The following is a 288,358-nucleotide window of genomic DNA, read 5'->3' on the forward strand; positions in this document are numbered from 1 at the left end:
CCTGTGGAGCAGCTCGTTAAAAGCTTAATGAGAGTCAAGTGCTTGAATCAGAACACACAGGCTGTTGAGCTCTGTTTGTTTTCTCAAGAAGCACACGTGCAGCCAGCGCCACCGCTATAAAGCAGCGCGGGAATGTGCCACCGCTATAAAAGCAGCGCGGGAAATTCTGGGATCTGCGACACGCGCTGTGTCCGAAGCTATAAAATGCTGCCTTCGAAAGCATCATTTCAATGCATATAGACATCAAGGCACGTCCGAACACAAATTCTGCTTTACTTCCTGTCTCCAGCGGTACCCTACCTTATTGGCATATGAAAATGAATCTTAATTTAGTCATAGTTAAACATCTAACAATGTAAAATAAAACGTTATACAGTTATATGTAAATATATGTAATAGTATACAATGTTTTAATAAGTTATGGCATTTGTTTGTAATGTTATGTTATATTTATGGTTCATTGGCCGATGCTTATGCTGTGATTACAAGGTCAGTTAAGCAAGAACGCAGCACATCTCAATACTCATAAGGGTGCATTCTGTGTTCTCGCGTCCTCCCGAGTTCGTTCTTCAAAGGAAGTTTGAAGCACACAGTCCGTTCTTTGTGTTCTTGGAATTGAGAAACAGCCTAGATGTTTCCTTCATTGCCTTTGATATCCCACAATCCTGTGCGTTCCATTCCGCGAGGGTTGGGATTAAAAAACAAAGATGGCATCTGAAAGTTACATTGGGTGGTCAGTGTGTAAATGTATGTTTCTGACTAACTTTTTACACTTTTAATGTTATTTATAGTGGGAAATCAATATAAATAATGCAATATTTGTGTAGTTATCATCAAAACTGATTCTAATTTGTCGTAGATCATTAAAACGCCACGCTGCCTAAGAAGCCTGCAGTTTCATAAGGTGCCTTCATGCAAAAACGTTAATAAGGCAGAAAGTCAGCTGCTTTCAGACACAGCCACACTTGCATCATGTGAAACAGGTAAGTGTAAGTTCCCTTACAAAACATTTACTATGGTTTTACTATCTTACAAATTAAAAAAAAAAAAAAAAACTATATTTAAAACATGGAAACCATGTTACACTAACCATAGTTTAGTTTACTTTATACCATATTTAGCCTAAATCTGTGGTTGTACAAATGGTGATCAAAACACCAAAAAAAAACATGGTTTCTACACTTTTACTATAACAAAGCAATGTTTTTGTGAGGGTTATGCCCATTAATGAACTTAAATATAAGTAATTGCACTTTATATTTCTGATTTCAATCGGAGTTTGTATGCAACCTATTAAGTTGTGGGCCATACAGTTTAAGAGCTGTAAATGATTTCAGCAAGGGAATATCTTCAAACAATAACAAAACACTTGAAAATGTAATGGATTTAGGATTTTATTTTCCATATAAAAGCAGAGGCAGTAAAAAAAGGAAAACACAGCAAGACAAAGCAATACAAAGAATTTGAAATGTACAAGTTTTGTGAGGCAAAATCCACAAAATGAAAAGTCACCGTTATTTAATCTGATATCTGGGCAAGTTCGACATTGCAGTGGTTCGTCCAAACTTTCTTGACTAAATGTCAGAGGACAAAAAGGGCCGGCTGTCCTGACAACCGTTACAGCCACACAGATTCGAAATGTGTGGAGCCAGTTTTCAAAATGTGATCGAAACACTGGCAGTTTAAGGGGGGAAATGTGCGACTAAAATGTCTAAAACACTTGTGTCTGTTTGTGGAGTGTTCCAGATGTGAAACTAAAAGGCTGATAGTTACAGCACCCTGACTGGAAGTATGCTGAAGTAACACGCGGCAAGATTAATAAACATGCGAACCACCATCAGAGCATAAAGCAATACAAACGCATCACATCCTGTCCTAGAAATGATGGGCCTACTATAAGCAGCAAAGAGGCAGCGTCCAAAAAGGCAAGTTTATCATTGAAATAACAACATATAACTCTTTTAAAATCACATCAACACACAACATTATGATAATTATGTCTATTCACAATAAATATTTACAGTACATGTACCTTGTTGATCATAATTGCTCGTATTATAAAATTATAGTTGATAAAATAATTAAAAAAAAAGGTACAAAAGTGGAAAATGGTATTTACACTGTCCAGTACTGATATGTCTTGTTAAAACAAAAAATGTTGGAACTGGCAGGTGAGCTGTTTCCAAAGCGACTGCAGAATCTGGCTCCTAGTCATGCTTTTGGATTAAAAGATCAGAAAGAAGCTGCCAGCAACAGCACCAGGTGTGCTGTCACTAGCTGATAATGTTTATAACTCCATAAGTGTGATCTGGAAGTGGTTGATCATGACTTCAGTGATCTCGATGAGGAAGGCAGAGTGGTTGCTGTAATGCTCGATGATGTTGTCATCCATGTTCACAAAGATCCTGTTCATAAGAAAGAAAGAAAGAATAAGTTATAGAAATTCTAAATATTAATATTCTGGCTCATACATTGCTCTGCTAACCAACAGATTGGACATATTAAAATACTAAACTATTTTAATAAATTAAAAATAATAAAACTCAAAACATTTAAAGCATTTTAAATTCTATAAGTAAATTTAGGCATCACAACCTGGACAGTATGAAAAATGTATATTCATGTTGCTAAAATATTGCTAAAGAAACATTTGAAAATTATTATTCAAGAATAACTTTAATTTAGCATAAGATTACAGCAAAGGTAATCTAAATGTAAAAGTAAAACTATGGCAAAATTAAGTATATTCATATTTTAACACCAAAACACTATAAAAACTCCAAAATTGGACAATATCTGTTATAGTAGCATTAAATCATGTATCTGTAGACCCAAACACACACAACTCCAAAAGTTGCTTCTCATCTGCACAAAAAACATACTGCTTTAATTCCAACACCTGCTCATTGACATTTGGCATTAATGCACGAATATTTGTTTTAGTCTTTATGACTATGTTGAGCTGTTGAGTGACACTGACTGACGTACAGATGATCTGTGCCCTAGCAACTATTGAAAGAAACCTTAAGTATTCCTGTACAATCTTCTAAAGCATTCATCATTCCTTCCCCAAGGGCAGACCCTGATTTAGATCCTTAAAAACACAAATCCTTATCTCATGACTTACACAAACAATTATTTGGCACAACAGTCGTCTCTACCGGCCAACATGTATGCGTTGTGCGGGTGTATGACAGACTAACTGTGAGGTCATGCCAGCTCTCCCAGCCCTGAGGGTGGAGGGAGTCTGATTAAAGATTGGGGCGAGAGAATGAGCGAGAATGTGGCCCGACCTGTCCCTATCCCTCAGCCATATCATCAGCTAACGGCCTGAGGAAAGTTGAGCTCCAAGTTACACACCTCTAGGCTAGGATGATTCAGATAAAATAGAGCCCTGGACATGTTTCTTTGACCTATGTAGGTCAAACGCTCCAGTAGGATGTGAAATATGGTCATACAATTGTATGCTTTATGTTAAAGCCTTATACTTTATGATGCACTGAGTTGAGTTATGGATGAGTGAACAGGTATGCACAAATGTCTACATGGTGTCACGGCTGATCACCAACCAAAGAGATAAATGGTGTTTTTCTAGAGCCCAAGCTCATTATGTTGCATGTAGACGCCAGTGCCGCCTTCCTGCACAGCCCTCATCTATACTGTTTCTATCTGAGCTTCATAAACCAAAAATAAATAAATAAAAAAATACAGCACAGTCAGAGGAGTCTACCTATGTTGAAATCATCTTGTCTTCCTTCTTTTGTTTTGCTTTTATTCAGCTTTTTTTTTTTTGAAGGGGAGCAGCAATCATCACATTCCAAACACTATAGATCTCCTGTCAACCCGGTCTGTCGACTTTGCTTCCTGGCAGCTTGTTGAGATAGAGCTCAGATTATAAGAAAAGGGTTTAACAGTCGTTCGTCTTCGTGAAAGAGCATTTCGACATCCCTCTATCTGTATTCGTGACATCGTCATAGCTCCCCAAACGTTTCCGCTCAATGGTGTTTAGCTTAAAAATATCTCACTCACCCTCTTTTGCACTTCTTGAAGATTTTCCCAATGGTGTCTTCTTGCATACCGTACTTTTCTGAAATCTGAGAAGGCAGAAAGGGGACATGAGTCACATTTTAGGCACAGTTCCTCTTCGAGGTGAGATCTTCGGCAAATATGTGTAACGGAAAGAGAGGTGGAAAACTCACCGCTTCTCTCAGGCCCTTAAGCGTCGGCGTGTTCAACATGAGGGCATCGAATACTTCCTCAGTCTCTCGTCTGACATACAGGAGAACTGAGAATAAAGAATTTAGCATTAAAACACTGTGGGACTGTGATTTGTTTCGCAAACTGATATGTTCCCAGGCTTCTGCATTTCTAAATTAATCTCGATTCTTCCATACCTCTCTGTTGCTCATCTCGGCGGGCTTGTTTGCTCGGCGGGGAGGCGCTCTGGTCGCCACCGTCTGCGTAGCAGTTGATACGTTTCAGTGATGTCCTGTCACTTTCCTCTTGGCTAACAGGGGGCACCTGGACAATAACAAACAGATAAAATCAAGGATGTTAAAATGGCGCTTAGTTTTCTGTCACTTGCGTGTTTGCACGCTGATGATTACGATGATAACAACTTTATCACAGTGACATCTCGAACACTAAGAGGTGCGACAGTGCAGAAAAAACGTAGGATGATTGCATGACTTCTTAATCCTTCACTAATATGCTAAAGTCACTAATATGGGCTGTGACTACATGTAAAAAGGCCTGATGTTATGAAACGATGTCGAAATATAACAAGTGAGAATTTCGGTAGTCTGGACTGTGGGAAAAAGGCCTGTCGGGACAGCCTCCATCTCTCCTCTCTTAGGCTGTGTAAACACAGCTGAAAAGCATCTCTTCAACACCCTCAGAAGTGTGTGTGCATGTGTTTGAGCTCCCACGGGTTAAACCCTGTGTCAGTCCCCTCCTCAGGTGAGTTTCGCTTGCTGTCATGTCAACTCAGGAGCGCACCAGTTAGCATGTCTGATCTCGAGATCACTTTCTCTTATTCTTTTCCAAGCCCACTTCTTTCCCACTGCATTTTTTCCCACACTTTTCCTCCCTCGCTCCCATACACTCAGCCCTCAGGGTGTTGGTGAACATGACTCAACAATGCTGCGGTAAGCCGCATATCCTAGGATATAGGGAAGAGCGTGTGTGTGTGTGTATGTGTGTGTGTGTGTAAGACAGACGTACCAGGCCACATCGCTGCATGGTGCTGAAGTGCATCTCTGGGATGAATAAAACAGGTTGTGTGACGTGATCGTCTAGAGTTTTAAAGTAGGTAGAGTCCTTTCCAACAGAGCTGGAAACTAGTCCCTGTTTACAACCTGAAGAGAAGACAAACAGCTTTAATCTAACACTCAAAGCAATTAATGATTGAAAACCATGGTGGAAAGCACAGTTTGACTAGTGGCCCGCAGATCAATTGAGTTTGAAAGCCCTTTTTTACACTTGGTTAAAAATATGTGCTTGAAAGCTAGTTTTGGTTTTGACTTGTGCCAAATTTGGAGGAAATCCTAAGTAGCCATAAAGCATTTCAGTGGTTTGTTGGGTCAGAACATGGACAACAAACATGGAAGATATGAACTGGGTTTTCTTTATGCTTTTTTTTTGGGTGGTAAGGGGTGTTCTCTGAAAGTCTCAGGCTGTAATTATATGACTGAAAGCACTCACTATTGTTGCTGGAGTCATTCTTGGTCCTTCTCTTGCTTCTCTTCCTCTCCTCGTCTCTCATCTTCCTCTCTGCTCCCTGCAAGAATTCAAGGACAATAAAACATTTAAAATCTGAGCAATTACAAATTGCTCTGGCATATTAGAACGGCTTATAAAACACTTAATTAACCAATAATTAACCATGCAAAAGAGTTTTTAAAACTTTTAAAACTATGCTTTAGAACTTATGTCTATTGAAAACCATTCTTGTAAACAACAAGAGTTCATGTCTAGTTTAGATGCCAGCTGTGTAGTAAATATGCATTTGATCCAGCTAGAGAAACCACAGCAATGCAGTAATGCATTTAGTTCATCTACTGCTGCTAAACCAGTCAGACGTGTGTTAAATCTAACCTTCCCATCATGCATTTCCCCCACACGCTATCAAACAGCTAATAACTATGGCCAATGTGGAACACAAAAACAGCCTTAAAGGAGATGAGGAGATAAGGCGGTCTGGTGACATTTATCTGATCAGCTAAACAAAAGGGATCAATAAGAATCAGAAGATAGAGGTGCCAGAAAGTGTAAGGGTGAGAGACACCGAAAGAGAGGCAGACAGACTGAAAGAAAAAAAATGCACAAATACTTCAGTGTCTATTTTCTTTTCTGCATCAGTGAAAACAGTTATCACGTAATTGAGAATGTGCCAGTAAAAGATCAGAGGTCAGACACTTTTCAGATAAATAACTAAAGTATGTCATGGTAACAGTGAGTCAGGGCTGTGTTTTGTTTTAACAGTTTATGACGCAGTCAAAGATGGGCCAAATTAGCGACAAAGATCCACTGCACACCCTGATAATGAAACTTAATGATCCATGTTTCAGGTTTAATTAAGCCTTGAAATGCATATGTGACTCTTTCATGCTGTTATAAAATTCTCTTTTGGGGTTTGATTCTTAAAAACGAAATTAATTAATTTATATATATATACTTTATAATTTATATTTATTTTATGTTTATATATATATATATATATATATATATATATATATATATATATATACTTTTTTAATTTGTGGGGCACTGGCTCACCTTATCGCAGAAGATTTTAATCTGACAAACAGCTCTGTGAATGAGGCTGTTGTTCCCTGAGCTGAAATCATAGGTGTCGATCTGAAGATTCAGAGGAAGACCTTTGACCCCCTTCTGCGACGAGAAGTCAGTGCTCAGAGAGTTGATGCCAATATGCACCTGTAAAACACATGAAAACATACATGAAATCTCAAGAAAGCATTTTGAAAATCAGGAAAGCTGGATTTGTTATTAAACTAGATGACACAGTAATACATTTCATTCAGAAAAAAAAAAAACAGTTACAATCAAAAGGAAGGGTTAGGGATTGGAAATATGGTACAAATGATTGTTCAATAATTCCAATCATTTCAAAAGAAAAGGAGTGTCCATATGAAGAACAACATGGCGCGATCTAACATGTTGGAACTGGAGGTAAAACAACAATAAAAAAACAATCACCAGAATAATATGATGATTAATGAAAAAATGAGTGAACCGGTGCTGATTTCAAAACATTTCTTCCTTGTTCCTCATACAGTAGCTGCTAATTCATTTAGCACAACAAGGTCGAATAACAGTTAACAGTTGGAATATTTTAATTAGAATTCTGATTTATAAAATGCATTGTTCCTACATTGCTTGGCAACTGGATATTGCTAGACTAATTAATTATTTAACCCCTTAACTGTCACCCCGTCCCGAATAAGGGACACCTACGGTTACTTCACTATATTACAATCAAATCTAATCTAATCTTGACAAACTATATATCGTTGGAAAGGTCTAAGACCCCCAAAATATATATTTTACCAATGTTTTTTGTTAAAAAATGATGTTGGAAAAGTTATAGATCAATTTATGACAAGAGTGCACCCTCGAAAATCTACATTATAACAGGAGTTTTGACCTTTGTTTAAAAAAAAAAGACTTCCTCGTTGCCCTTTTCTCTATCACATTTTAGAAATCATCATAAGTTATATGTCGACTGAAAACTTACAATTTCAAAATTCATCCTTTAAAACCCATTTTAAAATCAAACATTGCATTACCATATAAATGGTACATTAGTATCATGTTACAAAATGTTTTCAGTTATGATTATAAATATTTAGGTTTTATCATGCACATTCAAGTCTATCTTCAAAAAAGTGAGTGACAGTTAAGGTTTAACTTGGTGGAAGAATTGTTTATTCCGATTATTAGCAAAAAAATATGCAACTCTTAAATGTGTCTTGTAACATTGCTGTTGTTGATATTTCATTGCGTTACAGTGATTGTATCCTTTCTTTAGGTCTCTGCTCCACCTGCAGTGAGTTTCGTTGTCCCACCCTTCACTACCCTGGGGGCATGCTGAAATGTGCCCTGTTTCTCTTTCTCTCCTTCCCTGCTTCCTTCCCTCCCTCTTTCATTCTTTTTTATTCCCTATGATGACAGGTGCCTGAGGAGGCTGCATACCGTAGATACCACTGCTTTCTGACACTCCTCTAAATGATCCTCCTTTCAACCCATCACTTCAACCCCACAAAAACAAGTGACAGGTGGATCTGTGTGTTTGTGCTTGTACCTTTGCTTCTTCATTGGTGTTCCAGATAAAGGAGAGTGCGTTGAAAGCCACCTCTTCCACGTTACTCACTCCACTGAAAACTTCCTTGTAGTCAGCTGAGTGTCAATAAAAAAGAATGTATTAATATGAATTTTATGATATAAAAACATACATAGATCAAAAACAAATGACATCTGACTTTCAATCTAATGATGGGTGTGGCCATAGTTACCGGTATATAATAAAAACATTCGTTATTTTCATAATCAGTAATATCTTGTTTTCTAGAATTAATTAATTATCATTATTATGATTAAATGCCTGATGTTTATGTTTAGATAGAATGATAGTGAGGAACGCACCGATATCAATGACTCTCTGTTTAACGGTAGGCTGTCGAGCGTGCCAGTGGTTCCAGTACTTCAGCTGCATCTCAGGACTCTTGTCATTCTCAAATACAGCCATGATCACCGTCTGTGAGAGATAAAGGAAGAAAAAAGGAGCATAATCAGAACCGGTTAATTTGAGGTTTTCAGAGAGTAGTGATCGCCTGTAGGTCTTTTTTGTCATTTACAAAGCGATGTTGTATGTCACCACACAAATGCTCTTTCTCTTTGCTCTGTCACTGACCATAGCAGTGTATGTGCTTACAAAAAAACCAATCTGTCACACTTCGAATATACAAGGGCATATGAGTTTGGAAGTTTTAGGAAACTTCCCCCAAAGCTTCTTTGCTTTTGCACGTCATGGCTACTAAATGACAAAATGGTGGATGTCTAAACAACTAGCAACTCTTTCTCTTTGGAACAAATATATGGCAAGAATGAATTTTGTCCTTTATTGCCATTATTTGGGTTTATGAAAGTATAACTTACTTTTACTTTGCTGCATGGCACCCCAGCAGTGCCATCCACTCCTTGCAGTGTGATGGGGTAAAACTGCCCCTTGTTGAGGTACACCATTGGTATTGCTGTTGTCTTGTGCTGAGAAGCTTGTGGTGCACCAAGAACAAACTGGAAGTCATTCCTGTGAAAAACAGTCAAATACATTTTTATGCTATGGCATTACTCTATAGTAGTATCTATTGCTTTTAATAGCTCGCAAACTGTCACCAAATTACATGAGTTATATTTTATTGAGGAAAACAAATGCAAAAAGAGAAAAAAAAGATCTGATTTGTAAAGGCTCAGACTGTTAAGAAGCCAGTCTCACCTGTATCTGTCTGGAGGAGAGTTGGTGTAGGACTCTGAGTATACTGGGCTTGTTTGTCCCACAAATGTGCTGTAGGGTAGAGGCTGTTTTTTGAAGAAAACGAATAGAAGTGTCATAAATTGATGGTAATTATAGAGGACAAAGCACCTGTTTCAGGCATTCATGACATATTTTTTAAGGATCTGTTGGTATGGTTCAGAAACTACAACAAAAAAAAATGACATTAATATATTTTATATTTTAAATATGTTTTAAAATGCTCTGCAAACCTCAGGGGTCGTCTCCAGAAAGGGTTGGTCAGATGGCCATGATTTCTGTGTTGGTTGGAGGAGGGAGTACAAGTTATCCCCGGTGTAGCTGTCAGTGCCCAGTAATGCTTGCTTTGAGTGACCGGAGGACATGCTTTCAGAAAGCAGCTTCATGATGTGAGCGTTCTCCAGCGTGGCCAGCTCAGGGGAGGCGCTATTCACTGTCCTGAGAGATAAATGACAGCACAAAGTGTGACCAATTTTTTATTGTACTCCATCATTAATGTTATTCACGCAGGGTTAACTGTTAGCTAAAGTCAATAGAAGCTTTGTTCAATCTCTACATTGTTTATGGAGCTTTCTTTGCACGAAAACCAAAGCCAAACACAGGGCGGGAGCTGTTTGCCACCTAACGCAGACTTTTTTTTTTCTTTTTACTGTTTGAGTTTCACAGAAGGCTTTGACATCGGGGAGACCAACAAGCTCTATAAGCAGCTATTTTTCACTTGCACAAAAGGGTGCTGTGTAGTGACTCAGCTTTTTTGGGATGGGTTGAAGCAGAGGATTAACAGCTGAACCAGCTCTGACCTCAGATAATCTTTAGCTAAATTACTCAACCTACCAATTTACTGGATAGAGAAAATGTGCCATTTTACATCTGGATAACTTACTGTCATGACATATTTTCATCATACCTTCTCTTTTGTACCATTAACTTACAATATATGCTCCCATATTATATGCTTATTATGAAAGCATTTTAATTCATAAATCATAAAAAAAAAGTGTATGGTCAAACTTACCTGTCCATGTACATGCTGCTTTCACGTGCACATGATGTCATCTTCTGCTCTTTAGGGTTCTTAAAAATAAAATACATTTATAATATTATTTCTGTATGTAATACAATTTAAATATGGATAGGAAATTATTATGTTTATATTTTAAATATATATCTTTGTGTTACCTTGCAGGCTTCATAAAGAAGGCTTAAAGTTGCAAGTTCTTCATCTGAAGACATTCGGGGTTTAGTCTTGCTGAGGTCACCGCTGTCCATGCTAGGCCAAGAGTCCATAATGTAGTTGTCTGGATAGCGTAAGTAGTTGAAACTCTCGTTCTGTTGTACCATGAGAGCCCTAGGTGAAAGGAGGAGATATTAGCACGGAGATATTTCCCTGAAACGTGCAACATGTGATTTTGCATGTATATGGCGAAATGATTAACAGAAATGTGCCTCTGGTGCCACACATGTGTGCCACACATAAAATATTCTGTGACAAAATAATAAATCCAGGGTGCGAGAGCTGATGCTCTTCATCCAGACTTCAAACAATATAATACTCAAGAAAATCCAATCCCACAAAACATAAAAGAAAAGGACTAAATGTCAAGAAAAATCTGAGAAATCTGAGTTTCTCTTCTCATCTTTGCTCCTAAGGCCAGATACTCTTTTGTAACGGATCAACGGTCACAAACAAAAACTAAGTGTCGGAACTTAATTTATCTTAACACAAGCACCGCAAACAAAAGACATGGATTTGAAGAGGATCACTAACTCCTCAAATAGTTGGATTTGTTTTGGGACTTCTCTTAACTACAAGGATTAGCAATGAGGTGGTCTGCTATGGTAAGCTAAAATACAAACAGAGCAGTTTAGGCACCTGTGCGCACAGTAAATGAATGAGCATTCACTGTTTATTTATTCATTTATTTATTTTAACTGTGCAGACTTTTCCAGATATACCCATATTTTCTAATTCTAGGCACCTATATAATGACATAGACCCCAAACTCTGACACATTAGCATAAGACTACGTGTTTCAGTGTTTGTGCACTCAAGCCCCTAGGATAGTTACACCATGCTGTCTGTAAAGAGTAAGAGACAGAGTGTGCGTGTTTTGGTCCTGGTATCAATTTTCAACAGAAATGATCTTCATGTACTCATTCATGTGGGGACCCGTTTACACATGAGCAGAGGGAGAGTGGGAGAAGAGGAGAAAGACATTACTCAAGAGGAACGGACAGCTCACAGCTGTGAAACTGCAAACTATAGCACACCCCACAACAAAATCAGATGAACCATATGTAACAAAATTGATTTTTTAGTCCTACATTAACAGCTTATTTGAAAATATCTGGACAGTGGCTAATACCAAAATATGTATATTTTATCATAATAAAGTTAAAACCTTAATCTAAAATTATATATATTCAATATATATATATATGAATATATATATTCAAGATATCTGGAAAGTGATTATAGCAATTCAATTTTAGTAACGAATTGTATTTGTGTTCAACACAGCCAAGCAAAGAAAGTCCTAACTAGAGCATTATAAATGAATGCAAAATTAATGACACTTACTCAATCTCCTTGGTCATGACTCCTCTGACAGACAGTGATGATAAATCCTTAGTTTGTAATCTTGTCGCTTCTCTCAAATGTGTGGTTCTGTGTTGGTATCCTGATAAATGAAGCGGTTTGATTTGTGTCCACATCGTCTCTCTCTATTTATCCACCTAGCAGGGCTTCTTTGCTCTGATTGGATGGCAGCCTGAGACAGGTGTGTAATAGTACAGGTGTATCCTCACTTAACTCTGTCAGTGCTGGAGAGAAACTCCAGCATGTGTGTGAATGTGTTTTGGGGAGGGGGGTGGTGGGGGGTTAACTCATTAACACCTCATATAAAAGACTGAAAGTCTCCAGCCACAGGTGTGAAATGCATCCTATTTGGGATCAGAAACCAAAGACAATGGTGAAGGAACAAGGTTTTAACATGCCAATGAAAGGTTGTGTCATTCTCTCTAACAGAATAAAAAAACAAGGTTTTGGCTACATGTTTTTTGTTTTTTTTGGTGTCCCCCCACCACAACTTTTATATTATTTTGAAAAACGACAAAACAAGAAGTCATATTTACCTGCATTTAATAACTTTCCTACTGCATATCATACCATGCTTTTCCAACTCATGTTTAAAGGTGTATAATGCATAATTCTTTATCATTTATTAATAACTAATGGAAGTTGCAAATTAAATTAATATTGGTTTCCTCAAAACACTTATTACAAAGTCTAAATAGCTGAAACATATATGTTATCAGAACATTTTACTATAATGTTCCCATTAAGTTATTTAAAAAAAAAAAAAAATTATCTGAACATTGAAAACATTTTAATATGTTTTAAAATAATTCCTGGTTATGCAAATGATAAGGAAACCATTTTTAACCATTACGTGACCTCTACTTTTGTTGCAACACTTAAAAATGTTTGATGAACATTTAACACACAAAAAAAACAATGCATAAATAATATTTTTGTGCTAATGTTTTGAGAACACAATTAAAGACTATTAATAATGGAAGAATGTTTGTTCATAACTTGTCAATAACCAAAACATTCTGAGGATGTTCTCTGCTGGATACATGCATGATTTGCAGATAAAAATTCTGCATATCAAATATGCATCTCTATCAGTAACTGATGCAAACAGATACAGGCTTGCCTTTGCTCCTATAAAATCTCTAAAATATTTATTTTCTATTCTTTTTTTTTTTACTATGTAAATAAAAAAGTTTGAGTATATTATTCTATACTTTTTAAGTTTAATTATCTGTGTAAGATATGCACAGTCCTTGCATATCATGTTTATGCATTAATACACAGCAGACATGCTTGTGTTTATGTGTGTCTATTAATCTTAAAAATAAAAAATTAAAGTTTTAAGACCTCAGGGTATCTGGCATTGTGTCACAAAGGGTGCGTGTTCTGCAGCCTGCCTTCACACACACCCACACAGTTTCACACACGCACACACATCAGACCCCGGAGGCATTTTGGACTTGAACCAAAAAAATGTGCAGAAGAAACAGATTAGAAGAAGTAAGGAAGGAAGTCAGGAATACTGATAACGTTTTAGTGGTTTACAGTAAATGAGTTCCCGGACACAAATTCAATTTTCATATACTTTAATGATATGTGGTTCTAGGGTGTAGTTACATTGCATTTGCAGTTTAAAGTCAACTGCGCAGTGCATATCACACACACCACATTTGTATTAAAATATAGCACATTTTATCTGTCAAAATTGTCTCACTAAAAATGCATACAATCTCATATATATTATCCTTTCTTGAGTGAGTTTTTAAATACTCAAATAAATACTTTGCCATCCTGGTTCCTGCATGCAAAAAAACAAAACAAACAAGTCTCCACGCATCTTATCTTTGTCATTATCATATGACTAAACAGAATTACACTGATCTTATGAGCTGATTTAATATCAGACTTAAGAAAGCAAGTGTGAACAGTCTTGTGCTCTGCTGGAAGTGAGAACGCAGAGAAGGAGCTTTTCTAAAGGGATCATTTCACACCTAGAAACCATGCTTAACACTCAGAAACCAGAGTAAATGCACCATCGCTTTGGTACATGCAGGAGAAAGCAAACATAAAGAAAGAAAAAGATGGGATATGAATATAAGAAAGTTTATATCACACGCTCTTGTCCTTTCATGGTTTCTGTTGTGCTTCTTCCATCCCTGAATCCCTAAGGGTGTGACAAAAATAGCAACCACTCAGGTCTTCTAAATCTTAGAAGTTTTAAATCTATTTTAAAAGGAATTCATTTCTGAACGCACATGAACCATTCCTATTCACTATTTAAAATACTTAATCCGAGTAATCTGATATGCATTTCTCCGGATATTGTGAAAACACAAATTGTCACAAGGCTTATAATTACTACTTATATTACAGATAAAATAAAATATAAAATGAGGCTCATTTTACATGGCAAATTATTTAATAATCATGACTGTCTGTACAAAGAGCTACAGGAACAATGTCACAAATTTACTTAATTAATTTTACTAGAAATATTGCATTGTGAAATATGTCTTATTCATGTAAGTGTTTATTTGTTTTAAATGTTATAGAATTCTATCTTAAATCAGAATTTGAGTTTTTGAGTAAGGATTTTGTATTCTACTGCATGACTGTGTGACTTTTAAGCATCACATCATCAGAGATTAATTTTCCATATGAACTGTTCATCATCAGAGCTGAATATAATAACCAAAATCAGTTTCAAACAGTATGTTTCAGTGTATTTATAGAGTGTGCAGAGCTGATGAGATTTAAAGCTGTGGGAACAAGACACTTTGTGCACCTGTTAATGCAGTGTGTCTGTCATATATTCATCTGCACTAGCACTCTCATCTATTAAATGAGAAGAATGATAAAACAATCTACATAACCACATCTTCTAAACTTGGTACAGTAGCACTACTTTTATTCTTTTACTCCTCAGATGAATCACCTCTGCTTGTACTATTAAAGTAAATGCATGTAATGCAAATGTGAAATCTCACTTAGCTTTGATTTGATTACGCTGAAAATTGGTCTTAAGTTGCTCTTTTGGTGAAAATGTGTTCTATTTAGTCTAAAATGTAAAAAAAGATAGCATTTGAGGTATTTTTGAGAAGAGAAATGATTCAATGATCTGAAAAATTTCGCTCAGTTGTGATTGCACATTCAAACTTGGTATGATCCAATGAAACTGCCAGATGTTACTCAAGATGTGCTTAAAATGTATGACTTAGGGTCAGACCCCCAGATCACTCTAAATCATTCATGAAGCACCAGGACACACATGTACATTGTAATGGTAAATTTACAGGTGGTAGAGGCGGGACCTGTAATATCTATTGGTCAGATCTAATCCCAGTTTCATTCACACACACAAATCTCCAAATCTAAGGTTTCTTAACTGTCACACTAAAATCGTCTTCACATTTCTCCTCAGGCTGCACTGTGACTGTCGTAACTGAAGGACATTGAGTATGAAAACACTCACTCACACTGACATTCCTGCAAGATACAATTGTCTCATATTTCCTTCCAGGAAAAAAAAATTTGCTTCCATTGTCATCATTTGTAAGTCAATTTGGATAAAATAGTCGGCAAAATGACTAAATGTGTGTGAGTTTATATATATATATATATATATATATATATGGTGCAAATTTGAATGCCGCAGGGAAAAAAAAATATTTCAGTAATTCAACTCAAATTGTGAACCTCCTGTATTAAATAAATTATGTGCATGCAGACTGAAGTATATAGTTTAAGTCTTTGGTTCTTTTAATGGTAATGATTAGAGTGAATTGGTGTTTCTTTTGTTAAATGTGAGGCAAAATCTTCACAATTAAAAGAACCAAAGACTTAAACTACTTCAGTATATACTACTATATATATACATATGTAGTGAAACTAGTGTCAATAGTATGAATCTGTTATTACTTTAAGGATGATTTTTATATAAAGAAAGAAACTGGGATTTTTTGCTTTTTCTAAGTAGTTGAGTGAATACATCATTATAACCTAATACATTTTATTGTGTGCTTTTTCTAGTTTTTATAAGTGTTGACATTCCACATTTGTCATAATTTCTCTATGTTGGTCTACTTTGCAGTTAATTTGTACATTTTAAGTTTACAATTAGGGACTTTTCACTTTTTATCTATACACACACATTTTTTTTTCAGCGTTTATCAACTGATAACTTAACTTGAAAAGATGAAAATGCCATCATACATTTCAACAAAAATCACTTTTAAGCCGTGAATAAATCTTTACATTGGGAAATGTAATTGTTTTAACGGAAGAAGCTTCATTTTCTGAAACAATCCAAGTGTCATTTCTTGACATCATCTTTTGAAAAAAAGAAATGATATAAATTAAGAAAGAGTAAATTAGTGAAAGATTAGTGAAAGTGGGTTTAAAGCAGCACACACGCTGTTCTCTTTTCAGATTAGTGTCTATGTAAAGTTTGTGCTAGTGTGGTGTTCGATTTCTATCAGCAGAGCCGCTGAGGAATAATATTTGCTAAGCTCTAGTGATGGTCTTTGGGATTCTCACTGGGAACTGGTAGCAAAATTGACAAATAAGAAGCAATCCCTCATTAGACCGAATGAAAGAGGGAAGCAGAGAGTGTGTGTGATAGGCATCAGCCTCTCTCTCCCTTTCATTCTTTCCCTGGATGGGTTAAGATGTTCCCGTGGGATTGTGAGGTTTCTGTGCTTTCCAGGATTTGTTACCACATTGGGAAAAGCATTAGAAACAAAACATGTCAAGACCCCGCATACAAACGCAAGCGTACATGCTTATTGTAAATAACCTTGGAAACAAGTCCAAACCATCACCCTGCTTACCTTCAACACTCCTATAACACGCACATGTGCCCCCTACAAACACACACACATACTGCATCCTTAAAATTTACCCACACAGAAAAAAAATTATACCCCTCACCACCTCCTACCGCTCACATAAAATGTGCAAGTACTTTTGTTCCAACTTTAGAGAGCACACACACCTCTCACGTGTGCGACACAAAATCTCTCACCCAGTTTCACTCTACAAGTCCTGTCTTGTTAGAGAGAATGCAAGACATACAGGAGAGAGATAGAGAGTGAGAGGAGAGACAAGATTTTGGGATTTCATCACAAGCATTTGAAACTTTATAAATTGCATTTTTACAGCTCAGATAACTATTAAAATCCTTAATGTTGTTAGATGTCCTTGTAAAGAGGAAAATAATGATTAAAAATAATAATGACATAAAATTAAAGTTTCATTTAATAATATATTTAGTTTTTGCTTTAACATCTGATTTTCTTTTTTGGCACTATTATCTACTAAAAATGAAAGATGCCAATCAAAATCAACAACTTATCTCTAAGCCATGTAAATAAATGTCAAATAAGCCCCTTTCACACTGCACGTCGGACCCGGCATATTGCCGAAACATTTCCGGGTCGCCTTCAGTGTGAAAGCAACCACGTCCCGGGATTGATTCCCGCATTGAACCCGGGTTGGGGGTCTAGTAACATTGCGGGGTTCAACCCGGGACGAGCGCTGTGTGAACAAAAGCCAGATCTAATGCCGTGTCGAAGTGATGACTCTTTTACCGGCTGTTTTGAAGGAAGATCAACGTTCTCGCCAAAAAAATGAAGCAGAGATCAGTTAGTTCCACACTTTCCGCGCTGACGCAGAAATCGTCTGCTTGCTTCAGTGAAAGTATAACGTGCCTAATGTTTTGTGTGTGAAAGCACGCACATATCCCGGGTCATCACTGGCAGTGTGAAAGTGCAAAATCTAGCGACCCGGGAACAATTGCCGGAACACTTTACCCGTGTATCTGCCGGAATGGCAGTGCGAAAGGGGCTAAACAAAGCTGGGTCGTAATACAAAACAAAAACTAAAATCATAAAAACTTTTTGTTGTTGTTATAAAAGTAATAGTATAAGAGTAATATGATTTAATATAATAAAAGTAATATGATTTTTTATATTTATAAATAATAAAATAATCATTCATTAATAAAAGAAAAAAAATATTGAGAGAAAATTAGTATAATTGAATATTATAAAATTATTATTTTTTAACATTATATTTATTATATTTTATTTTGCACTTTCGTTTAATTTAACTTGAACTAAAACATCTAAAACAGAAATAAAAATGATTAAAAACTCTATAGTAATATTTAAAACAAACTAAATAAAAACTTAATTAACTAAGTAAGGATAAAAACACACAAAATTACTAGAAGTTTAACTAAAGTTAAAATCCAAACATAATAATGATCTGAATAATCATAAAAAAAAAATTAAAAAAAAACTACAATAGTATTGTAATGATACTAACACTGGTTAAAAAAAAAAAGTTAGCTAACAAATATGCCATCGCTATCAACCCATTTAATTTGAAACATTCCACACTGAATTTTTTTTAATTCTAAAATGGCAAGAAAAACACTGAACAAATACATACAAAGGCTGATATATTTTAGAAACATAGTTTTTGCTTTTAGTTATTTTTACAGTTTCCTGTTAATATATTTTTATACACAGAGGAGTCTAAATATCTGAATGTCTGTATTTCACATTTTATTTATAATCTATAAATAATATATCATTATAATATATAATATTTTGAATTTTATCTTCACTATTTAAGTGAAATTATTATCTGAATATATATATATATATATATATATATATATATATATATATATATATACATAATCAGAATTCCAGAATTTTGTCATATATTGGTATTTCCTCCTTTTGCTTTGATGTCACATGATCAGTGTCACAGACACAGACACTTTTATCTGTAAAATAGATACAGTGAAAAATCCTAAATATTTCTTGTTCCTTTTATGCTTCGTTGCTTCTTTTTTTTTTATTGCCAAACTGTGTATTTATTTTAATTTATAAATTCGATTTTCAATCCTAGATTTTCAATTTGGACCGCCTCACTGTATACCTAAAGCTTAAGATGTTTTTTAACTGTTTCTTTTCATGCATTCTAATTAATGACTTCCTGTGTATATCACTGTATTTAATCCCAAGGAACAATGTGCTAGGAAGAGGATCATAATCTAGTGAAGCTCCGTGGATTAACCGGTGAAGGTGAGTCATGGAGTGAAAGAATGCAGAATGCACCTGCTCAGACACCTGCTGAAGAACAGAAGAGACTCCACTAAGACAAGTGCCATGTCATTATGGCTTTAGTACACTGTAAAACACGCCTGTAAATGAAAGGACAGGGCTAAGGAGAGAAAGGGGCCAACGTGTAAAGCGGAGGAGGTAGGAGTAAAAGGTGCTGGTTTGTGCCCACAGTCACACAACAGGTTCAACCTGAACCGAATGCTAACAAAGGCTGTGATTACAAGGTGCTGAAAAAATGAAGGAAGAGACAAACAAACAGAAAGAAAATGAAACAGGGCCTTTTGTTTCGACGTGATGGCTTTTGAAAAGTCAGGGCTCTTCGTGGAAAGCTCCAATTCCCCTGCGCATGTGCTGTGTGTGTGTCTGTATGTCCATCTCTCCATCTGGATTAACCTCTATTCACCACACACACAAGACGGTTAACACCAAGTCTGCACAAGCAAACCATTACTGCATTAACACTGACCTAGATAGGTGACAATTCACTCGAAAAGTCATCAAACACACACACACAGAGGTTTGCTTACCCATCCAGTTAGGACATCCCATAGATGTCTATTAAAGACCTAAATCCTACTCCTAAAAAAAACTTTTCTAAATTTAGAATAAAAATATATTATGTATTTAATTTATTAGTATATATATATATGTATACAACATATATATAACACATTTTATATACTTTATTTTATTTAAAATATTTTTATGTTGTTGTCATCTAACCCTAACCCTAATGTATGCATATAAATAACCTGCTAGAAATCATCATATGCACGTACAGTAAGCACACTTTTACATGCACATATGACATATAATTGTGTAAATATAAAGGTTAAAACTGTGCATGAAATTCTTATTTAGTCCTTTATGAGATGCTGAAATAATGAAATGATAAATAAATTCAATTACCAAAAAAAAAAAAAAAAAAAAAAAAAACCAGAGGCTCCATAGGCCCATATGACACATAAGAGTGATTATTATGCACATTTTGTTTCAGAAGATATAATAATATTTGATATCTGCATTGGCATGCAGCAACCTTCAACCACCGAAAAAATAAAAACGAATGTGAAGTGCTGCACTGTGCTATCCACAGGGTCTTATACTAACAGTCGTACTGTGCTCAGTTACAGCATTACTTTTGTGTATTCATCAAGTAATTATTCGTATGCATAGGCTTTATAAAACTTTTACATTCTTGCCATGAGAACATTTTAATTAGTGTTTCCAAGGGAAATGTTATGACACACGATGAAGGTATGGTTACGCCCTGTTATCCTCTAATGACTGTCATTCTGATTAACCAAGTCTGCCGCGTTATGCTTCATTTCTCCCTCATGGCTGCGCTCACATTTGGACTGAGGTGTCATTGTCATTGTTGTCTCTTGGATCAATGTTTAAATACCTTTGAGTGGGTACTAAGGCAAGTCTAAACCTGTGGAGGTTTTAGGAAAAGCCTGCCTTACCACAGCCCTCTAACGAACCTTCATTCCATCGCAAAAAAAAATCAGGTATCGCCAGAAACTCACTTCCGGAATAAAATGTGGTGGCCAGAAATAGAGTGACATGAAGCAGCTAGTTTCTTTCTCATCATCGCTACTGCAAACGCTAACGTTCACGCATTCTTGACTAATGAAACAGGACTGAGTTTATTTGCTATTTCAAAAACCCTTTTGTCAGAGAAGTTTTCATTACCTTTGGTCTGTTACTAACGTTTTCGTGCTGGAGGGGATTTTAAAGACAGCCACCCACATATGACAAGACAGAAGAAGTGACGTGAAAAGAGAAGCTGAATTTTAAGTCTGGAGGTGAGAGTCTGTGTAGAACCACTCAACTGTGACTAACTGATCTGAATGGCCCCATAAGGTCTATGACAAATGATGATCTATTTGGAATAATTTATATTTAAACAAATAAATAAAGAAATAGAACTAAAAGCAAATGATATAAAAATAAAAACATTAAATTCAATATTACAATTATATAACGCATACTGATGGCCTGCTAAAAAAGTATTGTTTCATGTGGGTGTTGAAATCAAGGTGTGTCAAACAGAGAGACTGAAAGGAATCGTTCGCACAAAGAAGTTTGCTGATAATTGACTCATCCTCAGGCCATCCAAGATGTAGATGAGTTTTTTTCTCCATCTGAACAAATTTGGAGAATTTAGCATTACATCACCAGTTCACCAATGGATCCTCTGCAGTGAATGGGTGCCGTCAGATTGAGAGCTGATAAAAACATCACAATAATCCACAATTAAGCTATGCAAGTCCAGTCCATCAATTAACATCTTGTGAAGTGAAAAGCTGCTCAGTTTAAAAGCAAAAACAGTCTAGAAAGATTTCTAAACAAATATGTTGGAGAAAACAACACAGGAAGGACATTTTTCACAGGAGGAAGAATTATTATGGATTATGGAAGCAGTGATTTTAAATAAAAAAATATATTACTGATGGACTTGTTTCTTATGCATCTTTCACAAGATGTTAACCTTTTTGGGGGGGGGGGGATGTGTTGTTTTTATCATCTGTTTGGACTCTCGTTCTGATGGCACCCATTCATTTCAGAGGATCCTTTTGGTGAGCAAATTATGCATAATATTTTTTTTATTACTAATAAATGTAGGTTAAAATTAATAATTTCTCAAATTATTAACTTAAATTATTAATATAGATTTCAGTTGTAATTTTTTGTAAAAGCTTTTCACTTGTAAATTTAAGTGAAACTGGAGTCATATCAGCCAGCATAACATGAAGAAAACATTACATTTGAATGGTTGTCTTGCTGAATTTTAAATGACAGAGGCTGTAAAGGAAGCCATTGAAGGATGAGCCTGCAGGTATCACCGGTAGAGTTGTAGAAATGCCTGACTTATTAGAGGGATGAAATGCGACAACTGGTCTGTCAGCTAGTCTGAATAACCCCCTGAGTGTTATTCAGTATCATAAAGGCATAGAAAGGATCACAGGGCCATGAAAGCATACAAAGTATCATAAGACACTGTGCCCTTAAAAATATGTCTAGTTTAGTGAAATTCAAGTTCTGTTTTGTTTATGCTATGTTTACACTGCTTGATGCTTATCTGCTGTAGGCTATCTGTGTTGTGGAAATTCTCACTGATAATAAGTCTCTGAGAAATTCAATAGCAACAATCAGGAAAACCTGTAACAAAATGTGCATAATGTAATATGATATTTTCTGCTGTTAAAGTGGGTGGGAGAAAGGTTAATTTTATATTAACATTAGCTATTGCATGTATTCTAACTTGTTTCAATGCAACAAAGAAAGAACTGACTGATAAATGAGGAAGTATTATGTACCAGACCAGAGGGATACATTCTACTCACACTTTCAAAGACTCTCAAGAGACGTTATGGGGTTATGAGATATGTTTAATCAAATAAGTGTTTCTCAGAATTTGCTAAGGGGAAAATTAAAATAGAAAAAAAAAAAAAAGAAATGGTCCTGGAGATGCTGGATTAGAAATGTGTTAATATTTAAAAATTGGTCTTTTATAATCTGAGCACAGATTGTGACATTGCCAAAGAGACACATACTGTAAGAGAAAAAGGAGAAAAATCAGAGAAGCAGGAGACCTAAGCTTCATTTTATATATATATAGTCTGCCCTATGAAATGCACTAAAGTAACACACTTGTTTTGCTCCAAAGACACTTTCTTTCTTCAAGTGTAACACAAAAAGAAAATTATGAAGAATTGTACTGTTAATTTTTTGTTTGTTTGTTTCCAAAATATTTAAGCTTCTAATAATATAATTTAATTTCAAAAGACTTTGAAGTTATAAAGGCCACTTTAATTAGTGTATTTTGTGCTTTTGCATTCTTTGTGAAGCTTTAAAGTTGCAGTCTCTATTAATATTCATGGAGAGAAAATACACTTCACAGTCTTAAGAATAACTCATTGTGAGTCAGTCATGTTTCCATTTGTAGATAAATTATATGTTTAAATTGAGTTTATGTTCCTTATAATTGTGTCACATAAACCTAATAATCATGATGCAAAAGCAATGCACAGATATTGCTTAATTAAAATCATCATTACAGGTCTTTGCTACTAAGACACTTTGAAACAGGTGCTGCTGTCACATACAAGCTAATTTTGTATTATTTAGAGAGCTTTTGACTGACTCATATGCAAAGTATGTTTTCATTTCTGAGGTGTGATCTGAATGTGCTTCATATAAACTGAAACAAACAACAGAAAAAATTGCAGTGGTTAACAGGAATGCTTTAAAGAATTCTTTTTCAGAGAATATACACTTGCAACATGAAACAAAACCACAATTATTACCAGATTTCGTTAACAACCCAAGTAATCCATACATACCAAAAAAACAACAACAACAAAAAACAAGTTCTGAAATTAAGTTATGTGTAATAAAATGAAGAAAGGGAGGTGCAAAAAGGCATGGAAAACCAAGACACCAGCTGAAATCTATCTGGAATTAGAAACCAATCCTGCCTCTTGTCAGTGGAAATTAATATTAGCTGGTTCAGTCCCAACACCTACAGTACCAGGAAGATGAAGATAAAACAAGGGTAGACATTTCAGCAAGACAATGATCCCAAACACAGCCAATGAAACTATCAATTGGTTTCAGAAAAATAAAATAAGGCTTCTAGAGTGGCCCAGTCAATCACCTGAACTGAATCCAATAGAAAATGAGAACTAAAGATCATAGAAGTTCATAGAGGCCCATGGACCCTTCAAGATTTGAAGACTGTTTGTGTGAAAGAATGGGCCAAAATCATGGAGGAATGCATATGACTAGTTTCTTCATACAGGAGGTTGCACTTTATTTTACAGTACGTGTACTAACATGTACCTATAGTGTACTTACAGTGTATTTATCTAAGAAAGTTCTGGTAACACAAGGTAACTTCATGGGGTAGGTTTAGGTTTAGGGGTAGGTTCAGGGTTAGTACCTATTTATTACATAGTTATTGTAATTACTATAATAAGTACATTGTATGTACATGAGGAACAGGACTGTAAAATAAAGTGCTACCGTCATCTTGAAGCTGCTATTACCAAATATTTTTGTATGAAGTATTAAATATATGTCAGTAGTTTAGATCTTTTTCTTCCACAACTTTTCCTTCCACTCAACTTTCTGTTAACATGCTTGGATACAGCACTCTGTGAACAGCCAGCTAATTTGGCAATGAATGTTTGTGGCTTAACCTCCTTGTGAATGGTGTTGATGATTGTCTTCTGGACAACTGTCAGATCAGCAGTCTTCCCCATCATTGTGTAGCCTAGTGAACACAACTGAGACACCATATTGAAGGCTTAGGAAACATTTGCAGTTTTTTTGAGTTGATTAGCTGACTGGCATGTCACCATATTCTAATTTGTTGAGATAGTGAATTGGTGGGTTTTTGTTAAATGTGAGCCAAAATCATCACAATTAAAAGAACCAAAGACTTAAACTACTTCAGTCTGTATGCATTTAATTTTTTTAATACACAAGTTTCACAACTTGAGTTGAATTACTGAAATAAATTAACTTGACATTCTAATTTATTGAGATGCACCTGTATTTATTATTTGAATATAAATACACACACATATGGCATATTGTCACGATACGCTACTGGAAGGAACGAAGGAGCAATGGATAAATTAAACTGTAATTTATTAAATCCAACACACAGGGTAAATCCACACTTGGAAGGGAAGGAAGACACACAAACACAACTGATCGACAAAGAGGGAAAGCACAGTTTTGAGTGGCTTTTAGAGTCTAGTTTATGATTTAGTCTTGCCATTGAATAATATAATTATTATTGCCTCTTATGACAAATTGCTTGTGATGCTCCTTATTTGTAAATTGCTTTGGATAAAAGTTTCTGGTAAGTGACTAAATATAAATGCAATAAACAAGTAATAATTGGAATGATTAATAAACAAATGAATGAATAAATTAAGGCTAAAATAACGGAAAAGTAATTGCACTAATCAGGCAGTGCATCTCACGATATGTTTAATAAAATAATGAATGAGTCAACAATTATTATGCAGGCTTAAGCCCAAAATCACAGTAGTAACATGTCTACAGGAGGAATAATCGAATAATAGAGTTTCAGGAAGTGAAAAGTGTCAGTGTTGTGGACTTGTGTTTACATGTTTTACCCGTCTTAGATTTCCTGTGTTTGTGAACCTTTACTTGGAGTAAAATCTAAATCAAAAATTTATCTTGGGTCTCCTTGTTCATCCCATTGAATCATGAAAGCATAGCCAACCGTGACAGTAAGCGGTGCCCCTTCTACTCGTGTTTTGATTTTTCCCATTTGTTTCTCCCCACCTTAATTGAGGAACAAGTCAGGTTCATAGAGTATGCGTCCTTCCATAGTGGCCTGGGCTGAGTGGAGAGGCCAAGACCATGGAAGCCGTCAAGCCATGGCCTCCTGCATTCCCTGTTCCACCATGGACTCCTGAACTGCCTGCTCTGCCATGTCATTTTCCATTTTAGGCTTATTTCATGCCGCTTCTTTGAACTTGATATGAACGTGATTTTTGCATATTTAGAGTCTATTTGAAGGGTTATTTACTGTGCCACAGATTTTTTTGACAATGACAGGCATAAACAATTTTCTGGTATATGATACTTGCATAATAACAGAACCAAAAATAATTATGTACATGACAAATTGTACAAAACTCAACTGCAATCTCTTCACTTCAGCTGTTAAAACCTTGAAAACATAAGATAAAACTTGTTCTTTCTCTAAGAAAATTTAAATTGAAAGAGGCCATACTAAAGTTCGAGTCCCGGGCCGGCAGGAATTGTGGGTGGGGGTAGTGCATGTACAGTTCTCTCTCCACCTTCAATACCACGACTTAGGTGCCCTTGAGCAAGGCATCGAACCCCCAACTGCTCCCCGGGCGCCGCAGCATAAATGGCTGCCCACTGCTCCGGGTGTGTGCTCACAGTGTGTGTGTGTGTGTTCACTGCTCTGTGTGTGTGCACTTCGGATGGGTTAAATGCAGAGCACAAATTCTGAGTATGGGTCACCATACTTGGCTGAATGTCACTTCACTTAAAGATTTTACTCTGAAGTTTAACAGGAAGTTACACCATTCCATCAGGAGTGCTGTTCCCCTCCTGAGGATAGGCCTTAAGGGAAATAATGTTTTTTTTTTCCGGGTGTCAGTGCAAAGGAATAATTTACCACAGAGATAGCAGCATTATTAATCATTCATGATTAGTGTTGGAAACATCACGGCAGGGAAGCATGATGCTCTGTAACTGTCTGATGCAACTACAGGCTACTGTGGCATCTCTCCAGTGTTTTGTAAAATTCTTGTGCTTTTTACAAAACTTTTGATATTCAGATCTTGCCTCAAGTCAAATCCTCATTCCTGATATATTCCATGGAACTAGGACAAGAATTCTGACGCCTTTCTGTCAGAAATGTTTTCTGTTTCTGTGTTTTACAGGTTATTTTTATAGCTAATAATAATAATAATAATAATAAACCAAAGTTTTTATATAATTTTTTACTATTATTTTATTATATATTATTTACATTCCGTGGTAACTAGGATTTACACAAGCTCCAGTCGGGATCCAGAACACCTGAGAAGAGATGATGCTGACCATCAGAGGACCTCAGATGATGCTAACCATGAATCAACAAACAGAACTAACAATTATGGCTACATGTGTGACTGCATCATATAACAATTATGAATTATTAATAATATTAATAATGTTCATCATCTGGCTGACTACGTCTTCTAAACTTTTTCTACAAATTCTGTCATACGTGCACAAACTGACAGTCACCACTTATAAGCTATTACTAAATATTGTAAAAACATAATTTTCTGTAAAGTTGCTTTGTACTGATTTGTATTGTAAAAAGCGCTACGCAGTACAAATAAACTTGAATTTAATTGAAATTATTTATTGTATAAATTATTTATTCTATTTATTTTAAATGTTATAGAAATTATTGTTAGATAAAATATTTTCCTGTTTATTTCCAATCCATTTGAGCTGATATCCAGACTTATCGATTAAATGTTTCTGGTCATTTTGCATACTGAACAGGAGTTAAAAACAGTCCTGGTATTTACACTGGATGATCTGAAGGGTCGCTTTCCACAGGCCTTTCACACCCAATGACTTCTGAACATCCATACAGTGATGAAACATTTCTAATAACATCAGTAACTATTATAACATGGGTGTACCTCTTCTCTACGAAAAAAAAAAATGAAATGACTAGTTTCTTTTATCCTTAACTAAATGGTGAAAGGTCACAGATTTGTTTCATGTCAGTCACACCATAACCTATTTATATTTACTCATTGTCACAGAGTTTTAGGTCACTGGCAAGTGAAAAAAAAAAGTTGGAATACGCCTGTTTCGCCTACAGGAATTAGTGGACCCTAAAACAGCAGGAATGGTTTGTGCGTCATTTCAGCCGTGCCAAGATATAATTGATGAATGTCAGTTATTGTTCCTAGTTAGAGTCTCATAGCTCTGGGATGTGATAATGGAAAATTGCAAAATATCAGAGTTGGAACATTGTATTACTCAAGTTGAAGTCACAACTGCTTTAAGGCAGTCTTGGTCTCATAAACATGTTGTTGTGGGTATGTGGGTCATTACTCTTAATTAAGTAAATAATTTTCAACAAAGTACAGATGATAATTACCTCAAGCACAGATTGGCACTATCCTTACCACTGCAGGGAATTTACAAGACCTTTATGGCTTTGAAATACTTAGCTACTGTATAAAATCTGAATTTCAGTTCATCAAATTAGATCTTAGTCTGGATCTCGGGGGTCTTGTATAAGGATGTAACCAAACATTCAAAACTGCTTCCCCAAAAGTTAAACTTTATTAAACGATATATTGATGATCCACGCTTGTCTGTGGTAGTTATGTGATATATTAGTTTGGTCTAGGTGTAGGTCTTGAGAAATCTTAAATCCTGTTCTTTCTAGAGGTAATTACTCTCACATAAAGCTGTATATCCAAAGCTTAGTTTTATGCCATGCGGTGCGGTACAACAGCAGCCAATCATGACCACACTTAGGATTTTTATTTTATTTTTTAACGAAGGTGCACTTGTGCCACCTGCTGTCCAAAACTGATTCCAAGCGTATACCAGACCACTTTTTTTTTTTTTTTTTTTTTTTTACAAATAGTAAGCATGATATTATAAAAAGGTGAAATGTTGTATACTAATGTAAATAACTGGATAATATTTGAATTTTTTAAGTAAACAGCAGAACAATATTTTCAATTCCAAAGTACATATTACAACAAAGCGGTTTTACAGCCACCATACGGTCACCATAAAAATAAAACTCGTCAAAGCAGTATTTTAATTATTATTATTATTGTGGATTCACTTGTTCATCATACACCGCGTTGTTGTTTTTTTTTTTGTTGTTTGTTTTTTTTTTTTTTTTTGTGTTGCTGTTGTGGAATAGAATGCGGTCCTCATCACGTCCATCAAATTCAACGTCACACAGAACCAGTGTACAACGTCACAAGTCACTTGACAGGTGTACCCGGAAAGAAGTACGACTTTTCGAAAATGGCGAGTCGCTGCCAAAACAGAGGAAAGTAGAGCTGACTTTCGTCCAAGTCCCGACTGGACCGAGCTGTGAGACGGGCTCGGTGATGCGTATATAAGGGGAATGTCATCTGATTTAAGGATGAACGGCGTGAGGATGGCACGAGAGGAGGACGGTGTGACGGCAGACTCTTACACCGTGAGTCTATATGACGTGATGTTTGTAGTGAAAAATGAAAAAAATAATAATAATAAAACTGCAAGTATCAACGGAACTTATTTTACGAATTTACAAAAGTTGAACTTGAAATAACTAGTATTTTTTTTCTAAAATATGGCTGTTTTTGAGCAAGGCAACCATTAAGTTCCTTGTTAATCCTATTTGGTTCCTGTTATAACGTTACAGTATATTACATTCCTATTACATACACATGCACCGTAAACATCTGTATAGTTTAACATGAGTTTCCGGATGGTTGCCTGATGATTTATGTCTCCTGTGTTTTGTTTTTTTGCACAGCAAATGCTGTAAACCATTATCCTGCCCATGGGTGTCATTTCAAAGTCTTAATTTTGTGATTTATACACAGGAAAACCTCATTGGAACATTGTTAGCTATCTTTGGAAACCTGTTGGTCAGCATCTCAGTCAGCATTCAGGTAAGTGTGTATTTGCAGCCTACATTTCTAAATTGCATTGTGATTCAGGGTCAGGGTGTGTTCAGGTTACGCCCTGTCAGGTGAAAGTCAGACGCTTTTGTTTACTTCTCAACATCTTGTTTTATAACCTGGCTGTTGTTTGTTACAGTAGCTAAGGGAGTGGGTTTAATAAAAACGTGTAAAAGACAAACACACGTCATCGCGAATGGTGTTTTATCTTGCAGAAACAAAGTCATGTGGCGTTGGCAGGAAATAAAGACCCGAGGCAATACTACTACACTAAGACCTGGTGGTCTGGCCTGATGCTGATGGTTCTGGGGGAGGGCGCCTTGTTTGTGTCTTACGCATTTGCACCGCTCTCTCTTATAGCACCACTTAATGCCGTGTCTGTTATATGTAGGTATTCATAGTCTGACTTACTGTTCACTTCTGTTTTACTGTTTCACATATGACATAATTTAAATATTCATATTAATTTTAAATGTAAAACAGAGTATTATTTTAGTATCATGATACTAGTATAGTTTTATCAATATTTTGAATTACTTTTCATTTTAATTTTAGTTAGAATTGTGTATTTTTGACATTTTTATTTTTTTCTGAAAATATGTCCATGTAGTTTTTATTATTTTTTTATTTTAGTTCTGCTAGATGAAGCTAAATTTAATGAATAATTTCTTTAGCAGCTTGCTGAAATATGTAATTTTCTTTCATTACAAGCAACAACCAATGGTTATTTTGATTTTCACAGCAAGCTCCATCTTGGGTTTCGTGTTTTTGCGGGAAAAGTGGAAGGCTCAGGAATTCTTGAGTGAGTTCTGCTCGTCTTTCTCAGTACATATAAAAGGCATAAAAGAAACAAAATCTGATAAATCATACTGATTGCCTTAAGTCACATAACTCACAAAATAATGCTAGCTTTGATGTGCCAGCTGTATTTTACCAGCTATTTATTCAAAAGATTGACGCCATGAATTGCTAAGCAAGAAATAACTAATTGCTAATATATGGTATTAGTAAAATAATAAATTAAATGCAGAGCAGTATAACATCCTTGTGTTTGTCTTTGTAGAGCGCTACATCTTAACTTTCCTGGGCTGTGCCTTGACGGCAGGCGGTACTTACCTCTTTGTGACATTTGGACCAAACTCTCATGAGAAGCTGAATGCGGAGAACATAGTAAAACATGTTATCGGCTGGCCCTTCCTCTTATACTTGGTAATACACACCCTCATGTTTTAGAAAGCTATTGTGTGCTTCCGAATTTGAAATTGCATATATCAAACCAAAATTTGACGAAGGATATAGTTTGGATTTACAGTGCACAGAAATATTTGTTTTGATGTCTTAAGGCTCTTTATTTGAATGGTTAATTTTGTATTGTTGTTTTTTTTTCAGCTTTTGGGGATCATTACTTTCTGTCTGGTGCTGTATTTCTATAAACGGCGGAATGCTAACTACCTCGTCCTGATTCTGCTGCTGGTGGCACTACTTGGTAGGACAATAACACAGCATTCGTTGTTTGTGGAGCCCGTTGTGTGCATGCAACATTATTTAAAGTACTTGTTTACCAAAGTAGCTCTCCTGACAAGGAAGGAATGCACAGATCAACGTGTCATTGTCTTATTTTGCCCTCATAGATGTACCAGAGACCAAAATAATGGAGTTGACCTTTCCCTTGACCTTTGCCCTTTTAGGTTCAGTGACTGTAATCACAGTGAAGGCAGTTTCAGGAATGATTGTGCTCAGCATCTTGGGTCCTCTACAGCTGTCCTATCCCATTTTCTATGTCATGTTCGTCTGCATGGTGGCAACTATCGTCTTTCAAGCATCGTAAGTTATTTTGTTTGTTGTGGTAATGTTCTGTTGTAGGACAGCGAGCTTGCAGTGTAATGCTGTATGTTTTTATCTGACCTGACTTTCTTTATTAGATTTTTAGCACAGGCATCTCACCTGTATGATTCCTCTCTCATCGCTTGTGTGAATTACATTTTCTGCACAACATTTGCAATTGTGGCAGGTAGGACTCCGAAATGTCTTTCTCTGTCTCAATTAAGACAACAGGGTTGTCTTTGTTTTGTATCAGTGGTCTCATTCTCATTCTTTTTCTTTTAAAACAGGGGCCATATTTTATCAGGAGTTTAACCACGAAGATGTTCTGCACATATGCATGTTTCTTTTGGGGTAGGTTTTTATCCTAGTAGTACATACACTACTGTTAAACGGTTTGGGTGAGATGAGGTAAAAAGAAATTAGTGTTGTTGAAAAATGTTGCTCATGTTCACTGAGGCTGCATTTATTTAATCAAAAATACAGTGAAACCGTAGTATTGTCAAATATTTTAATATTTTAAACATTTTCTTTATTTCTGTGATGTGAAAGCTGAAAGTCTTCAGTGTCACGTGACCTTTCAGAAATCATTCTAATATGCTGATTTGGTGCTCAAGAAACATTTCTTACTGTCATTGATCTTGAACACTTGCTGCTTAATATTTTTGTAGAAATGTATTTTTTCTTCCCTAAAACTTTGAATGGTAGTATGTCATCTAAAATTGCTAAATTTAATAATCTGTGAAAAAAGCTAATTATTTTGTTTTCGAATTAAGCAAAAATAAATGTTTATATTCATTGACAGCCCTAAATTTTACATTCACTTTATCAAGATGGAAAATTCTCACTCTATTATATAATACTATGTGATGCTCTGTAACACATGCATGTGAGGAAGACAACTATTTGGCCATGAAATTCCACACAAGTTTGTTTTCTTAGCGGTAGCAGTGACTAACAGACTAGCGGAGAGGCCCTTGGAATCTAGGATTTGTTACCATGTGTCTATTTAAACATTCCTGCAGGTGTGCTATATGCTTTCTTGGAGTGTTCCTGATCACTAAAAACAAGAGGAAGGCCAAAGCTTTTGAGCCATATGTCACTATGGACATGGCAAAAGGTATGACTTGACATTTCTGTCATCAAGCCAAACAATTAATCATCCTATTAGATTAAACACTTCTTGTCTTTTCTGTCAAAACAGGCATCCCGACCATTCACAACAAAGGCTGGGCTGTGCAGCCCGATTATAGTGGCTCTTTTTCATATGGAGCACTGGAGAACAACGACAGTGTGGCACCTGTGACGCTTCCAGTGGACCAAAAGCTGTCTGTCTCTTCCAGTCCTGTTAGCCCATACCAACCATCAGAATTGAAAAAAGACTGATCTGAAGTGCAATTGAGACTGATTTTACTTGAGAAATGCTACTGTGTGTTGACGCATCACTGATTTGCTTATTCACAGCACTTCTAGAGCACGGTTCCAGAATACTGGATCATTCTAGAACTCTCTAGAACTTCTCTCGTCTGATCCTGTGCCAGGAAGCCAAGCTATAAAAGACTTACTGTATGTCAGAACAGCGGTTCCTAACCTTGGTCCTGGGGGCACCCAAACACTTTTGCTTTGTCTCTTTTTTCTGACACACCAATTTCAGGTCTTGAAGTCTCTGCTAATGAGCTGATGACCTGAATCAGGTGAGTTTGTTTAAGGAGACATGCAAAACGTGCGGTGTTGAGGTGCCTCTGGGACCAGGGGAACCACTGTGTTAAAATGCAAATGAGGTCTTTCATTGGTGGCGTTGATTTTAACCTAAGATATTGGCATGTTATCTTTGTATGATACTCATATCTGTAATCATACCTTAAATGTGCTGACTGACATCACTCTCGGTTTCCTATAAAAAATTGCAAAAAGCTAATAATGATAACCCAAAAGCCTAAAAATACCTCCGAAAATTTGGATTCTGCTACTACATTGTACCAGAGATACTATAGCCAGTCCAGCTTTATCAACCCAAGACCAAAGACAGCTAGTTATATACAAATATATATTTGGCACTGACTCAAATTACGCTATTCTCAAGTTCCTACGCACAGTTCTCTAATTTTCCACACTGAAGTCTTCAGGCCTGAATGTCTGCTGTGCCTGTTATTTATTCTCTCTGCTTGTCTGAAGCATACCATATAGACATTTCTATATAAATCTGCATGTTTGTAGGTATTACATTGGATATCTGAACACTGCTGGTGGTTGAAATGTACTGATGCCTTATGTAAAACTTTAAGAAACACTGGCTGATATTTTATCATAAATGCCATTGCTTAGAATAATGTAAAAATATTTTTTGTTGTTTTGTTGTCTTTTAACACAAATAATCATTGATGTTGTACTTCATTATACCATTGACAGGGACAACATTGTTGAAGGATAATGGCAAACTGGAATAGTTATGTTAAGTGCAATTACTACTGTGTTAAGAAATGTAATTTAATTTTTTTTTTTTTTTACTTCGTATTGTTTATGTTAAAACAACCATTCCACAAGGACAATAATTTTGCCTTTAATCAAATTAAATAATATAAAATAAAAATAAAAACACCAAGCTTCAGTCAATAGGTAGTTTAAAGCTTACCAATGTATTAAAGCCTTGAATCTCAGTCATATTGGTGTGGACTGCTGTTTAATAGAGTATTGAACTGGAAAATTAATTTAGGTATCACAAGAACTGACTTAAATTTGAATATGTTAAACAACCTTTGTGTAATGTAAGAATATTGTTATTTCACTAATTGTTGTCTATGTATCAAGGACCATTTCTGTATTATTAAGGAGCCATATATGTACAGTAGTCCGCTTGTGCAAGTAAAGTTAACAACATGCGGACAAATTAATTATTAGTGGTCCCAACATCCGGTGAAAACATCCTCATGCTAAGGACAGATATTGTAATGCCCATTTCGACAGGGATTTTGATATTAAGGATAGCAGTTGCAACCAATTAAATGTTTCAGTTAGACAGTTTTTTTTTTTATTATAAACGTTCAAAATTAGTCAATGCATATGGTCAAAATGAATGTGTCAAAGATAATCCATAATGCATTCTGATGTGATACACCGAACAGTCACTCGTCATCAATCACGGCTGTCAATCTTCCACGAGCTCGAACCCCATTGGCTGATCATGAGATAAACCTGAATGTCATTGGTCATTCCTCACTGTCACGTCGTTTTGATAGCATAAAGCGAATTTACTGTTTATACGAAAAGACGCATTTCTAGTTGAGATTTACAGTATTACATTATTGTATTAAAGTTTCTGCTCCTCGGATTTCAAAGTGGATGGCCTCTTGCCTCGGCATCGATTTCGAATCAGCTGCAAAGATAACTGGTAAGACATCTCTAAAACTTAACGTTACATTTGACTCTTTTGGACTTGCTTTGACATTTTTCGTCAAATAAAAGTGGCAGAATTAATAGCCTAACATAAATGTTTACTACAATTATGTTACCAATGTCATCTTGATAGTTTAAGCGTGCTAATCGGTTTGTTATGAAGCAGCGATATTTTCTCCCAGAAAATATTAATTATATGTACATTATTCATTTTTTATCGCCAAGAATATACATTCAGCACTCCGCATGTTTGCATTCGCTCCAGGTTAGCGAACACAACACTTTCTATTTTGGAGACACGTTCGTTTATAATAAGATTACTGATGTACACACGTTGTACTCGTGTATCAGCCACTAGATGGCGCAGTAACACTCAGCGAGAGAGTAGCTGAAACTTCAAGCATATGTTCCTTTGAGACTTGAGACTGTTCACAGACAGTGTGCTTTGCAATTTTGTTGGTAAATTTTGCTACTTTTCAGTCTCCCCTTGCTTTTTCTTCCAAACGCACCTAGCAACAAATTTAGCAGTTTAAAACATGTATTTGGCAACTTTTGACAAGTGACTAAAAATATAAATAAATAAAAATTAACATTCTCCATCCAAATTACACAAAAAGATGAAACCACAGATGCCTGTACACTACACACACCACATAAAACTGAGTTAGCTGCTATTTGCAATTGTTCAATTAAAAAAGAATCATAACTGAATAATTGTATAATTTAAAGGGGTCATATGACATTGCTAAAAAAAACATTATTTTGTGTTTTTGGTGTAATGCAATAGATTATTTTCCACATAATGTACATTATTGTTGCTCCTCTATGCCCCGTCTTTCTGAAATGCATACATTTTTACAAAGGTCATCGTTCTGAAAAGCGACGTATAAGCTGATTGGTCAGCTATCCAGTGCGTTGTGATTGGCTGAATGCCTCAAGCATCTGACAGAAATGTTATGTCCCTTGCCATAATGTGATACGACAATAAAAGCAATAAAACCCATTATAAACGAGGCATTAGTTGCATCCAGTGGGGACACGTTACATTGCGTATGGCCCTGCATAAATATAAAACCATGTCTGCGTTCGTGATCTGAAAAACGACAAACAACAAACAAACGCTTCTCTACACTACACAAAACTGGCATTGGAATCATCATTGGCAAATTCTTTAAATATGAAAATATACTTTCAGACTGTGAGTCAGAAGCGCCAGTCTGTCCTAGCAAAGTTGGAATTGTCCCACTTTATAGAAACAGTGAATTTAATCAGATTTGTATATGTTTTTTATTTTATTTTAAAAAAAGAGCACCAGTTTTCGAGCACCAGTTTTGTCTATACTGAAAAGCAAAATAGTTAGATGCCTGGACATTTCAACTGGATTGGATCATTTGTTCTAATGCCGTTTTCTGGTGGGCCAGTGGAATGATGCGTGAGGGTGGGACATTGTGGAGCAACAGCTCAGAGGGTCACAGCAGTGATCCTGAAGAGGATGATGAAGAAGAGATGGCGTTTGGCGAGACTGAGGAAGACTCTGAAGAGATGATGGACTTGAGTGATCTACCTACAGCTCTGTTTGCCTGCAGCGTGCATGAGGCTGTGTTCGAGGAGGACAGGCAGAGGGTAAGAACTAATATTTAAAAAATCTCAGTCTCTGTGTTTGTTACTTTGAAAGTCATTGTTGTTTTGGACCTCACTGACAATATTGTGCAGTCAAAAACAGTCCAATCCAATGGTAGAAAATTCATACAGGTTTGGAACAATGTTAATTTTTGAATGAACTATTCATTTAAGGGTCTGTCTGAGCTCGAGATGAGGCATTGTGGGATGAAAGGCTTTCTCTTCCACACAACGCTCTCAGTTCCTCAGGCTTTGAGTGATTTGCTATGTCTCTTCATCTTTTTCAGCAAACTCTAGTTTCCCAAAACAGGCATGTCCAAAGATAATGGAGGCCTTGTGAGCAGTACATTTTAACCTACATTCTGAAGCCAGCTCTTTAAGGCCCCGAGGACAACATCTGATGTTCACACTGTGTTGCCTCAGCGTTCATGGAATATTTTTGCTGGCTGTTGAAGCTGTAACCTCTTACCTGAGGAGTGGAAGGGACTGAGAAGAGCTTTTACTTCCCTTGTGGTAGAGGAGATAAGCGGAGATGTGATTTTTCTCTGCAGAGAGAGAGAGAGAGAGAAAGAGAGAGCAACAGAGTCACTCAGGTCACTGGCTGAAAATAGATCGTACCTGCTTCCTTCTGAAAACCTCTTGTGCTTCTCTGAAAACATTAAACCTGAATACGTAAATGTTGTGTTAGCATCCAAAGTATTACAAAATGCAAAAAAAATCTTGTTCGTGTAGACATTCAACACTAGAACTAAAACATGTTTCCTTATTTTCAGCTTGGTCTCTTCATTATGTGCATCTTTCATTTTTTTTCCTGAGGTCCACTTATAATATTAGTCAGGGTTTTTATTTTTGTTATAGTCTGTTTAGCCGATTCCTTTAATAACTGCTTCTTTACAAAGCGTTATTTTGTGACAAGAAATGTGCTGTACAAAATGTAAAGTTCAGACTAAAGTGATCAGGAAACTGTTTTCTGGAAGATTCGGTTAACCTCTCTTTCATTGGTTGAACTTTCTTCAGAAATAATGTTTTCCCCCCTACATCTTCTTGCATAATTGCCCAGTCTACATTTTATGTGGAGATAGTTAAATATTTCAGGATTCTGAAACCAGAAATCCAAGAATTAAAGTTTTTTTTATAAATTAGTCTCTTATGCTTACCAAGGCTAAATTTATTTGACCAAAAGTACAACATAAACAGTAATAATGTGAAATATTATTGCAATTTGAAACAGCATAACTGTTTTCTATTCTGTGGGCTGCTGTCCTCATTCCCGGAAGATGGTGGTCCACTTTTAGTCTTTAGCGATTTCAACATTCATCTGGACAAGCCTTATGCTACAGAGTTGCATTCACTCCTTGCTACATTTGATCTCAAACGATTTATCACTGCAGGGATGCACAAATCGGGCAACCAACTTGACTTCATTTACACATGTAATTGCATTGCAGACAACATTTAGGTGTAAACCCTGCATATCTTTGACCGTATATTCATTATATATAAGCTACATTTTGAGCTACACTTGTGTCCCAACACTCCCTATACTAGTAGATGAAACTTACAATCCCTTTCACCCTCCCATCTTGCCTCACCTACCCACCTTTCTTCCCTGGATGTGAATGCAGCAACTGACACTTTATGCTCTACTTTAACCTCTTGTCTAGATGATATTTGTCCTCTCTCCTCCAGGCCAGCATGGTCTGCTCCTTCTAACCCCTGGTTATCAGATGTTCTTTGTGAGCTTCAAACCAAACTCAGGACAGCAGAGAGAAAATGGTGCAAATCAAAAGATCTGTCAGACCTGAGTATTCTTTGCTCGGGTAACCCCACTGCTCAAAAAGCTTTACATTAAACACTTCCCTTATAGACAGCTACAGACCTGTTTCTCTCGAAAACCATCTAATGAGTTGTTTTCAACTGGGTATCATTGATTCTTTCACAAAACAACAAACTGGACACTAACCAGTCAGGTTTCAGAAGTGGCCATTCAACGGAGACTGTGCTCCTGTCAGTCACAAAAGCCATGCGGATTGTGAAAGCTGATTCCAAATCATCAGTTATTATTTTGCTGGATTTATCTTCTGCTTTAGACACTGTCAATCATCAGATCCTCCTGTCTACCCTCTCATCACTGGGCATCACAGGGATCCCACTTGTGGTTTGCATCCTACCTCACTGGTAGGTCTTTCAAGGTGGCCTGGGGAGGGGAGGTACACAAAGCACATCGTCTTATCACTGGGGTTCCTCAGGGATCAGTTCTTGGACCCCTCCTCTTCTCCATATACACTACATCACTGGGTCCCATCATACAGGCACATGGCTCCTCCTACCATTGCTATGCTGATGACACACAGCTCTATCCCTCATTTCAACCAGATTATCCTACGGTAGCTGCACAGATCTCAGGCTGCCTGGCAGACATCTTGGCATCACCTACATCTCAACCTGGCAAAGACGGAGCTTCTTGTCTTGCCTGCCACTCCAACTCTACACCATGATTTCCCCATCCATCTAGGTTCTTCTACAATTACCCCATCAACTTCGGTCAGAAATCTTGGTGTAACCTTTGATGATCAGCTGACCTTCAAAGACCACATTGCAAATTCTGCTTGATCTTGCAGGTTTACATTGCACAACATCAGAAAGATCAGGCCCTTTTTAAAAGAGCATACTGCACAACTTCTTGTCCAGGCAATTGTCACTTCTGGGCTGGAATATTGCAATGCTCCTCTGGCTGGACTCCCATCAAGCACTATCAAACCTCTACAAATGATTCAGAATGCAGTGTGCCGCTGTGTGCCAACTGGTCTTCAACGAGCCCAAAAAAGCCCATATTACACCTCTCTTTATCTCCTTGCACTGGCTACATGGTTGCGGCTCGCATCAAGTTCAAGATTGCATATAGAACAGCCACAGCCCACATGAAAAGATACTATAGTAATTTATAGTAAATACTATAGTGTTTTTGAACCATACTATACCAAATTACTTGAATTAATTTGTTTTTGTAATTCTATAGTTGCCGTGATAACAACTAATCAATATAAACAAATAATTTTACCCAATACTGTACTAAGTCTTCTACAACTATAGGGAATAATACACTACAGTTTACTGTAGCAAAGGCTAAAGTATACTACAGTATTTATTACAGTTTATCAGTTCACTATAGTTAATACTACAGTATGCTGTAACATTCATTAACAAAGTGTTGTAAATACTATAATATATACAGTATAATACACTTTACTATCGTATGGTTAAAAAAACACTACAGTATTTACAATAAATTTACAGTATTTACATAATTTTCATGTGAAAGGCTTAGCACCTGCCTACTTCCAATCACTACTACAAATCTACATCCCCTCCAGAAGTCTGGGATCCACTAGTGAGCGATGCCTCATGGTAACATCACAGAGAGGCTCAAAATCACTTTCCAGAACATTCTCGTTTACCATTCCTGGCTGGTAGAATGATCTACCCACCCCTATCCGGAATGCTGAATCCCTGACAATTTTTAAATGACCGCTGAAAACTCATCTCTTTCGATGCCACTTGACTTCATCCTAAATAAAAAAAAAAAAAAAAAAAAATATATATATATATATATATATATATATATATATATATATATATATATATATATATATATATATATATATATATATACAGTATTGTTCAAAATAATAACAGTACAATGTGACTAACCAGAATAATCAAGGTTTTTAGTATATTTTTTATTGCTACGTGGCAAACAAGTTACCAGTAGGTTCAGTAGATTGTCAGAAAACAAACAAGACCCAGCATTCATGATATGCACGCTCTTAAGGCTGTGCAATTGGGCAATAAGTTGAAAGGGGTGTGTTCAAAAAAATAGCAGTGTCTACCTTTGACTGTACAAACTCAAAACTATTTTGTACAAACATTTTTGTTTTCTGGGATTTAGCAATCCTGTGAATCACTAAACTAACTAATATTTAGTTGTATGACCACAGTTTTTTAAAACTGCTTGACATCTGTGTGGCATGGAGTCAACCAACTTGTGGCACCTCTCAGCTGTTATTCCACTCCATGATTCTTTAACAACATTCCACAATTCATTCACATTTCTTGGTTTTGCTTCAGAAACAGCATTTTTGATATCACCCCACAAGTTCTCAATTGGATTAAGGTCTGGAGATTGGGCTGGCCACTCCATAACATTAATTTTGTTGGTTTGGAACCAAGACTTTGCCCGTTTACTAGTGTGTTTTGGGTCATTTTCTTGTTGAAACAACCATTTCAAGGGCATGTCCTCTTCAGCATAGGGCAACATGACCTCTTCAAGTATTTTAACATATGCAAACTAATCCATGATCCCTGGTATGCGATAAATAGGCCCAACACCATAGTAGGAGAAACATGCCCATATCATGATGCTTGCACCTCCATGCTTCACTGTCTTCACTGTGTACTGTGGCTTGAATTCAGAGTTTGGGGGTCGTCTCACAAACTGCCTGTGGCCCTTGGACCCAAAAAGAACTATTTTACTCTCATCAGTCCACAAAATGTTCCTCCATTTCTCTTTAGGCCAGTTGATGTGTTCTTTGGCAAATTGTAACCTCTTCTGCACATGCCTTTTTTTTAACAGAGGGACTTTGCGGGGGATTCTTGAAAATAGATTAGCTTCACACAGACGTCTTCTAACTGTCACAGTACTTACAGGTAACTCCAGACTGTCTTTGATCATCCTGGAGGTGATCATTGGCTGAGCCTTTGCCATTCTGGTTATTCTTCTATCCATTTTGATGGTTGTCTTCCGTTTTCTTCCACGTCTCTCTGGTTTTGCTCTCCATTTTAAGGCATTGGAGATCATTTTAGCTGAACAGCCTATCATTTTTTGCACCTCTTTATAGGTTTTCCCCTCTCTAATCAACTTTTTAATCAAAGTACGCTGTTCTTCTGAACAATGTCTTGAATGACCCATTTTCCTCAGCTTTCAAATGCATGTTCAACAAGTGTTGGCTTCATCCTTAAATAGGGGCCACCTGATTCACACCTGTTTCTTCACAAAATTGATGACCTCAGTGATTGAATGCCACACTGCTATTTTTTTGAACACACCCCTTTCAACTAATTCAACTAATTGCCCAATTGCACAGCCTTAAGAGGGTGCATATCATGAATGCTGGGTCTCATTTGTTTTCTGAGAATCTACTGAACCTACTGGTAACTTGTTTGCCACGTAGCAATAAAAAAATATACGAAAAACCTTGATTATTCTGGTTAGTCACATTGTACTGCTATTATTTTGAACAATACTGTATATATATATATATTTATCTTTATTTATTCCTTCTCTTTCTAGCATGTTCTTATTTGAACAATTCCTAAAACTTGGTATCATGAGCACTTCCTGTGTCTTTTTGTCTCTTTAAGAATTGCTTTATGTATTCCCAAATAGTAAGTCGCTTTGGATAAAAGTGTCTGCAAAATGATTAAATGTAAATGTATTTAAATATATTTTTAATATGTTATTTATTCCTGTGATGGCACAGTTACATATTTAGCATCAGGTATGTGTCACTTGATTCTTCAGAAGTCATTTTATTATCCCAATTTACTTCTCAAGAAACGTTTAATATTATCAGTTTTTAATAGAACAGTAAATCTTGACTCTCAGTTAAAATTTATTTAATACATATTAATTTCTGTTAAAAAGTCTTACTGACCCAAGACAATAAGTGAACAGTATATTGTCTTTTCTTTCATATTAATTTTTTCAGAATCTTGCCCTGTGAGGAGGTTGCTTCCAGCTCATGTTCACATCCAAACTTCAAAAATGGAACATTCAATTTTTTTTTATTTTTTTACAATATAAAGGTCTTTATATATTTTTTTTTAATTAAATTATACATTTCTAAATCTTTTTGTGACTCCAGACTTTTAAAAGGTAGCATAAAGATAATCTTAAAAATGACCATTAGCATAATTCTGTTTCGATTCCTGTTAAGTTACCACACAAACCTCCCTGCTACATTCTATGAATGTTAGTATAGGTTACAAATGTAGACTCTAAAGAATCTAAAGAGGTGTTTCTAGAATGTTAAGAAGTAGTTAAACCAAACAGGAACCATATACAGTGCTTAACGAGTTTTCCAGGTAGATTAAGCTGTGTTTTTTCACAGCCATACATTTTTTAAATTTGTGTTTTCATAGCACAATTTATTTTTTGCTTTCCAGAATAATTACATTTTTAATGACATCACCACTTTGTAAGTTCAGCGGCCGGTATTATTGCTTCACGCTACTATGCATTCATGACTTGTCAATGAGTACAACTGAGGCTTGGAAAACATTGCAGAGTATTTGCTATCAGTACCATTAAGAGCATGACTTACATCTCTGATATTGTGTGTGTGTGTGTGTGTGTGTGTGTGTGTGTGTGCTTTATGACTGTGAATGCTGGTGCAATGTGTGTGTGTGTTTGAATAGTATATTTGGGTTATTATCCTGAGGGTAAAAAAGATGGATAAACAGTGAGGGCTAGAGGTTACCCATAATGCCTTTCACTCTGTGACCCTGCATACTGCTTTGTCTTGTACTAATGAGTGCAGTTATCCATAGCAGCCATGAATTTAAATTAAACTTATGCATTTAGCATATGATTTCATCCAAAGCGACTTCAAAGAACATTCAGGCTATCAGTTTTTACCTATCATGTGTTCCCGGGGAATCGAACCCCAAACTTTGCGCTTAATAGCACAATTCTCTACCAATTGAGCTACAGGAACACTTTACTATTTAACAATTTACTGCTGTGAGTGACAGTAAAATGGTATTTTGACTTTTTGATCACTTTGTAACATTTATCTTGAGATGGCTATTCAAAACCACACTTTTGTCCTGTCAAAACACCACACAGCTGAAGTGAATGTACGCATACCTGAGGTCTCTCTCAATTTGAAAAACACAAAAATGCTCTTTACTTTCTACTCTTGAGATACAGTGAGTGAGATTTGTGTCTTTGGGTGGAGCTGGGAGCATCTTTGTGGGCAAACAGCTGGCCTTTATTTCTGCTTCAGAAACTAGAGCTCTCACAGAAACCCCAGCCCCCCCCCCCCCAGCTCAGAAAATCTCATTTACTTTGTGTGAGTTGCAGGAGAGAAGCTCTCTTTCCCTCCTTGCCTTTCGCTCTCTCACACACACATGCACACACACAGAAATACACACTTCATAAGTCTTTCATTTTGTTGCGTCTGGCAGCCTGGCGATGTTGTTTCATTAAAACTGTTGACCTGCTTTGGTGGCACGTGCCTCGACCCCTCCTCCCCAGTCTGTTCACTGAACTGTATCAGGGTCAAAGTCCTGCCTGCCTGCCCCAGTGCCGAGACTCTTCAGATAGGAGTCAAAACAGTGGAACTCAGCCATGTATCTTTAGATTAAAGTCTATAAATAGTCCCTTTATAAACTCACCCAAGAGATCAGGCTGTTGGGAATGATGGATTTGATGTGTGATCCGTAAAGATAGTTTACATTCAGCAGACATACAGAATCACACTGGGGTTTGAGATTATCTTATGCTCACCAGGGCTGCATAAAATACAGTAAAAACATATTGTGAAATATTATTGCAATTTAAAAAAACTGATTTCTATTTTAATATATTTTAAAGTTAATTTAATCATGTTATACCAAGGCTACATTTGCAGCAGACACACACGTGTCACATGAATCTTCAGAAATCATTCTGATTTGCTCCTCAGGAAACATTTCTTATCGTTATCAATGTTGAAAACAGTGCTCCTTTATATATATATATATATATATATATATATATATATATATATATATATATATATATATATATATATATATATATATATATATATATATATATATATATATAATATTTATTTATTTATTTATTTATTTATTTATTTATTTTGTGGTTGGCAATGATACAGTTGTTTCAGGATTCTTACTTAACTACAGCTACTAATACAATATTCAAAACAGTGTTTGTTCCACGTTAGAAAAAGCATTTAGCTTTTGTTATGCATGTTGTCTTTATCATTTCCTTTTTAATCATGTTTCACTTAGTGGTGGGCATTTGCACTTCACTTTGATTTTAATATATTATTTATTTTTTATTTTTATTATTATATATTTTTTGTACAATAAATAGTTTTGCTACTGTGTTCCTTGTTGAAAAATCCAGCATATGCTGGTTAGGTATGTTTTGAAGTATGGCTGTTTGTCAGGACCAGCATAAACCGGCACATGACCAGCTTAAACTACTTCAGAACAGGTGCAATGCCTTAAAAACACACCTAACCAGCATATGCTGTTTTTTTGTGTGTGTGTTGGGTCAGCACTTGATGTCCAATGTAAAATCTGGGTCCTGAAGCAAAGCCACTTCCTTAAATGACACATCCACACATTATTATATAATAAGGTCATAAATAGATATACTGCATTGCTCATTTCAGTGCAGTGCTGTAGTACTCATTTCCATAGACCTGCTGCTGACCCGTGGATGAAAAAGAATTGCGAAGAGGATAATGAGAATATTATGCTGTTATTATTCAGGACAGGATGTGGCTCATTTACATAGGTGACATTTTGGTGTTGTGTATAAACAAGTTCCACAGGGAACTCCATAGAAACTGCAATACATCTAACTTGCTAGAAATGCACAATAGCTTACCTCTGCAGTGTATTGGAAATACTATCTGTAACTAATTTTTTTTTTACCTTTATTTTCCACGTTTTGTTTTATTATTTTATTATTTATTTTCAATTATCTTTTTTCACTTGATATCTCAGCTTGTCTGTTATATTAACTAACTGACTTGCGGCTTTCCTTTATCTCTGTCTCTTCTGCATCCTGTATCTGCTGCATCACCTTCTACTCCTATAGTTGCCTGCACTCTCCTGCACCTGAACTCTCTCTCTCTCTCTCTCTCTCTCTCTGTCATGTCTCTCTGAATGTCTCTCTCTCATTCTTCTCTTCGTGATATAAATAGCTTGCCCTAGTTTGTGATAGCTGCAGTGGTGCCAGGGGCTGGTACGGCATGGTACGTACATGAACGAGGTAGACTGGTAGTCTTTACACATGCACATTTGTAAGTCATGATGATGGTGCAGTGTCTCTGCAGTGCTGTGTCCATGTGTGTCTGTGTGTAACGAGACTGACCCTGTTAAGCATTGTCTCTTGCACAGATTGTCATGCAGTATTATCCTTCACTGTACTTTCATCACGTTTTGTTTGAAAAACAAGCATGAGAGAGCTTTATTTTGATTGGTGTGATTGAATAATAACAATGTTTGAAATAGTGCTTTGTGTCTGAATGCAATTTGTGGTGCACAAATTTAAAGGGGACACTGTAAAAAAAAAAAAGTCAGTAAAAAAACTACTGGTAATTTTACTGGTCATTTTATTGGTCATTCATTTCAGTGTGCAATGTCAAAAATGAATTCAGAAAACATACACTGGGCCTTATTTTTACTGGCTTTTTTAAAGTGGATAGTCCATTGGAAACAGCTTATTGGACGAAAAGGTATTTTTAATTAACTGTAGTAATGAAAGAATACCTATAAAATCGGTTTTAAACATAAATAATTATTTTGTTTGTTTTAGATACCTATAAAATATATATATGAATCAAAGTTATTCACAAATAGCTTTTCCACAAGCTGAGGGAATACTAGTATAAGAGGCACACGGTGCGTGCACACACCTTTATTGTGATATAAAATCCTATTTAAAAAAGTACATTGAAATTGCTCTTTTATGACACAACTTAAGTTTGCATTTTCTTAGCATAATTATCCAGCAGGCACACTGTTGTGATTGTTCCCTCTCAAAGGATGTGACTTTTGTTCACAAGCATATGAACAAAACTTACGTCTGTGGTAACTTAAAACTTTAAAAGACTATTATATATATATATATTATCACACTGTAACCTACATAGAGTTTACTGATGTAAAATTTTCAAGACTCCCCAAACTTTTGTTTTGAATTCCGGAAGAGATAATGCTGTAAATAGGTGTATCAGTTCCCCACCTGTAATTCACATTTTTATTTATTTATTTAAGGTCTGTGGTCATTCTGTCAGTATTCTGATGTCATTTTATAAATTAGGAATTTATGACATATGTTTCCCCTCTTTTACTACAAGTTTAGCTGTCACCTGGAACTGTTTCATGTACTGTTAGTTAATCAGAGGAGCAGGACAACAATGACGGCATCGTTTGTTGGCAAAACCGAACCGTTCTGCGGTGTTCTGCGTTCACTTCTCTGAGGAGCGCGTGCACATCAGAAGACAATCAAACGAAGAAGGCGGTGACGTCAATGTGGCGGCTGAGCGCTCTGATTGGTCAGTACGGATGAACCTGAGCAGCCTTCAAGCGCTCACAGAGCAGCATCTCAGTCAGAGACAGCCAGAGAGTTTGAGTCAGTCACCTCACCAACACACAAAAGACTTTCAGTCTCAGAGAGGCGCACAGATACAGAAAGAAGACTAACGAGTAAGAAAATAAGCGTAGGTAATAAAAGACCAAATTTCTTTATCTGTTTAAAAGCTGCAAAAGAGGGCATGCCATCGATAAACATGAAATTGGAGATGTTGACGCTCATCGCCTGCGATGTAGACACGGAGGTGTTTACGTCGGACAAAATGCAGGTACTGCAAGTTTATCTATAAACTAATTAAAATAGGAAAAAAATAGTAAGTGCATGCTGTGTTTATGAACGGTCTGTGTCTGTGCGCGAGGAGCACTTTAACTGCATGCGCGCGGTCTGCGTGACGTTACACGCCGCCAGTCCATTGTTTCTCATAGCTGGAATTTTCTCAATGAATCCGCAGTTCACATTAACATTCTGCTGCATGCGCACCGATGGCGTCAATGCTCTGAACAACCTCGATGCGGAGCAGCTCCAGACGGGCTGCTCCACCCGTTTGTATGGGATGATGCAGCTGGTGTTCACACTTAAGTCGCATTACATTAAGGCATAGTTCAAACCATAAATGACACTTCTATTATCATTTACTCACCTTCATGTTGTTCCCGCCCCTTCTTTTTATTTCTGTAGAGCCAAGTTAGCATAATTAACTTACTGACATTTGCCTTTTAATTTTTTGTGTGTGATCTAGTCCCTTAAAAAACAAACCATTCTTTTATAATCTGCTGAGATCTGCTGTAGATGCAGTTGCTCCTGCATACACATGCTTACCTTTGCCTTTTCCAGGTAAGTCAGGTAGAACTGCACGTATTCACCTATTATAACTGCGATAATCGATGATAAACTTACATTGGCTTGTAATTGGTAATGGCGCTTTATTTTAAATAGCATTGAGTATTTGTTAGGATTCCTCATTTAGAATTAGTCCAGAAGTAGGGCACACACACTTACACACATGCATTCTGGCATGAGCCAGTGCAGTTTTCTGCAGTGTGCAGCGCTGAAAATGCACAGATGCATTTTTATGTCAGGATTCGTAGATTTAATATTTAGAATTATATATTTTTCTGTTACACCTTTAAACATTTGCCTCACTTAAACAAGCTAACAAATATGCACGTTTTTGCATGAACATGCATGTGTCTTTGACAGTTGCTCAAATGAGGTTCACAAGAAAAATTTGATACTGAAATTAAAAGAAAGAAGTGCCATTAAGCATGTGGTGTTAAAGTGTCAATGTAGTTTATGTTGTATCCATGTTTGGTCAGTGTTTCTGTGCCGTAAACTGCAAATAGAGAGGCAGGCATTCAGACAGACAGACAGGTGTTTCTATGCTGCTGCAGACTGCAGGGTCCTGCCCTGACTGAGAAACAACAGGAGTAAAAGAACGACAACTTAAGATTTATGAAGAAAGTCAGAAAGAAAGATTGTCTGAAAATTTCAGTATGTGTGTGTATTGCTTCTAATCTGGGTTTTTGGCTCGTTTTGAGGACACAGGAGATTATAAGATGCAGCACGTGGGCAACAGTCACTGATTACACTGATCTCTGCACAACAGCTTGGTTTTGTTTTTTTACTTTTTCTCTTTTATCCGCCGCTTAAGGGTTTATTCATTTACTCTCTGCTCTGATTTTCTTGCTGCACAGGAGCATTGAAAAATTCACTAGATGTGTGTGTTTATGTAAATAAATCAAGGCAGTGCATTATGAGTCATCTGAAGTTTTGACTGTTTTCATTATTTTCATTAATGGAAAAATTCTAAAGGAATTAGAAATTATTTTCTGATTGGGAACATGTTGCGTTAACATGAGATATTATGATGGATAGGTTCACATAGTCTGATAACCTTTCATCAACATTTGTCAGTCTTATTAGTGGAGCAACTGGGATCTGAGCGTGCTCACTGGAACAGGTGTGGCCTATGCATGTGTGTTCAATGGAAAATGATGTGCTATGGAAAATATGCAGACATCAGCACATTCAATCTGAAGGTTATGGGCAGGACTCTCAACATTCACGCATAAGCACACACATGCACATCCCCTCTAAATGGTTAACACATTGGTGGCATGTTTGTTGAGGCCGTAAACACATTGGTGTGTTTGTGTCTTAGGAAGGAGTGAATTTCCATCAGGCATGAATGTCCATAGCAGCTTTCAGATCTTGCCACCTTTCAGTGCACTTTATTTGTTACTGGCTTTTAAATTGATCTGTTTGTCGTTGAATGGTGATTGCATGATGGTCAGTGATCTAGGTTTCGTCCCAAGTGGAAGTGACACAGGACTACTCTGCTTGCCTTTGAGCAAAACATGATAGGCCTTTCTTACTATTAGATTGCTGTAAATCCTTTTGCAAGAAAGTCCAATAACAGTTAGTGACGGTCAGTCTTTTAGTTGATAAGCCTTTTCAGCTTGTTATAATTGTATGTATGTGTGTGTGTGTCTAGAAAGAAACAGCAAAACAGTTAAAAAAGTTAACATATTTGAAAAACTTTTGTCTACCAAATTGACAACATGCAGTAAAAACATAAACACAAGGTCAATAGGTTTATATCAAGGTCTGTCTACCAGATCATTTGACTTTTTTATAATTTTATAAGGCAAGGTTAATTCAGGATGTGACATGTCATGTTTGACCCTCCAAAAATGTACCAGTATTCATGCAGAATAAATCGCTGATTAATCGACACTGCAGATATCTCTGTCTAGAGTGGATGTCACAACAAATGACACATTAGCTAGCACAGTGAGTGACAGTTAAATGGAAGGTAGCATAGGACGGAGGTATACCTGGATCAGTTTCTACTCAGGTAGGTAACAGGATCTGAGCTTTGGCAGGTGGGGAGGCTGAAGCCTGCAGCCTGAGATACAGCCCTGCAACAGCCATGCTAGGACTGTATGTCTCTCTCTCACTCTTAGATGGATGGATGAAACAGAAAGATGGATGAGGAGGGAGGTTAGATATATCTGTAACCCAAGAGCATAGGCAGAGCTCAGATGTCACTCTGAAAGTTTAAAGGCACACGTAGGTAATGATGACGTTAGACAAAAGGCTGCTGGCCACCCACTTGTGTCTGTTTTCCTGTGGGTCAGGTTACCAGCCGACACAGCCGGCACATTCTAGTCCTAGCACTTCAAACAACCTTCCTGAATCCTCAGTGCTTGCGGATGATAGAGCCAGGAATAAACATCTACTGATGTGACAACCACACCGAATTATGTAACTTTGTGGTCAGAGAATGGGTGGCACATAACTTGTACCAGTGTCGTGTTGCTTGGATCAGGATATCCGGACATTTTAAAAACATTTACAATTTTACAAAAACTATATATATTTCAAGTAAATGCTGTTCTTTTGAATGTAATATTCATCAGTAAACCTGGAAAAACTGTTGTCAACTTCAAAAATAAGAAACCAAATCAGCGTTTTAAAATGATTTTGTCAAAGGATTATGTGACACTTAAGTCTAGAGTAGTGGCTGCTTTAAGTTCAGCTTTGTCATCAAAGGAAGAAATTACATTTAAAATGTATTTTTATATAAAATTAATACAAATTGTATAATATGTAATATAAAATTAATAACATTTATAATATGTAATAATATTTTCACAGTATTTTTTATATATTTATATAAAAAATACTGTGAAAATATTACATTTTATAAATATAATACATTCTTTAGATAAAATTGTTATATTAAAATGCATTTTAGCATCTTTGAAACAGTGAGGGTTGTAAGATGTTCCTGGTCAGCATTTGTGAGAACCTACCAACTGTGGTCCAAAGAGGGATAAACTGCAGATTGGTTACATGTGTATGGATCATTGATAGTACAAGGTCTATGGAGGTCACTTTTAATGATGAAGGTGGCCTGTGAAGGTGCCTCTGTCCACAGCCAAAAGCTCATATAATGGGCACACAAGCAATCGAACTGGAAGAAGAATGTTTAGTCTGATGAATCCCCTTTTCTTTTACATTGTGTATACATGGATGTAATGGCACCAGGTTACACTACGGGAAGATGGCAAGCTGGTGGAGGGATTGTGATGATCTGGGCAAGGTTCTAATGAGAGACCTTGTTTCTGGCCATTCATGTGGACGTCGGTTTGACACAAGCTACCTACCTCACCTACCTCTACTTTCATCGCAGACTAGGTACACCGTTTATTACAATGGTATGGCAGTAGCCTCTTTCAGGATGGTTTAAAGAAACCTGATGAATAGTTCAAGGTATTGTCCTGATCTCAAAATTCTTCAGAAGCTGATTAAGAATCTATGGGATGTGCTGGACCAACTATTCCAATCCATGGCGGCTCAACCTCCCAGTTTAAATGGATAGTTTACCCAAAAAACTTAAATTCTCTTATTAATTATTAACCCTCATGTTGTTCCAAAACTGTAATACCTTGGTTTGTCTTCAGAACACAAAGTAAGATATTTTTGATGAAATCGGAGAAATCTAAACATACAGATAATGGTGGAGCGCGGTTACGTGGAAGAGAAGAATTGTTGAATAAAGTCATTATTTTTTATTTCTTTGCTCACAAATGTATCCTCGTAGCTTTCTAAAATTACGGTTGAACTACTGATGTCACATGGAATATTTTAACGATGTCCTTACTACCTTTCTGTACTTGGGAACATTTCAGTTGCGTTACTGTCTTGTCAGAAAGCTCTCGGATTTCATCTAAATATTTTAATTTATGTTCTGCAGATGAACAAAGGTCTTTCAGGTTTGGAACGAAATGAGGGTGAGTAATTATTGACAGAATTTTCATTTTTGGGTGAACCACTGTATCCCTTTAAGTACATGAAAGAACTACTGTTAATGTCATATACCACAAGACCAAGACATCTTCAAGGGTCTTGTAGAGTCCGTTAATTGTCCATTAATTGGCATGTCAGTTCTGTTTTGGCAGCACAAGGAGGATCACCCCAAATCAGGTCTGTCAATTGAATTTGTTCCCTTCCATTGATTCTAGTATAAAAACCACAACGGACCTGAGCGATGGCACCAATTCCACCAGAGCCAATCAGGATGACAGCTTTTGTTGTTGTTGTTTAACTCTGTGCTGATAACACTGCGGAAAAACAGTGCCCTCTGCATTTACGGTAGTTGTGATGAATTGCTTCTGCCACTTAAAGAGATTTCCTTTCACAGAAGGTCAGGGATCAGCTTCTTTTGTACAAAACCGTTTCGTGCCTGGCGAGTTGGCACCTCGGCTGCTTGGATGAATGACTCGTGTGTGACATTATGATAACATTTAGATTTTGTGTTCTGGGTTGGTCCTCCTGTTTCCAGACTCTGTTTTGGACAAAGACTTAAGGTAGCAAAAGTTCACTCATTATTTACTGACAGGCCGAACAATGAGCAACTGAATAACAGGAAACCAGATGCGATGTAGTTTTTATGGGGACATGTAATAAAATTTGTGCGTCTGTCGAGTCAAACTATGTTTTTTGAGTGAATATGTTGCTGCCTGTATTTAGGAATTTGTAGTTCTAATACAGTGTTTCTTTGAATCAGCTCCAGTCTGTATCACCCAAGGGCTTTTTGATTGGCGGCTAGTCGTCAGGGTTGTGTAACATCAGCAGGGTAATTAAAAACATCACCCACTCGTTTAACGGATTAATCTTCTAAATTATTTATGGTACTATTCTCAGCACAAAATCATGCTAGTGTCCCAGTCCACCATATGCCCCAGATTATTGGGTCATACTTGCTTTTAATGGCTTTCTGTATTAAGTACATGTATGGAGCTTGTCCTAAAGTCACTTTCTGAGGAGACAGAAATGAGGACAAGTATGAGGACAAGAGGATAAGTTTGAGTCATGAGCCATGTAGTGTATGGGGCTGGTGTTCAAACACACATGATATATTCACAATAGTTTATCTGATGATATTTACAAATTGCAAATACAGTATATGGTCTCTTAACTAGTATTTATATTAACATCTTTATAAAAATGTTGCTGTTTATCATTATGTGCTACTATATAAGTGAAAATATAATTATTCTTGTTCATTCAATGTAAAACAGTATGGAAAACATGGATTTATAAAAAAAAAAAGCTGTTTGGCTGAAAATTGAAATGCTGCCTCTGTTTAGAAAAATATACTTGAGTACAATTTTTTTTTATATATTTAGAATGTTTTTGATAATTATAAAAATAGGACTGAACTCATTGGTGCATCGGACAATACACGTCAGCTGCATTACAGTTTTTCACACAGAGGAACAGAAGCCTCTCCAAACTTTTCATCAAATATGTCTACAGGATAGTGTGAACTATGAAGTTTTTGATTTTGCTTTCACTTGGTTGCATTGAAATAAATAAGCTAAATTAATAAATTAATTAGATGGTTATTTTAATAAAGCAATAAAAAATAATAACACATCATGTAATCAGCCTAATGAAGAACTTTTTTAATATGTAACACTTGCTTTTTCTACTCCGTTTAGTAGTGAACATCTGCAAGTTTTTTTTTATACCAGATTGCAGTTTTCCATCAGTTGTAAATATTTCTCTCTGCCCTCCATTAAAGCTGACCACAGTGATCTCATGTGTCACCACCTGCTGATGTTTTCCAGGCAGGTAAAAGGTGTATAATACATGTGATTGGCAGAGGTGTGAAGTGAGCCAACACACACACACACACACACACACACCTGTGGTGTTGCATAACAGAGTTACATAGTCCTTACATCACACCAGTGTCCTGAATAATTATCTGCAGTCCTGCTTTGAAAATGGGCCTGTTTCCTGCCTGTGAAATGTTGGTATCGGATTAAACATAAACATAAACAAGCTTTTGTTTACTGGATGCTGATGTGATCTTTGAAGTTTCCCTGCAGTGTCTGTCCAGCAACACACTGAGAGAGAAAACATCGGCTCTCCTTTTTTGATGCTGGGCCATCATAATAGATACAATCATATATCTATATAATATCATTTCTTAAAGAAATTGCATTAGGGATGCACAACATATCGATACCATAAACCATAAAATAAATGAAATCTTTAAAACAGTATTTATTTAATTAGTAATTATATCTAAATAATTAATACTGTTAAATGTAATCTTTTGTAAAGCTCAAAATTATTATCCATTGTTCTTACTATACATTTAAATTTATCTCTTGGTGATTTTTTTTTTTTTTTTTATTTCTTTTGTCAAAGTAGTATGTAATTTTAATGTCAACCATAGCATGAAAAGAAAAGTCTACTTATAAAAATTCTGTCCAATTACTTATATTATGCACTTTTATCAGTATTTATTTTAATTTGATTTATTTTGTTTATTTCAAATTTATTTATGCATGTATGCATTCATATTTTACAGTTAATTTAATGTAGAAGCAGGTCAGTATGATGTGTGTCTCTACGAATCTGATTTCAGCTTCACTAAACTAAAACTTCTTTGCACAGGTCAGTGTGTTAATCTTTAATTTGTTTCATTTTTCATTAAAGGAATAGGTCATCCAGAAATGAAACAATTTATTCACCCTCATGTCGTTCCAAACCTGTATACTGGAATTTTTTGTGACATGGTGCTGTCAAGCTCTAAAAGGTTAAAAAAAGAACACAATAAAATTAGTCCATACACTGTATATTCTGCCTTTGCCAGTTTAACCAATGAAATATCCATGATAAACAAGTTTCACTTGTTTATGCATTTTATGCAGATTGACGAGCTTAATCAGCTGAGATTTGCTCGTGAACAGCATGGCAATTTTAGCATTATAAAATCCTGGTGATTTTAGCTGGTGTTGATTTTACATGCCACACACACTCTCCCGTACACACACAAAGAGCTGGCGTGTCATGAAGGCGGATGTCCACTCCTTCCACCTGGGTAGTGTGTAAGTCTACACCGCTTGCAGGAAACACATGAATTAGTGATTGGCACATCCCCTCTTGTTACACCGTGTCTGAGTTCAAAACAAACCTTCTGTATGTGTGGAAACAGTAAGACTCAAATGCAAACGCAAACAAGCTGCATATGGACAGCAAAAATTATTATTCTTATAATTTTAAACATTACATTTATTCAAATTATAGTTTTATTCAGAGAGATAAAGCAAAAAGATAAATTATACATCATTGGTTGTTCTACTTTGAATGTTTTGTTTTGTGGTATCAGTTTAAATGTTGAATTTTTTGGCACAGTAGCTGCAGACTTAATTTATATCAAAACATATAAAACAACACCTTTAAATCTTAACAGTTAATGAGCCTAATCACATCAGTATTGTGTGGGGTAAATCTAGAAGTTGTTTTAGTGTCCTTGAATGAACCATTTGCTTTATTTTCTTCCTGTCACTGTTCTCTCTTTACTTGCTCCATCAGCAGAATAAAGGTCACTCTTCATATTTCACCTGCTCCCTTCTGTTCAAAACTATGAAGTGTCCTGTACTTTTCTTCACACGAGACACGAGAGCATGGTGTTAGTAGTTTCATAATAACACAAATGCTAAAAACATCAGCAGAATGGTGAAATTACACACGGCTAAAGTTTACAGTAGACATCAGAAAACTGAAGCAATTATGTATTGTGTTTTGTTTGTGATTCTCCTCAGGAGCGGTTTGAGGCTCTGTTCAGGATCTATGATGATCAGACATCCTTCCAGATGTTCAAGAGTTTCAGGAGAGTTAGGATCAGCTTCAGTACTCCAGAGGCGGCTGCACGCGCACGCATCGAGCTCCATGAATCCGATTTCAATGGCACCAAACTAAAACTGTACTTCGCACAGGTCAGTGCTTAAATTTTTATTATGTTTCATTCTTCATTAAAGGGATAGTCCTTCCAGAAATGACGTGTATACAGGAGCTGTTTGCAACTCCAAAACAGCACAAATGAACGTCAGAAAATTATTCCATGTGACTTGTGAACTGTTCAAAAACTATAAAGATATAGTTCAAAAAACTATTCTGCTCAAAAGTTTGGTGCCGCTAAGATTTTTTAAGTGTTTTTGGAAAGAAGTTTTATTTTAAGGTTGAATTTATTTTAATCAAAAATACAAAAGGAACAGTGATATTGTGAAATAGTTTTACAATTTATATATTAATATATTTTAAATGGTAATTTATTCCTGTGATGGCAAAGCTGAATTTTCAGCGGCCGTTACTGCAGTCTTCAGTGTCACATGATCCTTCAGAAATTACAATATGCTTTTAAATTACTAATATTCTGATTTGATGATCAAGAATCATTTCTTATGATCAGTTTTGAGTGCTGTAAATATTTTTTGTGGAGTAATATTTTTCAAGATTCTTTAAGAATAGAATGTTCAATATAACAACATTTATATATATTAAAAAAAAAACTTTTTTGCAGAATTTCTTTAGAGCTGAGATCTTATGACTCTCAGCGTAACGTTAGATGAGAGAAGAGGAGAGTTTAGTTCTTCGTTTCTCCTCTAAAGAGGTCTTTCAACTGGAGAGAACACACAGTTCTCAGCACAGTAACACACACACACACACATACATTGCTATTAATTATGTGAAATCAGACAGACACGGTTATATTTCTAGAATCATTATGTTGGAAATGTGCTTCACGTGTTTTATTCAGAGCAGAAAGTGTGGACGCAATCCTCACAATGATTCTGTGTATTCGTGTGCTGCTGTGTAGGAGTGCGGATATGATCTAGGACACCTTTTGTCTTTTGAATAGTAAAATAATTGCCTGTTTCCTTCAGAGAGAAGTAACTATGGTGAGAGTATTCCTTCAAATCAATGAGATCTGGGCCTTAACTGTGCTATATTTAGTTAAGAGGATGTCTTTAATTAAAAAGGAGAGGAGAGGAGTTTTTTTCTTGTACTGTTTAGTCTGGTTTTTCGCTTTATCACCCTGACTTTTTTCTCTCTGACCACAGGTGCAGAATTCAGGGGAAGACGTGGACAAGACATTTCTTGCCCCACCTCAACCTGTCAAGCAGTTCCTCATCTCTCCACCTGCGTCCCCACCTGTGGGATGGAGCCAGAATGAAGATGCCACACCTGTGATCAACTACGACCTGCTGTGTGCTGTGGCCAAACTGGGACCAGGTACAAAACACAGACACACACACACAGAGTGAGCATGCAAGCATATGCCACTTACTCCCACACATACAAACAAGCTGTGCTGAGTTTAAGTGTGTGTAACCATCTGAACCAAATGTGTGTCTTCACTGTCTCAAACACTGATTTTCACACCAAAAGTGGATAAAAACACTTGCAAACTTCTGTAGAAAGATTAAGTGACCCAAAAGAATCAACCTTACTTTCGTTTTGATCGGTAGTGTAGGCCAGCACTAGTTGTATTTAATGTTTATCATGATTTCATGAAAGTTATTATACAGTCAGTGTTACTGAGAAGATGAAATATACATGTGGGGTCCCCGAATTGGAAAATGTTGACAACCCCTGATCAAATTCAATGGCATATACATTTTTTAATGTAACTTTAGTATTCATATAATTTTTGGTGCCACATTTCCAGATATGGGCTTTTTTCACCATCTCCTGATATCCCTCTACTGTATTATGAATTAAAATGTCAAGAAGGCTAAAATTATATTACAAGGAGGCTGTATTGTAGAAATCAAATTATGTTATAAACTAATGTTTTAATGTGTGGTTGGTGATCAGATATTGTGTTTTGAAACTGAATTGTAAATTTGTTACTGTAAACAGAAATTGAACTTTAAACAGTTTTAGATGTTCCTCTTCATGTGTGCTGTGTCTGCGCCCCCTGCTGGTACATATCACAACACACACACACACACACACACACACACACACACACACACACACACACATAAACACACATATACACACACACACACACACATACACCTTTGTTTTTGTGAAAAGTGGGGACATCCCATAGGGTAATGGTTTTTATACTGTACAAACTGTATATTCTGTGGCCCTACACCAACTCTACACCTAACCCTAACCCTCACAGGAAACTTTTTGCATTTTTACTTTCTCAAAAAAACTCATTCTGTATGATTTTATAAGCGTTTTGAAAAATGGGGACATGGGTTATGTCCTCATAAGTCACCCTCTCCTTGTAACACCTGTGTCATACCCATGTCATTATACTGAGTCGTGTCCTGATATGTCACAAAAACAAGAGCACTGACTTCCTGCCAGAAAACCTTTTCTCACCTCTTATTGGTTGGCTCGTTACTATAGGAACCCTCATTCTGTTTCTCAGTGTTTGTGTGTTCTCAATGGTGATGCTTCTATTCCTTCATCTTTAATGGCTTTCAAATCTCATAATTGGTTAGTGAGAGGACCTTTATGTGGACATTTATCTATTAAATGTCCACCAGATGCAGAAAAGTTGGCAAAAACAATCTAACACAAAATGTTGTGGGCTCCATTCTTCATATCTGGATTTTTCTCATTTTAATTGTACATGATATTACATAATACTCTTATTCAGTTGGCTTGTTTTATATTTAATTTAATGTTATAAGTTGAGGCTACAATAAATATTTTAACTGCTACTATGAAAATGGAACAATGCTGGAAAAAGCACCTTATTTGTTCAAAGTGTTTGCAAACCAAATGGTATTACACTTTTGTTCGTTTAGCAGTAGGCCTACTTTTAAATGAAAAAAGTGCACAAAACACTACTTTTGAATGTGTTATTAGTTTTGTGCATAACAATGCGATTCATCGCTGACAATAATGCGATTAAAAATGTATTTAATCGTTGCCCAGCACTAATATATATATTTGCCACTAATCAAACAGGCTGCTTTTCTAAGGCTATATTGTTGTTGTTGATGTTGTTGTCATTAATGTTGATGATGATAATAATAAGGATAGATGGATGGATGGATGGATGGATGGATGGATGGATAGCCTAGTCTTAGAAGAACAGTGTGTTGAGCTAGAGGCAAAAATAATTTTGTATAGCATTATTATTACGAAGTGTCTATTTACACTTAGTACAAATAGCCCACCTTGTTGGCAAAGGCTATTTACACTAACTCCACCCACCAATGTCCCAGTATTACACACAACAGTAAACTGTTGTTAGAGCCAGATGGTAAAACGTGTTTTGTACTCATTTTGACTCGATCGACCCAGATTCGAATCCACCTTTTGGTGAACTTTTTTTCTCCCTTTAAAATTTCAGATCACATCAGAAAAGCATTTATTTTCAATGAAAACTAGTATTGGATAGGGTAAGGGTAGGTGTAGGGAGGTCTTTATTGTCCCAATAAGGTGGAATCCATTTAATAATTTGAATTAAAATACAAATTTGCGCTCTAAGTTATCATTGCATACTGTTCTATAATATACTATAGTACTGAGGTGCAGATAATTGGCACTATTTGCAATAAGTAAAATAAATAGCAGAAAATCCTAAATAAAACGCTGCTGTTTGCACTATGACAAATATGCTAATTGTTGTTTACGCCAAATTATTATTATTATTATTAATCACAGACCAATTTGTTAATTTATAGGGACCTATGGTTTTAGGGTTTAATTTACCTCATAATTTACATTAGCTCGACAATTTGTCCAAGCCATGCAAAGAAAGTTTTTCCTCCCTTGTTCTTGGGAAGTTCTTCTTTAACAGTTTTTGTGATTGTTGTCAGTATACCATAGGTCAACATTTGGTTCAATAGACAATGCAAACATGACGGCTGTAGAATGTCCGGGAATGTATTTGTACTAGACTTTTCATGAAAGTTTCATGAAAATGTCCTGCCCACAGAATGGCTTTCTTCAATGACCAAGAAGTTCATAGCTAAATTGAGGACATGGGGACGAAGGCTTGATTTCTGAAATTAACTTTAAGTATGTCCATTAATTCCAAAAGGTGTTGATCTTTCATCTGTCTCTGTAGGTGAGAAGTACGAGCTGCATGCGGGTACAGAGTCCACTCCTAGTGTGGTGGTCCACGTGTGTGAGAGCGATACTGAGGAAGAGGAAGAAGCCCGACCAAAAGCCAAGATTGTCCAGACCAGACGCCCCGACGGTCCCCCGAAAGTCTACAACTAAAACCTTTGGCACACTTCACACGTTTTTCTCTCTCTCTGAGTCTCTTTCTCTCATCCAGGGAAAGGCACGCTTTATTTCAATTACAAAAAAAGCTGAACTAAGAATGGGATGGATGTGGAGGGGTGCTCCGTGCACAGGTGACGTGTGCTGTTCTGAACTGTTCTCCTGGACTGAACACACTGTCTCACTGCTGCCTCACGGGACAGCCAGGGGGCAATGAGCTTGCAACCCCCCCTCTCACAATCATAGCGCTTTCATTCCCTCATTTAGAGTCTTTGTACTGAAGCATTGAAGAGCAGTAATTGTATTTAACAGTCGTAGAAGTAGGTTACATGTAAACTTTGTTACTGTTTGTCACTTTGATTGATCATCAGTGAAAATTGCGCTTTAAAAAAAAGGAAGCAGACCCATTCTGCTTTTCCTGTTTGTCTCTCGACAGCCTTGTCTGCGTCTCATCTCCACATCGGTCAGGTTGGCACACCTGCAGAGGTGCCGCGCGGCTCGCTGGGGTTGTGACCCATGTGCGTATTTATGCCTGTTCATACCATGCTAGAATGAGATGACAAGTTGTTTAATGGAAATGGTAAGAATGAAGGTGTCGATTGAAGAGTTTGTGTCACGTCGGTTATGATGAGAGGGTGTTTACTTAGTTAGATGTGTATTATTCTTACTGTGTATTTGATACCACACATTTTTGCATGCTGACTGGCGTATTTTATACTCTATGTTAAAGCAACTTTAAGCATATCTGATCGCTGTCTGTCAGAGTGATTGGCCTTGGAAAGCGAAGAAATAGGTGTAAAGTTCGATATTTTGTATATTTTTTTTATAGCACATCATTTACTTGCAGGCCAGATAAACAATTTGGGTCTTAGTTTAACACCATCTCTGTTTGCCGTGATTCTGTACCACTTGTATTGTTTATCACTGACGAGATTCTGTGTTTTTCATATATTCATACATTTATTGAATATAAATTTACATGCTCAAGTTTCGAACGGAGACCCAGAGTACTGATAATGATACTGTCATATCATTGTTCATTTTTGAGTTGTGCGTTTTGCAATGACAGATCAAATAATATTAAGGGATAGTCCACTGAAAATGAAAGGTCTCTCATCATTTACTCCAAACCTGTGCGACTTTCTTCTGTGGATGTATCCTAGCTCTTTTGTCTCATCATTTTTTTCAACTTTTCTTCCAGTTTATTAACCTCCACTGTGTTAATTCATACCAAAAAGGAAAACATAGATGGAAATGGATGGATGAAAATGTCATTTTAAGATATTTGTTTAATGTACAGTCAGTGAAGCAGAATGTCACGATTGACCGATCAGATTGAGGATTGCGTAGAGGCTTATTAAGATGGTGGTTAAATTAGCCTCAAAAAATAATAAAAAAAAAAGGAGGGAGAAAGAAAGACAATTCAGTTAAACATTGAGTGATATTCAGTCATATTTTGAAATGCAATGAAAAAGAAATAATGCAAACAATAACTGTGAAATTCAAGTGACTTTATAAATTGCCTTGTTCCCTCGCTTACATGTGAAAAAAAGATTTCAAGTGTTTTGGTTTAAAAGCCAGTTCTTAAGTGACGAAGGTCTCCGTTAGCAAATAACTTACTCAAAACAACTTTTTTTTTGTACTTCTGCATGCTGTGACTTTTCCATAGATGCAGTCTTTCCCGTTCGTATCTAACTCTGAATGCAGCGCTTTTCTCTTGCCTGTTTCATCCTGTTGTGTTTCAGTCAATACAGGGGTGAGAAACATTGTGAACAAAGCTCTTTGAGTTATCGATAACCAGCATGAACAAATGTTTTGGACTCTTTGAGTTTGTGTGTGTTAACCTTTAAGACAAAAGGAAGAAGTGAAGTATATGAACACAAGAAGCAAATTTGTACCGAGTTGTAAGATAAGCCTATCATTGGCAGCATACTGTATTCATATTTTTGACTGTCTTTAAGGCTGTTGTTGCAGTTGCTCTGTATCAGTAAATGATTGTTCTTGTTCTTTCTTTTTTTTTTTTTTTAATAAGGAAGTCTACTGATAGTCAGTTCTATCACTGTTGCTGTTCTGTTTGGATATAGATATTGTCTAGTACTTTAACTGTGGTTCATGAACCCGTGAACACGAAGCAATAATTTACAGTTATATGTCTGTGTCCCGTATGGTATGGAATTTTTATTTATTTTTCTGTTTTGACTCTTTGCTTGCCTTTGTAAATATGATTGTTATTTGTTTCTCATTGGCATATAAATATATAAATAAAGAACTGATTCTTAAAAAAAATATTTACTAAATTGGTTGTGTGTGTCCCTCTTCATCTTTTCATCTGTGTTTCAAGGATCGGTCGTGCATGGGCAAAAACTTCAATTCTGAATTGACATTTTTTTTTAATTATTATTTATTATTTATATTTTTTTTACCTCATTAATGCAAAAACAATATCAAATTCAGATTGTGGAAAGCTTTATAAATATCTCAGTTGTGCTTATTGTCTGTTTTTGCCTTTTTTTTTAAACCAAAGGAAAGTTTAACTGTCACACAATTAGCCTACTTTCCACTATCCAGTTTTTCTTTATCTGATAATAAAAGGAGGTTCATCTCCACCTTACCAGGGGAGAACAGGACACACCTGATTTTTGTTCTCACCTGCGTGTACCTAGTCTCCTGGGATACAAATACTGTTACAAAGATACTAATTATACAGGCTCTCACATGTCCTGTTGGGAATTATTCTTTGAGGGATTGTATAAGGAGCTTGTGAATCACATCTAGTAGCTTTGAACAAGATGTACTAGTGCCTGAATTTGACCTTTTGAAGTTTTTCCCCTTGCACAATGCAAATCAATGTGCATACTGAAAATCTTGCTTATAACAACTTAAAAATAATATACTGAAGACTGGATCACGTATCACTTATATGGTATAATTTTATTGACTTATTCATTTATAAATATTGCATTAAGTGGCACTAAAAAGTATTTGATCACTTAATTGTATTCACACTAGAAATGTATAAATGTCATTATATAATCTAACAAAACATCAAACTGAACAATAAATAAATAAAAGGCACACAATGAGCACATACATTATAGGTGATATAACCAATAAATATGTAAATTATAGGCCTATAGTCTACTATTTTACAATATAATATACAAACTCGATAGTAAATACTTTTCCTAAAGATTTTTTTTTCAAATAAGCATCAGATATCAGCAAATAGGTAACGCTGTATATATCCAATATCAACAAATGTTGATAAATTAAACACATTAATTAATTTTGTTATCTACTTTTATTTTGTTATATTAACTGCAATGGAAATCATGCCATTTTAGGAGACCAAACTCTTGGGGCCACTGTATAATACTTGTTTTTGCAGTCTCTCTTTGAGTGAGAAAAAAAGCTAGCCACAGTGTGATATATGGACAAACGAAAGCAGCTGAAACTATGTAAACAGTGTAATCTTCGGATGTGCCGGATGTGTGCCTGCGCTCGCCATGTGTTTGCTGATGACCAATGGAAACAGCCTCAATTCAGCGCTTATCTTGTGTACGTGTAAAGCAGACAGTCTATGCAAGAGTCTTTGAAGAGCGAATAAGTTAATAGACTGAATTATTCATTACTGTTTTAAGCATGTATGTCTATTGAACATGCTTTAGGGTGAGAATGGTGCTACTGAGTATATTGAAGTAACATGACGTCAAACTAAAGGTTCCCCGCATATTTTTGCTATACAAAGATATCTAGAATTTACAATGCTGTATTAATAATAACGGTAAGATAAGAGTGTGTAACTATATATCGCCAAAAGTCTCTGAAACGAGCCAACAAAAGTCACACACACCAGACGAAGTAACAACACTTAGCCTACGATTTTTTAACAACTTCTACGATTTTAATTGCAAACATTTTTGGCCAGTTCGTCGATAAAGCACAACAAGCAGGCCTACTATTATTAAATAGGATATCACTTTATTACGTAAGTACATATGACAAATATGTCACAAAAAAAATTAAGTGTTTTGTTTAAATTTGTCTTAGACGTGAGGCTAACTGTGGTATCAAATTAGTTTGTATCTTGAGACGACTAACCTCGACAGATTGCGTCTTGAAAACCTGTAGATTTAAATGTTAAACAAGTAAGCAGAAGTTAAAATATCCTTTAAAAACTGACATTTTTGCAAAGAGGCAGAACAACCCCTCTGGATTATTTATTTCGCAAAGTGAGGAACAGCCCATTCAATGGCTTTGTAAAACTCCAATCAATCAATCAAACCAAATGATGAAAAAAAACTCTTTGGTGTTCAGAGTGTGTCATTATGGATCAGTTTTGTTTGAACTAGATTGAGGCCAAGGACAATAGAGTTTCTTCTGTAAGTCTCAACTCTCTTCCAGTTGTTTGTGAAATCTGAGCAGGACATTTAAACTTGTTCTTGTTATATAATGATGCCATCTAAAAAAAATAAAAAAAAAGTGTGCAAACTGCCAAGCACAAGAACCACAACATTTCCCACTGGGACAGTCTATATCAGGGACCATGAACTTACAAAATGTTCAAAAAGTATAGAGAAAGTTTGGTAATACCTGTTATTTAATTTCAAATATATCTAAAACAGAAAGTGGCTGTCTCACAAGAACAAATACATGAATAGACATATAAAATGAAAGAAATAAGGAAAGAAAACACTTTTGCTCTTTACAGGTAACTTGATTCCGGCTGAGGCAAACTGCACTGGCTGGTCGACTGGAAAACCCAGGAGTGAAACTCTATCATGAGATCCCTTAGAGGAAGGAATCCCTCAAAAACAACAAATGTCCCCTTTCTTTTATTGATGGTGTGTGTGTGTGTGTGTGTGTGTGTGTGTGTGTTTGGTGTGTGTGTGTGTGTCAGGGTGGAGGGATGAAACACCCTTTTCGGAAAGAAACTGCTTTTGAAAAGAAAGAGTTGCAGAAAACACCAATGTATGACTCATCTTAATTATGCTGTTATAGTAATATACGTGCACATTATATTTCAATTAAAATGCTAAATAATGACTCTATACAATTTTGTCTAATAACTTCATTTTTTTTTTAAGTTAATTGGTCGAATAAGTTAATTTACAGGATATTCAAACAAGTAAATCACAACAACTCTGATGTTCTGGTATCAGCTCAAATCTATTTGCAGTTGAGTGCGTTAAGGATGTATTTGAAGGGAATCTGATTAAATATTTAAATGTGGCTGATAAGACATCATCTGTAAACCACATCAGCTCTCTCTGTTGCCCTTGATTTGCATGTGTACAGCACGTGTGCTAATCTTGTAATGATTTTCTACTATTCTACATTCTGTTATACATAGGAAGTCAATGAGAAATGCAGTGCATGTGTATGTGTGTGTTTAATTAAAGGTGAGTGCTGACCGAGAGAGGAGTGTGTGAACTGTGTTGTGAATGTGGCACGCCTTGGGGGCCAGGCCAGACCTGAAAAACCAGCTACCGCTTTCAGTCCAGAGAGCTCTGATATGGCACGTCGTGTCTACCATCCCTCGCTTTCGACTTCTTCAGTTCATAATCGCGCCTGAAGTCGGTCGTTTCAACTGTTCAGACTCATCTCAGGCAGGTTTCTATTTTGTTTTTAATTCCCAGCTCTGTTAGCGTCAACGTGTGTGTGTGTGAGGGAAGGAGCGTGTGGACTATGCTCACTTCAGTCAACTGAAGGAGGGGGAGTGGAGGAATTGATACTGTGGAGAGAGAACTCCACAACGGGGAACTGATCATACAGGTAAGCCAAAGCAACCAAACCTTACCCATTATCACTTTGCACCTTGAATTTGGTGTGTGATTTGTCACCTATCATCTTAGGACCCCTAAGGGTCCCTGGCTGCATGCCTCCAGGTGTGTGTAGGAAAGATATTTAGATTGACAGACTGTGTATATTTAAAGCGAGTTGAATAAGTAACTGTTGTTCAACTCACAGTATCTGTTGTACAGCCAAACAGGTGCAAACCACACAGTAAAAAAATTATTTACCTAGTGTAAACAAACTCATCTCAGTAGGTCGGATTGTGTTTTTTGTCAGAAACACTGTAAAAAGTGATCTTGAGGTGAGATTTGTATGCAATCAGACCTTTAAAAATGACTTTCTAAATGAAGTTATCACATGAAACACCTGAGATTTTAGTGTGAGAAACAATAAGCACTATGTGATGTCATGATTTAGAATATTTGATGTCAAGCCTTGATGTTAGTTTCCTTCCACTTCCTTTGTTTCGGACTAATGTCTGATCATATGATGAAGATACTGAACTAATAAGTTCCTGGTAGGAACTATCGCAGAATTGCTTTTCCCTTTTTTGAGAGGACCCGAGAGGATGTTCTGTTTTGTACATCCTCAAAGATTCGGAATAACTTTAACTTTCCTTTTCACTTGCTTTTGATGTAATTTTAGACTGACATTGCACACAAAGCTCTGGCAGGGCAGTCAATGTTTATTGTGTTCTGGCATTCAGGAACAATACAGGAGGTTCCTGTAAACAGTCAGGTTGATTTCTTTTAGATTTAGATGAAATGTTTCGATGGTGTATTTTGAAGTTTTTTTCATATGTGTAATAAGTGTGTAAGGAGTGGGAGACACGTTTAAAAAATCTGTCTTGAGACAGACACACACCTGTAACGGAAAGTGCTGAATGGGCCATTGTTTGAGTCAGGGGAACTGAGGACTGTTCTGGTGTGTATAGAAAGGCTGTAGTCAGAGCTGTGACGTGCACTGGAGGCAAGACATTCGTGAGCGCACCTGTGATCTAATCAGTTTTTTTACTGGTTAAATATTTACCCATGATCTTAAACCAAATCGATCACATTTATGTTGTATTGTGTGTGTGATTGATTGATTGCTTCACCAAATCGACCGACAGTGACACAAATACTTTTATGAATTTGACCTACGGTTTATCTAATTTAGTTAAAAATAGAATGGTGGATGTACATTACATTAGGGACGGGTAGTTAAGTTTTAGTCAGAAGCAATCATGACAGCTTGTTTAAAATGATAGAATGAACAAATATACAATTAAAAAGCCAACTGTTAGAAACGGATGAAGTGGAAACTTAATAGAAGTTTTCCAAAAAGTTATGACCACACCTTCATTTCGCTTGCAACAAGTGATTAAAAATTATTTCAAGGGAAGATAGAGATCGAGAAAGAGTGAACGACCACAATGAGTGCTTTCTAGAGATCTTTCATGAAAAGATATTTAGACTTATATATGCAGAAGCCTAAATACTTTATTATTATTATTATTATTATTATTATTATTATTATTATTAATATGCTATTAATGTTATAATATGGTGTGCAATGAGATTGTAACATCACACTTTTTTAATGAATATAAGTTCAGCAAAATATTTTAGCATTTATTTTATTTTACATTTTATACACCAATACTTAACACAAGCTTTTTTCACACTGTGGCTTTAATTGTATTTCTTTATTTTTAATTAATAATTAATTTTATTATAATGAAAAAAATATTATATTTATATATTTTATTTATTTATTTATTTATTAATTATTATGTTTTTTCAGTCAAGATTTCAACTGTTGAGTTCAATGTAGCTGAAATGTGGCTCTGGCAGGATTCATGGTTTGTCTTGTTCTGTCCCAGGTCTTTTGTTCATCTGTGAGTTTAAAATGGCTGTAAATGAACTCAAGTGGCACAGGCTGACACTTGAAACCTCAGAGTGTATTATGGTCTGTTTTATGGTGGTGTGAAACTGAGCTCCATACTGATGTTCACCATGTAGCTCAGGCAACAGAATTTACAACTATTTGCTGTTCTTCGGTGGTACAGACGCTGTATTTTTCTTTCCATCAGCGCTGATTGCTTCTGTTAGAAATACGTAGAAGAGCCAACCTCGGACATTATGGCCTGTCTGGAACAGAAGAGGCTGTTTTACAAAGTCGTGCTGAAAATAACAAGGATGAGCCTGGCAACTGTATAAATAAATGCAGATTATTATGGTATAAATTTTGTCTCAGAAGTAAAGTTTTCTATCCTTGTTTCAGATCTAGATTATTCTGATTACTTCCGCTTCCTTGAGGTGATAAATAACAGATGGACATCTGTTGATAACATGTCGTGTAATAAATATGTAGAAGGATTATGCTCATGGATTGTAAGGCACAAAAAATTTCTTAAGAATTTCCAGTATTCAAATTCTGACTGAAGCCAAAAAATAATTATAATAATGCTCTCTAAAATGATCGTAACGAATTGTAAAAGTAGAGGAGATGCACACAAACAATTAACTATCTCAAATATCACCTGATATCGATAAATCTCTCATTTTCCATAACCTTAATCAGACCAGGCAAATGAGCTCAAAATCTTTGGTCGTATTTCACTCAAAAATCCATCACAGTTAGACAACCGCTAAACATATTCTTCACAGATTTGCTGATTGAGACTGAGAAGACCTGGTTCGCTGTGAAGCCCACGCTGTCAGAATGTGTAATAGCTGTTATGGAACTGAAGGTTTTGCATGTTTTGTAGTTGCCGGTCTATTTGAATATAATCAGCAGGTGAAGAATAGACTTCACCTGTGCTTAAAAGTCTGTAGGAGGGAGAGAGTCTGCAGGACTTACACGTATGAATGCATTTGGTTGTGATTCGGGGGGAAATGGATGGATTCATGTGTGTGCTGGATGGTTAAGCTTTTTATAGCCAATGCCATTTTGTTTTGAAGCAGCTCTGATTGTATCGTCGAGGATACTCCACAGTCATTTAAATCTAAGAGAAGCTGGATAAATTTGAGGCTGCGGTGAGCTGCTGTAGTGCAGGACATTAGTGAGTTCACCGAGTACAAAACCCTGAAGTGAATCTAATTTCTTCTGGTTTGAACCATGCCTCTAATTCATTTCCAGAAACACGCTGGAAAGACTGTGCTGTGTTTTGACTGTGCTGAAATTATGACTAAAAAAGGGAAGTTGATGGGCGTGAGATTTATTGCTGACAGATATATGGGAGAATTATATACTCTTCTCCGCCTATCTTTAACAGATGGACATAAACACATAATCACTCTGTCAAGTGACTAATGTACATAAATAGGGACCTGTCATGAAATATAAATCTTTAAATTGGTGCCAGATAAACATTTCGAATTAGCAGGACAGCTCAAAAGCCATCAAACAATGCAAATGTTTTGAGATTTCCAATACACAATTGTGTCTCTAATTCTCTAGTAGTTCGGTAAACATAACGAATCTTGGTTTCAATGTGGTTAAATTCCCCAAAAAACGTCTTGATTTTTGTTGAAAGCAAACAGCTTTTTCAAAATCATTAGAGCTAAAGGCACAGCACAAAAGGAAGAAAACATTATGTCGTTCCAAACCTGTGTCCTTCGCTCATCTTCAGAACACAAATGAAGATATTTTTGATGAAATCCGAGAGCTCTCTGACCGTAATTTTATGTGATACTCTCCAGAATTTTAACGATGTTCTTAGTACGTTTCTGAGACTTGGTCATGGTGGCACCCTTGCTGTCTATGCAGAGTCAGAAAACTCTTGGATTTCATCAAAAATATCTTCATTTGTGTTCTGAAGATGAACGAAGGTCAGGTCTTACAGGTTTGGAACGGCATGAGTGTCAGTAATTAATGACAGAATGTTCATTTTTGGGTAAACTATCCCGTTCAAAACTGTAAACCAAAGTGGTATTGTATGTTTCAACTTTTTTCCTTGTTTTTTCAGGACAAATCTAAAGATGCAGAGAGCCGTCACAGCAGCCGTGACCCAGTCCACAACCACACAGAGCACCACAGTCATCACCAAGTCTAGAGAACAAATCCTCACGCAGAGTACGTTACAGATCTGTACTGAGTTTACTGAGACACCACACGTCAAAAACCCATACTAATTAGTCGTTCTGTCTACACTGGATGTCCACTTGATGTCCACTGGATTCTGTTTCTGTCGTACTCCATGCATTTTCACAACTGACATGGAGGACAGACAGATTTGGAAAACTCATTTCAATATGTTCTTTGTAGACAAGTCTCAAGCTCACACTGAAATCTGGAAACATGAGCATTACTTCACCTTACTTCCTGGAACTTGTTCTACAGCATATTCGAAATAATTCACATTCAATTTTGTATGGCGTCTTCTACTATTGTTTTCCACGTTTTGTGATCATATTAACTTCTTTAAATTTGTCTTTTTTGATGCGTTTTACTATGTTAGATTTTCTTCATATAGAATTGTGCTCACAGAATTTTTTTTCTTGCACTTTTGGCTTTACTCATGTTTATGTTTTCACTGAATGATTAACAGGGAATGTGTGGTTTTTCCAACCCATAATATGTCTAATAAATCATTGTCTATATTGTTGTGTTCACAGGCTCAGGAGCCATGATAGCTGTAATCGTCATTGGTATAATCATCATTCTCACATTTTTGCTGATTATCCTCAAGACATACAACAGGTATGGCAACATTTTGATGTGAACCATAATGAACGAGTTACATACCAGGAGGTGAATACCTTGTCTATCTCCTCACAATAGCAGAACAATTTTAGACAGACCTTGTAATGAGGACTAAAAATAGATAAAGACCTATTCATTTCAACCAGGCTCACACTACATTCTCCAAATCTATTAGTGGACAAGAACACTTAAAAATGTTCTCAGGGCTGAAAGGAACATGTTTTGAAGGACTTCATAGCTGTTTCATTACAAGAACTGAGCTGTTGTTTATCATTTAAAGGATGCACCAGTATTAAAACCAATATTAATAATTTTTTACAATGTAAAAAATTATTATTATAATTATTTTTTCAAAATTGTAAATACAGATTATTGGGGCATATATATATGGGGCATATATTTTAGTCATTCTACCTAAAAATTTAATGTGCAATTCAGTGTTTCTTGTCATTTCTTTGTGAAATTTACTAGTAGTGAAAATAGATTTGAGGTTCTACATATTTTTGTCAGTATGTACTATTTTTGTCTGAAGAATAAAATAAAATAAAAAAACACTAAAGCAATATTGTTTTAAAAGCTACAATTTCAATTAGGCATCAAAATCCAAGTACAGTATTAAAAATCTATATTAATTTTCCAGATTTGCTAATTAATTTTAACAGTGTTATTATTGCTTTGCAATGCAATTTTTTTCTTCCATTGAGGAGATGAGCATGAACAACTAAATATCGAATAATTATACCACTTAATTTTGTTTTTTGTTATTTATCAATCCATTTTTACATTTATTTATCTTACAGGAGGACCCATGCGAACAGGATGCTGAATGGAGGCTCCAACAAACCACGAAAGAAGGTGTCCTCAACTACCACCAACACAAACCTGGCCATGAGCAACGTGGTTGCAAACTCAGTCTCTGGAAGCTTTGCGCAGTCTAATGCATCCTCAGAGAACGGGTACCGCATTCCTCGCGTCGACCTGGGAAACGTGGATCTGAGTAATGGGGAGCATTTCAGCACCAACAGCGGCTCAACTATTGTGACGATACATGACATGCCATCAGTAGATAACACATAGCAGACATTATCCGGACACTTGGATGATACTAACATGAACAGAGAACCAGTGGAAGAGGCCCGGTCATATCTGAGCACCCACCATTAACCGAACATTCACTGCCCGTTTGGGATTTTATGGAACTTTGATAAAAGTCCACTTTAGAAAAACCTGTATATGATATAGAAGAACCAGAGGAACGCTTCAGACGAGTGTCCTATCACTTGAATGATTCTAGTTTTATTTTTAGCACTGGATTTGGTGATGAAATGTAGGTTAGAACATATTATACTACCTTGAGCTGAAAACTGTTTTTCTTAAAAAATGGAATTGGTGGGAGCCAGAATTCAGTTAGAGATGATAAGGATGCCCGTTAATTTAACCATGACGTGCACTCTGTAATAGCAAGGTCTGTCATAAAAGATGTTCAAACAATATAATATAATGTATATGTTTTACATTTATGCATTTGACAGATGCTGATTCATTAAAAGTATAGATTTTGTTTACACAGTCCCTGGGACTCAAACCTATGACTTTGACATTGCTAGTGATTTTAGAAGTCTTGTCTAGTCTTAACATGTTATTGTTGTGTTGGGAAAAGACTCTGAGATGTTACATTGTGAGCTGGGCATTTCCTGTGTGAAACAACCACAATGCTCTTTTTAAAGAGTTAGTTGAAAAGATTTCATTCTCACTGAACTTGCTTGTGAGTTTGCAGTTTAATCAGACGCGGTTAGTGGATCTTTCAGAAATATTAGAGTTTGCAGCTGATTACATCACTGAATAATGGATCATTTATCAGTCAGATTTCAAATAAACCAGGAACCACTGTTCTTTTTAAACATAAATATACAGTTTTATTCTAATAAATATTATTCTAAAATATATAGGTCAAGATAAGATTGACTCAGCACAATTCATGAATTGTCCATTGTAATCACATTGACTGGCACATATATAATAAGAATCACTACAATGACCATCAAATGGGAACTAAACTACTTTTGTAATTTGGCAACCAAAGAAAGTCATTTGATTTCCAAACATGGTTTAATTGTAGGTTCCAACGTCTATCATTTGTCAATTGTTAGTCTGAAGCTGTATTTAAAGTAATGCAGAAAACGTCTCCAGACGTAACCTCAAGAAAATTTATTCACAATCTGCAACAAAACTAAAGTATTGCATAAGAGTAAAAGAAAAATACAGCAGCGCTTGATTATATAAACATGTAGAAACATTTTTTTTTTCGGTGAGCAGTTATACTGAGCTCTCTGGCTAATGTTCTAGTGCAACATCTCAACAAAAACACTCAGGCACGAGATCAACTTTTTCTTGAGTAGATCAACTCACATTTTGTATGAGAAAAGACATTTACAGCTATAAAGAAAAGATGCAAGAAAACATACTTTGAGTACTACTCCAAGGCAACCATGTCAAGAAGATCAGTCCTTTCAATGCAACAGTGTCTTTATTACACCTATGATAGTGTCTTGTGTTATTGTTTAATATCAAGTGCAAAAGAGAATTCAAAGTAATGGATACTTGAAGTAAATGATTGTTAAAAGCCTTCCTGAAAAGAGCTGAGAATGGCGTACATCGTATTTCATCATACCGAGTGTGAAATTGTCCATCTTGGATCTAGAGTCCATCTATTGCTGAAAAATATGGTTAAGTGAAAGAATGATTTTTTTTATTATCTGTATTTTTCTGGAAAGGAATTACTTCGAGACCAAAGAGAGTACATATAAGGCATTGACCTGAAACACACTCAGTTTGTTTGAAAGAAAAACATAGACATAACGCTATAAATTAAGTACAAATAGAAGCAGATTTCACCTGAGAAGGAAATGGTGCCACAACAAGTATGGCACACGTCACATACACTCAACATTATGGCCTTTGAAGTTAGCAGAATACTGAGAAATCAAGTTTTGGACACTGGTTCGACTTGTGGTCAGATATTATTAAGTGCTCAGTTAAGTGCAGTAATTCTGTGGGACTTAAGACAGTTGGGCCGTACTGGCTTGGTTTCACGCTGGTAAGTGCTCATAACATCCAAAAATTGTGCCAGTTATTCTCACCTGATCTAAAGTTTCATAGCCAATTGTTTGGTCTTTGAAACCTCTCTGCGTTATGTTTTTAACGTACACTCAAAAAAATTATTTCAGCAACAGCAGAGAATTACAGAATAGAAAAATAAACATGTTCACCTTTCACTGAAGAGCAAATTAAATGAGACATACAATATTTCATGACGCAAGAACTCCACGCTGGATCACGTCTGAACCGTAACGTCTAGTCATCGGGCTGCGAAGTCTTTGGGCGTGACACCTCTTGCCCTGCTCTGATTGGCCAAGATCAGACTCTTCCACGTGGCTTCGGTTCTCACTTCCTGTCCGCAGCCGGGTCCTAATTTGTGGGGAGGAGGCGGGACTTGTATTAAACGTTTTTAAGGAAGAGTTTTGGTCCGCCACGTCATTTCCGTCCGGTCTATCTTTCCCCTTTGGCGTTCTTTCACTCCGTTTAGGGATTCTGAAACTGCCCCAGTTTTTCAGATGCCGCCCATTCGGCACTATTTTTCCCTGATGTTGACATGCGTTCGTCTTCCTCAGTGATCCGTTATATGTGTTCGAAGCAGTGACTACAGAACTAGCAGTGGTTCTGCTGTGAGACAGCAGTAGTCTGTCGTCCATGTTGTCATGCTCAGTCTCGTCCTTCACCGTGTCCTCCATAGACTTCGACTGTCTCAGTTCCCACAGCTTGCTCCTCCTCCTCCTGTCCTCCAGGGGGCGCTCACTTTCCTCATCTCTTCTATGAGGCTCACCTCCCATCAGCCTGCCCTCCGAGCGTTTCGCTGTAGCTGATGCTGCAGTCTTACAAGCTCCAGAGCCTGAATCGATGACCCCAGAACTGGGCACACTGTCCATGACCAGGCTCTCCAGTCGGGGCATCTTTGCAGGCTTGTCTGCTTCAGTATGCTTTGAGACTCTAAAAGGGTTGCTCCCTTTCTCATGATTTTGAACAGCGGTGCCCAGGGCACTGTTCAGGCCGCAGTGACCCTTCAGAGGCTGGGGGGATGTAGGTACAGGAGGTGCCGTCCGAAAGTAAAACATAGCCTCCTCCAAACGTCTAGTAGAAGATATACCTGACCAGAAGAGAAGGCAACAGTTAAAAAAAAAGCTAAAAACAGACTAGACAGATCATTTATTCATCAAGTGCATGCAGATTGTGTGATACTAACCAGCGACGCGTCCCTGTTCGAGCAGCCTGACGTGGTGATGAAAGATCTGCTCCTGCACTCGGCACAAGCTTCGTTTAATTCTCTCCCGACGGCTGACCATGTATGTCAAATTACGCACCTGAACACACATATATGTAGGGGAGACATACTAAATAAAAAAATAAATGTCATTTACTCAACCTCATTCATTAATTTTGAGAACAAAAATCAACATACGCCTAATATTTTCTCATCTTTGGCACGCAAGAACCAATGGGGGTGTGTTCTTGCATGACAAGCAAGCATGACTGAGCTTTCGTTCACCATATTTGATTTGCTCTATGCAGGTACAATGTTAATATATGAACAAAGGCCTAAATAAAGGCTGTTCATTTAAAGTGATCGACTCTTGGTTTCACATAGATAACTTTTACAATGTACCTTACAATTTACAACTAATAATGTGTGATTTGGTTGCATGGAATTTAAAAGAATAATAATATAATTATAAAAATATCGTAATTTGTGTACCGAGGATGAACAGGTTTGAAAGAAACCACAAGAGCATTAATAAATAATAATTTTCAAATCAGCAGTGGCAATACAGCGCATAATAATCTAGAGGCTTAATAACTAATCTGTTTAAATATTGTTTCTGTTTTCCAGTGAGAATAGAGTTCAGGTTAGCAATCTAAAACTGTTTTAGCTGGAATTCACAGATAGTTGTCACCAGATTTCCATCTGGTATCTTATTACCAAAATAATTATTCAGATTCTTTCACTACTGACGTCTTCACTCATAGCCTACTATTTGAAAGAAAAATGTTTGTGTGTATTTTCTATTTGGGGTTGGCCTGGCAACATATTTTATGGTCTAATGGGAAAGATACAGGTGTTGAAATGACTGTGGCATGACAAAGCAACACAGAAATGATGACAAATGTTAATTTAAAACCTTGAAAATAACCAGGGCCCAGGATCCAGATACTGGATTCTGTTTTTTCAAACTTCACGACAAAAACACACACTGAACTAGGAGCAAATCACTAATTGTTCATTTGAAATCATGAAGAAAAGGCCGAGTTGGGATCCTGGCATCTAACAGTTCTGAGCTGTGATTGGCTGCCGCTGTCTTCCCTTATATTGATTCATCTGGTAATGTGAGGTAATATGGCTACAGAAGGGCTTTGCAAAACTTACCCTCTCTAGATCCTGTCTTAAATGCGTGAAGAGACGGAGTCGCCGCAAAAGAACTTCCTGTTCCCGCCGGGCAAGGCTGTCCTCTTCCTCTTTCTTCGGCATGATGAGAGGCTGGTTAAAATTCACCTTTCTTTTCAATTTCCAGTATTGGAACAGGAAGTCCACAGATTCCAGGGGCAACTGCAGGTGCTCTGCGACTTCATCAGCGGCGACGAAGCGATAGAACTCGTCCTCCAGCTGCTGGACTCGAAGTTTGCGCTCGCTGAGTCTGGTCTCTTCTGGGTTTTGTGCGAGTCTGGGCTGTGATGAGGATGACGTGTCCACTCCTCGAATTCTTCCTCTCTTTTCACTGGTCTGGACCTTCACTGGCCTGTCATCATCTCCCTCTTCCTCATTCCAGTCCATGCCTGAGTGTTTGGGACAAAAAGACTTAAACTTGACTTCATCCGCCTCTGTGAGGATTGTGTTCATCTTCAGCCCACACTGAAGACCGCAAGTCACGTGGAACGCCACTCGGCAACTTTTGGCAGAACACTAGTGGGATTTAGAAATACAGGATCTCAGGATTAAACACAGAACACGGGGAAAATGGATTATTAATAAATCAAAAATTTCTACATTTAAGTAGCATGGAAAAATAAAAATGCAGTCATCGAAGCCACTGAAGAATGATGTTACTATTGTTACCTAAAAACTATTATTTCTAATCGATACAAATCTACAAAATATAAATATTATACTGTATAATTGGCAGCTAACTGAAATAAAATAAGTACTAAAATGACTAAAACTAAAAATGCAATAAGAGTAAATCAAAGCTCAACAAGAAAAAAAACACTAATTAACAATATTAAAATATTAAAACTTAAAATAACATTACAGATATAAATAAAAATATAAGTAAATTCTAAATATGAACTATATTAATAATAAAAAAACTGAATAAATAAAAGTTTTTTAAAAATACTCTTCATTTTGTGTGTGTAATTTTTTCATTAAGAGAAAATAAACCAAGCATTTTAAATTACTAATGCCATCAAATAATATTATTTTATTCTCCAGAGCTTAAATTGAGAGGAAATGTTAAGGTTTAATATGCACTTTGGACCCTCTGGAAGATTTTAAATATCTGTATGAATAGTATAATAAAACGATGATAAACATCAGCGCTGTGTACCTGAATACAAGCTCCTGTCTTCTCTTTACACAAGCAGCATATTAGAGCCCATCTGTTGCTGGGTATATGAGACACATTAGTGATAGGCTCCATCTTCTCAGGGTTACCAATGCTTACCTAGAGATAAAGAGCACAAACAAAGATTACACACCGCTCTTAACAAAATTAGTGCGGTCAAGTGATTAATCGCATCCAAAATACAGGTTTTTGTTTATATATATATATATATATATATATATATATATATATATATATATATATATATATAAATACAAAAACATACATGTACAAATTTAAGAAAAATATGTTATGTTTATATATTAAATATATATATATATATATATATATATATATATATATATATATATACTGAATGTGTGTATTTACATATTCATAATAAATATACACAGCACACATACATATATAATGTAAAAAAAAAAACTTGTATTCTGGATCTGATTAATCGTTTGATAGCACAAAACAAAATCACTTTATAAGTCTCAGTTTGTGCACGCATCCTTACTTCTGGTATCCAGAGGGCACAGCTGACGTGGACCCACTTGGTGCCACTTCGAGTGGGTTTCATAGCCCCGCCTTTTTTAGGACACAGGTGGCATTTGGGAAAGATGCCCAGCGCACAGGTTCGACAAAGCCAGCTGCCCTCAGGAACCTTCAGTATACCGTAACACGCCTGTGGGGAGGTACATTGTTATATAATTCACATGTGCTCACACATGCATTCAGACACTCACAAACACACACACACACACCTGATGCACACAGATGTTGCACTTGTCACAGAACACCATTTCATTGCCGTCCTCGCCATCAGGGGACTGACAGACGTCACACACCACGTCCTCATCGTACTCGATGCCAAGCCCCTCCTCCGTTTCCATAGCGTGGCTCATGTTGTCATAACAACGGCGCTCAAACTCCTCCATGACCCGCTCCATCGTCAGCTCATCCAGGGGTTGCATGCCTACAAGCAAATCAGTTTGCATCACATGACATTTGTTTCAACAGTGTGAAAGAGTGCATAATGGGTCAAATCAAAACTCCAGACTCACCCATCTTGCTGAACTCCTCGTTAGCGATCTGCAGCCAAACGACGTCCTCCTCATTCAGATCATAACGACACATGCCATCCGCCAGCGTCTGAATACCCACGTACCCCAGCATCGATGACTCAGATGAGCGAATCAGCTTCTTCGGTTTGATGAACAGAGGAGCGGGGCATTTCTCAGCTACAGTGCTGCAGGAAAAATTCAAACAGGAATAAATCAAGTGCAACCATTAAATAAGAATAGTTTGACAGGTAAAAAAAGCCTCATACCGCACAGTACACTCCGGAATGGTGTCGGGACTAACAGGAACTTGAACCCCTTTCTCCCACTCCTGCCGCCAAGGATCGGCTAGCTCATAATAATCCTCTGGATTCAGCTGGTATGAATCATGCAGCTTCATAGCAGTGATCAGGTCTGTCCTGAACACCTGGAGGAGATGGGAATGTGATATCAGAATATGCATGAAAATACAAACATTCTCATCTCTGTCTGTTGAGGTCGTATGTGAGGCCATATTGAGTGCATGGCAGTTCTGTGTACCTCTGAGGGTCTTTTTCCATTCTGTTTCCTGTGCTTGGAGTGCTGAGACCAGGAAGTGGAGTTACCTCAAAGAGACAGAAAAACATGCATGTAATGGCTTGTGCTGAAGATTCTGAGAAAGAGGGATAACTTGTGTTTTAGCAGCAACATTAGTCATATTAGCTTGAAAAAAAAAAAAAGGCTGGTATTAGATGCGCATAAGGAGAGGGCTTGTTTTGCTCCTATAAATAAAGAGCTGAATATTAAAAGCAGCATAATGGGAATTGTGAGCGCCTTTTCTCCTGTACTGCATTGAGTGAAACGGCATCTAAAATGAAAAGATAAATAAATAAATAAAAAGTTTTAAAATTACTGTGAACTCATACGAGTGACAGATTGTTGTCCCATCTCGGCACACAGCGTCAGATTATATTAAGAAGGAGAGGAGGTTTTTGATGAAAGATGACAAGAGAACATGAATGAAATAAAAATAAAATGATGTGGATGGATAATTTACAATTACATTGCATTTAATAATTATCCATTTTCATTTCATGGTAACTTTAGTAATATGCAACTTCAGTATTACCAGAAGGTTCATTAATATAGATGACTCGAAGCAAGTTGGTACTAGAAAATAAAAGTGTCTGTCTACTTACTTCCATTATCTGAGTCCTCACTGGTGCTCGGGACACGGCTTCGCTTCATCATCAGTTAACCGTGGCCTTCAAGTGAAGCAGAAATCTGCAGAGGTTGATCAAACATTAACAGAACATTCCTGAAAACCGATCCTGCAGAGATGACTACTGAGAGCGCTTATAAGTAGGTTATTTTCCTCTAGATACTAAATATATGTCATGTGTATATACAATTAATTTTCAATTAAATTATACTCAATTAAAATTTGATTTGATTAAATTTGATTAAACCATCCAATCCATCGTGTTGCAAAAAAGCAAACTTTCACATTTCTGAGCAATGCTCACATGCCTGAAAAGTCATAAAACTTATGAATAAACAATCCTTGTATAATGCACTTTACAGTTTTAACTGTTAAGATCTACCAAACTTAATAAGTTTAACGAAAATCATAAGGTAAAGATACATTTAAAGACACAACTTCAAAATCTTACAACTATCTGCTAATTTCAACTGCATTAGAATAAAATAAAACAAACCAATAATTCTGCCTAAAACACAGCATCCATCACCCTATGTAAACAGCAGCTCTTTTTTTATAATACTTTATTAATTAAATGCCACAAGAACATGAAGTATTAAACATTCACATGATCAAATTAACATTAGCTGCCAGAGAAAAAAAGAAAGAGGGATTTTTTTTTCAAGAGACTTATATATTTTAAGGTCATTTATAAAATGTGCAAAATTTGGTTAACATTGAGCCCACTTCTTTTTATGTAAATTGACTTTTCCTAAAAAAAATAAACAAATGTATTATGCGTTTGTTTTTTTACAATTCAAATGTTTGTTTTCTGATAAATAAATAAAAAAACCCAATTTCTATCATACACTCGATTTTTATGTTAATATAGAATTCCAAAATAATCTTGAGTAAATACAATGAAATAAAGATGCAAAATAGTTTCTTTTTCTTGACCACAAAATTCACAGGTATACGAAATATTAAGCTTAAATCTTTCCAAAACATGCTCGGGTTAGCAGGATAAATTCTATGAAATATTTTGCAGGACACTTCCTCAATTTTGTTTCAGACACAAAACATATTTGGAAGTTACCATGCTTTAACCCAAGAGATATGACCAAATAAAGAAGACCAAAACAAATCTTGCTGCAGGTAAGGACACAGAACAAACAGCATTCCTTATAATCTTATTGCTACATTGTTGTTTTAAAACATCAACATTTTCAATGAAAGGATTAACCATGCTGATTTCTTCTGAGATATAGATATTGTTTAAAAGTAACATCACACTCCTTGGAATTGCGTCAAAAACAATAGCAAGTTTTCTTGGATTAACTGCTTATTGGAATTTCCCATGGCAACAAGTACCCACGTGAATTAACAAACTGTCTCGCTAAAAACAGAATAACTTCCTCAAACCAAGTATGATAGAATAAATATTTGTTTTTAAATAATATGTCCTTGTTATTCCATATGAAATAGTTGTGGGCTGAGTAAACAGCAGCTCGCGCAGTGTGTGACGCTACTGACAGACCACGCCCCTTGACGTTACATAGCTGTCCATTTCAATGCCTCTTAGAAATTGAAAACACAAATATTATTATTATTTTCCCCACTGAATCCAAATTAATTTCCTAGTTTTTTTTTTAAATACAAAAACTCTGCTGCACTTTCTTATATTTAAACTACAACTTATAGTACCAAGAAGTATGTCACTACATTCGTCGATCAGAAAACTATTTTTTTTTATCGCACATATAACGTTACATACATTTTGCAGATTTAACTTCTAACGCAAAACCCAAATAAAAGTTTAATATTTTCCAATGTTTTTTCCCAACATCATGGCAGAGTTGAATCCGGACCAACATCGGAAAAATATTCTAACAAACCTCTGAAACATAACCGAAATTCATATAAAACTGCAAAACACGGGCATGCATTTGATGCTGTTTGCTGGTTCAACACTACAACTTTTAGGTTAAATACAGTAAGCTGCACAATCAGGCCAGGACGCGCGCGCCTAACTTGCGAAATGACGCTTGGACACAAGCGCGCGCACGCGCACGGCCAACAGCTACGTGACTGAAAGAAACTACCAAATTACAAACCAAACCACACCATGAGCTTAAATAAATTATTACAGAGGCCAAATGCATGTAAACATATATTTAGAGCAGCGTCTGCTGCTACTCAACTTAATCTTTTGGCGCCATTTTAATGACGTGTTACATTGGCACCGGACCATCTGCATGAAGAGCTCGCGGAAATCCTGGAAAACACTTGTACGTCCCTGTGCCTGTCAAACATGTGTGCTACAACACAGCAAGAACATGTAGTGTACCTACGTTAAAAGGTCTTGCTGCTCCTGCGCTGGCGTTCCTATGTGACGCTTGCTCAGAGTTTGAGTCCAGTCCAGTCCTCTCCTCTCCTCTCCTCCACCCCACACACACAAACACATGCAGGTTACGTATGCGCTGCTATATCCCGCGTCCGCCTGCAGATGGCGCTAGTTCCCACGCAAGACACCATAGGATTAGCGTCAGGACTCCATTTCAGCTGTTTCATAATATCCTCATCTGTTTTAGAGATGATGACAGGGATTTTTTTTTTTTGTAAATCGCAGGTTTAAAACTACTCATTATTGCATATTATGAATCAATAGAAAACCTCTGTTAAATGAAGAAATATTTAATGCATCACTATTAATCAGAACTAGGTTAAAATATGGCCTTGGAACACAAAACCAGTCATAAGAGTAGTAAAAAAAAATTTTTAAATTGAGATTTATACATAATTTGGAAGCTGAATAAATAAGGTTCCCCTTGAGGACTGATAGGATAAGACAATATTTGAAATTGAAATTTGACATTTTGTTCTTAGCAATGCACATTACTAATCAGAAATTAGGTTTTGATATATTTACAGTAGGAAATTTACAAAATATATTTATGGAACATGATCTTTACTTAATATCCTAATGATTTTTGGCATAAAAGTAAAATAATTTTGACCCATACAATGATACAATGTATTGTAGGCTATTGCTACAAATATACCCGTGCTACTTATTACTGGTTTTGTGGTGCAGGGTAACATATTTAATATTTTAAACATCAGTCCAGTTACGAGAGTAACGGAAATCTTCCTGTAAGGTACAGAATACAAAAACTGCAAACCATATGGGATAAATGCACAACAAAATAATTTCCTTTTATTTTTTTTCCTCGGTGGACAATTATAAATGTGAGGCAAAAGGTCATGGTGCAAGATTTTTACTAGCAAAAAATACACAAACAAAACATAAAAAAAAAAATCAAAATGCATTATTTTTCAGTAGATGGTTTGTAAATGAATTGTATATGACACAAAAACCATGTTTATAAAATTAAGTAAAGTAAAATAAAACTGAGGCTAGGAATTGATACTTAGACAGACTATTTTTTAGTTAAAAATTTTAGTTTTTTTTTTTACTGTTAATTATAATAAGCACTAGGGGTCACATTTAACCATGTGTCAACACCACAGTGTATAGATATGCAAGACTGGATAGAGGGCGGAGCTTATTTTGACATCACTGGCCAATCCAAAACAGCTCCTCATCCCACCCCTTCTTAGACTACATCTGGTAGGCCTCAGGAGTCAACATCACAAATAACTAAACCTAATTGGTACTAAAACTGTTTTTTGAAGGAACCATAAGGATCACTCTGTGCTCACTCTGTGTTGGAACAACAGATGCCTGACATGTGCATGAACATGATCACTGACGTGTCTGCAGATAAGGCAGAAGGGGTCTGATTACTGACGACGCTTACAACACACTTGTGCATATTCATTTGAGAGCCAAAATAGCATCGTACGATTTTCCGGTCCGACAGACTTGCACGTCTCTGAATCCTGCGTCGGTGAGCAGCCGTGTATAATGAGAGGGTGGATGTTCCTTCCCTTCTGTCTGGACCAACATATTCAGAGAAAACATCTGAACCATAGTTGGACCCCGGCGGTTCTCGAATAACAGTGCCTCTGCGATCAGAACGCCTCCACCTAGACAGAGATGTTTAATGCTGTGAAAACGATCATTTTAGGGCCACCTAATAATTTCTCACCTGATAAAAATCTAATAATAGTTTCTCACCTGGATGACATGCTGTATGAATCTTCTTCAGTAGTTTGAGATTTTTGTCCTCCTTCCAGTCATGAATGATCCGGGCAAGAATGTATAAATCTGCCGGAGGGATTTCTCCCTCAAAAAAGTCCCCTACAAATACAAACATATACCTAACTGTTTTATAGATGAGAAATGACATACTAGAGTTATTAATTTTTAAAATAATTTTTATCTTATTTCATTTAGTTTTCACATCATCAACACTGCCGCTGAAAAGTCTGGGGTTGGTACGATTTTTTATGTTTTTGAAAAAAAGACTTAATGCTCACCATCAAAAAAATACTACAGTGATATTATTAAAATACTATTAAAATGGAAAAAAACATTTTCCATTTTAGTATATTTATAAAATTCAATTTATTCATTTAATGGCAGTATAAATGTTACATAATTTTAATTTTACAATGTCACTTTTAAACAAATTTATGCATAGTTGCTGATTACAATTTTTATTTTGAAAAAAAAAAAAAAACAACAACAAAAAAAACTTTGCTATGTAGATTTTTTTTGCTTAGTTAATATGCTAACTGGTATCATTTAAAAATGCCTTATAGCATTGAATTTATCAGGACAGTGTTATTGCCATCAAGTGTATAATGTGTTCACGTTTAATTCAGATGGTTTTATGATATAAGAAACTAAAACATTAAAGGTGCAATAGGTGATCATCTAGAAACATTTTCTGTTATACTGGTTGAAATCCCTTCAGATCTCGATAGCAATCATTAAGTTAAGTGATTTACATTTATTTATCTGTATTTATATCATCTGTGAAAGGCGTAGGACCAAGAAATGTATGTCCAATCAAAACGCTTGGTCTGAGCGTTTTAAATAGCTTTCCTGCTATGTATCTGCATACCGTTCGCGCAGTTATTGTAGTACTTTTAAAGTTTTCTTGCTGGTTAATGAAACATGATGTAGCCCAGCGGTTCCCAATTCCAGTGCTTGCGCACCTTATTTGCATGTCATGCTTGGTTAACAAACCCGATTCAGATTCAGCTATGTGAATGAACTTTGTTTCAATCGATATGATCCCTACACCGTAATCATTGCTCCCTACTCCCTGAGCAGGGGTTTACTTCACTTCAGAACATAGACTGGAATTGGGAACCGCTGATGTAGCTTATTGTTGTAATGTTGTCTGTGGTATTCAGGGGCCGGATTCACAAAAACTTTTTAAGCAATAAATTAAGAAATTTCTTAAGATAAATTCCACAAAGTTCTTAAGAATGTTCTTAAATGCAATTCTTGAAAAATTCTTAAGTTCTCAAATATATTCTTAAGAACATCTTATTGTTTTCTTATTAAAAAAAAAAAAAAAAAAAAAACTCAAACTATTGTCTTTTTGCGCTTCCGGTAGATTATAATAATCATAATAAGCATGCACCATAGACTGTATATTTTCGTTGCGACTTTGACTGATGCTCAGCTTCACGTTTTTAATGCAGCCTGTTTTTGAACAGTTACCTTTAAAACAGCATGTCTCACTCAAGCTGCAGCGATATTTTTTTGCCATGTTTTTACGATCTCATCTGAGTAATTGTTTCCATTATGTGAGTCAGCGCTTCTACAGCAAAATGCTTCCTGCACATTCATATGCGCTGAATACTGCAAAAGATTATGGATTTATAAGCTAAAATTAACGGCGTTCAATTAAATCTCCCTATGTGACTCGTTTTAGAGTGGCTAATGAGTTTTGAAGTCAGCAAAAAGCAGCGTCACACACAGGCTAATCATGAGCAGTCATCGCTGTCCCTTCAGAAAACGTGTGCACATCCATAGTTCTTCTATGTATTACATGTAGCTGTTGTTGTAATGCTTAAATTAATTTGAAATAAGCCAATAAATTCATAAAATAATATTTATTGTTTGGGATTTAAGACTTGGGATTTAAGACTGTGAAAAAAGTTATTTAAGATGATTTTTAAGAAGATTCTTTTCAAGAATTTGAATTCTTCTTAGGTTTTGTCTTAAGAACAATCTTAAGAAAAAAAGATAAGAATATTCTTAAGATTAATTTTTGGGAATACAAAATATTCTTAACTTTTTATCTAAAGTTAAAAAATAAGAAGAAAATGGCAGTTAATAAGAAATTTCTTCTTAAGAATGTTTCGTGAATCCAGCCCCTGGTCTGTGAGCATAAATGTGTTCAGGGGGGCGTGGCTTTGGACTGTGATTGCAGGGAGGGTGGGACGTACCCTTTCAGTGCTTTCAGGCTAATGTTAGCAATTTCCGAGATCTCCTATTGCACCTTTAATCTAAAACCATTTCTGAGTGTTCTGAGTTTTTCCCAGTTATTTAAGTTTTTATTTACATTTTAGTTAAGAAAACAGTTTTTTATTAAGTTTCTATTTTTAGTTTTCATTAACTATATTAACACAACAAGCTTAAAATTTACTGTGGTCTGGGCAGTAACTAGATTGTTGTTGTTTTTGACAAGTTCAGAGGGACAGAGAATGGGTCAAATGCAAACGATGTTACAATGCGTCATTCCGCACCCTCTTGAAAACAGATGGTGTCGTCTTGCTGGGTGAAATGCCGCTGAGCAGTCTGGACCACAGCCGGGAGATCCAGAACCGTGACAGTGGAGGAAGGATACTCTTTAGCCAGCTCTCGCGCTAATGCACCAGAGCAGCCTGCAAGTCAAAAGCAGCAAGCATCTCAAAATAACATGACTTGCGAATCTACAACGTCTTGCATAATTCATTTAAAAAAATGTTTCTACAACTGTGAGATTTTTATTTTTAGCTCAAATAACTGTCACAAATAACTAAGAGTCAAAACAACATTTATACTCACCTCCCAGATCTATGACGGTCTTGAAGCTAGAAAGATCAAATGCTGTCACTATGTCATGACCGTCAATGACCCATGTAGAGTTCATCAGACCCATGAACTTCAGCATCTCCTCTTCTGACCTGAAACAAAACATTGATGGATTTGAGTTTCAATGGTGTACGGCCAATTTAACGTGTCTTTGCTAAGTAAAAGTATTAATTCCTTTACTATACAAATCTGGAAAACAATACAAAGATTTTGATAACTGATATCCGTATTATTACTTAAAAACATTATGGGTATAAAATTTAATGAATACAATATAAAAAGGATAAAAACGGATATCTTCACAAAATGCCAGAATTACTAGAGCGTGAGATGCGTTCACACACATACACAATCACAAACATACATACAATAACACTAGTCATTCTTTTACATACACACATAATAGTCGGCTCATATATAGCACACACACACACACACCACCCCTCCAGACATGGGAACAGACTGTCATAAAGACTCAAATTTGTATTGGTTTAAAGTCCATGACCTAGAATTACACTGCACCAGAAGCTAAGCGCTTAAGACTGCATCACTGGAGTCAAAGAAAGGACTTTTAATCTAGTGACGTCTAGGGACAACGACAACATTCACTGCTAATGTTATATAAAACTGATCACACAAACCTGTATATGGCAGAGAAGATCTCTTCAGATGGGAGGCCAAACGTTTTCTCATTCTGGTTCTTTCCTTCCCTGTAAGTTTTCAGATATTTTGATTCTACCATTTTTCTTCCTCAATAAAACACAAATCCTGATGTATCTAAAGATCACTACAATGAAACTTAAACTGGCTCACACACTGCGATGCCTACCTAACAGCATCTACAAGATTGTTCCAGAGTGGGTAGATGGTCTGAGAGTTATAAATGATCAAATCATGTAGAGATTTGGGGCTGGTCTTGGCCAGGTATAGATTAGCAACATCTGTACTGCTGTAAAAAGCTAGGAGAGAAGACAAAGAGTACAAGTTTGGAGACTTGGAGGATTATTTTAATAAAAATCTAGACACAAGAGATGGATGATTTTATGAACAGAAGCAGATATTTACATTTATCACCTTTACATAATAGAGCAATCAAAGTAACTTCGCGCTATTTGAGGAGGAATATAAAATAGTCAAGCAGCTCACCTGTTCCCTGTACAACCTCCACATCCACAATCTCAATGGCAACCAAAACACCCAGTAAACGCTCTATACCGTCTTCACTGGTGCCAAGCTTCTGTGCCACTTCTACTGCGCTCATGGGCTTTTGGGATTGGAGGAGGAGGTCGAACACCCCTAACTCACAAGCTGAAAATATTGCCTGGAGGAGAGCAGGGATTCAGGATATTCAAATAAAAAATGTCAGTGGGAACTTATGTTATTTATGTGTTTGTCATTTCTTTTAAAGGGTAAATTGACAATGCAACTTGTAACTGAATACATATTCTTGCTTTGATACCTAAAGGCATTTTCAAAAAGTAATGTCTAGTATTTCTTCTTGTTAGGATATTTGAATTAGACAAGACAAAATTTGTTTAATGATATAAAGTATGCTATAGCCACTATATTTCTACAGGACAACCCAAAGCTAAAGTAATATTGTGTAATAATACTACAGTTAAAAAATAAATTCTGTTTTCAGATACTGTTAAATGTAATTTATTTCTGTGATGGCAAAGCTGGATATTCAGCATCATTACATCAGTGTCACGTGATCCTTCAGAAATCATTCTAATATGCTAATTTGGTGCTCAATAAAAATTTTTTTATTATCAATGTTGAAAACTGATTAACATACATTTTTTTTTGGATTCTTTGACAATATAAAGCTTAAAAGGTCTAATTATTTTAAATAGAAATGTACAATATTATACATTTCTTTAGTTGCATTTGACCCGTTTAATGAATCCTTTCCTTGCTGAATAAAAGTATCTTTATTTCTTAAAAAAAAAAAAAAAATCAAGACAAATATCTGATATCTGTCACTGAACAGGATTTTTGCAGTGTGATTTTTTATTTTATTTTTGGACTAAAACTACATTCAACATATTTCTCCAGAAGAAACCCTAAGTAAATGGTAGTATAAATTACATCAGCCCATGAACACGATTTAAGGTTAAAATTAATATTAATGTTCAAGTATACTGAAAGGTGTAATATTTGTAAAAAAAAAAAAAAAGATAAAAAAAAAAGAATATTTTAGATTACATGACTTTTTATATAATTCATTAATTTCCAATTTTAATGACTTTTTGCCACCTGTGTTTTAGAGTAGATTGACTGTGCAAAATTATTTGTGTGAATTATATTATATTATATTATATTATCAAATTCAGTTAATGCAGAATCCTTTCTGGGTTTTCTGGGATAACAAAAGTCCTGAGTCATCTCAGAGTTTGACTCAGTGGCTTTTAATAAGTTATAAGCCTGTCCTGCCAGAGGCAAAATCAGCCCTGGTGAACACAGAGGTAAAAAAACAACAACGTGGACATGCCACAAATAATAAATGTTCTCACATAAAACATTTACTCATAAGGCAACAATAAATATCACGTGTGGTAAACACATTATTAAAACGTTCTGCTAAAGATGCCTTAGGTCGATTCCACATCACAAAGGAAGTATCACAGAAGTACTGATTTATATCAGTTGGTTGATTGATATTCATGCACTCATTTTGATAAACACTCTATTATAGAGACATTAAGGAATTCAGTATGAGTCTCTCATAAAACACACACCTTGGAGATCCTGAATCCATTGAAATATTCCAAAAGCTTAAAAGGATAGTCCAGTTCACTCTGGGATAAATGCTCAGCCATGATGAGAAACGTCCCTCCTGTAAAAGTCAGGCTCGCCATCAGCTTCAACTTATGTGAAAACCAAGTGAATGTGAAATATCAAAGTAGCCAGTATAAGTTAGTGTTGAAAGATCCAAATAATATTGATATTACACTTCAACCACTGAGCCTGTGCAGTACCTTTTCAACAACAACAACAACAATACTAATAAAAAAGATACGAAAATAAAAATAGGGTTCATAAAGGCATGTACAGAAAATGCTATAAAACGTATTTTCTGTTCTGCATTCTTTGCTTAAACTCTATTAATGCATTACAAAATATAGACGATTGTGGTACACAAAAGCTGATGTCGTCATCAGCTGCTGGTCCAGACTTACCCAAAATTTAAACATTTTAAGCAATTCTGAATTTTATATTGACATTACCAGACTGTATGCATTCTCCCTCTCAAATGAGGTTCATCTGAATCTTTGGTCCTCACACTTGCACAGAGCCGGTCACACTGAAAGAATGTATTGTGTAACCAACTACTAAGTCATTCATGTGTTGTTTCCACGGAACATGTACAGATACACACGATGATGATGTGTTGACCACAGTGCTGTAAAAATACTACGAGTTGATCGAAGATATTTCATATAAAGCTGCAAGATTATCGATATATGCAGAGTCTAAAACCTGCTTGCACAACTATGCTTAAGCACTGCAGTGTTTAAGAAAACCAAACTTACCCAACAAAAACTGCCGGTTTGATATGAAATTCCGTTCTACACAATTCTACGGTTAATTCGACTCTGCTCCAACAGTCATCTCGTGCGAAATAAAGCACCGTTCGCGAAATGATATATGAAAGAATCACACTGTGGCGGTGTTCTGTAGCGATGTCCGATTCCTGAACCCAGTTCACAGTTTGAACGACTCATTCACGACCGAATCGGTCAGAGCGGCTCCGAATTGGCAATGTGACTGAAGACCAAGACACATATAAGAGCCTATATATGATTTACTGAAACATTTTAGAGCATGTACTTTGACAGGCCGAAAATCGCCGATATAAAATGTCACGAACGACGCTATGACGTGAAAGAATCGATGGAATTTTTAACCGGTCAGAACGAACTGTTGGAAAGAACCGATTCGCGGAATTGATTCAGATTTCCCATCACTGGCAGCCTTCGGCCTCTGTTAGAGAACCATTGGGGTTTTAGTGACATCTGGCGGTTAATACCGAGCGATTTCAATAATTATGCTGTTATAATGAACAAAACAAAAAGCCCTTGAATAAAATCCTCCACGAAGTGATTTTTAGTGGAAAGGTAGCACTAATAATATAGCATTAGCAGTGGCTATTAGAAATCTCAGCTTGACCACAGCAAAGTTCCCTCTTTTTATATACACACGCACAGTGGGTACAGGTATTATTCAGACCCCCTTAAATTTTCACCGTTATATTGCAGCCATTTGCCAAAATCATTTAAATTCATTTTTTCCCCCTTAATGTACACAGTGTGACAGTACACACCATAGTGACAGTAAAACACAAAATTGACATTTTTGCACTAAAAAAGAAAAACTGAAATATCACATGGTCCTAAGTATTCAGACCCTCTGCTCTGTATTTAGTAGAAGCACCCTTTTGATTGAATACAGTCAGGAGTCTTTTTGGGAAAGATGCAAGTTTTCCACACCTGGATTTGGGGATCCTCTGCCATTCCTCCTTGCAGATCCTCTCCAGTTCTGTCAGGTTGGAAGGTAAACGTTGGTGGACAGACATTTTCAGGTTTCTCCAGAGATGCTCAATTGGGTTTAAGTCAGGGCTCTGGCTGGGCCATTCATGAACAGTCACGGAGTTAACAAAAGTTATATCAAAGTACAATAGTAAAGTAAGAAAATCAAGGTATATTCAGCTGGTATCAGGCGTCACAGTATCCCTCGACGCCTGATACCAGCTGAATATACCTTGATTTTGTAACTTTACTATTGTACTTTGATATAACTTTGGTTAACTTTAATAAAACTTGTATTTTATTATTGACAAGTTATGGTCTGCAAGAGTAGTAATTTAAGAGCCGTAAGCAAGAACTGACCACAGAAGTCTACTGAGCAAGTTGTAAGTATTTTTGAAATGCTTATAGTTTTGTCCAGGGTCGACTTTCCTTACCTACCTGAAAATAATAAAGAAACAGGTAAAAGGTGTATAGATAAAGGAGACACCATAAACCAGGGGTGCATTAAAGACTTATTTGTAGATAATTTTGTACTTGCACATTTAATTATGTGAATTTATAAATTTAAATAAATTTCTATTATAAATTTATTTGGAATTATGCAACAAAACTATCTCCATACTCAAACTGTGGTGTGAAGCTGTAAACTCACAACCGCAATGATTTGAAACAATGGTTTTGTTTGACTACTGATTGTGTAAACTGGGCTTGGAGATGCACACACAGTATTGATACATTACCTTATGTAAATTCTTTTCAGCTCTAACATTTTCGAATGACATTTCACACTGCTAAATCATGCTTGAAAATATAGTCTGCAAATCCGTAAAAATTATCTGGACAAACTATTGCCATTACTTTATAACATTTTTGCCTATTTCCTCCCCTATTCCTTCACACAATCTAAAAAATGCTTTAATATGGAAGTGTAAAATATTAAAACTAGTCCAAAACTGGTAGAATTGCATGATCTATGCAATTTAGTGCATTTAGTAAAAAAATCAACCTAGTGGTTTCTTAACACACTTCAGTGTTTACATTCTCAGCTGCCACTTTTATAGTTCTTTGATTTTAAATAATGCACTTTGTGAGAAACAAAGCTTAAGATGACACAACAGAGGGGCAGAGGATAACAGTAGTTATTAACCAAATGCATTTATTTCTGCAACAACATATTCTCGCCCCCCCCCCAAACCAAGCACGCACACATCCTTGCAAACTCCATTTAAATACATGACGTGAGAGCCAGCATTACCTCACTGTTTGCTGCACATGCTTTAATAAAATGATACACATATTTACAGAATCCACAATTTTTGAATTGCGCCACATCCCCCTTCCCCCCGGCAAAGTCAAAGTATTCTTCCAAACTCATAGTTCCCCTCTCCAGAAGAAAAACTAAATACAACACTTAACGGGTGGATTTGAAAATTACCCACAATTAAAAATAAATTCAGCAGAAAAAAAAAAGAGGGGAAAAAGAGATGGAAACAGAGAAAGAGCAATGGATCTTTTGGCCAGTACAACACAGCAGTGCGTGGAGTTTAATAACAGCGCGGATATGGCAGTAACACTGAAATAGCTCATAAAGTCTATGTACAAGGTCACGATAACGGCGGTCAAACCTCTCGTGTCCGATTTGCTCACAAACGTGAGCACGCCTCATTGTACAAACTTTGAGGAAATGGAGGGGAAGATGCCTTAGCTTTCGAAAACCTCCTAATAGTATGTATTTTGGAAAGGGCAGAGCAGAACAAGTTTTATCTCGCGTTTTCTCATACCTGTATCCTTCTACATCTCTTGACTATTCTGTAGTAAATTAAATGGAAATAAGGCACGATAACTACTCCGTTTCATTAACAGGGAAAGGGAGAGTTCTGTTGACCAATAAACAGACAAGTTGATCCAATTAAACTACCATACTGATCTTCCCTTTGCATCCCAACCAGCCGTTCAGATTTACACAGTAAGAGTTCAAATAAAACAACAGTTCTATGGCAAGAATGCTAATGGTTACCCTCCCCCCCACAAACATTTCCCATCCTGAATGTTTTACAATCACATTGTGACAAAGATCGCTACACACTAGTGTTGCACACAATACAAAAAATGCTGAGAGAACCCACCCACCCCAGACCCTCCCAACCTTTGGATTGATTGGCTGATGGCAGACAATCTGGCTTTTGGATTGGTTACAATATCCACTCGACATTTACTCTGATTTAAAACGACAACGTTCTTACAGTCGACTAATAAGCATGAGATTTAAATGCTTGAGAAATGTTTGAGATGTGGATTGTGCTACAATAATTACAACAACAAAAAAACTTAAATGGAAACAAAAAGAATTAAAAAGAGAACCCAGTTGCGATTTTTAACCTGTTGTGTACTGGACTCCAGGCATCTGCCCCGCTCTATGTACATGACTTTTGAGGTCATGAACCGTGAAGACCCAAAATAAATTGAAGTGAATAAAAATGTATGTGTATTCAGTGTTTCCTCCTTTTTATACATCTCTTCACATTGCCAGTCCAAGTCTGAACGCCCAAATGTGCAGGATGCTATAAAAGCCTCAGGTGCGCTCCACTTTCCACTGGACTGTAGGGTAAATGACAGAACTGTATGACTGATGATTTAGGGTGCAGGATTGGTGGTTTACAGTATAGTGTTAGATGGTTTAAATCGAGTGTTTAGGTGGGACAGGAAGCTTGAGGGTCAAGGAGCAGGTATCAAGAACAGACAAGACGAGTACAGGAAACTCTGACAGGCTATTGGTCTGTTTTGGTAAAAGGACAGTCAGAACAGCAGGGGGCTTTCAGACTGATGCGTTTCTCTCTGTGGTGGAGCAGTAGTGGGAACACGGTATTATCGAGGTAAAGGGCAGATTCTGAGGAGTTTAACTATTCTGGATGGTGGCCTTCTCAGTCCTGGGCTTCAGCTGCTGTGGATGTTTCAGCAGATCATTCGTGTTTTTGATGATCCTTCATGTCCTCTTCATCTGTGTACTCAGACGGCTCATCTCCTGGCTTCAACAAACGGCCAACGTAGTCATATTTCTCTGAGAGAGAGGAACAACAATTGGAAAAAGGATTAATAAAACTATTTTAATATAAAACTGAATTTTTTATTTCTTGTTCATGCATATTGTGTAGGGCTGGGAAAATAAACTGATGCCTCGCGAATTGAGAAATGATTCAGCATAAACTCTGAGATTTTCCGAATGCATTGGGATTCTTTTTTAGTTTTGAACAGCAGATAGCACTGCATGCTTTAGAAACAGCCATACTCTGCTTGTTTCAAATCCTTACACACACTTGAACCTAAAATAATAATTCATAAAATTCAAAAAGGTTGACGCGAATAACAAAGGTGTTCACGGTGGGCTGTTTACATTAATCTCGTGTCAGTAAAGGATTCTAAACTGAGGTGAAATTACATGACTCAGCCGAACGCACAAGTGCTCTTTAGCAGTCTTCTTCATGAGCATCTGATTGCGCGGATACAATCTAGATTAAAGGGCCATCTGCTGTTAAAATTTAAGCTCCAAATCAATTCCTAAGGAATCACGATGCATTCTGAAAATCTAAGAATCAATCCACCAATCGATTCTGCATTGATTTATTGTCCAAGCCCTAATATTGTTCTGCATATTTATCTTGTGCACAAACTTTTGGAAGGACTCTTATTTGGACATTGAACTTTGGTAGTTACAACCAGGGATCAGTTAGCATTAACCAGCTAGTTTCTGTTGATTGTAAAACATAATCTTGCTGCACAGACCATCTTTCTCCATCAGTGTTATTGTTAACTCACCCCTGTTTCACACCGCAAGCGTGAGCGGCGCGCGAGCAGCGCATATTTTTTTCGGCGTCCATGTTAATCAATGAGTGCATTCACACCGGGACTAGGAGCAGCGCGTGAGCGTCAAGCAGGAGCGTCGCATGAACAGCAGTGAAGCGGGGGTTTTGGGATCCGGTCTATTTTTGCTGTGTTGCTCATGCTCAATTAAAGTGAAAGCACACTTTTGATGGAAAAATAAATATGATTTTACACAAAACGTGTTCAAAATGCACAGAATAAGCATGTCAAGAGTTTAAACAACAACGACAATGTCTAGTGTTTTAACAATTATGCCAGAAAAGAAAATTAAGTATAACAAATATGTATTTACCCATTTAAACTTTTTAATTATTAATTTTGGGTGAAAGTAGGGTGTATTGTTATAAAAACAAATGTTGAAAGAATTATACCCATTGTTTGAAATGGTTTTACTTTTTGCCTAACACGCTTTGCAGCCGCTGCTGTGATGCTGTACTTATACACTTCCAGTGTGAATACTCGCGAGAGTCTGCTCGCGCACCGCTCACGCTTGCAGTGTGAAACAGGGGTAAGGGTATATACAGAACTTCTTAAGGTAAATTGAATACCTTTTACTACCTTTTTAATACCTTCAAAATATTTTTTTAATATCAGCACGACTTCAAGCTGCAACTGTAGTGGGGTAAATTAATTATCTTTCCAAATGGAATAACATATTGCATCATAATGTAACGAGGTCATTATAACTTAACATCAACACTGGACTCAAAAACTGCCCACAAAGATAAGAATAGAAATAAAGACAGAAGAGGAAGGAGACATCATCTTCACAGATCATTACTCAGTTTGATGTCTAATGTTTGAGCAATCTAAAAAAAGAGGTGGCCGTGAAGTAAGCACAGGTGTTATTAAAATAAATTAAGATGATTCATTTAAGTAAAGCAGAGGGATTAATAAAGATGTCACAGTGGGCCTTTGTCCATAGTTTTGGACAAAGCTTTGCAGAAAACATGGCTTTGCAGGGATTATTGCTTTATTTTTGCTTAGACAACCTTAGCCTATAATTATAGCATTATTAACCTAAAAGTAAATCATGAGCCAAGTGTTGGGCTACATTTGACAGTGATAGATATGACAGGACTGTTTTGTCAAAGTTAGATCATTGGTTCTCCAGCTGTGGCTCATTATTGGTGGTACTCAGGATACGAATAAACATACAATAAAATAATTTAAACAAAATCCCTATAATTTATGTTTGGCTTTATCAGAGCCATGCTAAACCTTCAGATTAAGCATTACAGTAAGTCTATAACACTATGCCAATCACAAGCCATGTCAATATTAGTCACAATGGTGGTACTGGGAAAGCCTAATATTTCCTGAGAGGGTAAAAAGTTTAAGAACCACTGACCTAGATACTGAGTCAATTTTTTATGAGGTGGAGCAGGACCCCGTGGCCTGCCTGCTCGTGGCCTTGACTGGAGCTATTAACCATGAATTTGCATATTTAACAAGTAAGTTAGTCTACTCCAACCTCCTAAATATTATTTAATGAATACAAAAATATATAGGCAATATTAGGGAGGGGAAATGACCTATAAGTACTTCCTGCAATCATCTACAAGTGGTAATTAAATATATATATTTTATTTTTAAATAAGTGTTTGCTTTCCTACATACTAAAACTTTCAGTTTTATACATGGGGGAAAAGCCTATTAAAGATGAACAAATATTACACATTAAAAATAACTTTCAAATTCGGTAATACTTAAACCATTGAAGTGCTGGGAAAAGTTGTGTGAAGCATTTAAAATCACTCGAAAACATTAGAGCAATTCTGTCACAAACTGTCCCTGTAGTTTACTGTTAAATCCATGGTCAATGGTGGTGATGTGTTTATTGAAGTGCTCTTCCTGGTTTCCACATCAGTGGCGTTTGTTCTGATATCAGCTTTAACAGAATTATTTGCTGAATTTGAATGCTTCTCACAAGATTTCACAGATATGTTGACTCTGTGGTGAGTCCGACTGCTTTCTTCACTGTATCTCCCAGCGTTGTGTATAACGGTGTTGCAGCTCCAGTTCGAGCAGATGAACGGACTGCGCAGCCCGAACTAGTAGCGAGGATTTGTTCCGCTTTGTTTATTTATCCAATTTAGCTCTTGTAAATCAGTCCTGATGAGAACGCAAGGACTTTATTTGACTGAATGCGAATTGCAATGACGTCACGGGACGCTTCTAAGCCCAGATTCTGCTGATATTTTGAGGCAATTACGAAAATTTGCGATCTTTTGTAAAAATTGGTCCGAAAACTTGCATTTGGCCATTCTTTAACTCCTGAATGAAAGCGAGCTTGCATACATGTTTGGCAGCAAGCCAGCCGGTTACCCAGTTTGTTTCAGCGCACGTGTGAACAAACACCTCACATGATATCGCTCTTGTCCTAACGTTACTCTCAACATATAAATAAATCCATGCAAATTTTAGAAGAAAGGCCTGCACTGAACACAAGTTTAAAATGTATCTAAAAAAAGATTGGGCTCTAAAATGTAATACCTCGTCAGATGACGTTTATTACTTTTTAATGCCCTTAATTTTGGCTAATTTAATTTACTAACTTTTACGACTATTTACTATTAAAACGCATTTGTTATTTTTTTTATGGGGGGGGGGGGGGGTTCTTATAAGGAGTTCATCTGTGGTAGCAACAATGCAAACAAGCAGAGTGAAACATTGTGTGCTTTATCACCAGAGTAACTTATAAGAGGCATTAATCTGTTACATTACATGCCAGATTTTCCCCACAGGCTGTGACGGGGAAGTCAAGCTGTTTATCTCATTTCCTCATCTCACACAGCAACACAAACAGATCTGAGACTGTTCAACATTGAATCAATCAATCTAGATCAGTCAAGAATAAACCTTATTGTATATGGCTTTAGGACAAGAGTCACTCCCTTAAACATGCCAGTACATTAAGGGCACCACCTCATCTTATTCAAGAATCATTTTTTTTTAAATTCGTAAGTGATATTTGTTTATTAGTGCAGCTACTGAAAAAAAAGCAATAAAAAAATAAGTATTTTCTTGACTGTTTCATGGTACCAACTTCCCAGACTTTTTTTATCTTATCTTATTTAACTGAGACCATCTGACACATTACTACTGAATAATGGTGCAGGAAACACTGATATATGGCCGCTCTCTGATCTAGAGTGAACATGACAATTAAAGATTACCATCACTCAATATCTAGAGAATTTGTCCAGTACCCCATTCCTGCATCAGCTGTGTGGTTACAGTAAATGTACAGATAAGCCCTAACCAGCACAACAGGAACAACATGCAAAGCTTGTGGACCAAGAGGAGTGAAAACTAACTACCTACCAAACATGCACAACTTTCCTATCTGCAATTACCCAAAAGGCCAATAAAACTAGTGGTCGACCGATATTGTTTTTTTGACAGTCGATGCCGATATCTTGGAAAGCAGGGGGGCCGATAGCCGATATAAAGCCTATATATATATATATATATATATATATATATATATATATATATATATATATATATATATATATATATATATATATATATATATATATATATATATATATATATATATATATTATTATATATATATATATTATACATATATTAAAAAATATATTTAAGAAATTATAAGTCACTTGATGATGGATTAAAAAATAAATGTGTAAAATAAATACTTATACTGAAGACAAAGTATTTTTCAAAAATAAATTAATGTTTAATAAGGTTTAAAAAAATTTAAAATATAATTAAAAAAGGAAGTAAACACTATAACCAACAGGGCATATTTTCCAAATAAAGCCAAGGTAACACTCATTTTACATGCAGCACACATTGAAAATGAAACAAATATAACAGTGGGTGAATGCATAAAGCGCAGCATAATTTGAAATCAAGTTTAGAGACAGACTTCTATTTGTATTAGACAGAACTGTAAACCGTGACAGTAAACAAGAGAGAGAGAGTGTGAGCTCTGTGTCAAAATAAAAGTCCGGTGCACAGTCAAAATAAAACCTTGAACACATCGGCCAAGCAGAAATTGTCGGAAGATTTCTTTTGCAATTCACAGTGGAATTGTCCTGCTTACCCATGAACTGCATCTCCCATTCTCGAACGCTTTCCATCTGTACAGCATTCAGGTCTGAAAGATCATCGTACTCGTCTCGTAATGCATCCTTCTCCAGGCAGAATGTTGCCAAACCCCGAGAAGCATCACGTCCAGCAAAGATCCCGTAGGGGCCCTCTGGAACAACAGACATACTGTGAGCATAAAGGTCAGAAAGAAAAAAATTTAGGAACTTCTGCACATTACAGATACAATAACCAGAACTGAAAATGCAATACTGCCAGTGATTCATCAGTTATTGTCTGATCTGCAATTCATGACAAATTAAAATAACTAGTATGCATGAAAGCAAAAACATAATTAAACTTTAAATTAAGTTAAAACTCAACTAAATAGCCTTCCTACATTCAAATCTAAAAAATAAAAAGGTAAAGTATGTAAAGTGTTTAAAATAACAGTACTTATGTATTATTCATAATTATAGATAATTAATAATTACTGCTAACTAGGGCTGGGCGATTTACCCGATTTTATCGATTAATTCAAATTTATTGTTTTGCCACAATTTTTTTTTTAAATTGAGGAACCGCAATTTTGAATAGAAATATTACCAAATGTTAGTACACTAGACACTATGACAATATGCCGGAGATGACAGAAAAGAACAATCCAACCACATGCTGGCACACATGATTAACCGCTCGCATCTGACACACTCCGTGAAGGACCATAAATTTAGTGCTAGGTGTCATTCACAAAGCGCTTTTGTTTTGACAAAGATGTGACGCGGGCAGTGGAATAGGTTAACATGCAATAAGATGGGAGTGAAATGCTTTTAACTTGGCGCAGTAATCTCTTCACTAGAGGGAGCGGGGGCCGGTGAGAGGATTTTTCACGAGTGAAGATATTACTGCGCCAAGACGAAGTGCTTACAAGCACTTGCCATGGTATTCCGCCACACAATATAGTTATCCATTTTACACGCTTAGAAAAGCGCAACGTATTGTTTTGTGTTACCGTCCTAGGTCGAGTTAAACTACGCGAGTAACTGCATTTAAATAGGGAAAACGTGGAGGTGTTTGGTAGCTTTTCTGCTTGGCCCATATTAAATGAATGGGCTAAGCTAAGTGCTTTCAAAGTGTCACCGCGTGCCAAAGCGATTATGGGCACACACTGAGACGAGAGAGGTATGTATCAGCTTGTCTTAGTTAAGGGAAAAAACTGTTTAATATGAAAACACGGTGGAGTATCCCTTTAAGAAATTAATTAGTCTAGGCTATATGCCTTACTAATGCTGCTGTTTAAGTTGTCACATTATTGTTTGTGCCTGTTCTGAATGGCTTTTTGTTTCTTTTTTCATTTAGCCTAATGTTGTGTGAGATATGCATAGTGGCACTTCATATTGTTGATAAACTGCTGTTTCAAACATTCTGGGATGTCGAGATTTACAATCGAGATTTACATTTTTTGCGAAATCGCCCAGCCTTACTGCTAACAATATTTTGTATAAATCAGTACTATTATTTTTACTTCTACTACCAGCAGTAGTAAGAGCCCAAATGAAATGCAAAAAAACTCTGCTATGAATCTACTAAAAGAAAACAGTTTTAGAGTCACTGGGTCAGACAATCCCAGACAAGCAGAAAAAAAAATGAAGTGTTGTCTCAAATACAACCAAACAGCTGAGATGAATGGAGCTGCTCACGCAAACCTGAGGAATGCAGGTAAACAAACAGGTACTCGAAAACAGCTGTGAGAGATTCTGTGAACAACACACCACACAGAGTATGGAAAAGAATATTAAAATATACTATGGCTATGTCTACATTAATCTGGAAACATTTGAATAATGCTCTCCGTCCACACTAGCCTTTTCAAGTGTGTTCCAAAAGTTTCTCACCCACACTGAAACATCAGAAAACGTTAAATTCTTTAAACTTACTGTGCATGTGTAAAAGCTCAAACAATGATACAGATGGAACAGACACAGCTTTTATAAAAATGCCTTAGAGGAAAACGTTACATTGCATCCTGAGACAGTAGAATGACACTGACATATTTTAAGATATGTCAGAGAAGCATTTTTTCAGTTGAGACAGCATGCATTTTAGTCTGGGACTAGCTTTAAGCCTTGTCAGTGAAACCGGAGGAATAAGTTTTCATGCAATTTGTCTTGTAGGATCATTTTAGTCACGAAAATCTCATCATTCACCTGACATGTCCAGGTCACGCTCACTCACCATTCATTGTATGTTTGATCTGAAATGCAACTGCCCTCATTTTTTGCCCCAGGACAGCAATATGCAAGTAAATTTCCTGTCATCTTTGCAGGAATGTAATATGAAGAGTGTACAAAGTAACATCTGTAGCAACAGTGTGAACGTGAATAGCACATAACAGACACAATACCCATATAAACATAGATAGTCTTTTGGTACAAAAGATAAGAAGGAAGATAAGAGGACATCTCTAATACTTACTACATGTAGAGTTTTACTTCATAACCTCTAACAGGAACTAGAATCCATGATTCATAACAAATGAGACTGTCAAAAGCCTTTCAGATCAGGCCTGATGATGACAAGGCTGCTCTGGCATGTGCAGCTTCTTCTGTTCTCTTTCTTGACAGAGACTGAGCTCTAGTCATTGTTTATTCAGAACAGAAGGCAGTAGAAGGGGCAATTATAAAGCCATCTTTTGATACTTCTTTTTTTAGTTCATCATCTGATCTCCATGTGCAAAAACACACACGCACATACTCTTTTTTTTCAGCGGTTGAGCAATAATAGTCTTAGAAGAAACAAGCAGAGCCAGCCAAACATTGACCAAAAAAGAACAAGCTGCCCTATGGACGAGTGATAAGACACCACGTCTGTCTACAAAGTGCAAACCTATGCTATAGTCTCATCAGGTTATAAATGAATGCAGCAACAGGTAAATAAAGCTGATCACATATTCGTTCTGGGTGAAATGGTGCAAGATGCCATACGGGACTACAGGTGTCTAAATGAATGACAGACAGGTCAGAGTCTGGTCTGCTGCTGACATCACGTACTGAACGCACCATGCTCCCCCCATAAACACCACAGATGGTCAGATAACATCTCTCGTATACAAATATAGCTGAGGGAGATGAGATGCCCAATCAGAGGCTGTAGTTTGAACTGTGAATCAAAACTGGGTATATGCAATCCATGGCTGTGATGACCCTGGTACAGTTTTATGTGCACTCTTTGTTTCACTTCTGACCTGGATTTCCAAATATAGACTCCAGACAGACAAAAGACTGTTGTACTGGCTTTGAGATAAAATATATTTCAAGTATGCAGTGTAGCAATCAGCTGTTCTGCACAGCCTGTAAACTGCTCTTAAAGTACAGGGGAAAGAAACCAGGGTTTCCCTGCAGGGGAGGGAGGCAGGAATGAGGCTCGGTGCTTGATTTCTTAACCAGGACCACTGCTAAACTTAGCTGACCTAATATTCATCATAGCACATCAAGCTGTTTGCTTCACATGTTTAAAATAAGCCTATTGATTACTGCATGGTTCAGCTCTACCTGTACAGTGCATATCTGATGGGTGTGCCAGCACATGGCTCTCACACCATATGTCCACGTTGCACATGGCTCTCATTCAAAAACACACTGACATGACAGGTTGAAGCCCGGGAAAGAGTTCACCTACGCAAAACAGAGCGGTAGAGAGGTGACTGCAGTTATGAATGAGATAGAAAGGGCCCGTCAAGAGGCTGGAAAACTCTGATAAGAGACTTAAGACCACCCTGTGCATCATCACAGCAGGGGTTTGTGGGAGAAAGAGTCTTTGTGTGACTTTACCCTGACCAGTGTTTACTAGTATTAGCTTTCCTCTGACCAGAGTATATTCTTCTATGGAAAGCGTTTTTTTTAAACTAACCATTATGAGCAATAATGATTAACATGTACGTACTAGAGGTTTAGCTGCTTAAAATTATGCATAATTTCTTATCATTTCTAAAGCAAGTACATGTAACATGTAAAAAGGACAGCAAAACAAAGTGTGGTCAGTAATCTAACATTAACTGTACCCTTCACTATTTCGTTAGATGTTAGTACTTCATTTATTGATTAATATCTATACAATCAGCCACAAGTACTTTTCAACACATACTAGTCAATGCTGGAATACACCACTAGTATCCAGCTGTGACTTGTAACTTTTCCATTATTACTACGTTAGACCACTAAGACCAGTGTGTATTGCTGGCACTTCCAGTTTTAGCAAAAAACATTTTTAAAATAAAATAAGGTTACTTTATTAGGTAAATATCTCCTTGTTACAGTGTTATTACATAAATAAGTACTGTAAAATATTAATAACCACATACACTTACTATATGGTTCTGGTTTGTGGTACGTTTCTTGTAATTAAGCATAATGTACAGTTACTGTAACGTGTAACAGGCCAAATGTGAAATAAAGTGCTAACGTTAATATTAATAAGTTGTTTATTATCCAGTAGTTAACTTACTAGTAACTTATGTATTCCAGCTTGCTTACTGACTACTTAACGTTAGTTAAGTTACCTTCTCCACTGCTCAAGTAAAAAAAAAAAACTCCGCTAATTGTGGGTGTAAGCCTGAGCCCTGCGCTCTCTTACCACGTCCGTAAAACTTTTTGCCGCTGGTCACGTCGAAGACCTTGGTATTGACTGCCATGAGGATGCGCGGGTTCTGCACGCCGTCGTACTCGCTCAGCTGCTGCAGGGTGAAGTCGCGTCTCCTCATCTTGGGAAGCGGCGAGGCCTCATTGCCCCGGCCCGCGTTCGCGCCCGCCCTCCGCCACCACCGCGCGTAAACCACGTAACACGCGGCCAGCAAGAGCACCAGAACGCCGAGATCGAGCAACATGCCGCTTATGCCGAGACCGGCCCCCGGATCCAACTCCTCCGTCGTGCCCTGCCCGCCGCTAGTGTCCGCCGCTGCACTCCTACCGTCCCCATCGTCCGCCATACTGCAACGATAGCACCTTCCCACCGCGCGCGCCCACCCAGCTGCTACTCAGGAGCGCTTCTGATTGGATGTCTGTTACCGGAACACCGCGTTTGCTCCTGGGATTTGTAGTTTTCAGTCAGAGTGGCGCCTACAAGACCACCGAGCGTATGCGACCAGACAAAGGCTTTAGATAAAGAAAAGGCGCTGATATGATAATCAGTAGCCAACCGCGAAAAAATACTGATGTGTGCAGAAAATCTGCTTTTTTAATTAAACTGCAACTCAAAAAAAAAAAAAAACTTCTACTTTTATATATCACACAGACATTAAACAACGAATGTGTATTAAATACAATACTGAATAATATATAATAAATATTTATGATGTGTTAAATATTTGCACGGTCAATAACTTAAAAACTAATAATAAATTCAACAAAGATAACAGTATCTCTTGTTAGCCAGTTATCTTCACAACTCAGAATTTACAATCTTTACTATTGCTAAAGTGCAAAATATGCATTTAAGTCCCTTGAACCCTAACAGTTTAGGTAGGGTATCTGTTATTGTTGAAAAAGTGTCTACAGTAATTGTAGAATAAATGTATTGTTTACAACAGTCCAGCTTTATTGGTGTGTTTGTAAGAGGGTTCCTCATGGTAAACATGGAAATATTAGGGAATTTTTAAAGGGTCTTAAGGCCTGGAAACTCATGAAAAATATTTAGTCAACACACATGCTTTAGATTGTGCTTGACTCTAAAATATTGACTACACTGTTTTTTGTGAGTGCAAACTATTTATTACTTTAAAAAAAAATCATTATCCAGGAATCCAAGTAACGGGAAAAGTAATGGAAATAGTTTTGTTCAAAATGTGGATCCCTGTGTAAGATCCAGTAAAACAACACACACGCTGACCTGACTTGAACTCAAGAAATACAATGTATATAATTTTGGGGTTTTATAAACAGATTTTAATGTATTTTATTTTGTATTTTTTTTTTACATTTTACAATATATGAGGAAAGAAAAAAATTAAACCGACATGCATACCAACACACAAGCGCACACAAACAAAAATATCACAATAAAATGAATCAATAAAAATGAACTGATTGAAATTAGAGCACTGCTTTGAATATTTTTTTTTTATGTACAGTTTTCATAAGAAAATATGATACAATCGGGACATCAATTCTGTGTCTGATTAATGATCATAAATGAGAAATAAAACACTGATTTAATGTTATCCGCAAAGATCCAAACTGCAAAATGAAAACATAATGCAAATAAAACTATTCTCTGGGCCACCATGTTTGCAGTCATCTACACTCAATTAAAAAAAAAGATTAAAATCAATTAAGCTTTCAAAAGAGTAAAACAATAAATTATCTCAAACTCAACTCCAATAGGATTAAAAATTTAAAAGAAAGAATAATTCCTCTCAAAAAGACAACATTTCTTAGAAACTTCAAGTACACAGTTGTTTACCAAATTAAGTCGAAATGATCAAAAGGTCAAAGATGTGTTCTCCTCTACTCTGCACCTAAACTTGAGATCACCACCTCTGCAATGTGAACGGCACAATATTCGTTTAAAAGCAGGAGCATTCTGTAGTTCCTGATGATGTTGTGAACACTTTTTACAATCCCTCGCCACTGATAATCTACATAGCTCTCCGGTATTCAGCTCAGACACTCAGCTAATCACAAAAGCATAAAGAACTTAGTATTCAATCACTGTCATATTCCCTACACAAGCTAAAAGAGCAAAAAATGCAAGAAGCTATATAGTGTGTTATCTTGTGTCACCCTCAGTTCAAGTTTTTTTTTAAACATTTTTAAAATAAATGAACTAAATACGTGTAGAGTGCATCTCGCACAAAATTAAAAACACTTAAAAACCAAGAGATTAATTATGCTGACAGAGCTCTAAAATATATATATATTTTTGTCGCTTTTGAAATGTAAGGCATTTGCAAATGTAAAACTAATTTTAAAAGAGATAAAACTGCATTCTATGTAGGAATGCATCTACTGTAAACTTTAAAGCTAAAGAAGTTCACCATGCATACTTGATTCTAAAACCACTAACTGCGGGAAAAAAAAGAAAAAGAAAAAAGATCTTACGGAAGTTAACCTGTCCAGAAAAAGCTCCTTGTACAACACAAAGATATTTCTGGTTTACTCTTCAGTTTGTAAACGCAACGGTCTGACAGTTGGTCTTTGCTTGAACGGTTTGACTGGCTCACTTCTGAGGTTACGGTGTTAAACGTAAGCCTGCACCAGCACTGAAATCTTTTCACAGCTCTAGAGTTAGAATCACACTCAAATACTGTATATAGTGTAGCAAGGGCTTCATTTCTTTGGCTGTTGGGCATCTTTGTTTTTGCTCGTCGCCGCTTCTCCTTTACGAGCATCTGATGAGGTATTCTTCTTCACATTCTCTTTGGGTGGGGCTTTTGTAGACGGGTCATTAGCCGTGCTGCTTTTGGCGGTCTGAGGAGCTGCTTTCTGATTGGCTGATGGATGCTTGGTGGTTTTCCCTGTCGTTGGGGCAGCGGCTTGATGTGTTGTGGTTGTTTTTGCCATCACTCCAGCGGTTGATTGATTGTCTGAAGACGTCTTCGCAACTGTGGTCTGTTTCGATGATGATGTCGAGTTGTGTCGCCTACGTTTCACCTCGTCTCCTGCGGAGGACGCGTGTGCTTTCCTCCTTACTCCTTCCTCTGGCATTGGTGGCTAAGAGAAGGGAAATTAAATTTGGTTTAAGGTTTAACAGACTAATATTAACAGTTAGAAAGTGATTAAATATATATCGACTTACTAAATTAGCAACAAGATCAAAACTGTGCTGAAAAAAACTGTTGAACACACTCGATTACCTTCTGGTTTCTGATCGATAGTCTATACTATTGATAGATAAAATATATATACTTTTGTCTTTTTGCTTTCAAAGAAATCTATACATTTTCAGAATTTCATTATACTTTCTGGCCATGTAAATACCAACAACTGCAAAAATATATATAATAAAATGCATGTATACATTAGATTTTGTTTAAAGGTTTAAAAAACTTCCATTTAAGGAAATGATTTTAGCTACTATTTCGTATGTTAGGCTTTACAGGGTTAACGTGTTATTCTGGGATCACATTCACATGTAAGACTGATGCTTATACTCACATCGACTCTGAAATCATCAATGCTCTTGAATTTGCGGAGGTATTCCTGGAGTTTGGGGTCAATGGGCTGATTCTTCATCTTTGCATATTTCAGGAAAGCCCAGAATTTCTCCAGTCCATATAGTTGACCTACACAAACCCCCAAACATCAGATGCAAGCATATGATGACACATCTTTCAGCAAAAACAAATGGTGGTTTACTAACAAGTTTCCGCTAATGTTCTGAGTAAGTCAATTTCAACCACAAAACACTTGGTGATATGCTGCAAAGTTAAAAAGGCAAAATACAAATTTCTGCCTTTGCATGTTTTTTTTTTTTTTATTTGTTTTGTCAAATCATGATTGTCTGACCTTTTTCATAGTCCTGGATGGTCTCCTCCTGGAAGTCCTTAAAGATGTCTTGTCTGAACCTCCGCTCTAGTCCATAACTGTAGTACCGGAACAGACACTCCAGTCCGTACCTTTTTAAATATTTGAACACACATTAGGAAACCAGTGATGGCCTTCCCAGGGAGCACAGCAGGTAGTGTACAAAAACCTTATACATCTGATCATTTGCATTAATTTCAACATTGCAAACACTATACAAGCAGAAGGTCATGTCTAGTAAAAATTGCACTTGTCTAAAGACTGTAAAATATTCTAAAATATACCACAATGATCTGACTTCCCATAAAAGTTATCAAGGTTGTATAGAACTGTTTTGTTGGTAACTGATTTTGTTACCTAAACTTGTCGGCAAATGCTTTTTATTTTTGTACTGTTAAATGAAACAAAATTTATTGTTAAAGAATCTTCATGAGTTATGATGTTAACAGCATTTAATGTTCAAGATCCTTTCGATATTGTACATGAATTTAAAATTGCATTATGAGTTTTGTTGATAAAAAAAAACAAGTTAAATAGGAGTCCAAGCTCTTAGCGTTCAGGATACAGTACTGAAATACAAACAATCTGTGAGTAAACAACCAGAAGAGTTTATTCATCCCTATATAAGAACCAGACAGACCCTAAAGAAGAATGTTCAGACTTGGCAGCAGTTTTAATGTGGGTGTGTTTGTATGTTGTGTGTTATATCGGTCAAACATGAATGCCAACTTCAACATTCTCTCACAAGAAACTGCTATGCTAGCCAATATTTCATTTAGATTTCATTATTTTAACAGACATGAAACCAGTCTTCTGTAGCCTCTGTAAAACAAATCAAAATTCAGATGCATCTGTAATTCTATTGTTTTAAACCACTGCAGGAACCTCTTTATTTTCAGTATGTCATTTATGTACCCACTTGCCAAACTGGGGGGACTTGAGAAGGGGTCAAATGAACTTGTTTGCCTTACTGCCTGGAATTCCCTTCTCCGGACAAGGTCTACAGATAAAATACAGAATCCAGGACTATGACTCTTACCTGTAGTTCTCTTTGGCATCCTCTAGGGCAAACTGCTTGAACTCCTCGTACATCTTTCTGTTGAAGTTGTCTCTGAGGAAGAAGGACCAGAATCTGAAGAGGGTGTTCATCTCCTGAGACAGACCCACACCTAATCGCTTCCTCTCTGTGGAAAGAAAATCCACGAAAATTAGAAATTCAAGTAAAGCAGGTACAGTTACATATAAATACAGATATACAGAACAGCTGTTGTGTAAAAAACAAACAATCACAACACCATTGAGGCATCGCCGGCGATATTTGTGGTAAACTTGCTGGGTGAAGCCGTTTTCTCTCATAAGCTCATGGGATGGATGCAGGAACTTCGGCAAGGACTGCGGGGTGCAGCCATAACTGCCTGACAATGCAGGAGCTCCTTCTGACGGAGATGCATTCGAGCTGCTGTACAGAAGACGAGGAGGATAATGGGAGAGAAAGAAAGACTGTCAACTATCATGAAACAATTTGCTTGATAATTTCAAATCCCCCCCCAAAAATGTGCAGCTTCTGTTAAGGGCATGACACAAAAAAGCCACAAACCTGATGGAGGACGTACGGGGTCTGTGCTCTCGTGAGTCCATCACCCAGCCTACATGGCACTCCAGAGGAGGGTTAGAGCTGTGACGGGTTTTCCTCTTTCTGGGGGTCTAAAAGAATGAGGTGGAGAAAAGAAAAATTGAAATATGCACCTGGTTAGGACAACTGAAACAACTCAGGGATTAAGCAATAACTTTAAAATGTTAGTTCACCCAAAAATGAAAATGGTGTCATCATACTTGTTCTAATTCTGTATGAGTTTCTTCTTATGTTGAACGTAAGAGAAAATATTTTGAAGAACTCTGGTAATCAAACAGTTGATGGTCCCCATGGACTTCTATATTATTTATTTTCCTACTATGGAAGTCAGTGGGGACCAATAACTGACTGGTTCTTCAAAATATCTTCTTTTGTGTTCAACGTAAGAAAGAATCTTACACAGGTTTGAAACGATATGAGGGTGAGTAAATGATGACAAAACGGGTAATAATCTCAGGCATTACATAAATATAGTTTCAAAAATACACATAAAAATTCATCCTTAAAATCCCAGAATATGTTCTTCTAGTACAAACATACTTTTCCGTCAAGGTTGCCGCTGTCTTTGATGACAGGGTAGAAGCGTGGGGTTTTAGTGGGGTCCTGTCTTCCAGGGGTCCGTGGTGTACGTGGGGTGCGAGGCACACTGGGGGATTCTGGGACATCCGTGGGGAGAGAATGAGCCATGCAAGAATCATCTAAAGAAAAAGAACAGACAAAAAAAAATTACATTTAAATAAATTATTTTATTTATTATTACTTAATTGTTTGCTTCTTTATTCATAAAATAAAGAGATAGATAAATGGATAGATGGATAGATAATCACCTGTCTGACATGATGGAGGGGGCGGGACCTCCTGGGTGGGGTCAATGGGAAGTTTAGGGGTCAGGGTTTCAAACTCATCTTGGCTGATCATGTTCAGCTTTTTGAAATTCTCCACATCCTAAAAATGTTGAACATATTGACACATTATAGAGAGTACAAACAAAGAGCTACAAGAGGGCTAAAAGCATAAGAACTAGTAAAACAAGCAGAGCATCACACTGAAGTGCCCTGATGGGCTTCCAGTTTCTGCCTGTATGAACGATAAAGTCATAAGTGCTCTGTATTTGACTGCAGGCAGTGCACCTGATCAGGTTTACCCGCGATAATTACTTGCAATGGCATCCTTGTAGTCCATCAGAAAGACTCAAACCTATTTGGCCAATGAAAGTGAAGCTTTTAGGCCTCTTAGAGGCATTAAATCAGACATGACATAGTCAATCAGGAGTTTACCAAGAACGTAATGTGTCAAATTAACGTGTCTACACATTGGTCAGTGGTCACAATGGTACACAGCACATATTAATGTAAAGATTGTAGTGCCATCATAAACTCTAACTGATCTGAACAAACACATGCACGTGTGCTCTTTTCCGTCATCTTGTACTGCTGTTTATCAGGCGCCTGTACTTTGAACTTCAGCCCACAGAGACCTTGGCACAGTTAACAGGTGTTACGACTCTCATGAGTGGGAACAGGTGGGTACCCCCAAGACCACTGTACAATTCAAACACATATCTCTGTAAACTGTCAACTTGATAGACCTAGTTGAGTTAAATTAGAGTCGCATTCTTTCAGGGTTTTTGACATTTGCAAATGGCTCAGATTCTGTTGATGTTAGTACGAACTGGCTCATACAACATCAATAAATGAGTTTTTGTCCTGGAGGATCTAATGTCTGGCTGACTCTGGAGGGTACATACAGGTATTTGTCACTGCTCAGTTAAAAACTAAAGATAACTTCGATGAAATTGTAATGTCCTAACAAAACTGAATCATAACATGATATTGAAAGATATTAGCACATATCAAACCCTATAGAAGTCTGTGATCACACGCCAAATCCTAGAGTGTGCAGGTTGGCTGAGAAATAAATCAGCAAAGACACAATGTGCTGCCTAATGTGAGATATGAGATCCTGAGCAAATGTTTTAGCATATTTTTGCTCACTACAGAGCAATTCTAACATTTGCAGAGGAAAATTCCCATGTTACTGCTGAGCGTGGACATTTATCTGAACTCAACAGCTGCTGAACTAAGTCTAACACCACACTCGGCATTAACTTCTCTGTGTTATTACACACTCATTTTGGATTAAAACTAATCTTTTTGTTTACACTATGGCTCAAAATTTTGGGTTAAATAAGATTTTTTTAATGAAATTAATACCTTAATTTAGCAAGAATGCCTTCAATTGTTCAAAAGTTACTGTAAAGACCTTTATATTATTTAAAAATTATTTTGCTTCAAATAAATGCTTTCTATCCACCAAAGAATCCTTAAAATGATTATAGTTTCCATAGAAATATCAAGCAAAATAACTCTTTTCAACACTGATGAGAATCAATTTGAACTGCACAGTGCACCATTATAAGAAATAAAACTTTTCAGCATGTTTATGATGTTAATAAATAATGGGAGATTTCAGCCTAAAATGAAAATTGTCATCATATCAAACCTGAATGACTTTTATAGAACACAAAAGATACTCAGCAGAATGTCCAAGCTGTTCCATACAATAAAAGTGGATGCTGAGCTTCATTTTTACTACATGGAGGCGAGAAGCTTGGACATTCTATTGAACTCTTTATTGCTACATGTAAATCATTTTCGTAATGTTTATAAATAATTGAAAAAGCAACACCATTCTCACCTTGGCATTGGCACACTCTTGCTGCCCTTCTTCCTTTGTCCAGAGATCCTGTTCATAGTAGAACAATCCATCGTTAATGGCTTTGGCAAGGTCAGCTGTAATTTTGGCACGTGGCACATGGTTCCCCGTCCGATCGCCCCCAGGATGTTTCCGCAGGTGAGGGGGGGTCTGAGTAACAATCAGGATCTTGTTTATGTCTTGGTCGTCAAGTTCATCATCAGAATCATCATCTGACCAATCAGTGAAGGTGTTCTTGCGAGGCGCTGCGAGTTGTTCCATTTCTTCATCAAATAGGAAGTCCAGCTCCTCCTGGTCTGCCTCAGGCTGCTGCTTTGGGCTGGACTGAACCAATTCTGTGCGCTCCTGAAGCAAACATGAAACATATCTTATTTAGGTTTATAAATAGGAAAAAAATAAAAAATAAAAATGAAAGCAAGCAAGCAGGAAACAAACACAGAAAGCAGATGGGGATACTCAACTGCAGATGGGGACAAGTCAAGAAGGGGAGGAGGAGGAGAAGGAGAAGGAAGAGGAGGAGGGCTAGGAGGAAGAGGGGTTACTGAGGTCTGCACACCCACAGGACAGGAGATGGAATAATGGAGCGAGGAAATGAAGGATGAAGAGAGATGGAGAAGGAAAGATGTATGTGATCAAAATGCTCAAGCAGAGTCATGAGTCACAAAGGAACAAGAAGAAATGAGAGCAATCCAAAATATGAAAAACTTTTGTTTTTAAAAGTATATAAAGAATTCTCCAAATTGACGCACTACTAGTTTATTGTGCATCCCTATTGTTTCGATTCATACACCGCATATTAGTTATTGGCCAATATTTTCATTTATTAATTTTATGCAGTATTGTTTAAAATAGCAGCACTATTAAAAAAAAGAGATTATACTTTTATTCAGCAAGGGTGAATTAAATTATTCAAAAGTGACAGTATTGACATTTATAATGTTAGAAAAGATTTCTATTTCAAATAAATAATGTTCTTTTGAACTTTCTATTCAAAGAATCATGACAAAATGCATCATGTTTTCCACAACAAAACAATAAGCAGAACAAGTATATATAAAATACATTTTAAGGATAATATATACACACATATATATATATATACACACACACACACACATACATATATATATATATATATATATATATATAAAAATATAAAATATCCTTAAAATGTATTTTATTCCTGTGATCCTGCAGAAATCATAATATGTAATATATATTAGTAATAATATATTAGTAATATGTCATATTACTGCCTTGATGAGCAAAATAAACTTCTTTCAAAAAACATTTTTTAAAATCTTACCAACCCCAATGGTACATTTAATTGTTCATGCTCATTTTCTGTAGTTTTTTGTTTAAGATACCTCTGTGGTCATCTAACACCAACTAAGTTTATTTTACAAAAAAAAGAGACAATTTAACATCACTTAAAATGTAATCTTAAAATGTAATCCTGACCAAATATAAAAATGTATTTCCAACTTTAATACAGTGCATTATAATGTAAACTTTAAAATGACAAATTTTATTTTGCTGTGCTTTATTACATTATAATTTTTTTTTTTTGACAAAACAATATTTAACTTTAATTCTGTTACATAGGGATATGCCAGTATCAAATTTTCCTGTTGCGATTAATTGCTCATACTTTTATCACGTATACGATATTATCACAGTATAGGAATTTAGTTTTAAAAAAGTGGTCATAATAATGTATAACAGGTTAAATAACTTTTTTAGAACAAAAATAACTGAACATTTAAATGCAATAAGGCAATACAGAAAAATATATAAAGTTTAAAGATTAAAGTGCAGAAGAACTATAAAGCCCCATAGTTATCACTTGACAAAAATACTTAATTAGTTAACCATTAACATTCTCAATGACCAATAGCTACATTTGCTGCAGAAGAGATTCATCTTTGTTACAAAATACAAGTATTAGTTTATGTTAGCTCATTAACACGGTTGCAACTTTCGATTTTAACAACGTGTTATTAAATATTGGAATACCTAAGAAGAATGAATGTTCAGAAGAATTATTCATTGGCCGTTTATGTTATCTAATGAATTAACTAATGTAACTCTAATGTAAAGTGTAAACGAACAATAAAGAATCAAAACTCTAGGGCATGTTGTAGTCCAGATTAAAATTAAAAAAAAATTTTTTTTGAAAATAAATAGCCTATTAAGTCAACATATTTAAGTATTTGGCACAGTGATGAACAAAACAAATCCACAAATATGAATGGCTATTTAAATATGTTTTAGAAAGTAGTGCAGCTGCTTTATTTATGGGGTTTCCAGAGGAAAGGCTGTTTTGTTCTGCAGTTTAGCACCATCTGCTGTCAGAGAGTGAATGAGCTTTCATTCAGCACGTCTCTCACGTGTTCCTCCATGTGCTTCAGAGCGCACACACGTCTTTCAAGCATTATACAGCGGTGCTGTGCATTTTGACCAATTGATGGGAATAGAATTCTTAAAATGCATTCCAATTTCAGAATAATTTTAAATATATAATTATTCACGGTATTTAGAAGTGCCCACGATAACAATATTGTGCAAATTAATTACCGGGATATATCGCATTACCGAATACCAGCACATGTCTACTGTTACATTAAAACGACTGTTGGCATGATTTAAAGGACCCCTACAAAACACTGTAACCTAATTTATGTCACATCACGTATAACACGAGACTAGGATCAGATCAGGAAGTACCTTATTTTTTCCGGAGGAGTTTCGGTGTCGTTTTTCCACCTGTATCCACGGCTGGGCGTCTGGATCAGAGAGACTGCTGGACTGCTTTTTAGGCGTATTCACGTCTTTACTAGAGCTGCTTTTTGAGTCTGAAGGAGAGGATTCTTTGGACTGAGGTTTGGCTGTGTCTGTGTCATCACTAGTTTGGCCATTTACCAGAGCAGGCTCGACTGGGGAGGACGACACTGTGGCACATTATAGAGGGAGAGATTTTCTGCAAATTAGTGAGTGTGTTGAGGGCTACTATTTTCAGAATCAGGCAAAATAATAGTAGCACTGCAAAACAATGACAAGTTGCTAAAAAAAAAGCTATCAAACACATCAGAACCTGTGCTGAGGGAGGTGAACGTCTGTCCTGGGACGAACTCGGGGCAGTTAATGAGCTGGGAAAAATCTGTGCGTGGGGAGTCCAGAGAGGGACCTGGAATGGGCCAATGCTCGGGCTCCTCTTTCCTACGGATCTGCTCATCAACAAGCTCCACGACTTCACTTTTCTTCAGCGCCTGCACATACACACAAATACCAGATGTAACACAGCCTAAAGATAATAAACTCCGATATAGCAGAGGTGAAGAGTCAATAGTCACCTCCTTAATGAGGCTGATATCTGTGGTAAGGGCCTGGACTCTGTGGAAACTGGCTATCAGAGAGATGGGCAAAAAGCCTTTCGAATCCATCTTCCTCCGCAGGAAGAAGTCACGCTCCAGGTTTGGGAGACTGAAGTAGTATTCACTAAAAACAAACAAGCAGCCATCTATAAACTCCAAAATAACAATCAAGCATCTGCTGCTGCCTCTAATTACTGTGTATTTAAATACTAACTAGAAAAATAACTACTGCATGTCACGTATGCATGCAATTAAGACATACTTTAAATACAACTTTGATATAATTACATACACATCACATATTTTAAGCTTTGTACTTAACATAAAAATACAAATAAAAACAGACTATAATACCTCTGAAAAACATACATAAACACACACACACACACACACACACACACACACACACACACACACACACACACACACATAAATTATATCTCTGTAGAAGCTCATTTAATAATTTTATTTGTTGCATGGCCATCTGGTATAATGGCAATGAAATATCTTTACAATTCAATAACAATACAATTTTATACAGTATACCTTTAATTTGTATAAAAATATGAAAAAGAGTAGAAAATGGATTTTAAAAAGTCAATAAAGTGAGTTTTAAAGGTCTGAAAACACTAGAGCAAATTGTGCATTTTTCCAATACATATTATTATTAATTATATTACAAACAAATCAGGTGAAATACTAAATTGAAAATATAATATTTCTGAGTATCTTAGTATTTTTTTTACATGTCTCTTTTAATGACAGCAGCACATAAGCTACATGAACAAAATTATATCGTTTTAATTCTTCTCATTTTTCTAAATCCTAAAAGTCTACATTGAGACTTTTAGATCACATTTTATCCGTAAGGCAAAGAAACTTTTAGTAGAAAATAATAACACTCATCATAATCATTATAGTTTTTGATACAATTTCAATAAATAATTGTTCAATAATTTTACAACAATATAAAATACTGCTATAATATAAACTACTTAAGTCTGATATTTGACTATTGGAGAATACCTTTTTAAAAATGTCCATTAATTGAAATTCAATATTCAATGTAGTGCAGAACACATGTAAACATATCCAAGAGTTTTATAACTGCTGCACTTAAACTAATTGAGCTGACTGGATGTCTTGGGAATAAAAGACAGAAATCTCACATCCTTTAGTTATCTATCCATCCATTCCTCCCCCACTTTTTCCAACAACATAGGCCTATGCATTCACAGACCCCCCCCCTCTTCTATTTCCATTTCTGTCCTCTGGGTATTGTGTATTTTGTGAAGTGAGGAACACAACAGTCCCACAGGAGACGGCACAGAGCCTCTGGCAGGATTCCAGTGAGACCAGGTGCAGTGAGACCAAAGCTACAGAGCAGACCTCCACTATCACTGCTGAATTTCATATTTAAATATTGTACAGTAATCTTATAGATCCTTTGGGGAAAAACAGCTAGGAGAAAGGTTGATTACGTATCTCCTAACACATGCGAGTGCCCTGATGAGGCACCTGAAGTTGGAATTTGAGAGACGTGACTGATGATATATCAACCAATCAAATCACCTCCTTAATGTGTAACACACATGGACACAATGTGCTGAAATTCCTGTAAGAAGTAGGCTAGGGTTGCAAAAAGGTGGAAAATTTCCAGCAAATTTACCGGAAATTTTCCGCCCCTTTGCAATCCTAGAAGCAGCTCTAGGAGGAACGCTGTGGCCTCCACCCAGAACACACCTCACATTCCTGCAGCTTTAGTCAGCCGAGGTCGAGACGCCCCTTGTGCCATACTGCAAGTGCAAATTTCAGCGGTGGTGTTTTGGAAGTTTCACTCACTGGTATGTTTAGGTGTGAGGAGAAACTGGGCTTAGAGAATCAGAATCAGAATCAGAAAGAGCTTTATTGCCAAGTATGTTTGCGCATACAAGGAATTTGTTTTAGTGACATAAGCTTCCAGTACACAGAGACACCAACACACAGACAAAAAAAAAAAAATGTAGGCAAATAAATAAGTGTATTAACAATTGTGCTATAAATGATAATGGAATAGGATTGAATAAGATGCAGGGATGTACTAGGATGGAGGGGTAACAAATAAATATAAGGATATTGCACTTTTGTTTGCATAAGCATAAGTGGGGAACATTTAACTGTTCATGAGGTAGATTGCCTGGGGGAAGAAACGTGCAGGACTAGGGATACAGAAACGTGCCAAATGGAAGACACTTGTACGCTCCGTTTAAATAAACAAAAGATTATGAAAATAAAGATGGAATTAGATTGATAAATAATACACTAGAAGATGGCCAAAAAACATCCCAGACACACCACTAAAAGTAGAGTTTGGCAACGAGCCTATTTTTACCAAACAGCACATGCTGAACTTAGCAGAAAATGTTACTACAATTTATCATTGCAGTCTTGTGCAACAGAGACTATTATGAAACAACAGAAATTAACATTAAGATGAAGTGAAAGTTAAAGTCACAGGGGAGGCAATTGTGGCTCTTTTATTAAATATAAAAACGTGTTTGTGGTTTAGAGCGTCTCTTCATATTCCTCTTTCTCACAAACAAAATGTAGACTCCACCAAAGTATTTTCAGCCCTATAAAAATCTCTGCATAGGAAGGATAATTTTTTACTGATCTGTGAACAGTGTTTCTATCAATAAGCATGGATCTAAACGGTTTTTGAAAGACAGGTTTCAGATGTTATGTGTGTGTGTGTGAGTGTGTGTGTGTGTGTGTGTGTGTGTTTGTGTGAGCTTCAAAGCGTTGAGTGAAGTAAGCTTGGCTGAATTCTGTGAATAAGATTACATGGGCAAAAACCCACACACACACACACACACACACACACACAAACAAACAAACACAAACAATAACCTTATGCTGGGTAGTAGAAAGAAAACACACTTTAACTATGCACACTGAAACACATTTTCATTTCCACATTAAATGCAAAAGTCATTATTTCTGAATAACTAGGAAACACCCCCCCCCCCCCCCCCTCCACACACACAGTGTCTTCTATCCTAATCTGTCTGACCCAGATCATCTGACCCTTCCCCATCATCCATAAAGCAGACGAGCTAAATTAAGGACACACACAGACAGGCAGTGCCAGGCCAGCCAATGCAGCAGCTGCTCCCCCTACTGCTGGTAATGTGTGAAACACCAAGAATATAATACAGCCATGTGTGCACTGTTTAATGCAAATTTACCAAACTGCAGAAAAGTACAAATCCTCATAACGTCCAAAATTTGTTGTGATATGACCAATAAAAAGAAACCATGCGGTAAACTTAAAGATTAAGAGCTGGAAAAGAAAACCAAGTGCGGTATTTTGTATAAATTCAAAGAGAAGAGAGACACTGAACTTACATTTGGCGTTTGATGTATTCCTTAAGTAAATTCTCCTCGATCGTATACATCTGCACGCGATTACCGTCGTCATAGTAGTAGACCATGTTAGTGCCAAACTCGGCCTGAGCTGTGGACCCATCCAGGTATGAGTCCCGGTAACTGTGGGAGTAGTCAAAACGACCTGAAAAAAAAAAAAAAAAAAGATTATACATGATGTACATTTTTATACATATACCCTAGGTGTACATGACTTTCAATCGGAATAATATAAAAAAATGTCCTGGATCTTCCAAGCTTTATAATGGCAGTGGATGGGGTTTAAGATTTTGAAGTCCAATAAAAAGGGGATAAATCCAACATAATATGTGCTCCACAAGGCTCCCGGGGGTTAATAAAGGCCTTCTGAAGTGAAGCTATTGTTTTTTTTTTTTTTGTAAGAAAAATATCCATTATTTCTTTAACTTTATAAAATGTAATTTCTAGCTATATATCGATCACGAGAGATGATGTAGGATGCATGCATAGCACAGGCTCCGGTGAGAAGATTCTAGTCCCATGAGAACCAAGTTTTGTTTACTGCAAAGGCTCTTGGCTTATATCGAAATCCTCCAACATTTTTCGTTACAAATCCTTAGTTTTTACCCTTAAGTCCTACATCATCCACTGGAATGCCACTCTCTCGCGAACACACATATGTCAATTAGCCGAATCTAGAGATTGTGTTTTATAAAAGTTTGAAATATAGATATTCTTACAAAAGCATAGATTATCTTCAGAAAGCCTTTATTAACCCCTCGGTGTGGTGTGGAGCACTTTGGTGGATTTATGGACTTTTATTGGACTTCAAAATCTTCCATTTCCCCATTCCATAAACTTGAAAGCGCCAGGACATTTTTTTATGTAACTCTGATTGTATTCGTCTAAAAGCAGAAAGTCATATACACCTAGGATAGCTTGAGGGTGAGTAACTCATTGGGTAGTTTTCATTTTGTGGGTGAACAATCGCTTTAAGGCCCCGGTATACTTCAAACGAAATCGAAGAGTGAACTGATATGATGAGCCCTGGAAAACACTTTTGTTGCCTTAACAAAAAATAATGCTGAAATTCAGTGCATTTTATTTACTAGAGTGTCATAATGACAATTTTTTTTAATTCTTTAATTAGGGTGTATTCACACCAGGAAAGTCTAGTTCACTTGCATTGGTCCAGACCAAATACAATGTAGATTTTTTTTTTTTTTTTTGGTGCAGTTCACTTTCACACTTCCCTTTTTGCAAGTGAACCAAAACCACACGTGTGCTTAAAGTCAACCATTCATTGGTTCATCCATTCAACCATACCAGAGTTGGTTTAGAAGAGGACCGAGACCACTTCTTCAGCTGGGTCTCGGTACGGTTGTTTGGTGCACATCTGAGTGCGACTGCTGTATTCAGACCTGCCCAAAAGATCCGCACCAAGGGGGGAAACGAACTTGAGTTCGCTTCAATCGAACCAAACAAGACAGGTGTGAATACACCAAGTCAATTTAAAAGTCTGCCTGAGAATTGATGTGTAGGTTGTTTAGGGATGTTTATTAGTAACCTCGTCCACGACCTCTGCCTCGGCCGCGACCTTTGCCCCTGCCCCTGGGGCCTCCGCGGACACTGCTGCCCTCGCTGCGAACGCTCGCTGAGTCATCAAAGAAATCTCTTTCTCTCCGCCAGCCTGAGGAATGCACAAAAGAAAAGGACAAAATAAGAACTGAAATTAACAGTGTAAAATATTTAAAGTCATCTTGAAATTAAAAAATGAACACTAAAGTCTTCAAAGGGACTTGTACTGCACAAACACCTCACGTTTGGGAAAAACCTGATAATCATGTTTTCCAGCATGATTTCAAAGTCGTGAGATTTAATGAAAGCAAAAACGTATGACTGCCTGTGCAAGGCAGTTTATATGAATTCATGAAACATATTTACTTATTTAATTTGTGACCTAGAAAACTTTCGTATTTAATTAGGTCACAGTATTTATTTGTTTAAAATCATATTACAATTTGTAATCAACACTGGAAATTTGCACCCTACTATATTCATGCTAAATTCAGATTAGTACATAGGTACATAAACAGTGCTGTCTCTTCATATCTGTGTTTTAAAACACAGAAAATGCAAAAAACAGAAAGATAAAGAAGCTTTCCAAAACCAGCCTAGGGGCTTTTAGTAATGCCTTTATATCCTCCTGCAGATGTCTTACCATAACATTTAGACTATAATTCACAGCAAATTACCCCACACTAACATCTTAAGACAAATTCATGTGAGATTTATGAAGAAATGAAGAAACAATTTAATTAAGTAATCAGTATTGTGTAATACTTCAAGAATATTGAGTGTCTGCGTGTGTGACTATGTGCACATGTGTGTATGTGTTAAGACATGCGTGTGTGATTTAATGCATTAACGCGTCTAAAACCCGCCCAGGCATCATGAGAGTTTCTAAGCACTCAATTCTTTCAGCGTCTGTCTTTTCTCTCACTGTTTTTAGCTGGAGGTTGCTGGTACACGTGTGATCATGTTCAAGTTCCCACATTTTTTCCTAAAGTTTCTAGAAGTGTTACGAAGGTGTGGCGAGTCGTTTTTTTTCCCACGTCCACCCTTTTTTTTTTCATCTAAACTAAAGAAATGAATAGCACTTCTGACAAGTTTTTTTTTTTACCATTTGATACATGACTTCACAAAATTAAACCGATGTTTAAAAGACATTTTTAACAATTAAGGTTTTTAAGTTACAAGGGTAGTTACCTTTGACCCCTACCCATAACTTTACATGACTGTTCCCTTTACATGCCATTGTTGTTTTTTTCTTTATTTTACAAACAAATTTGAAAGATTATTATCTTGTTTAACGAAAAGATGCTTCTTTTTTTAACCGTTAATCCATCTACAGGCTAAAACAATCACTTCAGTGAGTGTGTAATGATTACTGATGAGACGCATTAGATCAGTCCCAGATTTATTCCACATAAAGGTGGTTCCCTATCATGATGACAAATGCTGGGTAACCCCCCTATTATTGGACGTGTTCCCATTCAGAATAAATTAATCATGAGTAATAAATGCACCTGCAAATAGGACATTTTTACAATGGCTTCAGCAATCAAGTGTGCATAATGCTGTATTCACACCAACAGGAATTAGTATAAAGCTCAACGGCCACTGCGATTTGTACACTTTCAAAAACTGTGAATGGAGTTGTATACACATTGTATACAGCATACAGTACTGGAAATAGTGTATTATTTGATCAGCTGCCTAAACTCAAAAATAAAAAAGGCATATTTCCAACAAGAGATAAAAAGTTCATGTTGTCGTCTGTATTACCTCCTCTCCTACGGGGGGCACTGTTGTGCGTATCCTCTCCATCCTCTGTCTCCTGTTCGTTTGAAAGTCCTGTGATTGTCTCCGACTGTGCCTCCCTGTTCTCCTTACTGTCACTCCCATCACTTCCGCTCTCCTTCTCTCTCTTCTCTTCACTGCAGTCCTTCTTCCTCTCCCTCCATCCGGACGTCCCTTTCCTCACCTGCACGTTTATCACATTCTGCTGCTGCTGAGGAGCACAATCAAATCAATCTCTCAGTAAATTAAACCTGAACTTAGTAGAATGAAGCCAGCAGTCCAGTCAGATAAAAACCAACACAGATACATTTCTTCCACAGGTCTGAAGGCACCAGATATGGAATGAACATGCCACGAGATGATGTTAAGCTGAATGTCCAGGCTGCTCTTTCTTATTCAATTTATATTGTAAATTTGTAAATTTATAATATTCTGAAGAACTTTGAATGCACACAAGTGTGTTGGGAAAATTTACTTTTAAAAGAAATGCACTATAATATTGTTACTAATTGTTATTTGGTTACTTTTATGGGAAGTAATGCATTGCGTTAGTTTTTGCCACCTGTGCTTGCTTGCTATTTTAAATAATTTTTTTTTAATTGATCTGTTATTTAACTACTTTACTAGTTAGTAGAAAAAGTAATCCAATTACGTAACTAGTGTTACTTGTAAGTCAATTACTTTTGCCTTTTGAAGAAGAAAAAATTAAATGAAGATGCTTCCAAGTTGACATCTGAATATCTGAAATAAATTAATTATACTTACAGGCGTTCAATACATTTTAGGGTTCACTTTTTTTTTTAAACAACCAATTAATGTATACGTTTCTTAATTACTTTTTTTCACAAATAGTAATTTTCTACTTTAAAAAAAATATTTTTTTACTTTTAACAAAACAACAAAAAAATATATTCATTATAAAAATTGAAATTTATATACAGCATTCAGGTTTTCTGAGACTAAGGTATAAACAGTAGAAATCATACACAGCTGCTCTTCAGATTCAAGCTGGACATACTGAGAAATTAGTAATTATTATAATGTCCCAACATCAAAAATCTAATGGTAATAAAATAATGTGTCACTCTTACCATTATGTAAATCAAACGATAAATGCCTGGAACTGAACAAACTTGAATACAAAACAGTACAATTTCAATTTAAATGCAGTGTCTTCCTCACCTCCTTATTGGCGATTTCTCCAGGGGTCGGCCAGTTTGTGATGTCACTGAAGTCACTTGACTGCAAATGGAAATGAAAGAAAGAGAGAAGCAAAGTTACATCTGTACTGAAAGTTCTCATCCTTCATCACAATCTATTACTACAACAGCCAACTCCTGTGTAAGAATATAAACGGGAAACGCACAAATCTAACATCACCCCCATTTGATTTGAACAAACAGAAAAATTTAAAAAGCAGGATCATTCCTTAATGATTGTCAACTGAAAGGCATTGGTAGATGCATGCTCTCTCAACATCCAGTTTAAATGATTTATGAAGAGGCAGCTGCTCCACTCCACTGACGTCTGTGTGTCAAATACTCCTGAAGTCGAGTTTCCACACTACATGACAACTTTAGTTCAGTATTTAACACAGAAAACATCATTTTGACTCTGTGGGGGAAGTGTGGCTTTTCCTTTCTCGGAGATCATTTCACCTTCTATTACCGGAGGAACGTCAATCATTCCTCAAGCCGCGAAGCAATCCAGAATTCCAAGTGGCATATCGGATTCCACTATCGTCCTAAAATTGGTCCTGGGTGTCCCAGATGCTACAGCTAGACGGTACAAAATGGTATAACCGATGTGAACTAACAAGGCTAGTCATAAGTCACAGTCTTTTAAAAATACTAAAACGCATGTGGGATGAACACTGAATAATATACTAATGTACAAGGGAACCTGTCAAGTGGTGTATGTGTTCGTAAGTGGAGATAAAATAACATGCTATGGAGTCAGTCAAAGGGACAATTCTACTGCCCCTGTTAGGACTAAATATGAACCCTCTATGTGCTCTCTCTGGAATGGCCCGCTGAGGTAAAAGTCAAAAACTCATTTGCTGACTCTCTGTTGACTACCACCCACACAAAAGACTGAACAGAGCGAGCAAATATCCACTTAAATACAAACAGAAGCCAAGCTGCTCAATAACTGTCTGCTGCTGACCCCTGATCCAGACCAGGACATCCAGAAACTAGACTGTTACACAAACAGACTGGAGGAAAAAACTGCCACTTTTACAAATAGATACAAAAAAAAAGAGAGAGATGTCCATATGGATCTACATAGTATCTATAATTAATGACAGGGATTAAAGTTGATTAAAAATTAAAAGGTTAAAAATTGCTTAAAAATTACTAACCTTACTGGTCTTCCTCGGCCTGGGTTTGCTGGCACGGACAACTTTGGTAGGACTCTGGGGTTCTGTGGACAGATAACAAAATCAAGTGAGAGATTATGTTTGATATAGTTCATTATATCAATATGATATAGCCATTTTTGTAATTATTATACCATGACAGGTCGAAGTGACGTTTGCAAAGTTGAGAAAAAAGTTGACTTCTGCAGAGTTAAGAAACTACAAATGCAGATCTATGTCAGTCCACCACTGAGTGTGAGGCCTGTCATAAATGCTTAAATGTGTCTTTGCCTGTGGACACGTGCAGTATGACCTAGACCTTCTAAGTTTAAACAAAGTGATAATGACTCTTTGAGGGCATTTACACATTAAACCAACTTCTACATATTACACACGCATCTGTACAGTAACCACCTTTTAAAACAATTTTTAAACAGGAAAAACTTGAGCAATGTCATAGCAATGCCTTATAACACTTGGTAAAACACCTCTCCAGGCTTTACAGGGCACACAACACACTATTTCAAAACAGCTGTTAATACATAAGTACAGTGTCTGGATTATCTATAAAACACCTCCAGGCTACAAAGTTTAGTTAATTAATAGCTCAAAGTATGATCATAAATACTGCATTTCTTTATTCACGTGACTCTTGAATTAATACTGGATTTTCATCCTCCGGGTATACCAGATCTGTACTTAAAATCTACAAACGTCTCTCTCTCTCTGTGTCCAGTGTTGGTTGTTCAATACATACTAAGTGCTGTGGTCAATTATCTGGGAACAGCTTCACTTCGATTGTAAAGGCACACGCCAGCACCTGCACAGCAAGGTCATGCATCCACACGTGTAAAACATTAACTTCCTTTGTGAGATGAAGCAGCAAACAACATTTCTATGAGGGCCAGTGAAAGTGGAGTCATCCGTGGTATTCAAATCCCCCCAACACAATGACACTGCCCCTATGGGTTTTTGTGCCACTGTTCACACAACCAACAAACCGGCTACATCCTCACAAACTTCCCCCACCATAATCACAGTCACACTAGCAGATATAAACAGCGTTTAGTTTTTTTTAAACAGCAGGAGAAATATGATGCTAATGATAACAGTGTAACTGTTGGTGTAGTCTAGCCTATCCTATTTAAAAAGACAAGAACGATCTCGCTAAGGAAGTTAGAATAATGTAGAATGTGACACAACTGTATGTCTGACTTTAATGAACATAAATCCTTTCATTGCAACATTTTCCAACTTTTCAATTGCACAGGAGGAGTTTAAATTCTTTGTGGTTGTGGAGAAATGATCATGCACGCTTTAAGATTAACATACTGGTCTTAAATGATCACATGAAATCAGCTTTATTCTTCAAAAGTAAAGCAGCATTCAAAGCTTTTTCCCTGTGGGAGAATCAAACACTACTTTGTTGAAATTGCCAACAAAACCGGTTCAAATTTCTTTACTTATTAAAAAAAGCTGTCAGGATTAAACAGGCAATAGAGAGGGACGCCCATTCCTGGGAGTGTCCGGGGTCCTTTATCATTACTGAAAGGATGGCCTGTATTGATAAGGCACTGGGCGCTTGCTGACAGTGTGGGGTGTGACTATACATACAAACTTACTGATACTGTCCCACTGAAACCTTTCTGTCAGTAAATACGGCCTGAGGCTTAATAACGTAATCTGATGCAAATGTTCATTTAAATCACTAAAATGTCAAGCCAGGAGTATTATATAAAGCCAGTTAGGTTGCTATTGCTATGCCAATAAATAAAAGCTTAACAAAAGTTTGTCAAGTAACTAGGGTCAGTGACATGGTCAAGAAAAAGAAAATATATTTTTTTCAATTATAAAAAGATATCTAAGATGTACTCTTTGTGTTCATGTAGGTTTCATATAGAACATTATTATTATTATTATTATTATTATTAAACTTAATTTGTGAAGGTATTAAAATTAATTTCTTTAAAAATGTCAAGTGGTGTAACTATTAAGTAAAACATTCTATTCACAGTTTTCAACATTGCAAATATTTTTGAACCCCATATTAGAACATTAGAATATCAGCATATTAGAATGATTTCTAGACAGAATGATCTAGGTTTTCTTTCTAGGGTCATGTGACAATTAAAGAGATAGTTCACCTAAAATTTTTAATTCTGTCATTTATAACTCACCCTCCTGTCGTTCCAAACCTGTAAGACCTTTGTTCATCTTCTAAACACAGATTAAGATATTTTGGTGAATTCCAAGAGCTCGGTCAAGGTTCAGAAACGTAGTAAGGACATCGTTAAAATGATCAGTGGTTCAACCGTAATTTTTTTGAAGCTACAAGAATTCTTTTTGTGCACAAAGAAAACAAAAATAATAACTTTATTCAATAATTTGTCTCCTCCGTGTCACCCTGGTGGCATTTCGGAGAGTATCACCAAAGTCTCTTTCTGTCAAGGCATGTCACTCGGCGGTCATCTTTGAAACGCCTCTCTGGAATGCAAGTGCAACTCCTATCTCTTTGAATGCGGAAACATCAAATTCTCCCAAACGGTTCACTAAGCTTACGATTAAATTTCAAATTTGAAAAATCACCAAAGAAATCTGACAAAAACTGTGTCATAAATGTTTATTTTGCTCAAATTACGTTATAAAAAGTTCATTATTCAGGCTACATCAGCAATCCTAAGCGCACGTCTCAGAATGCGGTTTATATAGCAACCTGAACTTATAACAGCAGCTGCAGTGATCCGCTGCCTTAACCGATTAACAATTGGCTCTTCCATTCATAAGGTGAGGCTTTCTGCAATTGACCTATCCGTAAGCCCCTCCCCTCGAACACAGATAAGCCAATGGCAGTTAAGTATCAGGAACTTCACAGAGAAACACTGGAAAATCCGAAGCTCGCACCGATTTAATAGCGTTTATGCTACAAAAATGGAAAAACTATGTGCCTAGGGTACTTGTAACACTAATTTCCGTTATCCTGAGAGCATAGGCAATGGAATTTATTTTATTCCATTTCCAAATCCAACCAAAGCAGAGCAAAATGTTTCATTCTACCCCAATCACAATGAAGATGAAAACGTTCAATTTCTGGTTGTCATACTTATACATTCATTAAATAACAAATTTCATCTGCTTAAGCAGAACGTTAATGTCATAAGGTATCTCTGGCTAAAACTAGCTAGTGTTAGCGTTAAAGTTACAGAGTCCATGCTAACGTACAAACCTAAATAGTGAACTGCTCTCACGTCATATACCATGGAGTCAAAGTCAAAAACACATAAACAAAGGTCTATATGAGAGTGCCTCTCCATATTAATCTGGTTAAATGTAAATAAATGTAATCTTACTCTGCAGTATATGAACAGTGTTGATCTGGGATGATGTCATTGCGATCGTGACGACCGTAATATAATTCTCCGGTTTACATTATGAACTGTATTTTAACATATTTATTTTCAAGATCTTTTATAGGCCTATATTCCTGCATGGCATATTTAAGTCCAACTCGAAGGTCCATCTGTGTCCCAAATTGATCAGAAACACTTCTGAAGGTGGTTTTCACTGAAAGCTGTCATTGTAAGACAATGAGCAACTCCGTTTGTTTGAGTCAGCAACAGTAACTAAGGGGGGCAGGGCTTACCGATAGGACAATTGAGCTACCATACTGAGTGTTACATTTTTCCCCATTCAAAACTATAGGAGTGACAGGTCTTTCACAGATAAATTGTTTGTATTCAGTTCAAAGTGTAAAGCGCATAAACAATGTATCCACGTACATAAGTTGAATATGTGTTTACATATTTGATACTCTCCTAAATGGCACCACAGGGTGACAAGGAGGAGACAAATTGTTGAATAAAATCATTATTTTTGTTTTCTTTGCACACAAAAAGTATTCTTGAACCTTTCAAGGTTAAACCACTGATGTCACGATGATTATTTTAACAATGTCCTTTATGTTTCTGGACCTTGATCATGTTAGGATCCTTGTTGTTTATGGGAGGGTCAGAGAGACCTAAAATATCTTAATTTGTGTTCTGAAGATGAATTAAGGTCTTATGGGCTTGGAACGACATGAGGGTGAGTACTAAATTACAGAATTTACATTTTTGGGTGAACTATCCCTTTAAGACTGTAGTAATGGCTACTAAAAAACTGCCATCTAATAAAATACATTACAATAGAAAAGTTATTTTTCAATTTTTATAAAAAATCATAATAATCACAATCATAAAAGCAGCCTTAATAACCATAAAAGGCTTCATTCAAAAAACATCTTTCCATCCGTAAACATTTGAAAGGTAGTGTAATACAAACACTGCACCACCTACAACTAGAAAGTTAGAAAATGTGACATTCACATTTAGCCACAAAAGTTATAACCTCTCAAAGATGACCACATACAGGTATCATTACTGTAAAAGCACACTAAGCTGTTCACAAAAAAAACCCAATGGTTGTTTGACGGGGGGCACTCTATTGTCAAATGTCAGCTCAGCTAACAAGTCATGTGTACATACTCTAAGACCAGAGTAATGGTTGTTAAAACACTGCTATCAGTCCACACATCTGACAGCATTCTGATCATTTAAAGCAAAGCACACATTTCTGATTTTCAACACAGATCCCTGATGATCAACCTGAGAGCTTCTTTCACATCACAGTCCCATCTGCAAATACTTGGCATCATGACATGAATTCCACATTACAGAAAGCACAAAGACCTTTGGCTTAACAAGGTCAGTGATATCTACAGCTCTGTTTATTCATCAGAATAATGACACGAACAATGCATATGGATTGACATAACTCACACTACAGACTAGATTGGTTTGGTCAAACCACAAAGGAGAAATGCTCATTTATAATACATCTCCATTAAAACTGAAAACAAATGTTTTTTTCATAAGGAGAAACAGGAAATCAGCCATGTAATTCAGACACTCGACTTAATGTAATTCAGCTGAGGGGTTTAATCATTCAAAGACTAACATAAAGGAATTTAATCACCTTACAAAACACTGATTGCCCAGGACTGGCTTGAAAACATCATCTTTATTTGACAAGATGTCTATCACCCAATACTAGATACAATGGGCAGTGATGGACCAAAAGTTCAGCAATTTTGAATGATGACCTAAAGCAATCAGGTCTTTTCTTCTGAGATGCACAAACTTTCTTAAAGTTGTTTCAATCAGCCCCTGAAATTAGATTCTCAACAAGCTAATGAACAAAACTGTATATCTGCAAATATCTTGCACTTCTGGCTTGTGATCTCCTTACTACTGTCAGTGATGTTTAGTTATTCAAACCAAGTTATTTAAAGGTGAAGTGCCTTCTTTTTATTGCATTAACATTACCTGTTTTCAAACAGGTTTCCTACACACTTCCCCCGTCAACCATAGTCAACCAAATTGTCACCCAAAACCATTGCCATTGTTTGAACACTGGTCCATTGCTGGAGCCAATCTATTTTTACATCAGATCAAAACAATGTGCCACAGTGTTTACACTTCATTGGGGAAGTTAAACTACGAACAGCTAAATTAGTCATCTGTTTATTCTTAACATCTAAAAAATGGTCACTCTTTACCCTATACACCAATGTACATACATAGTCTCGTTCCTAACAATCTAGTGTGAACAAAAGCCATTAGATGGTCTTATCAATGGACACAGTAATGTTCAGTTTAGGGAGTGGTCTAACATTAACATTCCTTTAAAACTACCATATTGTCAAAAGGTCAGCTCAACAGGTGAGCTGCACACTACCACAAAAACAATGGGGATCCAGAAACCAAATGTTCTAGTACTTATGAAGTCTTAGCAGCTGTGTAAGCGGGGTTGAAACTCGGTGTGGAGCGGTGAGGGTGTAAAGGCCTCTCATGAGCTCCTGCTGGAGTTGCATTGCTCAGCACTCCACGTGCTCCCGTGCAACTCGATCAGATGGGGTGGGGAGAGGGGTTAAATCTGCCCACATCAGCAAGTCTGTCCAAATACACCCAAAGGATCGAGGCACACACGGGTCTATCGGCAGAATGATGTGGGAACGGACGTTTTTGATAGGCGTTTATTCCCACTACCACCATATTTGGTCACATAACAAATGAGAAAAAAAACCCCACGGGCTTCCTGACAACAACATGCAGGGAGTTTAACTTAAATAAAACAACTTAAACTTGCTCCAATCCCATTAAAATAGTCTATGAGAAAATATGAGTAACGTAACAGGATCTTATAAGTGTGTTTTACGTATTATCTAACTTTTAAAACCGCAGTGTTTTAATCAGCCGAGCCAGGAGAGAACAGCATGTCAGCCAAACCACAAACGAGATTCCGAGACTAAAAGCCTTAAACGCTGCAGTGACAGTCACAACCACGTATAGACCCTGTCAGAAGTGTGAATAAAACAAAGAAGTGTGACATTTATTGCTTTATACCGCATTAGAGGATTAAACAATCTGCGGTGTTAGCGCGTTGCTAAACAGCTATGTCCGATTCGTGAATGAATCGTTCTTCAGAGTCGGACCTTTTCAATACGAACCAAAGCTATCTCGGAATTGTTTACGAATCGGGATGATACGACATTATCTAATGCCAGTTTTATCGAGCACCGCTAGTATCAATAAATTGTGTTTCATTCAATTAAAATGAGCAAAAATTAACTAAAGAAGCGATTAATGTCAAATCTAATTATAGCTTAGTGTTTGAACCCAGTTCATAAGTACGAAATAATATTTGATAAATCAATTTCAAATGAAAAATCAATCAATACAATTAACACTCTTATTAATAAACAGCAATAAGTGTCCAAATACGTTTTTATTAAGAGCATAATGTCACTCCAGGTTGCCAAGGGCGTCATCATAACGTACAACAGTGTCAGAATCAGTCAATCAAACGAACTGTTCAAAGGAACCGACTCGCTGTCCAATCACTAGTGCTAAAGCTAACAGGCCACGCCCCCGAGACTGATTGGTCCGTTTGTCTGACCATGTATGAAAAATACACTTTACAGCTATGGGCACAAAGTTTATGAATTATCATCAATTGCGAGAATAGCCGCAGTTATCACATGTTTCAAGGCACAGTTTGCACGATCACACGAAAAATGGCATAAAAGTGAAATGACAGGAGTTTAATGGCCGCTCCTGTTTGCAATAGCACATGCGAGCTAACAGAGCACATGTGTGCATGAGAATACATGCTGTAGGAGGAATAAACGTGTATCGTGATCATACACTCCCTACCTGTTTGTATCGAGGTGTTTGTGCCATTATTAGGAGGGCATGCGTTCCTCTTCGTCCATGGGTTCACTTTTGGCGGAGGAGCCTCGATCACATTCTTCTTGGAAGTTTCTGCCTTGGGGCTTGATGCGTTCTGCTCGTTCTCCTTATCGTTCGTGTTGTCCGTGCTTAACGTTAACCCATCCGCTATGCTTTCCATGACCCCCTGTTTCTGATGTTTAGAGTCGACCTGAGGAGGATCCTGCTGCTCCTCCTCGTGGCTCGGTCGATCAGGTTTCTTAGGTCGATCCGTGTCCGACTTGTTTTGGTTCCCTTCGCCCAAACAACTGACTGTCACGTCCAAGTCACTCGCAACTTCAGTGGTCATGGTTCAAAAGCGCAAACGCACACGCGTTGTTGTTTTCTCGATATCCAGCAATAGTTATTTTCCAACGCAAATGGAGAAAAGGACTCGGTCAAAGCCGTTGCAGCTAGAGCACAAGTTGACAGCCAGCAGCTTGAAACGCGGCGGAGAGCTGCATCGGACTTTTTCGCCTTCTTAAATGTCAAAATGCTCGATCCCTTAAAGAAGCCATGCTGTGCTATCACACTAACTGTGTACAGTAAGCAAAACGAAGAAAATAAAAACTTTACCAATGTGTCCAATCCACTTCACGATTTGGCTGATCTGCAACTCGCCTAAATAAAAGGAAATACTACGAACGGCCACGAGTCAGTGGACGAGTGTGTGGCGCCTCTCTGTTGCCCCTCGCGGTCACGCGGCGCCACTGCAGAACCGAAGAACGTGCTTGATCAAAGGCAGTGTTGCCATGTCCACTTCCTTAAAGAGGTTTGTTTCACTTGAAGAGTTAAAAGGGGTTGCATTTTAATTGTGCTTATTTCCAGAATATATTAGAACTCGACAATGCTTGGTTCCATACCACAACAAAAAATGACTGACCAGATGTCAAATATGTTTTTTGCTTGTTTTGCATTTAATGTTTTATAATCTAAACAAAATAAATAAATAAAAGATACAGACTGTATGTCTATACCTCACAAAATAGTTTTGATTTCCAAAACAATGTAATAATAATAATAACAATAACTAAATAAATAAATAAAATATGACGTCCAGTTACTGTAATTTGTTTCCTCTTTCACTTAAGTCTCTTACCTTGTTTAATTTTTGTAAGTTCATTGTACAATACAAGACATCCACTCATTCAAGCATTTTCTTTTGTAATTCCAGTTAAGTAGTTTAATGTTTGTTTGGGTATTGTTTTTATAACGCGATCTGGCAACAGTGATCGGAGGCAGTCTGACGTGGCCTTTCCCTCAGTCAACAAACACAGTCAGACTGTTACAAAACCCGAAAAAACATCGAACGAGATATCACACAGATTTCATCAGCTGGTTTAGACTGTTTGTCAAATTACAAATATGAACACGTTTACAGATAGACGTTATAAGTAGTACGTGAACTGAGTTTGGTTGAGCATCACACCGAGAGCACAACCACCATTAATGTAACTGTTTATCAGAAACTGTGCTATTAATAAAAGAAGACAGATGAAAGTAACCGTTACTGTGGATGTGACTCAAAACGTTTTGGAGGAAAATGTTAATGACAATTTTCAATTACACCACCAGATGGAGGTCTTTCCCAAAATTGTGACACTCCTTTAATTTATTGTTAAAAGACGTCACGTGATAATTAACATTGAAAATACATGTTTTTTTCTAATCCCGTTTATGCTTCAAAACTAGACAAATAGCATAGTCGTCGTATCTTCCTTAAATTTGAAAAAGAATAGCAGTGCAGGGATAATGCTTGTTTTTTTTTTTTATTGTAGAACTTACACATAATTACAAGCTCAGGGAAGTGAAGCAAGGTTGTATCTCTTACAATGAATAAGCAAAGAAACATACATATATACAGTATATATATATATATATATATCTTGGATTTGCATAGAGCACATTATGTAATTATACATACAGAAAAGAAAAGCACAACAACGTTGTCTTATCTTTGAATAAATCATCATAATGCATCAAAAAACTTGTACTTTTTTTGTTATTTATAAGTCTAAGGGATGAAATAAAAAAATGAAGGTCAGCAAGAAAAAGAGGGAAACTCAAGGGACAATGCTTGTTTAACATCATGAAATGACTGATATGACATGAAATGTCAGCCTTTTCAGTTCGCCTCCTGCTGCCACACTTTGCAACTACAGTCTATACTTGCCACAAAATGTTCATCTTAAGTGTTTCATTGAATAAATAACACAAGACTTTTAATGCACTGCTTTTCACATAAATTACATGAAACATTATCTTTAAAAATGATTAAAAAAAAACAGTAATACACTGCAGTACAATAATGTATTTAACTAAGAAGTATATTAAGGATTGTTAAAGCATCTCTTCAAAGATGTTCAAACGGGTGTTTACGAACATTCAAATTAAATTTGATGGGCTAGCAGATGACAGTTCTGTGTATCTTCTGTTTATGTAAGAGTGATGTAGCATGTTCTTCCAGAGCCCTTTATTTAGTCAGCTGCTCGTGTCCTTTCACAGTAAAATGAAAAGAATTAGCTGTGAAGAAACGTGTGCTAGGTTTGTCATACCAACCCCAGAGATGTTGTTGGGTAACATTTCACAAGACATTACGACATCAGTTCCATCTTAAAACACAGAGTAAACCCAAACATTACTGTGGTAAAGGTCCAAACAAATCCTTCCTTTCACCATGGCACACTCACACTGGCATAATGAATAGATTTGGAAAGTTTGAATGAAGAACTGAATGCAATAAGCATGAAAAACCCAATCCTCCTCTCACCAATTATTTCATCAGTTCAATGCACGTCTTAAATTTCAGGTTCAAATCCAGCAGCTCCGCTCAGTTTAGCAGAAAGTTCAGCATGGGGGAGATGAAAAGACCAAGCTGCAGTCTAAAGATCAATTTAAAGCACTGCAGCAACCTCTTGGTATTTGAAGATAATCCTAATCTGAGGTTGTACATTTGTGGTTCAAATCCAGGACAACATTAAGAGCATCGAGAGAAGGTATTGATGCCCTCTGCTGGCCAAAATAAAATATTTGCTGACAGTGACTGGCTTTAAATTCTTTCATAATGAAAAGACTCTCAACTAACTGAAACATGAAACCAAGATGAATTCTCAAAAACTTTATATTCAAAGAAGAGAGACAACTTAATACTCAACATATCATTTATTTCCAAAATCATGGAAAAAATTAATACAACTTTTTTTTTTTTAGCTGTTGATCCTCCAGGAAGATGTCCACCTCTTCCATGGGCACTCACAGACACAACTCCTTCTTAGTCATAAGGTCTAAAAACTCTTGTACACGTTCAGGGAACAGCTGTACTGTCTCCATGACACACACATACAAACTGTAATTTACATTAAGAGTCTGAAAGTAAAGTGTTAAGTGTGCAGACATGTTGACAGTAACATGCTTCTCTAAGTATATCTTATCTTACCTTTACCCAGGGCACTGCCTGTAGGGCCTTGTAGAAGATTCCAGAGCCCCTCTCAGCCTTCCCATCACATACCTGTAGAAAACACACAAGGAAACCCTATACCTGAAGCTAGTTTTGAACGTTTCTCAACTTTCATGTGTTTACAGCCTTACCAAGAAGTTCAGATGCATTCTCCAGAGCAGGGGACAGTGGGCCCTTTGTTCAGTTCTCAAACAAAAAGCGGATACAGTTGCCAAGACCATTATTTGGCATGGTAGGCAGGGCTTCTCCAGGAAGATGAGACCTGGACAAAGACTACTAAATCAGATTATTGCTACCAGATTAGTGTTATTACTCAGGTGGCTAACTTTTAAATCACTTTAATTAATTGGCTCTGCATAAAATCTCAACCAGGTGTTCTTCCGCCCGTGGCTGTAGGGTGTAAGAGATTATATTAAAAAGCTGCTACAGTGACCTTTGCTGCAACGCTGAGAATGCAGAACGCTTGTGTCACATTTTGAAATGTGCTTTGACACATTAGCTACAATGTGTTAGACTGAGCTTTGCCAGAAGTGTTTTTTCACAAAGAAAATGAAACGAAAGGAAACTAAATGAAATGACAAGAAAACAAACAAAAAAGGAAATGAAACAAAATTGACTCTTTGCAAAACCCGCCCTCCTTAGTTACTTTTGTTATGTCTGATCAGCCATACTGTACTCACACATGTTCTGTTCTGCTGTAAAAAAATACATTGAAAAGCAAAGAGGATACTGACAACACACCTCCAGAGCAGATTACGTCTGGTATGAAAGGCCTTTGACATTTGTTCAAAGAAATTCAAACAATAAACACAGTTTTGTGGCTCTTTAATGTGTCGTGACAGATCACTGTATTGCCTCCGTTCAAGCTGCATGTGAACTGATAACTTTTCATATTTACTTAAAACACAAAATTAACATGAATTAACATCAGAACTATTTATTTCAAAGAGAAAAGATTTTTCAAGTCTAAGGTTAACCAAAGTTAATCCACTCTCCTGTCAGTTTTTTTTTGTCTGACAAAATGGCGGATTCGGTGTAACGATTGGTCAGATCACCTGTCAATCAAGCTCTTTGCCAAGGGTCAATGGAGAGAGAGAGAGAAAAAAATGTATACTGCTCTGCAGTAATGGCGAAAAAATATGGCACAACACTGCTAGTTTTCTTTTCCACACTGTGGAAAAACCTGCGGACACGGCCTGTGCTGTGATAGCGGTTCTCTGTTTGAAGGTAGTGTTACCATAATGAGGAGCTGAAGGCTAGTGAGGAGAGGGCAGTCTTAGCCGAGAGAGAGGGAACACTGGTGTTGGCGTGGTGGCACAGCTGTGATGCATGCTGGACAGCAACAGACTCCCAAAGGCCTCAGAGATCCATCTGTGACTTCTAAATTCAAGTTACCGGAAATCAGTTTTTGGATGGCCTGACTGTGCACAGCATCAGCTGCATCTATCCCCACTGTAAGGTACTGAAATAGCCCAAAACATCCCACCAGGCTGGACATCTTGTGGATTTTCTTTGGAGCTCCAGCATTGCTGCCAGTGCCCAAGCTGAAGACGGCTTGCTCATAGGTCTTTCAGGCCTTCAGTATGGCACTGGGTTGATCTGGCCAGTGAAAGGTGTGCAGGCAGCACCCTCGGGTGAGAATGTAGACAGCTTTGCCGTTACCTGGCTGTTTTATCAGCCGTTTCGCTAGCTGACACAACAAGCATTACCCATTTCCCATATCTGCGTAAAAAAGTAAAAAAAACAAACAAACATCAAAATAGCTGTGCAACAAATACTGAACCACTAATTATTATACTATACTGTAATGATCTTCATCTCTGTCTGTATGAGTTTGGTTTAAACACCTGGCTCAGGTGGAATCACACATCTTCCTCTCTCCCGCTGAAGCATCCAAGCTTTCCATGCCCGAGCTCCCCGTTCCCCAATCCTGGGCTCTCCACTGTCCCAAAATGGCTCAAAAAAAATCTACATGGACACACACAGAAATACAAAGACATTAAATAGCTTAAAAACACAATTACAACAAACAACACAAAGTTCCTCACATTCAAATCAATGGATTTTCATCATTTGTCCATTTATTCATGATTACTGGATAATAAATATTTTAATAGAATTTCTACCCTTACGTCAGAACATTTAGAGCTAACCATACATACAACAACAAAAAAACATCTGTATGTTTGTATAGAAACATGCATGCCTTTTGTGATTTTATCATTTTCCAGATCTTTTCCAGTCTTGGAATAAAAAAAAAAAAGGTATTTCCAGGTTTTCAATGAGCAATCCATTTGTAGAATCACTAGCAGCAACACTCCCATTCACATAAAAGTGCTTTAAAGTGTGTACTCAGCTGAACATTTAATTAGCACTTATCACTCAACACCGAGCATCAAAACTACCTCATACTGCAGCAACAAAGCCAACCAGCACTGAAAACCTGTTCAACCAATCACAGAAAGACACCAGGAGTGGTCAGCCAATCACATGCTGACTTGATGATCAATACAGAAGAGATGTGCACTTACTGCAATACCCACCAGGCCATGTCACTTATTGATGTCCCCTAAATTTCAAGGATAAGAAATGCAAAATGAACACAGGTTTAGAGTAATTTACCATGAGTAAGAATGAGGGGTGGGTATAATTTGAGCAGTCTATCAAAGACCGAAATGCGAATCATGTTTTTAATTATTACCAACAATCGGTTTCCGAACAAATTAAAGTTCCCGGTGAAAGCGTTTAGGACAGGGGGCATTTTGACTCTCTAGGACTCTTTAGGTCTTGCTCAGCAGAACGTGTATGCAGCTGTTGACAGGACAGATATTTCTGCTGTTCAAGAAAAAGTTTGTTTTATAAAGCAACAGTGCATGTGAATATGCCTCTTCAGCAAATCCTGTGACTGAAACAAAGAGAGTACAGCAACAACAGTTTCACGTGAACATGAAAATGGTTTACTACAGATTTCATGTTTATCTTAAATGAAATGTAGGGTTACAGTTTCACCCAACAGTGAAAACGACATATTTTGAGTTTGTGTGATCCCTGAATAATTAGTTGATTAAAGAAGCCCAATATAATTAGGCAGGTTAGGACCAGAGTTGGACACACTGTGGTGCTGACATTAGACACATTCTAAAACAAAGAGTCGGAGTGAAACTGAATGGAAAAGAATGCCAAAGAGATTCATCTGAAGTTGTATGGTGTTTATTCAAAAAGAAAGATTTAAAGGATATAACTTTAAGGGTTTTAAGGCATGTGTTTGTGTGTGAATATATATATATATATATATATATATATATATATATATATATATATATATATATATATATATATATATATATATACAGTATGGTTAAAACTGCAATGCCACCTCTGAGCACAGGAGGGCAGTACAGAGTCACAGAGCTGTTCAAGGAAAACTTCCCTCAAAAACGAGCTTCTACTCACCCACGTTTTTCCATACCTGTATGACTTTTGACCCAAGAAACATAAAAAGGGTTTAGAACAACACGTGGGTCAGTAAATTGTTTATTTTCATTTCTGAACCTCAGACGTGCATTCAACATTGACCCTTCACCTCATAATAGACCACATAATCAGTCTTTTCCAATCTGTGTAAAATAATTGTATGTTTGTTTGTAAATTTCCTCTCAGTTCCGCAAATGTGGGCCCAGATCTAACAAGGTGATTTAATTAGGCTAATTAAGAAGCTAGTGATAAGGAGCACAGAACAGCAAGGGGCCTGGCTCAAAATCTGATCATTCATCCACACACACACACACACACACACACACACGCGCGCGCGCGTCCCAGAGATTTTAACGCCTTTTCATTTTGTCGAATCCCAGTATGGGGAAGCCCGGGACAGTGATGTTTGTGTTCTGACTCTCTCTAAACAGACCCACACAATACGCCATCTAAACTAGCTGACAAACAACATGCCAATCCACTTCAAATACACCATATCATCACCTTTTACTGTTGACGCCAGTCGATCCCTGCCACACACACACACACAGGTTGGATAGCCCCAAACATACTCCAAAACTTACACTTGCACAAATTGTACATGAGGTCCTTAACTCTAGAAATAGTTATGCATACAATCAAAACACATTTACATTTTCCACCAACTGCTGTCACAGCAACATGAGGGGAGGGAGTGGAAAAATTGTGAGTGGCTGCAAATTCACATCTAAACAAGTGAAACTCAAACTATGACACTGCAAAAATGACCTGAGGACACTATGAGATATTAACAGGAACATGGTGAAAAAGCTATCCGGAGAGTCCATAAGCTGCTAAACACATGGCAAAACTGGTAAGTATCTACATTTTACAAGTATAAAATATCGCTGTACCAAAGAGGTCTTCCTGGGTGCCTGGAAGTGGAGGGTGAGACAGCATACTGCCATCCTGGACTGCACTGAGCGTGTTTAAACACTTTCGAAACACGTTGTTGACCTTTGACACCGAGAACGTGCTGAAATTACCGAAATGAAGATGCTTCCTCCATAAAGGCACACTGTTTGGATGGATGAACACTAGTTTCTTCCAGTCTTTCTGCAGTGTGTTAGGCTCCCATAGTTCCTTGCACAGGCAGATTTTCTCCAGTTTAAGGTCCACGTTGGCAGGGTTACTTTCCACTGCCCTGTCCACAATGGACAGCTTCTTCTCCAGCAAGATACGAAGAGACATTTTCTTCATCTCAGCATCAATGTCAGTGTCACTGGCAGCCGAGAATGACCTAGAATTAAAGGCCAGTTCATCCTGATCAGAGACAAAGAGAGAGAGAGAGCAATTTAAGTTAGGTAAGGAAACAACAAAACATGCACTATTCGTCTCTGGAGGCCTACCTGTAAAGTTTACAAAGTCCAGCCACAGCTGAGTGTCCGTAGGATTCTCCCGTAGCTTCCTGTTAAACTCCTCCACCCGTGCACTCAGAAGGGTGCTGCTGCTCCCTTGAGCCTTAACATACTGCCGATCTCCCTTGACCTCCGGTTGACCCTTGCCCTCCATCCAAAGAGAGGTTCCACAGTCGTAGATGCCCAAAAGATTTACCCATGGTACAGCTGCCTGGGTGGAAGAGCCCTGCTCTTCAGAACAGGCTGAGAGCTTGATGAAGGACTGGAGCAGCTGACGGGTGGAAGGACCGAAATAGTGCTCTGGTTTCTTGTCCACTCACTGCTTCTCTGGGCATCCATCATTCCAGTTCACAGCCTGCGTCCTGACGTCTTACCCCAGGCATGAGACACCCTTCCTCTTATACCTGAAAAAGCAAAACAATGCTGAACTGAACTTTTTCCACAAAAACAGTGCAGAAAATATGAAGAAACCTTTTTGATTCCATCTGGCCCTACTGACAGATGAAGGACAAAGTAAAACAGAATGAGTGAGGATGAGTTGACTTGAGAAAGTGAAGGAAGGGAAGAGTTTGAAGAAAAGGGGTCTGTTCCCTCATTGGAGCAGTACTTGACCTTCTCAAGAAAAGAGTGCGGTGATGCACCTCTGTACACTCATACTGTACACACTCACAATACCGATCAGCTTTAGAGGAGTGTGTATGGGGGCATCTGTGTGGAGAGAGGGATAGTGAGAGAGAATGTCAGTATTGATTGTGGTCTCTTAAATTTCAGGTCGCAGCTCTGACACCAGATTAAAGCTGATAGGAGCTGGAGAACAGCCAGGTGTGAGATTTGTTGCAACTGAGCAGCTAATAAAGCCGTCACTATAGCCTACAGTGCCAGAACATTGCAGTAAATAAACCCAGAAAGACGCTTATGGAGAGCAGGGGCACAGAACTTTAACTACAGCTGCATGCTGACATCAAGATAAAGTAGATTTACATTTGCAGAAGGAAGCATCAGTGCTTGCAAGGCTGTGAAATAAGTTTTAGGCTTTGCTTTGGAGACCTCTGCAGTACGCAATATCACAACGATTTTGAAAGGCAAACATTTTAAAAGTGTATAAATATATATATATATATATATATATATATATATATATATATATATATATATATATATATATATATATATATATATATATATATATATATATATATGCAATGTGCTTGCCTTGCATTATAATTGTTGTAAGCATACACTTAATAAAGTTAGCCAATGTAGACGTATTTAACTCACTCAATAGTCAGTGACCAATAAATACTGTACAAACTTAGTAGCCTATTACAAACAGAATGGAGTTGAATGGAGAAAATTTCATGTGGATTTCAAAGGGTTTCGTCACACAGTAGCTGGGGTTATAAAAGAAATTGAAAGAGAAGCATGAGCACAACACACACTGCAGCTCTCTCGTCTCGTACGCACACAGCCGCAGTGCTCCCCTGCATTATAGAGCATCTGGCACCTGCTGCTGCTGAGACTGGCTGACCTTCAGAGAGCCAAACAGAAAGAATGAAAGAGGAGAGCATCTGTGAGTGAGACAGACAGACAGACACACAGAGATAGTGAGTTAAGTTACCTGGCTATGTCTCCCCTATAGAGGGATTTGTATTCCCAGTTGGCATGGTCAGCTCTTCTGTCAATACAGAAGGGGGAGTCAGTGGGGGTCTGGAGGTCATCCAGCCAGATAAAAGTCTCGTTCACCTGAACTTGAGCTTCCTCTCTGCAGCCAAGAAGATGAAAGACAAAGACATTTAAAACAACCCACACCATCATCCAAAAATCCAGGGTTAAAAGTGTCTTAAATAGACAGTCCAGAATTATGGATGATGTTTTGTGCATTTTAATGTTCAAATATAATCCAAAGAACAATTGGTACTTGCAAATCTTACTTGCTGATTCCCCCAAAATAAACAGTTCACCCACAAACTGAAATTGCCTGCTTTTGTTGTCTAAAATAGCTACATTATCTTTTTGCTAAATTTCTACTTTAATGTTTGGTGGAAGAAAGAAAGTCACACCGTTTGAAACAGCATGAGGATGAGTACATAATGACAGGATTTTCACTTTTGGGTGAACTGTCCCTTTAAGAGATGTGTAAAGCCTTTTAAACCTGATATAGATGTAAGTGGGTACAAGATCAGAGACTGACTGTGGATCAATGTACTGCGGGATTTTTCTATGAACACACCTGTCAGCGTTCTCCTTTTTTAGCAGGTCGCTGGGGTAAACTGTGTCTGATTCAGATCCACTGCACTCCGAGTTATCTATGTTCTTCTTCTTCTTCTTCTTCTTGTTTTTTTTCTTCTTTTCTTTGTTTCTCATCTTCGATCTGCCATGGCTGCCTTTTCTCTCTTCACGCTTTTGCTCTCTGTATAGACATAGAAAAGGAAGTTCACTATGTTCTCTGATAAACAGACACTCTGCTGTTTATATATATACTCTCTCTCTCTCTCACACACACAGACACACACTTGTAAATGACATTTTAATTTTACTTACCGTAATACACTTTAATGTTGGAAGGGCAACAAAACATTTAACTCAGCTTCAGCCTTGGTTGAAAATTTTATTTTTGTTTCATGCATATTTTATTAATTTACTTTTTATTTTTACACAAGATTAAGCTTGAAATCAAATAATAAGATCCCCTTTTGTTCTTTAATCACTCAGGTGATAAAGTTAATTTATTCAGTGATTAATTGCACCAAGGATCATTTGACCTAGTGCCTGCTGGTTCTTCTAGCTCTGCATGCACTCTCTCTGGTGAGTCTTCAAAGCATCTTCTGTGGTGAAGCTCTGATTACTCAGCCATTCAAGATCTGCTGGAGCTGAGAGAAGAAACATTCGGTCAAACCAAATTAGCTCTGCTGGCCACTTAAGAAGTGAATAAATCAGTCAGTCATGACAGAAGTAAAACCTCAGAAGCGTGCATCTGATGTGATTCGCACACAAAAAAACTGTGGGTTAAAGAGGGCTGATTCCCTTAAGTAGTGAGAAGGACAGAAGCAAGATGCTATCTATTATTCTGTGGACAGTCTGGGAAGGAGCCAGATGCATTGCTGACCTGGCCGATATTCTGCACAAATCCCCCACGGCAGCAGAGGTGATCTGCATGCAAGAGCGGTTTGCTCTTTTCTACTGTACACAGCGTGAGAACACTCCTTTCCCAATAATTTGATATTGATTAGTTGGGATGTGTGTCTTCACCTAGTTTATTAAGTCTTTAAAGATGGGATCCACTCAAACAGAACGGCTGACTGATTAAAGTGCTTTGAACTGCAGCCAAATCCATAAAGGTCCAGTATTTGGCATATGAGATAATTTGAGATTGCAGAATATGTGCTAATTAGCGGTGCGTATAAGCATCACTCCAACTTTTGCTCGCTTTGAAAAAACACAAAGTATTAAACTTTGCAGTGTAACTTGTCACAAATATTTGCATATTGACAAAATAGTTTCCAGAAAAATCTAATATCTAGTGTACCATAACACCACTAAAATAAAAACAGAAGATAGTTCCTAACAATATGCACACTATTTTTGTACTTCGACTTACATTTTCAAATAATCCATGTGGCACAGTTTTTAATATTTTAAGAGAACTGACGAGCAGAGATGCTTCAGAAAGGATTTAGTTCAATGCAGTACTTTCTAACAGATTCATCACAAATGTACTGAAAAATAAGTGTAATACTACAGATGAGCGAAAATTACCATAAAATTCAAACTGACACTAAATTTTAACTTTAATATATAGGCTGTCACGCACATATTATTACTGGTAATCCGCGTGTATTGTAGTTACAGTAAATCATGCAGCGTTTATAGTATTAATCAGCACAACTGTTAGGCTTTCTTTACAGGTTATCTGATCTTTCCCTTATCTGATCCTGTATGGATCTGTAAAAGCAGGTCAGAAAGAGCTTACCTTCATCCCCGGTAGAGTAGAGGACCAGAAAATACAAGAGCCATGTTTTCTCCTGATCAAAACAGAGGCGCGCCGGTTACGTCATCCGAATGCGACTTGTAAGGAAGCATGCAGCGAAGAAAAGATTCGGATATTTCGAACACTGAACACCTTTTCTTAAAGAACCAGTTCCAAAAGTGATTCAGCAATTCGTTTATGTTCTGACGTAATTACAACACAGATCAGGACACCGGCCCTGACATAGACGCAGGCAAACAAAAAGAGTCATTAAAGACATAAATAGAACTCACACATACAATTTAATTTAGCCATTGAGCAGACGCTTCTGTCCAAAGCGACTTACAGATCAGGACAATGGAAGCAATCAAAATCAACAAAAGAGCAATGATATGTCAGTGCTATAACACGTCTCAGTTGTCTTAACGCAGTACACGTAGCAAGTTTTTTTTCTTTTTTAAATTATACAATAAATAAAAAGATAGAATAGAAAAAAAGTGTTAGAGGACTTTTTTTCCCTTTTGTTAATTGTATAATACATAACAAGAAAACAAATAGAATACAAAGAGATCAGAGAAGCTAGAATTAGTTAATTTATTATTATTATTATTTAAGAATTAGTGAGTTCAAAAGTTAGAGGGTCAAATAAAGATGGAAGAGATGTGTTTTTATCCGATTCTTGAAGCTGCTCGGATTGAGTTGGACAAGCTATTCCAGCAGGAGGGAACATTTAGTTTAAATGTCAGTGAAAGTGATTTTGTGCTTCTTTGGGATGGCACAATCAAACGACGTTCACGTGCAGAACGCAAGCTTAGGCTCATAAGTGATTAAGTTAAGTATAGGGGTGCAGTGCATAGACTGTACAAGAGTCAGTGGTGGTTTTGTCAAATTTACTAATCTAATTTACAAATAATTAATTTAATACAATTTTCAAATAATGCTTAAGTTATCTTCTACTTCAAATAAGTTTTAGCTTCTTTAAAACCAACTCTATTTCTTAAGCGTGTTTATAAAAATATCAGTGATTCAAACGGGTTCAGCCGATTTATTTACATGATGTTAGGAATGACCCGTTCGTTAAGCCCGTTGAGGGAAAAGAGTGGAGAAATATTTTTTTCCTTGACAATTAAGACATTTTACGACAGTAAAATTGCACAGTAGATTAAGAACAAATACGTTAATCAAAAGTTTATTTATTTTAGTAATAGTTTTGCAAAGTTTCGTGCATATATTTAACGATGAATTGGTCCTAGTAAGTGAACTATTTCAAAATCATAACATCGATGTGCAGTAACGTTATTTTTATTTATTTATTTCACTGTTGAAATGTTAGTTATTTTTTAATTATGCGACTGTGTCCAATTGGCTTTATTTAAGGCAAAGCACAGCCGTTTGTGCTTACCATTGTTTTCAAGAAAACTCAACGAAACCTTAAGTTTCTGGATGTGAAGTAGTCTCACGGTGAGTGTACTGTATAATATAAGATCTGATCCCGGGAGAGTAATTTAATCAGCCCTGTCCTGATCCGGGACACACTGAGCGCAATGGCTTGACGCATTGCAGGTCTAACGTAACCAATCAGAGACGTTGTTACAATCACGAGCGGATTGCAGGTCTCAGCTGGCCAATCATAAAAACTGTGACATGCTGAGCCGAAATCTCCATAGCGTCAACAAAGACAGAGGACTTGATGCAATAAGTAATATTCCGACGAAAGAAACTAGTGCCTTTTAGAGAAGTAGTCCCTCAAGATGTAAGCGTTCTTAAGACTATCTTTAGAACTGTGAATCTAAAAAAATAATTTACTGGAATATCGATTTATCTTTATTTTTATATATATAGATTATGTTACCTTAAATTAATAACTGACTTTTTAATTTGTATCTTACATTCCTAAAACGCATTAAAAATTGTTAATCCAAATTGGTGAACAATTTGAAAAACACAGAAATAAATTATTTAATTATTTTCACGTTTATTTATTTGTTAGTGAGTTTTCAGATTATTTGTTTAATTAAGAGATCAAATGAATCGATTTAAATAAAAAAATGCGAAATCTTTTTATTATAATTCTTTTCTTTCTGTACATTTTGCCATAAAATTGGCACATATGCACAACAGTTTTTGCTTATCACTTTTATTGTTTTAATAGTCATATCAGGCCCCTAAATGAATGTACTTTATATGGTGCAAAACATATTAATTTGACCTTTGCGTATGTTTTTTTAAATCATCACATGTTTTTATCTGTAAAATATCTTTGTATGTTCTCTTACAAAAAACAAGTGACAATTAAATTCTGGACACATTAATTTTTGTGATTTTTATAAAATTTATATTACAATGTGCGTACTACATACACTGCATGTTAATATAATAAGTAGGTTACATTGTTCATCTATACTGCTTCATATATTGAAATTATTTAATAAGAAAATATGAATTAGGACACTGATCTTGCATTATGAATACATAGCATTACTATTAATAAATAATATAAAAACTGTTAGTTTACATATAAATATTTACATGCAGTATAATGTAACAATACTGTGTCTGTTCCAAAAGTGATGGAAAAATTACATAGACCTACCAGAAAATATTAAAATTTAATGGATTCATGGAAAAAATATATTTCATTTAATTGAGCACATTATATACTTCACATATGCATATAATCTACTACATATTATACATAATATTTCGCTAATAGACAATTTTTTTTCATAAATACTTTTCCTTCTCGGGACTGAGGTGGTTATGATAAGTAAGTGGGCGGGGCTTCTGGCTGCTCTATGCGGAAGTGAGTGATAGGGGTCCGTATGGCGGAGGAATACACCACTGTATATAGTACCGGATCACCTTCAATACTCTGCGAGCGACAGTCGCACGGTGGAGCTTTAACTGAGAGCGGAGCATCGCTGAAGTCTAGCGTAGATTAAAAAACCCCGTCCACTCTCCACTCTCAGATATGGTACGTAAAAGCTTTTATCATGCACTACTCATTCATGAACGTGTTCATATTTTATGCATTTAACGCATTGCGGTTACTATATAGACATGCCTAACCACCTGCCTGCCTCTTCTGCGTCTGTGCTCGTGCAACAGCTAATTTTATTTGAAATGAATTAGTCCCCGTTCTGTATTTCATTGCACTTCGCAAACGAAGGTTGCGTCTGATTATTATTTTGAACGTGTTGCAGTATTATTGATGTCATATTGCGGCAGGAAATGTGACATACGCGTTTTATTACGGTGTGATGTGCTAGACAGCAGCAGACAGATGATCAATGCTCACTTTCTATTTAAAAAGAAAAACATTGTTCTAGCCTTTGTAGTTGATATGTTTGAGACAATATTTGCTTTTTTTTAGGGAATGATTTTGCTGTAGACATCACTGACAGCCACTGTAGAAAATCAGGCCAGTCTGAATAAAGTGTAAAGATAGACCTTAAAGGAAGAATTTACCCAGAAAAAGTCATTTCTGTCATTATTTGCTCACCCCTACGTCGTTACAAATCTGTAGGACTTTTTGACTTACCTGAAGAACAAATCAAGATGTTAGAATGACAGCCCCAGTCACCATTTACTTTAATTGTATGGAAACAGACGCAGTGAAAGTGAACGGTGACTGTAGCTGTCAGTCCCCTTTTTTGATTCACAAAAGAAAAATAGATTAAAATGATGACAGATGTTCAGTATTTGATCGAAATGATTCTTGAAATGTTCAGACTGAGATGTGGGTTTTGTTGGCTGTGGTTGACCATTGTTTAATTTAGAAAAAAAAGCTATTACATGTATTTATGACCATGTTATTTATCTTCGCCGCTCTATTATTAGGCTTTTTAAAATTATAATCATCTCAATTCTCAAATCTTTCAAAACTAAGCAGGATTAGGACCATAAACTGGCTTTATTAGTGGTTTAGGTTGGCACAAACATCATTTTGGGCTCTATTGACTTGTTGTGGAAGTAACAGGTCTGTTTGTTATCTGGGCTCCGGCTTGAATGTTTCCCCTCATAAGAGCACGAAACAGAGTTCATAAATCATACAGCTGGATAGGATACCCAATGAGAAAATAAACAAAGCTTTGCTAAAAATGGTGAATTTTAGCTCAAAAAAGCAAACATTGTTTGTGAAGCATGGAAAGAATGTCCTATGTGAGTTCAACAAAGTCAATCCTGACTCAGTGAGTCCATACAAACACTTCTGCTTCAGCTTTTCCACAGCGCAATGCCAGAAGACTCAGTGTAAATCATTTTTTATGGATGTTATTTAAGCCTGTGCTGTTTGGTGAGAATTATCTCAGTTCTGTGATGAACTATGAATGGCTAGTTGCTGTGTGAGGCGTCTGTTTCCTCCCTCGAGTTGCTTCTTCAGGACCTTCCTGGCCACGATGCAGCTCTAGTTTCGTTGCCATGCCTGTGTGTGTAATCGTGTCATGGGAATCAGTGAGGAAAATAAGAATTGTTTTTTCACCCATCATGTAGGACGGTCTAAAAACAGTCTGCACTTCTTCATACAGGCCTTTCTGGAAGCTTTTCTGAAATGACAGTCATGGTAAAGAAGCGGCTTGAATGCTACCACAATAACTACACACATATATAAGAGAGAATTTATTGGGTAACCTGGTTGCTAAATTGGCCTGATTAGCCGTTAACAAATGGCCATTTCAGGGCTTGCTGTCTTCACAGTACACAGTTGGTTTGGTTCATACGAAGCTGCTTTCACAGTTGTGGTCATGAGTTTATATTCAGCCATCTTCCTGTCTTAGGTGCTAAGTTGTGGTGTAATGGTGTTCATTTTGTGAAGAGAGACCGTTAGGGGAACTAGACTCAATAGAGTCTTTACATCTGTCAGCATGTTGGTTAAGGGCCTTGGGGACTCCCTGTTAACATGGTGTGAAAGTGGCAATACCGCACTCATTATCGTGCACTGGGCGTCCCGAGCGCCAGCTGCTCCTGCCGCTTGGTGAGTCCAAAATCAAGGCCAGATTCCATGCAACATTGTGCAGCGTTTTCAGATCCAGGCCGAAATTCCTGGCAGTGGTCTGCGAGGTTTGAAGCTTCGTTGGATGGCAAATGTCCTGGAAGGCTTCCAGTAGAGGTGCATGATCCTGTTCTCCCCCATCAGCTGGAGAGAAGAAATTATCCTTTATGGACGGGGTCCATGGGGAATCTGCAGACGGTGCATTTTCCACATTGATTTTGTTTTTTCGGGGGAAAGAAGCTAAAATGGTTATTTAATGAACACACATTTGGATATTGTTACAGATTTATGATTCACTTTGATTAGATTTGCTTCCACATGATTCCAATTCTGATTAACTTGGACGTATTTCAAGTAACATGTCCAATCTCTCTCTAACAGTGCGGTAAATTATAAAGGGCATTGTTTCAAATCGATTCAGACCAGCAACTATTCATTAATTATTAAAGTCACCATAAAATCCAAATCGAAATTCTAATTTCTTATGAAAACTTGCATTGTTTATTGTAAATGATTTAGTCATGCACATTATTATATATATGCATATTATTTAAAAAAGTATACTTTAATCAGAAACATTAATGTGTGCAACCAGGTGAGTTTTAATCCCTCCCCTCCAGCAACCTGTGACACCATGAAGCTCTTTCAGAAGTTAGAAAACGACAAAGATGCAAGTAAATTCCGAATGGACAAAATCAAGTTCTGCCCAACGTTACTTTCTCATGAAAAGACAATTCCAGTGTTCCCTTTCATGCTGACTTTTAAAAGAATTGCCTCTTAAGAGTAATTTATTTTGTGAAGTAAGCTACCAGAGCTTTTTTTTTTTGCAGAGCTCTGCGGGCACATATGGGATACTGCTGGTGCAACAGTGGATAGATGCGTCATCACTCTTGCATATCATGTAAACACTTTAGACAACAAAGTTTAATGATGAAGTCATCATAAAATTGAATTTCACCCTATCTACGTTGAATGAATGATTCAAGCATGAATGCATTTGTTTATTTTTATATATATATATATATATATTTTTTTTTTTTTTTTTAATCAGAATATCATAACTCAATCTTCCAGTGAAACAACAGACTCCTCAGGTGACATATGTGCATGCATACACCCTGCCCCTTTCTTATAATTGACCGCAAGTTTGCATTCATGTCCTTCCACTCAGTCACTCAGGAACTGAACCAAATCTCTACACTTGAACACTTTCTTTTCAATAATAAATAACAGTGTGAGAATATGGAAGATGTGATCTGTAGCTACTTTTGACTTTAAAAACCAGAGACTTGAATAAGCGAAAAGGGACATATCTTCATATTTAGCTTACATTTCAAGGGAGTTATGTACAGCATGCTAATTGGAACAACATGTGCCGAGATGCCTTACACAACACCATAGTCATAATTGGGCAGAAAGGGACCTTTGTAACTCTCCAGGTCATATTTTGTCCCTACCTGGATTTGAACTCACAATCTTTATGCTAGCAAACCGGATCTTTAACCCTCAGGCTAACAGGACCCCTTGAGAGGGACAGGCAGACAAAAATAAACTTGATCACAAGAACAGTGAGACAGGTGAGATAAAGCAGGGAAAGGTGAAACCTGCCATTGTGTTCGCAGATGGAGAGGGGTGTTTGCACAATTAGCAGAGACGAGATGCCATTCAGATGATCAAAGAGATAGAGATATATAAACGCAAACCCACGGCTGGCTGTAAACTGAGATGACCGCAGGAGCAGGTAAAGTGATGGGTCATTTGATTTAGATAGACAGACCTTAATACCTTCCTTTGCTTTAGCTGTCATTCTGTGTACCTGCTGATCTGCCTCCGAATACGTCCTACTTTGCTCGAGTGACCTGATGGGATGACCATTTGACTAATTTCAAATAATGGAAATGATCCCTGACCCTCGGCTTTGTAACCGTAGTGAGCTGCTGACGTTAATCTTCTCAAAAATCGGCCTAATATCTTGCTGAGCGATACCCAATGCGGCCTGGGAGGTTGGTACAGTAACACTGGCCTCAAGGGTCAGGTGAGCTCTCTCGGGGTCCGTTGTTCATCAGCCTGATCAGACAGACTTACCTCTACGTGCTTCAGGCAGTGTCTACTCACAAAGACCAGAATGCCTCCAAAGAGACCTGTCATCTACCCTGAGGAGGACTCTGTGTCATTATCCATGGTCTACGATCTCCTTGACCAGCAGCAGTTCTTTTATAAAGAGCTGATCGAGCTACAAGAGAGAAACTACAAGTCCTTCCTGCAGATGCTGGTGGACTCCACCAACAGCCGCATTGACAGCGTGGTGCGAGATGTCCAGGATTTAAAAAACAGTCTGCAGCACTGCCGGACTGAGCTGGGGGATGTCAGGCGCCAAGGCGCGCAAAATGCCAAGCGGGCCGAGTGCCTGGCAGAAGGTCTGGTGTTAGTCCGAGGAGCGGTGGATGGCCTGACCTCATTGAAAAGCCCCACCGCTGAGGTCAAACTCAGGAAAGCACCAGTTAAAATGGACAGGCAAGATGTAAAGAAGACTGATGGCTGGGACAGTGAACCCAAGGCGAAGAGGCTGGTGGCTGATCTGACCGACATTCAGTTTGATGGGATAAAGGTTGTGTTATTTTGTGTGCCTTTGAATACATGTAGCTGTTCATTGTGGCCTTTAAAGGGATGTTAATTCACAATTATTTTATGAATTGGAGGTCAAAGAGGTATTTTGTCTTGCTTGCTGGCATTGATTGGTTAATCAGATCTCTTTAAAGCAAAAGCTTTGAGTGTCAGTTTCAGGAAGTAAACATTTTTGCTTTTTAAGAAAGCTTTATGAAGAACATTTAGTTTATTTTCTATTTTCTATTATATACGTTTTAGACTCTGGGTGTGCAGTGGTTTGACCGTGATTTAGTGATTATTGTTTTCTTCCTGACAGAACACTTATACCATTATTGTTTGTTCAGTATGTAAAGTGCTTTGTACAATCAAACGATGAGTTATACATGTTTATGACACTCATTTACTCATCACTTTTCTCCTTCTCCATTTCTAGGCTGACCAACTCACCGAGGAGCAAATTGCTGGTAAGCCAATCTGGTGTGTTTGTGGTGTAAACATGCATAAAACCAGTACACCTGCCCTTCATTCAGCCAGATGATTGCAGAAAATGGATCTTGTGAAAATTAAGTTTTATATATGTGAGGTTTTAATGCTATTTTTTTATTTATCTGTTTCCTCACAGAGTTTAAGGAGGCTTTCTCCTTGTTTGATAAGGATGGTGATGGTACCATCACAACCAAAGAGCTGGGCACAGTGATGCGCTCACTTGGGCAGAACCCCACGGAGGCTGAGCTGCAGGACATGATCAACGAGGTGGATGCTGATGGTGAGTCGATTCAGTGCAGACTTCAGAAATGTGAAAAACACTACACTATATTAACCTTAACGTTAGGGTTAGGCGTTGGTATTTGTTCCAGTGTAGTGTAGGCAGCTAGCACTGTGATTCTTTGGAATCAGATAGAGGGTGGGTTACCTTTTTTTTTATTTTATTTTTGACCATTGACATTATGCTAAGGACACCTTCCTACCCAGAACTGTCGTTCTCTGTGGTTAAACGGTTATCTTGTTTTGTAATTAGTTTGTATGCAAGCAAGCAAGCTTTCAGATAACAACAAAATGTAATATGCCTGGGATGCTTCTCCTGTTACAGAGCTGATGTAATTAGTGTTTAGAATGCAATGGTGTCTTTACAGAGTGTCCTTTAACGTGAGTGTCATTTTAACATGTTGTTAGATCACGCAGAGCGCGCTGGGTTTCTGATATACTGATTATTTACAGATGGGATTGTGTGGTGTGGTATGGAGTCATTTTTGTAGGTCAGACAGCAGTAAAGCCGTTGAATAACAGCAGGTAATAAAGACCTCATGGAATCCTTTACATAATCCACTTTGGCAGTGTTGGCGATGGAATCGAGAGAGTGTTTGTGAAGAGCTCCAGTAAGAAGAACATGCAGTGTGAAGAAAACACACACACACACACACACAAGCACTTGTCTATACCCACATTGTCAGATTACAAACGCAGTGTGAGCCCTGTGGGAATGGCTGTAGTGATCATTTTCACACACACATGTACACAGGAGGACGTCATAGTTGTCCTGTGTAATGGAAATATCCCACCTCAGCTTGGTTAAACCTTGAGGGAAAGAGAAACAGTTACATATAAAAACCAGTAATTAAAAACTCTATTATTGATATGTTATGTGTTCCTAATTCAATATAAGAAAATAAACGTGACTTCTGTTCCTGTGACCTTTTCTGTACAGTGTTTACAGTGTTTGCGGTTACTCTCTCAACTACTCTTGGACTAATTCAGTTCTATTAGATGACACTCAGACACACTAAATATGTGTTATTAGACCTCATTACTCCTCATTGTCCAATATTGACTGCCCTGCTTTTGTCCTGCATTCTACATCCTGGTTAGTTCATCTGAGTTACAAACATCGCGGACCAGATGTGTTTATTCTTTCTCCATTTCTTTCAGGTAATGGAACCATTGACTTTCCAGAGTTTCTGACAATGATGGCCCGGAAAATGAAAGACACCGACAGTGAGGAGGAGATCCGCGAGGCTTTCAGAGTATTTGACAAGGTCAGTGCTGAAAAGAGAGAATTGTGGGAAGATGATGCTTATGAAGAGGCAGGCAAAAACAAACCCAACCCTCGGAAAACAAAACATGCCACAATCATTTCCACAGTCAGACACCTCTTCCTGTAGGTTTACTGGGACATTTGATTGACTAATGTTTAGGAAACACCATCATTGAACTCTACTTCTGCCCCTTTTATCTGCATTACACTTCCAGTATACGTCATTACTGTTTTCAAAGTCACCTTGTTTGGATTTAGTGGTTTAATATTTTAACGGCATGACACGGCTGACTTTTTGATCCTGTCTGTCTGTCTGTGGCAGGATGGGAACGGCTACATCAGCGCAGCAGAGCTTCGCCACGTCATGACAAACCTGGGTGAGAAGCTAACGGATGAAGAGGTGGACGAAATGATCAGAGAAGCTGACATCGACGGCGACGGTCAGGTCAATTACGAAGGTACGATGCAGCTGTGTGCTGAGATTACCCAGAAAAGGTCACCGTTTTATGCAGATTAAACATTACTTTTATGAATTGCCACTTCAATTACAATAATGTAGTTTGGATTTGGATAATGCAAGGTTATTTGCGTGTACATACAAAAATGGAGCAGTCTGGAACCTAGTAGGCTTTGTGCTTTGTTGTGATCTTGAGCGTCATGTCTGATGTGTCCATCTCTCTTTCTGTCCACAGAATTTGTACAAATGATGACGGCAAAGTGAAGCTCTTCTGTTCTCTCCTGACCTCTTTAGAAGACAAAAAAAAATCAGTCAAATGTTTTACTTACCTCTTAATGCAAAAATATTCATTTATTCATACTGTTTCTGTATAGAAAAAACTGAATGTTAAAAAAAGGAAAATGTCCATATATAGAAAAAAAAAATATATATAAAAAAATAATAAAAAAAAGACATAAACATAAATGACCTGCATGTACTGGTTAGTGGTCCTGTTCCCAAAGAACTGCTTAGACATCTCCAAAAAGATCAATCAATTAATTAATCCTGATATCAAACCTTCAGAAACTAAAGTAAAAGCATCTGGTGAACTGCTTAACTGGTTCCATTTGCTAGTGGCGATGTTTGGGCTGGCCAATCGTCTTCTACTTCCTGTTTCTGTTCTACATGCATGCAGCTTGAGTTCGGAGCCGCTATCTTTGGCGGAAACCTCAGCGATGTCTGTCGGAGCGTTCTGGGGGTGAATCTAAAAGAGGTTTGAATACGGTTTGGGGGGGCGGGGTGGGGCGGGGTTTCAGAATCTGCATAGAGGACGAACGAATGGGACCTTTGCAGTTTGCTTCAATAACTAAATAAAGAGATATTTTTAAGAAAAATGAGCAGTTAAGAGATTTTAAACTATGTTTGGCATGTCAGGATATTCAGAGTTTTGTTTCTTTGTGCACTGTGCCCGATAGTAAGGGCGTTTAGTGGGAGGGAGTGGCTTGGGAGTTTCAGGGCGTGACCTTTCACCTTACGTGGAAGCGTTTTTCGGGTAAGGGCAATGGTGACCGTAACCATAAATGTTTTTATCTTTAGTTCTTCTCTGGGCTCTGACCATGAGCATGTCGATTTTCTCTGGAGAGTGCAAGCGAGGGCTTTTGGCCGCCAGGGGCTTGTTTCGACTGCCCACCTTCAGTTCTGTTTATGTTCATTCCAAGTTGTACATGCTCGTCTTTTGATTTTTTTTCCAATAAAAGAACATGAACTCGAAGCTCTCAAACTTGTTTGTCCTTTTTGTCGTCCTCTAATGAAACCAACATTTAGGGAAGCTTTTGCACCCAACCTACAGGAATCACCATGGCAGCCGCTCTCTTTCTGTACGTCTCGGTTTATATGTGTCAGGTTGCATGAGCGCTGATCCATCCGAGCGCAGGCTTGAGCGCGTCTGTCTTTGGGGATTTTAGAGGTTGCCTGGCAACCTGGATCTATGGCTCTGCTGGAGGAGGGGGATATCAAAAACCATGTGGGAGCTGGAGAAGAGACTCTGGAGAGATGCAGAGCGTGTGTGTATGTGTGAAAATCTACAGCTGATTAGATCCACCTCCTGTAGTCAGGCAGAGTTTATCCCTGCAGCAGATCTACAGTATTCTTCCTTTTTACTGTAATTATTCCTGTGCATTTCTCCAGATGAAGCTTCACCATTAGATTTAACGTGAGACTTTTGCACTCAATTTTCAGACTCGCTCTTAATTTACAGCTATTTAAAGCCTGAGCTCAGTGACAGTGTGCTTGGGGGGTGTGGAGATGATTGTGCATCTACTATGTGCTCAGCAGTGAGAAACAGGATACAGTGACAGGCGTGTGGGAGGAGAGAGAGAGTGCTAACAGCCCACGTCTCTCTGCCCTTCTGACTGATGAGCTGCACGTGGCCAAACGTGTGTGTGTGTGTGTGTGTGTGTTAAATGCATTACTTCATCCAGGAATGGCTGAAAGCTTTAGAAAATGTTTTTGTCTGGATATTTAGAATATTCTAGTATGGAATATTATAAATATAGAATGTTTATCACGGCTGAAGGGCACCACATAGATATAACACACATATATAAGGGATTCATAAAGTCTGAGACCACATTGCAACATTGGGATTTTTAATAAACCATAGAAACATGTTGTTTTCAAAAAAAAAAAGAAAGAAAAAAAAGGTATATTTTAAAAATATTTAATATTAAACACTTCAGAATATATATCTTGAATATTAATATTCTTATACATTATTTAATAATCTACATTATTTCTAGGTCACTAACAAAATGTTCATTTTTCAAATAAACTTGCACTCCAGTTGTTATTGTTAATTTGCAAGATTTATTTTCAAATTAGAAATACTTAAAAGATAAGCGGGCTTAATTTGCATTTTTAACAAATATAACATAACACATTTTTGGGCATTTTTTAAATCTTTTATTTTCAGTGAAAGTCAAGCAGTTCAATCAAATCATTAGTTTAAAAAATATGTACAAATATTTAAAACTTAAGAATATATTTATTTATTTTTAATTCAATTGTTATCCCGATATAAACAATTCATAAAATGAGCTTCTTCTTTTATTTGGCAAGTTTATTCTAACCATTTTTTCTCAGTTTGTGTAAAAGTCAAACATTGGCAGTTTCAAATAAGTAAAAAAAAGATAATGCAGCTGATGTTACTTCTGCTTTGTTCATCCATTACATAATGGGATGTCAAATGAAGTCCTTTATACTGTGAGATATAATGAGCTGAAAATAATTTAACAAATCATCCAAGCGTTTTATGCAGATCAAATTTTTTATTACCGGACACAGTATCCATGTACAGACATCATGGAAGTCCAAAACATTTATAAAGCGCTTGTTTCGGAAACAGAAGAAAGAAATGTGATACTCCAACACATCCCATTGATTCCCTGTCAGTGGCCTGCTGTGACCTCAACTGAACATACTTAATTAGGACATATAATGCAGATCTATGTAAGTAATGCTGAAATGACACACTGCAGCTTTAACTGCTCCAGGGGTCTAGTCGTGTGGCATATTCTATTCCAAACACAAGCTTTCTCATGCTTGGTCGAACAGATTCAGTCAAATGCTTTTACTTCTTAGGACCCATGCCCCTCCTCCCCAGCAGTGCTGAATATACAGTCTCTATCTACATTGACAACACTGTAAAGGCCTGTCGTTCACTCGTTTACTCTGTATTCACACAATGTTTATAAGGTCATCTTATCCCAACAGTTCCCTCCCGACCCCTGAGCTGGCAAATCATCCGGCAGGGTATTTTTAATTTATACCTGGCCGAGAGTTCAGCACCTCCAGTACAACATTAAAAGCACATGCAGCGTTCCTGCGGCCCTCCAGCTGGGCAGAGGGAGGGGGCTTGAGAGATACCAGACTATGTGTCAAGCGCTTGTATAGAACAGCTCACATTGCAACAAGGCATGTGATGTATTAGGAGCTTTTGTCATCTGTTAACACCCTGACCTGCTCCGATGAAAAGAGCGGGATCTCAACCAGGGGCACATGATGGAGGCACCGCAGGCTGTTCAATTATATAACAAGAGGTTTATATCTCAGTTGTACCATTAAAGTCACAATATAATGGAAGCAACGACAAATCTTTCGTGTTGTGTGACACACCCCAGAAAAATTATTCAATTACTGAATAGAAAAAAATAAAGCAACTGGTTTTCTTTTGTTTTCATGCAATAAAATGATTTGAACTCGAAATCTAAATATCCTGTCAATTTATTTATCTATTTTGTTTATTCACAATGTAAAAAGTGGGATAATGTCAGCCAGTCATTATCAAAATAAAGGAGCTTGCTTCTTCACTGGAACATATTTGGAGAAATTTAGCATTACATCACTTGCTCACCAATGGATCCTCTGCAGTGAATGGGTGCCGTCACAATTATAAAACCAACACAATAATCCACAAGTAATACATACAACTCCAGTCCATCAATTAACATCTTGTGAGGTAAAAAGCTATGTTTTTAAGAAACAAATCCATCAAGGCATTTTAATTTGAACTGGACAAAGCAATATTATGTATAGAACCCCCATATTTTTTGCCGGAAGCAATGATTTAAAGTTTTTTAGTTAATTTATGGACTAGCTGACTGTGTTGTTTTTATCTGCTGTTTGAACTCTTATTCTGATGGCACCCATTCACTACAAAGGATCCATCAGTGAGTAATGTAATAAAACAAAGTCATCCACAGCTTGGACAGTCTAAGGTTAAGTAGATTACATTTTTTGTGGCCTAACTATTTATTTTAAACCATTGTAAAAAATTTGGCAAAACTCCAGAATGGTCTGGGAAAGACTCTACGCTGTGTGTGTGTGTGTCTATGTGTGAGAGGTGGGGAAGCCCATATGGTGGAATAAAAATGCACAGTGGGGGAATAAGATATGAGTTCATAACAAGCGGGCTGTTTAAGAATGCAGCCATCAGCATTTGAACTGTCTGTGTTTGTGAGGGAGTCTCTGCAGTGGAACAGAGTGAGGTCATCCTACAGAAGAGGCGGGGCTTATTGATTGACAGGCTTCTCTGTGGGGTTAAATGATGCTGAAGTGAAACGCTGCATTAATATTTCACAGCACACACACATACACGCTGCAGGGCAGAAACACATTGGCAACTGAAAGATAACAGGCTTGCATTACTGTAACACGAGAAAACGAAAACATCCTCGTAAAGGGGGACTTTGCAGTTCACGCTTCACACACACGCACATAAAGAGTAAAGGCTTTGTTGATTGATATTTTAAAAAACATCCACATTTAGATCAGGTCACATTGAACAGCATTGTTTTAAGATCTCAAAATAACTTGGGTGGGGTGAGACACATAGGGTATGCCATGACTGATCTATAGCTCTGGTCCTTAATCAGCCTTTGAAGGGATGTGTTTTATAATTCACTCAAAATTAACATTCTGTCAATATTTATGAGAGAAAAGTGAATGGGTGCAGCTGCTGTCGAGCTCCAGAAATGACAAAAAAAAAATATCATGAAAATACCACAAAACGACTTCAAATTATATGTGTAATAGTTCAAATCTTCTGAAGCCATAGAAGGCAAATATTTACTAACTAGTAAAACAGAAAATTGTCTCTATCACTCTCAAATCGTCATTTGTGCTGTGTTCGATTAGTGCCAGGTTTTTTGTTTTTTTTTGCATTTATGGAGACCCTATCCGCATTTTCTGTCAATGTACATTTAATTTAATCTGACAAATAATAAGATTGCGCAACTATGTGCAAAAAGAAGTTTCTTGGGCAAATAAATAAATGTGACCCTGGACCACAAACCAGTCTTAAGTGTCACCGGTATATTTCTAGCAATAGCTGGGTCAAAATGATAGATTTTTCTTTTAAGCCAAAAAAATCATTAAGTTAGAAGTTTACTGATTATTCACCTCTCTGAAATTCAGTGAAAACTCTAGCAAAGACCGGTCAGATGCATCCCTGGAGTCTGTCCTTCAGGACTACAGCAGAGTGTCTTCATTTTCAGCTCAAGCGGTCCTTGCCAGGATGTATTCTTGTGTCAGTCTAAGTGCATTTCTTTGCTTGGTTGCTCACTTGGGCCTTTAGTTCTGCCACTTTGTAAAGCTGCTTGGAGACAATCGCCACTGTTATGTGTGCTATAAATAAAGTTAATTAACTTGAATTTAATTTTCTTTTCTTTTTACAGAGTACAGCGAGTCCTTCCCGTAATCCCCTCTCCCTCTCTCTCTCACAGGGTGTTCCTGCTATGTCCGTCTTTTTCCCCAGTCTCCATCTGTTCCTACTCCTCCCATGTTTCCATCCGAGGGATGGATGGATGGATGGGAAGATTGTGAGGGTTTTGATATGTGTATGTTTGTATTGTGTGTAGGCGGGAGGTGCTGATAGGACAGTCATCTGCTGTAACCGTTTGCTACAGACTGGACACCCCTGTGGGAAATGCATAATTTATACCACCTTGTGTCACCAGTCTTGAGTAGCTCCAGAGTGGAACAGCTGTAAGAATTAGAGAGTGTGTGTGTGTGTGTGTGTTGTGTTTGTTGATTCGTTTTAATTAGAGAAGTTACACAATTCTTAAAGGGTAGAAGCACTTTCAGAGGACAACAGATGCATTAATGATTTTGTTTGTGAAGAGTTACAAATATTCCTCAGAGGAAAAGTTAACTCATTGAAGCATGTGGTAAATTAAATATTTCTATTAGTGTGATTGCTATGTGTACAATATGCACTTAGAATTACATTTATATAAAATAATGTGTTTATGTACATATGCAGTTTGTTTGGTCATCTTTAAATTAATATATGTGTGGCCAAAGAACAATAAGCAATTGTAAGACAATGAAGTACCAAAATTTGTTTAAAATTCATTTAACTATTAAAATGGCGTAGATGCTGTTAATGCATTTAATAAAATGTCTTTTAAATTGTAAGCAGCAATAAAGTGCCAACAGTTAATCATTAAACATTAATAAAATGAATCACTTAATATGAATAAACACTGTTCTGTGTATGTGTATGCGTGTGTGTATATTATATATATAGGAATATCACAGAATAATTTATCATTTCAAATGTGTTTAATTCTTTAAAAATAATTATATACAACAAAAGTACAGTCATTTGCAAGCTGCATTTGAACTTGCTAAAAAAACTAAGTGAAGGGTCACGACCTCTGAGAATGCCCAGTGTGTGACACTGACACGCTTCAAAACAATGGAAACCATTTCTATGTCTCTCTCTCTCACATGCTCACTAATTTGCTGGTGATAGATGACACATTGCTATCAACACTATGTAGGGGTAACGGCTAGAGGAGTCACCAGAAACCTTCTTTCACCGGCTCACAAACTTTTCATTAAGACATGATTTCTCTACATGCACCAAAGCCAGTGCAAACCATGGGTGCATTATATGCTCAGCTAATGCTGTCGGGATAAATGACAGTAAATGTCCTTGAGCAATGTCAACATAATAATAATTGCCAGAGAACATGTGGACAGGCCTGTGAGGAGAGCGCATATGGATCCATGAGCAATCACTATAGAGATCTTCTGGAGCAATAACTCAGTGTCAGAAGAATTTACAATAAAATGAGGTGGTATTAATTTGGTGGGGTTTGAAACATTTTTTGATGAACTATCTCCTTAATGTTTCAATGTTCTGGGTGGTCACCAGGGTGTTATTATAGAGTTGCTAATGTTTTCTGAGAGGGTTTTTATCCAAAGTGTTTGATACATGTGTTTTGGGTGGCTGTCAGGGTCTTGCTAATGGCACTTTTCCACTTTTGTACGACTCGGCTTAGCTCAGTACGGTTTGCGTTTCCACTGCAGCAATGCCTTTACTTCCGCAACAGACAATGAATTTTTTGTTTGTTGGAAAAAGGTGCACTCATTCAAAACAGTTGCGTTCGATCCTTTGCTGGCTTTACTGATTTAAATTTAGCGGTTCTTCTGTGTTTGTGTTGCAAGTTCAGTGACGCAGGTGGTGACGATTCTCTCCAGCCAATCCGGAGAAGTATTGCAAAGTGTTAAGCCCCACTCACTCCAAGAACGATAACTATTAACTATAAAGATAACTATAAAGATACCGATATTGGCGTCCACACCAGCAAACGATATCGTCGGTTTATTCGAAGCGCATTCTAAAAGCTCGTTATAGCAGGATGGATTATGATTGGCTGTCAGTGTTTGTATCGTTCATCAGCTGGAAAAAATATTGTTCAGAAAATGATTCAGACGATACGGTTTCTCTATGCATTTATCGTTATAGCTGTAGTGTGGACTCTGCTATTCTTTAATGTTGAGAATGATTTTAGAACTATATCTTTATCTTTAGAGTTATAGAGTTTGGTGCAAACAAGCCTTTAGTTATGTTATCTTGGTGGTTGCTAGAGTGTTGCTTGACATTGTGGATTTTGAATGATTGATTGGGGGGGGGGGGCTAAGTATTTGCTAAGGCGTTCTCTTTGGTTACTTCGACTTTGCTAAGTGTTTATTAGGGTCCTTTGTGTTGTTGCTAGGGTGTTGCCAAGTGTTCATGTATTTTGAATAATATCTAGGATGTTGCTAAGTGTTTGTTAGGGTGCTGTGGGTGGTTTCCAGGGTATTACTGTATGTTGGTTAGGTTATTTTGCTAAGTGGCTGTTAGAAATGAGTCACACACTGAAGTTTAATATTTAGGGTTAGGGCTGTGAATAAACCCCGAAGCACAAGCATGCGCACTAATAATACTGACGGTTGCCTTAGTAAGCATTACGAATCCTGTGTCTTGTTTGGGGGTTTGATGTACAATCAGGTACCACATTGTACAATGGTCAGTGAGATCCAGCTTACACCTCTCAGCCATCTTTCAGATCTCACTGAGGCTCTACAAGCAGAGATGATAAAAAGAAAGCCCTCAGAGATACTGGCCTGTAGTGTTTACAGAAGCCAGAGGAATAATGGCGTCACTAAGGGCTCATTAGGGTTCAACATGCTCCTGACCCACATCAAAGACCCAGCTTGTGGCTGTACTGCGCGGTTTACGATCTTCGGGTCTTTACAGCAGGAATGAGTCGAAGAAGAGGTCTCAAGAGGCGCAAACACTCTGGCAGACACTAAAATGCACCTCTTTAATAACAACCAATCTCTTGCTGCAGCTTTCTATGTCCCAGAATGCTTCTGGGAGTGCAGCCTGTCCCATAAAGCAGCAAGTGCTCATTAGTTTAAGGCAGGCCTGTAAGTGCATTAAATAATTCACTTTCTACATTTCCCACCTCACATCCTTCTTTCTCCCCGACTCCTTTTTATTAGGCCATGTCATTCATTTGCTTTTCAGAGGCGGCTGCCCTAGTCCTTTCTTATTTTTCTTCGCTTGTGAGCTTTTGGACCTTCATCAATCTTTCAGAGCTTTTTAAAGGTATTCATTCAACCATACCACGAGTCAGCGAAACAGTGGGCTCATCTAACATACATGAACTGAGGTGAGCAGGGCATGTAAGGAAACGTGTGCGAGTGACAGGAAAAGAAATTAAATGGGAAAAAGTATGGCCAAGACATATAATTTAGCTCGATTTCATCCGTCATTGTGCTCTGAAATTAACTGTTTTTGAGTGCAATTCATAACGCAACAGAAGTTTGGACTATGTTCCACAAAAACTGCCACAAGTATTGCTATAGGACAATTATGACAAATTATTATTTTTGTTGGGTGAAGTTATGACAGAGCTGGAATTAAGGTGCAAGATTTCCCAACAGATTTTGCATCGGGTTCAGTTGGCCATACAAATTTGCCACTTCGACAAAAAGATTTGTTGGGTTTGAAATATTTTGATATTTTTAAAACTAAATAATACATACAGTATGTTGGCACAGCCATGAAATTATCTGTATCGCCCCTTGAGAACAGACTAAGAAAAAGTCACAATTAGGAGAAAATTCTAAATTAGCTATACTACTATATATAGCTATATTAGCTCCATTAGCAATACTAGCTGGCCTTAAAAAAATGACTTGAAATACATGACAAAATAAGGAATAAGAAACAATAACAGATTTTGCACAATCGATCATTTATTGACATCATAAAACTGCATTTCCAGTTGTGTTTGGCCCTGTGATTGACACTGCTAAGACTTCAAATACACACATACAATCTTCCTCTTCCATAAATTTAATCACGGTGACCGTTATGAATATAGTTTGAGTTGAACATGTCCAACTGTAACAGTCCCTCATGTTCACACACGGAATACATATATGTCTTCACCTGTCTAGCACACAGCCACTGGGATAAATAAACATCTTATATAACACGGCTCCGATAAATCAACAATATAAATCTCAACCTCTGAATCATGATGTGGAAAAATAAACCAAAGAACAAAACGAAATGTCCAAAACTAGATTCCTCTTCTCTTTTAATGAGAACCAAGGTAAAATATTTGCTTTTAGAGTACTTGTTCTTTTGGCATCCGTTCTGTTTGCTCTAGGCGATTCTTTTGTACATACAGAATATAAACAATACAGTGTTTGATCAGAGGGGGACATAATGATTCTCTAGGAGTCATAACACGGGTGACACTCCTGCCCTCAGGAACAACTGCATGGAAACACAACCTTTATTACGTGTGTTTATGTAACAGGGATCCACTGTAACAGCGTGTCAAGTACTCCATTCAAAATAAACACCCGTGCACACGCCACAAAGGAAGGGATATCCTGGATACCAGCACATGTAAAGGACACACACTCTGACCATCCATTTAACCTCACAAACACACACGGCACACATATACACTTTTGACCGTCTCTGCGTCAGTGTTATTATTGGTTCGTATGACACACAGCTACTAGAAACTCAAGATTGTATGTTTTGGGAAGCACCGTGGTTTGATGAAACCGCTGCGTCAATCAGCCGCTTCACCGTGACAGCAGCTTGAAAAGGTTTCTCATTGGTCCACTTGTACTGTGGTAAGAAACTGACCAATGGGAGTGCAGGAGGGGGCGGGGTTTTCGGGTGAGCGGCACCACTACTATACAGAAGCCGGTGGAAATTCTAGCACAGAAAGAAGGAAGAAATAGGAAGGGGAAAAACTATGAGAGTGAAGCAGTGTGGAAAAGTGCTAACCGTGTTGATTAGAGTTCAGCAGATCCACATCTGAGAACTGATAACAAGGTCGGAGGGGGCGGGCAAAACATTCCAGGACAGAAGAAGAGTTTGGGTGTGTGTGTTTAAGGGCTGTGGTTCATGCATGACTCACGGACAGAGGTTTTGTTGGTGGGGAGTGTTCGGAGTGTCTCAGAGGGAGCGGGGGATGATGGTGAAAGGTAAGATGGGACAGCTGGCCTCCAGCTCCAGGGCAGTGAGGAAGCATTCGGTCGCGGCTGCGTCATTGCCCTGCGCTTGCAGCACTTCTCCCAGACTGTTCCACACGTCATGGGCCGTGCTGTTCACCTGCACCGCGTCACGCAAGATCTTCTCCGCAAGACTGTACCTTTGCAGCTGATGCAATATCAGACTCTGCAAAAAACCAGACAAATCAAAAGAGAAAAAAATACAGAAGACTGAGTTCTGGATGAATTTTAAACTTCCTACTGATTTAAAAAATTGCAATTCAAATTGGACTCAAATAAAAAAATAATTTTAAGTTGATTAATTAGTGCCCTTTAAGAAACTGTATAATTACATTATATTGTATAGTTATAAAAGAATGATTAAAATATTGTTTAGTAACGAATGATCTATACGGACAATACGTAATAGATATAAAATATAACACATATAGATCAGTGTTTGGTAACAATTTGTATAGAATAACTGAAAGAAATAAAAAAAGCATTCTATCCGTTGATTCTGATACATATGTACTATTATTAGATACATTATTTATATATTACAATATTAAGCAAATAACATTAATTATAGTTTACATAATCAGTGGTTTTTGAAAAAGCAATTTGGGAAAAATATTTCATGTATTTGTATATATTATAGATTTCCAATAACTGCTTATATATATTATTATTATATTCCTGAAGGATCATGGAACACTGAAGACTAGTGTAATGGGTATTGGCTGCTGAAAATTCAGTTTTGATATCACAGAAATAAATTTCTATTATTATTAAATCAATTTAAAATATATTCAAGTGAATTCTAAACTAAACTGTATTATTCAAATGCTTGATGTACTTCTAATTAAATAAATTTGACAATGTCATAAAATCTGGTCTGAATGCACAACGTGGTATTTCACTTTATAGTACACAGAGGGTTAATGTAGTGTGAACAGCTCTGAGAGTTCAGATGCCGTCCACTGTCCTGCTGTTAGAACAGTGTCAGACGCATAAACACACACACACACACACACACACACACACAAAAGAAGGTCAGAGAGGGAGAGATTTGACAGACGGGGCGATACTTCCTCCTGCTGTTGTCTACTACAGGGGAGCTCCTTTATAAGACATGACATTTCTGCTTACTATTAAGACACACACAGCTGGAGACAGCAGCACACACACGCTTACACTCACACTCACACTCACACTCACACTCTCACACACACACTCACACTCACACACTTCCTCTGACAAGTCTCCACATCCTGGACTCATTGTCAGCTAAACACTGACATTGGACAAGATCTTGCCTCTTTTCTCCTTCTCAGCGTTAAGATCACACAAACACACAACCAAACGTTCCCACAAGAGTAAAACCTGAAATCCACTGCATTGCTGGGAGCAATAACCATGAAAGTGTATAACTGCAAAATGGTTTGAGTTAGTAGATAAACGGCATGTGCTCACCAGTCTCTGCATGGTCTTGACGTGGGTGGGGCTGATGGACAGCGCCTCCTCGTACCAGCGCTTGGCCTCGTCCACATTCCCCCGCAGCTCCGCCACCTGACCCTTCATAAACAACACGTTATGGGACATGGGGAACAGGTTGGCTGCTTCCTGTGTACACGCTGTTGCCTCCGCCGCCTTTCCCATTCCAATATACACCTCCGCTGTGGAAAGACAGAGACAGAGAAAATAAGTGATAAAGAGAAAACAGTGGAAGAAGCATTTCTGGGGTTTATATCTTATCTGGAGTCACAAATGTGATTCTCAGACATGCTGTCAGCTACATCATCAGCCTTCACACCGTTTTTATAGGAGACAGAGAGACTGATGGGAGATTAACGTTGGAGGGGTGTCCTCCCTCTTTAGCCAACAAACTCCAGGGAAAGTGACTACTAAGCATGTTTACTCTTGACACATTTCTCACCCTGCCAAGCCGTGCTAAGGTTCCCTCACTTGGCTCAGTGACAGTCAAGCTGGTAAAAGAATAATTAGTCTTAGTAACTGAGTTGATTGTCTTTTTCTAAGACAACAAAAGAAAAGATTTTGGCAAATGCTTTTCTAATTTTACTACCAACATTTTGTGTGGTTTTACTATCATTTATATACCATTAGTGTTTATCAATATTTTGACTATTTTATTTATACTCACAGTTTATTTCAGTTTTAGTTAATTTAATTTGAGTTTTTATTTTAGTTTTAGTAATTTAGTACTTCAACTTTAACTTTTATTTCGGTTAATACAGTTCACTGTTATTTTAGCTGATTTCTAATTTTATTCATTTCTAACACTCCAAAGTTTTTCATCTTTTCAGTTTATTTCAATTTAAGTTCAAATTTTTTAATTTATTTTATTTTTAGTACTTTACCTATAACTTTTATTTGAGTTTGTTTCTAATTTCAATCATTACTAACATTTCAAAGTTTTTAATCTCTTCAGTTTTTCAGTTTTAGTTTTTATTTTCTTATTTTAGTAATTAAGTACTTCAACTTTAACTTTTATTTATTTTAATTCAGTTCACTTTTATATTAGGGTATTTCTTATTTCAATAATTTGTAACATTTCAAATGTTTTCATCAAATATGTACAGGTTTCCAGTATTTATTTTAAATAACAAAAAAAACATTTTTTAATAGTTTTAGTATTAGTTAACAATAACATATGTTACTGAACTAATCTGCATTTCTAAACTAATTGTTTGAATGAATGATGCAATGATAAATTCATAAAGAGTGATCTGCTATTTTTTTATAATTTAAGCTAACAATACTGATACTGAACAATTAGCTGTTTTGAACAAATCGTTTGAGTGAATGATTCAGTGACTTTTTCATCAAGTTTTATATTTAAAGTATCATTTCTTTTTCAAAATGATTTAATATTTAAATATTCAAAATTGTATTTTAACACAGTAATCTCCTAATATTGTGGTGTCTAATTATTCTAATTAACTTTAGTCTTTAAAATGAGTTTGACATTACAGATGCATACCATTAAAAAAAGCCCTTATAAAGGCAAAAAAAAAAAACACCATTGTAAAACAGTTTAAGGGGCAAATATTGCCTCTTGGTGAACAAGATGATTTCTGTCACTGCTAGGATCTAACCAACACTGCTTTCAAAAAACACTGCTTTTTTGTGTGTGACGTCAGCTATCAACGACAGGCCTAAACCAACCATGGTACCAGCAGAAAAACACCCACACACCCCTATTTACTGTGCATTCATGCTGTTCTTATCAGTATTTATTTGGCCTGGGAATCAGACCCATGACCTTGGAGCCGCTAGCAGAACTTTCCTAAACTCCAATGTGTTTAATTCAGCCACATTCACAAGTAACCACAATTGCTTGTCTCTTCGTAAATGCTGATTACAGACAGCACAAAAGCCTCCAGATGAGAAATTTGATCCTGCTGGATATGGTTTTCCTAAAAAGATGCTATTAATAACAACCAGTGAGGAAAAAGCGGTCCATATTTAAACAAGGTGTTCTATTAAAGTTCTTTTTTTTTTTTTTTTTTTTTACTTACGCTATATTTTATTGCAAGATTACAGAATATGCTGTTTATTAAACCCAGACCTGATCAATGTAACAACAGAATGTGGGCATGACTTATGTTAAAAGGATGCGAATTAGGGCTGTGGGTGAGCTTTGTACCTGCATGCAGCCAGATCTGGGCAAGGGTCATCCAAGGGTGGAGGGGTCCCTGTTTCGGAGCACTGCTCTGAAGGGAAGAGGCCGCCTCAGAGAGCGCCTGCTCCACCCGTGACGCTGCTATGGAGTTTGCGTGGACAGAACCTGTGGTGCAAACATAGACAGTCAGCAACGACGCGTAGATAGGAGTTTCTCTACAGATATCCACAGCACTGCAGATATTAGCAGTGAAAATATTGATATAGAATTTTGTTCATATGCACATGAATGCCAAAGAGCAGTTGATCACTGCTAATCCCTGTTCTCAACAGTGCTATTACTGTTAAGTAAAAGTAGTATTAAAACCAAAGCTTGTAGAAATTATTAATTAAATTAAAGCTGTAATAAAATTAAATATAAATATTTAATGAAAAAATTTAAAGAATTAATGGTTGCCTTAGCAACAAAGTAAAATAACATGCTAAATTTACTAAAACTGAAATCAAAATAATTTAAAGCAAAAAAATTCAAACTAATAAAAAACTATCAAGCACAACAAAATTTAAAAATAAAAGTTGGCGCTGGTAGCTTTGTGTGTATATATATATATATATATATATATATATATATATATATATAAAATAAAAAATGCTGAAACCAAATATTATTAAACACATAAGAGTGTTACAGTTTTTCTATTCTAATGTAAAACAAACAAACAAACAAATACTAGCGATTTCTAATCTCTAGACAATTTAATGTGAGAGAATTTTAGGAAACGCAAGGGTAAAGAAACAGCATGACAAGATGCAAACATCTGTAGTCAACTCTTAGAATTTCCAAAAGGTGGACAATACTTTAACAAGCACACTTACACACAGCACTTAAACACAAAAAGCATAAGAATATTAACAGTGAATAAATAAAGCTCTGCTACTTTACACTAATTGACCAATTCCTGCATTTTAAAAGTGCTAGCTGCAACATGTAAATCACATTTCATATCAGAGCAACTGATCAAGGCAAATAAGGCTGTGTTTTCCTGTCTGCTCAGCTTGAATAAGAGTGCATTCAATGGATAGTTCACCCAAAATTACATTCTGGTTCTCATTTACAATCCTTTTAAATACACAAATCGCTTTCAAATAATTCACTAAATAGATAAGACTTAAAAGAACAATTAATTCTAAGTCAAATAAGTTTAATAAGTCATATGGACCACCTTTTTGATGCTTCAGTGCTCTAACTTCCATTCTTTGTAACTGCATGCAAAAGGTGATTGGTGCAATCTTTGTGTTCCACAGAAGAAACTACATTTTGTTAAATGTTTGGGGTGGGTAAGATTTTTCAAAAATACAGCAAAAAGAGTAATACTGTGAATTTATATTACCATTAAAATAAGAGTTATCCATTTGAATATATTTTAAAATGTATTTGAATCCTACAAGGACAATTCTGAATTTTTAGCAGCCAGAAGCAAATGACTTCCAGTAGTGGAGGTAATTTGGGTTTGTAAATGACCGAACCTTTAGTTCTGGGTGAGCTATTCCTTTACCAGTTTTACCAATAAATTCCAGATTTGGCCTCAGGTCCTTTTCAATTTGCTAGACTCAGGAGATGAACTGCAGAGAATGAACTGAAGACACCACATCAGTTTCCTGAACTGGGTGAACTGAAATGAAATTGCCCCCTGCAGTTCAGCGATCACAGAGTCCCTATTTGTCTGGACATGCGGCTGCCCGGCAGAGCTGTGGTCAGGGCTTCAGTGTGGTCATTAAAGTCTCTGTCGGGGTTCAGAGGAACATATTAGGATCCTCAAGAGCCTCTATGAGTCATAGGCTGGACTTTATCGACCAGACCAGCAGGACATAAAACACATTCGGACTGAAATCGATCCCTGTACATCTCTATGGTGACAGTGAACAAAGCCATGGATCACACGACCAAACACCGAGAAACTGAAACTTATCTATAATGAGTTTAAATGGGGGATCTCTTCATGTGTCTGCATCTTCACTGTGTGGAAGAGCAGCTTGGACATTGGGCTCAACTTCTCAATTTGAGTTTTTCAAAAGAAAGTCATACAGATTGGAACAACATGAGCAAAAGATCCCAAATTATTAATTTATCTGTAAATCTCTGTTAGGGCCGGACGACAGACTTAAAATCAAAATCTTGATTAATTGAATATTTTACCTCGATTATGATTAATGAACGATTATTTTATTTATTTACTTGTTTGCCCTCATAGTTCACTGACAAGGTTTGTGCTGTAAATATTCTCAACTATTAAAGGTAGGATATTTTTTCGGATGAAAGAGTGCATTTCTATGTGGTTTGAAAATAACTGAAGGAAACAAATTATTTATGGTTATTTATTGAATATTTCGAACAATTGATTTCAAAGGGCACATCTCTTGAAATGAGAATGTCTTACTGATATTTTTTTTCTTCACATTTCAGTTTTAATGTTAAAAAAAGGGAAAACTCTGGGGAAAAATGCACCTGGGCTAGTTATGGTCAAGTTTTGGATAACAATTGGGCTTGTTTTGTTTTGCAGACCTGGCAACCCTGGGGAAAGTATTCACAGGATTGAAAAATAGAAGAAAAAATTTCTGAATTTCTGTTTCGATTACTTTTCGATTAATCGTCCAGCCCTAGTAACTATTTTATTTTTTTACTTTTTATACAAACTACTGAAGTAGGAAAAACCTACAGACCATTGAGGAGTCAAAGAGCTGCCATCACTCTGTAGCATTAAGGTTGATGACAAGAACTTTCTAAAGTGTCGACAGCTTCACATCTCTTTTAAGCACATGCGTGTGCACACACAAACTCAAACTCCCATGATGCATCAGACCAGGCTGCAGGAAGAGCGTGACCATGGAGCTCCATGCTAGGAGTGGGAAAGCATCATCACACGCAATCACACACACATAAAAAGCAATATGTGTTTTTAAAGAGACAGTATTTTCATCACAAGAACCTGCTGTAAATATATAGAAAGTCTTTGGTTTGTAATGCAACTCCCTTTTTGGCATTCCTATAAGTTTGAGATATCAGCACATATCAGTTTTTTGTTTCCTGCAAACAGGCACATTTAAGTTCATAATTAAGTTCAGAATCATTTAACACTATTCATTTATTACTATTAAATACAGGGCACATAATTTCCCAGTTACTTTCCATTTAATTTTGACAAGCTAAGATCGTTTCCAGATACTGTTTCCATTGCAATTGGCCATAAGTGAGCGCCTCTCAGCACGATCATGACACCAGTCCTCTTAAACGTTTCATCGCTCTGTTAACAGAGCCCGGACTTCAGAAACAGCTGCTAAATGTGAGACACTAAAAGAAATTAGAGCTTGTGCTCAACGGTCCAGAGACCTGGGTGCTATTCCATCAGATACCACACACCCAGTTTATATCAAGTGACCCTAATGACAAATAATCAACATTTAAATAAAAACGTTTAACATGATTACAGGATCAGTAAAAGTCCCTCTAAATGTGCCTGATTTCACTCAGGTTTCAAATAAAATGAAACAATAATCTTAAACTGGGATTACATTATGGACTGTCAAATGGAATTAAAAGAGCTTAAATCTAATTTTGGATTAATGGTTAAAAAATCAGAGCACATTTTAGACAAGGTCATTGCTCTCCTGAGGCACCAAATGATTTAGATTCATTTTTTAATCACAGAACACTTTTATAGAGCTTGTGATAACGAAACAGAGTGTTGTCTACTGTTCATAAATTTGTGGTCAGTAAGATTTTTTGACGAAGATATTATTTTTTTGTTCTGGGAGATGCATTAAATTTATCAAAAGTGACAGTCAACTCATTTATTAAGACTTAATGTCCTAAAAACAATGCGTCACAGCTTCCATAAAAATCTTACTGACCCCAAACTTTCAGACAGTATAAATAACAATAATAATTGCCATACCATTAATAATATTAACAATAAATTGTATCATTAAAACTAATAAGAAGTCAGAATCCAAACACTGCTAAAAGTACCCATAAATATTTGGCTTTAAGCAGCAGTATGCGTTAAACCCTGTTTGAAAGGCCTGGTGGAACAATACTGTCTCTTTAATTATTAAGAACTGAGGCCAAATGAGAGCATTTATGTCTCTCTCTCCAGCACAAAGAGGCCAGGGACACAAAACGCCAGGAGAGGACACACAATAAGAGGGCAAAACAAAAGGTAAGAGGCAACAAGTCCATTGAAGACATTATGCTGGAGAGTTTCGGAGTGTCTTAACACACAGGTGGTAGGTGCACTCTGCCAAGGGGGAGAAGGCCAGCAGGGCAAGGAAGCAGGTGTGTGTGTGTGTTTGTGCATAAAGGCAGAGGAGTAACAGCAAGAACTACTTACAAACCCCAATAAAGGAGTCAAAACCATGAAAGAAAGCATCTGGAAGGTTGCCTTGGAAACCAAAAAGAACAACAAAAAGGGGGCAATTACTCATAAAAAACTGAACAAAAACAACAACAACCACCACCACAACAACAGAGAGTTTCAAAAACACAGAAATATAATGGGAAAAAAAAATAAAGTGTCAGGAGTCCTCGTGAGGCCCTGTAAAACCCTGTATCTGTGATTCTCACGCTCTGCGGACACAGGTGTGTGACACTGTGTTTGGGGCTGTAAGAGTGCAAATGCAATGGTTTGGATGCACAAACACTGTACAGTGAGAAGAGTAACAGCAGAAACTGTGAATCACATGCACAGCATTACAGAAGACAGACATAGAAGAAGACAGACGCTGTTTACACCTGGTGTTAATATCGGCCTCGGGTGGTCTGATCAAGTGTGGACAGTGCTAAATTAAGATTCAAATGGAGTCCAAAATTGAAAGTTTTGTGATCCTATTTGCAGCATTAATGCATCCTGATGTGTGTCAGACAACAGGGAAGGACCGCCTACTCACCTGTCAGTCATCCGCTGGAGTACAACATTTAAACTTTGCTGGATAACTTTAACTATATATAACCATTCGTTGGCAGTTATTTCTGACTCCACTATCTATTTTTTCAGTTTGACAGACTTTAGTGGACATCACTTACTATGTCAATGTTCAAAAATTTGGGGTTGATTATGAGGTTATATGTTTTATATAGGACGCTATTAAATCAATTAATCAAAATTTATTTTTTCCAATTTCAGTTTTTTTTATTTCTAGACTCTGTTTTAATGGTTAAAAATAATAATAAAAAAAAAAACTTCATGACTTCAAAACTTCAAAAAAAAAAACTTACACAATTTATCAACAATTAATTAAAAGTTTAACAAAAATTACATTTTACGGCACTATGATATTTTTTTTATATGACAATTTAAAAAAATATGTATATTTATTTTTGTTGTGTATTTAATACATTTTTCTGGTAAATAAATTTTGATAAATAAGATAAATAAGGTTTTAATACGTGTATTAGTAGTAGTAGTACTATCATTACATTAAGTAATATTTCTGTCACCATTTCTTCAAGTTAAACCAAACTTTTATTTTGACAGGCTGCTGTGGAAACTTTTACGTTTCTGTTTGTACATGATATGATGATATGATGTCCACATTTTCCGCATCGCAGAAATCATGGATCCCTACTCATATGCTCACCAAGGCTGCATTTATTGGATCAAAAATACAGTAAAAACATCAATATTGAGAAATACTAATACAATTTAAAAACAGTTTTCTATTTTAATATGGTTTAAAATGTATTTTAATTTTTTTGGATGAATAGACATCCCAAATACAAATCTTTTTTAACATTATAAATGTCTTTACTGCCACTTTTGATCAATTTATAAAAATATAAATAAAAGAATTACCACTCCCACTGAACAGTAGTGTATACGTCACAAAACCAGAGGCTCTCCCATCAAAATCTGATCACAATGGTCACAGGAAATACATACAAATACAAGACAATCTGACCAGATCACCCGAGAGATGTTTGTACAAAGTGTGTAAACAAAGCCAGAGGGAGAAAGTACTTTTAATTGAAGAGAAAGGTGACAAAACTTCAGTATTGAGTCAGTTTGAGTACCACAGGTTATCTACTAATGAACTATCTCTAGCTCTCTCTCTCTCTCTTTGAAGATACGAGTGTGGATATGATCCCAGGTCTTAAACGGCTGATAAGCAAGTGTCACTGCTTCTCTGTCTTTCGTTTCCCCAGGAGCCTCTCAGTGGAGATTAAGAGCTTAGCGTCAGTCTCACGGGCCACTGGATCGCTGAACCTACATCATCCTGCCAGCGGCATTTACAATCTTACAGTAGCCATGTACTCAACTAATGTCCTTTTACAGCTGATATAAGGCATGACTGGACATACCATAAAAGTAGGGCGAACTCCTCTACACTTGAAACAAAAATACTAAATCGCTTATTCACAGAATTTCTGCATTTAAGATTTTTCTCTTCACTGTACTACAAACGAGATTTTTTTTTAATTTGGCCTGGAAATTGCTTCTTGGGCAGGTTAAATTCACCACATTACAAACCTGATGGTATTCAGAGATGGAAGTCTACAAAAAGAGGCCTCCAAAAACCAAATACAGCTTCATTACCAATCCAAACTGCAGCAGAAAACCAGTCACCAAATACACTTAACCAACCTCCAAATGAACTGCACTGGGTTATGCAGGTAGAGCAATGCGGTTAGAGGCAGGGGATTGGCTAGTAAGAGGAGACTCATGCCAGGCTATTGGCTAAAAAACACACACAAGGTGCACTGTGAATTACTGGCGGAGGAGAAGCGTCGGCGGGGGGCGTGGTCACAGAAAGCATGGCTGCCGCGACTCTGGGTGGATTCAGTCTTGGGTGGAGGTGAAGAATAGAGGGATGAAAGAGGAAACAGAGGAGATACAGGTTCTGACCCCGAGAAGGAGGAAGAGGCATGAGAGGCTAGGAATAAAAAAATGAGAAAGTAAAAAGGATGTGATATAAAATATAAAAAAAAAGGAAAAAAAATTGGGAAAACCGAATATTGAAGAAAAAAAAAATCACTGCCAGTGAATACATAATGAAAAAGATATAATAATTAGGGCTGTCACGGGGAAGTGTTACTCTTACATGAAAAAAAAAGTAAAACAATAATGCATTTTTAACCCATGACCTACCTGTATGTACATTCTATAAATTTAAATAAAATGAAGTAACAACGTAAATAAAATACATTGTAATACATTGATAGCCATAGAAATAATGGAAAAAGTAAAACAAATAAAAAATAAAAAATAAAACAAATACCCAGAACTGAACAGCTGGCACAGAAAGATAAGGTTGTAAAGAAAAAGGGTAACTGCTGAATCACAGAGGCAAGATGAAATGTTTACTGTCTGCATACTCAGCACAGAAAGCCTCCACCATCACTGCTGAGCAAACACAGCAAATCAACACCTGCACTCATCTCAGCCCTCTTTATCTAATTACTCTATTCGCTGCACAAGATACTGGGAAAATTCATGTCAATTTAAAGCAGTTTTTCATACAAGGCCCATTGTTCTTTTAGAAATTAAAGGGGTTATACCACAATTTTTTCTCACGTTAAGGAATAATAGCATCCAGCCACTTCCTCCTAAATCACCTTACCAGGACTTGGCAGTTGCTTAAAAAGCGAATAGTGTTTTGACGTCAGAATCCCAAGCTTCAGCATCTAAGTTTGAACTAATGTTCTTTTTAGACTGCAAAAAGAGGAGCTCTAAAGTATAAATCAAGAAGGTATTCATAGAACTTAAAAAAAGAGAAAGATTTCAAGATATGACCCATCTACAAGAATTATAGCATTAGAAATACATAAAAAGTAAAGTACATAAAAGTACAAAAAAACATTAACCCATCATCTTATTAGGCCATTCACTCGAAATCAAAACTGGGCGTTTGAGAGAGAAAGAGAGAGATACATATGCAGGAAGAACAGATAAAATGACAGCAAAGCTGATGCCCGTTACACTGTGATGCAAATTCATCAAAAAGGGCAGGGCAAAGAAGCCGTAACCACCATAATTATACATATACAGATATGTGTTGATTCATTTGTGTGTGTGTGTGTGTCACCTGTCTCTGCATCACTGAAGTCTGGTAATGTCATGGCATTCAGCTGGCGACGGTCAGCAACAACTCTGTCTAACAGACTGCTCCCCCTCCCAGAATCACTAAACACACACACACACACACACACACACAGACACACAGAAGACGAGAAGCAAGAGGCAATTAAGATGTTTAAATTAGAGAACAAGCACTCGGAGAGGCGACGTGATACTAGCACATCAATACACACAGAATGATGAAACTCTCAGAAATTTCACTTAGCATCTCATGGCACACTGCTATTGCACACATAACCACAATGCTTCTGCAACACTATTCATCTGAAAGGGAGTATAGAAATACTTTCAAATATGCAAGAGAGTAATTTAGAAGAAAATTTGTGGAGACTTGGTGCCCAGATGCTAGGGTGTTACGGGGGGCTGTCAGGACATTGCTAGCTGGGGGCTTGCATGTTGTGAACGGCTTCTAGAGTTGCTTTTTGATCCAAATTAAAAGAGCCCAAGTGTCGATGATATGATTCATAGATATTCCTTGGGTGTAAGTGATGTAAGTATAATTAAACCAATTTTATTGTTAAAACAACAACAACAAAAAAACATAAATCTGATCGCTTAAAAAAAAAAAAACCTCTATGGAGACTGTAAAGCTGACATTTGCTTGTTTGTTGTGATACTAGCTTCTGCGGCTATTTTCATGGCGAAAAAAAAAAAAGGACTATATTATATCAGAGTTTTAGGATTTATTTTCTCTAAAATAAAGTATTATTTGGCTTAACTTGGTTAATATTCTCTTCAAAAGAATTGAAAAGTTTATGTAGAGGGTCAGTTCAATCGGCGGCCATCTTGGAAACAACTGGAATTCTGTTCATTAAAGATAAGCCGACAATTATTATCCACACTAGTTATTGCTGAGAACTGATAATTGGCTATACTATTTAGTCCGAATATGTAGGAATACAGTTTTTAGCATTTCAGTGCGTAAAGACTGAATTTTTTCCAAAAGTGCAAGGGTAAACTTGTGTTCCAACAACATTTGAAACGTGTCCTCATACTGTCTCTGGAGGGTACCCCAAAACCTCTGATGGAGTGGCAACTCCTCATAGTTCGAGGATGACTCTGTGCTGGGGTTTAGGGAGGACGAGCTCCAGTGGTCCTGACACAGAGTCGCTACCCAGGGTTTGGAGCAAGGGACACTGAACATGTGACAGTGGCAGAGTTTTGTTACAGTGTCCATGTGCTAATTGGTCTCTGGTGGATTGTCACCAGGTACTGAGTTCAGGACAGTTTGACAGGAAGAGCTAGAGTATTCTGACAGTGGGGGGCTGGTATTCCAGCCATTAGAATGAAAGAGCGAGTGAAAGAAAGCAGGACTGAATCACAGTATGCAGCAGTGGTATGAGGCGTGCTTTTATTTATTTTTAATGAAGGTGTGGTGAGCTCCTCGCAGTCAGAGAGACATGCTGTGCTGTCTTATTGTGTGATGGTGAGTGCCGACACTTGAGCTTCTAGCATTCATGTGTCAACAGTTGGAGTGTGTGTGTGTGTGTGTGTGTATATACCTGGGGTTGGTGAGGTTGTAACAGGACTTCCAAATCTGCAGCATGCGTTTACAGGAAAGTAACGCCTCCTCTGGACCTCGACACAATGTCTCCAACTTCACCTTTGTGAATAACAGACTAGAGACAAACAAAAAGTGTTTATAATCACTTTCCGTTCATTAGAACGTCTAATGAAGTGTTTAATAAACAGATGGCTGTTGAACATTGCTTTCATCTACATTTTACATTCATGCATTTAGCAGACGCTTATCCAAAGCGACTTACAGTGCATTCAAACTAGAACTTTTTTTACCAGTATGTGTTCTCCCTGGGATTTGAACCCACAACCTTTTACACTGCTAACGCAATGCTGAACCACTGAGCCACAGGAACTCTTACAGCATATCTTCTGTATTTGCATACTACACTGCTAGGACGCCCACACAACTGCTGAATTAATCTTGTCGCGTGTGTCTGTGTGTGTGGAATAAGGAGGGCTGGATGTTCTGGTGCATTTCCTTTCAAGGCAATGAAGCAAAACGCATGGAAACACACACACAAACCGGACAAACACACAAAACCCTGGAGGGAAAACAGGGTGAAAAAGAGCGCCACGGGATTGGAGGAAAAAGAATGCTGTTGTATTTTTTTCTATTATGTAAGTGGCTGAAGCACACAGCCAGAAGGGCGACAACACACACACACAAACACACAGATGGAGAGGACTCTGATCAAATCGAATGAGAAGGGAATTTGTGTGGGGACTGCCCAGTGCTTCAAACATCCAACACACACACACACACGCATACTTCTAACTCGTCTAATTGAAGATGCCAGCAGCAGATATGTACCCATCTATCCTAGCTGCTACAGCAAACACAAACATTCTCATTAGAGTGGGCACTGTGGCATGCCTCTAAATGTCTAAACACTGCCTGCCACTGTTTATGTGTGTGTGTGTGTGTGTGTGTGTGTGTGTGTGAATGCTGTGCAAAAGAACATGGAATCATCTGACTGATCTCTGATCCAAGAATAGCTCCTCGTCATTCTCTGATTGGCTGCCGAAAACTATATCAATAAATAAATAAAGCTAAGTCTAACAACTAATACTAGCACTTAAAATTTCTTGTCTATCCTATTCTTTAAAAAAAAAAACACACATAGCTACGGAGTCTGTGCTAGACTAACTGAGACTAGTCATGGCACTTGTATACTGTTCTTGTTCTGTTGTTGGTCTGATTGCTTCTATTGTTCTCATTTGTAAGTCACTTTGGATAAAGCGTCTGCTAAATGATTAAATGTAATTGTCAACTACAAGCTCGAGAGGTTAGATAAAGTGTGACAGTGACTGTGAGTGTGTTAGACTCACATGAAGTTCTCGGGATATTCGCTGAGGGCCATCTCGATGATGTTGAGAGCATCGTGGTAGTGTTTTTGAGCTGACAGCAGCAGGGCCAGCAGGTGCAGCGAATGAACATCATCGCCCTGCAGCTGTAACGCCTGTCGTACATAACCGAGAGCCTCTGGAATCTGACATACACACACACACACAAGACGCTTTTATTAGCTGATTGTTTAATCGGACCAAGAGAGAAGTGAGAGGGAAAAAGAACAGAATGACATCTGGGGAGAGAGACAGACAGACTGAGAGGGACATAAAGGCAAAATAAAGTTCCCATAGTAAGAACAATGAGATGTGGCTAGGGTTGGGTGATAAATCAATATTCATATTTGTAAAAAAAAAAAAAAATTATTGATAATTAATTAATTAATTTGATACAACCAAGATCATTTCTTTCATCCATACAGTAAAAAGTTCTGTTCTTTCTGTTCTTCTTTGCTTTAAATAAATTGTTATATTTGTATTTGACTATTATTTTAATTTATTAGAATTGATTTCACTTGACATCATTTTTGATAATACAAATAATAGAGAACACAGGAAAAAAGAAAACAAAATTTAGGGAAATTCAAATGGGGTCCTAAATGAGAAGGTAGCTTAATATGTTGAATTTAGTCGTAAACCAGAAGCATCTTTGATTTTGAGAAGCTCTGATTACTTTCATTCCTGAGGTCTAACAAACATGAGGAGTGCATGTCCTTCCTCATTAATGGTATAAAAAAAAAAATAAAGTGATAAATATCAATATTGAATGAAAGAAAAATATCGTGATCATATTTTTGGCCATATTGCCCATCCTAGATGTGGCTTGAAGTAGATGAAATAATCCACATGTAAATACTTATAGGCATCATCTGAGAATGAGATGTTTTCATTCTCACTGGCTGTGTGCAAGCAGCAGATGTTGATTCTCCTACCTGTCGAGATACAGCCAGCTGCAGCGCCAGGTAGAAAACAGCTAGGTGATCAGTGGGGGACAGACTCTGTGCCCTGAGAGAGAGAGAAACAGTGTGTTACGTCAGTGAGCACAGTATGTGAGTGTGTGTGTGTGAGAGAGAAAATTTAGGACAATCTGAAAATCACCTCTGGAAAGCACTCAGCGCTTTTTTCTGATACTCTTCTTGCATCCCTCGAAGAGATGCTGTAAAGACAGACGTCAGATGTGAGAAAATGGTAAGGACAAGATTTCAGATCCCTTAATGTTAGAGAAAGAGCAACACAGGATTATAGAGTGTATAACAGAGGGAAGACAACGTATAGAGAATTGCAGGGTTATTAAATTATATAATTGTTATTACAGAGTGTGTTAAATAAGAAATTAGAAATATTATAAAGTATACAATTTATAAAAAAAGGTGTAGAGCATGTTAGAATGCAGAGAAAGCATATAAAGCTTTGTAAAGGCACTGCATTAAAGTGTGTTATATAAGAGCAGAGACAACTCAATTACAGAATTGGTGCAGAACAGTGTGGTTCCTCACATGGGGGCAGGGGGGAAAACTTCCCACGTGGGCCATCAGGATGAATACAATTATTAAATCATATTTTTAAACATTAATGAAAACTTAATAAAATGATCCCCCATTAAAAAAACTGGAATAATAATTACACCCCCCCTCCACCAATAACTAATATTTTTTATAGAAAAACATGCATAATCAGAATCTTGAATCTCACAGAATCTCAAAATGAATTGTGTTTAATTAATTTAATATATAAAAAAGCAGCATTGTTATAATTATAGCAGAAATACCAGAGGGGGGCTTTGAATAATGCTAGACAACGGCTGACAACCACCCTCATCATAAAATATGGAGGAACAAATAAAGCATTATAAAAGATGAAAAGTATATAGTGTATTATAGAGAGTGGAAAAAACATGGAAAATTATACTTTGGGATAAAAGAAATCGTTTTTTTTTTTTATATAAAGGACAGAAGATGGGTAAAGACAATTATAATAATTCTACAGAGAGGTACAGTGTGAGTGATACAGAATAGACATTACAGAAAGGGTACAGAGTGTGTTATATAGAGGACCATTATGGAGTGGTTCTTTAGGTGCATTATATAAGGTAAAGAAAAAAAAATGCATAAAAATACATTGGGAAGGTACAGAGTGTGTTACAGGGTAGAGAAAGGGTATACAGAACTATAGAAGGAATTAAATTAAATTAAATTAATGCATTTAGCAGACGCTTTTATCCAAAGCGACTTACAGTGCATTCAGGCTATCAATTTTTACATATCATGTGTTCCCGGGGAATCGAACCCCCAACCTTGTGCTCGCTTGTTTGCTAGCGCAGTGCTCTACCAGTTGAGCTACAGGAACACGAATTACGGAGACAATATAGACTGTTATAGAGAGATACAGAGTGCATTACAATAAACAAAACCAGGATGTAAAGTATCATTATAAGGAAGGTATAGAGTGTGTTACAGAGGATACAGTAAAGATTATAGTCTTATAAAGGTAATGGTGCGTTCTACTACAGGTATGCTTACCATCTGTGGCTCTCAGGCTGTAGACGAGGCCGATTGCTAGGTAGCCCTTGGCCCTGAATTCAGCCGCCTTCTCACCCATATCAATCACTACTTTAGCAAAGCGCTCACCTTCTTCTAGCTAAAACACACAAATACACAGCCCATGTCATCATCACCATCTCACTGTTCGTGGACGGTCTATCAGTGATGATTTAAGGAGTCGTAAACAGGTCAGGGTAAGCTCCCCGATTTAGCCTGTGTATATTCCCATGATTCCTCTTTTATTACCCAGTGCAGGTTTCCAATGCACAGCTTGACGGCCAGCAGTGGAATAGTGGGATCATCTGGCTTTAGTCTCATACACTCCTTCAGTACCTTCACTGCTCGAGCCGACTACACACACAAACACCAAGACAAGAGTCATCACGAGTATTACTAGTAGATTTATATTTTATTTATATATATATATATATATATATATATATATATATATATATATATATATATATATATATATATATATATATATATTTTTTTTTTACTCACACATTCGTTTTGACACAGGAATAAATTATGTTTATTAAAATATATTAAAAGTATAAACCAGTTAAATGTAATTGTAATAATATTTTACAATATTAGTTTTTACTGTGTTTTAAAATACAAAATGATTATTTATTAAAAAAATTATATATTTAAATCTTCAAACAATTTATAGACCTTAACATATAAATAAGAGAATATAAGTGAGTATTAAATATATAAGAGATTTGATTTTAAACTGATATAAAATAAATTATATTAAAGGACTTTAGCAATAATAATTTTTAATTTCACTAAAATCCCAACTTTAAAATTGGCTGATATTTCTAGGTTTGCTATTACTATGGGAACTCTGAGGAACATTGAAAGCAGAAAATGGAACGCTAACCTTCCCAGCAGCCATTAGTGAAAGAGCGAGCTGGAACCAGAGATGAAACTCCTCAAAGGCAAACTTCATGGCTCTTTCGAGACACTGTAGAGAGGAGACATTAAGATAACCTCAGATAAGACTTGAGAACATTAATTATGACCCCCAACAGACACACACACACAAAAGGTCAAACACAGAGCCAGGCCACGTCTCCTGCTGAAGATTACCCAGAGTGCCACAGGCATTCAGTGTGTCTCTGAGGCTTTGCAGCTAATCACACTAGCAGCTTAGCAGAGAGCAATTCATTGAACAATAAGATCTATATAACAAACAGCTACACAAACACACACATGACCCTGCAGAGGGCACACACTAAATATGACAGGCTCCTGGGGCCCTGTGATTGCACAACCAAAAAATCCTTGAATGCAAAAGGAAGAGCAAAAAGTTATACGGAGTCCAACATTAGCAACAACAGCATGATCAACAGATGGAGACGGAAGAGAAAAACCTGCCCAGGTACACTAATGAAAACATCACACTACAAACCAATACACACACCAAAAATGCTTTTCTTTGCCCGCCTGTTATGTCCTTAATAAGCCAGGCTTGTGAAAACAAACACTGCGTCTTGTCCGTGGCAAAAATAAAACATTAAGTATAAAGTTATTAATGATGCTGTTTGTCAAATTTGCGACATGCAGACTTAAATTGAATCTAGGTTTGTTCTGAATACAAAAAATCTACATGATATAATATAATAACATGAAATCATATATTATAAATACTGAAGCAGTATTCTGGTGCACGCACACTATTATAACCTCTAGAGCAGACACAGACATTCACACAGTGGTAGTGTAGAGTGCAGGTCTGGTCAACCACACCAGGAGGTTTAACTCGTCCAGCTGAGGGAGGGAGTATTCCAGAATGTTCCCATGAGTGTGTGCGGGACCTCACCTCTGAGAGCATCTCATACTGTCCGCGTCGGCCGAGCGCGATGGTCAGCAGGTCGTACACCAGCGAGGCGCTCTGGAGGCTGATGATTCGGTCGTTATTGTGTTCAGGGATTCGACTCAACACGGCGTCTCTGTTAGCCTATGATAGATACAGATATTAATACACAAATTCAAAACATACAGGAGTACACTAGACTATTGTTCAAATTTTTTTTTTTATGCTTTTGAAATTAATCTCCTTATTTGATCAAAAACAAAGTTAAAAAAAAATCAATATTGTGAAACATTTATGATAAAATTAAAATAACGGTTTTCTATTTTAATATATTCCTGTGATTCTTTGATGTTTTGAAAAGTTCAAACAGCGTTTATTTCATTTATTTAAAATTCAAATCTTTTGTAACATTATAAACATCTTTACTGCCACTTTTGATTAATTGAATGTGTCCTTGATCAATTCAGTTATGAATTTTCAAATAAAAATGAAACAGAAGTGTACTATGCAAGGGATAACTGACACACTACTAGTAACATTAGATGTTAAACCACAGCAGGTCAGAGGGTCACCAGATCTTTACTGCTACTCACCATGGACTCGCTGATTAACAATAGGAGCAAGGCCTCCTCTGTGTTCTCCTGTGGACAAAACAAACTAGAAAGAGAGAGAAAGGCCATCATGAATTTTTCCATCCATGACATCATGAATACAGTGACATGAAACAAACTTCCAGGATTCTGATCAATTAATTTTTGCCCCTTGTTTTAATTTTCATGTTACATCATAAAAATAAATAAACAATTTTTGGACGATATCCCTAAAACAGCCAAGAGTGGAAAATGATCAGCAAAATGTCACTTTTGTATATGATCTGGGCATAAGTAAAACATATTCAAAATAATTGTTGCAATATATTTGATATATTTGGGATATTTGGCATCTCTCAGGATATGTTTAGGATATAAAAAAGTAATCAATAATTCTATGATTTATCTGATGCAAACAAACATGGATTATTGTGAAACATGTGAAAGCCTGCAAGAATAAAAACCTAGTTAAAAATGTAGTAATCTAAATGTAATATTATCTGTTTTACATGCAAATATTAACATTTGCACAATTTTTAAACAAAAAAAAAAAAAATAGAAAGTGGACTATGTACATTGGGCCTAGAATCCAGGAAGACCAATAAGGCTCTTCCTTATTGGCCCCTGGCCATGGAATGTGATTTCTACTGAGGGCGATCTGCTCTCCTTGATGTGATTTATAACCCCTCCCACCCCCAACCCCACTTCTCTTAGATATACATATCTTTTTTCTTCTTTTTTTTTAATCAAGGGGCTCCCCTTTATATTTTGAGTGATTTCTGTGACTTCTGTATTTTCTACATCAGCCCCCACCCCCCATAAACACCAAGGGGGAACGGCAAACCCCCTTACACACACACACACACACACACCCCATACCATAATCAGAACTGGGGCCACAATTTACCTTATGACACCATTCATTGTCAACATTGAAGATATGCCTTTTTTTATACCCTTATCAGGCAACGTATTTTAAGGGAAACGCATATTTAAAAACGCGATAACAACACAAACAACATATGACTTAATTGTCTTGTTCAACATCTCAAGACAGTTTTGTATTGCATTTTTTTTGCTGAAAAAGTAAGATTAATATATGTCTACTTTCTACATTTTCTGAATGTCCAGCTCCATGGGCGGACGGGTTGACTTTAGGTCAAAATGACAAAATGAACACAGAGAATTTGAATGATGTGATGTGACCCCCATACTCCAAACAACCTCAACTGTGATAATGAGAACAGTATTGGATGAAAAATATTTCCTCTTGCCTCCTACAAAAATTTGTATCTGGTACACATTGTTTGTTTTAGGCAACACATGAAACAGCGGTGCCAATTGTGAACATTCCAGTGTTTTACTTGTATATACAGCATTTATTATTTTGAATGAGATGTGCTACTTTTCTCCTGAGTAGGTGCGTGGGCGGCGGCTGAGGGCGTAGTCCTTAGTGTGAGGGGTGGGTCTGAGAGGGTCATCCAGGGGGGAGTGGTTAGGGGGGTCTTCCAGTGGGTTCCAGTAACTCTGCTCACACATGCCCCTCAGCAGGATCTCTGCAAGCTGCCTGGCGATAGTCTAAACACACACATATACAGAAATTTCTCAGCCCGATACATAAAATCCTTTAAATAAAGCTTAAAAGATAAAACTCTAAAAATTAAGATTAAAATGTATGTACAATTTCAAAAAAATTATTAGAATGATATTATATTAAATATATTATGTCAAGCTCTAAAATATTTTATTATTTTAAATGGTATAACTGCAGAGAAATTGCTATATTTTTAAGTTAAAATACTTTTTAAAAGCCTTTGCTTACAAATCATAAAACAAGTGGAAACCCATTTATAATCATATAATTTATTAAAAAGAAGCTGTCACTAAAGCAGAAGTAAATCTACAGAAATCTTCATGGTGGGATTTTGCATTTTGTCTTGGATAATGATGGATCTCGGAGTCAGAAAGTTTGAGAACCACTATTCTACACAGAGACAACACAAAGCCATAAACACACACACAACACACCATACGCAGGTTCTGAGTGGTTCTGGTCTCAACGGCTCGGAGAATCTCTCGGAAGCGGCCGACACCACGGGTCAGGTTACTGCAGCACCGGAAAATGGAGAGAAAACAGATCCATTAATCATCTCTAGAGAGCTGCAAAAAACCTGATGGCTGACATCAACTCATTTCTCATCGACTCCATACAAACTTGTTATTATACGAACACATGGAAAACAAGCACGCACCCTCAGGACTGGTCAGACCTCTGCCACGATTTAATGAGCTCAAGCATCAAGCAGTCAAACTAAAGCAGTTTATTGTCAATGGACAGGAAGTTACCAGGGCCTGTAGGGCACATTGATTACATGAGTTCTGGATACAGATGCACCTATATGTGTTAGCACCTGTCAGCGACTGGGGTCGATATCCTCAGACTGCGATATTCCCACAGCCTTTTTACAAACTGACAGCACACAAACACACACCATGAATGTGTAAAAGACCAGAGAACATAGCTTCGGGCTGTGGAGGTGTGAAGCGTTGCAGAGATGCATGTGAATGCAGGGAGAAGCAGTACAGTACGTGTTGAGAGAGACAGAAGTGTCGAAACTGGGATGAGAGCGAGCATGACAGAGAGAAACGGAGCTAACAAATAAAACGGTCAATTCAACCACCATCTTTAAAACACTAATAATTAAATAATACAAATCTTTGTAAAATTCGAGCTTGTAAAAATTGACGTGTTTCAGAAGACGGTGCATAGAGGAGCAACAGTAAAGTACATTATGTGGAAAATAATGTGTGTTTTTTTTTACCTTAAACCCCATAAACACATTTCTTTACACCAAATACACAAAATAATGTTCTTTTTAGCACAATTTTTTAGCAAAGCCCTTTAATATCTATTTCATACAGTGTATTATACTGCTTTGATGCCTAAATTCACTTTTTTGTTTTTTGTTGTTTATGGTAATTTGGCTTTTTGTTTTTAGATAAAAATATTGACTTTTGCTATCAGCCATATAAAATAATAGCTGTAATTTTAATACCTTTAATAGTTCAGGCTGAGGACTGAACATGTGTTATTCTGTAGGAAATGCATGTTGTGTCAGGTTTAAAGACATTGCCTTTCAATCATTAATGAACCTAACATAAACATTACCCACAATGCACCAATGCAGTGGTCATATTTCACTCAGATGCATTTCAAGCAGTGACAGAAGCCCCACCTGCATCCATATGGAAGCAGACCACACACTCACTGCACAAATAAATAATGATGGCGAGTATCATACTGGCATGTGTAAGTCCACCACACGTTTTATTCTAGTACTGCAAATCAGGAAAAAGAGCACCTAACCGAACAGAACAGAGATGAAAAATGAATAGGACAGAAGATGGACAACTTGTCTCTTACTTCTTCAACCTTCCAATGTCTTCCTTTTCCCTACTACAACAGACTGATCACTGAATAGACTGCATAGTAGATCGGTTACTCTCTCTACAATCAGAAGGTGCATTTGGCAGAGTCTGCTACAGCTACACTACCGTTCAAAAGTTTGGTTTCAGTAAGATTTTTAAATCTTTTTTAAAAGAAGTACCTTATGTAAAATTGAATGCAGCCTTTATGTTGAGAGCATGCCCAAGATGCTTTAAAGGCTGCTTACATAGGCAGCTAACTATGTTTGGCTTCTGTGTGTGCTGCTACAGTAAAAGCATGGCACTACTCTACATGAAGATAGTGTAGGGATACGTACGAGTTGTCGTCAAACATACGACTCCATGATGCAGAGGCCGTGGTGCAGGGGGAGAGTGTGGCATCAGAACACGCATAAATAACGTGAAACGCACAGACATGCAAATGCTGAGAACTACAGAGGATCAATTAAGCATTTAGGGAAAAAAAGGCACACAGACAGACAGAGAATTAGTGGGCAGACAGAAAGCTCAGCAGATTCCTAGACCACTCACTGAAGCACGTGTCTGAGGGAAAGAGGAGTGATGAGGAAAAAAACAATAGATGTTTGAACAGAGGGAATGAGAAATGAATGGTGTTTCTAAAGGAAGCATGTTTGGGCTGCCAATCATAATTGAGTGTTGTGCTACAGATAGAGCTGAATTGTATATTGAAAATTATATATGCAACATATTTGAGAGGATTTTGCTGGTGATATAAAGCTACACATTTTATTTGACTATTTAATTTAGTCAAATAAAAAGTTAGAGTTTGTTACTAATCTAGTTTGTAAAACCTTGATAAAGTGGGTTTGATTCGTTTGTTTGAATCAATTCAATCAGTCAGCATCAATCATTTATTTCGAAATTGTATTTAAAATAATTTTTTTAATCACTATTCAGAATCATCATTGCCATAACATTACATTTAAATGTTTAGGGTAAGAAAGAGGTTTTTTTTTCATATTTTTGAAAGAATTCTCTATGGATCCATTTCTTTGATCAAAAAATCAGTAGAACCAAAAGTTATCTTAAATTAAACTGTTTTAAAATGTAATTTATTCATGTCACGTCAAAGCTGAATTTTCAGCAGAAATGGTTATTATATGCTGAATTGATAATCAAGAAAAAGTAATAATTCTTGGATGAACAAAAGTTCAAAAGCATTTATTTAAAATATAAATATTTATTTTAATTATAAATGTATTTTGTCACTTGTGATAGATTTAATGCATCCTTGCTGAATACAATTTTTAATTTATGTTCATGACTTTCATTAATCAACTTAAATCTAATTAGCAACAGGGGCTGTTTGTTCTAAATAGATATTGTCAAGACAAATATGGAAATATATATTTTCAGCTATATCACCCAGCCCTAGTTCCTGACAATATAAACACTCAAATACTCACCCATTTTTAAAATGAATAACATGAGCCCTCTGAAGTCCTGTCTCCAGGAAGTAGCCAAGTTCCTGTTCCTGTGTGACCGGACCGGGCTTTGGACTGCGGTTCTGAATGCCAACACTAAGAGCCTGAAGACAGGACACAAGTCAATCAAATATTACTGTCAATCATAACTGAAACAGCCTCAAACTCTTTCCTGGACACTTCCTATTAGTTATTCAGCAAATCCAGACCAAATGTCTTCTAAAGAAACACAGAGTCAGGCTGTTTACTATGTTTACCCGGGGAACACTTTAGAGAGGATGGCGGTTGGGAGAGTATGAGTTTCTAGCATGAAGGTCAAACGTAAAACTTCGGCATCACCTAAAAAATGCAGTGTCAACACTGCAGCAGAACACAAGCTCTGCCGTTCTCCTCTCTCACCATCATTCACTCTCTTTCTCTCTCTCTACGCTCCCTCCCTTCTCCACCACGCTAAATCACAAGCAGTAAATACTGAGCGTTGTGCAGGGGAATAAATCTGGGCACTACGATTCCAACAAAGAGAATTAGTGCTGTGAAAACCATTCAAAGGAAACGGAGACTCATCTTCCTCTGCAAGAAAACAAACTTTGACCTGTAAAAAGCTTTAATTGTGATTTAAAGTTCACAGGTGGGACAGGAAGAGATTAGTCTCACGGATGGCTGGCTCTCTCCAGCAGTAGTGTGCAAATCTCTCCCGCTGCTAAGAAAATCTATGTAGATTTAAAATGTCTATGAGAATGGGAATATGAGAATGGGAATAAAAAATGTGAAAATAGAAGAAGAAGAAAAAATGTAGTGGAAGAATATTTGGAAATACCTTTTCTACCTCCTGAAGATAGAGCAGGGCGATGTCTCCGGACTTCTCATAACAAGTGATTATCTCCTGGTCTCGCTCTGCGTTACGACCGGACAGTGACGGGGATGCCATGGGCACTTTCTCCAGACAGAGACCTATGAACAAACAGCAGAGAGAAGAGATGACTTACACATGCCAAGAGCTAGAAAGGCACACAGAGTTGTCCTAGTGCTCTGCCACATTCAGAAAGATCATTTTAATAAAGCTAATCTGAAGTGTGAACAACGACCTAACTGGTTCCCTTTTAGAGCCATGTGGTATAGCAGTACAATAAAACAACCATCAGGAATTAAGTAAATAATAATAATAAACAAAAAATTACACACACACACACACACACACACACACACACACGCATATATATATATATATATATATGAAGAGTTCAGAAAACTAAAGTCTATAAGTGCCATTTTAAATTAAACATGATTATGTTTAGTTCTTTCACTTTGATGAAAATGAAAAGAATCTATTGAAAATTATTAACAGCACTTAAGAGGTTTGTGCATCATAACGCCTTATCCACACACACACACACACACACACACACATTATTAAGTTTTTAAAAATTGCAAAAATTAAATAAACACAAATTCTATGAATTACAAATGATATTTAATGTATGTGCACGTTGTCCAAATGAACTACAAAACCTCTTTTGTGTTAACTAGAAAAAAATCGACATTAATAAAAAATACAAAACTGAGATTTGAATTACTGAATGGACTGACAGCACTTACATTTCATAAGTCACCCAAAGCTGTTTATTTGTTGCTTGAGGAATCGATTTAGCATTGATGTCCCATATGGCTGCTATCACACCAAAGCCAAAATTCTGTCATCAATCAAACCCTATTTCTTTTAAAATCATAGTTCCATTCATTTCTACTGAGCCACAGTATTCACTTGTGAAACTTTCAGAAGCACAGCACTTCTGTCAACTCTAATTCAAGTGACCAATGAAATACACTATTATGCTTTGATCCTTACTTTGAGGATATTATATTTATTCTTAAAGGGTCAAACTGAACAAGTTACGCTTTGTTCATATAATAAGAGTTTGTTTCCTTTGTTCTGGCCGGACAGAGGAATTAAGATACTGAAATATACATGTGTGAGAAAATCAAAGGCCTCAGACAAACCAGAAAAGCTTTAAATGTTTTAGCACAAGCTGATGTCTGTCGTATCTCTTTGCCTCGTCTGGGTCAGCTGAGAGCCAAGTAATGCGGTAAAGATACAAGAACGGTTCCTTAGACATGTCACACAATCTGTGGCCAATCTCTGTCTACTGGCTTCAGCTTCATCTTAAATCCCTCATAGCATGAGGAAAACAGGCCAGACTCCGCGCTCAGGTGGCTGGTAAACATGATGAGAGCTGTTTGTTTGGCTGCCGTTAGTATTGGGTTCTCCATGCAGATAAAGTTTTCATGACAGAATGGCAATGTGACAGGAAACAGAAACTGTAGCCCTCCTAACTATATTTCAAACTGCTTCAATAATAGATAACGGCTTAAAAACAGATATCACAGGATGAAGAAAACAGTCGGTTACCGAGACACTAAATGATTCTGAAATGAAAACGGAGACGAATAATCTATCACAAGCAAGAAGGTAATGACGAGGCCCTGATTAAAAGTGCCCTGTGAAGTCTCAGTAAGACAGGAGGAGAACGAGAGTGGACTGATTGGCATAATATATTAATGATCGGTTAAAGTAACCTACACTATTGTTTAAAGGTTTGGGTCAGTAAGACTTTTTTTTTTTTTTTTAAAGAATTTATTATAGTTTTGTCTAAAAGAAGACAAAACAGGCATTAAAATAATCTAAAACCACTAACAAATGAGACATTTTTATCTATTAATTTAACCCCGTCAACATCAGTTTTTTCAAAACCAGGATATAGGAGGCAGCCTAATTTAAAATTGTAATTCATGTAAATTAATAAAACCTTAAAATTTCGAGGGCATTTTACAATGAATATACACATACCTTTCATATACACACAGCATTTCGTTAGTCGTGAAAGGTTGTGGGTTCAATCCCCAGGGAGCACATGTTAGGTAAAAAATGTTAGCCTGAATGCAATTTGCTTTGGAAAAAAGCGTCTACTAAATGCATTAATTGAATTGAATTTTATTTTATTTATGCAAGGCCCTAAAATATTTTATAATGTAGAATGATGAGTATAAAAAAAGAGAACTTCAGGAAACCTTACAGAACCCAGAAGTGGCCTAAGATTAAAATAAGTTTTGAACGTACAAACATTGTTACGGATAATGAAGAGTCTTGGACTTGAAACAGTGGAGAACCACGCTCATATGGGCACAGAAATGACACACTCTAGCTTTATGGAAAAGTTCAATTCCGTGACAAAGTAAGGCATAGGGATTTTCTAAGGTCTTATTGTTCCACACCAATCCCCAAAGAGAAAAATGGGGTAAAAAACTGAGAGAGAGTGACAGAGAGAGAGTGTACATGCTGTAAATCCCTTTACCTTATATAGACTTGCTACACTGGAGCCCTAAACTTAATCTTAGAAGGTCTGAAAAAGCCACATTCACTTCTGTCTGGATACAGATAACATATTCATCACAAATCTGTTCCTCTCGACTGCTGCATCCCCCTAAACACACACATGTACCTCGACTTACAGGTTTAAAAGCCCGTTATACTAGCCAGCTCTAAGACAAGCCCCATTACAGTGACCGGGCTCTTTAATGACCTGCATAATGGCTGCAGTAAATCTGACGCCTCAGGACAGCCAGAGGGAGGCAAGAGGGAGATTTTGTATAATTTAGGACGAGAGTTTAATATACACAGGAGACGAGGCAGTATGCGCCAGTGAGATGACACACACACGTGTGTTTGTCTGTGGTATCTAGAGCGTGATGGATGTTTGGGGTCGAGGGAGGAAGCTGCCCCCCGTAGAAGTAGTTGTCAGTCACAGAAATGCTATGAGGTGATTGGATGAGACAGGCTCTGTGCCACCCTGCAGTTTTTCCCCAGAGCCCCACAGTACCGCCGATCTGTCAGAAGTCTGATCAAAGACCTCACGCTGCGGTCCTGGCAAACACATTCACTGTGCTCGGAATTAAAAGTGTGTGTGTTCAGAGCAGAGGATTTAGTAGCAAACACTTTTCTCTGCAGAGCATCACATACAGTATTACAGCAATGCTGCCTCCCAAAGGACAAAATATGAACTGCATGGATCCGGGAAGCATCGCTGCACTGTTTTGACCAGGTGAGCATAAAAAAATAACTGTTAATATAATTAAAGATGATATACACCACCCAAAGACATCTGAGGTTGGCAAGATTTATACAATGTTTTTGAAAGAAGTGTCTCATACTCAACTAGGTCTCATTTACAGTACATGATCAAACACACACACACACACACACACACACACACACACAAATAAATAAAATAAAATGATACTAAATTTTTCCTTTTTTCAATAAATTCCATTTTAATTTATCTCTAAACTGATTCCTGTTATGACAAAACTGAATTTTCAGCAGCCATTACTCCAGTCTTCAGTGTCACATGGTCCTTTAGAAATTATTCTATAATCTGGATTATAGAATTATTCTAAATTTTGGAAACAGTGATACAATTGTTTTAGTATTCTTTGATGAATGGAAAGTAAACAAAAACACGATTTCTATTTTTTTTTTTTTTACTCTCACTTCTCATCAACTGAATGCATCATTGCTAAGTAAGAGCATTAATTTCATGATTTTTTTTTAAAGTAAAGTAATGTATAGAATTTATACTGCATGAAAAGTAAAATCCCAGTGGTTAAAAAAACACTTCAAATTGCTGTATAAAATATTGAATATTATCCTACTGCTGTGATTTTGTTGCATTGCGCAGCATTTTGCTTGCAGTAAGGACACAAATTTGTACTTGATTGCAGAAACATGATGTTTGGGTTCTAGTTATGCAAAAGCAAGTTACACAGTTTCACAGCGCACACATAAACAGTGTACCTGCAACAGCAAGCTCGGGTTTGTGCTTTCACAAAGACAGCAATTCTGTTATGTCATTTCTGAGCTACTACGTTGATTATTTACCTTTGGTGGCGTAGGCCTCAGCGATCATGGACAGTCTGTACACCGGAGCTCCTACCAGCTGCATCTCATCCAGATTCACACGACTGTACAGATTCAGTGCTTCCCTGTAATCAGCCTCCACATAACAAAGCTTAGCCATGATCAGACTGGCCTCCTGCATGTATTCAGACTGGGAGAGAAAGAGAAGACACACACCGCCACACTAAAGCATACTACATTAAATCAAATATAGCACCACAATTTAATTTTAATTAAATACATGTGTAAAATACAGATAAACACCAATGACACTAGAAAGGCTCCAACCATGACTGGTTTAAAATACTATTTTAGATTTACTTAGCACTGAATTATCAATAATCATAAGCTTTTCATTCCACTACTAATCTGGTTGTCATTCACTCACAAAACTTGGTATTGCGGTATTGCTAAAATTGTTGGATATAATAAATTGCTTTTGGTTTTTCTCATTGAAAAATATTTTAATAAAAGTCTGATAAATTATTACATTTAAATCTGGATGTTGAGATATTATTCCAGACTTAGGGGCCATTTTCACCGAATGTGTTTTTGCAGTCATTTGCACTGCTTTTCCACTGCTGTAAACATACAGTAGACAGATGTGTTTGACAGCTGTGCTTACGTTCAAGTCTTTTGCAGGATCTTGTGCATGACACAGTGTTCTTAAAGTAAGTTCAACTTAAAAATTCAATTAAAAAAAAGCATCTCTACACCTTGCATTTTTCCCCATTCCGCTTACATGCATCTTGCACAAAAATGCATACTGTTTCAACCCTTAGAATTACTTTACACTAATCATTAATAATTTACTAAGCAATTTTTTTAATATATATTTTCTTTCATTTTGACGATGGATCAGATACATTTTAGTATCATTAAAATACTAATATAATTTTGTGCCTGTATTTATTATGTATATATATATATATATAGAAACACATTAACTTAAATATTAAAGATAAATATATTATGTTAATATATTAAATATATTTATATATAATATAAATAAAATATAAACACATGTAAATATTTTCTAAATATATATTGTTTATGTGTTTATATATACATAATAAATGTACACAGTACGTACACACACATATATGTAAACTAAAACGTTTATTTTTTGATGTGATTAATAATTAAACATCACTAGTTTTTACTATTATTTTATTATACTTACAGTCATCATATAATTTTATTAGTTGTTACATTATTATTTATTACTTACAGTTAAATTAGTTTTGTTGTGTCAGTTTTATTAGTTATTTTTTTAATCTATGTATAGTTTTATTAATTTTATTTCAGTTATTTTAGTACATCATGTTAAACTAAATGAACATGAGAAATGTTGCTTAGGGAACTAGCTTAAATATATTTAACATTTGATTTTATCTCAGTTAAACATTTATTTGATTTCAAGAAATATATATTTTTAATGGTTTTAGTTTTCATTTTAGTCCACTGTAACACTGACACAGCAGACAGAAGTGATGATGCAGACAGTCCAGGCTTACCTTCAAGTTTCCCCGATCAAGTGCAGCCGTCAAGTGTTTCCGTACCTCCTGGAGACGTGGCCGGGGCCCGCGGGGACTGGCTCCCTGCTTGATGGGGTTTTCCTTGAGGTACTGCTGGAGTTTGGCCTCCCCCAGCAGAAGCTCCCCGAGATCATCTACAAGAGAAGCAGAGGTTGAACTGGGCACCTGAAATTACTCAAACAAACACACACATAGACAAAAAGCAGATCATACACTAGGATAATTTAATCATGATGACAGTCAGCAAGATCATGCACACATATTCATAATGTACCACTGCAAATGATGGCAATTTTTTTTTATTGGGTGAACTATTTCTATCATCTTTCTCAGCTGACTGAAAAAGAAATCGAGGATCGGCGCCACCTGCATATCTGAACTGTAAAGTCAACACACAAACACTTTTGCAGTGCAGGAGAGAAGTGCTGATTGTGAAAACAGCATTACATAAAGCCCAGATATAATCCAGTGTTGAACCTGAACACATTCTTACTGGTCTTAACACATGCACAGCTCTGAGAACAACCACGTGTGGCTTCATCTGCCTTACACGCACATCTTAAATCTTTCATCATCTTATACGAGGTTAAACAATAATGCTTATTAATATGTAGCTTTTAAGGAACAGGGCAAAATGAAAAGATGTAAACTGCAATTTAATCCGCAACTGTGTTCATTATAGACATTAAATCAACCTTTAGGACAGTCTTTTGTAATTCATAAGCTTTACCCAGTCAAATGCATCATCTCCCAGATGTTCACGAATGATATTAATGTAAAATATTCTTTTTGGGAAATCTTTCTACTTAAAATGTGTTTACAAATTCTGAAAATAAAAATAACAATGCCTAAACACATATAATTTATTAATAAATAGTTATAATATTATTAATTAATAATATTATTAACAGACTTAAGTATAACTTTGTTAATGTTGTATATTACATTTTCAAATATATTTGATTATAAACAATTATTTATTTATTTTTACTGAAAACCACTATATATATATATATATATATATATATATATATATATATATATATATATATATATATATATATATATATGTCGATTTTACATTCACAAATGCCAGTCGTAAGTACTTTAATGTTTTTTTTTTTTCATTTCATGAAGATGAATGGACACAGCTGTATGGACAATCAAGAAGTGTACTGGACAGACGAGCACAATACGTTAACACCAAAAAGGCATTAATATCATTTTTTAGACACCCTGAAAAGAAAAGATCTCTCAATGATTTGTAAACGTGTAGTTAACCGCACAGGAATGAATGTGACACGGATTTTGCCAGCAGGCCTGAGACACACACACACACACACTGTCCGAGCTAACGCGTTAGCCAGGAGTACAGAAGACAGAAATCACACACACCGTTTGAGATGAGTTTGACAGACAGCTGGCGCACGAGTTCGGGTATCTTGTCCCATTGTCCCTCTGATCGACACCGCTCTATTTCAGTCTCTAATCGAGACCCGGACTTTCTGGCTGTCATCTTTCTGCCTCCTCCTGAGTCCTGACCAAAACACGACCGGAGCCGCAGCACAGAAACATCAAAGACCTGGAGAGGAGCACAAAAACATGAACCGGATTACGCTTCCGGGCCGTGGTACTGAACTCTCATTGGACAGATTCCAATCACGTGACTATTATTTTGACTCTCTCTCTCTCTCTTTCTCTCTTTCTTTCTCTCTCTCTATATATCTTTTTTTTGGTCACATGAATATTTGTATTTTTATTTAATTTGTTTTATTTACATTTCAGTTTATATAATTTATTTCTGTTTGGTCCTTCTTGGCCTACAGCAGTCAATATTTCTGAATAACGACATTCAATAATCGTGTCTCTCTGTGCTTGTTACAACCAAATCAATACTTAATTTCCATACTTAGAAATAGGTTGTGTAATGTACAGTCAGATACAGTCATTTTTTGCAGAATAAACACTAGCAAGATTTTTTTTTTCTTTTTTTAAACCGTCTTCATTAAACCATTAAACCTTTCAAATTAGATAAGATTAGATTCAACTTTATTGTCATTGCACATGTAATGTACAAGGCAACGGGATGCAGTTAGCATCTAACCAGAAGTTCAATAAACAGTAAGTTAAGGATATACAGTGTTTATAATATGTTACAAATGAGCAATAAATATACAGATAAGGCAGTATTATGGACATAATTTACAGATTTTAAAATGCTCTAAAAATGATATACAGATAAGTGTACTATGAACATATTATATAGATTATGTAATAAGTGTATGTACACTATAAGCAGAAACTATGAACATTTGAACATCATTTGCACTAGTGCAATGGGCATTAAAAAAGTGCATTGAAAAATATCCCAGTGGCAAATGGATCATTCAGTTGTCTCGATGAACAGAAAGTAGTGTAAATAATAACAAGTGTAACCGAATTTAGTTTTTTTTTTTTTTTGATGAGTGATGAGGAGGGGTGAGGAGTGTGTGTGGGGGTTGGGGGGGGGGGGGGGGTTAAATTCAGTAAGTTGACAGCTGTGAGGAAAGGACTGTCAGCAACTGAGCAGTTCCCATACCAGACTGGGATACAACTTGTCAGGATGTTCTCGATCACACACCGGTAGAAGTTCACCAGGATGGCTGAAGACAACTGGTTCTTCTTCAGTGTCCACACAGCCCTGTGGTACTCCGATGTTGAGTGTGATGGAGGTGGAGCAGGTGTGGTCTGACCTAACATGCTGACCTCTGTTGATCAGAAAGACCATAATCCAGTTGCAGAGGGAAGTGTTAATGTCCAGGTCTCCAAGTTTTGAGTTCAGCTTGAAGGGAATGACAGTGTTAAATGCTGAGCTGGAGTCAACAAACAGCATCTGATTATATGGGCCCATGCCTGAGGGAACCTTTTACTCAACAGACAGATTGGTAATTGGTTAAGAAGTATAGTTGTTTAAATATTGTCATACTAACAGGTTGATTGTAATCACTACCTTTCCATCAAAGTTAACTGACATTATTAAGATACATTTGTTCTGACACAGTTTAACTGTGAGCTCTTGTCGTATTTTATTACCATTTTCTAAACTTTAGCAAATAGGCTAAACTGTGATAAAGTGAGAAATGTTGAAGGTGTCTGAATAAATTTTGGTTTTACTGTATATTTATTTATTTATTTTTACATTGAAGACAGTGCTATTTTACATTTGATCATTCACTTTCTGTAGCTGGACACCTACAAATTTGAAAAACCATAAACATTGCAAAAATAGCACAAATAAATAGAACGAACATACAAATTAAACAATTTCATTTAGGGTCGACTGGTACAACCTGCATTGGGCCCCCGCTAACCCCAACTACAGCCCTGGTCGGATATTATAGCTACACACACTGAATTAAACAGATCTGTTCCTCTGGTAATCCTGATTGAATGAAGTTGCCCTCCCAGATTTTTGAAGTTCGTCAGTCAGAGCGCGCTGCACTGCAGCCTCCACTGCTGTAGGTGGCGCTGCGATAATCGCACTTCTGACATTCAGCAGCAGTGTGTCCGAGGCATGCTGGTCGGGGATTTGGACAGAAGATTGTGTAAGTTATTCAATGTCTTAATCATTACTGTTGTAAGAAATTAACTTATTTTCATCTTCATGCTTTTACACTTCTGAGTAAATGTTATTTTCGTCGTTGTTGTACGAACGGTATTGTTTATTACTCGCCTACAGCCTGCATGCAAGTAAATTATGTGATGTAGGAGACATTCAAACGTGCTAAAAGCGTATTTGAAATTTTTAGATAATAAGATGTATACGATATATAATTATTTGTCTTTCCTTGTTTCCATTTAAAATTCCGTTGATTTGAAATCAGTGCCATTTCAAGTCAAGGTCAGATGGTTCGCTAGACTGTAGAGAGTTAAGATATATATATATATATATACATCTATCATATTTACAGATAATATAGCACTTTTTAATCGATTAAAGACTAGATGTATTGTTTACCAGTTTAAAGACGTGATAATAATGAAGTTCAATCATATCTATTGTTTCTTATGAACTCAAACTCAAAATTCTGGCTGAATAGCCCCAAAAACTGAGCGTTTACTGTACAGTCTTGTATTGTTTACATGAGTATGTCATTTTAAATGCAATTTAACAAAACAAAATTGTTTTAATTAATAATTATTTTTTATCAATAATTTATTATTTTCTCATATTTTCCTCAATTTCTGATGTGAGATTTGTAGCTGAACTTCTTTGTGATTTATTTCAGATTCACTTTTGTAACCCGTCGCTGACTGCAGGATGTTCTTGACTTTGGCGCTTTTGCGGAAGGGAATCCCAGGAAAGCAGTGGATTGGGAAGCACCGTCGACCACGGGTTGTCACTTGGCAGATGAAACGCAATGTTATTAACCGCCTGGAACAGGAAGCAGAGAATGAATACTGGATCAGCCGGCCATTCATGACGCAGGAACAGGAGCAAGGCCATGCAGCACAGAGGCGCGAGTGGATGTGGCAACAAATCAAAGCTACACGACAAGCCAAGTTTCCTGAACACAAATACATTGCAGACCAACTAAACCACCTGAAAATCACCAAGACCTGGCCCATCTAATCAGAACATCAAAGACTGTTGCATCTCAGAGTTTGGAAAAAGGAAATCGATGAAAACCTAGGACTCTTTGTGTTTGATTTGATATTTTCTGCATCATACATTATGTGATTTGTGCTGTGTTTATAAATTACTTCTGATGATCACATTCGACTCTTCTTCTTTTTTAATTCGTAATGTAGTATTAACTGCAAATTTTATTTTAATATGGTAAATTAAAATCCAAGTCAATTCCAAACAAATCTGTCTGTCAAAAGTAACAGAACGAAGGGAAAAAAAATCTGGGTGAATAAACTGGTCACTCTTTTGATTAGATATTTTCAATAAATCTGATTTCTTATACAATTCATTCATAAATCAGAAAAAAAACTCTCATAAACATGCCACATATTAAAACATTAATGTGTATAAATAAATATTACTAAATATAACCATATTACTAAATATAACCATATTACTAAATAATGGCTGAGTTGTACTGACAAATTTTATGATACTTTTATGATGATATTGCTTTCATTTTGAAGTGTAAAAGATATAATTTAATTATAATTTACACACACACACACACACACATATATATAGAGAGAGAGAGAGACTAATATATACTGACCTGTTAAGCACAAATAACTATTCTAATGTGTACTCTTATAATTACGCAATAATATGATATAATATTATAACATAATACTCCCATGCACTAGAGGGCAGTGTACATGTCATGATGGCAAAAACGTTCAAAACTGCATTTCCCACAAATCAGTGGGCGCGACTACCTTGGTCTCCATGACAGTCTTGCAATTGTTGTTCAGTAGATAATCATGGATGGATGAAGAATACAACTGGCTTCCTCGCCATTAAATCTTTACTAATAAATCAGTCGACGATACGGTGGGATAACCGGATTTTCTTTTATGTTCGCGGACTCTTTACTCTCCTCCAGCCCACACAGGGTTTGATAGATCAGGTTCGGCCCAGCTCAGTGCTGGACACTACACCTTTCTCCTCCCAGCACAGCTGTGATCCAGTGTGTGTGGGTCTGACTGTTTGTGAAGCATGAGAGAGCAGCGGTGGTGCAGCGGGCCGGTCCGGACACAGGAGGCTCGGCCGCTCGGGGTCGGATCACAGGCTTGATGGAGGAGATGCGTCTGTAACCGCTTCAGGAGGATGATTTCCCGCTACAGCCGCCGGCCTGTATCTCACAGCCTGGAGATGTGCGTGTAAATCACACAGACACCATCTCAAGTTTCCTACTTAGACTGCATCATAGCAACCATCATAGATAGAGGGATAGATAGTCAGGTTATCAATCCAGTTAATTGGTAACTAGATAAATAATCAAATAGAAAAATTGCTGAATTGATCCATAGATAGATAGATAAATAAATAGATAGATAGGAGGACATATCTATTGATAGATTGACTGATCGATCAGTATATAGATTTTAGAAGTAGTAAATGCTCTTATTCTTCTCTCTCGGCTGGTTTTGGTAGTCGTGGTTTGTCCCGCAGCTGTCTGGACCAGCATCCTCTCCCAGAGGAGGCAGATGATGGTACTGTGCATCCTTCCAGACTCCTGCACAATCTACAGGAGGACATGTCCTCATTCAGCAGGTGAGTGACAGGAACAATGTGTGCCTGAATAGGTTTGTATTAAAGGGACAGGCTTTCATCGCTGTAGTATATCGTGTGAATTGTCACATAATATTCGCTCTTTCCATTCTGACGTTTGGATTCATGAAATAATCTCTCTCTTCCTAGGTCTGAGGAGTCCTCTGCGTCATCCGTCAGATCCGGATGTCAGACACTCAGCACAGATGACACAGCTCAGTCTTGGTCTGGTATCCATAGTTACACGGGAACTGGCATCTCTACAGAACACAGCTCTGTCTTCTCGTGGGGCTACGATGTGAGTGAAGACTTGAGGTCTAAGGGGCCGTTCACACAGGATGCTTTCTTGTTATTAACTTTACACAGCGCGTTCAAAATGGGCTGCTGACAAGTTCAAATTCCTTCCTTTCTTTCTTTTCCCTGTAGGAATTTGATAAAGCTGCCTCCAGGCAGGTCCAACAGATGTTTGAAGAGATTGAAGAACTGTTGTATGAGAGGAAGTGTGAAACACAGCTCAAAGGCCTGCAGGAAGAGTGTCAAGACTGGGCTTCGCGATTCCCTCATCTACGGTACGCACTCGCACACATAGACACACTCAGATCTCTGAACATCAGTGACGCCTTCGTAATCTCTGGTTAATTCTAACATTGAAATCAGGATCAGGCATGAAATAGTCTCTTCACAATCTGAATTGAATTTAACAAATACCATATTTTCCGAACTATACGTCACACTTTTTTTCATAGTTTGGCTGGTCCTGCGACTTATAGTCAGGTGCGACTTATTTATCAAAATTAATTTGACATGAACCAAGAGAAAAAATTATTTTGCATGCTAGAATTTCTAGAATTAGCACCCAAAAGCAATATTGGATTTCATTCAGCAAAAACAAAGAAGATTGGTGAATGTTTGATGAAATAACTGTGATTATACGTTTAACTTTTATCATGCAGCCCAGTCTCTGGATATTAAACCTGTTTGGGGCATTTGTGTGTGACAGGATCCTCGGAACACAGCTGGTGTGTCCCACAGATGAAGGATTCCAGTGGTACGCCACACCCGCTCATGCGCCCATGCCCTCCAGTGGTGGCCAGAGCAATGAGAAAACTAATGAGTGAGTCATCCGGGGGATGTAGATGTGTGTGTATGAAATCATTAGTGCTCTATAAAGCCTATTTTTCATGCCACTGTGTGTGTGTGGCAGGTTGTATGTGCAGGGTCGGAGGGCAGTTTTGTGTCAGCCCACTTTGGAGGTGACCCAACCTCATGCCATGCCCAGTAGTAACAATGGAGATGAGTTGCCCAGGGTTATTGAGGCCGAGGGGCTGATAGAAGAGTATCTTGCCTTCGATTGCAGGGATCTGTGAGTTTGTTTGCGTGTGACAAATAGGTTTGCTATTAAAAAAATTGTCTGAGATTTTTGTAGATGAATGATATGTGTGTTTATCTAGGGATGAGGAATGGGAACGTGAGTATGTGAACAGACGGCGGAGGCGCTGGCTGCCCCCTGTCTCGCCCTATCGGTGTCGTCGGGAGGCGGCGCTTGATCTGCTGTTTGATGACGTGTGGTGTGAGCTCATTGGCTGGATAGAGGAGCTTGTACGCAGGCATTGGGAGGGTTTTGTGTCAGGTAGGATGAATTTTCAAATACTTATAAATGTGTTTAGCAAATTGGGAACTGGAATGCATAATTACATGCAAGTAGCATACCCTAACCGTATATAGAAAGTACATGTAGTTAATTATTATTACTCGGTACTTAAATATATTTTTACACTGTAATAAGGACACCTTAAAATAAAGTATAACCAAGATTTTACCAAGATATTGTAATTTCTTTTTGTATGTTTTGTCAGGATTCTTAGATGAATAGAAAGTTCAAAAGAACAGCTTCTATTTGAAGCTTTTTGATTGTAATACTGTAAAAGTCTTTATTATGACTTTTGGTCAGTTGGTCAATTAAATGGATCAATATTTTAAAAAAGTATATATACTGACCCCAAAATTTTTGAATGTAGGTATGTTTAGCAACATTGAAATAATATGAATGCAGATTTTAATCTGGTTACGGCAGTGAGGTTAATGCAGGGTTAATGCATTTACATTATGCTTACATAATCCAATAATATTAATTCACATTATTATTATGATGCATTTGTCATTGAAAAAAAAAAATATTGGTACAGAAACCAAAATAATATATATGTTAGATGGCTTAGTTCATTTAGCAATAGATATTTCCTTCAGTCATTTTCACTCTAATTTATGCACATTAAAATGGATTATACAGGTTTTTGTTACTTTCAATGTACCATAGAGCAAAAAAAAAAGAACATCATCTTAAATTTAATAACATTAGAGTTGCCCCATTGCAGTGGCTCAGTACTGTAATCACAAGACGTTCTGCTGTAATAATGCGGTGAACCACTCGTTATATATAAATCTTCAAAATAAAAACTGTGATGAACCTGTTTTCAGAAATATAATTTACGTTTTTTTCGTCTGAAATGTGCAGTGAAAGGGATATTTGCTCTCTTCAAGGTTGAGCAACTGTGCTGTTGTGCGCTCAATCCACTCAGTGTGCTTTATTATCAGCTCGCACACATCAGATATTCAGGCGTGAATATTAAATGTTTAACATTATATGAATACAAATACCTTGTAGACATCAGTTGTCAGTGATTCATTTTCTGAATACGGTACTGTTCACTTCACATGTTATGTAGTATTGGAGCGCAGTATCTAGCCCGGTGAATCGCCACTACATTGTATGAAAAATTGTCATTTTAATTAGACAGCTCGCTAAATCATTTAAAGGGATAGCTCACCCAAAAATAAAAATTCTGTCATTAATTACTCACCCTCATGTCGTTCCAAACCCGTAAGACCTTCATTCATCTTCAGAACACAAATGAAGATATATTTGATGATTCTGAGAGCTCTCTGACCCTCCCATAGACAGCAAGGGAACTACCGCGATCAAGGTCCAGATACGTTGCCATGTGACATCAGTGGTTCAACTAAAATTTTACCAAGCTACAGGAATACTTTTTGTGGGCAACGTTTCATTTTTGTTCCCTGAAGTCCTGGGCAGTGATAAGAGAAATATAAATTTAAGGAGCAATTATTTCTGAAAGCAGCGTGTTGTGTTTGGCCGTATCAGGGATTTCAGAGAGCCATATCAGGGTGAAGAATAATCTCTCTGTAAACTTCTCTGTCCATCAGATGATGAGAAGAATACTGTGGCCCTCAGCCCTGCCTGCCCTAATACCCAGAATCCTTTTCTGCTGCTGTCCAATGTCTCAACAGTGCTTCCTCCGCTGTCACAGACCAGATCACAACAGCTCACAGCCAGCTTGCAGGCTCAGGTTAGTCAAATGCTTGTAGAACAGAAGGGTTCCTACTTTTCCTTCTGCGACAGATGGACAATTGATGGACAGATCGACATTGGTTTCATCTGAAATTCCAGCTCACTGATTACAGATATCTGTAACCCTCCCATCCCCTGCCATCTGCTTGATGATATACTCCAAAATATTTAATTGACAGTATTCCCACGATCTTGGAAAAGTCATTGAGAATCTAAACTAATCTTGACATGTCTGTGGTGAATGGGTAGTTGACATGTAAAGCTTGAGGGAAGTTGCAGTACTGCATCCAAAACTGTTTGACGTTTTATACAATGCATGCAATATTAATTGTGATAACTTGGAATTTGTGTAATTGTAAAAATTAATTTGCCACGCAACAGTACAATTTAAAATCAAGTCATAAAGGGGAAAAATGAATTATGAAAATTAATTCATAATTTCAAAATTACGAAATAACCAAAAGAAACTGCACACGTAATGTCTCTTATGCATTAATAAAATTCTAATTAATAAGTAAACAAAACATGGAAATGTTTTGCATTAAATACTGCCCCAAAAATGTATCTTTTGCTCTAAAATATTAAATTGGCTAGAAATCACATTATAGTTGTAAAATTATTATGCAAAACACTTTATTTAATGAAATTGTCTGAAGCTGTGGGATTTCTGTATATATGCTTAGTCACTGTGGAGAGATCTTCACTGTGTTGTGTGTGTCTTTACACACGTTCATCCTCAAAAATACACACTAATTGCTGTATTTCGCTACTGTCAGCATTGGTCTTTCCAGCTTTTTGCCCAGGCTTTTGATTCATTAACTTTTTACCTCCTTTTTTCTGTCTTCTCCTCTGTCCCTGTTTCTGCCTTTCTGTCCAATCATCCATCTGTCACCTGTATTCTTCCTTCCTCTTTCTATACCTCTCTATATCTATCCCTTCCCTTCATTTTTTTCCAAAGAGCTCAAAGTCATGGGGTTCAAAGCACAAGTCAAGACGGAAATCCAAAAAGCAGAGAAAGTCATCGACAGTATGTAACTTTACCCTGATAACAACACTTAAATAGTGAGGGCGAGCATCTGTGGACCAGTTTCTCTCTCTTTCTCCTAAACTTCAACACTCATCTTAGTTTTTTTTCATACACTCGCTGGTCACTTTTTTAACATCCATTTAAACTGCCTGACTTTACTTTAAGCTTGCTTTCATTTTTTTTTATTTTTTGGAGGTGTTTATAATGCTTGTTCTGTTTGTTTAGTTTTTTTTTTTTTTACCAGTGTCTTTCTGTCTGTTTTACACATCATTGCATGCTGTACAGATGATGGATGTCAGATGCTGTGAATGCCATCTCCTGTTTTTTTTTTTTTAAATCACTGAGATATACAGACTTGTGCATTAAATGACAATAAAATGAAAACATGAATTGGCTTAACTTTTTCTCTTTCCTGCTTCTCTCTGTCTCTGTTTACACAGACCAGTCGAGTACCTGTAGGTCCAACGGTTGCTCATCACAATCTCAATGACCTCATCATGATACATGGCATTCCACTGCAGCAGAGGAACCTGGGAACACTGGACCGAATAGCTCAGTATGAACATTGCAGAAGAAATAAACACAACCTTTACAAATTTGACTGTGTATATTTAGCACTGTAGTTTAGTTTTCTGAATTTGCAGAAATTGGTCCAAACTAGAGTTCAGCTGATGTAGTATTTTACAAGTACATTTAACGAGGTATACTCTTATACTCACCAAAGCTGCATTTCTTTGAACAAAATACATATTTTTTAAATATTTGATTTAAAAACAGGAATGCAATAATATTAGAGGTTGACCAATAGTGGATTTTAGGACAACCTGAAGCATCGTACTTTTTTTCATAGTTTGGCTGGTCCTGCAACTTATAGTCAGGTGCAACTTATTTATAAAAATTAATTTAAAATGAACCAAGAGAAAACATTACCGTCTAAAGCCGCAAGAGGGCGCTCTATGCTGCTCAGTGCTCCTGTAGTCTACACTGAAAACATAGAGCGCCCTCTCATGGCTGTAGATGGTAATGTTTTCTCTTGGTTCTTGGGTCTAAATAAATGCGACTTATAGTCCAGTGCAACTTACATATGTTTTTTTCCTCGTCATGACCTATTTTTGTACTGATGCGACTTATACTTAGGTGCGACTTATAGTATGAAAAATGTGTTGTCTTTGTGTTGTTTTACAGTACTTAGTCTTTTTATTCAGACCACAGACTCTGGCAGAACATCAATTCTTTTTACATGCTGCCATAGATTGCTTTGCATCTCCATGACTTTTTTAAATGAATCGCACATCTTTCAATAATCCTATATTTATTTTTCTGACCATAGGGACTCAGAGGAGAAAGTGTCTCATCGTCCCGGCTCCAGTGTCATTCCTACAAGTAAACCTCGGCCCCGTCGTGCACTGGAACAAAGCACCTCCTCTTTGACCCGCCCCCCTCAGTCTGCACGGCGACGGAACCCACCCCCTCGAACTCTAATGCCATTGTCGTCCAGTGTAACACAGCCCATCACAACTGGCTCCATGGAAGAGGTGGTTAGAGGCACAAGATTGTAAGAGCACCATTCGTTTCAAGTCCTGTATTCTTTGTTTTCTGAAAAGAGGTTCTTTCTTGCAATAGCGTGTGTCCGTGTGTGTTTTAGGACGACCGCCAGTGATCGCTTGGCCTCACCTCCAATGCCTCTCAGTAGAAACACACTCCTCCCTCCCATTGCCACAGGAGACACAGACCACACTTACTCTGGACAGCACTCACGGCCTGTGCAGGTGCTTTTAACACACAACCAGACATTATTCTGTTTAGTAGTTTCATGTGATAGCTAATCAGTATTTTTAGTTTTTAATTAATTGTACAATTCTAAATTGCTAATGTGTATTTCTACTAAAAAGTATTTTGTTTAGAAGTAAAATGTTAAAAAGTAAAATGATTTTCTTGTTTTTGAAAGAACTCTCTTATCAATAATTCATTTATTTAAAAAAACAGTAAAAACTATGAAATGTGAAATATTATTACATTTTAAATGAACTGTATGAATATATTTAAAATGTAATTTATTCCTGTAGTGGCAAAAGCTATATTCAGCACGCATTACTCCAGTCTTAAGTGTCACATGATCATTCAGAAATCATTGTAATATGCTGATTATCCATGTTAAAAACAGCTGTGCTACTTTGATATTTATGTATGTGTGAGTGCACAGGTGTATTTTTTTAATCTATGTATAATAATACATTTAACATATTTATATTGTATGAGTAATGAGAATATGAATTAAATGAAATTTTAATATAAATGTAACTATTATTTTATCAGTTAATGTTTATTTTATTTCAAATAACAAAATAGTTAATTTTTATGGTTTTAGTGTTTTTTAACGATGATAACTCACATGTTTGTAGAAGCAAAGAGGTTCGTCGAGTCGTGCGCACAGTGCAGTGACCGACGAGGGTGTCAGTCTGCAGCCCAGAGACAAACTGCACCTGCTGGATGTGTTTTCCAGACCAAACACCACACACACCTTTAGGGTGAATCTCTCTCCCGCTCATGTTTATACATTACATAAACCTCATCCTGACTCTCATCATTTGTTTTGATTTATTTGTGTACTGATCATGGCAAAACGATCTTTGCAGTCAGACACCCCTTATCGCCGTTCATTCACTGGAATAGACAGCATGGGTCAGGGACGACCTGGCAGAGCGTCTGTTGGTGTAGGTGGGTGCATACAAACACACATCGGACCTATAGATGAACATTATAATTCTATAAATTGCCCCATTGACTCCTACTTGGGTGTGTGAGTGCAGATTCTCTGGGAATTGGTGTGACTGGAATCAGTTTGGGCATCAGCAGCTCCTCCTTCATAGACTCATTTTCCCATCATCCCCTTGGCCACTTCCCCATTGAGCATGAGGGGGAGCCAGATGCAAAAGCTCCGCCCCCAGGTCAGTGAGAATCCGTTTTATCCGCTTTATTGCTTGATTTATTTTAAGGTAAAGAAAAACATAATAGTATTTTGTTATTAGAAACTGTGGGAGATTTGTATTTGTTGAAGGAAACACTAGCAGTAGTTTTTGTTCTATGTAAACATTGTGAATGTGGTTATTAATAGTTAAATCATATCAATGACAATTAAATGTCTGCTTATTATTTTTGTGGGAACTGATTTTTTTTTTTTTTTTCAGTCTCCTTGATTTAACAGAACGTTCAAAAGAACAGCATTTATTTAAAACAGGAGCATCTTGTAAGAATGTTACAGTGTTTGCTGTAACTTTTGATCAGTTTAATGCATCCTTGCTAAATAAAAGTATTCATACTGGCCCCAATAAAAACCATACTGACCCTAAACTTTTGAACGATAATGTAAATGCAAGAAAGCAGCCAAATAACAACGTAGCATGCTAATGCTGTCAGTTAGATTTTTAATTATGAATATTTATGAAAACTAATTAGCACAACAGATCTTGAAATCAAGTTTGTTTTAGTAGAATTAATTGCATAAAAATGTGGAAAAGTAAAAAATATAGTATAATATGAATATCAGAAGCTTTGCATGCAATGTAATAAGATTTATATGCTTGGGCTCCTCAAATGTGCCCTTTCTTAGTACTTTATATTTATGAATATTACATATTTTTTTTACTTTAAGAATAATGATGAAAGAAAGATATGTAGAAAGGAAGTCATTTATTATTCTGATTTATTAGCAATTTATTATTTAACGTCTATGATTAATCATTAAGTACCATGCTCTAACTAAAATGAGTGCTAAAAGTCTAAACTTTTTCTTAAGATGAAACTTCCTAAACCTTACACCGATCTCACAGGAAATATTCCCTACAGACGTGTGCAGTACATTTGCACTACAAATACCTGTCCCTGAGTTTGCATTTAGAAACTCATCTTGAAAATATAAGATACTGACATGACTGGATTTAGCATAAAATGTAAAACACATTTGGTGAGAAAGCAACCACAAAGAATATAAAATGACCTTTAAATGCATGAACCTAGTGTTCACACTTTGTCTCTCTCTCTATCACTACACACCTAGTGTCTGTTCCAGCACGTTCCCACAACAGAGGCGGTTCGACGGCACGCAGTAGCAGACCAGGGCTTTAACACACACACACACTCACACACACACACACACACAATCTCCATCACCTTGAACCAAACTCACCTCAGCACTGACGCGACCTTTCTTCAGTACTGACAGATGCTTTATACGTCTGCTGGACTTTTTTTTTGTATGACACGCCGTTTGGGGAGTGGACTTTATTTATGACCACTGTTGTTATTATTAGTAATATTGTTATTCATGTTGCTGTTTTGAAATTTTTCTAAAACCCTATTTTTGTATATTGGACTATTCAGCTTCATACAGCTGCCAAATACATCTGTAGATGTACTGTACTGTACATGCTGTACTGTATGGAGTAACTACTTTTGGTTTTCCCTAAAGATGGCTCTATGAAGCCATGAAGATGGTTTCTATGCAGGTTCATTCAAGCAGGGTCTTTTAAATTGCCTGAATGTTGCTGCATCGGAGTGCTCAGGACCCTGTTGGATCGTGGAGCCTGCTATAGAATATTATAATATCTATATCCTAGATGGATGTTCCATTGTGATGCAATTCCAATAATCTCATCCACTATCATGGACAATAGGTGTGTAAGAATGCTTTTAATTAAGATTGTGAAGAGTCCAACGGGATGTTACCCTTTGTCTCATGATTCCGTGATCATGTGATGTTCAAGAACATTATAACATTCAAACTGACTCTAAGGTCTTAATCAGTGTAGAACCACTTTGAGCCTGTTTTTCAGAGGGAAACACTAATACACTGAAATTCTGGAAGCACACCTGCAATACGAGAGCGGGCCGGTACAATAGTACAGCCTGCATAATGACGGATGAAAAGAGGATTTAAAGTTTCAGGTTTCTTATTTAAAAACCATTTGTTATTCAGAAAATAAGCCTTTGAGTCCCGTGAGCCATACAGGACTTGGCGAGCGACGGACAGGATGGTGTTTATTAATTATTACGTGTATAAATAGAAACGCACACAAAGACTGCTGAGTTCAGGGTTTGTTCAAATAAGCGTACTGTAAAAAATCTTCTCTCTTTTTGTCAGCTTATAGTGGATTTAACAGGAATATTATAGGGAAATCTTTCATTTAGCGTTTTAAATGGCCATTTGGTTCTTTTGGTGCCAGGAAATCCTTAAATATTTAACACTGAGTGGTAAAGCACATTTTTGACGTACCGTTTTACTGGCAGAAATTGAATGTGGCTCTTACAGGTTTATAATGTTTGTGTGGCAGCTTCACTGTAACAGCATTTATGGAAATCGTACCGACTCTAACTGAACATTTGTATTTCTCGATTTGATTAACGTGTTCTCAGTGAGTATTGCTTTTAATCAACTTTTTTTTTTTATATCTGGAGAGTAACTAAGTTCTAAGCATGTATTATGAGTGTACAGGCCATCATAATGTTTGATGATCAGAGAGATGGATTCCTCTAGAGCCATACAGGAGGGATGTCACAGGAAGACGTCTCTTCATACCCCAGCCTAACGCCTCCGCCTCTAAGACAGATCCAGCTATTCTTCACTCAGCTCGGCAAGGACAATCTAGAGTTGCAGAAGTTGTAGCCATATTTGACTTCTAGAGTTTCTTTGTCATTTGACAGAGATTTCTAGAGTTCCAGTAGACATTCTGCTGTCTGACAACAGAGTTTCATTGCTGCTGATTTCATTGCAGCCATGGCACCTGGATCAACAGACCACGCTGGTCTTTTAAACACGGATGCAGATCTTGTGCAAGCGGATGTGTTTGGTGTTTGGTTTATCTGCTCTAGGTCTGGTGGAGATGACAATGCTGGATGGGAGTGTGTGTGTGTGTGTGTGTGTGTGTGTGTGGAGGTGACAGCTCTTGGCAGGTGTAGCACTGCTGTATCTAAGATTCCCCCTATATGTTTACCTCTGTAACTTAAATGAGAATGGCAATTGAATAATAAAGCTAATTATTTGAATAATATGGTGTTTTTCTGTTGGTCTTTTTTATGTTACATTTATGTGGTTGTATCTCAGTAACTATACAGCTCTAAATCAGCTTCAGTTTTTTTTTTTTGGAAGTTTGTTTCAAATACCTAGTTCAAAACCGCCTGAAATTAGAATAACATTAGTGATTCTATTATTTACATATTTTCGCTATAGCTGTTGTACAAAAAAGTTAACTTTAAAACCACAATTGCCTATATTATAAATGTAAACAATTAATAAATTATATAAAATAAAAAAACAAGGTTTTGATGATTATTCTGATAATTTTTGGTTTGGCTTATATTTTTGCTAAACAACAGTAAGTTAACAGTGCATTTTTGCAGTTTTGCCCTTTAAAGGTGCTGTAGGGAACTTTTGTAAAAAAAATATTTTTTACATATTTATTAAACCTGTCATTATTTCCTGACAGTAGAATATAAGACAGATAGTCTGTGAAAAAGATCAAGCTCCTCTGGCTCCTCCCAGTGGTCCTATTGCCATTAGCAGGAATACCATCGCTCCCGGTAAAAAACAACCAATCAGAGCTGCGGTCCGTAACTTTGTTTGTGTTTAAAATGTAGAAAAATGTATATAATAAGCGAGTACACCATGAGTCCATTTTCCAAACCGTGTTTTTTGCTTGTCCTGAATCACTAGGGTGCACCTATAATAAGTGTTTATATTCGGACTATTTTAGATTGCTTCGGGGATACCGCGGCGGAGTAACCCAGTACCTTTGTGATTCTTCATAGACATAAATAGAGAGAAGTAGTTCCGGCTACGATGTTCTTCCGCAAGACGCAAGCTACCGCAGCTTTAGGAGAAAATATATGAAAATTATGAAAGTATAAAATAACTGATATGCAATTGCACACCCATTGCACACACATGGTATTTATAAATAAAACTTGTTTCAGTCGACTGAAAGAGATAGTTTACCACAAAAAAAAATCTCTTACACCATCCTCATCAAACATGAAATAATTATTTTTCTCTTTTGTAGAATGCAAAGAATTTTGAATTAACTAGCCAACGTTCAGAATATGATGGCTCATAATGATCTAACCTGTAGAATGCCACTAAACAATTATCTTTAGTTATTCAAAATTCTAGTCTACACTGTTTTTGGGACATCCAGCAACCGTTCAGGGTTTGTCCCTCATTTGGCCGGCAGAGGGAGACCTTGGACCACTTTTGATGTCTGTGGGACTGCAGCATCCAAAGTTCATCGTAAATATTTTAAATATTTATTAAGAGCTCACAATGTCTGTTTGTTATTTGTATAATCAGTATTATTAATACTAACAGTCTTCCTGTCACAGTGGTAAAATTTGTGTACCTGTTTGCTACTATTAACATCTCCACACTGAATCCCTTTCACATGTATAACCTAAATTCAGTCCGTTTTATATTCAGGAACACGAACAGCCATTACCCTTGATGAATGTCAAAGTGTGAAACATCTACAGATCATTTTCATGTCTGGTTGGTAACTGTGTTTTATTAGTACGCAGAAGCGCAGAACAACAATCACATCACAGACAACGAAGCGAACTGCTAGCTCGTTTTTCCCTGCTGCATGCTTTAGCAGAGCATAATCAACACACTGACTTCACACGACTCTTTCGCTCTCTTTCGGCCCTCCCTCGCTTGGTGTCTTTCTCTGATATTGGTGGCAGATTGAGAGATCTGATACAGCTCTGGTTAGCACTTGTGCGCAAAGCCCTCCGGCTGTTTCTCTTGCATATTTTGGCACAGTCCTCTTTTGTGGAAGAGACAAGAGAGTTTCTGTCATTCAGACACTCAGTATTGTATAATTAATAACATAGACGGCATCACACACAACAACAACAACACAAACATTAATAGGGGAGTATTGTAAAGTAAGTTTTTGCTGGTGTGAGCTTGGTCTCACCTCTCTTGGTATTTTGTGTGTCTGTGTGTTGGCGTAATTATGTGTGTTTGTATCTTTCACTGGTCACGTTCGACCTCCACTGCACCAGATCAAGGCCCCCCATAGTTCCCTCTCTGGCCTTACAATGGTTTCCCTGTGGTGTAATGTCTCTCCATTGAGTCCTTCTCCACTGAGAGCAAGATTCTGAGATGTCCACTCAGCATTCACTTCTGGTTCTCACAGTCTTGCTGTGGTACTTAATTGGAAGTCCCCAGCGTCTCATAAGATAAACGTCGAACACATATAGCATCCCCGGTTCCAGTTCACCGATTACCGCTGTCGTGACAGCCCGACGTGGGTTCAACTCCTGGAAATACTTACAGAGGACTCTCTCGTTTGCTGGACGGGATTCTGGGTCGATGCAACGGTCCGTCGAGGTGTGCTTGCTGCCAAGTGGGATCTGCCTCCGATAAACACAATAGAGACTCCGCTCTTCGGTCCCAATCCAGGCCAGAGTGACAGAGTTGCATGTCCTCAACTTGTTGAAAGACTTAATCTGTAGTGTGGCGGGAAATACGGGCACTGCTCGGCGGTGGTACGCTGATGACGCTTGCATTTTGAGACAGAACTTGGACTTGCTGGAATCGCCTTTAGGGATCGTCGATGAGGAAGCTGGAGCCAAGGCCTGGAGCTGGATGAGGTATGATGGGGCACCGTGCAACCATATCTGAGTAAGCTGATGTCCCACCTCTTGAGAAGTCAAAGTTCTTCCTTTACTGGAGACGGTGACCTTGACTTTACTAGTGTTGCAGGTCTGCAAGGTAAGGAGGCCATTTTGCTGCCACCCACGGGGTTTAAATCGAAACTGATCCCCCTGGAGACTGCTTGCGTCCCCGCTCAGGGTGACCCATTTGACCTGGCTTTCCCGTAAGGATGTGACAGCAGGACGAGCCTCCTCGTGCGTGCGGGCGAAAGTGCCAGTGTAGGCCACACTCGTGCCGTTAACCCTGTCCACTACGAAGACGTCAAAATAGTACTGCTTATCCGGAAGCAGGTCTGAAACCGTGCACACGCTTTCGATGTCCCTGCACACACATCCAGGGTCCTCAAACTTGTCAGTCGTGGAAGATTCACGATTCTCGAGGGTATCCGGCTGCCGCCACCACCAGTCTTTAAGTGATGCCCACACAATCTCCTTGCTTTGTTTGTCCCTCCTCTGTCTCTTCTTCACACTTTGTATCTCCTTTCGGATTCCCTCACGAGCAGCGCAAAGACTTCTATAGTTGTGTTTGTGGTTGACTAAGACGCAATATTCGTGATGTGGCCGGTGACCATCTTTAACAACAACGGAGGAACTCGGAGCCCAGTTTAAGGTGACACTGGTCATGCCTACCCCAAGCGTGTGCACTCTGGGGTCCGACGGCAGCTCCGGGAAAGCCCCCGAGGGACCAGGACCTTCGTGGAGGTACGCCGACACCTGCGTGTCCTGTTGGTTTGATTTCAGCCGCAGGATGTAGATGGACGCCGCAGCGTAGGCAGGAGCGGTGTAGGTGTCAACAGCATTGCCGGTGTAGGTGTAAATCCTAACCTCTCTTCCAGAACCTCTCCACCAAACCTCTGGCATGCTCTTCTTTGAGCTCCCTGCAGAAGCGAAGCATTTCAGATCAAGATCAAGCATATTCAAAAGACGACTCTAATCAAAAGAGAGCTACAGACATTTGGGCGGCATGCACGGATAAGCCTGTTTTTCATGCAAACCATCATTACTTTTGTCAGCACACTTTTAGAGGGAACGTTTGGTAATCAAAGTGAATAATTTAAAGGTGTAGATGGGGACCCCTGAGTTCACAGTCTAAATGATTTATATGTCACTTTATGACTTTATAATGCTGCTTTGCCTGCCAGACTAACTCTTCATTTCAGAACATGCGCATGATTATGAAAGTGCAGAAATGTAGTCACCATAAAATGCATGCAAAATCAAATGATCAGGATTATTCTGGTACTGTGAGACACATGATGCAGATGTGACTTCCAAATATTAATGAACATACTAATAGGCGTATTAAAAAAAAACAAAGCATTTATCTGTCTAGAATTATGAATTAAAAATATGAATTTATAATGTTAGTTGGTAACACTTTACATTAAGGTTTAATTTGTTAACATTAGTTAATGCATTAGGTATTGTCAACTAGGGTTTATTAATATTGATTGTTAATTTTACATATATAATATACATACATTTTTAACATTTATGTAGCATGCACACATTTTAGGTAACAATGAACAGTATATTTATAATTACAATTAAATGAATAGTTCACCCAAAAACTTGAACTTAATTTACTCTCATGTAATTTTAATACTGTACGACTTTCTTCTTAGTATTTTATGTAATGTTCCACAGAAAAAAAAAGAAAGTCATACAGGTTTGGAACGACAAGATGATGAGCAGATGATAATAGAATTTTCATTAAACTAAGACTAATAAATGCTATATATATTTTTTCTTTGTAAGCTCACAGTACCTAATTCATAAACTAATGTTAACAAACAAAGTAACAAAGTGTTACTAAAAATTTAAATTAGAAACAGGCGTCAGTGTTTATCCACCCAGACTTCGCTTGCATATGTTGCATCTCTTTGTTTCTGTTTGAAAATGTTTTTCTTTCTTGTCTTCTCTGTCAGGGAAACAGCCTGGAGATTTGGAGATGGATAAGAGGAGAATCTTCTGTCCACAGAAGCCCTTAAGCAGCACAACAGCAGTTTTACACCTGCTAATTAAATCAGTGAGCCTCAAGCAACTGCTTCGCTGCTTCATTAAAGCCTCTGAAGGGATGTAACCCGTCCGCCCTTTGGATATAAAATCCCTGAGTTGTCTGTTAGTCGTGGTTAGTTCTATGCCAGCGCTCCTCAAACACAAGCACACGTACGTGTTTGTTTGCATGCACAAATATACCTTGAAGCTGACACAAGTCCATGAATAAGCATACATACACAAACAAACTCACAGTGTGCTTTCTTAGGCGGTTTATCCTTCAGGGTCCGAACAGCCAAGCTCCATTCGATAGGCACTGCACAGGGGCTCACGGTAACGGACAGCAAATCGGCTTTCTTCTTTAGCGTGAAATACAGTCTGAAACACAGATCAGAATCTGTATGTATTAGACCGGTTGTGACCAGTCTTGAAGAAAACTTTTTAAGACTAGTCTAAGCAGTTTACGCAACTGTCCCTTTGTATCTCACAATGGCCTATTTTATTTTTTACTCTAAAGCAGAAATAGACTTTCCTAAAAGACCCTCTGTTGAAATTAAGCTGCAAAAATATTGTTACAAAACTGACACCAGAATATTGAATAAATGCCTATTCGGTGTTCGGAAACTTGAACTCAGTCATATCATTATTTCTAAACATCATAGTAAAAATAAGAGTAAAATATAGGAATGTCCGACCAACCTTGTGCTGTGTTCCTTGTTCTGAATCATTCAGAAGGATCTCAACATTAGAAATAAGTGGTTCAAGTTCAAAAAAGTCCCTGTTCATTTCAGTACGAACTTTACAGTTTGGCATGTAAATTGTAACTGCCAGTAAATACACTTGTGAAAAGAAGGCTGTTACTCCTTATGTGAAGAGAGCATTTATTTTAAAGGAATAGTTTGGCAAAAATGTTTTTGTCCATACAATGGAATTCAACGGTCACAAAAAGTGTTTGGTTACCAGCATTCATCAAAATATCTTCTTTTGTGTTCCACAGAAGAAAGAAATGCATACAAGTTTAGAACGACGTGTGTGAGAAAATTATCATTATCATTAGATCAGACGATCCCTTGAACTATAAGCATCAGAGAGAGGGTAAAAAAAAAACTGTTCAATGTTTTGGAGCAAAACAATGTACTAATATTATTTAAAAATGACTTCATTAAAAAAAAAAAAAAAAAAAAAAACTTAATGCTACATTCTAAAAAATGCTGGGTTGTTTCAACCCAACTTTGGGTCAAATATGGACTAACCCAACTTTTTGGTTAAAATTTTTATTAAAAAATTTAAACCCAACAGCTGGGTTAGTCCATATTTGACCCAAAGTTGGGTTGAAACAACCCAGCATTTTTTATAGTGTACAAAGTGTATGACATGGCGTCTTTAAATAACATGCCGCAGAGCTTCCTTTGGGACTGTTTGACTGCTGTTGTTTGCACAAGTTGATCTGCTAATGAAGGTGAGGAGAAACAAAAGCAATGACTCCAGAATGACTGATCTCTGATAAGCTTCTATCGATCCATCGCTGTCGTTTAGATATGCATCTTCACAAACCCTAATGTTTACAGATCACAGCTGATGCCAGGTGCAGCATCACTGTAGCGTGCTCCGTGCAGGCAGGAAACACATTCACTCTCCCTCCGTGAATAACATCACACTGGGCAGAATCTGGTGAACCTCCCTCGGTGCATTCTGGTAACACCAGCCATTTGGCAACAGCCACTTCCTCTGACCTTGAAACCCTGCCTTCAGTCAATGGTTTTCTGCATCTTCAACGGCTCATTATACTACTGCTATGGAAATAATCAGACATTAGATTTAAGACTCTGCGTTTGTTTAATGTGGTTTGGATCTCTTATTTGCATGCCCCTGGCACACCGGCTTAGCACATTATCATAATATTGATTTCATTCTTGTGGTAATCAGGTTTAACTTTGACCTTGACAACAAAACAAAGGGTCATAGTTTAAGTTTGAGGGATTACTTGCAAGTAGATTTCAGGTGTGTCCATTCCTAACCCTTTTAATGCAATTTTTAGTAAGAGTTTTGTGTGGAAGGCACAGTAACAATCTTTTAATAGATTAATTAATATGATTTATGATCAGCTGCTCCTGCCCGGCGGCTGTGCATTCAAACTCATTCTGTTCTTCTCTCTCTTTCTCTCGTTCTCGCGCTTAGTCTGAAGCCTGACACCACCTCTGTTACGGGTGAGGGAGCAGTTCTCACTGTGATTCTCACTGGCTAGTGTTGCTAATGGAAAACCAAAGCTGCAATTTTAGCTGCTTGAATTCAATGGGGTTGATAGAGAGGAAACTGGGAAATCTGTGGCATGATTTTAAGACCATTAACAAGAATCAAACCGAAAGGAGGAAATAATTGACCCATAATTCTCACTGACCAAATTCTTTATTGTCTTTCTTAGCCTGTGTGTGTCTAGTGTGTCTTTTACCTGCGAGTGCGTCCTTTAGGCAGATGTACTGGTGTGACCCTGTTTTCACTCAGCCATGTTGTGGGGTGTAATGTCACTTCATTTTCAGGTGCCAGGCCATGGATAGTGCCGGTACCGGGACCAAAAAATAGGGCCATGGCCAGGCAGAGATACCAGGAGAGAGCCATCCTCTTCCAACACAGTCACTCACACTTGCCTGGAGAACAGAGAATTTAAACAAGAGGTAAGAGCTTTTATAAGGTCTTTTTTTTTTTTTTTTTTTTTTTTTTTTTTACAATTTGATAGAATATCTGTTTAACTTTATAGAGCTACTGCCATTAGTTCTCTTTTCTTAAAGACACTAGCTGCATCTGAATTAACATACTTATAGTATGTACTACAGTATGTACTAAATATGATAAAGAACTTTAAGAACCTGTATACTTGAGGTATGAGTTCTGAGCATAGGTAATATTGCATTGTCCTTTGACCTTTATCTTTTTGACTTTTGACCCATGACATACTAACAACAGAAAAAAAAATGCAAAACTGAGGTGTAATTTTTTGAGAGTGAAAAATAATAATTTACCTATAGACACAGTTACACAAGTCCAATTAAACATTTTTTTTTTTTTTACAAAATACTGTTTATATTCATCAATAGTAATTCACTTAATGGGAAAAAAAAAGCTTAAAATGTTTTTGGTATAGCACTTGAAACAAGACATCTGTCTCACAGTTGTTTGCCATTCTTGTTTTTAACATTTAGAAACTGATGGTCCACTGGTTGCACACTTCACAGTCTGAGCAGATGCAGTTTGTCGTTCAGATATTGTTCGCCTACCACTGTTCAACTCATTTGACACTTCCATTTGCATACTATTTATTACAGAAAAACGCATAAGCGTACAGACTGTAGTGAAAAGTCGATTTACCGTATCTTGTCAGTCAATCCATCTATTTAGATTACAAACGGCTCATGCTTTAGCTTATGAAAGCTCCAAGACAAATGAGGACATCTGGAGGTTTCAAAAGAGCTGATAATTCAGCAGAATTTTGACTTTATCTCATTTCACAAAGCGTTGATCCATCATACTTGAAACATCTGCCTTGTCCTTGATGTGAAAGTTGGAGATAAACTGCCAACTTTAAATTAAAATTAAGATTAAAATCTTCTAAAACCTGTCAAAATTCAACTCTTGACGGCTGAAACTCACATTCTAGGGCTAAATGCTGGGAAGATCTGCACTGGGGGCTGATGCGTTAGATGACAGTGCTGTTATTTATCTCCCAAGGTGCTGACAAACTCACTTGTGTTTCTATCGACATTCAGCACAAAGGTTATTCATTACGGCTGACAAGCGAAGAACAGAGCTATCAGTCAATCAGTTGATTCTCACACTCCATCTGCTGTGAGGGCACGATGAGAAAGAGAGAGAGAGAGAGAAAGAGAGAGAGACTCATCCCAGCTGATGATTCATTGATAGCAGGAAACATTTGCCTTTATTCAGAGAGAATTATTTATATGAGCAAAGAAAATTTGCTATCTGCTAACACTCAGTGCTCTCTGCTTTGACACTCCACACAGAGACGAGAGCGGCACTTCAGCGATGCCTGGCAAACACTCAACTTGAATCTATGTCTCTATTTTTAACCGGCGACATCAAATTGGTTTACCGTGGAAATATAATTCAACTCCACTCATTATGTACGAACAGCAGGCTGCTTTGGTTGTATAAAGATCCATCGACAAAAAGAACAAACCCGACCAAAACAGCACCTGGAGGTAATCTGAACACCGCAGAGCGGCGTCTGTGGGGGAGAGTTGAGGAAGTTTGAAACTCTCAGATGTTCAATCGGTGTTTATCTGCAGCTGATGGGCCCAGTGATGTGAGTTCACGTCCCCGGGGAGAGAGAGGCTGCGATCAAAGCCGTCGTGCTGAAAAGTGTCCCCATAACAACACGCATGGTTGTCACTGGGGAAACGTTGCCCTGTAGATCGGATAACAGACGGTGGAGTAGAGCCGCATCACCCAAACTCTGCTCTGATTATGACTGCTGAACAGGCCCTCATTAGTAACAGACGAGAAGAAGGATGGAGGGAGTGGGAAAGAAGGATGCAAGGAAAGTGTGAAGGGAGGAGAGAGAGAGGGCGAGCGAGCTGGGAGTGGGAAAATGTCCAGGAAGATGAAGAGAGGGATTAAGAAAGGTGAAAAAAAGACAGTGGAGGTGAGAAAGAGAGGATCGGAAGGGGGAAAAATGAGGTAAAAGGGAGAGTGAAGGAGGGAGGAGCCGAACAAGGGCGTAAGAGGTGAGAGAGAAAGACGGGAGGAGGAAGGGATGGAAGGAAGTGTAGAAAGAAAAATGGAAGACAAAATTGACACGTCCACATGAATACGTGAAGAAGAGCTGGATAGATAGATAGTCGTAAAACCGACGAGTTGGTGAATCCAATGTTAGTGTTAAATTTCCTCCTAAAAACAAATGAGATATTAAGAAAAATGTTGCATTAAGATTATTATTATTTTTATTTTTTTTGCATTTGTATCATTTTTGCGTTGTACAATTCATTTTTCTTCCAAAATTCTCATTATCGTAATGCAATAATAATAATATATAGTAATTTAAAGTTTTTATATATTTTACATAATTTTAACATTTATTTATATCATTAAAATACTTAGGCCTATTGGAAAGTATTTACACTCAATGGTAATGTAGAAATGTAGACAAATGTTTGTAGAAAAACAATTGAAATGAGAATAATGGGAGTGGGGTGCCTAGACACATCATGGTAATGAGGATGTGAGGGGAATGTGCTGAATTAAAAATAATTTCATAATGCAAAAATATGAATATTGTCCTGAATAGGCTGAATTCTTAATGATTCTGAATTCAAAGTATAATTTCTGATGTTTTTCCTTTTGATTCCCCAATAATTTTCTAGTACATGTTCAGTAAATGTCACCCCAATTTGATTTCTCTCTTTATCTCTCAACCTCTGTTTACTGTGTTTGGTGAGCTCGTATTACTGTACACACTCTCTCTCTCAGCACTGATTTGTTGGAGGGCTTGTTGATGGCGTTGGTGGCTGTGGTGTCATGTGACACATGCTCTTTGCAGGGGTCCTGACTGCTCCCAGGGGAGCCAGATATAAAGAAAGAGAAAGAAAAGGGAGAGAGGTGGAAAAGAGAGAAGGGAAGACAGAAAAGGACTCCAAACTTGAATGGTATAGAATGAAAACTGAGAACTTATGCAAAGATGTGGGCCGTAGGGGAGTACATAGACAGAGATGGGCTGAGATGGAAAGAAAAGGTTCAGTGAAAGACTGAGGGAGATTGTGGACGGAGCAGAAATATATTTTGGTCATGAACTCACAATCTAATTGTGGACTTCAACAAGTCAAGGAACACTAATTACTTTGTCTTTCTTTCCTTGCTTTCACTGTCTAACTCTCAAAATTGAATTGAATTCAATCTTGGCCATGCAGCTTCAATGCTAGCACAGCATTATTGTACTCGTATTTACAGAGGATATGCTATCATAAAATTTAACAAAATTGAACTTTTTATATTTTTATACAGTTTTTGATTTCATATTATGATTATATTTTTAATTCAAAACAATTTTATATTATGTATAATATTAATATTATTATATTTTTAATCAAAATGTAATGTTATCAGATTTATTGACGTATTTTCTATTACTTTTTTTAATTTTATATTATTTTTTATTTTTTAAAGTAAGATTTCAATGTTATCAGATATATGCAATAATAACAAAAATACATTTAAAGACAAAACAAAACTCTCTCTTTTCCTAATACACTATTTTTATTTTCAGATATTCAGTTTCATCTGCACTATGAGGAGTTTGTGAGGCTTGTTCTGGATTTCCCTGAAACTGAACCACCATCCCAAACCACAGACCATCTCACTGCTGCACTTATGGTCTATTTAGTGGTCAAAGAGACACGAGTAAAGACACACGCATATAGAAAGAGGGGATGATCCCAGTCTCATATAACAAAGTGATTGGTCAAAGAAAATAGAGATTGAAGAAAAAGGTCTGTTATATCACTGAAACATTTATAATTCTTGCATTCAAAATTTACTTTGTTGTTTTTCACAGAGGATTGAACCCATGACTTTAACGTTGCTAGCACCATGCTCTCTACTAGTTGAGTCCCTGACATGTAATCAGAGACACACAAACAAGCAATCACATGTACTTACCTCAGCCAGTGCTCAGGACGTTCCCTCTGAAGAAAGAAGGCAGGAGAGGTGAAGAAGAGCAGAAGTAAATGGGTCTGATGTCTTCTGCACTGGTGCTCAGAGTCACAGAAACTCTCCTGTCCTGCTGGAGTCCTGAGGATAGTGGGAAAGAAAGAAGAAAAAAAAGAAAAGCTCCCTCCCACCCTTCTCCTCTCCTCTTTCTCCCTTATCCACTCTCTTCTCTCGTTTCCTCTCCTTTTCTCTCCTCTCTTCTCTTCTCTCCCCCCGACCCAGATCGGTGCAGTCTGATAACTGAGGCGTGCTAGTCAAACAGACACATGCGCATGTGGACTGTGTGTATGTGTGAGAGAGAGAAGAGATAGATGATGGATAGAAGGATGGAGAAAGTGTCTTGGTGAGTGCTGTCGTTGGAAGAGGGGTGGTAGTGTGTGTGTTTGTGTGTGTGTGTGTGTGTGTGTGTGTGTATGGGGAGTAATTGCAGATAGAATTGGGGAGGGTGTTTGGAGATGTGTGTGTGTGTGTGTGTTTGAAGATTAAATAGGGATGTGTTAATTACATTTGGGGACCCACACCAAAAATAATTTCCATTAATTCTCATAGAAACTCAAACATCTTCATTACAAACAGTAAAATAATTAATATCCTTTTAGTTATTTTAATTTGCCAGAATGCAGAAAAATAACTTATATATAAGTTAAATCATATTTTAAATTAAATTAAATTTAAGTTTTTCAATAAAACTTAAATCAAAAAATTTAAATCAGCTTTATTAATCCTGCAATTAGCAGGCTTTAGTAAAACACACATACACATTAAAAACATATCTTAATAAATTAAATTCTTAAAAAAAAAAAATGGTGTTTAAAAAAACTGGGTGTTTAAAAAAAGTCCTTATTAGCTGTTTCACTTATATGCAAATTTAATATATAAATATATATTTTATATATATAGAAAAAGTTGTTTTAATATGTATGTATATGCAATACATTTTTAAATGCATATATCCATCATAAAACCTGTCAATATTTGTTATTATTATATAAGTACATATAAAAGAAAGACATGCATTTAAATTATTACAAAACATATACTGTAAATACAGTTTTTTTGTATACATGTTGTTTTAATAAAGCCAAATAACAAAATATATTCATTTTTGACACAGTAGTTCCTACATACTGCATTTACAAAAACATGCACATATACATATTTTGTTATGGGTATTTTATATACTGTATGTAATCAATGCATATCTTCATATACCAATAAAATGTACATATGTGAAAATGATATATCACTTTGGTAACATATATGGCATTATCCCTAATTATATAGGGCAATATGTATAACATTATATGGGCTCAGACATAGATATCAGCCTATATTTATCATAAATACATGAGTGCTGAACATAAAGTCGCTCCACAGCTCACACCTGAAGCGTGGGTGTGTGTGCGCTTGTGTATGTATTGTTCTAAAGGTCAAGTGCTCTTATCGGAGAGATTGAATATGTACATGTAATTGCAAGTGTTTTTCCCGAACTCGACACTGCGCCTCTCTCCTCCACACAATGCAATCTCTCCATCTTCCACCCCTCCCTCACATTCTGTCCATCCTCCACAGCAGAATGAAAAGAGCTATTTGCATTGTGTGTGTGTGTTAAGCATGTCTCCTGGGCCTTTTTGAAACTATTCTATGGGTGCTTCAGCCATGCTATTGAAGTAATGAGAACACTCCACCCATCTGGTCATCATGTGCGTGTGTGTGTGTGTGTGTGTATGAATGTTTGTGACCCCAGATCCAGCAAGGAGCTGCATTGCACACAAGTAAAACCAGAGCTCATCCAAGATTTGATTTCCTTGACCAATAGATATGTCCGGCCAGTAAGAAGTGATTTTCAGTGGCAGGCCGCCATCGGTGGCTTTAGTTCAGGTCAGGACAGCAGCTCAGCGGTGACGAGAGGAACCTGATATGGCTGACAATCAGAGTCCTAATGAATCTAGAATGTTCTTGATGGGTCACAGTCCTGCTAAATCCATTGTGGAAAGAGGAAATTCATCCTACAAACGCTTCAGATCATATTTCATATTGTCCTTGATCATTATATTTTGTGTGCTCTCAGCTTCAGAAAGTTTTTTGCTCTAATTAAGGAATGTGGGTTATAATGTCTAGTCATTAGTGGTGAGATGTTTCCGTAGTTCAGTGATGTCAAATGTGAGAAAAGGGGAATAAACAAGTGAGCTGCCTTGCTGTCTTCTGTTGGCCTACACAGACAGCTGCCTATAAAGTGTGGCTCTGTATCAAATGACAGTCTTGATGTGAACTTGCATACTTGTGATTATCATTGGTTTAGTACGTATCTTAGCTGGAAGCAACTGTTTGAATTTAAAAACATCTCGATGGGTTCTTACAAACATGTTACTTTTACTTAACAAAGCATTCATTTTTCGTGTGGATATCTTGTGGTTTTTTGTGATGTTTTATCAGCTTTTTGGACTCTCATTTGATGGCACCCATTCACTGCAGAGGATCCAATGGCGAGACAGTGGTGTAATACAACATTTCTTCAGATCTGTTCCAATGAAGCCCTTGGAGGGTGAGGCCTGATGAGGCTGAGTACATTTTAAGCAAATATTCATTTTTGGATGATCTAATTCTTTGAATGTAATGAATATTCATTTTACATACAGTACATTTTAATGGCTAAATAAGTATTTGAAATTGTTGTCAGTATTATTATTATTTTTACATTTTACTTTTAATTAATTGTTTAATTTTTAATTACATTTTTAATTAATTCACACAAAGTATCAAATTTTTATATCAGACATTTATCAGTTTTCCTTATTTGTGCATCTCTATTTTATCTATTTTACTATAAAATGAAATGCAAATATATTATCAACATCAAAATATGCCATTTTGAGAAAAAAACTGAGATTCATGCAATAAAGCCTGTTTTGTCTGGCTTTGTCTCTCTCTCTCTCTCTCTCTCTATATATATATATATATAAGTATAAGGAAAATTGATGTATACACTTTTCTTAATATTATTTGTTGAACTTTCAATTTACTAGAAATTTACCTAACTATGACAACTTATGCATCTGAGAACCATGGAAATAGTAAAAAGATAAAAAAAATTTTTTATAGAAGGCAACAACAGCCTTTGCATGCTTGTGATACTATCTAGGCGGTTATAAGCATATATTTTAAAATGCCACTAGGAAAGAATCTCATCAACTTGCCTAAAAGATCTCTATTTTAAAGTATGATGCTTTAATCGGGCCAATGGTGAAACTTTGGGTGTTTGGAGGTGGGCCCCACACTCTTGTCCCCCCGGAGAGCCGGATGAGTGCTTTAAATGAGTCTGGCCCACTTCAAAATCCCTTTGAACTGCCTGAAGTCTGGCTCTCTCTGATACTGCGGGGGTTTTGAAGTTTTGATTTATAACTGATTAACCTTTTGGATTTTGCCAGAAATACTAAAAATGACAGACATTTACATGAATGCACACGTACACCATCAGCTCTCTCTTCTTCTGTGTTTCTGACTGGTGTTCTCTCATACTCACTCTCTTATTCTCTTTCACCGGTTAGGCTTTTTTTTCTGCCATGCAGAATTTCTGTGCTTTTGTGTTCTTCTTAATAATTCATTCGTTATATTTGGAGGATGCTTCTGTCTCTGTACAGCATGCATACACACACACTCCTACAACATATCTTTAATTAACATAATTGAATTTTCAGGTTTTATCAATTATTTATGGCTGGTTAAAGGTTTCTGACAAATGCAGCCCATTAGTCCTATAAAGACTGTAAGCGTATAAATGCAATATTGTTCCAGTTCAGTGGTTATGATGAGAAGACCTCTGTAGCTCAGGGCAAACTCCTGCATAACACAACACTGACAGAGAGAGAGAGAGAGAGAGAACGAAAGGATAGAGAGAACAGAGAAAGGAGAGAGATGTAATAGTGGTCCGTGGATAGTGATCCGCATTTTAACAGCAGATGACAAACAGTTGCCCATCTGCCCATATAAAACTGGATTCTCTCCAGGGACCCCAAAAGAGAGAGGAGAGTGAGAGAGAGCATTTGTATATGGAAATAGAATGATATCACTATTTTGGCACATTTGGTGTTATTTTTTCATCTTCATTTGACTTAATAAGTTTAGTTGACTAAATCACAGTCTTTGTTACACCAATAAAGCACATTAAAATTGAAATGGCAAATAAATGTTAATTGAACGTATATTTAAAAAATGTGTTAATTTATACAATTTATTTATTTTTTAAATATATTTTCGTATTATACATATTTGTATCATAATACTACATGTAAAATACATATATTTAAAATTATTTTTGGCAAAACAAATGTAAAGTAAAATAAAGTTCCAATAAAGTTCATTCAAATTGAAAAAAGTGGAAAAAAAATCTGAAAAACTCAAATGTCAGTGATCGAAAGAAAGGGTTCACTCATAAATCTTCAGCTGTCATGTTGATAGCTTTTTTAACCAATCAACATGTCACATTCACCCAGAGTTCAGCTTGACCTCCCAGTGCGTGATGTCATGGCTGCAGCAGGTCATGGAGTCACTATGATCTCTCGTCCAATGGGAGTTTTGCGCATGACACATGCACATGATCTCATCCATACAACAGTTCCATATGGATCTGTTATTTCTGCATCTGTGTCTGTTACAAAAGCAGGATAGCTGTCTCCGTGGCCTCAGAGAGACACTAGAGACATGACCAGAGATGAGGTTGAAACTTGTGTGTGTGTGTTGTCACACAGTCTGAAGCAGAGCATATGACAATAGATCTCTTAATTTAATAGAATGTGTGTGTGTGTGTGTGTGTGTGTGTGTCTGTCTCCTGAAACTGTTATAGCTGATAGAGGGGGAGGGTCTCGAGAGGGCTGAGGGGGGCCTGATTTGACCCCAGGGGTCGTGTCTCCCCACTAGACCTCATTTCATTTAATTTTTACTGATAAAAAGACTCTCTCTCTCTTCTTTCTTTCTGACTTGCACACACATTCATTAAAGATCTGCCAAGATTTAAAATGTTACTGAAAATAGATGATCATGCCTCTTATCTTCTTAAGCACAGAAGGGACTCATTTCTGAACACATAAACACCCTTAAATGAATATTCTGAGTTAAATACAAGTTAAGCTCTATTGACGTTTACATAGACAATCATTTTGACTAATAATGCAATTACAATAGAAGTCAATGGGGAAAACAAATGGTTGTTACGTGGACTTTGATATTAAACATGCATTTCTGTGATTTTTGTGTTCTGAACTGTTCAAAAGTTTTATATGTTTTTAATAAACAAGGATGCATTAAACTGCATCAACATTATTACAATATTACATTATTAAAAAACATTTCTAAGAAGGAGGTTCTTTTGATTAGATTTTCTGTTCATCAAAGAATGTTTCATACCAATCTACACAAAATATATTTAGCAGTACAACTGTTTTCAACATTGATAAAAAAAAAAGTTTATTGAGCATCAGATCAGAATTTTAAAATAATTTCTGAAGGATCATGTGAGACTGAAGACTGGAATAATTATTGCTGAAAATTAAGATTCACCATCATCCTTCAGAGGAATAAATTACATTTTAAAATACATTTCAATAGAAAATGATTATTTTAAATTGTATTAATATTTCACGATATTATTATTATTATTATTATTGGTGTGTGTGTGCATGCAAATAAATGCAGACTTGGTGAGATAAAAAGACTTCTTTTGAAAAAAAATCTTACCAAACCTAAATTAAGACTTGAACTGTATAAAGATGAGTCATTTTTCATGGTATTCAGTAACATATTCAGGTAAGAGATAACATAATGTATACTGTTCATCTATCACAGTTTTTATACATTTTAAAATAAATACAGTATATATTTGAATAAATACATATGTTAGCATATATATATATATATATATATATATATATATATATATATATATATATATATATATATATATATATATATATATATATAGTCACAAATGCAAATGGTGCCTGTGAAATGCAAACTTCTTTTAGACAAATAGTAAAGTCTGAGTGAAAACATTTATTAAAGCAACACAGGACCAAACTACACTGCGTAATAACAACACGAGACATAATAAAAAAATGACTGCACACATTAAACTCAAAACATAACCTCAAAATGTCACAACACAGAATGATCACACAACACAATGACAGATATCAAACCGCACCATAAAGCCAAACAATGCAGAAGATACTGCCAGATGATTCTTGACTGCACTAAAGCTAGAGGAAACCAAACCCACTTTAAAAAGCTACAAATGTAATGAGACCGGATTATTCTGCCGTACTTCCTGGGGTCATATAGACATGGAAAACTCGATCTTGTTTTCAAATGTTGCGAATCAATTTTTCACACTTGGCAGACATGATTGGAAGCGTTTAGTGTTTGGAAAAGTGGAAGACATCAATGATGTACTGGAAGGGGAAGTTACTTTGTGGTGGGATGCCATTTAGTTACTCTCTTCTTTTTCTCTTTCCATCTAACAATCTCACCCTTTATCACACCCTTCTGCAACTCTTTCTCTCTCTCTCTCACACCCCTCCCCCCACCGTCTCTCTCTTTCTGATCCATTTTTCATGCTTCAATCTATTTTCTCTCCTCCATTTGCAATGGTTTACTGTAACTTGTCCCCCTCCCCGTCCCATTCTGTGAGTGCATTATGAGATTCTCTCTCTCTTTTGGTGTCCTTGCCTTTCCCCGTTTCTCTCTCTGCCATATTATCTATTCCTCTCATCCCTGCTCACGTAGTCTTTTATCTCTCTCATGGGCTATCCATCTCTCTCTCCATCTCTCTCCTATTAAACACCACCCCTCAATTAATCTGCTCTCCATTCCTCTGTTTAAGGTTATAGCCCAATCTCTCTCTCTTTCTCTCTCTGCAGTAATTGCTTGTGTGATCCATGATACATGCTGCTGTCCCTTAAAAAGCGTTTTTTGTTGACTGGAGTGCAGCATACACACACATGCACAAAGCAATGTTTAGACTTTTATTATGCACCATTTTTTTTTATTTAAATATAACAGAGGTAAACAATTATTCTAACCCAAACTTTCAGATATTTCATCCCCTTCACTTTTCGGGCAACAGCTATTGTGTTTCAAATGCTGCAGTGTAAAAGAAAAACTTTTTTGAAAAAGTTGAAAAGAAGAAAAGAAAAACCTGTTTGGTAAAGAAAAACTTTTATTCAGCATGTATGTATTAAATTGATCAAAAGTGACAGTAAAGAAATGTATAATGTACTTTCTATTGTAATCCTTAAAATATTAATCATAGCAACAGTTTTTATTCTTATGATAACAATAAGAAATGTTTCTTATGTAGTAAATCAGCATATTAGAATAATTTCCAAAGGATCATGTAATGGCTGCTGAAAAATCAGCTTTGACATCACAGGAATAAATTACACTTTATAACATATATTCAAATAGAAAATAGTTATTTTAAATTCTAAGAATATTTCACATTACCCCTATTTGCTGTATTTCTAATCCAACAAGAATGCAAATGGCTAGCTTTCTCCAGTTATAAAATATTTTTATTTCTAGGTATATTATAAGGTTTAAAATATGATTCCACCTGGATAAAGCATCCAAAATTTACAGGTTGTTGTCTGGGACAGGACACAGCTTTGGTGAGCCCATCTTCACGGCTGCGGTAGAGAGAGGAAAAAAGGACAAGATGTGTGTGTGTATGTGTTTGAACGTGCTTACACATGAGAATCTCATATTCTGATGAAACAAATATAGACTTACACATGAAATCCTGAAACCAGCGTTCTGACTGGTCAACCAGACAGGATGTCCACTCCCTCAGGGTCACCTTCTTATTCTTGTTCTTGTCACATGACCTACACGCACACACACAAACACCATACTGTTGAAATCTACAAGTGGACTCTCTTTGCCTCTATCTCTCTTGTTTTTGATTTCTACATGTCTCTCTCCGCTGCTATCAGCCGTAAAGGACACCACTCGCATTAGAACAGTAGGAAGGCAATAAGCATTCACAGCTTTGAATGAGAGAGAGAGAGATTGAGAGGATGAGCGAGAGAAGAGAGATTGAAAGAGGATGAATAGAGAGGGGTGGGTGACATCCTGAAGGCATGTGTACTATAATCAGAAGGGTGCTGGGGAGGGTTTGCAGTAATATTATGCAAATACATAGAAGGTCAGACAGAAGAACACATCACAATATCACATGTGTGTGTCTATAGGCTGTGTGTGTTTTACTGGAAGAATCTTTGAGCGCAGTGCTCCAGTGGCATCCGCTTGTAGTGGAGCTTTCTCAGATCTCTCCTGTTTAACTTCCCGTCCCTTTTACGATCCAGCAGAACAAACCTCCTCTAAAAAAAAAAAAGGATCAGGATGATTTTATCACAAATTACAAATGAATAGAAAAGACGATCCCCATTCCGTTGGCTGAGATAACTTTTTATGGGTTTCTGACTTGTTTGTTGAGACTTATTTATTCTCATGTAATATTTAAATTAATTAAAATCTCTTGAAGTACTTTATAAGTATTGTATTGAATAAGCGTTCGATTATGAAGCTAACATCTTAGCCTACAGGCTTAAAATAGAGCTGACATGTCCCAGATGAGGCCATCATACACTGCGCACTTACACTACACATTATGTAATTTGATTGACATAGAGTGAATTTTAGAAGGGTAGTGTCTTAAGGGAACGCTTGAAATGGATATTCACACTATCTATTTTTTAAATGCATGTTGCTATTGATCTTTTTGTGAAGAATTCATCCATGCACGTGTTTCATTTGTTTTTAATAATTATTATTTGTGCTGGTAAATTTTAATCAAATGCTTTTGAACTCAATCTTTTGGTGAAACAACAGACTCCTCTCCAGATTTTTTCCAATCATTTCATCGTCATAAACCCTGGCACTTTCTTACGATTGACTGCAAGCTCACATTCAGATCTGCCTCTTATCTAATCAACAACCAGAATGAATTAAATCTCTGCCCTGCGTTCCTTTTTTTCTGTTCGATAATCTGTTTCACTCGGATGTGTCACAACACTGAGGAAAATATATGTTTTTCCATTTTAGGGTGTTGCCATTAAGTTTAGCATGATTTTAGCCCCTTTCTTTCTACCACATATATTGAAATCTTCATTTGATCTTTCAGTTAGAACTGTATACAGAGTTTTTATGTTTTTATCAGGGTTCCCATTTAATAATTTAAAGCTAATCAATGTGCAGGTGATTTATAATGTGTATTATATATAGAAATATATATTTTTTCTTTTTTTCCCAATCAAAATACCCTGAAGGTAATTCACTTACTTGAAGTTTAATCTAGAGACCTGCCTGGAAGCAGACGGTTAGTGTTGAGGGTACATGAACCGGTTAGTGTACATGAACCAAGGGTTTATTTTGACTTTTGACATACCAAACACAACAGCAACATTTGTTGTAAAGTATTTGAGTAGTGTGTGTTCTGAAAAGCAAAAATGCATGCTAAGTGTGAATGATCTAAGGGTTGCATATGTGTAAGTGATCTGAGTAAGTTCAGTGTGTTTCTTAGTGTTACCTCTGCAAGCTGGGTTCGCTGTGTGTGTGTGAGGCAGCTTTGTGAGGGAGCGGCTGGTGTGTATCTCTCTCCCATTCTGCTGAGGAGTAGGAACCAGTCCAGCAGACGGTACGGGAACTGACCGAACTCTTCCTCAGAGCACTCAGCCTTGCTCACTGACAGAGAAACCACAAGAGATAAAGAGTTTTCAGACAACATCACTGGACACAGTGGTTGAATGTGCATTTAAGCATGATTATGTTTTGTGTGTACCAATACAGGCTCCACTATGTGCCTTGCCGATGCGTCGTTTTTTGCGGCAGGCCTCCTTGTGAAGAAGACACTCATTGCTGTACGTCTTCCCCAAAACGCTACACACTGGTGCCACCTGCCTGTACAAAACAACACATACAAAGTGCTTCTCGACGGGGTCTGTTCAGAGTCAAGGACCTCAGGTAAGTAACCACACTAAACACAAATAATACAATTCAACAAACCATATGTTTGGGCAAAAATAGATCATTTTGTAAATGGAATGAGGAAATGCTTTTCATATCTTTTCTTGCTGACCTCACATGCTGTACGCCATGTCAAACTGTAAACTGTTTTTGCATGAATTCATCTGTCACTTAGGAGAAGGTGCCAAATTTGACAGATGCCAGGTTGGGAGACATCAAAAAAATATGAATACAATTACAACAGAAAAAAAGAAAATACAGACTGCATTAATCTCACTTGCAGTAATGGATAATAATAGGCCTAGTTTGGACCTATCAGTGTTTTGAGCAGTAAACTGGCAAGAAACGGTCAAAACACACATTTAGAGACATTTAGAAAACCAAAGTTGATGATTTAAAAATGTTGATAGTACAGTAATACTAATAATACTAAACGCTGGTACGTTGGATCACCACGTGATGTAGAAAGGAGTAAAGCTACTTTTATTTAACAAGTTTAGAGCTGTTTAATAGTTGTTGTTTTTTTAAGATGTTTAACTACATAAGGTACTGTCTGTCTGAGATGTTTTAATAAAAACTGCATCAGCATTTTTTAAATATGTTAATACTGCCCTCAAGTACATCTCCCCCGACCCTGCATGTGGCCTTTATCTGCATTATGTGCACAGAACACATATACCAGTAGTTTAATCTCTGGGTTGCTGGTTTGATTCCAAGGAGTCTGTGAGCCGTAAGGAGTGTCTTACGTCATTATTCTGTTCTTAATCATGACACTGAGTTCTGAGCTGCTCTGTTCATGCCGCTGGCTCGCTGTAAGTAGCTTGGCAATGAAATCAGCTCAGGTGTCTTGGAAAATTGTTATTATATTGTTGGTGTGTGTCTTACCGTGGGCAGGTCTTTGGACACACACATTTAGGGGCGAGAACTCCCCCCTCCTTCACTACTTGGCACCAGGAACCAATAGGACTGTGACATTTCAACAACTGACAAAGGGATTCTGAAGATGAGAGAGAGGGAAAGAAAGAGAGCGAGTTTAATAGTAAAAAGAGGAAGCAGCTTTTTATACTGAATAAACAATGTACAAACCCAGTCATAAAATAAGACTGGCCTCACCAGGATCCACTCTGCCCAAATATGGCCTCAGCTTCTCTTCAGCCTGCCTCTGTTTACGCTGGGCTCTTCCAGCCTTACACAAACAAATAAGATCATTCACATGGGATTTGTGTGTAAAAAATGTATTTTTAAGAGCATTCACTACTGTTAAAAAGTTTGGAGTGGGTAAAAAGAAGGGTCTTATGGGGCTCAATGTATTTGATCATAAAACAGTAATATTGTGAAATGTTATATTGTAACCATTTATATGGTCTGTTTTCTATTGTATTTTAATATCTAATGTATTTATCTAGCTGAATTTACAGCAGCTATTACTCTATTCTAATATGCCAGTGTTTAATTTGGTGTTTTGATCTAATTTGGTGCTTCAGAAGCATTTTTTATTATCAGTGTTGAATAGTTGTACTGCTTAATATTTTGATTCTATGATAACTAGAAAGTTAAAAGGAACAGCATTCATTTTTTGTATTTTGTAACAGTGAGCTACATAAACATCTACAGACACAGTCGACCTGCAGGTAGGTCTGGCCCATCCTCGCAACCAAAACAAAATATAAAAGCCTCTTATTTTTATATGCTGTCTGTTAGATTCACGACTTTTATAGTAAACAGCAATGAACTGCAATTTATTTTTTACGTCCTTTACTTGATCTTTGAGATCTTCAAATATATGACAGAATTAATGAGCATGCTTAGGGGTTGATGGATGAGAATCATATTGCGAGAGCATGTGTGCAGAAATATGCTTTAAAAAGAGGGAGAGACACATGTAGAGAGGAATGAAGAAGCATGCACATTTACAGCAGTCTGTTAACCATTACAGCACAGTAAGCGTGAAAGCTTTCACAGTTTTTAAAACTTAGACTCACGCTTTCATTATCTTGTAAACTCCAACTATCTTTTAACTTTTTTTTTTTTTGTACTGATAATATTCTGTAATAAACTTGATATAAGCATATATATTTTTAAATCAATACCTTTTTGCTTGTTCCACACAGGATGGAATATTATTTTATGATATTGTTCTGGGTAACTGGGTAAAATTAAAGGGGTCATTTGATGTTGCTAAAAAGAACATTATTTTGTGTATTTGGTGTAATTAAATGTGTTTATGCAGTTTAAGGTAAAAAAAAAACCATACTGTTTCTCCTCTATGCCCCGCCTTCTGAAACACGTTGAAATTTACAAAACTCATCGTTCTGAAAAGCAAGGTGTGTGCTGATTGGCCAGCTATCCAGTGCATTGTGACTAGCTAAATTCCTCAATTGTGTGACGGAAATGTTATGCCCTTAATAACTGTGATGCTGTGTGTCCTGGCACGACAAGACAAAAACAATAAAACCCATTACAAATGAGCCTTTTGTTGAATCCAGTGGGGACATAATTACTGATTATAATGACTTATACTGTCTTTTTATGTGTTGCATTGCGATTTGCGCTGCGTAAACAAAACCATATCTTTATTTGTGATCGGAGTTATGACTGCTCAAAACTCGTGGTCGCAAATTATTTACATATGAAAATGTACTTACAGTCTGTGTCAGAAGTGACAGACTGTGCTTGCAAAATTTGAAACTGCCCCACTTTATAGAAACAGACACCGGCATTGAAGGCTACTACTCTCACAGGAAACAGTCCTCATCCTCCACAAATTGCGTTGAACACATCTGAATATTTGGGTTGAACTGTTCCGGAACAGTGTTGTAAATACAACTTTACCACTGATTTCTAGTTGTGTCTTTTTTTGGAAGGCTAAACAAAGTAGCTTCGCTGTCACAACGGCACACACAGCATCTCAACATGGCTGCACCAACAACAGTGAAAATAAAAGTTACAGTATGCCTATTTTCTTTGCGTGAACAATTGGGTTGCGCTAGGGGCCGTTCGCATATTGCGCATAAAATGCTCGGGCAGTTGCGCCACTGAGGCGTCTGGCGTTGCTGAGCAACCATGACACGCGCTCTCTCCACAAAGACGTGGAAATTTCAAGAAAGGATAAGTGGATTTGCACCTCTAAAAATCGCTTGCAGTTTCTCTGCTACTAAATTTATTTCAAAATGGCAATCCAAATACAACTATGGTCAGCTGTTCCTTCATCTTGGCTGAGCTTTCAATGTTGTTGCAGGGAAGGATGAAGCTGATTGGTTAGTTCTTGTCACATGACCTGCGGTGCGCTTGCAGCATTCTGAAAAGTTGAGATGTTTTTAACTTGATGCGATGCCGACACACCTGGAAAAAACGAGCGCGTTGCACCGCGTGCGCGTCTCGACCGCGCCGCTTCCATTATGTGTGTGCATACCGCTAGACGAAAATGAAAATGAGCGCGCAAAAGACGCGATATGTGAACGGCCCCTTATGAAAATCTTCCCACATTGTGACGTAGACATATTTTAGGGGTTGTGGACGAGTCTTAACTTTTATAAAGAAAATCTCTTTGAAATTGATACTTTACAGCTTTACAGATCTTCTTTATGCACCAAGAGCTTGTAACACTCCAAAGAGAAAGGAAAAATAGAAACCACATCATATGACCCCTTTAACAATTCAACATAAACATTTTAATAAACAAGTCACTTTTTAATTGACTTACAACTGCTTGTTAGATCCATGTTCTAAAATGTAGCTAAACATCACAATAAAATACACCATTCAATTATTTTCTAAATTAACAGATAGACATATTTGCATATTTAATTTGTGTTATAAAATGCTGGTAAATACAGCAATAAAACAATTAATTAAATCCATACATTAAAATACATTAATAAAGCGGCTAATTTAAATGTATTTTTTAAAACTGCTTTTCAAATAAGCACTTGCCAGTTGCTTTTTCATATATAAAATCATATATCTCAAATATTCATATAGCTCACCAAAGCAACTATAAACCTTTTACCTTGACGACACCGAGGTGAAGAGTGAGTGTGAAGAACAACAGATGACCGAGCAGGTGCATTTCTCACAGAAGGATGTTTGTGGATCTGAAACATGAGTTCAACAGGTGACTTTTAAAATGTAGATCCAGCAGTTATGACTCAGAATCTCACCCAGAATGCACTCAGATGTATAAAAAGTTTGTTTCTCCAAACGGAAACTTTTCAGAATGAGCGTAAGGGAATGAGGATTGTGTTTAAAATTTAATCATTTTCTCCCAAAGATTTGAATCTTCTTGAGGATATCCTGAGAGACGTTCTTCTTTTCATCAAGTACTGCAACAGAACTAATGAACAGCACACAAAAGACATAAAGAAGAAAACATCCAGGTGAAGACCTGCCCTATCATATCAACCTGATATGTAAAAAAAAGGATAATAGATAGCATAAGAGATCATACTTTTTAAAGTCAAGATAATAATCCTCAAAGCACAAATCTTGATCAAAGCTGATTCTGTCTGATCGCTCTTCTCTTTAAATAACTCACAGTAGTCTCAGTATTGTGTATAAGCCCCGGAGTGCTCATTAGAAGTGTGTGTGTAGAATGGAGTGACTGTATGTTACGGCTCAGAGCAGATAGAGTTACGCTAACAGAGCAGTCGTACTGACAGGATCGCCCTTTCATTCCTTTGCTATTTCTTTTAATTGGTGTAGAAAATTTTATTTTACCAGTCTCTCCTCTTTTATGATCTTTCTTTCCGTGCCTATTTAATCTCTTTGCCTTCTTTTCCTACTCGGTCTATCTCCGTATTCCCATGTAGCGACATACCTTTCCTTTCCCTGTGCCCCTCCTTCAGGTTTGTCTTGTTTCCCCCATCCTCTCTCTTCATTTGATAATCTATTTCTACCGTCTCATCTTACCTGGCACTCCACTCTTCCATTTCCTCCCCTGCTTTTTCTGGCTTCACCTGAGAAGTCTTTAATTAGCAATCCATTAACAGCATGGGTGCACACACACACACACACACACACACACACACACACACACACTCACCTCCACTTACACATGGACTGTGAAAAACATCTATAGATACTGTGCAAACCTGAACTCTCTCTCTCTTCTCTCCTCTCCTCCTACTTTGTACTGCATTCTTCCATCTGTTTTTTTGGCCTGTAAATCTTTTTGTCTGTAAAGTAATGCCAAACTCAATGAGAACCAGAGCTCTCTCACTCTCTCTTTATCTTTTTCTATTTCTCACACACACACACACACACACACGCATTTTTACACTGGGCCGGATGGCATGAGTTTAAAACTATGCTTTTGAAATTCCAAAACAAAACTTTTTTCAAACTGTTGTGTGTGTAATGTCATAATAATCCAGAAATATTCACACTCAAGCAATCCTCTTTTGTATTAGTATGCTCTTGTTGTTATTCTTTGGGTAAAGTTTTTGCAGGTGCTGATGTGTCTATTTTAAAGACTTTTGATTGTAGTCACAGGCAAATACATAAATAATGTCCTCTTTGGTGTCCTGCGGCCTTAAGTATCTGACCTCTGTGCCCTTTGACCTCAACATGAATCACTTGGTTAGGACAGTTTGTTTGCCATTCATCACTTTTGCTTTTGTTTGGTGGGAGGTCTCCCACATGTTGGTTCATATGTTATTAATTTAGGCATAAACAGGAGACAAACACTTCCATTATGTACACACACACAGACACACACACACACACACACACACAAATGTGGAGTGATGGGGCCCTTAATAGTGGAATTTAGAAGCATGGCATTAGAGCCCTAGCATTAGAAACAGTTGTTTGACGGCTCCATCTGGTGTTCACTGAATAAAGTGTTAGCATTGAGATGTCAAGTCGAGACAGATTCTGATTGATTTAAAGCAGCTTCACTGCGATAAACAGGAAAAGAACAATGTAGACCCACATGAAAAAATATAGTAATTTATAGTAAATACGATAGTGTTTTTACTATAGTAAAGTAATTTGTTGTGCTATTTTATAGCTGATGTGGTATACTATAGTAATATATAACAAAATTATCCAATATTGTACCAAGTTTATATTTTATATTATATTACAATAAACTACAGTTTACTAGTAAAATCTTAAGTATTACAGTTTATCAGTTCACTATAGTTAATACTATAGTATGCTGTGGCATTCATTAACAAGTGTTTTAAATACTCTAATATATACAGTATAATGCACTTTAGTATAGTTCAAAAACACTATAGTATTTACTATATATTACTATAGTATTTTTTCATGTGGGGATGTTCCAGAGTTCATCAAATATGAAACAACTTCAATGTCAGTTGTAAAAAAACTCCACAGAAGCATAATCAAATCAAATCACTTTTATTGTCGCATCACCACAGCACATGTGCCTTGGTGAGTGAAATTTTTGGGAACATGCTTAAGACAGTGCAGAAACAATTTACATACAGTATAGACATACAGACTTATACAGATGACAATGTGCAATATACACATACATATACTCAGTACTCACAGTGTACTAGACATACTTACAGTTAGCAATACACGTTATACACAGTATTTACATACAGTTAACAAAACACAATTACGATGGTGCAACATTATACATGAGCTGGATACACAAAATGTCATAGATGTGCATTGGATGGTATCCAGTGGTAGCAGACACATTGTTGTATTTAGTGCAGTACAGTATGTATGTATAGTCCAGTATAGAACTGTGTTGGAGTTAAAGAGCAGTGTGTGGCATACCATGTTGTGGGAGTATGCTGTAGGGAGCTGTAGGGTGGATTAGTTCTGACTGTTCCTTTGTCTGATAGCTTGAGGGAAAAAGCTATCCCTCAATCAGCTAGTGCAGGATCAGATGCTGCGGATGCGTCTTCCTGAGGGCAGCAGAGAGATCAGTCTGTAGGATGGGTGGCTGGAATCACTGATGGACCTCCGGGCTTTCCTTATGCACCGTCTGGTGTAGATGTCCTGGAGGGAGGCAAGCTCACCTCCAACAATGTGGCGGACAGTTCGCATGACCCTTTGTAGAGCTTTGTGGTTGCCAGCAGTGCTTTTTCCAAACCAGGCAGAGATGCAGCCGGTCAGGATGCTCTCTATAGTGCAGGTGTAGAATGTTCTGAGGATGTTGGGGCTCATTCCAAACTTCCTCAGCAGTCTCAGGAACGCATCAGTGTGTGTAGACCATGTGAGATCCTCACTGATGTGAACGCTGAGGAACTTAAAGCTGTTTACCTGCTCCACAGGTGTCTTGTCGATGGTGATGGGTGTGTGTTCTCTGCTCTGTCTCCTGATATCCACCACCAGCTCCTTGGTCTGTGTGGTCATGTGTGTACAGGGAGTACAGGAGTGGGCTGAGGACACAGCCCTGAGGAGCACCAGTGTTGAGGGTCAGCGGGGATGAAGTGTTATTGCCCATTCTGACCACCTGACTTCTGTCTGTCAGGAAGTCTAGGATCTAGCTGCACAGGGACCTGTTTAATCCCAGAGTCTATTCATTATTCAGCTCAAGTCAGTTCAATCTGAAATTAATTTAGTTATGTCAGTGTTGATGTCGGAAACAATGCAAATTTCAGTCATTAAGCAGGTCTACAGAAGACATTATTTGACATTAAAGACATTATGTGTCATTATTCATCTAATTTCAGTTCAAGCAAAACATTTTTGGATGATTTGAAAAATGAGTAATACATTTACAATCTAGTAATATTTTAGCAAATTATGTTTTAAATTATATACTGTAAATAGCAGAAATTTTATATAGCCTATATTAAACGGAATGGGATTTAAATGGTACATGGCATATTTATAGAGTGCCTTGTGAAAGTATTCATACTCCTTTATTTTTTCATGTATTGTTATGTTGCTGTCTTAAACTGCTTTAAATTACTTTTCCCTCCACATCAATCTACACTCCATACACCATAATGACAAAGCAAAAACAGAATTGTCACAACTTCATAAATTTAAAAAAAAAAAAAAAAAAAAAAAAAAACACTGAAATAAGTGCATTGCATAAGTATTGAAGCACCTTTATATCCTCAAGTATTTTTAGTTATGATGCGACAAGCTTTGCAGTAGCATTTGGCAATTATCCGCCAATCTTCTTATCACCTCTTCACCTTTCAAGCTTTGTCAGGTTAGATGGGGCAGATGCAAATTTTCAGGTTTCTCCAGAAATATTTGATTTTGTTCAAGCCCAGGCTCTGGCTGGGCCACTCAAGGACATTCAAAGAGTTGTGTATAAGCCACTCTTGCTGTGTGCTTAGGGTCATTGACCTGTTGGAAGGTGAACCTTCTGTCCAGTCTGAGGTCCTAAATGCTCTGGACTGGGTTTTCATTAAGGCTATCTCAATATTTTGATGCACTGAGCCTTTCTTCTACTCTGACAAGTCCCTCAGTCCTTTTTATTTATACCTCAGGGCATAGTTTTTGCCCTGATATGCATTTTCAGCTGTTAGACATTTTATTAAGATGTGTGTACTGAACTTTACTCAAAGTGTAGTGACATCTACAAGTGATATGAATGCTCCTGAGCTCAATTTAAACCATCCCAGATAATGTTAAATGTTAATTGTGAACCAAAATCATCACAATTAAAAGAACCAAATATGTACACTATTTTAGTATGTGTGCACTGAATTTATTTAATGCATGAGTTTCACAATTTGAGTTGAATTACTGAAATAAAGGAACTTTTACACAACATTCAAATTTATTGAGAAGCACCTGTACTTTTTGTCCACAAATAAAACAAAAATAACCACTTATTTTCCATGACAAACTTCGACGCACGTTCAAGAGAGTACCACGACTAATGCGTGTGCATTCCTCTTCTTATAAACAAAGCATCAACAGCACCACACACATACACACAAAAAGTATTCTCGTAGCTTTATATAATTAAGGTTGAACTACTAATGTCACATGGACTATTTTAATGATGTCCTTACTACCTTTCTGGGCCTTGAATATGGTTTCTTTGCTTTTATCAATATTTAATGACAGAATTTTCATTTCTGGGTGAACTAACCATTTAAATTCCATCAGTATATATCAGTACATAGCCTTGTATGCATGAGTGAACCCATGGGACTTTTGGCAGGACAAATAGTGCTACATTTCTATTGCTAAAAATGTTGGCAGCATCTCTCTTTCACAATCTTAGGCTGTTTGAAATTCTGAAATCTCTAAGCTTTTTGAGCAGATTAAATTTTAATAGCTGGAGCTGAGAGTTTTTTTCCCCAGTCTATCAAGGAGGAAGAAAAACATGTACTGAACTGTGTGTGTAGTAGTAGTGGAGAGCAGAGTATACTGCTGCAATATGCACAAGTACAATGGAATTCTTAAACATGCTGATCCTTAGTGGCATTCACAAATCACTAGACACCACCACCATACAATGTAGTATAGCAGACAACATGGAACAGCAGACAGAAGGTATAAAATATTAAAAGGGTGATGTTACAGAAGCACCGACAGATCTTTTCTTTCAAATAGTGATGTGCATCCAAATAAAACCAAGGTTATCTGAGTTGAGGATTTGGTTCTATCCATCAGTTGTTGATTGGATGGAGGCAGATCTGAATGTAAGTTTGCAGTCATTTGTAATAAAGGGGTGGAGTCTATGTGGACAAAATGACCGGAGAAGTCCAGCATACATTACCAAATATAAAATAACTGTTAACTAAAATATTATAAAGTAGCCCATTAAAAACTCATTAAAATGTATTTTGCCATAATATATATATATATATATATATATATATATATATATATATATATATATATATATATATTTTGAAAAATGGGGACATGGGTTATGTCCTCATAAGTCACCCTCTCCTTGTAATACCTGTCTCATACCCATGTCATTATATAGAGTTGTGTCCTGATATGTCACAAAAACAAGAGCACAAACACACACACACACACACACACACACACACACACACACACACACACACACACACACACACACACACACACACTCACAGCGTTTACATTTTGGTAGGTCTATGTTTGAATGTTTAAAAAACATGTTACTCCACTAATTATAGAGTAGCCAAGAAATATTTGTAAGTATTTGTAAATACGTGAATTAAATAGCTCGGATAATAAATAAAAGCTGCATAACGTGTATAATGTTCAGAAAATGTGCCCATATCACATGTCAACATGGTCATTAACTTGTCGCGCGCGCTCCCGACTACAGTGCCATCACGCAGCTCGTGCACTGTGAATCACGTCTGACGTCAGAGTCACACTTGCAGCACGCGTGAGAGTACGGTAGCTGCTCGCGCTTGCTGTGCTGGAGAGGTTTCGTGTAGGCACGGGCCAAACGCTGAGCGCACGCTTTTCCAATCCATCAGCTCAAGGCAGAGGAACCACCAGCTTGCGTTAGCTTTATGAACTAACAAACTACTCGTTTTAGCGCTTTGATATCGTAGGCGTTTATGTGGAAACTAAAGTGAATCGCTGTGTGCGAGCAAGGTGCAGATGAAGAGGATGCTGAAATGAGTGACAAACATCGCAAACATCATGATGGAGTCTCATTTATGTACAGCATCACTGCTGTTCCTCAGCTTTAGCGCTTTAAAACTCGCAAAAGGATATTTATAATGCTGGATATCGATCCTAAAATATTAAAATAGGAGTATCTGCTTTCACGATGTTTGCCAAGGCGTTCATTTCTTGTTAGTAAACTGTTTTGGTCGATGCTCTAGGATACTCGCGATAGTTAAGATGAAGCTTTTTCTAATTCTCTGGATTATTTGACCAACATAGTTGCTTTCTAGCAGAATAACTTTGCTGTTTCGGTGTGTTGTATGTTATTTAGTTTATTGATGAGTCAGATTAGTGCTCAAGGCGTGAGGCGTTTTAAATAAGAGTTTAAAGTTGACCGTGAACTCTTGAACTTTGACATTGACATCGACAACATGGATAGACGCGGCTGATTTTCATCGAACAGGTGAGTCATATAAGGGTAATATAATATCTTTCATTCCCGTGAGTGAATCGATTCGGATTCAGATTTGTATTTAACGGTTTCATTAACGATTATTTTAGGATTTTTGAGGAATAACTGTTTGGGAATAAATGCCTTTATTATTGCATTTACTGCTGTCAGCAGTATAGTCACCAAATCTAGCAGACCATATTATGTAAGTGTTAATTAAAGGTTGAATAAACAAAACTTGTGGCGTTCATTCATTCATTTATAATGCCACTGATCACTCAGTGACTCAGACAGTCACAATTGTGACTAAAAAGTTTCTAATAGGAACTTTAAGTTATTTGTTCCGCTTATGGTGTTTGTTCAGGAATCAGAGTATATTCATAATGTTTCTGATTTGATAAAAGTGCTAGTTCAAAAGCATAGTTACCCAAGTTGTTATACAAACCGTACTATCATCAGTACAGTTCATTATACTACAACAAAAAATATACCTGGTTCTGAAAAAAGAACCAGTTTTTGTTCCCAGCTCTCCTAAAAAAACTGTATTTACAGAAATATCTGAGTTGTCGAAAAATATATGTTAAAATTCCATGTTTTAATCTCAGAATGTAAGATCTAAAGGGTCATATCTGCCAGTAGTTATGCTTATTTCAAAGTATTCATGGGGCGATTTAAATTGTTTTATGAACAAATGTGAAAATTCCTAAATGGTCCATAATTATGTGGCTGAACAACCTAGCTCAGTTTGGATGGTTTTCTGCATTCACTTAGCTAAGTTCTTATGTTGTTAATGTTAAAGTGGAGTGCTATTTTGAGAACAGAGATGACCTTTGCCCCCCAGACTACAACTGCTCTTTCCACTGGTGTCCATCGAAGCAGCAGACAACAAAGATAACGTACATTACACAACACACCCTTTAGGATAGTTTGAGTCAATAGATTTTTATATATATTCATTGGACCATATCAAATATGTGTTCAGAGCAACTTACGTAATTCAAAAATGCCTCGAGTAATGTCGTACATCACAGTTGTGTGTGCATTCATGTTAACTGAATGGTGCATTTCATGCAACTGTCTGGATTTTATATTTATGGCAAAATGTATGCTGGAGCCATAGGTTTTAGAGCTTCTTAATTTCTTCAAGGACAATCTTGTACATTTTTCTAAAAGCGTGTAATTTGTAGAATGCTAAAGGCTCATAATCGATTCCAGCGAGCACATGTGACTGTCACCTGTGTATATCTGGTACATGTGATGAATACACAGGGCATCATGGGAAAAAGTACTGCGGTGGAGGTCTAGAAAGACTTTGATCTCTTACATAATGACTTCCGCTAAGGTCTTGTCTTTTAGTAACCAGCTCTGAAAATAACCAGAGATTATAGTTATGCATTCATAAGTATAACCCTTCTTGATGCATACTTATTATTATTATTATTATTATTATTAAAAGTTCTATGTATATTTAAATTTTCAATGGCTTAATGTGCACGTTTGGATCGAGATTAATCGGGTTAGTAAAGAACATTTATCTGTCATCTTGTCATTTGGCACCAGGGTGAAGACACACCACCCACTACACTTGTCATTCTTTCTTTTTATGAAGATTGCATAGCTGTCAGTCAGTGCTGATGTTAATGGCCATGAACTGTCACAGATGCAGACGAGACTGTGTTAAGCCAAAGCATCAACAACACCCCCCCCCCCCCCCCCAAATTAAAAGTCCTCACTAAGCACTTGTGTTGACAGACTCAGTGTGTGTGTGTCCTTGACAGGTGCAAGGATCTCTTGTATATTGTTTTTGTTTGCATGTGTGTTGAATGTTCCAGCAGCTGCCAGGCATGTGTTTGTGTGTGTGTGTGTGTGTCTGTTCACCAGTTGAATGCCTGTATCAAACTAACCTGATAAAATTCTTCCCATAGCTGCTTTTTCCACGTGACTGTTCTAGTGTTAGATATCTCTGGGGGTTGTTTATTAACAGCAGTGGCTGTTAGGTGATCATCCTGAGGCCTGACGGAGCTCCGTTCCACAAGCTAGATTCCCATATTGCATTACAGCGAGTGTAATGTGGTATAACGTGAAGTATCCAGGCAGCTAAATGTCTGTCCTCAGCGCCAGACAGCTGTTCGGTGGTAACTTTAGTTGTTGAGTTCTGCATGTATTACTGTACACTTACATCATTGATATGGGATGCATGGATATTAAAATTCAGATCTGCTAAGCTGATAATTATTTTCAAGCTATGGCTTATAACTCAGATTGCTGATATTAAAATTCTGTAAGGTTTTGATTTAAATGAAACATTAAAACTAAAACTTGTTGTCTGTTTTGAAAGTGAATTTAGACATCACAGCATTATGCTGGACAATGGATTTTCATTTTGACATTTCAGAAGATTTGATAATACAGTTTTTAACCAAATCAGCCTATTAGAATTATTTCTGAAGGGTCATGTGACACTGAAAGCTGGAGTAATGATGCTGAAAATTCTTTAAAGTTTTTGGTGGCTGTTATGACAGTGGTTTCACCACTCAGAAACTCAGTGCGAACATTGAATTATAGACACTCTTTATTTGATATCAGCTCTCCTCTGTGAATCTCTGTGAGGCTGATTTTTATCTTTTTACTAGGGATACACCGAAATGAAAATTATTTGCCAAAGCTGAACAAAATGAAACAATGGGCAATACACGTTTTTTCAAAATTCCCCCCCCCCCCCCCCCATGTCATTTTTTTTCACCATTGCGTTAATTAAATTGCCAAAATTAAGTTTTTACAGTTTTGTCCTGCTTTTCAAATAAAAGAATCTATTACAAAACAACAATTTAAATATATTTAACACTGAACATTTTTGTTAAACATTCTAGCAGGCATTATAACCAACAAAGCAAATTTAACTTAAAATTAATAAGTTAGTAAAATAATCAGTGTTGGGCAAGCTACTTGGAAAATGTAGTGAGCTAAGCTACCAGTTACTCTACAGTAAATGAAGCTTCACTACACTGAAGCTACCCCCCCGGGAAATGTAGCAAGCTAAGCTACATCAACAGTAGCCTGCTACTTTTAAAATTACATTTTTATGTTGAACATGTTTTATTACAAGTCAAAGCTATCTCAGTGCTTAAAACTGTCAGTCAAACAGATGTACAGGTGTAATTGTTAAGTTTAATAGTTTTTTGTGTTCCTTATCAATTTGGCAACAAAAACAATCAAAATACATGTAATTAACAATGTGCGCACAAGTAAGTGTATGCACCTGTTGCATGGGCATGCTTAATATACTGTAGGACTTTGCAGAACAAAATGCAAGACCTCCAAACAGTACAAAAAAATGGCCAGGCTGGCCCTTATGAAACAAAAATATATTGCAGTATATTGGAAAATATAATTTAATATATTAGGCATATATTCTTACATATATTTATTTTTTCCAATATATTGCAATATATTGAAAGCGGCAATCATTTGTATATCTTGCAATATATTATATAATATGTGTCATCAATATATTATTAAATGTATTCAAATATATAAAATATTAGAAACTTTTTACTGTACAAATAAAAGCAGCCTTGCTGAGCAAAAGATAATTTTTAAAACAGAATATATTACAGACCACGGTTTGGACACTGTGTGAATGTTTTAATAAAAGTATTAATAGAACGGTTGTAGGCTAATAATTATTATCATTATTATCTTTTTCATTTTGTTTCACAGAACAGCCATAAATTTATATTACTACCATGTATGATTGATGATGGAGTTGTTGCTTTTTCTCATTGCTTCTTTTTGTTGTCAACTGCAGATTTCTAAACTATTCTCATTATGAATTTGGGAAGATGTTTGTTGCACGTATCACATTGTCACATGCCTTTTAAAAAATTCACAAAAAAGTTACTGAGCAACTGATGAGTAATAAGTTCAGCGCAGATTTTCCTTGTGCTTTTGACTTTGAACCTTGGTGCTATGAGCTCGTGCAGCACTGTCAGAATACATGCAATTTGTGCGTGCACTGGAAAATATACAATTCTGCAGTTTATTTATTAATTGTTTGAGGTAATTTTACGAATATAATCATCATACAGTAATCTAACCAGTAAACACCAGCATCATTTAGAGCTGATGCAGCACTAAACAGTCTCGCTGTCAGTGCTTCGTGCTTGTAATGATTTCTGCGTCTTTCTCTGATAGTTTAAATACTTTCACACTGCCGACATGTTTGCTTCATTAATGTGCGCCTCTATTTGATCGCCTTATTTATTGATCAGTACATTATTATTCTGCCTTTTCGCTGCTTCTGCCGAATATTCAGTGCATCCCTACTTTTTACAGACTTAATTGTTTTGGTTGTCTGGAGTGTAAAGCTTATACTTTTGTTCACGTGCTGTCTTTCTGACCCTCATGCTGTTTAAATATTTATGTGTTTCTGAATGAACAAGACCACATCTCTATGTGCAAACATCATTATAAAAATCTTCCAAAGGCTTGAACCCTTTTTGTGATTATATTCACAATGTAATAATCTGATATCTGAGAACTTAGTGCTTGTTGACATTAACTGCCATTAGATTCATTACAGAGTTCCTGTATTAAACTGAAATTAACCTGTGATGATTCAGCTTCTTTTGAATTTACTGTCATTATCTGCTATATTTGCTTGTGTGGCATCATGGTTGGAGAGTCATTAAAATGTAATTAACTGAGCCAAAGGAAACACAGACAGGAAGTCACAGATCTTCTTATGGCCTTTTAATTTAGGCTCTCTACATCAGTGTAACGTCTGTTCTTCTGTTTAGTCAAGGGTGATGTCAGTTTCACCTGACTGACATTCAAATAGATTGTTTGCATATTAGGTTTGGCCTGTCTGGAGTTTCCACATGAAACAAACTCGGAAAGAAGAGAAATTACTATTGTGTGAAACAATGTTTTACTCACTAATCTTAGTCTTGATTATTAAAAATCTTTATTTCATTATGGTTATCTTATTTTGTATAGTTGTTTTGTGAAGAGGTGAGTCATTGAACATTGCTGCCATGAATAATGCATCTCTTTGTTATTATGTGTTTTTTTTAAGAAGCTCCTTGTCCTTATGGACCACGCGAATAAAATCAAGAACACAGAGTGGCTCTGAAAGCATGAGAAACCTGTTGAGTCATCTGACTGTAAACTCTTTATTTTGTTGCTTGCATTAATAGAAAGGAGATTCTGCATTAACGTAAGTGGATTAGGTTTGTTAGGCTGAAAGATGAGCTTGAGAAACAGTAAAGGGTGGTTCTGTTCAGATTTGTTCCATGAGCAATTGGAGATCTATTTTCAGTCTCTTTTGTCTCTTGTATGCTCCTCTTAGTCTTTTGTGCGTTACAGTGCAGTATTTATGCTGTAGGTTCATGCTGATCAAGTGACTTTGCTAAGCAGGATAAGGTTTTTCTGCTGAACGTTTTCTCTGCTGCAATCACACTTAATCACAATGTGCTCATTGTAATGGCCCATGTTACTCTGATTACTTTCAAGGATCAGCTGTCTGATCCTTTGTTGTGTTTAATAAAAAAGTTAAGACTATTATAGTTTCATTTGCTTATTTCTGATCTGATGCTATGAGGTCATATTTGGGGGGTTATTTGAGGTTGAAAGTTCAAAACAACTGTGTGTTATTACAAACTCAGACTTGCATATCTGCCTTTAAAATGCATCTTAATTAAAGCAGTTCCTCAAGATTAATAAGCGTTTATCATGGCCGCCAGTACAGTATATTCAAAAATAGCTTTAGTTCCATTTGATGTGCCTTGATCCTAATGGCTTATGATCACTGTCAGTCCATTTTGTATGTAGGAGTGTTAGCGTGAATAACCCCAGGCAACATCAGATATGTTCTGTTGGGTTTCTGGTTAGCTGCCTGTGCTTGTACAACATTGATTTATTTGAAGAGCATTGCTGAGGGCTGCTGTTACTAGCATCACTAGGTTCTCTAATTAAAAGTGTCTGCCTAAAGAGTTGCTAGGTCACATAATGCTAACAGATGTGAGGCTCAAGTCCAAATAATATGCCTAATAATTTGTAATATAATAATTCAATGATGCTAATAAACTACAAAAATCTTTGCTGTAATTCAGGGCAGTCAGCAGACTCTTGCCTAACTTTCCTGATCTTATTGCGAATTATTTCTCAGTTCATTTACCACCCCCCCCCCCCCCCAACCAAAACTTTGTCCTTATAAAATCTAATAACAATCTCATAACAATCAAATGTAATAATTACAGCTTTCTTTTTCTGTTAATGTCAATTTGCAGACTGTCTGGAGTCTATGATAATGTTAAACGAAAGTGAAAGGAACATATTTATGCAATATTTTAGTAAACTCATCGCTGCTGTCAACCATGATTTTTTGCTTGTCATTGCTAGCCAGAAGTAGGTGAGGGGACGTTTGGGGGGAGGGGATGTTCTCATTCTGGAGAGCATTTTATTGGACCATGATATTTTTGAATGCAGGTCAGGATGGCATCTTTGGTCTCTTTGTTTGAAAGAGAACATTGTATTAAAAGTGTATATATGTTCAAATTAAATTGTCAATTTTTAGAAATACATAGCATATGGATGGTCTCAATGGAAACATGTGAACTTAAAGCCACAGAAACCCCATTTTTATTTAATATGGTTTTAAATTTTTGCGGACCCTGTTTGATGTGACTTTCTTATTTTGTGGTAGGAATATTATATATCTGCATTTATTTAGTAAAGGTGAGGCAGATGGAGGTTTTCTAAATAAGTTCAGTTAAATTAAACATGGTTCCATTTTACTAGTGCCAAATTAAAAAAAAAAAAAAAAAACTGGTTATCTTTTGTAGATCACTCTGGCTTGCAGAATAAATATAGTCCTGCCAAAATTCAAGACATTCCCTCAAATCAAAATATAAGACATGCAGTTTTGGATCTTTACTTTGCATTTTACATTTGCCATGCACCAATGCACCAATCAAATATTAACAGGCTCTGAGATCCCATAGCTCTCCTCCAGACATATAACTGCATTTGTCTGGGTGTCTGGCCTGAATATGTCTGGGTCTGGAATAAACGCTCAGTGCGTAGGAGAAAAAATTGGCTTTAGTCTGTTCTGCCGTTCCAGTCACCCGATAGAAAGAAATAACATTCAGAAATATTGTCAAATGAAGAGCACACTTGTCCACACCACAAAGACAGTTATCTGTGAAAAGGTGGACTGTAATGCATTTAATCCAGCCCTCTAGCAGATCTGGCTTATCTCAATAAGCTGCTCTCTGTGACAGATCCCTACCTGTGCACACCTGAGGCCAGCTCAGCGGAAGAAAGAAACGCTAGCTAACAATGTCAAACACTAGCTAACTCAGTACTATGTGCATATCCTCTATATCAGCAAGGGCAAGTGCATTCAGGACAGAGCAGAAGTCAGACCGAAAGTTGACCGCGTCTAATTGATTTTAGTGTTGGGCCGTCACATGCTGTGCACACATTATGTTTGCTGTCTAGCCAACTGGGATAAGTAGTCTGCTTGGTAAAAGGCATTATTCTCTTCTTCCTTCTCTGAACTTTTTTACCTAAGCCTCAGTAAACACACAGATAGTCTAGTGTGTAAGTTTGGACTGTACAAAATATGTCCTCTTTTATTATTGCTCCCATTTCACTCTGGCATTGGTTGTGGATGCTGCAGTGCTTTGTCATTAGTGGTTAATTGCAACAAAAATGTGATTTAATGGCAATAGTTTATCTGAAGAAACTGCTAGAGTTGATTTACAACCCCATCAAATTCTGCTGTGTTTGACCTGAAGTGAATTGCCCTGTTTCCTTATTCTAGTTATCCTTTTCTCTTGGAGTCAGAAGGTAATTTTTGTGTGTGTGTCTTGAGAGACAGGTTTCCTCACAGTCTTTCAAGAACTGTTATAGTGACTTATTTGCTCTGGTCGACTGAGTTTTTTGTAGGAAGGAGCCAGCTGACAGATGGTCTGACTGTTGCCATAGTAACCGCATCTATGACATCTGACCCTAGGCTTCAGTGATTATTACCCTCTTTTGTCCTCTAAAAGATATTTATGCAGTGGTTTATTCAGTACAGTATAGCAGAGATTTTTCAAAAGATTCTGTGGCATTTAAGGCCTTGAACCAAAACAACCAGCTCTTAAATGATTCACATTGCAAAATTCTTTTAAAAGAAGAAAGTATTTAAAAATGGGAAACAGACTGTATGAAGCATTGTGGATTGGTATTATTATGAGAAAACTGAATGCTATTTATATTGAAATTAATTGAATTTATGTATAAAATATTAATATTTTACATATAGTACCTTTCAAAGGTTTGGCCCCAGTAAGATTTTTATTTTAAGTCTCTTTTTCTCATTAATGTAGCATTTATTTGATAATGATTGATTTTTTCATGATTCTTTAAGAATAGAAAGTTCAAAAGAACAGCAGTTTTTTTAATATATTTTTGGACATAAGTGTCTTTATGATCACTTCAATCAATCAAATTAAAACATCCTTGGTGAATAAATGTTTTTTTTTTTAATATATATATACATTTAAGGAAACTCACTCAATTACTTCAGTCAAGGTGCTTTATCTCTGTAGCATAGGGAAGTGTAGTGTTTCATCGGGAACTCTGCAATTAAATAATTTTCTGAACATGAAGTTAAATGAAAACCGTTTATAGCTTCTACAGAATAAATATACCACAATTTATTAAACACTGAGCTCATACAGAATCTGTCTTGAAAGGTTTATACAGTATGCTAGTGAAAAATCATTTTCTGTGGATAAAATGAATGCCATTTCACTAGATCAGAAAAAACAACAACATCTGGTCATAGAAGCTGTGTGTGTTTTGACAACTGAAAACGTGAAATGTGACGGCCTCACTAGTGGTGCTGTTGGGTAACAAGGCTTTAGTAGGGTGTGTTGTGGCTGACCTGATATAGCAGAATGAAGAGGATTATAAAGCCTTGCCATCTCTCTCTGTCCGTCCGTTCGTTTATGTCGTGTGACTGCTAGTATAATCTCTCATCTCAGAATGTGGGTCAGTGTGTAAATAAAGGTCGCTATATTCTCCCCCCTCTTCCTCCATTGGTTTTGCACGCGCCTCCCTTTTGTGTCAAACTCACAAACAGAAATCTGGACCCTCAAATCTGAACTGGACCAAAATGTGATGTTGCATATGGATTACAGTTTATTTTTTATACTTGGTACCTTATCTTGTAGACTGAGGTTTGTGTTAAAGACTGAAACGAGACTCATTTCTGTGAATACAGCTGGATTAGGACAGAATAAAGTGGAACATTAAAGAGACACCATTCATCTGGCCAGGATTTGGCATTTAGCCTAGAACATCTCTCTCAAATATACTTGTTTTGGTTTCCTTTTAGCCTTTGACATAATTTATTGAAAAAGAAATCAATATAGAGAAGCGTAAGTTCAATAAAAAAATGCAATGTATTGCAGTTCCTAATGAAGTCAGCAGCCAACTGCAAGTAACAATATTGTTTTAATAATCACCAAACATGCATTAAAACATCCTTTGTGTTGTCTGCCATGACAGTACATGCAAACCAGCACCATCATGAGCGTCCTGCTCGTCCATTAAACACATCCTGTTTCCTCAGCCTGATTTAGCTGTGATGTGAAACTTTCCAACCAGATCACATGATGTTTAAAAAAAAAATTGGGTTATTCCAATCAAAAGTAAAAACAAAACAAAACCCTGCCACTTCTTTTCATGACCTAGCTATTGTAAAATAGGAAGCGTACATTTGAAAGAGGTGTTTTTGAGTTCTGGTATTGTGGCTATTTTGTAGAAGAGGTCTTTCACACAGAGGAACATTAATACAGCTACACAAACTAATTTATTTCGGTTACTTTAGTTAAGTTACTTAGATGCTGGACTAGAAGAACTAGGTGTCAGAGGTCCATGTACTGTAAATGTGATCATTTAGATGACTAATGAGACGCTGACCTTGTCCTGTTGATGTATTGTTTTTGTCCATTGTTCTGTTCCCTAAGAATAGAGTGTAGTCATAGTATATAATGTACAGTCTAGTTCAAGGGATTTTACATTTCATCCTCATTATTCATGTTTTATTTCTTAAACACGTGTATCCCAAATTGATTAGTTCATTTTAAAGTAATAAATGTTAAAAAGAAATTAAAGTATGTGATTTATTAAGTTATCTGATGACAAAAATCTTAATGCATAATAATGTTTAAATGATCAAATGCTGTTTGAGAAGTAATGTATAAAATATCACTGCACATGACAAATGGATTTCATGCCAAAATAAATACTTTTCTGTGTTGACTAAGTTACAAGATTAATACATTTTCCAAAAACGTGCTCCTTTTTACTTGTGCCTCTCTCTTTAGGTCTCTTTTTTTTAGCGTTCATCCATGACTCTGCTGTTTGCTGATGGAACAGAAGGTCCTCAGTAAGTCCTCCATGGTGTCCAGATTGCCAAAATTTGGTGCCCGTCCTGTCAATGGTACCTCCTCATCCCTTCCCAATGGTACGACCCAGACTGCGCTCACTCAAGAGGACAAGAATCCGCCAGCTAGGCCAAATGGTGTGGTCAGAGCCTCCTCCTATTCCATGAAATGGAGGAAGGATAGTGGTGGGCCGGTGGACCCTTCAAACCCAGTTGAGGGCACAATACCAGAAGAGAAGAAAGTTCGCTCCCAACATTCTCCAGGAAGTAGGGAGTTAAAAAGCCCTTCTACTACCGCATCCAAAGTGCACAGATCTGCTGCCTCATTGTCTACTGGAAGCCCCAAACCTGCACCCAAATCCCCTAAATCCATCCCGAGTCATAAACCAAAGTCTCAAAACTCTAAAATCACCCCAACCTCCAAAAGTCAGGACCTATCCCAAAAAAGCTCAGGCTCCAGGCCAACTCAAAATGGGACTTCATTTCTGGGGTCTTCACCGAGCCAAGCAAGCCCTTCAGGGCTTCAGCATCCAAGAGCAAACTCTAGCTCTACTCGAAGCACCTCAAGAGACCGTTTGTCCCAGTCCAACGACAGCCTCTCACGGCAGTTGCTCATGCCTGACTACATGGTGCGTTCTCAGAGCTTCACTCACTTCAAACAACTGCCCTCACCAACGACCACACCCATGACGCGCTCCTACTCTTTCAACAAGGCAGTGGAGCTAGCCAAACCGCTTGCTAATACACAGCTTCGTCCTCCACGAACAGTTGGACTCAAATCTCCTTTGAGCTTAAGCAAAGGCCATCTAGTGTTCGGATTGGGTGGCCTGGGATTTGGAAAGGGGATAACAGATAGACTACCTGCTGGGACTCCTTCTTCAGAGAGTTTAACTCCTCCTAATTCAATAAAAAGGACTCTTGTGCCTAACTCTGTGCTGACAAATCCCTCATTACAGGCCTACAAGCTAAATCGACCAATTCCTTCCAAACTGCATTGCCCTCTAGTGGTTGGGAGGAGCCCAATGGAAAGTGACGTTATTACTCCGCCTCTCACTCCCGAGTTGCTCCATTGTGCCACAAAGAATGTAAGTGCCTGACTCTATAATTTATATTATCATACATAATTTAAGATTTTGGATTACGGTCTAACATTTTTTGCAGTGGTTAAAGAAATTGTTTCAAATGACTGACTGACTTCTGTGGCACATCAGAGAAGTAGCATTGTCAGATTTGTCATTTTACCACTATTCACAACTTTATTATTTATTAATTGTTGTTTATTTATTGTAATTGTTAGAATGGCCAAGGATCAGAATACCCCACCTAAAACTGATCGGGCAGACCAAACTTTAAGTCGTAGAGACTTAAAACTTAGAGGGATAGTAGTACTCCCACTGCCTACAACTTTACCAAAGCTCGCCCCAATCGGCCTGACAGGGATGCTACAGCGATCAAAAGCACGAAATCGCTTGCAACTCCTGAATCGTTGATCACAGGCTCAAGTGTCTAATGTCATTGGAATCGATTCTGAAGTTAGTTTTTAACAGCAGATTGTACTGCGTGCATTAGAAACAATCATAATCTTCTTGCTTCCAGTTCCTTAAACACACCACGTGAATCTAAAATAATCATTTATAAACCTTTTGAAGGTTTAAGCGAATCCCAAGAGTTTAATGTTTAATTTATTTTCATGTCATAAAAGCTGAGGTCCAAGTACAATTAACCGTTAACTTTACTCATCCAAAAACACAAGTGCTGTTCTTCATGAGCATTTGAGCGTGCGGTTAAAAACTAGCCTAGAGCACCATCTGCTGTTAAAAACTAAGCTCAGAATCGATTCCCGAGAATTGTGATGCATTATATCACAGAATGGATCTATGAATTGATTAATTGTCACACCCCTTTGATTTGATTTGATTTATTAGACAGTAAAAAATTAATGCATAACATGAAGTCATCACAGTGACATTATACATTAATCAGAACTGTCGAGGATGACACAAGAAAGTTAAAAACTTATTTCCATTGTGGTCCTCGTTGTAGTCTGATAAAGATGGTCAGGCAAGCTACAGATGACTAAGGTACCTTATACATTCAATCACATCCGAAAAATAAAAATAAACAAATACATACACTTCAATAATAAATATTCCTTAAGATCACATAACAAATTTAATCTAATTAGCATTTAGCAACCATTCACCACATGCTCTATTAAAACAATGATCTGACTGGCTTAACTTAATCTCAACTGGGAGTTTGTTCCATTCCATTGCTGCAGTGAACAAGAAGGTGTTTTGCCCCGAACAGCTCTTAAATCTACTAGGAACTATGTCTGTGGCACTACCTCTAGTTGAATAGCTATGAGAGTTCCTAATAAGCTTAAAATAATCTTTAAAATATACAAAATCTTTAGTGTCAATCTCAGTTTCAGCTATCTCACCCTGTTTTCAACTGTCAACCATTTTAATTTCTTGAGTTCAGGAGGGCCGACATGGTTCCTATTGTTGAGGTTTAACATCAACCTGACTAATTTATTCTGTGCCGTTTGGAGTTGAACTTTTATCCTCTTTGGGGTGCTGCTGTACCATGTAATACAGGCTTAATTGAAGTGTGGCTGAATTAAAGCATTTGCTAACATTTTTAACGTTTCTGTATTTAGAAACTGAGCCTTACGTGCCAGGAATTTAATTCTTTGGTTCACTTTTATAATAACCCTTTGACCCATACTTTCTCCACTCACAGAACTATCCAAATCACAGCCTAAATATTTTACACAATTTTTAGCTTCAATCTGGGTGCCACCCACAGAAATTTTGAGCTCAGGAGTCCTACTCAACAATATTTTTGAACCAAATAGAATAGATTCGGTTTTCCCCAGATGCAAAGACAACTTGTTCTCGATCAGCCATTCACTTATGTTATTTAACTCCTCACTTAAATGGTTCTCAATAACTTCTTTGTCCTTATGGGAGATTACCAAGGCTGAATAAACTACACAACTACACAAACATATGTCCTGTCAACATGAAATTGGTATGCAAGGTCTTTGTCCAATGTGCCACAAGTGTCTATAAGAACATTTGCGTATTTAAAAAAACTGGCTGCCATTGATCACCTATTAGACCAGGTTAGCATGCTAGGTGGGCATGTTCAACTCATGGCCCTAAAGGTCTGTGGGAAATTTGAAAGAAATCAGCCACTGGGGGTGATATCGCATTTTTCAAAGGCTTAAACTTATATTGTATATTGCAGTTTTTCACACAAACATATGATATTTATATCATATGATAGACATCTTTGCCTCTAGAACTACTGCTGTCAATCAAAAGTGTTCATTAATTATTCATGATTGTCTAAAAAGTGCGAACTTGTCCTAGGTTTTCAGTCTCAACCAAACCATTGCAGTACAATACTCTGCACTTTCTAGATAAATAATTATATATATATATATATATATATAAAATGACCTTTACACTTTGGTTAGCTATAACAGGGTAATTTTAAACGGGCAAGGCCAATTATACTCAAAAGCCTTTAAACGAAAACTCGAAATTTCTTGAAACTAGGTAAGCACATGCAACGGATGATTCTAAAAAAGCTTACAAGGTCTTCTGAAAATCAGACCATAGGTGGCACTATAACGGTCATAATTATCTGGATTTGCCAAAAATGCTTTGCTTAGTCATTGATTTAGGTGTTTGCAGGCTTGCTGAATATGTAATGTCTTTAAATATTTGCTCTACTGGAGCAAAAAGGGTATTTTGGTGCCACCACAAGTGAAGTCAAACTATCAAAACATGACTGCATTGCACTTAAATAGTTTTATTTCCTCTTTGTATTTGTGAAAGGCATCAGATTCCCCAGAGGAGCCTGTGACAGAGCTAGGGCTGGATGGGAACCTCCGCTACACTGTGGAGGGAATGGAGGACATGTCTCTCTCTTCTGCATCTTCTCTGGAGAGGAATGACACCAGTGAAGAGTTTCTAGATGACTTTGATAATCTAGGGGATCAGTTGCAGAATGGCATTCCTCAAAACAAATATGCTGTGGCCACACCCACCCAAACTCGCCTGCAGGGCCTCTTAAAAGAGACCATGGACTGGACTGGGATTGGTCTAGCGGGTATAGCTAAATATTTTTCATCTAATTCTTGCACTTATCTGACAAACAGTGCAGCGTTGATAATATTGTCCTATTGTGGCAATCAGTGTTTATGCTGTGTTATACTACGTCTCTTCTCAGGTGGCAAGGCAGATTTAATGGGTGGTCTGCTCCGTGGGCCGCCGCTCATGTCCCCTGACATGGATCGTCATGCAACCTCCTCTCTGGAGCTCTCCCCCTCTAACAGCTCTGGAGGAACATACATGTGGGATGAGGAGGGCATGGAGCCGCTGGGGCACAACACACTCATACACCGTTGCAGCAGTTATGAGTCAGACCTCAACAGCATTGTGAGTATACTCATACCCTCACAAAATTAGTTTGAACTACCCTTAGAAAAAGTACCGAGATGGAACTACGGTGTAGTGATGTCAAAACCATTTAAATTACATTTTTGCATTTAACATTAGTTTTTCTACAAGCCCTAATGTACATTAAACATTTAAATAAAGAACATATAATCAAGAAAATCATATAAAAATGTAGTGAATAAAGATAATTATTCTTTATTAATTATTTTTTTGTTACTATGTACTATTTTGTTGCAGATAAGTAATTTTTTGATTAATAATAATAATAATAATAATAAAATATTAAATATTGTTTAATGTGGTAGCTTTTGCTTGTTTATTATTAGTATAATAATAATAATAATAATCATAATAATCATAATATTATATTTATGCATTTAGCATACACTTTTCTAGAATGTCCACTGTGCAGTAAGCAATGTGCATTTAAATACATTGAAGAAAATTAAGAAAAAAAAGAAATGTAGTGAATAAACTAGTAGCATTTTAATAATTATTTTTGTTGTTGCTAATAACAATATTTATGATTATTTTTGACAAGTTATTTTGTTTTTGCTTCTAATAATACAAATATTGTTTGATATGGTTGTTCTTGCTAATTTACTATTATTATAATTTTTTTGCCATGTTTTTGACTGCTAATAATAAAAATAATAATAGTAATAATTCTTTGGACCTTCCATTTCCAGCCCACCTTTAACTACACCTAAACTGTTCTCACATTATGAAACGAATGCAACATTGTGACTGAATGTGGCTTCTGCAAGACTTTCAGCAAGCTGTTCTGTTCCATACCCTGTGGGTGTTTGTAACCTTTCCTCTGCCCGCCGTGTGTTTTGATAAACGTCTCACTCCTGTGCTATTTGTTGCTGGTTAATATGTGCACTTGTGTGTGTCTGACGGGATCTCTCTGTCCCTATCCTGCTAATTATATCTTTGCTAATTAGGGACTTTGGGTCCCACCATCTGAACAGAGGTCCTGTTCTATCTCTTCTGTTTCTAAAGCCCCTGATCAGGTGGGAATGCAACACAGTGCCACTTAACCTGGTTGTGTTCTGATTCCATTCAGTGGAATAAGGAGAAAGAGGTTGTATGTGCAACGCTCTGTTGAGCAGGCAGTGAAGATCACCAAATTAACCACACACTTTCTGGATCACATCCCTCTATAAGAACAACACAGACCATTTCAGAGAGTAAGAGCAATAGAATTTATGAAAGTGTCTTTAAAAAACACCCCCCCCCCCACGAATTTACAATAAGAAAAAATGCGGTGCTTCATATACAGTTTTGTTCTAAGCTTTGGGGTCAGTAAGATTTTAATAATTTTAAAAAAAAAAAGTAGTTTCTTATGCTCATCAAGGCTGCATTTATGTAATTAAAATACAGAAAAAAATAATTATGTGAAATATTATTGCAATTTAAAATAATGTTTCTTCATTAATAAACTTCTAAAATATAATTTCTTCCTGTGTATTTTCAGCATAATTATTCAGTCTTCAGTGCCACGTGATAAATTTGATAAATCAAAAGTTAAAAAGAGCCTTGTTTATTCCTAATTGTAATTTTGTGTTGCAATATAGATTACTATTCACAAGTTTGGGGTCAAGTTTTTATTTTTTTAAGAAATTAAGATAAAAATAGATACAAAAAAGTGATAGTGAAGACTTCTGTTGTTAGAAAACAATTCGATTTGGAATAAATTATATCCTTTTTCAAAGAATCAAAAGAAAAAAGTACCACGGGTTTCCAAAAAAATCCGAACAACAGTTTCAATACTGGTAATAAATCCTCATATTATAATGATCTCTGAAGGACCATGTGACACTGAAGACTGGAGTGATGGCTGCTGAAAATTAAATATTACTGTTTTTCTGTATTTTTGATTAAAATACGGTCTTGATGAGCATAAGACACTCCATAAAAAAACAAACATTACAAATCTTACTGATCCTCACTGAGGCTGTATGAGTGATCAGATTTGTCCTGTAGCAGATACACATGCACCCACACACACAGACGTGATGACTTGACTCTGGCTTCAGACATTATGTAAGCAAGGCATATATACATTTGAGTGCAGCTGAGTCATTATCATACTTGAGTGGGTTGTTCCTCTGATGTAGTTGTATGGAGTGGATTTTAGATTGAGCTGGGCTTTAAGTGACATCTTGTGGGCTACTGTAGGTACTGCAAAAATAATTTTGCACGTTTCTTGTTTGTGGTGCTTCTTAAAACAAGTGTCACCCAAAAAAGTATTCAAATTTAATGCATAACTTGTTTCTAGATCTTAGGGCAGCGTCTTTATGAATCTTCAAGGAAATCAAGGGCAGTCTCATGCACAGTAATAGAATGATTAATTCGATCTCCTTTAGCTCCTTGAGCTGTCTACCTTTAAGACCCCTTTGCTCTAATGGATACTGAAACAGAGGCTGGGCTTTATTTAGAGCTCGTCTGATGTGATCTTACCCTTAACAGGACCAGGTGATGTGATGCCAGTCTTTATTTGGAGGTTGCAACTTGCAATGTTTAAGAAGGTGGTTTGAGTTTAAAAGTTTGGTTTAGTTTAGGTCTGAATACAATTTAATGCTGTGTATTGCAGAATTAAGTTTTTTTTTTTTGTTCTATATCATAAACTTCATAATTACATTTACTTAAATTTATTAAAAATAGTTGAAAGATACGGGTGCACCGAATGCTGGTTACTGTATGATGGCTGAAATCATGGAGCCTTAAACAATTAAATAAACTGCAGAACGTTGTGTTCTCTAATACATGCATGAAGCATGAAGCATTGAGCTCCTGGCGCCAGGGTTCAGAGTCCAAAGTGCAAGGAAAATCTGCACTGCAACAGTGTTATTCGTTAGTTGCTTAGTAACATTTTTATGAATTTTTACAAGGCATGTGACAGTGAGATACGTACAACAAACGTCTTCCCAATTTCATAATGAAAGCAGTTTATAAATCTGCTGTTGTCAACAAGAAGCACTGAGATCTTCCTGTGGGTTTCTGCCAAAATAAAAGCAGAGAAAACGCTAGAACTCCATCAATAATTAATCTTATTATTGTAATTTTACTGTTGTTGTGTAAAATAAAACACAATAATAAGGATATTAATTACAACAGCTCAATGAATACATTTATTATAGCATTCACACATAGTGTTCAGACTGGGATCTGTAATATTTTCTAATGTTTTAAAGAAGTCCCTTCTGCTCAGCAAGGGTGCATTTATTTGTATAGTAAAAATGCATGCCTGATTCAAGAAGGGGTTTAATGGCCAAGTATTATTTTACGAACTTATTTTAGGTTAAGTTGTGTTTTATTGGTATAAAGTCTGCTAGAATGTTAAAATATTTCAGTGTTAAGTAAATAATTTTAAAGCACATTTTGGCTATTTAATTTATGCAAATGGTGAAAAACATTTTCAAAATGGGGAAATCATTTTGGCCCAGTGTTTTATTTTGTTCAGCCAAGAATTTTCATTTCGGTGTATCCCTGTTTTTTTTTTTTTTTTTTTCACTATTTTAAAGAATGTCACCTTCATTGTATTGTGGTGATCATTCAGTAACAGGTTTGTGTTACACTGCTAAATATAACACTTTTTGATTTTGATTGAATGCTTTTTAATGTTGGGTGTAGTTTAAAAATTCATGAACTAGAGTGAAAAGTGCAACAAAAAAAAAAGTATGCTTTGGTTTTTTTTTTTTTCTTCAGGAATTTCTTTTCTTTTTTTTTTTTTGGTGAAATGCATTGCTATTAAAATTATTTCTGTACATAGGGCCACGAGGGGGCAGTATGGATTCAAGACACGCAAGCTATTGTTTCTTTCCTTACATTGTATACTCATTGTAGAATTTTGTTTTGCATAACCATTGTGTGTTTTATCTCTTTTAGGCTCTTTTTAAGGGTTGTTTGTTTGTTCTAAATAAAGTCTGTCTTGCAGGAGGCAATTAAAGGCCAATTCATTAGCTGCTAAATGATCTAGGTGCAGAAGCCTTTGTTTTTACCACAGTAAGTGATTCTGAGACATGCTTTTATCTGCTGCTGTTTCAGCTTTAATTAGCTGAGATTTATAGATCATTGTTTAAGCTTTACCTTTTGCTAACCTCACTAATACATGTAAACAGGATTTGTATATTTTTTATAAATATTTAACATCTCTAATCAGCTCTTAACTTATTAGGCTAACTGGTTTATTGACTTTCTTATTTTGCTTGATCTCTTTGAGACCTACGATTCTCAATGGCTTTTCTTTCACACAGCCACCACACTCTTAAGTCTCAGAGCCTGTGTTTTGTGTGCAATGCTTGACAGAGCTCTGTGTGGCTCTACCAGTATGTGAAATCGAATCTAATGCACATATTCAGGGTGACAGGAACAAAAACTGAAAGCTGAAAAGCTGTTTAGTCTCAGGCAGTGATGAAGCGTGTTTTCCACATTTTTTCCATTCTGAGGTGATGGCGGTGTTCTGAATGCATGATACTAAAACATTGAAGCTAGTGTTTGCTGGGGAAAGAGATCTAAACTGTATTTAAAATTGAATTGTGAAACCTGCATAAATTTATTATGTACAATAAAATAAATATTAATTGCCCATTTAAAAACTTCACTAAATCATTCAACATTCAAATATGAATATTGTAAAAATACATGAATCAAAGTGTCATGACATTTGTAACTATTTGTACTGATTATATTTTAGAATGCAGTAAATCTACATTTTTTACAAAGTGTTTTTGACCATAAACACAAACAAAATAAATATGCTTAAAGCTGCAGTAGGTAACTTTTGTAAAAAATATATTTTTTACATATTTGTTAAACCTGTCATTATGTCCTGACAGTAGAATATGAGACAGATAATCTGTGAAAAAAATCAAGCTCCTCTGGCTCCTCCCAGTGGTCCTATTGCCATTTGCAGAAATGCATCGCTCCCGTTAAGAAACAACCAATCAGAGCTGTGGTCCGTAACTTTGTTTGTGTTCAAAATGTAGAAAAATGTATATAATAAGCGAGTACACCATGAATCCATTTTCCAAACCGTGTTTTTAGCTTATCCTGAATCACTAGGGTGCACCTATAATAAGTGTTTATATTCTGACTATTTTAGATTGCTTCGGGGGTACCGCGGCGGAGTAACCCAGTACCTTTGTGATTCTTCATAGACATAAACAGAGAGAAGTAGTTCCGGCTACGATGTTCTTCCGTAAGACGCAAGCAGTTCTGTTTATTAACCGCTAAAGCGTCAAAAGTTCCCTACCGCAGCTTTAATGAAAGTAAATGAATGCAAATCTTTCTTGATGAATTAGTATTCATTTCTTAACATTAATAAACCTCACTTACATGAACCTTTGTATTTTGTATGTGTATATATATATATATGCATGTATATCTTTGTTTGTATATACATGCGCATTGACCTCTTTTTAAAGTACCATTGAAAGTTTGGCTTTGTTCAAAGTATGTCTGTAGGTGTCTAAGTAATTGTGTCCTGTATGTAATATAAATGATTCAGGAATTCAAACACATTCCTTTTGATCCCGCGAAATATGATGTTTCACTCCCGAGCGCGCCACTAAGATTGTGTGAAATGTGATCAGGATTCTGTGCTTGTCCGATAGGACCTTTCTTAAATGTTATCTGGGGTTCTGTCTGTATCAGTGAGGCTCTAAAGAGACCTTTAATCCGATCTTCCCGGCTGATTCGCGCAGGCCGATGTGAAATGGGCTGCGTTATTCTGGCTCTTTCAGCACAGGAGGAGAGTGCTGATGGGGCTTGGGCTGCGTGTCTAAGCTGCCGTCCGGCGCAGTGAAATGTCATTTCCTCTGAAGCAACCTGCCGTGACTAAGCCCCTTTATACACGGAGAGAGTCAGAGAGAGAGAAAGAGAGAGGGACCTGAGAGACTACGTGTGCAGGTGAAGTGTATCAACTCTGGCTGCTTTGAATACACATTTCGTGTACACTTGTAAGGCAGTATGTTGTGTGTGTGTGTATTAATGTCCAGGAGAGGGGACTGTCTCTCTTTAAGTACATATTTTTATGATCGATGGGGTTGAAGCACATCTTGTCAGCTTAGATGACTTGAGACATTTTTTGTTCTGTGAATGTATCGCAGTTGCGTGATTGATAATGTTTTCTAAAGTATGCTGAGAGCATATTTGTACTGCGGTTCTTTCCCCAGCTGCCTGCTGTATATGAAATATGGGAAATTATGCAGGAAGTTTGATAATGTACTGTTATTTTTGCAAGAAAGTCCCCCATTTAGAAAAGCCAATGTATTTAACATAGCTTGAAGCGGTAGTTCAGCCAGAAATGAAAATTCTGTCATCATTTACTCCACACATCATTTCTTTTCTTTTTTTTCTGTGGAAAACAAAAGAAGATTTTTCTTTAGGAATATCCTGGCTATTATTTTCAAAATAATGCAAATGAATGATGTCCAGGACTCTTAAGCACCAAAATGACAAAAAAAGTGGTCTATAAGATTCATGCACACTATTAAATGTCTTCCAGCCATTTTGTGGGATAAAAAGGCAGAAGTAGTCATTATAAAGTCATTAAACTTTGAAAATCTTGACTTTGCCTTGGCTGTCTTTAAGCAGTTAATGACATAAGTAGCAATGTCTGATTTTTGAATGAATCATTCCATAGTGTAAAATCTTTTTAATCAATCTGCTGATCATCGTTATGAACAGTGAGGTGTGCTCTAATTGACCAATTGGTGCGTTGTGATTGGCTGAATGCCTCAAGCGTGTGACAGAAATGTTATGCCCCTTAACATACTGTTATGGCATGTCCTGGTCAGAACACCAGGGTGACAAGACATTAACAATAAAACCCATTACAAACAAGGCATTTGTTGCATCCAGTGTGGACATAATTACGGATTATAATGACTGTAAATACTGTATTTATATGTTTTGGCGCAGGAAACAGTCCTCATCCTCCTTAAAATGTGCTGCACACATCTGAATATTTGGATTGAAATGTTCTGGAACGGTGTTGTAAATACAACTTAACCACTGATTTTTAGTTGTGTAATTTTTTTGGAAGGCCAAACAAAGTATTTTTTGCTTTAAACGACGAAACACACAGTGTCTCAAAAACATGGTGCCAGCTTGAAAAGCGAGAATCAATGTTACACCACCTTACTTTGCGTGAACATTTGGGCGGCATTATGCAAATCTTCCCACATCGTCACGGGGCATTCTAAGTGGCTGATAGATGATACCATCATCCACCGCCGATTGCTGAAAGACATCATGTTGTTGCTCTGGCATCGTGACCCCCCCCCCCCCCACTTTGAATGCGCGATCGTTTTTTTATTTGTACTATCACTTTCTAGATTCGCGATCACACGTACCCTATACTATGGTCCAGCAGTACTTACCACACATTTTACAAGATTATATGTTTGTCAGTGGTACTGAGGATCTGCGAATCCTTCAACATCGTCCTCAGTCATCTGTCATTACACAGTGTCTATAACCGGACGCGACAGTTGTCGTGTGGTGCTGTGCAGCAGGGTTGCCAGGTTTTCACAAGAAAACCCACCCAATCACTACTCCAAACTAGCCCAAAACTAGTCCAGTTGTGTATCGAGGGGGTCCCCAGTTAAAATTTGCATCCCAGGGGATAAATACCTTGAGTAAACTATTTCTTTAATAATAGTTTCAATGTAATATGAAGTAACAAGCTTTTGAAAGTCTCTTATGCTCACTAAGGCTGCATTTGTTTGATTAAAAATACATTAAAATCAATAATACTAAATCTTCAGCAGGCATTATTCCAGTCTTTAGTGTGACATAATTCTTCAGAATTACTCATTATCAGGATTTAAAAAGCTGTATTTAAAAACAACATAACTGTTAAATCACACAAAGGGCACAGGTTCGAACCACAGCAGGGTTTTTACCTGAAGGGGTACCAAGAATTATTCCCAGGATTGAACCTTTGAAAAAGACACTTAACCTACCATTGATTTATAGTAAATGTCCCTGCAATTAGTGCAATGTTAAGCATTTGTTAAATGTCAAGTGACTAATTAATAAAACAATTGTTTTCAAGACCTGCTTCTAGAAGTCCAATTTATGTAAATGTATCACCAAGAAGCAATTTTGTTCTCCATGCAAACAAATGGTTAAATGACTAGATAAATGATGGTAATATGCAGTACTTTTTGTATGTTTTGGAAATGATGAATCGTGAAATAGATGAGCTAAATATCCTTTCAATTGGTTCCAGGTCTTTAAGACTCACTCCTGCTTTCAAATTTTACTCCTAACCTCAAAATCAATTCAGAACGACTCTTTTAAGATGAGTCCCATCAGAGTAATTTCTTTGCTTGGTACAAATCAAGGCTAAGCCGTGAGGCCTTGTTTTATGGTATTTCTTACCAATATTTTAGCACAGAAATGTGGAGAACATCTTTTTTCAAAGAGCTTATTTTCTTTTGAACTCTCTGTGCCTGGCTTGATGTTCAGAATCGCTTTAAAATGCATTAAAAAGTGCCCCAAAAGCTTATAACTGCCCCTTGTGCGTCTGCCACACAGTTTGAAATGTCTTCTTTCATTTTCTGTCTGAGGACAAATTGAGGTTTTGTTGAGGCATATTGATTTTCACCTTGGCATGCTTTTGCGTTTTCACATAATCAGATGGCCTGAAAAGTTATGCTCTTCACGTGAAGCGAAAAACGTTTTGTTTGTATTCATGTAGCATCTAGTGGCTGTATCTATGCATTTCCTTTCTTTTATGTGATCGTCCTTTCATAAACAGTGCGGATGAATTTCCACAAAGGCCTTGTTTGGTAAACGTGATGCAGTTTCCCATCTCTGTTTCACACACTCTCTCTCTCATTGGTTGTTTCTCATGCACAGGGCATTCTGAACAACTTGGATAACACTGGCTCATGTGATCTGGAAAATGATGACCTCATGCTTGATGTGGATCTGCCAGAGGACGGGGCCTTACTCCATGGTTAGTACACACACAGTAATTGAGTGGTATAACCAGCAATCATTCAATAAACCAAAACTGCCGCCTTATTTGACATCTAAATTGCTTACAAATATGGAAAGTTTAATATGATCACCTCTGCATCAACATTCTCTCAAAACGTGTAGATCTGGTTAATAAATTACTAAATAAATGAATGTCTGTCTTATTGTTTTAAACAATTTGTAATATAATCATCCTTGTGTTTATCTTTGATTTATTAATTCATCTTCCGTTTGTAAAAATAATGATAGCTGATCAGATTTAATCATGTTTGATCACTGCCAAGTGCTATTTTGAATGTGAATGACTTTTGTAGAGATGGCCATGTCAGAGTTTCCTGCAGCTCAGTGTGGTTTTAATCAATTAAATGTGATGAAGACATTGAATTCAGTTTATCAGCATAGAATTCAGTTGGATTCAGTATGTCTTTTTGTATTTGAATTCATATTTTGTGTAATATAAAGTTGTAGAGACATGGCTGGCGAACCCAAGACTTATTTTCCAGCAGCTTGTGTTTTTTTATGTTATGTATTATTTTTCAAGAGAAGTGCTTTTTCTGGATTATTTATTACACGACTGCTGGCTGTTGTTTGGAGCTTTAGTTTTTGATATGGTTGATGGATGAATTGAGTTAAAGCTTAATAAATATGGTTACTTTCCCCCCAGCAAAATCGTATAGGAAAATAACCTAAAACAGTAGCTCAAAATAACTATTTCATATGAACTATTTAAAGTTTTTCTTCATTTTTAGTCCCCTTTTGACTTCTGTGCAGTTCATTAATTAGTGGTGTAATGTGACATGAATTTAGAAATGCATAAATATTTAATTTAGTCTTTCAATTAATTTGAGCTCATAAAATGCATATATAATAATTATCAAGAATTAGAAAAATATCATAAATGTCTAAAATAGTTTTAGACTACGTTTTGCAAGATATGCTGAAGTACACTGCTTGACTTTGCATGTCAACTGACAAATAGTCAAAAAAGATTAAATTAGTTATTAATGTAACCTTATACACTACTGTTTTTACTTAAAAAGTTAATACTTTTATTCTGCAAGTACACACTAAATTGATCAAAAGTGAAACTAAATTGTAACATTAAAAGAGATTTTGTTTAGCTTAAGTCCTATTCTTTTCATGTTCTCTCTCTATTAATCGGAGAGTCACTGAAAACTGTCATTTAAATTACAGTTGAAAACTGTAAAAAATGTAACATTTGACAGTATTGCTGTTTTTACTGTAATTTTTAATCAAATAAATGCAGTTTTGGTGAACTTAAGAAAACTTCTCTTAAAAAGATAGAAAATCTTACTAACACCAAACATTCGAATGGAAGTGTACATTGATATATATGTATATATGATATATATTGTACATACTGTCCTGCAATGGCACATGCTGTTGATCAAATGCATGTGTATAACATTAAAAACAAACAATAGTGCCTGTGTAAGTAGCCTCTCATTGCTATTGAAAATAGCCCCTGCCAGGAATACTGCATACCGAATGTCAACTCAATCATCCAAGTGACTCTCTTAGTTTTGGAAGAGGATGTCCTAGCGTGGCTTCCTGTTTTCTTCAATCTGAGAGTGTGATTTTGTTAGAGAATGTGCAAGTGAAGTCACGGGGTGGTTATGGTTTCTGCAGATTCCATTAGAGATGGCAAACAAAAGACTTCGTACATACACTTTATAAATGACATTTAAATGAATGAGTTCATGAATGACTCCTGTTTGGAAACAGTTCTTTCAGCTGTTTGCCTCATGTTAATCTTTTGAGCGTTTCTGTGTTTGTGTGGTGTCATGTTAACGTTCAGTGTTTTGGTCTGTGCCATCAGCAGGAACCAGTCAGTTTTACACAGCAGTGTGTGTGTGTGTGTGTTTGGTATGTGTGTGTTGTATTTATAGCCCCGGGCATCATGCCCTGCGGTCATGTGAGAGGGGTTGCAGAGCCAGAAAGAAGTAGAGGAGGGAATAGATGACTTCAGAGCCCCCTCCCCCTTGTCTGTCCCCTCCCTGTCTGTCTGTCTCCTTCCCTCCTTCATTCCTTCCATGGTCGATCCGTCCACTTGGCAGGCAGGCAGGAAGGCCTGCTGTTTTGACGCTAGTTCCTGTGACCAGAGAAGAGACCCTGCCCGAGGTGCTGTGCCGACTTCGGCTGAGAGCACCACCATCAGTTCCCCTTCTCTTCTGATGGCCCCACGGCTCAGGGATTAAAGCTGTGTGTCTCTGGATGCATCTGGTTCTGGTCAAATCTCCCAGGGAGTTTCCAGAACTCTTAAACTCATACACACACACACCACCCTCGTTCCAACAGGGCGGAAAAGTCATCGGATTTGCAGATGCTCGGGTGGCCTGTGAGGAAGTCGTAGGAAGTTTGACACAACTTTTTAAAAGTTTTCTGCATAGTTTTTTTGGGAGTTCTACACCACAAAACTTTGGAATTTTTAACTTGGGGGAATTTTTGTCCAGCTGTATTTCAACCTTTTCTTTTGGATGTGTCTGTCAAAACAGACCAAGCTCTGCTTTTAGTTGTTAGCTTATTTGTATTCGTGTGGGTGAGTTTTGGATTGTTTTTCGAGTGTGTTTTTGAGGCTCTGGCAGTGAACCGGACTGCAAGGACAAGAGGAATGTAGCAGGTCTGTTTTGGAGCTTAGTTTTCTGTCTGTTCTACCTGCTGTCTTTGTGCTAGAAGTGTATAGAAAGATTGAGAGAGTGCTTGTGTGTGTGAGACAGTGTGTTAGTGTTTGCCCTGATATCTCGCCTCAGGCGGTGTGAGTGCTTTGTATCGAAACTCTAAGAGCCCTGCATTTGCAAGGACACTGCACAACCTCCCAGAGAAATATGATCTTCTTTTTCCAAAAAGAATGTCTGTTTCTGAGCGTTTCTTGGAGACTAACTGAATTGTGTGGTTTAAAGCGAATTGGGTTTTGAGCACTTGTTCAATGCGTTTGTTTATTTGTCATTGAATGCTGTTGACCCCTCTGTGCATGCAGATGGGATGGCCCACTTTGAGCGCTCTGACAGGGGGGGCCGGCCGGCTCAATGGAGGAGGAGACAGCAGAGATGGAGTGGAACGGATCATGCTCATAATGACAACAGGTGAATGCCTTGGAATACGTATTTCCTAGTTAAACATGGTACTACAAATGTAGAACAGGAATTGATTGGATTCTAAAATACATACCGCAATCAAGATCAAGTGTTTCACATAAGTGGCTGTTTATATATATATATTTTTTATTTAAAATGTTTATACTTGTATATTTACTATACATTTTATTTTAGTGTAAGTGGCACGTTTTATTTAGCATCCAGGACTAGAAAGTGTACATTTTATAATAGTGTTTATATTAAATCTCTTTTAATTTCATTCACTCTGAGGCACATGCATCATATAATTCTTTTTTTTTTTTCACAAAATAGTTAATGTAATTTAGTTGTAATGTAATGGTCTGTGGTCAGTAATATTTGTAAGATAAAGATTTTTAAGTCTTTATGCTCACTTAAGGCTGCATTTATTTGAAAGTAAAAAAAGTGCTATAATGAAATAGAAATATTTAAAAGAGTGGTTGATTTATGTTTTCACTTTTTAAGCTTTAGTTAGTGTTTAATGTTGCTGCTAGAGCATCCTTACTGAATCAGAGTATTAATTTAATACTAAAAATATATGTGAATACCCCAAACTTTTGAATGTCTCTGTGGATTGGGACATATAGAGAAACAAACTGTTAAACAGCTAAAGTGATGCAACATAAGTCAGAATGACGTTATGAGAGACATTGTTAACACCTTAATTAGGGTACTTTTAATGCCAGGTATATACAGGAATAATGTCTTCTGGTGATTTAGAAATAATAAGACTTTTGACAGTTGCAGTTTGTTTCCGTCACTTGATTGAAACTCCTTTAATTCAGATTTTTGTTTCTTTTTCTTGTATATTTTTCTATAAACTCTTTCTCGATCTCTCTCTTTTTTTTTTTTTTTAGACTGGTCGGGTTTCATTACGATCCCTGTCGTGCAGGACCTCGGCCCCTCCATCCCGCAGTCCAGCATGACAGTCACACGGTGGCGCTAGATGAACTCACTCTCAAGCACCTGGCTGAAGACTGCTCGTCTGTCAAGTCCCAGCTGCTCAAACTCAAGAGTATGCTGCAGGTGGGTATGCTGGAAGAGTCATGTTTGCACTTTTCATATGCAAACCCAGCTGTTACCCTCTGAGCAGCTTTTAGCATGTGTGTAGTGGGAGAATAAAGAGCGAGAAAGAATAAAAGAACCTGAGAAGCTGTAAACATGAGCGTTTCATCTCCTAAATAAATTGTCATTTTATATAGATGGATGATGGTGAGATTTCTCCAGAGAGTTTGGATTCCAGCGAAGATGACAGCAGAGCCCAGCAGGTCTGTAACGTCTCATAAACACCCACCTGAATAGAGCTGTTCAGCTTGTTGTCCTAAAACATTAGCACATTAAGAGCATTAGCATTGTCAAGCCACGGGCTCCCTTAGGAACTTCTGATGTGTTTTTATAAAAGTGGTTTTCAAATGCTAAATGCATACTTTTAAGAGACTTTCCCAGTTTGTTCTACATCATCAGTTCATATCTTTAAACATGAATTTTGAAGCTGTTAAAATGCACATTGTCAGCAAGTTACTACATAAAGGCTAAAACTATAAGTGCAGGAGAGTCCTAATGTAGCAGCTTGTGTTTTTTAAAGCACACCACAGTTCCAGAATTCAGATCTGAGTTGTGTAATTTATGAAGTAGAACGAAACATTCATATATCTCAAGTAATGTTTACCACAGACCTTATTATACTCATAAATTGCAAACTGTTATTCTAAAAAGCCATTAGTAATTCCAGAGGGAACCCATGGTGAATTAGTCTTCCATTTTGGCTTAAAAACTGACGCCAACAGCTGCATGTTTTGTTTCCATTCTGTACACTTGTTGTTTATGTGTATGACAGTTTCATATTTTTGTGTTTGATTTCATTATTTGTTTTTGTATTTGCGTGTCAGATGGAGGAGCTGATGAAGGAGGTGGCACATCTCAGGGAAGAGCTGAAAAATAAAGATCAAATCATCACACGGCTCACTCATCAACAGCATCAACAATCTGTGAGCCATCGCCATTCCTGACACATTCACACTCGCACTCATTTTGACCATTTTGTATTGATTTGAAAATACATAATACATGAGTGGCTAATCAGAGCCTGCAGTGTCTGCTGGAAGATGCTGAAGTCATGCTAACTCCATGTCTGCTTGAGTGAGATGAAATCAGGACTAGATGTTCTCAGAACAAACCCACATCTCATATTGTTCATTAACTTCACCGTTCCAAGCCATAAAAACGCGTGCACTTTACCCTTTAATCCCAATTACTGTCACCATCAGTGAGCAATTATATCATTAGCGCTAGTAAACTTGCTCACCTCTTTTGCATTATGCTGATTGCAAAGCAAAGATGAAAGCAACTGAGATTTCTTTACACAAGAACAAGAGTATGTTATTAGTGTTGCTCAAGGCAAGCATCCGTAATATTTATACATTGGTTAGGGAATTTAAACTCTCCCTCACTTCACCTATGCCATGAATGATATCTCAAACTGTGTGGCTTGTTAAGGAGAGGTGCTCTTACTAGGAATATGATTTCAGAGTTTAATTTTAATTTTTTTTTATTAAATGGTTTTAAAAATGTTTATAGGTTCTAAGACAATTTAGATTGCAAAACTACTCTGCATAGATATAAAAAATATACCAAAATACAAATAATAATATATTAAACAATTTATCATTTATTAATAATAATTCATAAGGAATAGTTTTTTTTTAATAGTTTGGTGATTTTATGTTGGGTGTCAAAAATAAAACAATGATAAATGGTAATCTAATTTTGGTAATCTGTAATGTTCTACATTAGGAATCGTTAATGAATAATTGATTAATCTTATAATAATAATAATTATTATTAATTGTATTCATATTCATAATGCATTGTATTCATTGTAGTTTTGTAGTTTGTCATGTCTGTCAAAAATAAAACAATAATTAGACTCAGCTCTTAATATTGTCATATCTGAACAATTAAAATATTAGCTAACAAATATTCTGTATAGAGATTCTGTATAGTCATAAAACAATAATGCAAATTATTATTTTTGGGTGCAAGTTTTGAATGGTTGAGATCTTCAAACCACTCATTTACGTATACAAATCTAATCATTATCGCGTTGATGATTCTTCTTTCAGCCAGTGAGATGTCCGTGTCATCAGCAGAAGTCAGGGGTCAAAGGTGAGAGAAGAACTCATCATGATAAATCCACTCAGACGGTGTGGCGACCGCCCCATCATCACCCCGCTGTGAGTCATTTCTCTCTCTCTGGCTAGCAACGTGCATGTCAACATGATCGCATCATCAAGGCACCCAAAACTCTCCCAAAATGTCAGTATAGAGTGTATCTGTGTGTGTCCTTGGTTGAGCTGTCTGCCTTGTTTTATTTCCTGTTTCCCCCCTAAACCTCTCTAGGCTTTGTAGGTGGCTAGTTGTTTACTAGGAGCGGAAGCAAATGTGTTGTCAGGGCTGACAAATCAGGCATCACATTCCTTCTGTTCTTTTCCTCTCCTCTGTCCTTTCCTCCCTCGCGTTCGTTTTTCATGGTGAAATAGCCCGATGCTCTCTCGGGACGCCCTGAGCCGAGGCGAGTTTGCCGAGGTGCCGATTTGGCCAATTTGCAGCTGCTAGGGGAAAACGGGCATCTACTACAGAGTGCAGAATGATTGTCATCTCCTATTTAACTGAAGCCATGCTGCATCTACTCCGGTGGTTTAGCTTTCAGAGCCCCAGCCTGAGATGTTCACCATTGGATGTGTTCTTATAGAGGACCGGCACACAATCAGTAAAGCTAATGGTACACGGCGAAAGACTGGAGTCAGGAGAGATGAGGGAAGTAACAAGCGATGGATGAGAATTTGTAAGTGGAAATGAGGAAGAGAAATAAACTGTTATAGGGGATTGGGGATAACAGGACTTGTTCATTTTGCACACGTTAGTGTGCAAGATTCATTTTCTTTGCCTGTATGATTTCCCCACCTACGGTATGTGACTTTTAACCAACTTTTTTCTGTGGGACATAAATGAAGATGTTTAGAAGAATGTCCTGCTGCTCTTTTCCATATAATGAGAGTGAATAAGGCTGTCAAGCAAGATCTTCCGTCAGAATTGAAATTTTAGCCCGTTTCTCGCACTATGCTGTTATATTGTTATTAAAAACTTGATTACACTTATGCTTCATGGTGATTCTTTTGGGTGCTTAACGGTGCTTGGTACCCATTCACTTTCATTAAATGGAACATTGTAGCTCTGACATTCTGATAAACCTTTCTTCATTTACTCCCCCTCATGTTGTTCCACAAACATGTGACTCATTCATCTAAGAAGCGTAAATTAAGATATTTTATTGAAATATGAGAGGTGATGAAATCATTTGAGAATTTAAATTTTTTGGTGAACTGCCACAGGTTTTTCGATGGGATGTTAAAAATTAACCTTTGCATGAGTTCATTATAAAGCAAGATATCAATGATCAGTTATTATAATTGTCCCAGAACTGCAAACAATCCAAGGAAATGTTAACATACTAAACTAATGTTTAATCTGTGGTTGCTGGCTTTATCATAACTCAAACACTCAAATATTTGTTCTACTTACTATGAGTGTGTCATGTTCCTGGATAGACTTCCTTTGTCCTTGGAGCAACAATCCTTTCAAGCGATTTATAGACCTCACTCTTTCCCTAATGCTAAACGAATGCCTTAAATTAGCACTGGGTTGATTGGACTCGTTCCAGTACAGAATGTTGATTCTGGAAAACGTCCTAGTTGTGTAAATGAATTATGTACCAGATATCATAGCATCTTTTGTTTACCCCAGTTGTGTCTTGTAAAACAGCTGTACATATCGTTCTTGTCTACAAACTGCCATTATTAGAGAAATCTGCGTATTGCATACTAATAATGTCTATAGTACATTGAGTGCGTACTCTGCAATGCTGCCTCTTGTTCGTTTAAGCATTAAGTGAGTCTTGCTGAGGCAGTATTTTGACTGGTCCACTACAGCTTATTCTGGCCAGGAACAACCCCCTTAAACAGTAAGAAACCTGCTTGAAAAGGCTGCATTTATTTGATTAAAAAATACAGTAAAAACATTCCTGTGATGGCAAAGCTTTTTTTTCAGCAGCCGTTACTCCAGTGTCACATGATCCTTCAGAAATCTGATATTCTTGCTGATCAAGTAAAATATTTCTTTTTTTTTAATCAATGTTGAAAATATTTGTGCTGCTTAATATTTTTGTGGAAACTGCTAAAAATGTTTCAGGTTTTCTTGATGAGAAGTAAAACAAAGCAGCAGTTATTTAAAATATAAATCTTTTGTTCCATTTTTGATGCCTTTGCTGTCACTTTTGAGAAATGGGATGCATCCCTTCTGAAAGAAGTGTTAATTGATTTCCCAAAAAAAATCAATCAATCAATCAATCAATAATACACATAAAACACATTAAAACAAATAAAATAAAATAACATAAAGAAAATGAATAAAAATAAACAACTTACTGACCCCAAACTTTTGAATGGTATTGTATACAGTACATCAATTACTGTTGACACTGGGCTTGTGCACTTGCTTCAAAAGATCCTTCATTTAGTCAGTTATGCAATTTATGTCATGTATACTTGGACGAACATAAATTTGTAAAGATAAACAAGTCTAGTTTTCTGTTCATAATGAAAAGACTTGAGAGACTCAAAGCCATGCTCACTTTCTGGGCATCAGGTTTGTGCCTAAAAATAATTTGTTTTGCCTTTAACGCTCAACATTTTCCCAAAGGTGCTTCTAAATGGTATGCAATCAATTTTTCATGATATGGTTTGTGTGTTTACGAACATTATGGTTGAGCATGTCATAATATTTGAGGTAAAAGTACATATATCTGATCTCAGAAATTTCCCCAGTGCGTGTGTAGTTCACACGCAAAAGGAAATGTTATCTGTGAGATTTATGTGTAAGATAGGAATATTGCTTGCATGTAGTGTACATGCTTGCATTCAAGCCTGGTTTTTTCACTGATGTTTTAGTCTAATGTTCAGACATCTAGAGTAGTTTGTTTTCTCAGAAGAAACGTGTGCCGTGTTTTGTCTAGATTCACTGGGGTTTGTCTCTTTCCGCAGCTGTGTGGGTGTCGTTTGTGTGTGTGTGTGTTCACGGCTTTTCTGTGTGTTGCAGGCTGTACCCACTCCTCTTCTCTCTCCCTGGCAGTGCCAGTACCAGACTGCACCTCGTGCCAGCATGCCTCAACGCCGACAAAGTGAGTCATTAACCCCTGTCCTCTGACCCCATTCCTTTGGCAAAATGTTTGGCTTTTTTCCACTACCCACTCTGTCTCCTTCCCTTCTCTTTCAAAAGCTGTCTCCATATAGGTTTATGAATATATGCACAATATAGTAACATGAGGCAGTGAGTCAGGGCTGTTTAAGTAGGATATTGGTTAAATGAGAGATGAGGAAGAGGAGATGTGATGTGAGACCGATGAAGATCCCCAGCAGATCCCCGCTGGGCAGTTTTGAAGCATCTTTGTTCAGGTCTAGGTGGGCCACTGCACTGGTTGGATCACACCATCTGTGTGTTTGTGTGGATGGCCGTGCTGTGCCCTGTCTTCAGGTGTGTTTGTGCAGGGAATTTGGATGCACATTGCTGTGCACCAGTGCGGTCAGTCGAAGAGCCAGCATTTGTTGTCTGAACCAGCATGAACACCTGCAGCTGTAGTAGATTGTGAGATAAGAGAGTAACAGGATTCACTGTAGAGGAAGGGAATTTGCGGTTACATTTTTGCATTTGCTTTGGCAAAATTAAATGTCATGAAAATTTTTCTGAGTATAGTTAATAATGGAAAAACAGGTAGCCCTGTCTCAAATTCATTCTATTAAGTGAGCTTGAAGTTGGCATGGGTTGAAGCAATTAATACTTTAAAATAAATGACTTCTTTCCAGAATTTTAAGCTCATATTAATGAAGTTAGAACTCATTATATCAATATTTCTAGCACAATTTCAATTTGCAGTAAATTTCAGCAAGGTTCAATTTGCAGTAAATTGCAGATAGTGTAACTCTGCACACAGGAAATTATTCATTTGTACTGTCCTTAGTATGCTTTATAAAACCTTTTTTAGTGGAGGATTCAGGTTTATATTATTAAAAATAAGTGAGGACACCAGTAATTTAGTTTAGCAAGAATAGAGCTGTGATCATCTGAGAGAAGGTATGTTTTGCAATGTTTAGTTTAGATAGAGCAGATGTCAGTTCATCTTCCTTTCTTGTATTTTGTTTTCTTTATGTTTTCCTCTTTTCCCTTTCTCTTTCCTCTTCCAATTTCCTGATTGGATGAACTTGTGCTTTGTGTTGTTTCTCCCCCTCTGCCTATCCCATAATACCCCGGGACAGGGGTGGAGCATCTTGTACATTACTTCCGCGACACAGCGTGGTACAGTAACCTCCACTAAAAACTTCACCCTTTGCATGGTCACATGACATGAATGAACGATGCATGCTTTGAGTCTGATTTTTTATTTTTGAAGCATGGATTAACCCCCCCCCCCACCATTTACATACAAAAAAAAAATACAGGTGGCATGAGACTTTTTTTTCCTGACTCTTTTACCCAAAACAACTATCCTAATCATAAATCCAAATTGTTCTGTTTATATCTTCCTCCGTGGGCTGTGATTGCTGTGGTTGTGTCAGATCTGTCTTTGCTCTGACGGAGCTACAGTGTTTACTGGTGTGTTCTGAGAGACCCACTGCTTCTCTCAGTCTGCTTCCAGAGACTTTACAGGTGAACCAGGGTTTAAACATCACAAATGTACACACAAGCAAAGAATTAGCCCATAGTGCAATTGTCCTTGTCCCTGTGATTGCACAGGGAGATGTTGAACCGTTTTAGAGGACAATTAAAATAAAATGATCCGATAACTCCTTTGGGATTCACATTATAACCTCCACTTCTACAGACCCAGGATATTAAAAACTCTTCTATTATCAAAATGGCCACATTTCATCAGCCAAATCTTACAGTAAGATGAATGACTGAATTAAACCCAGACTTTATTACAGCTCTTTCTGTTGTAATATCCAGCAATCGTGATATGAAGTTATCTTGTGAAACATTTTGGAGGCAGTTAATTCTCCCTGCTCTTTTTTTAAAATCTGGATGCTTTTTTTTTTTTTTAGGCCAAAACAGGCCAGAATGTCAGATTTTCATGGACCCCACCACAAAAAAAAAAAAAAATTCATTTTCATTTCAGTTAGTAGAGTTTTCTTGGAATTTTTGGAATCTTTTCTGGAATTTATGTAACTATGTAAAAGCTATGAATTCACATTATTTTCTATACGGTTCTAAAATAATGCCACAAAGTGCAAAGCATTTTTTAATAAGATTGTCTTGTAAGCAATCTACAAGTCATTGTTACAATTTTGGCACATCCTCATCCCTAGTTGTGTTATAGCCACTTTTCCTTTCAGGCGTATTTATCAGCAGAATTGAAAACTGTTCGATAAATCACACAAAGCCATCAGAACACAACAGATCTAATCCGTTAATAGAAGTATAGTGACAACTCTGCATTGGTCTGCTCAGCCATCCTTAATATTGAGCCCTGCTCTATAAAGAATCAATCAATAACCTGGCCCTCATTCTTCTGGAAACATGTCAGATACTTTAGGTACTCGTACAGAAACTCCATTAAAAGGTTTAGGTTTGGAATCAGTCCACAATGGCAGAGCAGCATGAAAGCTGTTTGACGTCGTTGTTTTTCATTTTACTGTCTTGTGGTTGTTGTTTGGTGCCGCATGATTCCTCTGTTTTTATGATGTGAATATTGTGTTATGAAACCGATATTTTCAACTCTAAATCCTAATTAGATGAGCCTTGTTTGAAGCCGATATAAACACACCTGTCATGAATTCTGTATTAAAGTTGCTATGTTGCTCGGCAACCCCAAAACTGCCTAGAGTCAGTATAATGAACTATGTTTCTTGGCACAAGAAATGTTTATCGTGTGCAAATTGTTTATTGAACTTTGTTGTCATTTATCATAATGCGCTTGCTGTCATTTTCTAAAAGCAATAAGGCTGTAGGGCTGTTCATTACAGTAACTTTACCACAGTTAAGGGTGTTTTGGGTACTCATCTTTGCATTATGCTTAAGAGCATAGCCATAGTAAATCACTGTAAAAGTGTCCTTGAGTATCTTATTGCTTTTATGAAAGTGCCGGAACGGTGTTAGAACAGCAAGCTAAGATGATAACAGTACAACACTCTTCAATAAATATTTTGCATACTACTGTATAAACAGTTTATCTGCCAAGTAATATAGTTCATATTTTTATGGGAATGTCATGCTCTGGAATTGGGGGTTTCATCAATAAAGCAAGGTATTCAAATTAATTGAATGAGGAAAATCATTTCTAGGTTTAAACAGCTCATTAATATCTGTTTTAATCACTTCATTCATTTACTGATTCTGATTGCATTATTGAAGAGTACAGGAGTTATCAGTCAAAGTTGTGTAATTCTTTCTCTAACACAGAGGAGGTGCACTTCACATGTGTTCTCATTTTTTAAGCCTCATTCACATTGACTGTGATTTGGAATGACCAAAGGGACTTGAGGTCAACCACTGAGAGGTTTCATGTTTATGCAAAAAAAAAAAAAAAAAAAGCCATGTAAATTAAATTTAAAATCTGCATTTTGAGTTATAATCCATGTAAATGGGACTTTAAGTCCTCACAGAGTTTAAAAAAGGTTAGTCTCTGAGACTTGTCATTTCTCACTGAGAGACAGTGATGGCCAGAAACGAATGCATTATGGATGATATCTGCAAGTGTCTGTACGAGTCTTTCCACCCCAGAGACTTTGTGACGTCACGTAGAGGCTGTGACCGTCTGTACACCTCATGCTGCTATATTCGCTGACAGCTCTCTGGTGCACACACTCTCGCTCACGCTTTTACTCCCTTGTACCTACACTGTTTTTCAGCTATTGTTTTATGCGCTCTCTAGTGGATTTTTAAATCCTAAAGCTTCACGTCTCTCTCATTCTGGCTTTTTTCTCAGCCCTGTGTGGTCGGCATGTGATAAAATTGTTTTGTGATGGTATCTGGAGATAATACACACCTTACAAATAGTCTCCATCTGAATAGAAACGTGGCAGGCTGTATGAAACCAGAGTTAGCCAGTAGGGGGTGCTGTGGTTGCAGGACAGTAGTGCTCTTTAGCAGCCCATGAGAGACAAAGAGAGTCAAGGAAACAAGGACTTGTGCCTCTGTCATGGTGCAGCTGTCTTTACTGAAACCGGAGTACGTGTTCATCCACCCAAAACCATTCTATTACAGTAACATTTTGTTCATAGCTCAACAGCCTGCTGACCACATGCATCTCAACACATCCTGGCGATGTTCACAGAGCGGAAGAAAACAGTTGCCAGTGCTGTTTTACAATGCTAAAAAACAGACTTGTGCAAAGTTCAGAATGAAAGAATCTGCTTTTAATGAAAGAATTTCAGTTTATACGTGTGAATTAAATTGGCCACACCTCACAGGAAGCTGAATTTAAATTACAAATGGAGAAATTTACTGAATTATGAGTGCAACTGGTTCCGCAAGTAAAAATGTATTTTTAACACTAACTTTTTAATGATAAACCTTTTAAAACGGAGCTGCTTTGGTTGTTAATGGATGATTTATGCTTTTGTAGAATCCATCAGCCTCTATTTAAACTTGTTTTTTAAATACTGTGTTTAACAGCAGAATTTTTGCTTTGAAAAAAAAAAAAAAAAAAAACTTCCAGAACCAAGTTTGTGTGTAGTGTTGAACTCTTAAAAGGAATTTAAAAAAAGAAGTGCACTCTGGGAAATTAAGTGGGTTTTTTGTGCACCCTGGTAACATCTGTGACATCTCTATGATAACACTTTAGTTTAGGGACCAATTCTCACTTAGTTGCTTATTAGCATGAATTTTACTAGCATATTAGCTCTTTATTATTAATTATGAAGCTCATATTAATGCCTTGGTCTGCATGACCATATTTTAGGTCCCTTAAGGCCTACCCCATGTCCAAAATCTAATAACTACTGACTATTACTAAGCAGAAAATTTAGTGGTTATTGAGGCAGAAGCCATCGTTATTTGTTAGTTAATAGTAAGAATTGGTCCCCAAACTAAAGTGTGACCAAAATGACTGTTAAATGAATTTTTGATTTCAATTTGATTTAATTCTACTTTTATGAAACTGAAATTCATCCTTTTTCAATCTTTCATCATCTAATCATTCTTTCACCATCTCATTTTAAATTCGGGGAATGAATTGGAATTTAAAAAAGCCTTCTCAATTAATTTCCGAACTGTGCGAAACCCTAGTTCAAGCACAAGCAACTGGTTTGATTTTGAAGGAGATAACCACACTCTGTAATCGTTTAATCACATTATAATTAATCAATTATTTACATTATTTAAAGTGACTATTTAATTTCTTAGACTCACAGCCAAATTTTAAGACTAAATTTGACTACCCATTGCTGTGTACAGTTACTGTCAGTTAAATTCCTTTTCTAGGCTCTTATAAGGTGTTCTATGAATGGGACAATTTGAGAGTCACACAGATATCAGTCCCATACACTTACTATGGGATTGTAGCCCCTGATCGCAGATCTCCATCCAGAGAAATAATGTTCTGTTTTGTCTTCTGCAGCCTCAAATACTTCAGCCCATCAGTCACATCCCCAAAGAGCCCCTCATCCAGGGAAAACTAGCAAGAACAGTCCAAATCGGGGGCCACAATGATGCCTGCACCGAAGAGGAATGGCCTCTTACTTCCTGTCCTCCAGCCCCCTGCACAGATCCAATTCTTCCTCCTGATAAAGACCCTCACGTGGAGTTGAAATCTTTGCCTGACCCAGAGGAGCTGAGCCGGTTGCTTAGCACCCACCTTCACATACAAGACAACAATGAGAATGACTCACCAGAGGCGGGAGAACAGATTGTGAGATTGACCCCTGAAAGCCATCAAAGCAAACTCCTGCAAACCCCTCACCCCTCGTCCTCCTTCAGCCCACGCGTCCTGCAGCCTCCACGTCTACACAGATGGGTAAAACTCCCTGCTCTGTCTATAGGAGGCGGTAGTGGTCCAAACCCAAAACCCAATCTTCCTCCACCTCCGTCCAGAGGTTTGCCATGCTTCAGTGCAGGGAACCACGTCATTACTCGCGGCCGGCTATCCCAATCTTGGCCAGCAGTAGTCAGGAGTGAGGCTGATCCACAACGCAATGCTTCGGTACCGCTCGGTGTCTCCACACGACTTGCAAAGCCAAAGACTCACTGAGCGTTAGCTGCAGCCATAGACACTGATAAGGCTACCTCTCTGAACGCATGATCACACATGCGGCTTGCACTAGATGGTGGTGTTAGTGGCTAGACAACGTTTCAAGCTAAACAAAGCAGCTAAGCTATCTCATCTAACTATGCAACAAAAAGTAGTCACAATCAGGACATCTGTCCCACAAAACCACTCTATCACTTCGAACTAAAAGTCATTGATCATAATCCTTAACCACTAAGAAACTTTTACCATTCACAATTACATCATCCATAAAAACTGAGCTTCTAATGGACTGATAAACTGAACGAAAGATTGAGATTCAGTCTGAATGAGAAGGCAAAAGTAGAGAAAATGAGAACTGGAAAGCACTAAAGAAGTTTTTTTTACTGATACACAACAAACGTCAAAGACGTGAGTGCTGTGCCATAGACTTCCTGTGGAGATTATTCAAGACCCTCAGTTTGTGGCTATTTCCTCAAGCGGTGTGCCCTCAGGGCGCCAACTCATTTAGTGGGTGAATCTGACGTTTACATCACCAACCTCCTGAGGTTTAACTGCGAAAACGCATATTATTGTCTACGCAGCCTCACGGATATTGTCTTAAAGAGAGAGAGTCATGTGACCCAAGTCTCCTCTCCAGTTTCCACAGGAAAACTTCTCAGTCTGATGTGATTTGATCTGTTTGTGTATTACTTTATGCATCATTTCACCTCCTTGTCTGAATTCACCACATAAACATGAAGAAAACAGTGCAAGCTAAAATATCAGTTTCAGCGTTCTCATTCCTATGTCCTGTTTTTCAGAGCAACAAAGTCTCCTTGACCTGTAGACACAGTGTTTTGGCAGGAGGGCGCACACGCCGCTGTCAGTGCTTCCTTTATTTTCACCTTGGCTTCAGTCATAATCAGCAGATTTTCATTTTAATTAAGCTTATGCCTCATGTATTAACAAGGTCCTTTTTCTTGATTATGGATTATGGCATGCTAAAAGATCTTTTCACCCCCCATTAGTTCCATACTAAATTGTTACAAGACTTTTAAATTATTTATACATTATAAAGATGTTTACAGTTAAAATGCCTTGATAAAGCCATTCAGTCTGTTCCAGTACTGCAGGAAATTTTGAGGCAGAAATACTCTTGCAGTGGAACTTTAAATGTACATTTTTTTAATTTGTGAAAAAGATTTTTGTCTTGATGTTGCACTAACTTATTTTTGGCTCTGCAAGCAATGATACTTTAAAAAAAAACAATTTACTTTGTTTTAAAGTTAGATTGATTTGATAAGGATGCTTTTGTCCACAGTAGGTGTTTTCCAAGGAAGATGGTTTTCGGTTTGGTTTCCTTAGGGAAGGTCAGATTACATAAATGTGTCTCAGAAGGTTGATAATATTGTCAAGTTTTTGCGCTTTTGGCATGCCTTCATACATAATGCTCACAGTAATACACAAATATACAAGAAGATCCACTGCATGGAAGCACATGGACTTGTCCATTCTATGATTTTTAAATATGCAAGAACCCACCTTTTGTGTGTTTACAGTATGTGCAATATATGTATCAGAGTGTATATACGTATCAGTATATATACCCTTAACCTTCAATGTGGATGTTTATTCTAAAGCAAAAGTGATTTACCTCCATTTTCCCACCATACGTGGGGCATTGGGTATTGAAGCATGCTCTCACATGGGGCACATAGTTCTAGACGCACCCTAAGCAGAGATGGGCAGCCATGTCTAAAACCAACTAAAGTAAATCAATAGAAGAAGGATATTTGTGTGTTTGTTTCTCTCTCACCCAGCTCTGTGGTTATACTAAGCAGAAAATCAATGGAGGGCTTGTTTTGTAATTCTCTGAAGGCACTTTGTTTTTATTTCTCTCTTTCTTTGTCACTATACGTGTTCAGGAGGAGAGGTCCCACTTAATACATTGTCTTCTTGCTAATGCAAAGTCACAGAAGTACATTGATCCTTTCTGCTGTGGTCAGAGGTGAATCGCTCGTGTCAATGAGGTGTCTGTTTACAGATAGGAGCATCTTCTCTTTCATTTGCCTCCAAACAAATGAGGAGAGACCGAAAAAAAAATTTAGAATTAAAGGGATGGCTCACTCAAAAGTCCCTTATGTCGTTCCTAAGTATAACTGCTGTCTTCTGTGGAACACAAAAGAAGGTTTCTTTAAAAATCATCCTTGTGTTCCACTGAAAAAAAAGAAAGAGTTACAGGTTTGTAAAAACATTTTCATTTTTGGATAAACGGAGATGCAAAAACTGCATTGTTTCAGGAATATCTGCAAACTGAAAGATGCTATTTCCTTAAACAAATCACCATTGAGGAGCTGCAGTGAAAAAAAAAAAAAAAAAAAACCTGGTTGCCTGCACCATAATACTAGGTATTAGATATCCAAATTGCTAAAATAAATGCACCCATACAAAGAATTTGTGATGTTGTGTAAAATATGTTTATGACTTGCTGCCCATGTGTGTATGCCTTCCTCTGGATTCTTTTCACCTGGTCGATTCTTTGATAGCATGAAGATGTCTGGAACAATAAGCACTTGCCGTGAACTCTTTTAAAAAAAAAAAAAAATCTCCCATTTTTTTCCTTCCATATAGTTCATGTCTTACAATATTTTTCACCTGTTGTGACCCGAGAGTATGCGGCATTGCCAGAATGCTACCATTGCTCCGTTATAGCTTCATGAAAACAACAGTTGCCAACCTGTTTGTATGGACAGAAGAGATGTTTACTAACAGAGAAATGTATTCAAGCACTTTAAATGACCCGTTTCAGCCTCCACTCTGGAGAGACTGGCATTTTTGACCTGATCCGTTTGATTTGCTGTCAATTTATTGTCTGCAACTATTATTTGGCTGTTTGTCTTGTTCTGATGTTCTGTCCCTGTGTGCCCTGGTCCAGTGGAAGGTGTGAGACTTTAATAAAGTGAAGAAATATCACATTATTTTGTGTGGATTGCTGCAGCTCTACCTAGATATATTTTACACTGCAGTATTCCTCTGCAGATCCTTATACATTACATTCAGGGCTGCTTTATGCCATCCTGTTCACAGTATTTCCCAGTCCACATACTGTGAAAGATTTGTCTAATATTGTCAGAGTCTGCCAAAACACTGTTTGTTTAAACAGCCTTGACAATATAAAGAAAAATGAGAGCTAAACTTCAGCATTTTCTGAAGAAAAGTTTCAAGCATTGTTTTTCCAACATTAGATGGGTAAATAGAAATTCAATCATTTTTCCAGGTTGATGGTGCAATTACTGGCAAGCCACTGAAAACAGTTATGAGATTAATGGAGAGGTACTGGGTGGATACAATAGATTGATTGATAGACACTACAGGTCAGGGGTTGCCAACCTTTTCAAGCCTAGATCACAAAGCAAAGTCGAAATGTAAACCAAGATCTAACAAAAATTATGAAAAACAAGGCCACAATGTAAGTCCTACTTTGACATTCTTTAATGCCTGTTGGCACTAGCACTAGCAAAATATTTAACTATACAAATAGTATATAACTATACAAACTCAACTAGAATTCAACATTTCCAACAGGCCTAAGCCAATAATGTACCGTTTCACTTTCCCTTTTAAAACATTTTAAACCCTTCAAAAGGGAAATACTCAGGTTAGTGCAACTAGCACTCACAATATTATGACAAGTCATCCTTCAATTCTTCAAAAATATTTTCACACAAATTACAGACCTACATTCATTATGAGTTTGCATGTGGCCAAATATAAAAAAATACATGGATTTTAACATCCTTGAATCATGCTGTAAAATGAAGCATGGCCAGGCATTTGGCTACATCTGCAGGTATTTGTTATAATACTTAATACACTTGAAGTCATAGTTCACCCAAAATTTTAAATTTTGTTTATTGGCTTACCCCCAGGGCATCCAAGATGTAGGTGACTTTGTTTCTTCAGTAGAACACAAACCAAGATATTTAGCTCAAACTGATGCAGTCTATCACTCATAATGTAAGTGGATGGGAATCACGGCTAAAACATACAATAAAACAGTTTTTTTTTTACCCTGCAGCTTGTGACGATACAGCGATGTGAAAAGACACAAAACGATCGGTCTGTGGAAGAAACTGAACAGTATTTATATCGTTTTTTTACCTCTGATTCATGCAATGTCCAAACTGTTAGAAGTCTCCTGAGTGCGTTCTCAAGCAGGGCGTGAGGAAGCTGCTTCTTCTTCGTGCTTTATGGCAGATTGCAGACTTCAGTAAATCACCACCAACTATCTCTCAAGTGGACCATTGACACTCCTAATTGAGATTGTAGATTGTCAGTTATCCATTTGTGCGATCTGCCATAAAGCAAGCAAGTAGAAGAAGCCTCCTCACGCATCTGCTTGAGAACGCGCTCAGGAGAGTTTTAACAGTTTGGACACTGCATGAATCAGAGGTA

General features: G+C 37.0%; 15 protein-coding genes and 1 pseudogene across 27 annotated transcripts; 7 read left to right on the forward strand and 9 right to left on the reverse strand.

The window, feature by feature from the left end:
• Positions 1-1,381: 1,381 nt before the first annotated feature.
• Positions 1,382-12,239, reverse strand: grhl3 (grainyhead-like transcription factor 3). The gene is made up of 15 exons (XM_052580050.1): positions 12,132-12,239; positions 10,730-10,898; positions 10,566-10,624; positions 9,784-9,988; positions 9,515-9,597; positions 9,178-9,328; positions 8,665-8,776; positions 8,324-8,418; positions 6,778-6,936; positions 5,704-5,779; positions 5,224-5,357; positions 4,395-4,521; positions 4,200-4,285; positions 4,030-4,094; positions 1,382-2,405 (listed from the first exon to the last, which is right to left on the reverse strand). The coding sequence occupies exons 1-15, from the start codon at positions 12,146-12,148 to the stop codon at positions 2,288-2,290; spliced, it is 1,656 nt and encodes a 551-aa protein (XP_052436010.1). The 5' UTR covers positions 12,149-12,239; the 3' UTR covers positions 1,382-2,287.
• Positions 12,240-28,818: 16,579 nt separating this feature from the next.
• On the forward strand, positions 28,819-33,999 carry nipal3 (NIPA like domain containing 3). The gene is made up of 11 exons (XM_052581225.1): positions 28,819-29,048; positions 29,440-29,508; positions 29,733-29,904; positions 30,260-30,319; positions 30,581-30,726; positions 30,907-31,003; positions 31,206-31,341; positions 31,440-31,528; positions 31,629-31,692; positions 32,364-32,458; positions 32,543-33,999. The coding sequence occupies exons 1-11, from the start codon at positions 28,974-28,976 to the stop codon at positions 32,722-32,724; spliced, it is 1,185 nt and encodes a 394-aa protein (XP_052437185.1). The 5' UTR covers positions 28,819-28,973; the 3' UTR covers positions 32,725-33,999.
• A 536-nt stretch (positions 34,000-34,535) lies between these two features.
• rcan3 (regulator of calcineurin 3) lies at positions 34,536-62,124 on the forward strand. Of its 2 annotated transcripts, XM_052581357.1 has the most exons (5): positions 34,536-34,726; positions 36,153-36,354; positions 55,387-55,560; positions 56,686-56,857; positions 59,670-62,124. In XM_052581357.1, exons 2-5 carry the CDS (start codon positions 36,157-36,159, stop codon positions 59,822-59,824), a joined length of 699 nt encoding a protein of 232 aa, XP_052437317.1. In that variant the 5' UTR covers positions 34,536-34,726; positions 36,153-36,156; the 3' UTR covers positions 59,825-62,124. The 2 variants fall into 2 exon arrangements, with proteins under 2 accessions (XP_052437317.1, XP_052437318.1); XM_052581358.1 differs by lacking the exons at positions 34,536-34,726; positions 36,153-36,354 and adding an exon at positions 46,765-47,024.
• Positions 62,125-65,271: 3,147 nt separating this feature from the next.
• Positions 65,272-71,877, forward strand: ncmap (non-compact myelin associated protein). Its single transcript, XM_052580223.1, has 4 exons — positions 65,272-65,602; positions 69,576-69,682; positions 70,225-70,309; positions 71,113-71,877. The coding sequence occupies exons 2-4, from the start codon at positions 69,589-69,591 to the stop codon at positions 71,387-71,389; spliced, it is 456 nt and encodes a 151-aa protein (XP_052436183.1). The 5' UTR covers positions 65,272-65,602; positions 69,576-69,588; the 3' UTR covers positions 71,390-71,877.
• Positions 71,878-72,474: 597 nt separating this feature from the next.
• LOC127976089 (protein Jade-1-like) lies at positions 72,475-81,728 on the reverse strand. Of its 3 annotated transcripts, none has more exons than XM_052580216.1 (11): positions 81,567-81,728; positions 79,214-79,298; positions 78,576-78,640; positions 78,305-78,462; positions 78,039-78,223; positions 77,739-77,950; positions 77,492-77,659; positions 76,969-77,085; positions 75,792-76,325; positions 74,613-74,730; positions 72,475-74,516 (listed from the first exon to the last, which is right to left on the reverse strand). In XM_052580216.1, the coding sequence occupies exons 2-11, from the start codon at positions 79,263-79,265 to the stop codon at positions 73,621-73,623; spliced, it is 2,505 nt and encodes an 834-aa protein (XP_052436176.1). In that variant the 5' UTR covers positions 79,266-79,298; positions 81,567-81,728; the 3' UTR covers positions 72,475-73,620. The 3 variants fall into 3 exon arrangements, with proteins under 3 accessions (XP_052436176.1, XP_052436177.1, XP_052436178.1); XM_052580217.1 differs by having other exon boundaries at positions 81,563-81,722; XM_052580218.1 differs by lacking the exon at positions 81,567-81,728 and adding an exon at positions 81,111-81,128.
• A 678-nt stretch (positions 81,729-82,406) lies between these two features.
• Positions 82,407-90,106, reverse strand: asmt2 (acetylserotonin O-methyltransferase 2). Of its 3 annotated transcripts, none has more exons than XM_052580219.1 (9): positions 89,752-90,106; positions 88,957-89,054; positions 87,362-87,536; positions 87,045-87,174; positions 86,857-86,925; positions 86,189-86,307; positions 85,888-86,025; positions 83,357-83,479; positions 82,407-83,265 (listed from the first exon to the last, which is right to left on the reverse strand). In XM_052580219.1, the coding sequence occupies exons 2-9, from the start codon at positions 89,035-89,037 to the stop codon at positions 83,054-83,056; spliced, it is 1,047 nt and encodes a 348-aa protein (XP_052436179.1). In that variant the 5' UTR covers positions 89,038-89,054; positions 89,752-90,106; the 3' UTR covers positions 82,407-83,053. The 3 variants fall into 3 exon arrangements, with proteins under 3 accessions (XP_052436179.1, XP_052436180.1, XP_052436182.1); XM_052580220.1 differs by lacking the exon at positions 89,752-90,106 and adding an exon at positions 89,446-89,664; XM_052580222.1 differs by lacking the exon at positions 89,752-90,106 and adding an exon at positions 89,398-89,527.
• A 1,771-nt stretch (positions 90,107-91,877) lies between these two features.
• pgrmc2 (progesterone receptor membrane component 2) lies at positions 91,878-103,719 on the reverse strand. The gene is made up of 3 exons (XM_052580224.1): positions 103,321-103,719; positions 98,705-98,860; positions 91,878-93,805 (listed from the first exon to the last, which is right to left on the reverse strand). The coding sequence occupies exons 1-3, from the start codon at positions 103,670-103,672 to the stop codon at positions 93,708-93,710; spliced, it is 606 nt and encodes a 201-aa protein (XP_052436184.1). The 5' UTR covers positions 103,673-103,719; the 3' UTR covers positions 91,878-93,707.
• An 885-nt stretch (positions 103,720-104,604) lies between these two features.
• larp1b (La ribonucleoprotein 1B) lies at positions 104,605-132,043 on the reverse strand. Of its 2 annotated transcripts, none has more exons than XM_052580498.1 (18): positions 131,286-132,043; positions 124,039-124,100; positions 122,859-122,918; positions 121,662-121,887; positions 119,881-120,003; positions 118,317-118,479; positions 114,909-115,053; positions 114,650-114,824; positions 114,283-114,506; positions 111,538-111,900; positions 109,668-109,785; positions 109,381-109,538; positions 108,805-108,911; positions 108,503-108,666; positions 108,247-108,391; positions 107,190-107,299; positions 106,839-106,966; positions 104,605-106,394 (listed from the first exon to the last, which is right to left on the reverse strand). In XM_052580498.1, the coding sequence occupies exons 1-18, from the start codon at positions 131,647-131,649 to the stop codon at positions 106,011-106,013; spliced, it is 3,219 nt and encodes a 1,072-aa protein (XP_052436458.1). In that variant the 5' UTR covers positions 131,650-132,043; the 3' UTR covers positions 104,605-106,010. The 2 variants fall into 2 exon arrangements, with proteins under 2 accessions (XP_052436458.1, XP_052436459.1); XM_052580499.1 differs by having other exon boundaries at positions 121,662-121,884; positions 131,286-132,020.
• A 2,439-nt stretch (positions 132,044-134,482) lies between these two features.
• On the reverse strand, positions 134,483-142,553 carry LOC127976022 (nuclear exosome regulator NRDE2-like; annotated as a pseudogene).
• Positions 142,554-146,463: 3,910 nt separating this feature from the next.
• calm1a (calmodulin 1a) lies at positions 146,464-154,972 on the forward strand. The gene is made up of 6 exons (XM_052580522.1): positions 146,464-146,608; positions 151,665-151,695; positions 151,854-151,997; positions 153,158-153,264; positions 153,586-153,721; positions 153,956-154,972. The coding sequence occupies exons 1-6, from the start codon at positions 146,606-146,608 to the stop codon at positions 153,982-153,984; spliced, it is 450 nt and encodes a 149-aa protein (XP_052436482.1). The 5' UTR covers positions 146,464-146,605; the 3' UTR covers positions 153,985-154,972.
• An 8,306-nt stretch (positions 154,973-163,278) lies between these two features.
• Positions 163,279-197,120, reverse strand: LOC127976411 (tetratricopeptide repeat protein 7B). 4 transcript variants are annotated; one of them, XM_052580808.1, is made up of 23 exons: positions 196,936-197,120; positions 195,520-195,674; positions 193,985-194,153; positions 189,869-190,002; positions 189,034-189,155; positions 186,188-186,266; positions 185,565-185,737; positions 184,163-184,226; positions 183,576-183,713; positions 182,634-182,717; positions 181,991-182,095; positions 181,724-181,841; positions 180,303-180,360; positions 180,137-180,209; positions 179,187-179,347; positions 177,839-177,955; positions 176,284-176,381; positions 174,970-175,131; positions 172,593-172,643; positions 168,230-168,370; positions 166,036-166,238; positions 164,487-164,746; positions 163,279-164,281 (listed from the first exon to the last, which is right to left on the reverse strand). In XM_052580808.1, exons 1-22 carry the CDS (start codon positions 197,054-197,056, stop codon positions 164,525-164,527), a joined length of 2,748 nt encoding a protein of 915 aa, XP_052436768.1. In that variant the 5' UTR covers positions 197,057-197,120; the 3' UTR covers positions 163,279-164,281; positions 164,487-164,524. The 4 variants fall into 4 exon arrangements, with proteins under 4 accessions (XP_052436768.1, XP_052436767.1, XP_052436769.1 ...); XM_052580807.1 differs by having other exon boundaries at positions 163,279-164,746; XM_052580809.1 differs by lacking the exon at positions 174,970-175,131 and having other exon boundaries at positions 163,279-164,746.
• A 1,853-nt stretch (positions 197,121-198,973) lies between these two features.
• mrpl57 (mitochondrial ribosomal protein L57) lies at positions 198,974-200,295 on the forward strand. The gene is made up of 2 exons (XM_052580813.1): positions 198,974-199,124; positions 199,809-200,295. Exon 2 carries the CDS (start codon positions 199,841-199,843, stop codon positions 200,150-200,152), a length of 312 nt encoding a protein of 103 aa, XP_052436773.1. The 5' UTR covers positions 198,974-199,124; positions 199,809-199,840; the 3' UTR covers positions 200,153-200,295.
• A 615-nt stretch (positions 200,296-200,910) lies between these two features.
• fam149b1 (family with sequence similarity 149 member B1) lies at positions 200,911-212,202 on the forward strand. 2 transcript variants are annotated; one of them, XM_052581113.1, is made up of 16 exons: positions 200,911-201,363; positions 201,644-201,763; positions 201,911-202,058; positions 202,187-202,329; positions 202,761-202,874; positions 202,965-203,123; positions 203,212-203,390; positions 204,986-205,128; positions 206,089-206,157; positions 206,598-206,713; positions 207,488-207,712; positions 207,803-207,926; positions 208,560-208,685; positions 208,794-208,875; positions 208,968-209,105; positions 210,215-212,202. In XM_052581113.1, exons 1-16 carry the CDS (start codon positions 201,317-201,319, stop codon positions 210,280-210,282), a joined length of 2,001 nt encoding a protein of 666 aa, XP_052437073.1. In that variant the 5' UTR covers positions 200,911-201,316; the 3' UTR covers positions 210,283-212,202. The 2 variants fall into 2 exon arrangements, with proteins under 2 accessions (XP_052437073.1, XP_052437074.1); XM_052581114.1 differs by lacking the exon at positions 206,089-206,157.
• Positions 212,203-213,679: 1,477 nt separating this feature from the next.
• ndnfl (neuron-derived neurotrophic factor, like) lies at positions 213,680-223,859 on the reverse strand. Its single transcript, XM_052580039.1, has 4 exons — positions 223,531-223,859; positions 219,314-219,509; positions 217,118-217,242; positions 213,680-215,744 (listed from the first exon to the last, which is right to left on the reverse strand). Exons 2-4 carry the CDS (start codon positions 219,478-219,480, stop codon positions 214,321-214,323), a joined length of 1,716 nt encoding a protein of 571 aa, XP_052435999.1. The 5' UTR covers positions 219,481-219,509; positions 223,531-223,859; the 3' UTR covers positions 213,680-214,320.
• Positions 223,860-230,693: 6,834 nt separating this feature from the next.
• sparcl2 (SPARC-like 2) lies at positions 230,694-237,757 on the reverse strand. Its single transcript, XM_052580930.1, has 8 exons — positions 237,611-237,757; positions 234,715-234,787; positions 234,487-234,598; positions 233,417-233,535; positions 233,165-233,319; positions 231,844-231,956; positions 231,367-231,461; positions 230,694-231,263 (listed from the first exon to the last, which is right to left on the reverse strand). The coding sequence occupies exons 1-8, from the start codon at positions 237,668-237,670 to the stop codon at positions 231,211-231,213; spliced, it is 780 nt and encodes a 259-aa protein (XP_052436890.1). The 5' UTR covers positions 237,671-237,757; the 3' UTR covers positions 230,694-231,210.
• A 6,073-nt stretch (positions 237,758-243,830) lies between these two features.
• On the forward strand, positions 243,831-286,881 carry ccser2a (coiled-coil serine-rich protein 2a). 3 transcript variants are annotated; one of them, XM_052580307.1, is made up of 13 exons: positions 243,867-244,585; positions 254,959-256,102; positions 258,869-259,142; positions 259,263-259,471; positions 268,370-268,469; positions 271,491-271,596; positions 272,484-272,652; positions 272,829-272,894; positions 273,516-273,614; positions 274,749-274,859; positions 277,780-277,861; positions 278,994-279,033; positions 283,295-283,496. In XM_052580307.1, the coding sequence occupies exons 2-13, from the start codon at positions 255,002-255,004 to the stop codon at positions 283,353-283,355; spliced, it is 2,418 nt and encodes an 805-aa protein (XP_052436267.1). In that variant the 5' UTR covers positions 243,867-244,585; positions 254,959-255,001; the 3' UTR covers positions 283,356-283,496. The 3 variants fall into 3 exon arrangements, with proteins under 3 accessions (XP_052436268.1, XP_052436267.1, XP_052436266.1); XM_052580308.1 differs by lacking the exon at positions 278,994-279,033 and having other exon boundaries at positions 243,831-244,585; positions 283,295-286,881; XM_052580306.1 differs by lacking the exons at positions 277,780-277,861; positions 278,994-279,033 and having other exon boundaries at positions 243,869-244,585; positions 283,295-286,881.
• The last annotated feature ends 1,477 nt before the right edge of the window (positions 286,882-288,358 follow it).

The sequence above is a fragment of the Carassius gibelio genome, chromosome B17, assembly GCF_023724105.1.
Source record: "Carassius gibelio isolate Cgi1373 ecotype wild population from Czech Republic chromosome B17, carGib1.2-hapl.c, whole genome shotgun sequence".
NCBI lineage: Eukaryota > Metazoa > Chordata > Actinopteri > Cypriniformes > Cyprinidae > Carassius > Carassius gibelio.

Excerpts from the sequence above, each read along its gene's own strand:
- calm1a (XM_052580522.1), top strand. Across the intron at positions 151,998-153,157 it reads CAACGAGGTGGATGCTGATG|GTAATGGAACCATTGACTTT; the intron begins GTGAGTCGATTC and ends CATTTCTTTCAG. Across the intron at positions 153,722-153,955 it reads CGGTCAGGTCAATTACGAAG|AATTTGTACAAATGATGACG; the intron begins GTACGATGCAGC and ends TTCTGTCCACAG.
- grhl3 (XM_052580050.1), bottom strand. Across the intron at positions 4,522-5,223 it reads CCATGCAGCGATGTGGCCTG|GTGCCCCCTGTTAGCCAAGA; the intron begins GTACGTCTGTCT and ends GTTATTGTCCAG. Across the intron at positions 4,286-4,394 it reads CCGAGATGAGCAACAGAGAG|TTCTCCTGTATGTCAGACGA; the intron begins GTATGGAAGAAT and ends CTTTATTCTCAG.
- mrpl57 (XM_052580813.1), top strand. The coding sequence starts at position 199,841 with ATGTTCTTGACTTTGGCGCTTTTGCGGAAGGGAATCCCAGGAAAGCAG.
- LOC127976089 (XM_052580216.1), bottom strand. The coding sequence starts at position 79,265 with ATGATGAAGCGAAGCCGTGTCCCGAGCACCAGTGAGGACTCAGATAAT. Across the intron at positions 78,641-79,213 it reads TGAGGACTCAGATAATGGAA|GTAACTCCACTTCCTGGTCT; the intron begins GTAAGTAGACAG and ends TGTCTCTTTGAG. Across the intron at positions 78,224-78,304 it reads ATTCCGGAGTGTACTGTGCG|CACTGTAGCTGAGAAATGCC; the intron begins GTATGAGGCTTT and ends TTTTTCCTGCAG.
- LOC127976411 (XM_052580808.1), bottom strand. The coding sequence starts at position 197,056 with ATGACAGCCAGAAAGTCCGGGTCTCGATTAGAGACTGAAATAGAGCGG. Across the intron at positions 183,714-184,162 it reads TGTTAATCAGCGAGTCCATG|GCTAACAGAGACGCCGTGTT; the intron begins GTGAGTAGCAGT and ends TATCTATCATAG. Across the intron at positions 177,956-179,186 it reads GAATATCCCGAGAACTTCAT|TCTGTTATTCACAAAGGTGA; the intron begins GTGAGTCTAACA and ends GTTTGTCTCTAG.
- pgrmc2 (XM_052580224.1), bottom strand. The coding sequence starts at position 103,672 with ATGGCGGACGATGGGGACGGTAGGAGTGCAGCGGCGGACACTAGCGGC. Across the intron at positions 98,861-103,320 it reads CAAAAAGTTTTACGGACGTG|AGGGCCCCTACGGGATCTTT; the intron begins GTAAGAGAGCGC and ends CTGTTGTTCCAG. Across the intron at positions 93,806-98,704 it reads ATGGGAGATGCAGTTCATGG|AGAAATATGACTACGTTGGC; the intron begins GTAAGCAGGACA and ends CCTCTCTCTCAG.
- nipal3 (XM_052581225.1), top strand. The coding sequence starts at position 28,974 with ATGTCATCTGATTTAAGGATGAACGGCGTGAGGATGGCACGAGAGGAG. Across the intron at positions 29,905-30,259 it reads TAATGCCGTGTCTGTTATAT|CAAGCTCCATCTTGGGTTTC; the intron begins GTAGGTATTCAT and ends TGATTTTCACAG. Across the intron at positions 31,342-31,439 it reads ACTATCGTCTTTCAAGCATC|ATTTTTAGCACAGGCATCTC; the intron begins GTAAGTTATTTT and ends TTTCTTTATTAG.
- fam149b1 (XM_052581113.1), top strand. The coding sequence starts at position 201,317 with ATGATTTCCCGCTACAGCCGCCGGCCTGTATCTCACAGCCTGGAGAT. Across the intron at positions 201,364-201,643 it reads GTATCTCACAGCCTGGAGAT|TCGTGGTTTGTCCCGCAGCT; the intron begins GTGCGTGTAAAT and ends TGGTTTTGGTAG. Across the intron at positions 207,927-208,559 it reads AGCACTCACGGCCTGTGCAG|AAGCAAAGAGGTTCGTCGAG; the intron begins GTGCTTTTAACA and ends ACATGTTTGTAG.
- ncmap (XM_052580223.1), top strand. The coding sequence starts at position 69,589 with ATGCAGAGAGCCGTCACAGCAGCCGTGACCCAGTCCACAACCACACAG. Across the intron at positions 69,683-70,224 it reads AGAACAAATCCTCACGCAGA|GCTCAGGAGCCATGATAGCT; the intron begins GTACGTTACAGA and ends TTGTGTTCACAG. Across the intron at positions 70,310-71,112 it reads ATCCTCAAGACATACAACAG|GAGGACCCATGCGAACAGGA; the intron begins GTATGGCAACAT and ends TTTATCTTACAG.
- rcan3 (XM_052581357.1), top strand. The coding sequence starts at position 36,157 with ATGATGCGTGAGGGTGGGACATTGTGGAGCAACAGCTCAGAGGGTCAC. Across the intron at positions 36,355-55,386 it reads TCGAGGAGGACAGGCAGAGG|GAGCGGTTTGAGGCTCTGTT; the intron begins GTAAGAACTAAT and ends GATTCTCCTCAG. Across the intron at positions 55,561-56,685 it reads TAAAACTGTACTTCGCACAG|GTGCAGAATTCAGGGGAAGA; the intron begins GTCAGTGCTTAA and ends CTCTGACCACAG.
- ccser2a (XM_052580306.1), top strand. The coding sequence starts at position 255,002 with ATGGAACAGAAGGTCCTCAGTAAGTCCTCCATGGTGTCCAGATTGCCA. Across the intron at positions 259,472-268,369 it reads AGTCAGACCTCAACAGCATT|GGCATTCTGAACAACTTGGA; the intron begins GTGAGTATACTC and ends TCTCATGCACAG. Across the intron at positions 268,470-271,490 it reads GGACGGGGCCTTACTCCATG|ATGGGATGGCCCACTTTGAG; the intron begins GTTAGTACACAC and ends CTGTGCATGCAG.
- asmt2 (XM_052580219.1), bottom strand. The coding sequence starts at position 89,037 with ATGGCTGAGCATTTATCCCAGAGTGAACTGGACTATCCTTTTAAGCTT. Across the intron at positions 87,175-87,361 it reads GGAGGTTGTACAGGGAACAG|CTTTTTACAGCAGTACAGAT; the intron begins GTGAGCTGCTTG and ends CTTCTCTCCTAG. Across the intron at positions 86,308-86,856 it reads ATCTTCTCTGCCATATACAG|GTCAGAAGAGGAGATGCTGA; the intron begins GTTTGTGTGATC and ends GTTTTGTTTCAG.
- sparcl2 (XM_052580930.1), bottom strand. The coding sequence starts at position 237,670 with ATGCACCTGCTCGGTCATCTGTTGTTCTTCACACTCACTCTTCACCTC. Across the intron at positions 234,599-234,714 it reads TTTGGGCAGAGTGGATCCTG|AATCCCTTTGTCAGTTGTTG; the intron begins GTGAGGCCAGTC and ends TCTCATCTTCAG. Across the intron at positions 231,462-231,843 it reads TGCGCTCAAAGATTCTTCCA|GTCATGTGACAAGAACAAGA; the intron begins GTAAAACACACA and ends GTGTGCGTGTAG.
- ndnfl (XM_052580039.1), bottom strand. The coding sequence starts at position 219,480 with ATGGCTCTCTCCTGGTATCTCTGCCTGGCCATGGCCCTATTTTTTGGT. Across the intron at positions 217,243-219,313 it reads CCTAAAGGACGCACTCGCAG|ACTGTATTTCACGCTAAAGA; the intron begins GTAAAAGACACA and ends TCTGTGTTTCAG. Across the intron at positions 215,745-217,117 it reads ACCGCCTAAGAAAGCACACT|GGAGCTCAAAGAAGAGCATG; the intron begins GTGAGTTTGTTT and ends TCGCTTCTGCAG.
- larp1b (XM_052580498.1), bottom strand. The coding sequence starts at position 131,649 with ATGACCACTGAAGTTGCGAGTGACTTGGACGTGACAGTCAGTTGTTTG. Across the intron at positions 122,919-124,038 it reads GGCCGAGGAAGACCAGTAAG|TCAAGTGACTTCAGTGACAT; the intron begins GTTAGTAATTTT and ends TTCCATTTGCAG. Across the intron at positions 121,888-122,858 it reads GAGAAATCGCCAATAAGGAG|CAGCAGCAGAATGTGATAAA; the intron begins GTGAGGAAGACA and ends TGTGCTCCTCAG.